General features: G+C 41.0%; 6 protein-coding genes and 1 pseudogene across 11 annotated transcripts; 3 read left to right on the plus strand and 4 right to left on the minus strand.

Moving 5' to 3' along the window:
- Positions 1-42,726: 42,726 nt before the first annotated feature.
- CCDC168 (coiled-coil domain containing 168) lies at positions 42,727-72,155 on the minus strand. The gene is made up of 4 exons (XM_042979840.1): positions 71,791-72,155; positions 71,630-71,663; positions 71,490-71,529; positions 42,727-64,595 (listed from the first exon to the last, which is right to left on the minus strand). Exons 1-4 carry the CDS (start codon positions 72,109-72,111, stop codon positions 42,953-42,955), a joined length of 22,038 nt encoding a protein of 7,345 aa, XP_042835774.1. The 5' UTR covers positions 72,112-72,155; the 3' UTR covers positions 42,727-42,952.
- A 5,050-nt stretch (positions 72,156-77,205) lies between these two features.
- Positions 77,206-83,985, minus strand: TEX30 (testis expressed 30). 3 transcript variants are annotated; one of them, XM_042979848.1, is made up of 7 exons: positions 83,894-83,981; positions 82,855-83,171; positions 80,497-80,570; positions 79,801-80,031; positions 78,981-79,032; positions 78,270-78,475; positions 77,206-77,658 (listed from the first exon to the last, which is right to left on the minus strand). In XM_042979848.1, the coding sequence occupies exons 3-7, from the start codon at positions 80,509-80,511 to the stop codon at positions 77,485-77,487; spliced, it is 678 nt and encodes a 225-aa protein (XP_042835782.1). In that variant the 5' UTR covers positions 80,512-80,570; positions 82,855-83,171; positions 83,894-83,981; the 3' UTR covers positions 77,206-77,484. The 3 variants fall into 3 exon arrangements, with proteins under 3 accessions (XP_042835782.1, XP_042835786.1, XP_042835789.1); XM_042979852.1 differs by having other exon boundaries at positions 82,855-83,381; XM_042979855.1 differs by lacking the exon at positions 82,855-83,171 and having other exon boundaries at positions 83,894-83,985.
- A 14,164-nt stretch (positions 83,986-98,149) lies between these two features.
- Positions 98,150-98,452, plus strand: LOC102957933 (annotated as a pseudogene).
- A 3,396-nt stretch (positions 98,453-101,848) lies between these two features.
- POGLUT2 (protein O-glucosyltransferase 2) lies at positions 101,849-116,650 on the minus strand. The gene is made up of 10 exons (XM_007075301.3): positions 116,127-116,650; positions 114,039-114,244; positions 113,711-113,916; positions 112,864-112,941; positions 109,055-109,227; positions 108,710-108,947; positions 106,516-106,725; positions 105,926-106,015; positions 104,033-104,140; positions 101,849-102,063 (listed from the first exon to the last, which is right to left on the minus strand). Exons 1-10 carry the CDS (start codon positions 116,306-116,308, stop codon positions 102,046-102,048), a joined length of 1,509 nt encoding a protein of 502 aa, XP_007075363.1. The 5' UTR covers positions 116,309-116,650; the 3' UTR covers positions 101,849-102,045.
- A 117-nt stretch (positions 116,651-116,767) lies between these two features.
- Positions 116,768-196,689, plus strand: LOC102956996 (basic immunoglobulin-like variable motif-containing protein). Of its 3 annotated transcripts, XM_042979890.1 has the most exons (24): positions 116,768-117,132; positions 123,276-123,872; positions 131,410-131,536; positions 141,054-141,149; positions 142,380-142,484; positions 142,698-142,792; positions 153,961-154,093; positions 155,457-155,543; positions 157,767-157,863; positions 158,735-158,966; positions 169,020-169,195; positions 171,320-171,435; positions 171,889-171,975; positions 174,681-174,741; positions 176,972-177,115; positions 178,898-179,105; positions 179,529-180,626; positions 184,026-184,273; positions 187,413-187,532; positions 187,700-187,913; positions 188,675-188,819; positions 192,781-192,981; positions 194,093-194,177; positions 195,890-196,666. In XM_042979890.1, exons 2-24 carry the CDS (start codon positions 123,395-123,397, stop codon positions 196,478-196,480), a joined length of 4,944 nt encoding a protein of 1,647 aa, XP_042835824.1. In that variant the 5' UTR covers positions 116,768-117,132; positions 123,276-123,394; the 3' UTR covers positions 196,481-196,666. The 3 variants fall into 3 exon arrangements, with proteins under 3 accessions (XP_042835824.1, XP_042835814.1, XP_007075360.1); XM_007075298.3 differs by lacking the exons at positions 116,768-117,132; positions 123,276-123,872; positions 131,410-131,536; ... (5 more) ...; positions 157,767-157,863; positions 158,735-158,966 and adding an exon at positions 163,017-163,527 and having other exon boundaries at positions 195,890-196,689; XM_042979880.1 differs by lacking the exons at positions 116,768-117,132; positions 169,020-169,195; positions 171,320-171,435; ... (10 more) ...; positions 194,093-194,177; positions 195,890-196,666 and adding an exon at positions 118,146-118,447 and having other exon boundaries at positions 158,735-160,351.
- On the minus strand, positions 117,798-118,766 carry LOC122241979 (CASP-like protein 4A2). The gene is made up of 2 exons (XM_042998707.1): positions 118,736-118,766; positions 117,798-118,348 (listed from the first exon to the last, which is right to left on the minus strand). Exons 1-2 carry the CDS (start codon positions 118,764-118,766, stop codon positions 117,798-117,800), a joined length of 582 nt encoding a protein of 193 aa, XP_042854641.1.
- Positions 196,503-218,268, plus strand: LOC102956716. Of its 2 annotated transcripts, none has more exons than XM_042979904.1 (5): positions 196,503-196,525; positions 200,902-200,981; positions 211,674-211,837; positions 212,976-213,093; positions 217,605-218,268. In XM_042979904.1, the coding sequence occupies exons 2-5, from the start codon at positions 200,912-200,914 to the stop codon at positions 218,042-218,044; spliced, it is 792 nt and encodes a 263-aa protein (XP_042835838.1). In that variant the 5' UTR covers positions 196,503-196,525; positions 200,902-200,911; the 3' UTR covers positions 218,045-218,268. The 2 variants fall into 2 exon arrangements, with proteins under 2 accessions (XP_042835838.1, XP_042835847.1); XM_042979913.1 differs by lacking the exon at positions 196,503-196,525 and adding an exon at positions 198,849-198,886.
- The last annotated feature ends 70,090 nt before the right edge of the window (positions 218,269-288,358 follow it).

Consider the following 288,358-nt stretch of genomic DNA (forward strand, 5'->3'; position numbering starts at 1 on the left):
CCCACCCACCCCCCTGCCTGCCGTTTCCTCATCAGCAATGATAGTACCTGCCTGCTTCCTAGGGCCGAGGTGAGAAGCAGGAGGGTGAAAGTGATGAGCCCGGAGAGGAAAACTACCAGGTTTAGAAAAGGAGAGCCGGCCGTTGCGATCGCTGATGGGCATCAAAATAGTAACTGCAGGACGTGTACTGGTTCCAAGCCCCGCTCTGGTGCAGTGCATTGATTCTTCCAGTCCTGGCAATAGTCTCTGTGAAGTAGATGCTATTATTATGCCTCTTCTCAGATGCGAGCAGGCCAGGCACAGCCGGATTGAGAGGCAGCCCAAGAGCAGGGGCAGATCCGAGAGTCAAACCCAGGACGTCGTGCAGCAGAATCTACGGGCTTCCCCACCAGGCGGGCTCGGCTTGGGTTTCCCTGCCCCCTCTGCCCTGAAATCACTCATAACGCTCAGCTGTCATAGTGACACTTTCGAGTCCTTTGCACAAAACGTGAACGGTCTGCCTCATCTGCGTTGACCATCCTGAGTTCCTCTCTGCACACCCGAGCTACCCTGTCCTGTCGTCCCAGCTGGGGGCACCGGCTTACTCCAGTGAGCAAACAGACAAAATGCAAGAAAGCACAGCCCCCGAAGCAAATGGCATTGCATCGCACACCCGGGACAGGCTGTGTGTGCCTCGCATCAATGTGCCACAGGGCTTCAGACAAATGAGATTCCTGTGAAAGTAATTTAACATGCTCCTTGGCTCTGCAATCGAATAACCAAATATTTGCCCCAAATCTCCCAACTCCCCACGCCAGGCACAGTGCTCTACCGGGCCGTGCGTCAGAGCAGAAGTTCTTTCTCTTGTGGGTGCTTACTTGTTCATTCCTTTCAACCTACCCCTAAAAGATACTGCCCGGTTGTTTATCAGTACACACAGCATCTTCAGGGAGGAAGCCTGGCACCGTGGTGAGGCGCCCGCATCTGAATCTTGGCTCTGCCCTGTGCATGATGGGGGTACCTACCTCTTCTGGAGGCTGTGGTAATTAACAGAGGTAAGCTACGCAGAGCGTCTCACGTACAACAGCAACCGTTTTGTCCGAAGCCAGAGCGTGGTCGTGCGATAAATCCAACACTCCACGCAAACCACCCTCATCCAGCACCATGGGACTCTGTGCATTAAATTTAAGACATCTCCCCATTTTGCATGCAAGCGAGGGAGAATTATTTCCAAATGACAGCTGTACTTTTCCTTTTGGAAGGAAATGACTCCCTCCCCCATCATTGTAGTTCACATGAGAATTTAATTTTTTCCCAGACATCTCTGCACTGAAAGTAACGCACCGTGCATTGTAGTTATTCTAGAAAATAACTACAGGAATCTACCTAGTGTTATTAGTCAGACGTAGCATGTGGTATATATCGTGTGTTAGTTATCTAATAAAGATTTGGGAAGTTTTTAAAATGACTTCTTGTTAGTACCCTCAGAATCATTTCAAACTGTTAGTTTAAACATTACCTTATGTAGCAGAAGAGATTTGAGATTTCTGTGCACCCTTTAATCCCCAATGTTTTATATAGATGTGCACCTGAAAGGATTAGCATTTTATGAACAAAAGCCAGCCAGTGGAAGCCCAAGTTATTTAGGGTAGCATGACCCACCAGCACGCAGACACATCTCTGAAATCTCTCTCTCTCTCTCCCCCTCTGTGCTACACACACACACACACACACACTCCTTGCAACATGAAATGGAATCACCCTCAAAAGATCCAGAAAATGCCTCCAGCAGAACAGAGGCTGTCCTCTATGGTATCCAGTTGCTGTGATGTAGTTTGAAATGTAGATATATTTCACTTTAAAAAGAAGTGAGGGTTGGGTCGGTGGGGTTTTGTACAGACCTGCAAACTTTCTTTGTGCTCATTAGCCAAAGTCCCGTCTGTGGCTGAGGAGTGAACTGTCCCGGACCCTGCTTCCAGCAGCCGGAAACAACATAGGACTCTACCAAGAGAAGACAGAACATCTAACTAGAAGGGAGGTGAGTTAAAGGCCTTAACATTGCATTTGGGGTATTTAGTTGGGGCCCCAGTGGAAACCAGGAAAAACTCTTCCAAGAAGAACGCAAACCATTGCAATTTATTGCGTTGAAAAGGAAGGGGGCAGTTACAAAGGAAAGAGGAAAATCGTGTGCTCATTTGGGAAGCCTCAAACCCTTAAAATAGAATACAGGGCATGTAAATCAAACCCTTGGGCAAATAGGAATCAAACAAGCGCTCGCAATTTATGAGGGGTGACGTTTAGCCGGCGACCTGAACGAACGGTGGTTTGGCTTGAGTGGACACAACAGCCTATGTTTATTTTTTCACCCAGGCTTGGTACTCTCTTCCCTGCTATCACTTTTTCTTTAACTCAGGTCTTCATCTGGATGTGCTGTGGTCCCATGACCGCTAGGTGTGCTTCCCCACTCCCTGAAACGAGGGAGGTGACCTGGAGTCTAGCCCAGATCGGTCATTCCAATGCTTTCGTATTCCTGGAGTGGTCCAGGTCTCTGTGCCCGGCCCTTCTGTAACTTGTTTCCACCAAGAGTCAGCACCCCAGTGTATGACCAATAGCAAAACGGTGGTCATCTTTACAATTATGTGAGTAACATTTAAAAACTGATTGGAATACATATGAATACACGTATGTGTATGTATATATATGTATGCACACAGATACTCGTTTGATAAGCTTTAACATGACGAAAAGGGCAAAGAAGAAATATTTTAAAATCTCTTTTAATCCCACTATTTGGAGAAGTAAGCCTGATATAACAATTTTTATATCAACTTCTAGGCTCTTTTTGTATAAACTTTATAAAAGCTGTTTTACTGACAATGAAACTGGACAGAAACAGGTACGTCTTTGACCTTGTATGGAATAACCTATTATTTTAAGAGTTTCTCTTCATACTTTTTCCAAAAACCATCGACTGCATCACTGCTTTAAAAAACAAATTGCGGGGGCACCTGGGTGGCTCAGTCGGTTGAGCATCTGACTTCGGCTCTGGTCATGATCTCATGGTTTGTGAGTTCGAGGCCCACATCAGGCTCTGTGCTGACAGCTCAGAGCCTGGAGCCTGCTTTGGGTCCTGTGTCTCCCTCTCTCTCTGCCTTTCCCCCACTCATGCTGTCTCTCTCTCTCAAAAATAAATAAAAACATTAAAAAAAATCACAGGAGAGGGGATGCCTGCCTACCTCAGTCAGTTAAGCATCCAACTTCAGCTCAGGTCATGATCTCAGGCTCATGGATTCAAGCTCCCCATCAGGCTTCGTCCTGACAGCTCAGAGCCTGAAGCCTGCTTCACATTCTCTCTCTCTCTCTCTCTCTCTCTCTCTGCCCCTCCCCCACTCACACTCTGTCTCTCTCTCTCTCAAAAATAAAATAAACATTAACAAAAAATTTAAAAAGAAACAAATCAGGGGGCACCTGAGCAGTTTAGTTGGTTGAGTTTCTGACTCTTGGGTTTCTGACTCTTGATCTAGGCTCAGGTCATGATCTCACAGTTCATGGGATCGAGCCCTGTGTCAGGCTCCATGCTGACAGTGTGGAGCCTGTTTAGGATTCCCTCTCTCTCTCTCTCTCTGCTCTCTCTCTCTCTCCCTTCCTGTTCATGCTCTCTTTCTCTCTCTCTCTCTCTCTCTCTCAAAAAAAAAATAATAATAGGTAAACATGAAAAAAAATTTTTTTTAAGGAAACAAATCAGAATTCTATTGCCCAGAGCTGGAATGAGTTAGGTCCAAGGTTTGTAAATACTGGACTATCCCTAAATACTGTCTACATCAGAATTACCTGGAAGCTTTGAAACACAGAAACTCTAGGCCCCTGGAAATTCCTGCTCAAAGGTTGAGAAAGAGCCTAGAGGTTTGAAGCCCGAGTCCACAGCTGTCCCCTGGCACACGGTCGGTGCTGATCTATAGGGCAGAGGACACATGAGTGATTTCACAGAGCTGAGATGTCAGCCCGTGACGGGGGATTAGGACTTGGGCGTGGCTCTGCAGGACACACAGATGAAGTAAGAGCCGGGCAAATGCATTTGGTCTCAATAGGAAAGAACTTTCTAACAAGCAGAGCAGTGGAACAATTGATCTCAGGGAGCCAGCATGATGGAAAGTGGGCCAGATCTGGAGTCAGAAAGCGCGCGATTGGACCAAAGGTTTACGCAGGGTCAATAAACAGGCCATGAGTGTGCTGTCACTCGCTTTTCTCCAACGGTGTAGACCCCAGATATCTCACAGCGTTTTTCCAGCTGAAGCTGACTCTCTCAGACAAGTGGTCCTCACCACGGAGGAACCCCACCCCCCGCCCCAGGGATGTGTGGCAATTTGGAGACTTTTTGCTTGTCACAACTAGGGCAGGTGCTCCTGGTGTGCATAGAGGCCACGGGTGGTGCCAAACATTGTGTGTCATGCGGGACAGCCCTTCACAGCAAGGAGCAATCCTGCCCAAAATGTCACCAGTGCCAAGGCTGAGAACCCCTTGCCTCGGTGGGGGGCTGGAGTTGCAGGGTAAATTCTCAAGGCATGTTTTTTTTGTTCTAAGGAAACTCTACCCCCAATGTGGGGCTCGAACTCATGACCCTGAGATCAAGAGTCACACTCTTGACTGAGCCAGCCAGGAGCCACAGGGCAGATTCTAATTTCCATCCTCCACACACCCATCTACCAGCCCAGTGATCCCTGCCTCCTCAGCCCCAGTGTCCTCACCTATAAAATGGGGTCGATTAGCATTTGCAGACTGTCTAATAGACAGATCTAACATCACACCCTCTGGCTTCCTCAGGTTTCTCCCAGGAGCAGACCTAGAGACAAGGATTTGAGAGAAAGGATTTGGGACGGTGGGGGTGGGTGGGTGGGGGAGGAAGAATAACTCAGGGAAAGGGTGGCAGCCAGCAAAAGGTGTTCCATGAAGCCGGCTGCTGTGGTGGGCAATCAAAGCTTCGGCCCGAGGGGAAAGGCTGGGAGGTGATGTAGAACACACAGCTCAGAATGATTCCATTCCAGGTTCAGAGGGCTTCTGGGCTCTTCCCACACCAGCACCTCAGCCCGGATGCAGGAACCAGCAGCTGCAGGTGTGTCTGAGAGAGGCCTCCCACAACTGCAGAAGGTGATGGATTTTCTATGTGAAGAACCTGGCGCAGGGCCTGGTGCCTAGAAGGTCATCAATAAATAAATGTCTTGTGTTAATCACATGCCATTGCAGCAGAGGGTTGAATGAGCAGGGTTCCTTGGAAGGATTCACTCACTGAATCAAATGCAAATACTGAGTTTGGGGCTTGAGAAATAAGGACCCAGGGCTGCTTTGGCCCCAGAGATTTCAGCAGCAGGGATTCAGGGGCCTTCTCCACAAATAGTGCTGTTGGGGGCTTCCAACGGCAGTCACAGCCTTTGCTGTGGCTGAGCTTCGAGATCTGGGGGAAAGTTCTGATTGATCTAACCTGCTCATAAGCTCTCCCTATAGTTAGGGATGGGTGATGTGAGAAGTGTCTCACAAAATCATGGATGCTGGCCCTGTAACAAGCAAGAGTTATGGATGGCCCTCTTCCCCTTCCTGGCCACCCTGCATGTACATACTTTCTTATTTCCAGAAATACAGTTTCAAATTGGACACCTTTTCTCTACAACAGAGGACAGCCTAAGTCTCACCGGCTATTGCGTCCAGAGGGAACAGAGTCATTTCCCTCCAACTGGAAACCTCCAGATGACGTGCGTTTCTTCACTAGTCCCATGCCTCTCCTTCAGCGGGCATGCGCTCCCAGAAAATACCCTGATCGGCGATTTCATCACTGCCTGCCATGGGCTGCTGCAATGGCATACAATTTAATACAAGACATTTATTTATTGATGACCTTCTAGGCAACAGGCACAGCTGCTTTGCACATGCCCTTCGCCAACATTCTGCAGAGGAAGGGTTGCTGACCAGACAAATATAAGATATGCCCACCATACTCACTTATAGGGGAGACGGCGGCGAGACTCCCTTCCAGAGAGATGGGGTTTCATTGCAGAACTAGATGTTCCCTGAACACCCTGCCAACCAACACCCAAGAATGTGTGGGATTTTCAGTGTACAACGCATAAAATGTCTGGTCAAAGGGAAATGTAATTCTATAATTTCTGCCCCCTCGTTGTGTCTGGTAGCACAGTGGCTCTGAGTCCATAACCCTCTCTGTGGAGTGATTCAAAGCTGCCCTGAGAGGCCAGGGGAAAAGGTCCACCGAGGCTGCCGGGGGGATGGAAGGATTTAGACCACGCAGCAGTGTGGAAGCATCAGACGCAGAAAGCCTGTGTGGCAAGACATTAACAGGACTCTTCTTGTGATTTGGCTGGGACACGAAGACAGTGGCTTCCTTGTGCCAAAGCGAGACCACCGTCAGAAATTTTGAAGCAGGTGTTCCAAATCCATTCCAGCAACACTTGTTTCGCCGGGCTTGTGGACATAGAAGAATTTACTTCTGTTTCATTTTAAATGCCTTTTAAGTAATGACAAACATTACCAGTGAAGGGGAAAGAGGATGAGTGAAAGAATCCAATACATTTGGAACCAGCAAGTGATGCGATAGTCATTTCATCTTAAAAAAAGTGCATATCTGCTCCCCAGCACCTGAGGCTGTTCTCAACCACATTTGAAGGCACAGCTCTGCTAAAGTATCTGCCTTGTGGAGTCGCTCTGACTGCAAACCCATGAGTGGCCTCAATGGCCTTACGTGCATTTCGGAGAAGAGAGATACATAGTTGTTTGTTTCTATTTTTTATTGCTTTGTATTTTGTTTTAATTTTTAAATGTTTATTTTTAATATACTTTTTAATGTTTATTTTTGAGCGAGAAAGAGAGAGCTTGAGCGGGGGGAGGGGCAGAGAGAGAGGGAGACACAGAATCTGAAGCAGGTTCCAGGCTCTGAGCTGTCAGCACAGAGCCGGACGCGGGGCTCGAACCCACAAGCCATGAGATCATGACCTGCGTGGAAGTCGAATACTTAACCAACTGAACCTCTCCCAGGCACCCCTCTGTTTTCCCCGAGCCAGTTCCTTTTTTTTTTTTTTTTTTTTTTGAGAGAGAGAGACAGTGTGAGGGAGGGGCAGAGAGAGAGAATTCCAAGCAGGCTCCTCGAGGTCAGCGCACAGAGCCCAGCACGAGGCTTGAACCCACAAAACTGTGAGATCATGACCTGAGCCGAAATCAGGGGTCGAATGCTTAATCGACTGAGCCACCCAGGCGCCCCCCAAAGCCAGTTCCTAAAACAGATTTCCCCTCAAAGAAATTGTATTTATTTTAGAAGCCTCTTCAACTGCAGCTGCGTGTAAATCACAACTGTAATTGCCAGGCTTCATGTCAGCAACACAGCCGAGAAGGCCGTGGAGCCGAGCAAGAAGCCTGTGATATCAATTACAGGGAGACACGTTGTGCTTGGGAAACAGGTTTACTAAGAGATTCTGACATTCCTCCTAATTCAAAATTTAATAAATGATGGCTTATGGAACCAAGCGAAACTGTCAGGATGGAAAAACCTCCCTTCAGTTACTCAGCTTCCAGACTCAGGGTGAGAGATGATCCCTGGGTTCCAGGGCTCCGGCCAGACCCATGAAGCAGCCGTGACCGCGACCAGCCCTCGAGCCCTCCCCAAGAGGCGGATGCCTCCGGTGCCATCTGTCCTTTCCACAAGCCATCAGCTGCTTGGAAACGGCACTTTTTAGAGGGGCTTAGTGGTAACGCATCATGCTCTGATTTTAGCAACAGCAGTTGACTCGCGTTGGGGAAGGTACTAATTTTTCACCCCAGCGGATTTCTATTAGGAAAGAATGTTTACCTGGTGGGACTATTCTGGGATGTGCCATACTGGGGGAATTCCTTTCATTCCTTCCCCCCATTCCAGGGCAGACTCAGCTTGAGAAACACGTGTTTTGGTCTGTGGCTGCGCGGTCATGGATTGGGAGAATTAGACCGAGTTATTTCAGTAGCGATCCAGGTGGAAAGCGGCGAGAGAGGAATGGGCAGCTGCCTGGGAACCTCGCCCTCCCAGGCTCCAGCTGCGTCATCTCAGAGAAGCCACATCTCCAGGCTCTGCTTCCTTCGTCTGTTTGGGACGATGGCACCTCTAACATGCCCCAGGTTCTTGTACAGGTCAAGTGAGACAAAGTATATTGGAAATTACAGGACCTGTGTAGGCGTTGTCATTAGTTTATTCAAGAGGAATTTGGACCCTATGATATGTGAGCATCAATTAAGTTACAGAAGAAAATAAGTGTTCACTTCCAGCCATACAGCTGACAAAGCTGATACAAGACATTCCTTCCCGTTCTGAACACATAAGACACTGGATCAAGTGTTTTCAAATATGCTTTATTTTTTAAAAATATTTTTTATGTTTATTTTTGTTTTTGAGAGAGACAGAGCACAAGTGAGGGAGGAGCAGAGAGGGAGACACAGAATCCGAAGCAGGTTCCAGGCTCTAAGCTGTCAGCACGGAGCCCGACACGGGGCTCGAACTCACGGACCACGAGATCATGACCTGAGCCAAAGTCGGACACTCAACCGACCAAGCCACCCAGGTGCCCCAAGAAGAAAGGCTGTTTTCAAATATGCGTTAAAAATGCATGCCCAACCTTGATGGGAAGGAAGGCCCTAGATACCATCAAAGAGGGAATTAGAGTCACATTAGTAAGTGAATGAATTCATGCCACCACAAGCCTGGGGTATATCAGATTTGGGTGTAGGCCCCGGAATCCAAAGGCTTTGGGGTTTTGATGCATATGACGGACAAAAGATATGTCCTTGGGCTGATGGGACATGAGATCTGGGTGCGGAGTAAATCCTGGTTTTGGGAACCTGAAGTTTATACAAACCTATAGGGAGTGTCCTCTTTAAGAAAAAAAAATTAAAATTGCAAACACAGAATTTGATACAAAAGTTAATATTTATTTAAAATGAGAAGCCATCAAAAATAAAATTTTAAAAGCTGAAAAATAACAAAGTAGTTTTAAAATAATATATTAACAATATATTACCAAATAAACAGTATAACTATATAACATAATTATTATGACAATATAATTATTACTTAATAGTATTTTAAACATTATATCAATTAACTTTCTGCAACACTTTAAAAATATTATTTTCTAAAATTCTGACTCCCTACTTTTGATTACTTTATTTGATAATAATTTATAATCCTTTTTTTTTTTTTTTTTTTGAGAAGACAGAGAGAGAGTGCACACGTGCTTGTGGGGAAAGGGCAGAGAGAGGGACAGAATCTTAAGCAGGAGCCATGCTCAGTGTGGAGCCCTACGCAGGGCTCGACCTCACCACCATGGGATCATGACCTGAGCCAAAGTCAAGAGCCGAATGCATGACCGACTGAGCCACCCAGGCGACCCTATATCATCCTATTTCTATAGGAAAGATAAGCCATTAAAGAAGGTTTTTTTTCTCCTGTCATGGTTTATTTAAGTGTATTGTAATTAGTGATACTTCGATAAAGTTTCTTTTATCTTTACAACCCATATCTGGCAATGCCATGTGAGTTTTCAGCACTGTTGTAAAAGTTGCTTTTTTCACTTATGAGTTGTAAGGTCACAGGGCATTAAATTTTTCTTATTGAGACGAGCCATAAATATTGTTCGAATGGATGACCATCACCTGCTGGATGTCATCAATGCCCTTGTCTCTGTAGTGTGCTGTAAGTTTTACTTTTGTCCTTCTTCAGCGTCAGTATTTCATATGAAACAGAAAGAAGTTTAATCTTTTCCCCCAATGTGTTCACTTTGTCTATTCCTTTTTGTTGACTGGTAGGAGCATTATGTCTAAGGACTTGAACCCCAGGTACTTGTGCATTTGGACTCTAGGAAGCAGAGAAGGCATTAATGCACTTAAGGGGACATGTGTGACGAAGGGAGAATGGACACAGGGAACACGCACACATACTCGTGTATATGAGGAGTATAAATATTGGAAATGGAGATGTTGTTAAAGGAAAAACACACAGGGGGCCACAGTTCCCAAACACTCATAGTCACTCAAACAAGATTCAAACTGTCCCAACTTCCCCGAAATACTGGCTCTGACCTTCAACAAAACTCCCATGATGACGGGATAAAGGTGACATATCACAAACCACCTGGTTATGACAGTTGCCAATAATGATACCTTCCTTTCTATAGTTGTTGACCACATCTGCAGCAAGAAAACTCCCTCCTCCTCTCTCCCTCTTCTCCCCTCCCTCCCTCTTCCCCTCTTCCTCCCCTTTCCCTCTCTCCCCCTCCTCCTTCTCTCCCCTTTCCCCCTCTTCCTCTCCCCTCCCCCACTCCATTTCTCTCTGTTTTCTTTTGTTGCTTTCAATTATTCCAAGTACACTGCAGTGTTATTTAGTTATGTCAAAGTAAATGGAGAGAAAAACCTGGAGCACGAGATCAACATAAATTGGGGAAATCGTGCAAAATCACAAAATAATTCTTGGTGCTTGCAGAGACAAAGGCACTGAAATAGACCCACACTCTCCCTAAGGTAGTGAAGGTTGACAACTTCTGGAATTAAAAATGATGTTTGCTGCTTCTTATCTCTTAGATTCCAAAGAATACTGTCCATTGTAATGAGAAATTTGTCTCTTTTTAACTAGTATCCTGAAATTAACTAGCATCAACTGTAATGGGAAATTAGTCTCTTTTTAACATGCAAGTGTTTGCATGTGCAGGAGACTGTGCGTGTGCTATCAAGAGACTGGTAATGCCACCTGACGTGTACAGCTGCTTTCAGTTTCCAAAATCTGTTCAAAAACATTACCTTGTTTAATGCTAATAGCAATTCGGTGGGATCTATAGAAAAGGCATTGGCATCGATGCCAGGGGAAAGAACAGGAGGGAAGTTCCAATTAGTCACCTCTTCCAGGCAGCAGGATGCTTAGGGGACGGCAATCTTTAGCAGAGTGAAATGGAAAACAATGAGTCAAAAAAACAGATTTCAAACATGAAGGAAATAATTGGTAAGCTGGACTTCCCTAAAATTAAACACATTTGCTCTGCAAAAGACAAATATAGGTCAAAAAATAAAACAGGCCATAGATTAGAAGTAAATATTTGCAAAAGACATATCGATAAAGGACTGGTATTCAAAATGTTTTTAAAAAAACTCTTAACAACCAAAATACAACCTGATTAAGAATGAGCCACAGACCTTAAACAGCCACCTCACCAAAGAAGATCTACAGATAGCAAGCGAGCATATGAAAAGATGCTCCACACCATCTGTCATCAGGGAAATGATGAGTAGAACAACTATGGGTATCACTACACACGAGACATTACTACACATCTATGAGAATCACCCAGATCTAGGACGGTCGTAACACCACACACCGGGGAGACCGTAGAGCAGCAGGACCTCGGGACACAAGATGGTCCAGCCGCTTTGGAAGACAGTTTGGCATCTCTTACAAAACATCTTCTTACCATGGGATCCATCAGTTGTACCCCCGGGTATTTACCCAAAGGAGCTGAAAACATGTCGCACAAAACCTGCACACGCATAGCGCGGCTTTACACATAAACTCATAATTGCTGAAACGTGGAAGCAACCAAAATGCCCCTAAGTAAGTGAATGGACAAATAAACTGCGGTACATCCAGGCAATGAAATATTGTTCGGCAACAAAAAGAAATGAACTATACTCAAGCCATGAAAAAGCATGGAGGAAGCTTGAATGTATATTACTATGTAAAAGAAGCCCATCGGAAAAGACTATCTACTGTATGATTCCAATTATATGACATTATCAAAAAGGCAAAACTACGGAGACAGTAAAAATAAAAGTCAATGGTTTTGAGGGTTTGCAGGAGAGGTAGAGATGAAAAGGCTGAGTACAGAGGATTTTTAGGACAGTGAGACTATTCTGTGCGATACTATAATGATGGGTACATTGGTCGAGACCCATAGGATGTACAACACCAAGAGTGAACCCTAACATAAACTATGGACTTTGGTTGACAGTGATGTGTTGATGTGGGTTCATTAGTTGTAACAAATGTACCACTCCATGGGGATGTTGATGTAGGGGAGTCAGCGCATATGTGGAGACAGGGGGTATGTGAGAATCCATGTCCTTGCCCCTCAATTCTGCTGTGAACCTAAAACTACCCTAAAAAATTCAATTACTAATTTAAAAAAGTAAATGGCAACAAAAGTCCTCAAGATTTAACATCAGTTAAGGGACTGTAACTGCCACAACTCGGGTGGGGTCCATCTCTGTTTTGTGCAAAGCATGTCACAAGTCAATCTTTTCCAATCCCGTCTCACAATGTTAATAGAAAACCCTGAGTGGAAATCAGAATTCAATCGTCAAGTCAGTGCAAGCTGAAACCCTGAATTGCACGGTAGCTTAAGTGCTTTACACATGTGTCAAAGATCAGCTGATTTAGTTACAGGCTTGGTTCTCTGCCCAGCACAGCAATAACGATGGCATTATCAGTGGCACCAGTATGGGATCATGTTTTCGTTCCAGACATATGAATCACTTCAGGTATTGGAACAACAACACAGTGCCTTCTCCCAAGGGAAAGGTTTGCAGCATGACTTAACAAATAGACAATAAGATCAGAAATATTCAATTACACATCCATGGAAAACAGCAATCTTCCCTTGCAGTATCTCTTGGAAAAACCCAGGATAAACAGGGGAGAACAGCCAAATGCCATATTACTTTCACTGAGGAGATGAATGTGATAAAGTGCATATTTCATGAAAGAGATCCATGTCCCCTGTCCCAGAATACTTTGCTTCTAGTCTGAAATGCATGCTGAGTTACCTGAACCACTTCAAACCGTTAACATCGCAGATAGCCAGAAATGGACTGTGCCCCAAATACAACCTTTTGTAAAGTTCTGTTGGCATTATGAGAGCTGTAGGACCAGAGATCGTTAATAAATGCCTTAACTCCATCAAAATTATTATTTTATTTAGCTCTTTCTTCCAGACATTTCTTATGTAGGATCAATTTTTTTCCACTCTCTTGGTTTAATTATTTTATAGGTGAAAATTGAGCTAGACTTTCTATTTTTTTCAAACAACTGCTGCCTCTGAAAAAATCATTCCAGCCTCTCTTTACCTGGATAATTCATATTATCTCTTTCAGCACAGTTCAGATGTCCCTGTGCCGGAAAGACTTCCAGAACGCCTTCCCAGCAAATACCGCACTTACATTCTCTTCCCTTATGGTCCAGTTTAACTGTCTGAGGTTTGCGTCTTGCACAAAGACTGGGCTGTGAGGAACTTGAGGGTAGAGAGCCTGTACCTGGTACGGTTACAGGAATGGAGATGTTCATTAAATGTTTAATGAATAAATGATCGGTGAGTGAACCATGGGAACAACATCTTACTTCTCCAACAGATATCAGGTCATACAAATGTAAAAAGTTGATGGAGATCAGTTTCTTTAGATGTAGGGGAATTGAACTACCAGCTCAGCTTTTCTCAAGCTTAATAGATCAATCCCTTTTTCAAAGACTTCTTTGCTTCACTTGAAATATACAGAAAGTTACAAAGCTGAAATAACACACACCCAAAGTCCCACCACTTAGGGTTTTAACTTTACCTTTTATCCTATTTGTTTCTAGTCACTGTTCAAGAGAGAGATGCAAATAAAGGTCCCTTTCAACAGATACCTTGTGCAGATCATGGACTTTCTGCCCCTCGGCTCCAAATTCACCCCTCTTTACTTGCTCTGTGAGGATGGATGTGGGCCCTTTGTCTATTTGTCCCCTGCCAGCTCCATGCAGCTCTCTCTTCTCTCTGTGACTCTGTTCTTTGAGCTTTAGCTGCCTTGTCTCCTCTGGTGACTCCCATTCTCTTCACCTCATGGAGACTGGTGGGGGGTGCAGGTAGTGTTCCACCTGGTTTCCCCTCTCTTCCCTACGGCCTGGCAATTTGATGCGGGAAGTGAGCTGGGCTAAGCATACTGAGCACCTCTTCGTTTGCTGTCTATCCGGGATTACTTCTCTTGTGGCCTGATGCTCAGTATTTGGGGAGTCACTCTGTCCTGTATGCTGTCCAGTGTCTGTTGTTTCAGGCAGAAGGGTAAGTCTAGCTCCCATTACTCCATCTGGGTGAGATGCAGAAGAATGCCTTTTCCTAAGTTTTTAATTGAAATGCTTATTTATTTTTCTCACTCTTTATTTTTTTCCTGATATAAACATTTAAGGCTACAAGTTTTCCTGTGAAGATTTTTTCCACACCTCCCCCCCAATTTTGATATCTGGTTCCCTTGTTATTCATTTTCAAAGTTTCTAATTTCTATTCTGTTATATTGCTTAATCGATTGCCTAAAAGGCTTTGAATCATTGTATTATAAAATATGCACAAAATTGCAGAGACTAGTGCAATGAATCCCTATATACTGTTCCTCCAGATTCAAGTTATCAAGATTTTCCCACATTTGTTTCACCGTTTCATTTCTATTTTCTTTTTCTTTGTTATTTTCAAGAAAATCCTAGACATTGTGTCATTTCCCTCCCAGATATATCAGAACATATATGAACCTTACCTTCCTTGCAATCCCTATCAAAATAACACCAGCATTCTTCACAGACCTGGAACAAACAATCCTAAAATTTGTATGGAGCCAGAAAAGACCCCAAACAGCCAAAGTAATCCTGAAAAAGAAAACCAAAGGTGGAGGCAACAGAATCCCAGACCTCCAGATGTATTACAAAGCTATAATCATCAAGACAGTATGGTACTGGTACAAAAACAGACACTCAGATCAATGGGACAGAATGGAGAACCCAGAAATGGACCCACAAACGTATGGCCAAATAATCTTTGACAAAGCAGGAAAGGATATCCAATGGAATAGAGACAGTCTCTTCAACAAATGGTGCTGGGAAAACTGACAGCAACATGAAGAATGAACCTGGACCACTTTCTTATACCATACACAAAAATAAACTCAAAGTGGATGAAAGACCTAAGCATAAGACAGGAAGCCATCAAAATCCTCCAGGAGAAAGCAGGCAAAAACCTCTTTGACCTCAACTGCAGCAACTTCATACTCAACACGGCTCTGGAAGCAAGGGAAACAAAAGCAAAAATGAACTAATGGGCCCTCATCAAGATAAAATCTTCTGCACAGTGAAGGAAACAATCAGCAAAACTAAAAGGCAACCAATGGAATGGGAGAAGATACTTGCAAATGACATATCAGACAAAGGGTTAGGATCCAAAATCTATAGAGAACTTATCAAACTCAACACCTGAAAAACAAATAATCCAGTGAAGAAATGGGCAAAAGACATGAATAGACACTTCTCCAAAGAAGACATCCAGATGGCCAATGGACACATGAAAAAATGCTCCACATCACTCATCATCAGGGAAATACAAATTAAAACTACAATGAGATACCACCTCACACCTGTCAGAATGGCTAACACTAACAACTCAGGCAACAACAGATGTTGGCAAGGATGTGAAGAAAGAGGATCTCTTTTGCACTGCTGATGGGAATGCAAACTGGTGCAGCCACTCTGGAAAACAGTATGGAGGTTCCTCAAAAAATTAAAAAGAGAACTACCATACGACCCAGCAATTGCACTACTAGGCATTTATCCACAGGATACAGGTGTGCTGTTTCGAAGGGACACATGCACCCCCATGTTTATAGCAGCACTATCAACAATAGCCAAGGTATGGAAAAAGCCCAAATGTCCATTGATGGATGAATGGATAAAGAAGATGTGGTATATATATATATATATATATATATATATATATATATATATACACACACACACACACACACACACACACACACACACACACAATGGAGTGTTACTTGGCCATCAAAAAGAATGAAATCTTGCCACTTGCAACTATATGGATGGAACTGGAGGGTATTATGCTAAGTGAAATTAGTCAGAGAAAGTAAAAAATCATATGACTTCATTCATATGAGAAATTTAAGATATAAAACAGATGAACATAAAGGCAGGGAAGCAAAAATAATATAAAAACAGGGAGGGAGACAAAATACAAGAGACTCTTAAATATAGAAAACAGAGTTGCTGGAGGGGGTGTGGGAGGAGGGGTGGGCTAAATAGGTAAGGGGCATTAAGGAATCTACTCTTGAAGTCATTGTTGCACTATATGCTAACTTGGATATAAATAAATAAACAAACAAACAAACAAACAAACACATAAATATAAGAACCTTACTTTACTTAACCATAATGTCATTATCACATTTGACAGAATTAGCAGTAATTCTTCAGAATCATCATCTAATCAGACCATGGTCAGTTTCTCCCAGTTGTCTCAAAAATATTTGTACGCATGGTGTATTCAAACTAGGATTGAATCAAGGTCCACTCATTACGCTTGGTTGTTGTGCTTTCTTAAGTCTCTTTTAATCAAACAGAGCTCCTCTCCACGCTTTGTCCTGCCACTGGCTTGTTCAATAAGCTCGATCAGTCATCCCATAGAATGTCCCACATTCTGATTTGTTTCTCTGCTTCCTTGTGATTTTACTTAACTTTATTATCTATCCCCTGTATTTCTTCTAGCTCACCCTAGAGACTTGACTAGATTCAGGTTTAACCTTTTTTTTTCTTTCCAGCAAGAATATGTTACAGTTGGTGCTGTGTTCTTCATATTGAATTACATCAGGAGGCACCTGGTTTCTATTTTTAGTGATGCTAAGATTGATCAAAGAGTTTGGGTGGTGACAGCCTGATCCCTCCATTATATCTTTCCACCAACTATTGGTCAAGTGTTATTATCCTTTGATGATTGTTGCATGACTCAATTATTTCGTTAGGGGTGACAAAGTGATGTTTTTCTCCTTCTGTCATTCCTTACATAATTATTAGCTGGAACTCCTCTGTAAATAAGAACTTTCTCTCTTCAACTAGGGATTATCCTAAAAGGCAAAGTGAGTGCTTAATTCTTTTCCTTCTTTTTTTTTAAAGTTTATTTATTTATCTTGTGGAGGGGAGAGAGGCAGAGAGAGGGGGAGTGGGGGGGAACCCCAAGCAGGCTCTGCACTGTCAGCACACAGCCTGATGTGGGGCTTGATCCCAGGAACTGTGAGATCAAGACCTGAGCTAAGATCAAGAGTTAGGCGCTTAACCAGCTGAGCTACCCAGGTGCCCCAATTCTTTCCTTTTAGCTGCCAATTTCCAGAGGAAGAAACTGGTACCCTGGCACTTCCAGAGATATCCAATGAGCTGGGTCTCTCTCTCTCTCCCCCATATATTCATTCATTAAATGAATTGAAGGAATATGTTGCCTGTTCCACAATTGTGCCCCTTTGTGAGTTGAGAGCCCCATGGAGCCAGAGGCCTGCTTCCAGAAGTGGGGGATAACATTTCCCTCGGAGGGCCGGCAGCCATCAAGACAAGGTCAAGATGCTGCTGGAGCCAGGGTGGCTGGATGCTGCTTCTCGAGCGAGGCTTGTTGGGTCTTTCCCACCCTGTTAGTCACCGAATCTGAGTTTACACACGCCCTGATGGGAATTTCAAGCTGGAGAGCCATAAGGTCTCCATGAGTCGGGTGAGCAGCTTCAGTCAGAGCCCCAGAGCAAGTCATCAGTGGTTTTCAAAGGGGGTGTGCTTGGTGGTCACACCAGGGAAACCACAAGTCCAACACCACTAGGTTGGGCATTGCAGTGGGATGTGTCCCTTTGCCCATTGGGCATCACCATTGGCCACAGTGACACACAACTCAGAGGAGTTGGGAGGCCGAGTCCCCAAGAGTACTGTCACTTCTCCACGTCAGCTCTTCCTGGTCAGAATCATCCCCCTTGGCACTGACGGGATGGGAAATACAAGCATAGAACATATAAATTCCTACCAGATATCCAGATGTAAAGCAGCTACACCAGCAATATTAATTAGCTTGATACCTTATTAGAAAAATACAGGGGCATCTGGGTGGTTCAGTCGGTTGAGTGTCCGACTTCAGCTCAGGTCGTGTTCTCAGTTTGTGAGTTTGAGCCCCGTGTTGGGCTCTGTGCTGACAGCGTAGAGTCTGGAACCCGCTTCGAGTTCTGTGTCTCCCTCTCTCTCTCTCTCTGCCCCTCCCCTGCTCATGCTCTCTCTCTGTCAAAAATAAATAAGTATTAAAGAAAGAAAAGAAAAAGAAAAATTTAAGATTCTTGTTGAAAAGGACATTTGCTGGCACCTAGTTGGGCTTGGGTGCAATAAAGAGAAAGAAACCACACAGCACTTTAACAGGGAAGCTAAACGTACGGAATTAAGAACTGTAACAGGGGAGTGGGACAATAGGCATTGGCTAGCAAGAAGGCGACTCTGAAGAATGTAGAAATGGCAACGGGAAGGAGCTGCCCAGACACCGAGGGCTGAGATAGAACTCCCTCCCACGCTGCTCGCCCACACGCACCGACAGCGCCGAGGTAGAGCTTTTCATGAGAAGACACAGGTGGCTGTGGCTAGATGGCAGGAGAGTGGCCCCACTGTTGTGCTGGGCATATTGTTGGACATCTGCCCCGAGCGGTGCCGCAGAAAGCTGTTTGCGGGGAAGGGCCGAACTACAAAACCACCCGCGTGCTCGCTGTGAGCTCCGGTGTGTGCACTGTATGCAGAGCCCTGGGGAAGCGGCAGGCTGGGCCCCAGGGAGGTCCACACAGCTGCTGGGCACGTCCGAACTCGGAGGCACAACTCTTTCCTCCTGCCTTCTCTACTGACAAAGCTCAGTACTGTTCCAGCTGCAGAAGGAAAGATTTATAAAGGACCCACATATATTTTCAAAGCACTCAAGAAATGATTGATTTGGAGCTCAGAGGCAGAAAGCCCGAGACTGCCATCCTATATCTGTGCAAAGAGACCTTAACTGGGGCTCCTGGGTGGCTCAGTTGGTTAAGCGCTAGACCCTTGATTTTGGCTCAGGTCATGATCTCACAGTTTGCGGGTTTGAGCCCCTCATTGGGCTCTGTGTTGACAGTGCAGAGGAGGTCGCTTGGGATTCTGTCTCTCTTTCTCTCTCTCTCTCTAAAATACATAAACTTTTTTTTTTTTAAAGAAAAAGACCTTTAGTTGTATTTCTATCTTGAATAAAACCCGGGAACAATTATGACAAAAGGTTAAGTTAAAATTCTAAGTGGTGGGACTAGTGGTATTCGCTTCTTTGTAAGACACTGTAAAATAATTAAACACAAGCCTTGGATGAAAGAACATACGAGCAAAGCAAACATCTGATAAAAGACCACTTCTATAGAAGATCCACTTCTATAAAATATTCTAAAAAATGCAACTCTCGAAACTCAGTAATAAGAAAACAAAGTAAAAAATGCACAAAAGATTTGAATACAGTTTACCAAAGAAGATATACAGATAGCAAATAAGCACATGAGAATTTGCTCAAAATCATTGGTCACTAATTAACTATAAACTCAAACCAAGGAATACCACTAAGCATGTATTATAACAGCTGAAATAGAAAAGATTGATACTACCAAGTGTTGCTGAGGCTGTGGGAGAACTGGAATTCTCATACATTGCTGGTGTGAATGTAAAGGGTACAATTGCTTTAGAGAATAATTTGACAGTTTCTTAAAAAGTTAAAATAGGACTGACATAAGACCCAGCCATTCTCTCAGGTGTTTCTATAAGTGAAGTTAAAAAAAATATGTCAATACAAAGATTTGTACATGAATGCTCAATTTTATTCACGGTAACCAAAAAATGAACATAGCTTCGTATCTAGAAATAGGTATGGATAAACAAATTATGGTATATCCATACAACAGAGTACAGCTTAGCAATAAGCAGGAGTGAGTGATTGATACCTGCCACATCATGGATGAATAATTATGCCATTTACATAAAATTCTACAAAACCCAGACTAATCTATAGTGCCAGGGAGCAGATCACTGGTTCCCTGCAGAATGGGGGTGGGTGGCTGAGGAGGGCACGGTGGGGTTCTAGACGGGAGCACAAGGGAACTTAGGTAGTGACGCATATATTCGTTACCTTGTTTGTGAGGATGGCCCGTGGTGCATAAATAGGTCAAACTTAGAAAATGTTATACTTTAAGATTATGTAGTTTAGTGTCTTCAACTATACCTCAGTAAAGCTATTTAAGGAACAACAATGAGATACCATTTAACATTCATTAGATAGAAAAAATTTAAGGGGTGCCTGAGTGGCTCAGTCGGTTGAGTGTCCGACTTCAGCTCAGGTCATGATCTCGCGGTTTGTGTGTTCAAGCCCCACATGGGCTCTCTGCTGGCAGTTCAAAGCCTGCTTCGGAAACTGTCTCCCTCTCTCTCTGCGCCGCCCCACCCCCCTCATTCTCTCTCAAAAATAAATAAACATTTTTTTAACGTTTAAAAAAAATTTTTTTTTAAATATGGAAAAATTTAAGAGATTTGATGGTATGTGATAATTGCGAGGGTGTGAAAGAAAACACTACCATATATTGTTTATGGTACATGAATAGAGAACGGTATTTGGGGGAGTGATTCATGCAAATCCTTTGAGATTTAGTAGGTTCATTAAAAAAGTGCTGGTAGGGGGCTTTCTGGGAAGGTGGCGACCTACATGCAGCCCTGCCACCTTCCTCTTCCAACCACTTCTTTTTTTTAAGTCCATTTATTGTGACAGAGAAAGAGAGAGAGAGAGAGAGAAGTGGGGGAGGACCAGCAAGAGAGGAAGAGAGAGAGAATCCCAAGCAGACTCTGCACTGACAGCACAGAGCCTGATGAGGGACTTGAACTCACGAACTGTGAGATCACGACCTGAGCCAAAACCGAGAGTCTGACGCTTAACTTACTGAGCCACCCAGGTGCCCCACCAACTATGTCTTTTGAGCAAAGTAGCTGCTGGGCATCCAGACTCCATGGTTTGCCTTGATATGCTGAAGAGGACTTGGGACCTGCCAGGGTGCAGAGGGGGAGGGACCTTGCTAGCTTCCCCCCTCACTGGTCTACAAGAGAGCCTGAGGACTAGCAGGGAGAGTGCGAGATGGTCTAGATAAACGGGCTCATGGAAAAAGCGTGGCTGGTGCAGATCTACAGATCTGAGAGGGGAAGATGACTTTTCGTAGGATTACCTGCTCGTGCTTCTGCCGCTGGGGACCTGCAGAGGAAGAGCAGAGCTGGGCTGAACCCTCCCAAATTCCCAGGCTGGAGAGCCTTGGCCTTGTAGCTGAGAAGAGTAGGAGACGATAGACTTCTCCATCTCAGCAGGGAATGGCCAAATTGCCACCGGGAACGAAGCTACTCCACTTCCCGCTATGTACAGAACTGTTGCTCAGGGCACATCGGGCGCTGGATCGGAGTCCCCGGGATGACCAGAGCCACAGGGGAGCAAAAGAAAATGCTACGGGTGCAGCAGCCGAAGATGGGAAGAACCAGCAGAACACACTGAGCCCGCAACGCCTAGTGACGGAGAGCTATTTCTAAAGGGGCACAGATGGTAATGCTGACATAAGTGCATAAAAAGAACATTCAGAGAGATTCGAATATAGCATACAGATTCACAGCGGAACTAAGAAACAAAACCAAAAAAATGCTGTTTTCAAATTTAAAACAATCAGTAGTGTATTGAAGGAAACGAAATGATAACATATCAAGGTATGCATGACAAGAGCGTACATTATGCCGAATGGGTTTTATTCCAGGAATGTAAGGGTGGTTTAATACTCAAAATTACAGTAACGGAGCGGGGGTGGGTGGGGAGGAGAAAAGTTGTATGATCATCTCATAGATGTAGAAAAGCATATTTGATAACACGTAACACCTGTCCGTGATTTAAACACACTACTGGAAACTAGGAATAGAATGACGCTTCTTCATCCCAATGAAAGCGTCTACAAAAAGCCTCCAGCACCCATCATACTTCCCAGTAAAATACTGAAGGCTTTCCTACTGCTATTGAGAATGAGGCAATGAGACCAACTATCACCACTCCTATCATCATTGCACTAGGAGTTCTAGCAAGAATAAATTAAAAATATATAGCGTTGAAAGGAGGAAATAAAACTACCATTATTTTCAGATATGGTTGTGTATGTGGGGGGTGGGGAACAAAAGAATTTACAGGCAGAGTGTTAGAATTAATAACTGAATTTAGTAAGTTTACTGGATACCAGTTTATTAAGTAAACAACAATCGTGGAAATGCAAGTTAAAGTCATAATACCTCGCATAAACCATCGGGAGGGTAAAATGGGACAAACATGATCATATAAAGGCTAGCAGCGCTGTGAAGCAACTGGATTTCTCATAACTGTTGTGGGAGGATGAACTGGTACAACTACTTTGAACAATCGGTTAGCAGTATCTAGGGAAGCTGAGCCTACGTGTACCCTTTGCGCCCGCAACTCCATTCCTGAGTATGCGCTACAGACGTGCACAAATATGTACCCCTCCACAAATGCATATAACAGCATATTTCACAGGAGTGAAATAGCCAACAAATGCAAACAACCTGTTTGTCTATCAGTAGTAGAATGGATAAATAAATCGGGGTGCCTTCAGACAATGGAATATTATACAACAATGAGAGTAAACCACCCAGTTCTAAATGGATGAAGGTCACAACAACATGTTGAACAAGAGAAGCCTCCCACAAAAAGTACATATTCTATGGGGGTCCTGGCTGGCTCAGTAGGTAGACCACACAGCTCTTGCTCTTGGAGTAGTGAGTTCAAGTCCCACGTTGTGTGTAGAGATTGCTTTTTTTAAAAAAGTACATATTCTATGACTCCATTTGTATAAAGTTCAAAAGAAGCCAAAACAAATCTATAGTGATGAAAGTCAGAAGACTGATTCTGTGTAGGGGTGGTAATTTCTGGAAGGGGTCATGAAGACCCCTTTCTATATCTCCATGAGGTGCTGGCAGCTTCCTATATCTTGATTTGGATGATGGTTAAATGAGAGTGTTCTTGGAAAAATGTTTCAGTCGGACACTCATAATCTGTGCATGTTTATGTGTGATCCTTTAATTAAAATGTTATAAAATCCAAATAAAAATAACCATTCCTTTACAAAAAAAAATATATCAATGGATGCATTGAAGGAGAGGTTATTCATTGCTAAGACACAAATTTGTGGCCCAGGAGATCAAGTGGAAGATAATCTCAAAAACAAATATAAAGCATGAAGGGAAGGATGAGAAATGTGGAAGAACACATCTCAAAACCCTTCTGTGCAGATAACAGGTGCTCCAGAAGAGACAAAAAACAAATAGCAGGGCAATAATAGACTATACACTGGGGCTCCTGGGTGGCTCAGTTGGTTGAGTGTCTGACTTTTGCTCAGGTCATGATCTCATGGTCCGTGAGTTTGAGCCCCACATGGGGCTCTGTGCTGACAGCTCAGGGCCTGGAGCCTGCTTTGGATTCTGTGTCTTCCTCTCTCTCTGCCACACCCCCCCCCCCACCACCACTCATGCTCTGTCTCTGTCTCAAAAATAAATTAACATTACAAAATTAAAAAAAAAAAAACACAATAGACTATACATTGATACCCTTAAATGAGAGAGAGACCCAGATTGTGAATTGAGAGGGCCGTGCTACTCCAGAGAAGACCGAGGACCTAGACACAGCCATATCCTGGAAAATCTCTGAACTCCAAGGCTAACGACAAAACTGAAAAGCTTCCAAACTAAAAAATAAACCTAGTGAAGAAAAAGACTTAGAATAGTACTGAATGTCTCCTCTGTCATCACTTCAGGCTAGGAAACAGATAGTGCTTATGAATTGCGGCTAAAAAAAGGTTGCAACCCAAGAATCCATATCCAGCCAAAGTAACATTTAACCAGGTGGCAACAGAAACACATATGGGGACACGCATGGTTTCGAGGCCATGATGGTCATAGTCCATGTGATGAATATACTAGAGAAAGCTAGTTACCATAAATGACAAATAAATTAGAAAATTGACTTTATGGGGCACGTGGGTGGCTCTGCGGTTGAGCGTCTGACTTCGGCTCAGTCACGGTCTCACAGTTCGTGAGTTCGAGCCTCACTTTGGGTTCTGTGCTGACAGCTCAGAGCCTGGAGGCTGCTTCTGATTCTGTGTCTCCCTCTCTCTCTGCCCCTCCCCTGCTCATGCTCTGTCTGTCTGTCTCTCTCTCTCAAAAATAAATAAACATTAAAAAAAAAACCTGACTTTAAGATGGAGAAACATGAAGTGTAGAAGAAATGCTTTTGAACCAGGACTCTAGAGATATGTGGTTAACTCCAAATGGTTCATTGTTTAGATTTCTAGAATTCTGCATAAATGCTCAATAAAGAATCTCGGAACAGAAAAGGTATTGTGCAAAGAAAACCCTGTCAATAGGCTGGAAGTAAAAGATCCAATTACCTTACCTAAATGATAGTTAGGAAAAGTCTGGGATCCACAGGAAGCAAAGCTGTCTGAAGATCTTATCTAACAAGAAGACAATAAGGGAGATAAAAGAACAGATAAAAGCAATGTCACAAAGTTAGTACCACCCTTAGATGCCCATAGGAGGGTCCCGTGCTCTGCATCCAGGTCTTAGAGCCCCCAACTTTGTTCCATGCAGAGCCCACCTTCCAGGCAAGGAGTACCCGGTGTGTGTACTGGGAGGAGGAGGAGGGGGGGGAGTAAGGGTCATGCCCACCCACTTCCTTCTGGACTGTGCTCTGGGTTCCTGGGACTGTACAATATCTCGTCCAAACAGACCTGAGCCAACTCCTGGGGTCTGAACATGTTTTTTTCCAAGTCTGTTCCCTAGGGAACGATCACAGAAGGCAGGACTCAGTGGTGGGGCAAGGGACAGCTGTGTGTGTGTGTGTGTGTGTGTTGAGAATGGTTGATGAAGCTTGTACATGTGTGCTGATGTGTCCACACCCACAAGCATGATGCTCTTTATGGGCATGGAGCCAGGTTGAGAAGGAAGGGGGGTGGGGTGGGGGCCAGCATCCTAGACCAAGCGTCACCCTCCCTGCACTGTCACTTTCCAGAGCAGATCTCCAAGAAGTCTGAGAATTCTAAATTTGAGCCGGGGCTTCCAGGGTATTATGAAGATTTATTTGTCACAGCAGAAGGATAGAACATATTTTTTATAACAGCTTGTTAGTTTGATTTATAACTTTTATATATTTAGACAAATGGTATTTGGGTCTCCTTTTGAATTCTTCTCAGGTCCTGGGGCAAGAATAATGTCAGGACAGCACTCTATCTGGCAAATGATGAGCCCTGCATTCAGAGAAGAGAGAAATCACTTGGGATGGTATGAGCTGCCAAGCAAAGCTTCATGAGAATTCGCGGCAAATCATGGAATATTAGACCAAAAGGAGACAGCTGACATTATGCTAACTAAAAAGTCAAGTATCTTTTTTTTGGGTTGGAGAGGGCTCTTGGACAGAGACAGGGAAGATCACAAATCTGGCTTATTTTATAAAGGAAAGCCCATGGGGGTTCTGCAGATAGTAACAGAACTGGGCCCGACCCCACGTCTCCTGGCTGTCAACTCCATGCTTCTCCACTTTCCTGTTCGCTCCAGCTGGCCTGGGAGGAACAGCAGCTTTGGAAAAACACGAGTGTAGAGGCCGGGGGATGGGGTTCAGGGAGAGGCAGAGAGAAGGCCAGAGCTCCCCGAACTTTTCTAACCAGACGCAAATGAATGCCTCCCCAGCCTGAAGTAGCCACCTTTGAAATCTCAAACCTGATCTTTAAAAATGTTGTGAATTGTATATTCTCTGTCCCTTCCTTGGTAACTTTGGGCACGTTATTGATACTTTGGGCCTCAGTTTCCACATCTGTACAATGGGAAGAGTCGTACTACGAGGTCTGTGTGAAAAGTACATGATCCGATGTGTATCAAGTGTCCCTGGTGCTTCGTAAGTGTTGGCTGATGAGCTCTCCCTGGCTTGTGTGCGAACAGAACTTCCCTAATGAAATGGCCACTCACGATGTGGTCCATGGCTTTGCTTTGTCCATCAGGGCAGTATTATTTGGTGTTTAGAATGTATGTTGCAACTTATTTACTCCCTTTGGAAAGCGATATGCCAGCAACAGCTGAGTTTTGAAGAATTCATGACATGTTACCTTAGAATGAACACAGAGGAATGCTGAGGCCCGGTAAATGCACCATGCGGTAGTTCACAACCAGTTGAGACTCTTGGACGAAGGGCAAGCTTTCCTTTCCAGAGTTCCAGTCTATTTTTGTCAGCAGGGAGAGGTGATATGGCTTATTTTGTAATAATCCTTGTAATCCTATGATGATGTGCTTGTTCTAAATCTACTAATGAACCGGCTGAGATGTGGTGTTATGCTTTTCTGGGTGCTTTGGGAGCGTATCTGAGTTGCTAGAAAAGCCATGGAATTGTTTATATGTTGTGCAGGAGGGATTGGGAATAGATATTTGATAGTGTTTTAAGAAAACCAGCAAACATCTTAACTATGAAATTTATACACATCTTAAAATGAAATTGGGGAAAATATAGGGATGTACCTTTGGTGGTAGTGAATTCTAGAAGAAATGGCATGGTAAATTCTAGAAGAAATGGCATGGCAAATCGCATAGAGGTATTACTGGGTGTTGCAGGACACAGTTCATGTCCTGGCATCTCCCTCCCCCTGTGGGATTTCATTTGACTCCCTCCTCCCATGTTGCCCATGTCCGCCTCATGCCTCAGACGACCACCAATGTGAGCTCCTTTTGGGGGGGATGGGGGTTTGTTTTTAGATTCTACATATAGGGGCACCTGGGTGGCTCAGTCAGTTAAGCATCTGACCCTTGGTTTCAGGTCAGGTCATGATCTCATGAGTTCAAGCCCCACATGAGGCTCAGAGCCTGCTTGGGGGTCTCTTTCTCCCCCCCGCCTCTCTCTCTCTCTCTCTGCTTCCCACCCCCCCACTCGCTCTGTCTTTCTCAAAATAAATGAAAACACTTAAAAAAAAGATTCCACATATAAGTAAGACCATTCAATGTCTTTTTCTGTTGGACTTAATTTCCTTAGCATGATGCCCTCAAGATCCATTTGTGTTGTAACAAATGATAAGATTTCATTCTTTTTTATGGCTGAGATAATATGTTAGGATGGAAGTCTACCATTTTATTATATTTTTTAAATGTTTATTCCCTCTGTGTTTTGTTCCAGCTTCCCTTTTCTTGCATTCCCCTGGGGAATTGCCTGCAAGATATTTGGTAATCAGTTTTGATTTCTCTGAAGATGACTTTGAATATATAACATATGTGTGTGGTTGTGTATGCATAGACACATATATAATTTAAAAATATATTATTGTATATATAATTTTTAAACACACACACACAGATTTCAGGATCTGATTCTGGGTGTTTGCAACATCATAGTTCACTTCTAAAACATTTTTGGTGCTCATGCTGGTTGGTTTCATGCATTGGTCATTCAGGAGTCTTCCTGGAACTTCACAAACATATTTAAATAGTAGTTAACAGTGGACTATAGAATGCTTACCATTTAGGTCCCTTTACAAATCCCCCTTTTAAAATCCACTTGTAAGAATCACATCTTGCTTTCAACCATCAAAGGCTAGTCTCTTATGTTTCTCATATACTCATCTCTTCTGTTGTTCTTTGTTCATTCCAATGTTCCAAGTTCCCTTCTGTTATCATTTCCTTTCTGTTTGGAGAATTTCCTTTGGCAATTATTTTAGGGAAGGTTTACTGGTGACAAATTATTTTCATTTTCCTTTACCTGAGAATGTATTTCACCTTCATTTCTAAAAAAAAAAAAACATTGTTAAATATAGACTTCTCTATTAAAAGCTCTTTTTTTCTTCACTTCTTAGGCAATGTGGTGCCATTACCTTCAGGCTCCACGGTTTCTGATGAGAAATACACTGCTATTCTAATTGTTCTTCCCCAAAGGAAATGTTTCATCTCTCTCTGAATTGAATGCTTTCAATATTTTTGTCTTTCGTTTTCAAAATTTTTATGGTGATGTATCTTGGCATGAATTTCTTTGGGAATTCTCAGATTTCTGACCTACCTTCAAGTTCACTGATTGTTCTGTATATCATTTCCATTCTGCTATTGAGGGCATTCAATGCATTTGCTAATTTCATTTAATTTTCCAGCTTAGAAAATTTCAATTGGCTCTTTATATCTTCTATTTCTTTTCTGAGACTTCATTTTTTCCATTTGTTTCTAATTGCTTATTGAAGCATTTTGGGGATGAATACTTTAAAGTCTTGGGCAGATTCTTTTTTCACTGAGATGAGATGTTTCTGGTTCTTGATGTGGTGAATAGTATTTGATTGCACTCTGGACTTTTTGGATATTGTGAGAACCCAGTTCTTTAACTCTTCTATGTTGGCAGGTAGTTACCCTATTTGGCTTTAGAACATACATCCTGGCCCATTTTTGCTTTTCTCCCCCCCTTACATTTTTGTGGAAATGTCAACTTAGTCTTCAAAGCTTTTGCTGCATTATACTGGTCTGCCCCATTTTTGTGCTATTTAGAGGCCAATCTGCATCCTAGTTAGCATTTCACACTGTAATTCACTTCAAAAACCTTTGCTGTTTGATTCTGGTCTGTTTCATGCCTAGGTTGCTTGAGAGTCTCCCCAGTACTTCATACGCAAAGGTAAGGAATTCTTTTCTCTTGCTCCTTTCTCTAAGTAATCATTTCCCCACTTTCTGCTTGAGAGAAGCACCACCTCATTATTGCAAGGTGGCAATGAAAGCCAAGATGCCACCCAGTCTCCATGGAAAACTTACCCCTAACTGGTAGGAAGGGGAAGGTGTGACACCCCATTACCAGAGGACAGGAAGGAAGTCGGGGCTCACAGCACCAGTGCTGACCATCGTACTCAACAGAGAGTGGAGTGGGTCTAGGGTTTTTGTGGTATTTGTGAGGAGTAGGATGGGTACTATCCAAAGGGTTCTGTCCTGCTCAGCTTCCCCTCTCCTGGTCCTTTGGTTACAGGAAGAAGTCTCTTCTTAAGGTCTTTATTTTGTCTGCTCCTTGTTTCTGGGTTCTGACATTCTCTAGTCCCCAGAAGAGGATATATAAGCAGAAATATAAAACAGGGAACTCACCTCCCCCCCTTTTTTGTGTCCTGAAGTCCTTGGCTAATTTGCATTATTTTGTCTACCTTTCAGAGCCTTCTCATATTTATTTTATATGTTTTGCCCAGAGTTTTTATCTACAGCCAAAGGAAGAAATGGGGTGGCAGGTGTTATAGCATCTTATCTGGAACCAGAAGACATGAACCCTAGGTTTTTATCTGAACAACTAGAATAGAGTGACATCAACTGAGATGGGGAATGCTATGGACAGAACAAGTTTGTGCATGAAGATCAGTACTTTGGTTTTGGTTATATTGAGTTTGAAACATCTACTACTCAAACAAGTGGAGAAACTGAGAGGGCAATTAGAGATCTACGCCTAGAGTTTAGGAGAGATATTTGAGCTGGTGATGTAAGTTTGGAGTAATCAATCATATAGATGTTCTTCCAAGACATGGTGGGAGTGGGAAGGAAACCAAGTATGTTAAGAGATCAGGGAAGTGAGGAAGAACCAGCAGATGCAACTGAGAAGTAGAAGCCAGTGAGGCAAGGAGAAAACCAAAAGTCTGTGGTATCATGGAAGCCAAGAGAAGAAAACTGCTTGAAGAAACAGGGAGAGCTCACCTGGGTCAGATATTGCTAATTGAAGATGGTTTTTGATTTAGATTTAAAATATTACATTTCACTGTGCAGAGGTTACTCGTGGCTTTTGTAAGAAAAGTTTAGGTGGTGGGGGTGGTGGGGAAAAGGATTGGTGTAGATTTATAAGACAATGGAAAAGAGGAATGGGAAAGCGAGTGAAGAATTCTTTGAGGATTTTTCTTACAAGGAGAAAAAACTAGATGGGGAAGTAGCTGGCAGCAGAAGAGAGGTTAAAGGATAACTTGGGGACTTTTATCTGTTAGTATTTTGTTTTTAGATGAAGAAATAATAGCATATATGCTATTGGGAATGATCCAGTAGACAGAGAAAAAGTGATGATGTAGTACAGAGAGGGGAGAATGTTAAAATGATTCCTTGAGTAGATGAGGACTGGGATCTAATGTGCAGAGGCACTGGCTTGAAACGGCAGTGAGGACCGTCCATCCATGGCAGGTACAGATGGGAAGAGAGTCAGTGAAAGGTCTCTCTTCTCTTCTCAGTGAAGTATGAAGCAAGGTCATCTGCTTGTGAGGATGGAGTAGGAGGTATTAGAGGTTTGAGGAGAGAAGTAAAGGTATGAAATAGCTAGAAGAGGTGGGAGTGAATGGATTATGGAATGTTCTAAGGCCCACCAGAGTTTTCTTGCCGAAAAAGTAAGAGGACACAAATTGGAGCCACTATGTGCATGTACGGTTATCTGCTTGGAGAAAGAAATGAATCCATCCAGCTTTAGTGTCTCATGACTCTGTTCCTTCGCCCCATTCACACTGCCCTCATTGTCCTATTATTCTTGGAGACCTGCTTTTGAACAAACTAGAAAAATAGAGCCTTGCAACAAACTTGAGGTGGCAGTTCCAACCATGTGCCCTGTGGCCGCATGAAATATTTTTGTCGTGAGGGAAACATGGCGACACCTGTTGGACACTGTGTGAACTACTAGCTCAAGGTGGTGCACAGTTACATTATCAGATGGTGCTACATTCCTCTCCGTTCCTCGATGTATTGTGAAGCTGATTTTCTAGCTCTTGCTGAATTAAAAGAAAACACTGCACAAAAATCAGTGTGGCATTTCCAATCTGATTCTAAAGATTGAAAAGTTGTTCAGCGCCCAATAGGCACACATCCCCTTGGCAAGTAATTGTGGTTATTTAAAAATAAAATAAAACATTTTTTAAAGTTTATTTATTTATTTGGAGAGAGAGAGAGAGAGAGCAAGCAAACGTGAGTAGGAGAGGAGCAGAGAGAGAGGAAGAGAGGGAATCCCAAGCAGGCTCTGTACTGTCTGCACAGAGTCTGATGTGGGGCTGGAACCCAGGAACCATGAGATCATGATTTGAACTGAAGCCGGACACTTAACTGAAGCCTGAGCCACCCGGGCACCTCTAAAATAAAACATTTTTAAACTTATATTGTTTTGGGGCACATGGCTGCCTGAGTTGGTTAAGTGTCCAACTCTTCATTTTGGCGCAAGTTGGGATCTCACGGTTAGCGGGTTTGAGCCCCTGCATCAGGTTCTGCACCGACATCACAGAACCTGCTTGGCGTTCTCTCTCTCTCTCTCTCTCTCTCTCTCTCTCTCTCTCTCTCTCTCTCCCCCACTTGTGTGCACTCTCTCTCTCTCTCAAAAAATAAATATTAAAAAAATGTAAACTTATATTGTTTTTTCAAACAACTGCTAAGTTTTTAAGATGTGAATAATAATTAAGTTGTTTGAACCTAAGCTACTTAATATGAAGAATTATTGGCTATTTATTTTGGTCTGGGTTTACAATCAGAGACACTGAGGGCACTGAGAAAATTTGGGAACCTCTGACTTAAGGATGAATTCCTGTTGTTTCCTCTAGTTCATCCGTGTAATGGGTCAAGGCCCTTGAGGGATGTAGGTGTGCAGTAGGACTAGGAACTTCTCAGAACTAAGTCTAAATCTTGCACAGGATAGCTTATGAAAAACCCTTCTTCCACCCTGTCCTTTCAAGATTCCTCATTCCCTTAAAACTTGAGCTTAAATTTCTCCCCCCAGTTGTAGCGGCATGTCAATGCACCATCAGCATCTGTTATAACTTGGGTATTTAAAGCCAAAAGGAAATACACGAGTCTCAGCTCCCCCAGAGTTTTGTGTATCTAAAAGAAACCAGGCCATGTGGGTCACCAGAAGACTTGGCTTGGGTGTTCATCGTTTTGCCAATATCCACTCCAAATGGGTAATTCTTGACAGATGGCTCAGGCCAAATAACTGTGACATCAGAACTGCTTTGGTTTTCTCCAGCAAAGATACAGGAACATATGCATGTGTCTTGGAGAAATGAGACACCACTAAGCTGTATGCGTGCATGTGCGAGACTGTTACAGGGCTCTGCAAAGACGGTCTCTTCTCGATCTGTAATGGGGACCTTCCAAAGTCCAGGTTTCAGTACCCAGGACAGGGCCTGGCTCACGGCAGACACTGAATAAATGTTTGATGCTAGAATATGGAAATTAATAAATTAATGTTGTCTGATTTGCATAAGCAGAGGTACCATAAAAGCTAAAGAAGTTTAAGCTGGATGGCCCCCAAGGATTCATAAATGAGATATTTTAACTGTAATTAGTTAGAAATATTATCTTTCTAGTTTGACTTACCATCTGACATATTTGACTTCATATTTGGTAAGATCAGAGAGGCTGCAAACATTTTTGGGGATCTATCTCAGGGTAAGTGGAGTTAGGTTGCCTGTAGTTTGGGTTCAGTGGGCTAAATGTTTGTGATTGGCATTCACTTTTTTTTTTAATTAATTTATTTATTTGGGGAAGAGGGGCAGAGAAGGAGAGAGAGAATCCCAAACAGGCTTCAGGCCACTAATACAGAGCCCGATTCGGGGCTTGAACTCACAAACCGTGAGATCACGACCTGAACAGAAACCAGGAGTCGAACGCTTAACCAACGGGAGCCACCCAGGCGCCCTGCCACTGGTTCCAGGAATCCTTCTGCCCACTGTGAAGGACACATCCCAGGTTGGGACATGAGGTCAGGGGTAAGGTCCGGGGCTAGATCATGTGAAAACTTCCTACAGCACCCAGGGCAGGAGGAACGTCCATGACAGAGGACAAACAGGACATGGGAGGGAGGTATAGAAAACTGGTCTGGAGAAAATTTTCCATCCATCAGCTGTGTCGAGTATAAGCTGATAAATCCTTCTCTACAACACCTCATCAGAAAGGATAGTCTTTTCTGGCAAGAATATACTCAAAAAAGCAGAGCACACAGGATATATTTAGTATACTTACTTTTTTGATGGTGATCACATGACAGAGTTTACCCGCTTGTTGCTGTGTTACAAACCTATACCAGTCCAGCAGACAGCAAGGTCATCTGTGTGTAATGTAACAGATTTTGTGCATCTTAGCTTGTTGGCCTGCATCTTACTGATTTGATGTATCATGTTCTAATGAAGTCTTGTGATTTCAGGTGAAATGGTACGCAAAATGGCCATTCAGTCAGCAAAAGTCCAGCATTTTTTAATTGTCAGTAATAAATAATAAATCTTCATCAACCACTAGAAGATTGGTTTACTTTTGATCTCTATATGAAAAATTATTACAAAATTGGGGTTTTTTTGAAGATGTGATCAAACAGTGTGCAGCCAAAAAAAATATTGGAAGAAAATATTAGGCAGTTAACAAAAAGGTCACTTTTTGGGATTCATGATGGTTTGGGTTTGATCAGCTTTCCAAAATTTGAACTTTGTGCTGATTTTTCTCCTACTCTAAATACGCCCTTTTCTACCTACCTTTACATTCAGAAATTTACAATATTTCTCTATTAACAATTAGACATTTGATGTCCCAGGATGCAAAATGTTTTCACGATGTAAGAACTAGTCACTCAATCTGTCCCTATCATTTATGGTAGGAAATTTCACCATTTCAGCTCTAATAGCTCTAACTATATAACGGGTCTATGTAACATTTAACTATAGAGAGCTCTGTAGCTAGCTCTAACAGCTTCAAATTTGAATTGCCACAAGTGACAGCCAGTCTTCTGAAATGATATGCTTTATTTAAAAATGCTGCACATGGGGGCGCCTGGATGGCTCAGTCGGTTAAGCGTCCAACTTCCGCTCAGGTCCTGATCTCGCGGTTCATGAGTTCAAGCCCCACGTTGGGCTCTGTGCTGACAGCTCAGAGCCTGGACCCTGCTTCAGATTCTGTGTCCCCCTCTCTCTCTCTGCCCCTCTCCTGCTTGTGCTCTGTCTCTTTCAAAAAATGAATAAACACAAAAATATAATTAAAAAAATAAAATGTTGCACACTGTGTAATCTATTTGAAGACCTTTTTTTAAAATTTATAATTCTATTATTTTACTTTTATATATAAATAATTTATTGTCAAATTGGTTTCCATACAACACCCAATGCTCCTCCCAACAGGTGCCCTCCTCAATGCTCATCACCCACTTTCCCCTCTCTCCCAGCCCCCATCGACCCTCAGTTTGTTCTCAATATTTAAGAGTCTCTTACGGTTTGCCTCATTCCCTCTCTGTAACTTTTTTTTTTCCCTTCCCCTCCCCCCTGGTCTTCTGTTAAGTTTCTTAGGATCCACATATGAGTGAAAACATGGTATCTGTCTTTCTCTGCCTGATTTATTTCACTCAGCGTAACACTCTCCAGTTTCATCCACATTGCTACAAATGGCCAGATTTCATTCTTTCTCATTGCCAAGTAGTATTCCATTGTATATATAAACCACATCTTCTTTACCCATTCATCAGTTGATGGACATTTAGGCTCTTTCCATAATTTGGCTATTGTTGAGAGTGCTGCTATAAACATTGGGGTACAAATGCCCCTATGCATCAGTACTCCTGTATCCCTTGGGTAAATTCCTAGCAGTGCTACTGCTGGGTCATAAGGTAGGTCTATTTTTCATTTTTTGAGGAACCTCCACACTGTTTTCCAGAGCGGCTGCACCAGTTTGCATTCCCACCAACAGTGCAAGAGGGTTCCCATTTCTCCACATCCTCTCCAGAGTCTATAGTCTCCTGATTTGTTCATTTTAGCCACTCTGACTGGCGTGAGGTGGTATCTCAGTGTGGTTTTGATTTGTATTTCCCTGATGAGAAATGACGTTCAGCATGTTTTCATGTGTCTGTTGGCCATCTGGATGTCTTATGTGAAGACCTTTTCAAGGAACAATTAGGAATCCAGCTAACCATTTCAATCTGCCAACGGGGACACTACCTGCAAAACACAGATCATGGGAAACTAAAAAACAACCTGGTTTCTTCAATCTGAGAAACTGTAAGGAAAAAAAACAATGGAAGGAAAAGCCTATGGATTAATAAAGATTTAAAAGAGAAATACCTGGGGGAGGAGACAAGATGGTGGAATACCATGGAAGTTTTTTGCATGTCTCGCGTCCATGAAATACAGCCAGACCAACACTAAACCATCCTACACATCTAGAAAACTGATTGGAGGATTAACACAACAATCTGCACAACCTGAACTACAGAATTCAGCAGGTACGTGGCGCAGAGAGGTGAATTTGGGGTGCAAGAAGCCGCAGAAGGTAGGGAACCGCTTTTGTGGGCAGAGAGAGGACCAAGACGGGGGGGAGGGGGGAGCATACGGGAAAGCATCCCTCCCCAAAAGCAGCTGGAGGGAAAGTGGAAAATTGGAAACAGCCGCAGGGACTAAACTAAAAAGGGAAAAAGGAGAGGGTTTAAATTCCATTAAGACTGTAAACAAGGGGAGCACAAAGACTGCAACTCCACAGCTCGATACCTGGCGATGTTCTGCTGGGAAGGGCGAATCCCCAGGAGCAGAGTGGGATCCGGGAGGTTCTCGGGCCACGCGGAGAAAAGCGGTTCCACTGCCGGAAGGACGTTTGGTAGAGACTGTTGAAGCCACCTGGTCCCAGCAGACCCCGGAAGGCGGCCACATTTGCTGGTGCTGGGGCAAGGTCGTTGAGAGGGAAGCCTGGTGCCAGATGTGTATTGCGATTTTCCATAATCCCTAAAATGCTGCTGCTACACTATCTCGCGAACTTTTTCTGGGGCGGGCTGGCACCTGGCGGCAGTCTCAGGGCAACGGCAACAGCAGGGTCCAGCGGGTGTTCCTGGGTGCAGCCGACACTCGGCCATTGCTCATTCGGCCATTGCTCGGTGAGACCCTCCCACAGAGGGGCAGAACGGGCCAAAGCCGCAGTCCTTCAGAAGTAAGGGGCCGGGGAAAACAGCCGCATCTGAGACAAATTCGGGAGAGAGGTACTGCCTGGGGCTTGGTCACAGAGAGTGAAAAAACGGGGAGTGGATGAGAGCTGAAGACAGAGGACGGGCGTGAGATTGCTGACCTGGGAGAACAGTTGCGTGTCTGGGTGGCACCATTTTTCACCACTCCCGCCCATGCGCATACGCACCTATGAGCACCGCAACAATCCACCCCAGGAGGCTAGCAGCGCCATCTAGTGGAGAGCAGAACCATTACACTGAGCCCCGCCCAACTGGGCCAACTTCGATCTTCAAGACCAAGTCTCACCACTGGCTCAGTTTATGGACTATAAAGCGCTACATAGCCTGACTTCTAGGGGAAAACGAAGTGACTTCAGTCCTACTTCAATCTGTTAGCAGGTTCATCTATTCAATTTTCTTTCTTTTTTTTCTCTTTTACACTTTCCTTATTCTTGAATACAGAAAGAGAAAAAAATTCATTTTTATTTTCAATTTTTATTAAAAATATTTTCTTTAATTTTTATTACTATTTTTTTACTTTTGTGTAATTTTTTTCAAATTCTATTTTACTTCCATCATTTTATTTTAGTCTACTACAGTGTATTCACTTTTTCAAATTTTCAAATGATTTCCTTTTTTTCTTTTTTCTTTCTTTTTTTAATCTTTTTTCTCTTTTTCAATGCTTTTGTTTTTTCTTGAATACAGAAAAAGAAAATATTTATATTTATTTTTAATTTTTATTAAAAATATTTTTCTTTCATTTTTTCTACTATATTCTTTACTTTTCTGTATTTTTTTCAAATTCTATTTTACCCCCATCATCTCATTTTAGTCTACTTCAGTGTATTCATTTTTTCAAATTTTCAAATGATTCCCTTTTATTTTTTCTGCCCCCCCTTTTTTTTCTCTAATCTGTCAAACCACTTTCAACACCCAGACCAAACACACCTAGGATCTAGCATCATCTATTTGATTTGTGTGTGTGTGTGTGTGTGTGTGTGTTTAATTTTTAATTTTAATTTTTTTTAATTTCAATTTTTCTACCTCACTAATTCCTTTTCTCCCTTCAAAATGACAAAACAAAGGAATTCACCCAAAAAGAAAGAGCATGAGCAAACGACAGCCAGGGAGTTAACCAACAGAGATACAAGCAAGATGTCTGAACCAGAATTTAGAATCACGATAATAAGAATACTAGCTGGAGTTGAAAACAGATTAGAATCCCTTTCTTCAGAGATAAAAGAAGTAAAAAATAGCCAGAATGAAATTAAAAATGTTGTAACTGAGCTGCAATCACGGATGGATGCAGCAGCGGCAAGGATGGATGAGGCAGAACAGAGAACCAGCGATATAGAGGACAAACTTATAGAGAATAATGAAGCAGAAAAAAAGAGGGAGATTGAGGCACAAAAGCATGATTTAAGAATTAGAGAAATCAGTGACTCATTAAAAAGGAACAACATCAGAATCATAGGGGTCCCAGAAAAGGAAGAGAGAGAAATAGGGGTAGAGGGTTATGTGAGCAAATCATAGCCGAAAACTTTCCTAACCTGAGGAAAGACACAGACATCAAAATCCAGGAAGCACAGAGGACCCCCATTAGATTCAACAAAAACCGACCATCAGCAAGGCATATCATAGTCAAATTCACAAAATACTCAGACAAGGAGAGAATCATGAAAGCAGCAAGGGGAAAAAAAGTCCCTAACCTACAAGGGAAGACAGATCAGCTTTGCAACAGACCTATCCACAGAAACTTGGCAGGCCAGAAAGGAGTGGCATGATATATTCAATGTGCTGAATCAGAAAAATATGCAGCCAAGAATTCTTTATCCAGCAAGGCTGTCATTCAAAATACAAGGATATATATATTATATATAATATATATATCAAAAGCAACAAGGATTAGAAAGTACCAGAGAACACCACCAGAAACTCCAACTCTACAAGCATCATAATGGCAATAAATTCATATCTTTCAGTACTCACTCTAAATGTCAATGGACTCAATGCTCCAATCAAAAGACAGAGGGTAACAGAATGGATAAGAAAACAAGATCCATCTATATGCTGTTTACAAGAGACCCACTTTAGACCTAAAGACATCTTCAGATTGAAAATAAGGGGATGGAGAACCATCTATCATGCTAATGGTCAACAAAAGAAAGCCGGAATAGCTATACTTATATCAGACAATCTAGACTTTAAAATAAAGACTGTATCAAGAGATACAGTCTTATCTGTAATAAGCTGCATCCTAATGCAGAAGGGCATTATATCATAATCAAGGGGTCTACCCACCAAGAAGACCTAACAACTGTAAACATTTATGCACCAAATGTGGGACACCCAAATATATAAATCAATTAATCACAAACATAAAGAAACTCATCGATAGTAATACCATAATAGTAGGAGACTTCAACACCCCACTCACAACAATGGACAGATCATCTAATCAAAAAATCAACAAGGAAACAATGGCTTTGAATGACACACTGGATCAAATGGACTTAACAGATATATTCAGAACATTTCATCCTAAAGCAGCAGAATATACATTCTTCTCCAGTGCACATGGAACGTTCTCCAGAATATACCATATGCTAGGACACAAATCAGCCCTAAGTAAGTACAAAACGATCGAGATCATACCGTGCATATTTTCAGACCACAACGCTATGAAACTTGAAATCAACCACAAGAAAAAATTTGGAAAAGTAACAAATACTTGGAGACTGAAGAACATCCTATTTAAGAATGAATGGGCTAACCAAGCAGTTAAAGAGGAAATTAAAAAGTATATGGAAGTCAATGAACATGATAACACCACAACCCAAAACCTCTGGGACACAGCAAAGGCAGTCATAAGAGGAAAGTATATAGCAATCCAGGCCTTCCTAAAGAAGGGAGAAAGATCTCAGATACACAACCTAACCTTATGCATTAAGGAGCTGGAAAAACAACAGCAAATGAAACCCAAAACCAACAGAATACAGGAAATTAAAAAGATTAGAGCAGAAATTAATGCTATTGAAACCAAAAAAAACAGTAGAACAGATCAATGAAACCAGAAGCTGGTTCTTTGAAAGAATTGACAAAATTGATAAACCACTAGCCAATTTGATCAAAAAGAAAAAGGAAAGGACCCAAATAAATAAAATCAAGAATGAAAGAGGAGAGATCACAACCAATACAACAGATATAAAAACAATAATAAGAGAATATTATGAGCAATTATATGCCAATAAAATGGGTAATCTGGAAGAAATGGACAAATTCCTAGAAACATATACACTATCAAAACTGAAACAGGAAGAAATAAAAAATTTGAACAGACCCATAACCAGTAAGGAAATTGAATTAGTAATCAAAAACCTCCCAAAAAACAAGAGTGCAGGGCCAGATGGCTTTCCAGGGGAATTCTACCAAACATTTAAGGAAGAGTTAACACCTATTCTCTTGAAACTGTTACAAAAAATAGAAAAGGAAGGAAAACTTCCAAACTCTTTCTATGAAGCCAGCATTACCTTGATTTCAAAACCAGACAGAGACCCCACTAGAAAGGAGAACTATAGACCAATTTCCCTGATGAACATGGATGCAAAGATCCTCAACAAGATATTAGCCAACTGGATCCAACAATACATTAAAAAAATTATTCACCATGACCAAGTGGCATTTATACCTGGGATGCAGGGCTGGTTCAGTATCCACAAAACAATTAACGTGATTCATCACATCAATAAAAGAAAGGACAAGAACCGTATGATCCTCTCAATAGATGCAGGGAAAGCATTTGACAAAATACAGCATCTTTTCTTGGTAAAAACCCTCAAGAAAGTAAGGATAGAAGGAGCATACCTTGAGATCATAAAAGCCATAAATGAACAACCCACGCTAATATCCTCCTCAATGGGGAAAAACTGAGAGCTTTCCCCCTAAGGTCAGGAACAAGACGGGGATGTCTACTCTCACCACTGTTATTTAACACAGTATTGGAAGTCTTAACCTCTGCAATCAGACAATACAAAGAAATAAAAGACATCCAAATCAGCCAGGAGGAGGTCAAACTTTCACTCTTCGCAGATGACATGATACTCTATATGGAAAACCCTAAAGATTCCACCAAAAAACTGCTAGAACTGATTCATGAATTCAGCAAAGTTGCAGGATATAAAATCAATGCACAGAAATCGGTTGCATTCCTATACACCAACAATGAAGTGACAGAGAAATCAAGGAATCAATCCCATTTACAGTTGCACCAAAAACCATAAAATACCTAGGAATAAATCTAACCAAAGAGGTGAAAAATTTATACACTGAAAACTATAGAAAGCTTAGGAAAGAAATTGAAGAAGACACAAAAAAATGGAAAAAGATTCCATGCTCCTGGATAGAAGAACAAATATTGTTAAAATGTTGATACTACCCAAAGCAATCTATATATTCAATGCAATTCGTATCAAAGTAACACCAGCATTCTTCACAGAGCTAGAACAAATAATCCTAAATTTGTATGGAACCAGAAAAGACCCTGAATAGCCAAAGCGATGTTGAAAAAGAAAACCAAAGCAGGAGGTATCACAATCCCAGACTTCAATTCCCAGATTACAAAGCTGTAATCATCAAGACAGTATGGTACTGGCACAAGAACAGACACTCAGATCAATGGAACAGAATAGAGAACCCAGAAATGGGCCCACAAACGTATGGCCAACTAATCTTTGACAAAGCAGGAAAGAATATCCAATAGAATAAAGACAGTCTCTTCAGCAAGTGGTGTTGGGAATACTGGACAGCGACATGCAGAAGAATGAACCTGGACCACTTTCTTACACCATACACAAAAATAAACTCAAAATGGATGAAAGACCTCAATGTAAGACAGGAAGCCATCAAAATCCTAGAGGAGAAGGCAAGCAAAAACCTAAGGCACTAAGGAATCTACTCCTGAAATCATTGTTGCATATATGCTAACTAATTTGGACATAAATTTTAAAAAATTAAAAAATTAAATTAAAAAATAAATAAAAATAAAAGAGAATCACCTGGGTAGGCTCAGTTGGTTAAGCGTCTGACCCTTGATTTCGACCCCAGGTCATGATCTCACGATTCATGAGATCAAGCCCTGCGTTGCGCAGAGCCTGCTTGGGATTCTGTCTCTTCCTGTCTCTCTTCCCCTCCCCTGCTTGTGTGCTCTCTCTCTCTCTCCCTCTCTCTCAAAATAAATAAATAAGCTTTAAAGAAAAAAAAAAGACTTAAAAGACCAAGCACAAAGTGTGACTTTCTTTATATCCCAATTCAAACCAACTTAGGAAATGACATCATGAAATAATTGAAAATCTTCTGACTGAATATTTGATATGAAGACATCAGTGTTAGCTTTTAAGATGTGAGATGGTTACAAAATAGTTACCTTGTACAGATATAGAAAATATTCATAGATAAAATTATATGTCTGTGATTTGTGTCAAAATACTCATGGAGAAGTGGACGAGAAGTAGATAAGGCAGGTTTGGCTCCAGGTTAAAGTTTGAGGGCTAGGTGAAGGGTACCTAGAAGTACATCATACTATTTTGTTTTCTTGTGTGTGTGTGTGTGTGTGTGTGTGTGCTCAAAATTTTCTATAATAAGTACTGATATATTCCATCTGATTGTCAAACCCCACGGACATAACTCATATCAGATACCAAGACTCTCATATTGATGACAAAGTCTACTGTATGGTTGTAGGGCATGTCTTCAGAGTTAAAGTCCTTTTTATTGTTAAATATCAACAAGTGAAATAATTTCATTATTTCTATTGCTAACATTAAAACTTGTGTGTAAATTGTATAAAACTATGTACTTTGCTTAGTAAAAAAAAAATGGAATGCTTTCTAGTTGTTTATTCTATTAATCATGCCCAAATATTCCAAGTATAGTAAATATATGTTTTTAAAAGATCAAGTAGCATTTATAATAAAGGAGGCATTGCTATTCCTGGCATTAATGTAATGGTGATATGAAAAACTGTCATCTGTCTTGTCATTTAATAATAAAATGATTGGCATTATGGAATATTTATGAGCCCCCCCCCCCAAATTTATTTTCTGAATGAGACCCGTACTTTATTCACATACTAGGAATAAGCCAGTACAAAATACATTTTTAAAATATTCACTTGTTGCTAAAATTCTTGCTGCCCCACCCCCACCCCAATGCCACCGATCTGTAGTGTTCTCCCCCCAGCCCCTGGTTGACCTGGGTTTTCTGGACCTCCTGCAAGAGTTCAAGCAGGGATCATCAGCCCCAAGGGCAAAGGTAAGGTCTGCTGTTGGCATTACAGTCCAGGTTCTCAGTCACCTCCACCATCAGGTGAGCCTGCTGTGCCCCTGAGCCAGGGGACGTGAAGCCCAGGGCGGTGAAGTGCGTGTGCAGGCAGTGGTAGGAAGGCGGGTAGTACAGGTACACTGGGAGGTAGTCTCCCTTCCCCTGGTAGTGCTGCAGAATGGCTTCCTGCCCCTCCTGGAGGATGTTCCTGCACAGTGGCAATGCTCCGGAGCGAGGCCCCAGTATGATTTGATGCCCGCCCCCCTCGTGATGGCAGATGGTGATCACATGTAGGTCAATGAGCTGCTGCTGAGGTCCAGAAGGAGGACAAAGTCATCACAGGAATCTGGCTTCGCAAAATCAGCATTTACTCCCGTATTTCGTGACATCTGACATTACTGAACCCTCACTGCTATATAAAAAACTCTCTCCCTCTGTGCAGTCCCAACTTTCTGGTCATTCTCTCCCAATCTCATTTATAGGCTCCATGTCCTTCAACTCATCCTCAGTCACTGGTGTGGGATAGGAAGAGAGCGTCCTCTCCTGTGCGATTATGAGGAAGGCAGCATAAACTAAAAGGAGACCCCACTGCATGATGGGATCAAGCCCAAAGTCATCTGCTTTTCCACCCCATCCGTCCAGAACAGTTGTGCAAATCTACCAAAGAAATAAAACATTATCGGTTTAGAAGACACTTCATGAAAAGACCGTTTGACTTTATCTGATTTTATTTTTCACAGAACACCACAATAACAACCAGCTTTCCACTTCAGATGAATCTAGATATGGTTATATCAATTTGGATGAACTGGACTGAAGGACTCCAAGAGAGACCCCAAGAGCTTTTTGGATGAAGTCCATATATTGCACGAACTTGAAATCTTTGCCACCAGAGGAACTCTGAAGTTTGTCTTCTTTAAAGTTCTTGGGGGAATAGTCCAGCGAATGGTTTGAGGCATAATCTCCAGCGAATCTGCTGGTATACAGGCATAAAAAAATGGCTGGTTTTGTTTGCTTTCAGAATGGAAGTAGACATCCTCTCGATGAGGCTTTGATGATAACTTAGATTTGCTTGCATAATGAGTCAATCTTTCTGACTCATAATTACATACTTTTTTCTTTCTTGTGAATTTCTCTTTATTCTGTGTATAACTGTAATCACAGTCCCAATGAAGGTTGTTCTTTGTAAATAAATCCAACTTTGCCTTCTTTCTTTCTTTGCTTTCAAGATGACTGTAAGGTTTGCCTTGGCTTTTTGCAAGATGTAATTTGATATTTGATTCCGTTAAGGGAACTAAAGAGTAGTTGGTTCTGTGCCCTGCAGACCATGAAGACTTCCCTTCACTGAATGGAACAGAAGATGAGCTAGATGGAACGTCTACAGTATTTAATGAACCATAGCACAACCAGTCAGGAAATGGCGTTGTGTCAGATGACCCGTATTTCCTGCTTTTGTGGGATTCATAAGAAGGTGTCACAATTGAGGAATGTTTTCTACAGCCTCTGACACCATGATGGGAACCTGAATATTCCCTGTAAAATGGTTTCAAATTAGTTTTGCTTTTTCTCATCTTGTAGAGATTTTCCAAAGGAATGCCTTTCTGTAATTCAAACAGAATGTTTTGGGATTCCTGACTTAAATATGGGTTTGCTTCTAAGAACATACATTCTTTGCTCCCATATACTTCAAGAGCTGAGCATGCCTCCAAGTTGGCTAGACTCTCAATATTTGTCTGACTCTCAGCAGAATCTTCAGAAATCGGAATTGAATGGGAATCAACTAAATGGGGAGCACTTTCCTGAGTCTTTGGATCAAAATATTTATACGTATTTGTTTCTTGAAACCACACATGACATTGTTTATCTTTTTCTGGAGTCACATGAGACTTTAACTCTGAAAGAACTGTACTATCTTTCTGAGCTGTGCCCTGTTGATCAGCGTTAGAAGCACACACATGGGTTGGCTTGAGGAATTTTTTCATCAGTGATGAGTTTTCATGGGGACTTTGCTTTTCGGAAGAGATGTGGTGTTCTAACGGTTCTGTGTCAATGCAAAGACCACCACCGCTTTCTCCCCTGTAATCTCTATTTTTACAAATTGCAACTGTGTTTAACTTCAGGATATGTTTGGGAAGTGCATTTGGTTTAGGGAACATACTTTTGACCGGAAGCCCCAGGAGAAAATGAAGGTATTTGTATTGCAAATCAAGATCTATTTGATGAAGAGATTTTTCCTTGAAAAGTAACAAAATTTTGTTTTTTCGTTTTGGTACTTTGGTACCAGAATTAACAAATTTAGATAAAGGTTTCTTTGTATTCTGAGCATTGGCCATTGTGAAGGATTCTCTTACAATTCTGGGAAAGGCTGTCATTTGAATCTCTAATGTTTTTATAGAAAAGTGTATGAAAAGTTTGTCTTTTTCTTCTGCTGAGTAGTTTGGAAGAATAGGAGTCAATGGCATCTCATTAGCAGAAGTCACTGAAGATGCTCCACTTTCTAGCTTTCTAATACTCTTTCGGTTTGCAATGATCTCTTTACCATCACTTGAAACATTGACAATCAATGTCTTCATACAGTGGACAGGAGGTGAATCCTTGGGGTATTTCTGATTTAAATTAGGTTCTGTACCATCAATCCCTTCTAGAGACAAAAAGCACATTTTTTTATGTCTTGGATATAGCCTCCAACTGTTATGTTCTGAAATAGACTGTTTTAGATAAAAGTTGAACTTGTGGAAAGATTTTTTTGCTATCTCTGGTATCAGATTCAGTCTTATTTCAAACGCTTTTGACTCTAAATGATTAGTGAGCTTATTGTTTTCTTTGGGAAGAAGACGTTCCAAAATGAGTTTTGGCTGCAATGTGGGAGGTTTTGTTGTGGATGTTGTATCTGGACTTCCTGCAAAAGATGGTGACTTCCAAGCATCAGGCTTATGAGCTTTTATTTTTTCCAGTATATCCTCACAAATTTTGTCCTGAATCATGTTTTTTATCTGGGATTCCAAGATATTTTTAACTGCTTCATAAAGAGGAAGTAAACTTTCAGCACTTGTCCTTTCTGCCACTACTTTTATTTCATTACTTTTAACTTGGGATGGTACAGGCCCACTTCCTGGAAAAGTTTTTTGTTGCTGGACCTTTGGTGTCGTTGTGTCCTGGATAGGTTCACTCTGATCCCCCTGTTCTGGTGGCGAGGCACACCCCATGATATCGAGTAGCTCAGCCCCATATTGTGTTTCTTCTACTCCTGGGGGGGAAATATTCATGCTTAGGGTACTTTCCATGTGGGTTTCTACACTGTCCTTTGGATCATCAGACATGAGTGGACACTCTGTGGGCGTCAGAATGGGTTTTGGTGCCTTTTCTTCTTCCTCAGTCATAAGCAAGTAGGGTTCCTTTATGATCCTTGAGCTATCAGGCCCCGGAACAACGTTTTCTTCTTTTGTTTGTGGAATCAAAATGTTTTCCTTTGCTTCACGGCTGAGGTTTGTTTCTGATTTTGACAGTGGGGAGAAGGGAGGACACCCTTCTTTTACGATGCTTGAACTGTTCCTCTTAATGTCACTAGTGCTTGGTGATTTCTGTTGGAATTCAGAAAGACAGAGTATCTTTTCTCTTTCTAGGTTTGTCTCAGATTCTGCTGTTTCTTCAGTCTGAGATGAATTCACCGTGGAAATAGAAAGACTTCTGATACATATTCCTGAAGTATCTTCACGCCACAAAACTGTTTTCTTTGGTCCGCTGAAGTCATACTCTAATTTCTTTCTATTGCTTGGAATACCATGTCCTGTGTTATTAAGAATCTGTGAAATTGGGTGATTTTGTATTTTCATAGTTAAATATTTGGGGCTCAGTTCTCTCTTCAAATCTGCTATTGTTAATCTGCCTTTCTGGCCTTCAAACTTGAGAGAAAGAGGAATGTAGGCATAAAATGAATCCAGAATATGTTTTTGAAACATTTTTCGTGGCTGAATATTTTGTTTTGCACCAGGGACTTCTAGGTCCTTTTTATGTTTTTGCTTGATTGGGCAGCTGTTTCCTATACGAGTGATCACCTGAGTGTTAATTTGAGACTCCTCTGCCTTTGGAGATGGAGTGCTCCCATTTACAACATTATTTGTGTCCCTTTTTAAGTTCTCCTCTAGACTGACAATGATGTGTTTGTGCATTTCTGTTTTGTCCTTTTCCAGACAGATAGCTATGTTTGTGTCTATTTTTAATTCCCCTTCTTCCAGTTCTAATGTTTTTTGCTCCAGATTTATAATAGTACTGGTGTCCATTTTATTTTTTCCTTCCAGATCTTCAGATTGAACTGGAAAAGTCCAGTGGGAGGGAAGAGGCTTCTGACATGATTCTAGAATGCATTCCTTTTGTTCTGGCACCAGCAATGCCTGCTCTTTTTTCCCTCCGAGGGTATCAAACACTGTAATATCCACATGTGTTCCTGGTAGTATTTGTATTCTGGGGTACACCATAGTTTGCTTGCATACATCTGTTTCCAATTGCGTCTTCTGCCTTCCATCTTTAAGTGGGAGTTTAAGAGAAAGGCTGGAATCCAGGCAGGTCTTATGTCCCCTTTCAGACTGTAACACCACTTGCTTTTTCACAACAATCTCTTGTTCTTCTATAATTGGGGGAGTATCTGACTCTGTGATATTCATTTTCTCAAGCGATCCCTTTGTCTGTAGGGCTAATGCTTTGGAAGAGGGCATTTTGCTCATTTTATCATGATTTTGTACCTCTTTCTCTGGCTTATCAGATGTGTATGAATTTCCAGATCCTGGAGATGCCTTGGATAACGTTTTTTGTTGGGGGGCATCTTGCTCTGAAACAGAAAATCCTTTTGCACATACAGGGGTACCAAATGTGACATATATTTCCTTGGATATTTTCCTTGGTGGTGAAACTAAACTCTTAGGACTCCTTTCATGGTTTAAATCATCCATTATTTCAGTTTCTTTCTTCAGGTTGGCCATCTTAGCTGGATCCATTGTGGGGTAGGAAAGAAACGTAGTAAAAGTTTCTGTTTTGTATTTTTCTGGTAGAGCCTCTTGCCCTGTAAAGAAATATTCCAGCCTTTTCCCACTTATGGTATGAAATCCTGTTAAATAAATGTCCTCATGCTGTGAATTTAAAACTAACAGACTCAAGTCTCCTTCAGATTTGACTCGTGGAGGTTCATTCCTTTGCTGTACACTGACCGTGAAGTTGGATGTCCACTGTTGCACTGTCTCTTCTTGTGGCACAGAGTGTTTGACTTTCTTCACAACGATTTCACTATCACCAGCAACTACCTCTGTAATTGCTGTTTTCTGGGTATCTGATGATTCCTGGAGATTTTGCTGGAGAGGAGAGGATCCTGTAGCTCCTGGTACATCTTTGTCTATTTTGTTCCCTGAGTCTAGATAAAGGGCAGGTGCTGATGGGATGGAAAGAAAAGTCCTTGTCAGAACTATAGGTAGCTCATCTTTACCTTTGCACATATTTTCCTTTTGTTCTTTAATATTCAACACAAATTCCTTTGTGTTAAAGATATGGGAAATTGATGAAATCCTGGCCTCTTTGCGCTGCATCCTAATCCTCATATCAACTGTTTTCACTTCATACTTTTTTTCTTTCTGTGACATATGTTGTTTTCTTTCTCTTACATCACGAATTGCCCCTGCACCTGATAATGCTGAAAGCATGCATGGAAGTAGAGAGGGCCTTCTAATTCCAAGCATTTTTTCATTTACTTGTGTACCTTTATCTAATGTAGGGTTGGCTGAATGTTTGGAAACATAAATTTTTCTGAGCACTGTACAGGGTGGTTTACCTTGACCTTCATGTTTCTTTGGTTCTTGCCCTCCAATGATTAGATGCAATTCTGTTCTATGGAGCATACGTGAAGGAGGTGATTTCTTTGACTTCAAGATTATATCTGTGATATGCGCCATACTCTTCATATTTGTTTTTTCTCTGTCCTGCTCCTCTTCCTGAGGCATACATTGTTTCGCATTTTGACTATCTTGCAAGACATCACCACCAATTCCTTCTGTATGTACTATTTCTCTGGCATTTGATACTCTCTGCACAACAGACCTTGTAGCTACTAACATTTCATCATCTACCTGTATTTCTTTATCCAATTGGAGGAGAGGGAGAGACGAAGATGGAGAGGAAGTGTTGGCCAGAACCACACCTGGTTCATCTTTACTTCCTTGTATCTTCTTTTCTTGATGTTTGGGGAACATGAGGTTTACTGTTTCTACTCCATCCCCCTCCTTGTTCTGGGGCATCTGATCTTTTCCTTTTTGTGGACTGATTAAAATATCTCTAGCAGTTGGCTCTACACTTTCCACATCTTCAGAATCTGATGATTCCTGGAAGTTGACTGGGGAAAGAGAGGATCTTGTTAATATGGCCATTCTCTTTTTCTCACATCTGGGATTCTTGTAAAGGTGAAGTAGGGAAGATCTACAAGTACAAGTACAAGTCTTAGTTGGTATTGTACCACCTGGCTCACGCTGACCTTCCTGAGCCATTCCCTCTTGGTCTTTAGTTTTCCACGGATGGTCACTTAGATTGTATCTAAGTAAAATAGGTGATCTCTTTTCTTTTAAATGCCTATCACTGGGAGCCACTGTACTATTCATCTCCATGTTTTTCTCTCCATCTCTCACTTCTTTCTGTAACGTGTGTTCTTTTAATTCTTTTACATCATTTGAAAGTTCTCCATCAGTTGTTTCTGCATATGCTGTTTTCACTGCATCTAGTGATTCCTTGGACTGTAGTTGTGGGAGAGGCACATTTGTAATTCTTATCATGTACCCCTCTCCTTCTGTTTTGCCAAATTTAAGATATGGTAGAGTCAGTAAAGAAGTACAGATGTTTCCCAGATTTTCAACGAGGTCATTTTTCTTTTTCTGCATCTTTCTCTCTTGCTCTTTCATTTTCCACTGCAATTTTTTGGTATCTAGTATATGTGAAAGGGGTACTTCCTTTGCCTTCAGAGCCATACATCTTGGAACCATTTTGTCTTCAATATCTATTTTGAGTCTATCCTTCTCTTTTAGCTCACCATAAAATGACTTAGTATATGCTTCTTTGCCTGAATTGGATGGATCCTGAATCTTTGATGGTGGAAAAGTGAAGTGTGTTTTTTCTAATGTGTCTTCCTTTTCATTCATTTGCCTGTCCCATTTCAGGTAAGATGGAGAAGGCAAGGAGGCACAGGCTTCCTTCAGAACCATTTCTGGTTCACTTTTGCCTTCTTGCACTTCTTTCCCTTGCTCTTTAATATACAAAGGTAGTCTCTTTCTACTGGATAGATGTAGAAGTGAGGATATCTCTGCTCTCAAAGTGATTATTTTTGGGAATCTTCTACCTTCCCCATCTTTTATTTTTACTCTGTTCTTTACCTTTGTATATGGCATAGGCTGATTAATTTTTATTATTACATCGAATGAGCCAATGCCCTCATTGGAATCTGCATGTCTGGGTTTTCCTGCATCTGATGACTCAGGGCACAGCAATTGTGAAGGAGAGCATCCTATCATTGCAAGTGAGTCCTTGTTTTCTTTGGTTCTTGTGTCCAAACTGTGGTGAGGTAGGGAAAGTGTGGAAGGAGGAGTTTTTGTCTGAGCCACATCAGGGTCACCTGTTCTTTGCTGCTCTTGTTCTACTTTCTCCATCATGCTCCACTGTGGTTCCTTTCTGTTGTTCAAAGCACTGTGCTCAGTAACCCTGAACACAGGAGGAGGTGGTGATATCTTTGCCTTACAATCTGTGCCACTGGGCCGCATTGAGCCATCTGTGGCTTCTGTTTGTACTCTGTTCCTTTCTTCCTGTCGTGGGTGTTGTTCTTCTTTTATCACATGGCTATCAGATGACTCTGTAGGTGCCATTCTCCCTGAAGGCAATGATTCTTGGAGCTCAAGATGTGGCACATCATTTCTTATTATTCCTGGCTCACCCTCCTCATCTTTTATTGTGTCCCACTTAAGATGAGTTGAAGAAGTGATGAAAGGATGAATTCTGCTCAGAAGCACAACAGTGTCCTCGTTATCTTCTTGTCCCACTTCCCCTTGTTCTTTGATGTTGACTTGCAGTTTCTTTGTTTTGAGTATAAGGAAAAGGGGTGATTTCTTTGCCCTCAAAGCTATGTACCTGGGGTGCATTATGTCTTCCTCAAAATTATTTGCTTTCTCCTCTTCTGTCTGTGTCATGTATTCTGTTCTTTTTGAACTGCTTGTGATGCCATTCAAAGGTGGTACTGTATATTTTAATTCCTCGGCATGTGATGATTCCTTGTGCCACGAGGGTGGAAGAGAGGGTCTTGTTACTCCTTCTTTCTCTTCCTTGCCTCCTATACCTTTGTTTAACTTAAATGGAAGTAGAGAAGTTCTTGTCAGAAGCTTATCTAGTTTGCTTCTTTCCTGTAGGTTTCCTAATTTTTCCTTCATGTTTGTCTGTACTTCTACAATTTGGGAGCCACAGCTCCCAGAGGTATAGAGTACATGTGGGAGTGGTAATACCTTTTCCTTGGAAGTTGTGCCTTTGGGATACATTAGATATTTCATATTTACTATTTTTCTTCCATCTTCTCCTTTCTCTGGCTCATACTCTTGCACTACTCTTAGATCCTTTGAGATATCATCCCCAGTTGACTTTGTATATGCTGTTTTCCCTGCCTCAAATGATTTCTGTAACTGTAGTTGTGAAACAGCAGGTCTTGTTATTCCTTGGCTGTCTTCCTCTCCTTCTATTCTTGTGTCCAATTCATGGTGACTTAGAGAAGATTCAGAAGCCCCATGTGTTGGCAGAACCACTTCCCGTTCACCTTTACCTCCTCCCTCCATTCTCCCCTGCTCTTCACTTTCTGGATCCACGTTCACCTGCTCTTTAAGATCCGGTGGTATGTCCTGTGAAAGTGCTTGCTTTCTTTTTAAATCTTTATCTTTTGGATGCATCACGTCTCTCTCAGCTGATATCTCTACATCACTCTCTTCTTTCTGTGGCACATAGTCTTTTGCTTCTTGTACATCACTTGTGGCATCGTCATCAATGGACTCTTTATTTGCTTTTTTCACTGCATCTGATGACTTCTGGTGTGATAGTTCTGGAATACAGTATCTTGCAACTTCAGTTAGAGAGTCTGCTGTTTTAATTCTTGTACCCAACTTTAAATGAGAAGGAGCAATTATGCAAGGGCTGGTATTGCTCACAAGGACATTTGGCTCATCTTTAATTTTTTGTACCTTTGTCTCTTGCTCTTCAATATCCAGCTGGGTTTCCTGTGAAATTGGTGATTTCTTTTCCCTGAAAGGTATGACTTCTTCCTTTTTTACTCTCTCCTCTTCTTCCTGCATTATATGTTCTTTGGCTTTATTTATGCTGCTTGAGATATCACCATAAACAGACTCTTTGTATGCTATTTTTTCTATATCTGATGATTCCTGGAGTTCTGGTTGTAGAAAAGAGGACCTTCTTTTTATTAGCCTGGTTTCTTCCCCTGTTATTCTTATGTCCACTTCTGAGTAAGATGGAAAAGAGATGGAAATACAAGATGTGTTCCGAATCCCAACTTGATTATCTTTATGTTCCTGCATGTTTTTCTCATTTTCTTTGATATTCAACTGTAATTCCTGTGTGATTGGAGACTGTTTCACCTTCAAAGCTATTCTTTTGGGTTGCACTATTTCTTCCAAAGCCATTTCTACTCTATCTCTCCGTGGCATATATTTTGCTTTTTTTATACTGCTTAAAATATCATCAGTTGGCTCCTCACGTACTCCCATTGCATCAGATAATTCCTTGAGTGTCAGTGATGGAAGACAAAACCCTGCGATTCCTCGCATGAGGACCTCCTTTATTCCAGGCATCCATTCCAGGTGCGGTGAAGAAGGAAAGGAAGCATGGTGTTTATTCTGAACCATGTCTAGATCACTTTTATCTTTCTGCATCGTTTCCTCTTGTTCTTTGTTATTCCACTGTGGCTCTTTTCCATGCAGTATATATTTAAAAGGTGTTTTCTTTCCTTTAAAAGTGACACATTTGAGGCCCATGATGTCTTTCACATATACTATATTTTCTCCATCTTCCTTTTTTCCCTGTGGCAAATGTTTTGATTCTATTACACGGCTTAAACTATCTCTATTAATTGACTTTGCAAATAGTGTTTTCCTGACACTTGATGATACCTGGGACTTTAGCGGTAGAAGGCAGCTCTTTAGTATTCCAGACTTACCTTGCCCTACTTCTATTCTTGAATTCACATCAGTATGTGGTAGAGATGGTAAGGAAGCACACAAGCTTGTCAGTTTCATACATGGTTTACCTTTACCAATCCGCACCTTGCTGTCTTGTCTTGTAATGAACGAGCCAATTTGTTCTGTACTTGGAATGTAATCCATGGTGCTAACTACTTCTTTTGATGCCTTCTCTTTACATGGCATCTTGCTCTGAAATATGTCCCTCGAAGAGTGAGAAGCAGGTTTTGGAGAAATCTGGTGTATACATTCTGGTTGCTTTTCTTCTTTTCCCTCAACAGGCAAGCCAATTCCTTCTGTATTTGAAGTGTGGTACATTGGTGCCTTTAATACTTCCTTTACACACGGCAATTTCATCTGAAGGACATCTGTCAAGGAATAAGAAACAGATGTTGGAAGAGCCTTGCATGTACTTGCTTTTTGAGGTTCTTTTCTTCTCCTGTTGTGCAAGTCAACTCCTTCTGAGCATGGAGGTTGGTCTACTGGAGTATCTGCTTTATTTGATGCTTCGTCTACCACTGAACTCAAAACTTTTGAACTCCTTCCTTTTGCTGAGACATTTTTCATTAGCTTATTATTATGGAGTTGATGCACTATGCGTGAAGAAATGGATTCCAGAATATTTTCTTTATTCTGGTTAGACCTATGTAGTTGCTTCGCCTTCAGTTTTTCAGAAAAAATCATTTTCTTTTCATTTAATCTCAATGGACTATCAGTTACCTGTGATTGCTCTTTTCTCCATGGATTTACATATAAATTTATAGGAACGCTTACATCTTCCTTCCTTGTATTTACCACCTGTGTTATCTGGAAATGATTATCCCTATTTGGACAAGATACAGAATCCACAGTACTGTCAGGAATGTCATCTGGCTCCACCTCTCCTTTCTGCACTGCAGATATATTTTGCTGGGCCACCAGATTGGTGTAAAGAAACTTCTGTCCTTTTGAGCCTTGGAAGATATCAGTTTCTTCTATATCTTCTCTTCCCAATAGATGTGAAATATTTTTTTTGCTGGTGTACATCTCTTCCTCAGCTACCTTTCCTGTGTTTTCCAAACGAGAAGTTTCCATAATGGGGTAGGCAACAGATCCCAGATTTGTCACTGAAACACTTCCTTGTTTTGGCAATTCTTGCTCCTTGCAAGTCTTCTGTTGAGAAGCATTCAACTCTGTAAGAAATATATTCTGTCCTTTTGAACTTAATGAAGCATCGGTTTTCTCTGATACTTGTTTCCCCGATGGAATTGAAACCAAACGTTCAACCATGTCTATGTCTTCTTCCTTCACTCTTTGTGCAACAAGAAATTCACATCCTGTAAGTTTTCTAACTCTTGGGGCATCGAACCTAGGATAATCAATATCCCTCTTCTGGGAAGATAGACCAGGGTATACTTCTCTTTCCAACGTTACTCCTATTTTCACGGGGTCAAGCTCCTTCGTCACTTGTTGGCCAATCACTAACTGATCTCTACATTGAGGGAGAATGTCTAGTAAAAGAGTTTGGCGATTTTCTTTTTGTGCTCTAATGTATTGTTTCAGTGTTTTGATATTTCTTGATATAGTATTCTTAATATCAGTGGACTCTGAAGATGACATTTTTCTTTGGCTTAGTGATTTCTCTAGCTTTCGCTGGGGAGAAGTGTAAAGGGGCTTTCTTGGCCTGTCTTTCTCCCTTTTTACTTCTGTAAACTGTTTAATTTGAGATGGAACAGATCCAGAATCACAAATAGTGCTCAGAAGTACATCTGTTACAGTTTTATCTTGCCAGAACTCCCTCTTCTGCTTCTTCATGTTACATGTCTGTTCCTTTTTGTTTCTTCTGGTCCTACATCCTATAGTATGACACAGCTGGGAAACAGGTAGCTTCTTTGCTTTCAATTTTATCCGTTTGGTATGCATACTGTTTTTCACATCTGCTGTTTTTGCCATAGCTTTATGTTTTACAATTTGAAGATACACAGGTGTGCAGGCATAAGCAGAGCTAGCATTTGCTTTATTTAGGGCATTTCCCTTTTCAGAAGACTCTTCAGAGATACCCCAGGTACTAGGTGACGGATCCATTTTTATGTGTGAAAAAATAGGCATGGAATCATATACGGATTTGAGGTCCACACGTAATACAGTTTTCTCTCTCTTCGTGCCTATCTTCTTTTCCTGTCGCTCATTATTGCTTAAAGCAGCACGACTGGTAGCATGAAGCGGTTGTGAAATCACTAGCCCTTCGGTTGGCAGCTCTGTATGTGTTGGCTGTGTGTGACGGAACTGTGATCCTCTGTCAATCCCTGTTTTCAATCTGCTCTGCCTTCTAAGGTCAGGGGTATCCGGTGTGAAGTCAATGGTATTTGGAAATGTATTAGCCACATTTTTATCCTGCCTCATCTGTTTCATTTTCGTTTTTAAATTGGATCCAGGTTTATTCCTGTATTTTGTGGTAAACTGCCTTCTGATCTTAAGTATTTGTGAAATTGCCAGCTCCTTTTTCTTCATAGTTGAACAGTTGATATTCAAGGTGATTTTCTCTTCTAATAACTGTACTGTGTTTTTCTGGCTTTCAGGGTCAGATAAAATAGGTGTGAAGAAATCTAAAGGCCCCAAGAAAGTTGTGGCAGAGTTTTCCCCTAACTCTGCCTTTTCTTCTGTAGTATGACCACGCAGATTTTTGTGAAGTGTTCTGTTATATATGGTGCTCCTTGCTATTGTATCGAATGAGTGTTTATCAGTCACTGTCTTGGATGGTGGAATCTCAGTTCCCTCAGCAGCAGGGAGTGACGCCTCTACAACACTTTCAATCCACTGTCTCCCTTTCATCTTGTACTGAAATGTGCACCCCTTTTTCTTTCTATGGCTTCCTGTAATACACCTTGTGGTATTAAGCAATTGTGAACTTGGTCGTTTCTTTGCCTTCAAAGTTACATGCTTGGAACTTACTATACTTCTCTTGCTTACAAACTCCAATGCATAGCTCTGGCTTTTGGGTACCGATGAATCAAGGCTGGAAAAATCTGAAGGTTTTAAGACTGTTCTCACTAAGTCATTTTGATTCCATGCCTTCTTCCCCGAGATAGGGCTATCCCAATGTCTCCTAGGATTTCCATCCCATAGAGTGCCACATTGTATTGAAGCAGTCTCTGATTTCCTTGCTTTTGGCAATGGAGTCTTTACACGTTCCATACATTTTATTCCTTTTTGAGTAGAAAGACCTTTTTTCTCTGTTTCAACTTGAAGAAAAGTCATCATGTGTCTAGAAACAGGCTCCGAAACGGTTTCTCTAAAGCATTCTTCTTGTCTCATCTTTTGTGCTGTCCAAGGCAAATTCCAAGTCCTTCTGACTTCTGAATTATTCAGTTCAGATGTTGATTGGGAAGAACCAGGATTTTTCATTTGATCGGCGCTGAAGCGGTGGTGTTGCCCACAGTGTGGAACTGAATCCAATAACATTCTTTGGATATTTTCCTCTTCCTTTTCATGTTGCACATTCATTTTCATTGTCTTGCTTGATCTGTTTTGCATATCAGTTGAGCTGGCCTGGTTCCATGCTTCCCTATCACATGTTGATTTCCTTCGCTTTGCAGGGATATGGCTGTGCAGATTTACTCTTAGTTGATCTATCTCTGCTTTTGATGTGCTCTGCATTTCGATATCTATTTTGTTATCAGCTGAAACAGGTGCGGGAGACAAAAATGCATTAGCTATACTTTTATTTTGTTGCTTGTCTTTTATTGAAGATTTTAAGTTGCAGTCCTGTTCCTTTCTACAGTAGAGATTATCATGCTTAGTGATATGAAGCATCTGTGAACAAAGCGGCTTCTTTGCCTTCATGGTTACACATTTGGGACCCGTGAGATTTTTCCTTCCTGGAAACTTTAATACCTTTTCCTGCCTTATAGAGTCAGAGAAAACGGATGTTGTGGACGTTGTTAGTAAATCTCTGTGCAACTCTCTATGTTTTCTGGCAATGCGACCACTCATTTTCCTCCTAGAGCTTCCATCACCAGGATCTCCAAGCACTGAGTTTCCCGATTTGGTAGGCGGAATATTTTGATCAACTCTGTGCTTCACTACTTTGTGAGTTTTTATGCCTTCCCCCTTGTCTTCAGGTCGTAGGGAAACTGCCATGTGAACATCCAGCTTCCTTGCAGGGCTCGCATCAGATTTGGCACTACACTCTGCTCCATCAGTTGAAAAGTAGTCCAACAGTGCTGTCCCTGATTTTGGACATGGAATCTTTTGACCGAGTCTATGTGGTATGTCTTTTTGTGGCGGGATGTTCTTCCTCAGCTCTTGAATGTGAAGTGGAATCAGAGGAGGACAAGTAGACTCCAATTTATTTTCTGAAACCACTGTCTGTCGCTGTACTTCCTGCTCTGTAATAAACATATTTTGATCTTTTCTCCCTCCTGTACTACACAGGAAATGTAGACCTGCCTCGAATAAAACTCCAACACCCTCTCTTTCTTTCCCACTTTGCCATCTTGATTCTGATGTGCTGCTTGAGTTGCTCCCATTATTAGAGGAATATGGACACAGTTTTTCCCCTTCATGTTGTTCTAGCTGTGAAATACTGCTTTTATTCCTTAATGGGTCTTTCTTTGCTTTTATTTTTTGATGCGTTTTGATGGCAGGTGAAACGGGTGTATGTGAAAGGTAGGTATTCGTAAATATATCTGACATACCTTGAGATATTTCTGGGGCCATGTTTTCCAAGATGCAGTCCTGTTCCTTTCCATGGCTAAGAGCTGCAGAGCTAGCGATGTGGATCGTCTTTAAAATTGATGCCATCTGTGCTTTCCCCGTTCTAGATTTGGGGATTTGTGGTGTCTTTCTCCACCCTCTAAAATCAGATGAAGCTGGAGTGGAGAAATCCAAAAACTTCAAGGTTCTCCCTTGTAAATCCTTTTGCAATCTTCTCTTCCCTTCTGGAATAGATCTAGCAAGTTCCTTTCTAGGGCCTCTTTCAGATGGGATGTCACTCTGTGTTGTAATAATTAAAGGTTCACGAACAGATTTCCCTAGGTCCGGAGATAAAAGCTTTGGGCTCTTTGCATATTTCAAGCCTTTCTGTGCTTTCGTTCTTTTTGGTAGCTTCTCAACTGGAAGTGAATTCAAGATAGTGCAGGAAACACAATGCAACACGCTTTGTGTGAAAAGTGTTTGTTGCTGCTGCTCCTGAGTTGTGTTAAGTGGTTCTGGGATTTTTTTCCTTGCTGAATTCTCCAGTTCTAGTTCTGATCTCACACAGCGAGGCTCCTCCATTTTACCAGTGATGGAACTGAAGTGCTGAGAACTCCGTGGGGCTGCTTCTTCACGTTGGCCTTTGACCTCCTTCATGCCCCTGGAGGCACAGCCCCTCTTGTCACTGGAAAAGGCCCCGCTGGCTCTCTCTCCATCTGGTGACAGCTCTTGCTGTTGCCGTTCGTGACTAAATCTCATTGTCCACAACACATCTGACTCTGCTTTTATTCTGTTATGCATTTTCATGTCAAGTGAAACAGGCATGGGAGAGGAGACAGCATTTAGGGTTTTGTCTGCCACAGATTTACCTTGTTTCATCATGATACTGAAGTTGCATTTGTATTGTCTTCTATGGCTTGGAATACCACGTTTTGTGATGCGAAGTGTCTGGGAAATTGGTGGCTTTTTTGTCTTCAAAGTTACCCATTTGAGACTCATTTTCTTTCTCTTCTCTATATATTTTAAATGGTTTCTCCTTCTTTTCAATGCAGGTAAAGCAAGTGTGGCTAAATCCAAAGACTCCAGAATCGTTGCTGGAAATTCTTGTGCTAATCCTTCTTTTTTCTCTGCAATAAGATCTTCCGGTACCCCAGAGCACTTCGTATGAATTAAAAAGTCAATGTTCTGTGATTTCAGGGTCTTTGGAGGTAAGTTTTTTAGACAACCATTCCCTGAGATACTAAATATTGTTGAAATTGGCGTTTTCCTTGCCTTCATAATTACACATTTGGGACTCATTTGATTTTTTAAGGCTCTACATGTAAATGTCTTTCTCTGCCTTTTCGATTCAGACAGATCAGGCCGGGAGACCTCCGAATACTCCAGGACAGTTGCTTCTAGATTTTTTTTAAACTCTGCATTTTCCTCTTTACCATGATGGTACAGTTCCCCCATATGGCTCCCAACACTTGGGACACCACCCTTCACTGTATCCACTAAAACTTGACCAATTAGTGAGTCCTTTGACTTTAGAGGAGGAAGCTTTGAACTTGCTATACATATTGCACCATTTTGTGGATGGTGGCTTTTATTTGGCTTCTCTCCCAGCATGGAATCTGTAGGCTGCATTTGTTGTGGGATGTCTTGTTCTATAACAAAGAGAATTTTCCCACTTCTTTGGTTTTCTGATTGATGAAGGTCAAGCTCCTCCCTCTGGCCTGAACAGAATTTGAAATGTGTGCTGTGCTGTGAAATTACTTTTAATATCTCCTGGTCACCGGTTTCTTCCTCCTCATCTTGAACACTGTTTTCTTTGGTGTCATCTGAAGTAATATTCCCTTCCAGTGGTGATGTTGCTTGCTTTACCTGTTTAGCCCTGAGACTTCTTTCTCCTAACATGTCTTTTTCTCTTTCTATCTTGTTATACGTATTAATGTCAGGTGTAATAGTCATGAAAGAATACATTTTAGCTGCCATTTTTTCTCCGTGATGCACCTCTTTCATTTCGGTTGTAGGGTTACATCCCAATTCTTTTCTATGGTTTGGGCTAACAGCACCCTTGATATTGAATATGTTTGAAACTGACCGTTTCTTTGCCTTTAAAAGTCCATATTTGGTATTCACTGAGGTTTTCTTGTCTGAATATTTGAAGTTTCTCTGGGGTGTAGATAAAGCAGGTAGGCAGAAATCAAAAGTCACTGTGTCTTTCTTTTCAACACCACCAGCCTGTTCCTTTTGGTGATTTGCGTCAGATGGGACACCATGTTCTCTTGCAGAAAAAACGATCTCATCATTCTTCACTTCCTCTGACTTAGGAGGTGAAAACCCAGCGTAACTCTCTAGCTCTCCAAATTGAAGCTGATCCAGTATGGGGCATGAAGCATAACTTAAAACAGTTTGTGTACCATGCATTTGTGGTTGTACCTGAAGATTGCGACTTCGTGGTTGTTTCAGCTCCTCATCTGATTGGACAAGGTCAAAATTCTCCTTCTGATACGCATTGAATATGAAGCTTTGGCTATTCTCTGGAGCTGGTGACACTTCATGTTTTCCTTCCTCCTCTTTCCCATCTTTCATACTGTTGGATAAGGTACTCATAATATGATCCGGGCAACATACTTTTCCTCCATTTAGCAATTTCTCTTGCATTAGCTGCATATAATCAAGCCCTGTTACCCTCTGCATATCTGTCTCTACATTTAACCCACTACTCATTTTGGTGTTGGGCAAAATAGGCACCCGGGACTGAATGATATTGAGAAATGCATCTGCTGCGTTTTTATTTTGTTGTGGCTTTTTCCTTTTTGTTTTAAAATTGCACTGCAGTCCCTTGCTCTGCGTGCCATTAAGCATATGTGAAGCTGATGGCTTTTTTCCCCTAATAGTTCTATATCTGTGATTTGCTGTTATTTGCTTCCTTGCTAATTCTAATGTGTTTTCCTTTCTTTCAGATTTAGAAACAAAGGGCTCAACAGAACCAGAAGAATGCAGGCACGTCACTTGCAAATCTTTTGGTAACTCTGAATTGTTTTCCACAAAGTGAGAATCTAGTACCCTTTTCGGGTTTCCACCAGATGGTAAGTCACACTCTGTCATGGTGTTGAAAATGTTATCAGATGATGACTTCTCTGCTTTGGGAGGTGGACTCTCGGCACCCATAGGGGCTGTTATGGCATGTTCTGTTTGGCTGGGTTTCTCGAGTTCCTCGCCTTCTCTAGGAGCCATCTGGAGGCTAGTCTGCAAGGCAGTTTGTGCAAACCATGTTTGGTGCTGAGCATCTTGCCCCTGTGTTAAACTGCCCAGTGCTGTGTACTGTTCATCAAGGTGGGTCTCCTTCCCTTGACATGCATCGGGCCAGAGACGCTGGGTACGCTGCGAAGCTGCCTCTAGCAATGTTTTCTGCTCCACTTCCTCTCTGTCTTTCACTTTTTCTTCTTGGTCATGGAATGCACTACACTTATCAAAGAAATCAACATACCGTGGTCTCACTTCCTCTGCTAATTGCCCTTGCTTTAACTGAGCGTGACAGAAGCTGTTTGTCTCTCCTTGTAATCTGCTATGCATAGGAGAAAAAAGGCTACTTATAAAGTCATATACCAATCCATTAGCTTGGTTGATCTTCTCCAACTTGGCCTTCACCTCGGAGTCCAATTTCTTTCTATGACCTGTGCTATTAAATACTTGTGAAACTGACGGCTTCACTGTATTCGTTGGTACAGACTTGGGCTTCACTGGACATTCTATGTGTGAGAATCGTACTCTGTTTTTATTCACTTTTGAGTGAGTTAAAACAGGCATGTGGCAATTAAAAGTCTCTGAATACATTGCTGGTAAATCTTTTGGTAGTTCTGCCTTTGTGTCTGCAAAAAAGTAACCCATTTCCCTTGTATCATTTCCATAATCTAAAACATCACTTTCTCTTGTTTGGTTTAAAGGGTCTCCAATCACTGATTTTCCTGATGTCGGAAGAGGTATCTCCGCATCTGCAGTGCGTTTTAAGTCTGCTTGTGTTGCTAGGCTTTTCTTCATATTCTCAACATGAAATAGATCCATTATTGGGGTGTAAACAGACTCCACAAGACTTTCTCCGGATGTAACTGGTTGAGGCATTTCTTCCTCTGTTTTGAACTCCTTCTCGGGATTTGCATTCAATCTGAGGTGCCAGGGACCATGAAGGACTGCTTCTGGTCGAGCTGCTTCGTCCCCTCTCACTTCATCTTGCAATTTAGCTTCTTCTAGTGTGTTTCCAGAGTCATTTCCTTTATTAATAAAATTGGAATGCTTTTCTTCCCTTTCATCCTCTGATTCCTCTTGGTTTGGCTTGGTATGGCCGGGATTCTCCGCATTGAGTCCGCTGTGCGTTCTAATACGAGGCACAGTAGACATGTGGGAGTAAGTAACATTCACAAGCACATCAGACACAATTTTATCTTGCAGTATCTGTTTAGTTATGATTTTAAAATTGCCTCTCAATCTTCTCCTAAGACTTGGTATACCATTCCTACTGATATTAGGCATCAGTAAATTTGCTGGCTTCTTTACTTTCATAACGACAAGTTTGGGACCGAGTACCGTTTTTGCTCCTGACCATTTTCTTCTGATTTTCTGCCTTTTGAAAGACGATAAAGGAAGTGAGCGGATGATGAACAACCCCAGGGCAGCTGCAGGGAAAACTCGTTTTAAGTCTTCCTTTTCCTCCGCAATATGATCATCTGGTATCTTTCTGGGGCTTCCACCAAATGGGACATCACGTTCTGTTGTATCAGTTAAAACACCACCCACTGGTGAGTTCTCTAGCACTTTAAGAGGATTCTTCGCATCTGCAGTCTCTCTGCCTGTAGGTCTGTCCGTGATTTGCTTTACCTGAACTTGAAATGGATCCATTGTGGGGCATGAACCAGTCCCCACAATTGTTTCTGTAGAAAGAGTTTGTGGTTGTACCTCTTGCTCTTTATTTGGGTTTTTTCTACTACCTGAACTGCTCTGTTTAATTTCAAATCTGACATATTTAGGCTTCTGCTTTAGTTGCAGGCTGACCCTGAAATCTTGTTTCAGCTGTGGAACTGCTTCTTGTAAAGTTGGTTCCTCTTCCTCTCTGTCATGTTCTTGTGGCTTTTTAATACATCTCTCCTCAATGTATTTTGCATCCGATGCTTTCTTTTCATCTGGTAATTTCTCTTGCTCTACCACTGAATAACTAAACCCTGCTGTTGATGTATCTGTCTTGGCTTTTAATCTGTTCCGCATTTCCATATCAGGCGGCCCAGAAATGGTAGTGTCAGTGGCATTGTGAAACGTTGCAAATATACTTTTATCTTGCATATTTATGTTGCTTCTCGTGTTACATTGCAGTCTCTCACTTTCACTTGGGTCATCACATTCTGTCACATGAAGGATTAATGGTTTCTTTTCCTTCATAACTGTATCTTCTGTACTCTCTTTTTTTACACTTGCTACTTGCTCACTGCTTTTATGCTCTTTAGTTCCTAGTGAAATGAGCAAATTGACCTCTGAAGTCTCCAGAACAATTTCCAGAAAATCTTTTTCCTTTTGTATATTTCTGTTTGGAAAGCACCTTTGTGTTTCTGGCGAATTAGTTGGTAACTCCTCTCCATTTGAAAGTGGAAGATGGGAATTCTCTGTACTTTTTAGGTCTTCCTGTGTTTTCATTCTTCTGTTTGATTCCATTTCAGGAGAGGAAGCAAATTTTTGCCAAGGTTCTGATATAGCTTCTTCTAAAGGTGCCTCACGCTTTGGAATATGCAGGTCAGATGTTTTTTTACTATTGGGGGCATGGAACTCTGCAATACCAATTTCTTTTTCTTGTGTAATTGGGTCTTTAAGAGACTGTTTATTCTTCCAGTTTGTTTCTATTAATAAAGAACAAGGTGCTTTTAATGGAAAAGTATTGACCATGAAAGACTCTTCTAGCCAGGATGGAAGTTTTGCTGAGATGTTTTTTTGTCCTTCATTTTCTCTGCCATGCTGCTTTACATTTTTAGCATTGCCTGAGGTTCCTCTTTTCTCAACAGACCCCACACAACTGACATTCTCTGCATCTAGTGACTTGTTTTGCTTCAGCAGAGAATGTCTACGTCCTGTTACACCTGGCATGAATTCTACTAGTTTTTTTCTGGAATACCTCTTAATATAAGGAGGAACAAGCTTGGAAAAGTACAGAAGATGCAAAGCTATATCTGATACACCTTTCCTTGGATGTAATTCTTTCTTCTTAGCATTATACTTGCATCCTAACTTGCCAGGTTTTGAAGTGTGGCATACTGTCATTTGAAATACCCATGGAGTTGTTGGTTTCTTCGACTTTTGAGATGAAACTTTGCAACTAAGTTTACTTTTACCGTGTAATGCTTTTCTCCAGTTTTTCTGCCTTTTAAAGGTAAGTGAAAGAGGCACTGAGCTATATACAGAATACTGGTTTAGTTCTGAAGAAGCAATTTGTTTCTGGCCCTCTGGCTTTACACTCCTTATTTGGAGCATCCCTTCTGCAAATGAATTTGGACTTACAGTTAAAACTAGAAATCTGGCATTCTTAAAAATAGCATTTTGCCCCTGCGTTAAATGTTTAATCTGGTTTGAATCTTCAAACCAAACAGAAGAATATTGGGTCTCATGTAAGTGTTTATTATCAGACTCTAAGCCCTTGATTGAATGTTGAGTCTCAACAGAATGTGGGACATTAACCAAATGTTGGCTTCTGCCCATAACCTGGGTCTGGAAGGAGTCTTGTGTGCTGCTGGAAAATGGCTTCCTAATCAAATCTTGAGGCAGAGCAAAATATCTGGCCATGATATCAGGCTGGCTGTTGACTGATTCTTGGTTGTTAACAAATTGTTGGGCTTGACTAGTAAATCTGGCTTCATAAAAACCTTGATTCTGAATAGCATTTTGTACTGGAAAAGAATCTTGTGCTTGGGTAGGAATATGCATTCCAAAAGAATGTTGATTTTGAATCAAGGACTCTTGAGGTCTTGAGTATGGATAAGTAGTTTTACTCTCTAATATAGTTTTGGGTTTTAAAGGAATTTGATTTCTCACAGTTTCTTCCAGAAGTCTGACTTGGTCTCTGGAAAGAAATAAGTGGGCAGGAGGACATGGTGCCATATCTAGACCTTCACTTTCTCTAGAGATGCTAGAGCGTCTTGAAAAGTCAAAGTCAGAAGAAAATGCTGGATTTTTATTTTTGTTGGTTTTCAATATTGCAAATAATTTCCTTGATGAAAATTGTGCTGTTTCGTGTTCGATATAAAACTTTTCATATCCTCTATGGCTAAGAAAAAATTCCTTTACTTCTGAGTGAAACAGTGACAAAGATGAGCTAGTCCCATGTGAAGATGGCATACGACTTTCACTAGAGCAACTTACTTGATATTTACTTTCACTAGTACCTGACCATATTACTTCATCTGTTGGTGAAACTCTATCTTCAAAGTTACCTTCCTTGTCTTCAGTTTTAAGTGATGAAGTAATTGTTCTTACTGAAAACTCATCAACTCTGAATATAAGAAAACAGTTTGTAAATGAGTTGTCATTTAAGACATATTTCAAACAAGAACTCTCTTCTAATTTAAGGTAACTCAATAGAGTATAAGAACACAGCTCAATATAAAGATGAATTGAAAAGTCATTATTCACATTACAGAATAACTCATAACCTAGTTCCACTCATTGAATAAATCAATCCACTGACAAAGTGAAGTAAATTATTCTCATTTCTCAGAGAATGAGGGATTTTTACCTCAAAAACCTATCCAAAGTCTATTTTAAAAATTTATTTATTTATTTTGAGAGAGAGAGAGAGAACAAGTGAGGGAGGGGCAGAGAGAGAGAGAGAGAGAGACAGAGAATCCCAAGTGGGCTTTCCACTGTCAACACAGAGCCCAGCTCGGGGCTCGATCCCATGAACTGTGAGATCATGACCTGAGCTGAAACAAAGAGTTGGAAGCTGGACAAACTGAGCCACCCAGGTGCCCCTCAAAGTCAACTTTTGACAGCAAAGAGTCAAAGTTGCAAGTTAAAATTACAGTAAAACTTTGGTTTGTGAGCATAATTTTTTCTGGAAACATGCTTGTAATCCAAAGCACTTGTATATCAAAGCAAATTTTCCTCTAAGAAATAATGGAAACTCAAGTGATTCATTCTTCAACCCAAAAATATTCATATAAAATGATTACAATACTGTAATATAATAGAAAATAATAAAGGAAATACAAAATATAAAAAAAATAAATTAACCTGCACTTACCTTTGAAAACCCTCGTGGCTAGTATGAGGGAAACAAGAGAAGGGTTATTGTGTAGAACAACTTTCACTATCACTGACAGTCTCACTGCTATCTATTGGCTCAATGGACTCTTTTTCTGCATGGGGGCCATTTTATATACTCGCATGGATGTTGACTACAGTACAGTATTAATAAACTCTTGTCATACACTGTATTTAATGTAACTGGAAATAAGACAGCAGAGGAAAGGGTCTGTATCTGCAGGCAGCCTGACCTAGAATGAAGCAAAATATTCCTAAGCTTACTGTTGTGTGGAAAAACAAAGGACTGTCCATAGGTACTTTGAAGTGACAAAAAATACACTAGTGCCAGTTGTGGGCACCTTCCAAAGTTCTGAAAAATCACTGCTTTCTGCCAAACACTGTAGCCTGAGACCAAGCATCCGAGCATGGGAGATGATCACCCACAATCTCGCAGAGAAAAAGAGAGAGAGAGAGAGGGAGTAGAACCATTGTGATCATGTGACATTCGGTGTCATGTACTACCCACATTGCAAAACATCACTCATTATCAAGTTAAAAAGTATCAAATGTTTGTTTATCTTGTAGAACACTTGCAGACCAAGTTACTCACAATCCAAGGTTTTATTGTATATCCTTTTACAAGAAATATCAGTTTGTTTCTGTTCTCTGCATGAAAATTTGACAAGAATAAAAATATTCTTTTTTTTTAAGTTTATTTATTTATGTTGAGAGAGAGTAACAGACAGAAAGTATGTGTGCATGACAGCAGGGGAAGGGCAGAGAGTGAGGGAGAGAGAGAATCCCAAGCAGGCTCCACGCTGTCAGTGAGGTGCCTGGTGTGGGGCTTGATCTCTCAAACTGTGAGATCATGACCTGAGCTGAAATCAAGAGTTGGATTTAACCAACTGAGCCACCCAGGCACCCAAAGGTTAAAAATATTCTTATGGATGGGCGCCTGGGTGGCTCAGTCAGTTAAGCATCTGACTTCGGCTCAGGTCATGATCTCACAGTTTGTGAGTTCAAGCCCTACGTCAGGCTCTGTGCTGACAGCTCAGAGCCTGGAGCCTGCTTTGGATTCTGTGTCTCTGTCCCCCTCTGCCCCTCCCCCACTCTCTCTCTCTCTCTCAAAAATAAATACATATTAAAATTTTTTTTTAAATATTCTTGTGGAAATTTATTAGATACAACAGAAGAATGTCCAATACCATAAACTAACTGTAGCTTTCTATATATAAACCCAGATTATTTTAACAGCTGTTTATTTTTGATTGAGAGAAAAGCCTACATGTTAGGTCAGTGCTTCTCAGCACAATTTTGGATTGGAATAATGATCATGGAAGTGAACTCTCTAACATCTATTCTACATCAAATGATTAGACTAAGTCTAACATAGTAATCTCGTTTCCACTTCCAAGTGATTAGGTTAGGTGCGGACATGAACTGATCCTAGAATAAGACAAAGATTTGTAAGGACTTATGGAGAAAGCTGCCTTGTTCCTAAGAAAGACACAGAGAAAAATGGCTTTTTACTTCCTCTGGACATTGCTGCTCTGATTTTGAAACTCTGATAGCCACCTTTCCACCCACCTCAAGATAAAACTAACACTGAGAAAGGCAAAGGGAGAGATACAGGACCTTAATGAACTTGTTGGTCTACTGTATCAATCCATTCTGCAGCCTATTCTGCCTCAGGATTCCCATTATATAATATCATAAATTCTCTTAGTATGACAGTGTGCATCATGGTTTTCTGTTCCCTGGGAATGAAAATATCCTAACAGATACAGGAAGGATACGTAAGCATTCTGGGGAATCAAGTGACTCCAATAAGTTACACCAGTGTCGAGACATAATTAGGATAAAATTTCATCAGGACAAGAATGTGATTATTCACTTAAGGTTGAACAAACAGTGAGAATATAAGACATACAGAAAATTGATGTCTGCATGTTTCAGGAAAAAGAGGAAAGCTTAAATGCAAGACATGTATTTCAGCAAAAATACTGTGTTTTTAAACATAATAAGACAATGGTAGATAATTCTCATATGTTGAGCCAACCACGCATTCCTAGAAACAATCTCACTTGGTCACAGTGTATAATCCCTTTAATATGCCGCTGGATTTGGGTCGCTAGTATGTTTTTGAGGATTTTGCTTCTATATTTATAAGGGATATGGGTCTGATACCTATCTTGCACACCAGCTCTACGTAGTGTCCATCTGGTGACCTCCCAGGCCATTGTATTCTCCTGGTTTCCTATTAACTCCCTGGTGTCTCCTTCTCAGGGTCCTTTGATGGCTCCTCCTCTTCTTCCCGATCACCTTGAAGTGTCTCAGGGCTCAGTCCTTGTTCCTTTTCTCTTCACCCAGTCCCTCTGAAATCTCATCCTCTCTTGTAACTTTTAATATTGCCCATATGCCAACAACCACCAGAGTTAGTATCTCTACCAAACATCTCTTCCAAAACACTTACCCACTATCTCCATTGGATATCAACTCAGTATCTCTAATTCAACAAATGCAAAACAAAATTCCTGATCTCCCCATCAAAACCTGCTCCACTCAGTTTTCTTCATCTGGGTTTTTGACCACTGCATCTTTCTACATGCTCAGGCCAAAACTATCAGGACTCATTTTTGCCCCCTCTCTCTCTCACACCCACACCCTGTTGACTCTACTTTTCTAAGCACATCCTGAAACCAACCACTTTGCACCACCTCCCACTGCTACCACCCTGGTATCAGTCACCTTTATCTCTCACTTGGATTATTTTCAATAGCCTGCCCATCTGCTTGGACCCTTCACTAAATATAGTCTACTCTCAACTGGCAGAATAATCCTTTAAAAATGAAAGATAGACAGAGGTACCTGGGTGGCTCAGCCAGTTGGGCATCTGACGCTCAGTTTCGGCTCAAGTGATGACCTCATCGTATCCTGAGTTTGAGCCCCACATTGGGCTCTGTGCTGGTGGTGCAGATCCTGATTGGGATTCTCTCTCTCTCCCTCTCTATCTGTCTCTCTGCCCCTCCCCTATTCATGCTGTCTCTGTCTCCCTCAAGATAAATGAATAAACTTAAAAAAAAAATTTTTTTTTAACATAGAAGACAGAACAGGGGCGCCTGGGTGGCTAAGTCAGTTAAGCATCCGATTTATGATTTCTGCTCGGGTCCTGATCTCACGGTTCCTTAGTTGAAGACCTGCATGTGGGGCCTACTTGGGATTCTCTCTCTCTCCTTCTCTCTCTCCTTCTCTCTCTCTCTCTCTGCCCCTCCCGTGTGTGCTCACTCTCTCTCTCAAAAATAAGTAAACTTTAAAAAATAAAATAAAATAAACTCTAAAAAATAAAATGTAAGGCAAGAATCATTGCTTTTGTATTCAGTAATAGATCTCAGGGGCCAACAGCAATATCTGGCACATAGTTGGAACTCGGTAAACATTTGCTAAGTGACCACTCACAGCCTGCAGGTTTCTGATTATTAACCCTCATCCACAACAAGCTGACCCAGACATACAATCGAACCCTTTCTTTCAGTTTAGTAAGTGGGGGTGGGGGACAGAAATCCACATACACAAACCACCCATAAATGTGGCTCAGAATTGAAGGCAGAAATGGAGGGAAGTTGGTTACAGCAATACACATAGCACCCACTTAAACATTAGACATGTCTCTCCACTTTTGAAATGCCCTTTGGCCTCTCCCCAGCAATCTCAATTGGCCTTCAAAGTTTTAAAAAGAAATCCCCACACTCCTAGGAAAAGACTAACAGGTCTATAGCCATGATAACAAGTAAATATCCATAGTTGTAAATCCATTAAGTCATTCAATGGACTGTAGTCCTAGGACAGTCCTCTAGTCATAGTAACAAATAAATACAAAATCTGTTTTTAAATCCTTTGATCAATGATAACTCCCTTTAGGAGATACACTTCTAAAATAACCCGTCGGTGACAGCTCCTAGCTTTGAAAGTCATATAATGGTGGCAAACTCTCCCAGGAACACACTTCTGAGGCTGTGGTCAATCTCGAAACAAACCATCCCCCAAAACCTGATCAATGTAAGATAAGCGAGACTACGCTGGGCCGGCAGGGCTCTCCCTGATCTCAGATACTGAGTGCTGGTCTCATCCTTCAATGTCCATTATGCCATTCAGTCCTGAGCCTCACCTCTTTCCCCCTGCTCCTCCTTCCTCTATGCTCACCCCTCCACCTTTCTCTTCTCTCCCATCTCATAAGCAAGACAGAATTCACTCAGTCTCTGATGCGATGCACTTTGACCAGTGTTATGCATGGGCTTCTACCAATATTCAAGCAGTTTCCCTTCAGAATAATTAAAGATGCTCTCCTAAACATAGCTCTGTCCCCCCAAAATAATTCTGGTACCAGGGCAAAGTATTTTTGCTTTGTTACACATATTCTAACTAAGAGGCAATTCTTCTAACTGCTATTTGAAAAGTAAGGAAATGGAGTATCAGTGAGTTTAAACCAAGATCATAGTATCATTAAGAGGAGGAACTATGATCTAAACCCAGACTTTTTAAAATTCAAAATGTGTGTTTTTTCACTACAATATGCTGCCCACGACCATAGGAGCCATATCTTTTCCCTGTAATAATCATAATTGATTGCACAAGCCCTGCTGTTTCTTATTTCCTTCCATCTACTCATGTCCTGGAATACCCTCCTTACCCTCCTAAATGGCTGTCTTTTTTTTTTTAATTAATTTATTTATTCCAAAGGAGAGAGAGAGATGCAGAGAGAGAGAGAGAGAGAGAGAGAGAGGGAGAGAGAGAGAGAATCCCAAGCAGGCTCCATGCTGTCAGCACAGAGCCCAACACAGGGCTTGATCCCATGAACTGTGAGATCATAACCTGAGCAGAAATCACCCAGGCACACCCTGCTGTCTTTTTTTGATTGATTTTTATTTATTCTTTAAAATTCAGCTCCAGGGGTGCCTCGATGGCTGAGTTGGTTAAAGTACCAGCTTCAGCTCAGGTCATGATCTTGTGGTTTGTGACTTCAAGCCCCGCATCAGGCTCTGCACTAACAATGCAGAGCCTGCTTGGGATTCTCTCTCCCTCTCTCTGCCCCTGCCTCTCTCTCTCTCTCTCTCTCTCAACATAAATAAATAAACTTTACAAAAATAAATAAATAAAATTCAGCTCCAGCATAACCTTCTTCATGAAGCCACCCCCAACACACCTGCTGGCTTAAGTATCTCCTCAATATTCTCCTAATGTATCTATCATCATGCTACCATACTGCAATGCAATTATCCTTTATGTATATGTCTCCTCCACAAGAAAGTAAGCTTCTTGGGGTGCATGGGTGGCTCAGTCAGTTAAGCGTCTGACTTAGGCTTAGGTCATGATCTCGAGGTTCATGAGTTTGAGCCCCATGTTGGGCTCTGTGCTGACAGCTCAGAGCCTGGAGCCTGCTTCGGATTCTCTGCCTCCCTCTCTCTGCCCTTCCCCCACTCATGCTCTGTCTCTCTCCCTCAAAAATAAACATTAAAAAACATTAAAAGGAAAAAAAGTAAGCTTGTGGAGAACAGACACTGTCTCATTGTTTGTAACCCAGTATCAAACACAATGTTCATTGTAGACGATATATCTAATAATTGTCGAATGGATTTTGATAAGAGCAATTCAAATATTAATAGCAGTTAAGACTAGTGCTGTCATATTTAATTCCTAGCATCCTTTGGGATGCTTTGGGATTGTATAAACAGGGTGTCACTTTTGCAGAACCTAGCTTAGGGTTTCTTGGCTTGCGGTAGGTGCTAAATGATATTTTTTTCAATTGAATGATCAGAACTGGTGTTACTGTTTCTTTGTGTGTGGGGGGAAAGAGATTGGATAGGGAAGCAAGTTACTAAACCTCTGTAAACATTCTTTTTCCTCATTTGTATAAGCAGTAATAATACACCTCCTTGGAAGGTTAATTTTAATAGCACATGAAAAGTCATTAACACAGCTTGGAACAGAGCAACCATTAAAATCAATGTTCGACTGAATTATGACTTCGAAGAGCTGTGGTCTTTTTTACATATGGGAAAACGCTTTTCTGTAATTCAGATGTAAATGCAATTTTGAATAGAACAAACCCAACCTGTTTCATTTAATTTCACAATGTATCACTTACCTTTCTTCCGAAGGTGAAGATGAACGAATTGACCAGTTATCTAGAGATAAGTGGGAAGTAAAAAAAAAGTCAGGACACCAATAGAAGCAACTCCGGTTGAACAAGTTTCATATTAAAATATGAAATGATATAATATTTACCAAATTTCATGCTTTTCAGGCAACAGTCTTCCTTCTATTTCAAGGGAGACAATAAGATAAATGTTAAAGGAGTAACCCAAATATCAAAGTTAAATTTATAAGTTATTCTCATGTGTGATTTTGAAGAACAGGGGAGAAAGAAATCAAGCATTTGCTCTTACCTCCTGGGCCCCTGAACTACCTTTTTCTGGAAGTACAGGTTTCTTGTGAAAGGATGTATAAATCTTTATGAGTATTATCTCAAAAATAATTCCTAGGAAAATTATAAAAAAGATTGCCATCCAGTCATTTTGAGTCCAGGACTCTACAAGTTCCCACAATGGCAAAAATGTATTATCTTCCAGTCTATTCTGCACTGCTCTTTTAAAGAAATAAAATTCCGTTGACATTTTTATGTAATATGTGAAATAGGTTGAGGTCTCATTCTGAAGTCTTCGATTTTGGATGCTCCAAAACACAAAAAGGTGGTGTGCCCATCTCATAACCCCATGCAATGCTCTGCCAGAAAAAAATGTCCAGTGCTGCTCATTGCCTTGATCAAGTGCAGCAGCAGTGACGGGTCTGGGCCTAAGCACAGCACGTGTCATAGTGGGTATTCAACTGAGCTCATATCAACTTACCTTAGCAATAATGAAAGCTCCCTAGTGAGACATGTTTGGTGCTTTAGTAGTTTTTTAAATTAAAAAATTGTAAATAATCCTTTATTAATTTCACAAAAAGAAAACATAATTCTATAAACAATCCCTTCGTACAGTTGATTACTACTCTGTAATTCAAAAAATGCAGAACAAACTTGAATTAGACATAGCCATTTTCTAGTACCACCAGGAATACTGCATTTTGTGCTTGTGGTTAGGAAAATATGAATGTACTGTTGACAGAGTTAGTAAAAAACAGAACAAAAAACTAAAGGAAATGCTGCAGTTTGAGTTTCAGACAGATACCAAATCATTTTTTAGTATGTCTCACTGTCACTGGGTGAGATATTATTGTCTGTCTCTTATGGGCCTGCCTGATTTTGTTTTCTTAAGATAGAACATCTCATTTTATACTTTTTTGCCAGAGGGGCCTGTTAGCAATGTTCCTCAAGAATCTACTGTTACATGCTGAAAACCAAAGGTACATTCTGGAATCGTCTGGTGGTGAATTCCCTTTTTGCCCTATCTCTCCTGATTCCAAAGAACGGCTCCTTGTGAGGCTTCCTGATGTCAGAATTCGCATGTATTTAAGAGCCAGGTTTAAGTACTGCTCACTTTCCCTCAAAGTCTAGAAGGCAGACTCAATTTCTCTTGCCCGACAGCAGGCATTCTCTAACTCATTTAATGTGAACTACTGTAAACAGTACTCAATGTCTTAACACTTTACAGTTCCTGAGACCTTGCAGAGCTTTATGGCACTGAATCCCTGATTAGTATGCTTCAGACTAGCTCTGTAAGAACTGACAAGGATGGGGCGCCTGGGTGGCTCAGTCGGTTAAGCGTCCGACTTCGGCTCAGGTCATGATCTCATGGTCTGTGGGTTCGAGCCCCGCATCGGGCTCTGTGCTGACAGCTCAGAGTCTGGAGCCTGTTTCAGATTCTGTGTCTCCCTCTCTCTGTGACCCTCCCCCATTCATGCTCTGTCTCTCTCTGTCTCAAAAATAAATAAACGTTAAAAAAAAAAAAATTTTTTTTTTTAAAAAATAAAAAAATAAAAAATAAAAAAAAAGAACTGACAAGGAACCGCTCATGCTGATGGGGAATGTGCAAGAGGTAAAGAATATCCTCCTTTAGAGCTCTGTCATGTTTGTTCCTATGGGCTTGCCTACTAGGGGCGCCTGGGTGGTTCAGTTAGTTAAGCGTCCGACTCTTGGTTTCAGCTCAGGTCATGATCTCACGGTTCGTGAATTCGAGCCGTGTCGGGCTCTGCACTGATGGCACAGAACCTGCTTGGGATTCTCTCTCTCCCTCTCTCTCTGCCCCTTCCCCTACTCACACACTTTCTCCCAAAAATAAACTTAAAAAAAAAATAGTCACCTAATTCTGAGTGTAGACACTGATGTCCTTTACGCCAGAAACCTATTCCTGTGTTAATCTCAAGTAAACTGCATAAAAAGTAAAGTGCTAAACTGGATTTATTTCTTAAAATTATGAAGACAATAAAAAAATAAAATAATGAACACCAGAGAAATTCCATCACTAATAGGAACATAGACACAAGAGAACACTCCAAAAAATTCTGTTTAAGTTTTAAAATATCTATTATATGTACCAAGGTCACATTCTTCACACTATTTGGACATTGTGAAACTAAGCTTTTCCTTTTTTTAAAAAAATTTTTTTTACATTATCTATTTTAGAGAGAGAAAGAGACAGAGCATGAGCAGGGGAGGGGCAGAGAGAGAGAGGGAGACACAGAATCTGAAGCAGGCTCCAGGCTCCAAGCTGCCAGCACAGAGCCTGACGCGGGGCTTGAACCCACAAACCGTGAGATCATGACCTGAGTCGAAGTCAGACACTTAATTGACTGAGCCACCCAGGTGCCCCTAGGCTTTTCCTTTTTTATGTATCAGGAAAAAGTCCCAATAATAGGTGTATAAAACAGCAATATAAAACCAGGGATTGCTCATAGTGGTTAGAAATTCTCCCTTTATAAATATCTTAGTTCAATTACAACAAATATTCAATAATGAACATGTAAGGCACTGAACAACTAAAACGGGCTCTATGGATACAAAGATCAGTGAAAATCATTCCCTGACATGGGGTATTTGTGATGTGCAAATATGCCAGTAATTTACTGAAAAGGCAGCTTGTGAACAGAGAGGAAGATACTACATGAGTTCCAAGGAGGGCTACTTGGTTGGAGTAATTCAAAAAAAAAAGCTGTGAAGGGGGAAAGAGAATATTAGCATGTTAAAGGATGAGGAGGATTTGATAACAGGTGAGGACCAACAAGAAAGTTTCAGGAAGACGAGGCATAAAGCCTTGTTCCAAAACTTTGTGTTGTCCAGGTTAACCGGAGCGCTGTGCAGGGCTGTGCAGTGTTGTCCAGGTTCATAGTATGGGGGAAATCAGGCTACAATGTTGATAGGACCTATTGTGAAGAGCTTTGAACCAAGAATTTCAACCTTAGTAGTCACTTTTGGAGATCCATCAACATAGTTTTTGACTTGAGGGTGTCAATTGGTTTGTTGAAGCAAGATCACAAAATAGGAAAATCAGTTAGGTGACTGCTGTTATACAGATGAGAACTGGTGAAGGCCTGGATTAAGAGTAATGGCAGCATAAACAAGAGAGATGACAGAATCAGACACTGAAAACTCATGATCTGGCAACGTATTTATAAGGAACAAATGGATTTGGAAGGGGGTAGAAAAGCTAATGGTGAGGGAGAAAGGATTTCGAGATAACCCCCAGGTTCTCCACCTGGAAACCACGGACATTGTGGATCAGATCCTGCTTTGTTACGGCTGGCTGCCATGCGCATTAGACTGCTGGCCGCATCCCTTTCCTCCGCCTATCGGATGCCAGTAGCACCGCCACCCCAGCCATAACCACCAAAAGTTCCCAGACGTTGCCAACGTCCCTTAGGGGGCCAGATCATTCCTGGTGGAGAACTACTGGTCTAGGTAGTGGTCGTGCTATTGAGGGTGCCCACCAGAGGCGGTGCCAGGACAGCTCTTTAACCATAATCTCAAACTTTTCCCTGCAAGACATGGCAAATCTGTGAGGAGCAGCTGGGCCCTTTTCACAAATGTTCATTCCAGCCCTAGACATACCATTCATCTCTCTGGGAGCTGTACACTCCCCAGCCCCGCCCTGGTACACAACTCTCAAATGACAAGCTATTTCACCAGTCAGGAAGTTTCTTACGAGTAACTCACGGAAAAATCAACTTTAAAAGACCATATGCGTCATCTCTATGTTTGATGTAGTATCTTTGGTCACCTATATTATCCCTATAGTTTAATTTGCAAACAAATATGACTACGTAGCCTGGTTAGTAACCTTTTAACCTTCTTCACTGTCCTTTTTATGTTATGGTCTGCTCTATAATAAGTTTTCCTTTTTATTTTCCCATTAGTTTTATTTCTGACTTTTAATATTAATATTTCCCAATTGATTTGTATTTGTTTGTAGACCATAATTATATTTGTCAGCTCTGGATGTGTTTTATGTGTTTATATAATACCTTGATATCAGTAGTGTTTTAAAGTTTCAAATGTTAAGCAATGATTATGTATTATGTACTATTTTTTTTTTTAATTTAAGCCTTGTCAGGGGTGCTTAGATGGCTCAGTTGGTTGGTTGAGTGTTTGACTTTGGCTCAGGTCATGATCTTGCAGTTTGTTAGTTCAAGCCCCGCGTCGGGCTCTGTGCTGACAGCTCAGAGCCTGGAGCCTGCTTTGGATTCTGTGTCTCCTCCTCTCTCTGCCCCTCCTCCCATCCTCATGCTCTCTCTCTCTCTCTCTCAATAATAAATGTTAAAAAAAAATTTTTTTTAAGTCTCGTTTAAGAAATTTAGTCAAAAAGTAACTATTATATCCTGAGTGACATTGACATTTTGATTTCATAGTGGTATGTAATTTCACTCTGTAATATAAACAATTTGGACACTGTTACCCAGGTTTCTGTTCTTTATGCACTATCGAGAAAAATTAACAAATAATTAAAATCCATGGACCCCACCAGAGAATGAGGGACCTCAAAAGTCAGCAAGCTGTCCAATCCACCTTGAGGCTGTCTGAAGGGCCTAATATTAGAGCAGTAGAGAGGCCAGGAAAAAAAGAGTATCTTACTATAGAAAAACACCCTTCACTACAAACTTACACATCAGCCCCATCACATTTTGTGCCCGTCGTAGGAAACACGGACACTGTGTTTTTAATATATTAACTCAACACCATTCTAAGTCCAGTCCAGGTATTGACTGAACTTCCTAAGACAAAATGAAGTGCCCTAAGTCTGCCTAGATACGGCACAGATGTTAGTCCTTATTTCATTCTCCCCTTATTCAGAGAGGTCGAGACATCAAGTTCCTCTATTATAGTTAAGCTCTAAGTATTTACTCATCTTTGCAAACCCAATCAAGCTTCACCTGTAACAGGCCTTCAGTAAACATTTACTTTTTTAATGTTTATTTATTTTTGAGGGAGAGAGAGAGAGAGAGCGTGGGTGAAGGAGGGGTAGAGAGGGAGGGAGACACAGACTCTGAAGCAGGCTCCAGGCTCTGAGCTGCCAGCACAGAGCCCAATGCAGGGCTCAAACTCACAAACTACAAGATCATGACTCGAGCTGAAATCAGACGCTTAACCGACTAAACCACCCAGGTGCCCCCGGTAAACCTTTCTTGAATGAAAGTTGTTACTTCTTTCCAAAAACAATGTTCAGGGTCCCCATATTTGAAAATGCATCTTCCCTTCTATCCCTTAACTGAGATTTAAAAGATTAGGTGAATGAGTGTATACATTCTATAAAACTGACCACACTCAGCACAGTAATGTAATGCTTATTTTCCTTTTTTAAAGACACTGCTCTGCAAAATTAGACTACTTTCTCAGTTGCACAGAAAATAAGACAAAAGTTCTAGTGTAACAAAATTCAAATGTTTAATTTTTTTCAAAACTTAACTATATTAATGAAAATAAATTATATGTAGACCACCTTCAGTATTTGTACATCATCTTTATACAACTATAACAGTGCTTTCAAAAGATATTTTGTAGAGAACATTAATTTCACAATTAAAACATGTTTTAAAAATGGGGGAACATTAAATTCATCTGAAATATCTCATAATGCGAGAGGTATGCTGTTCTTTATCAAATGAACTGTATTTGTATCCAAAATAACATGGCTTTTAGCTAAATACAATTATTTCTTGTCCATTTCAGTGATTTCCTGGATCCAAAACAAAATCTGTGTATTTATTTCTTTGAAAACATCATTTGTTGAACGTCCTTTCACTGCCATGGAATGGTTTGCCTTCTCAATCCAGTGGATTTTATTGGGAGCTTGCATTTTCTGTGCCACTTTCTCCAACAAGTTCTAAAGGAAAAAAAGAAGAAGATACTAGACTAATAATGCTCTTTTTAGTGTTTAATAAGGATTCTCTCTCTCTTTCCTGCACCGCCTATACTGGCATCCGTTCACTAAATATTTATTAAATACTTACTCTACAGACAACTTTCGAGGCAATGGAATATGCAAAGAAATGTCCACAGAAGGGGCAGTCTACGTCTCAGTTACAGCAATACCACAAACAGATCAAGTACTCATTATTGGCAATATATAGTAACATGTACAAGTTATTAACTTTTTCTCAAGAGTCAATTTTATAATTGAAGAGGCTGCTTGAATGTTGAAATGATAAAAACAAATGTATAGTTTAGTAATCCCCAAAACACAAGATTCAGATATTAATCTTTCATTCCCAAGTAAGAGTCAATCCATTTAGCAACTCTTTCCAGGCAGATGAATTCTGTCAGTATGCTTATATTTCTCGGTTCTCCAAAGCAACAGGTAACTAAGTCACAAAACTAACATTACTCCAATCAGCACCTTTTAAAGAGACTGAAAGCTGCAGGTAAGATCTTGTTCCCAAGATAATTGTCTTTCATTCACTCTCTCATTTACACAAACATCAAGTTGTAAATCACCTTTTCACACATTTCATCTGCTGAACCTGACACAAACAATACAGGATCCTTTATACGATAGAGATCTTCATCTCTAAGTTTATGTTGCTGCTTTGGATGGTGCAGTGGGTAAGAAATACAAATGAGACCTCGAACAAAAGCATCAGCATCATCTGGCTCAATATGGCACATTACAGAAGCAGCTGCTCTTGAGCCCATTGAACGACCTAAAATCAATTAAAATTAAGTTCAGTTTGATATATAAACATTCATATAAAGAAGTGGTGATAATATGGCAAATTAGATTTCATTTACTGTTCATCCATAACTGCATCACTTAACTCCAAAAGGTGGCAATTAACAAGCTGTGATACCCATAATGGACATCTATAGCTTCCTTATATAGAGCTAAAAATGATCCTAAGTCAAAAAAAAAAAAAAAAAGGAATTCTTTTTCTGAAGAATACTTAAAGATCCTTGTGAAGGAATCATTTTACAGAGGGTGACTCAGAGATATAAATAAAAGGAGAGATCTTTGGGTTACAATACATATCTATGAGGTTTAAATCTACTTTAAACATATAAAGTACCTTGATATTATACAAGAAAGTGACTTACCAAAACAAAACAAAAAATCCTTAAATTAGCTTCCTGTCATCAATTAATTTTAATTCTTGATTACCTGTTCCTATATTAATATTAGTAAATTTAAAAGCAAGTATTATAACTTACCGCCAAGGAAAACACCTGTCAATTTGTATTCTCCTAAGGTCTTTAGGTAATTCTAGAAAAACCAACCAAAAAATTATCAATTCTTCTCCTATAAAATATTCCACTGGAAAACCAACATATATTTCCCATCATTACTGAAATGTATGAAAATCTTTGTAAAGACAACCATAAAATCTTAAGGGAGTCTTCTTGAAAGAGGTAACCAGTTCTTTGCATTTCCAATCATGCTGTCACTATCAAATCATATCCTGGGTAATACAGGCAAGTAAGTGAGAAAAAAAAAAAAAAATCACTTCACCAGTCTAAAAAATTCAAGATTCAGGTACTTAAATATTTTTAAGAATTACATTAAAAAAAGAAGCCAGTAAAAGCTTCCAACTGATACAGAATTTAATAACGCTAACGTCTAATTTAAAGCCCTGAAAAATCTATAAAGTTTGAAATAATCTGGATTAAAAAAATTTCAACTTTGTTTTATCCAGGGATTTTAGTTTCAAACTGTGCTATATTTATTTGTACATTCATAGTATGGTAGGCAAATATTCAGAACTATATAATCTGAAGTTATGTCATTCCAGTAAGAAAATTATTATATCACAAATAGCTTCCCTTGGCAGTACCATAGGATACTTATGATGTGAGCATTCATCTCCATGGAAACTGACAGCAAAAAAGAGAAATCCATTATACAGCTTTCAGGTACTATTGAGTTTCTAAGAATATTCATTAAAAGTTTTTTAAAATAAATAGAATTTGTCTTAAATGTATTAAGAATTTTACAACAGAATTGTTACAAGTAAATATAAAGAAATTTTCTTACCAAAACTGATTTATATGCCTTAATTCTATGTACAATATTAAGGCCTTTACAGGTAAATCTCAGGCAAAAAAACCCATGAGATGCAAGATGGGATGCCAGTGACATCAAATGAGGAAGATTCATATCTCCTGACGCTCCATGTGTAAGAATTATTCCGTATGTTAAGCTCTTGTTAGGTACCAAACAAACAGCATCTAGTAATTTATTTCCAAAAGGTATTTTTAATTTAACCTGGAATTCAAGAGAATAAAGGGATCAAAAATTACTTCCTTGCCTATTCAGACAACTGAACAACTATGTTTGTTTTGTGAGACCCATGATTCACATGGCCTCTAAATAAAAAGCACTATTAACAATAGCTAATATTTAAGTACTTATTGTCAAGTACTGTAAGTGCTTTATATGTATTAACTTATTTAACCTTCCTAATAATTCTATAAGGTACTATTATCACCTCCATTTTATAGATGAGAAAACGGAGGCACACAGGTTAAGTAATTTGCCCAGGTTACATAGCTACTAGCTAGGATTCAAACTCAGGTAGTTTGCTCCAAAAGTCCTTACTCTTAACCACTAATGTTACTGTCTACCACAGTACAAATTGAAAATAAGAAAATTACTCTGGAGCCACATGACTTTAAAAAAAAAAAAAAAAAGGAACCCTGAAGATGCAGAACATATGAAAATATGTATTACCTCTGTATGATTCATTTTCACTGTTGAGTAACAAACTTAAAGTGCATTACATCTGAGAAGCAAAGGACATCTCCCTGAAAAGAAGATTCTGTTGTGAACGGTGGGTTGGCAGACATGGACATGACATAAGAAGTATGAATGAACACATTCAGCAGCTGAAATAAACACATTTAGAACTACTTCTCTAAGAACTGGTGCCTTTACATATGCATTACTCAATTACTTCCAAGGTTCCTAAAACCATGGGCACCCAGAATTGGTTACAGGGCCAGGTGTGGGAATGGCAGATGTTATATAAGAAAAGCCAATATGATACCTTGACATGGAAATCTTAACAAAATTCATACCAAAGTAGAATGTATCTTGGCATATATGCATATTTTCTCCCTAAGCATCTTTATTTTCAACCAACTATCTTTAACTTAATTTCACAGTATCTTTCCATTAACTTATTTCCTTATCATCATTCAGTTCTTCTTCCTACCCTGCAAGAGAAGTATGTATCCACACCTTTTGTCAGGTGACTTTGCAGAGCGTCCCAATATGTACTGTACATACATCTCCACCCTACTGATTTGGGCCTTGACTATGAGACACTACATTAACTAACGAAATATATGCGAAAGTTGTAATGTGCCACTTTGAGCTGGCACATAGCAAATTTCCAGAAGCCCCCTTGAACTCCCATCCCCAGTCATGAGAAAAGCATGTTCCAGGTATTTTTGCTTTTTCAGCCTGGGTCCCAGAACAAAGATAACACGCTGCAGCAGATATGAACCCGAAAGTAAAGTCTGGAGTCCAGCCTCATCCAGCCAAGATCTAAGCCACTGAAGAACCAAAAATGCTGGCCTGAAGAACCCAAGAGCATGAAATGTTAGGCCACTGAGATCTGGGGACTGTTACACAGCATTCCTTCCTATGGAAGAGATCTCTTATTATTCAAGGTATAACCAACACCAAGATCTCCATTATCCATCTATTTTTTCCTGTTAACATTTATTCATTCATTCATGGAATAGAGATAATAACAGAGTTCAAAGTTCAAAAGGTACCAAAAATATACAGTGAAGTGTCCCTCATTCCATTTTTGCCTTGCTACCCAGATCCCTTCTCCAAAGTCAACCAATATTACCTGCTTCTTCCGTATCTTTCCAGATATTTTATACATATATACACACACACCCCTCCTTTTTTTAATAAACTCATATTTTTCTGAATCCCCCACCAGCTAACATACATCTTTTGTTTACTCTTTTCTCTATACAATGAGCTTCTTTCATTGTTTTATGGCTGCAGAATATCCCAAGGGAAGGTTGTGCATGATGTATTTCACCAACCATCACTGACACTGATTCTAATCTTTTACTAAAATACTGCAATGAATGATATGCACCTTATTTTCTCACGTGTGTAGACCAATTTTAGTAACTTTGTGGGAGAGGAACTGCTGTATCAAAGGGTATATTCACTTGCAATTATATTTTTTAAGGAATACATTCGACTTCTGAATAGGTAATATTTGCATATGTTACAAAATTTTTAAAGGATAAACATGTAAATAGTTAACCCTCCTCACATTCTTTTCCTCCAGCCATGGAGTTTCCTTTCCCAGAAGTAACCACTGTGACCAACTTATTTTTTTTTTAAGGTTTGTTTGCAGGGGTGGGGGGAAGGGGGCAGAGAGAGGAGGAGAGAATCGCAAGCAGGCTCCATGCTCAGCATACAGCCTGATGGGAGGGCTCGATCACCCCCTGACCCCATGAGGTCCGGACCTGCGGCAAAATCAAGAGTCGGGCGCTTAACGGACTGAGCCTCCCAGGCGCCCCCACTGTGACCCGCTTACTATCTTTCCACACGTGTGTGTTATGTGTGCAGAAAAGTTTTCTGACTTGAGCCTGAGGGGAATCGGTCTGGCTACAAAAATCCTGGCGTTTCGGTGGGAGGAGGAGAATAAAGGACTTCAGGCTTCAGCGTCCCTGCCTTCATAAACACAGCCCCCTAGTTAACTGTGCCTGAGGTCCTCTGTTCTCCCAAGAGCCTCCCGCCTTCTAGTGGGAGAAGGCAGTCACCCGACAGCGTGAAACCGGGAAGGAGATGCGCACATCTAATTACCTCTGCAACAGATTTCACCGAGGCGCACCCCCAACCCCACTTCCTTCGCTGGCAGCTGCCAGTTTGTGTGTTTTGTATTCAATTGTTCCACACTGTTCCTTGCTGCAGGTTTAGAATTACGCTGTTTGCTAAGAACATTTGCCTTCCGGACCCCACTACTTTACTGCTATCGTTTCCTTTCCCATTCTCTCCATCATTTGAATTTAAGTCTTCTAAAAAAAAAAACAAAAAAAAAAAACCCTTTACCGTAATTTTAGTGAGATTCCAGGAGCCAGTATTCAATCCACTTTCTTGGCCTAGAATGCTCTACTCTCCCGAAACCACCTGGATGTTTGGGTTCTTTCGGAGAAACTCTACGGCCTGCCAGGTTTCCGGATAACAGTCCACTCCTCACAGCTGGTGCCCTTGTTCTCCACCGGCTACTTCGGTTACCAACGAAACTGTTCTGGGATACGGTGCAACCCGGTCTCCGCAGTCTGGGTTACGACCTCTGGTTTCGCATTCGGACAGGGCAGGGCAGGGCAGGGCAGGGCAGCAGTCTGGCTCTGCCCCAAGGTCTTCAACTGTAAAAGGAGAGCCACAGGGATACCCTGAGGACGAATCTGCAGTCTCCGTACTTCGCGAGCATTCCGGAGGGACTTGTACGACGACCACGAATACCGGGGGCGCAAGAGGCGATCACATCTCGTGCTCAACGACCGACACGCCACGACCACCCCAACTTCCAACCGAAAAACTGCGCGGGCATCGTCCAGTGTGTCCACAGCGGTGCGCTGGAGGTCACGGGCGAGCAAACACGTGAAGAGTTCAAGTCTTCCGGGGGCCAATGACCTGGCCGGGTGGGTGCACACCAGACAGCACGCGGGACCAGGGAAGAAATTCGGAGCGACCCCCCCCCCCCCCGCCAAGAATTTAGGGTTCCAAGGCACCTGTGAGAACCTTCTCGTGCACTCAACCGGCGCGCGTGCGCGGGGTGCGCGGTGGCCGCCCCCCGCCCCCGGGTCCCGGCGTGACCCCCTCACACAGCTCCGGCCGCTTCGGCTCTCCCCGCCCGCCCGAGCCGTCCCCTCACTGCGACCTCCCCAGCGGCCAGGAGGGCGAAACCCCGGCGGTCGGGCCCGCGGGCACCGCACTTACACCCAACGCCTCACGGAGGCGACCAGCAGCCGTCGAGGGGCGACGGCCGCGAGCCCTAATGTTTCAGACGGGGCCGCCAGGCGCGCCAGCACCTTCCTCTGGAGGCCGTCCCCCACCCAGCGGCGCCAACCGCCGCCGCCGCACTTACCGGGCCCGGGAAGGTGGCCGAGACCGCCTAGCCGTCCGCACTCCCTTCACGGAACAAACTACCACGCTCGAAGCGACCGCCTCGCCGCACCCGCCAGCCCGTTTCGCATCGGCGCACGCGCGCGCAGACCCCGCCCCCCGGGCGCGCGGGCCGGCGCGTAGGGCACGCCGGGAGCGGGAGTTTTCCGGCCGCTTCCGGGTGACTGGGGCGGGGGGTTGCTCGCTAACAAGCTGGTGGTGGGTGGTGAGTGACTTCCAGTCCCTGCTTCACCCAATGACTCCCTCCACGCTGGACCGTTCCCCGTGTCCCAGCCGCTCCATTTCAACAGTGGCACAGGTCAATGAACGTGGAGTCAACTCTGATTATTCATTTTCTCACACCAAACAATCGGCCAGTGCTGTTGACTCTATTTGCAAATATATACAAAATCCAACCACTTCTCATACTTCTGCCAGACTGGTCGGAACCCCCACCCCCCACGCCTATCAATTCTGCCTGGATTAAAGAAAGAGTCTACTAGATGGTCTCTTGTTTCCACCTTTACTTCCACCTCTTTGCTACTTGAACAATTCAGCAACCAACTAGACCCTGTTCAAATGTAAACACCTTCTCCAAACCTTCCAGAGGCTTCCCATCTGTCTCATAACTAAAGCCAAAGCCTTACAATGACCGCTAAGGTTTTATATTGTTTACACATATTTTTTGTTTCAAGTTTTTATTCAAATTCCAGTTAGCTAACATATACTGTCGTATTCGTTTCAGAAATAGAATTTAGTGATTCATAACTTGCACTTAACACCCAGTATTCATAATAAGTGCCCTCCTTATGAGCATCACCCATTAGATCATCTCCCATCCGCTTCCTCTTCAGCAACACTCCGTTTGTGCCCTGTAATCAAGAGTGTGTTTTATGGTTTGCCTCTCTCTTTCCCCCTATGTTTATCTGTTCTTAAATTCCACAAATGAGTGAAACCATAGGGTATTTGTCTTTCTCTGTCCTGACTTATTTCGCTTAGCATAATATACTCTAGCTCCATCCACACACTGCAACTGTCAACATTTCATTTTTTTTTTTATGGCTGAGTAATATTCCATTGTATATACACATACCACATCTTCTTTATCCATTCATCAGTCGATGGACATTTGGGATATTTCCATAATTTGGCTATTGTTCATAATGATGCTATAAACATCATGGTGCATGTATCCCTTTGAATCAGTATCTTTGTATCCTTTGGGTAAATACCTAGTAGTGCAATTGCTGGATCAAAGGGTAGTTCTGTGTTTAACTTTCTGAGGCACCTCCATACTATTTTCCAGAGTGGCTGCATCAGTTTGTATTTTCACCAACAGTGCAAGAGGGCTCCCCTTTTTCCACATCCTTGCCAACACCTGCTGTTTTCTGTGTTGTTAATTTTAGCAATTCCCACAGGTGTGAGGTGATATCTCATTGTAGTTTTGATTTGTATTTCCCTGATAATGAGTGATGTTGAGCATCTTTTTCTGTGTCTGTTAGACGTCTGTATGTCTGTCTTCTCTGGAAAAATGTCTGTCTGTGTCTTTTGCCCATTTCTTAACTGGATTATTTATTTTTTGGGTGTTGTGTTTGATTAGCTTTGGATACTAACCCTTTATCCGAAATGTCATTTGTAAATATTTTCTCCCATTCCAAAGGTTGTCTTTTAGTTTTGCTGATTGTTTCTTTTGCTGTGCAAAAGCTTTTTATCTTGATGAAGTCCCACTAATTCATATTTGCTTTGTTTCCCTTGCCTCTGGAGACGTGCCTAGTACAAAATTGGTACAACCAAAGTCAGAGAGGTTGCTGCCTGTACTCTCTAGGATTTTGATGGTTTCCCGTCTCACATTTAGATCTTTCATCCATTTTGAATTTATTTTGTGTGTGGTGTAGGAAAGTAGTCCAGTTTCATTCTTTTCCATGTTGCTGTCCATTTTTTCCAACACCACTTATTTTTTTTTTTTTAACTTATTTTTGGGACAGAGAGACAGAGCATGAACGGGGGAGGGGCAGAGAGAGAGGGAGACACAGAATCGGAAACAGGCTCCAGGCTCCGAGCCATCAGCCCAGAGCCCGACGCGGGGCTCGAACTCACAGACCGCGAGATCGTGACCTGGCTGAAGTCGGACGCTTAACTGACTGCGCCACCCAGGCGCTCCAACACCACTTATTGAAGAGACTGTCATTTTTCCATTGTATATCCTTTCCTGCTTTGTCGAATATTAGTTGACCATTTCTGGGTTTTCTATCCTGTTCCATTGCTCTGTGTATCCTTTTGTGACAGTACCATAGTGTCTTGATAACTATGACTTTGTAATATAACTTGAAGTCTAGGATTGTGAAGCCTCCAGCTTTGCTTTTCTTTTTCAAGTTTGTTTTGGCTATCCAGGGTCTTTGTGGTTCCATACAAATTTTAGGATAGCTTATTCTGGATCTGTGAAAAATTCTGGTGGTACTTTGACAGGGATTGCATTAAATGTGTAGATTGCCTTGGGTATTATAGACATTTTAATAATATTTGCTCTTTCAATCCATGAGCCTGGAATGCTTTTCCATTTCTTTTTGTCCTCTTCTATTTCTTTCAGAAGTGTTCTATAGTTTTCAGAGTTCATATCTTTTACCTCTTTGGTTAGGCTTATTCCTATCTATCTTTTTCTTGGGGGGGGGGGGGTGTGCAATTGTAAATGGGATCTATTCCTTGATTTCTCTTTCTGCTGCTTGATTATTGATGTTTGGAAATGCAACCATTTCTGTATGTTGATTTTGTATCCTGTGACTTTACTGAATTCGTGTATCAGTTATAGCAATTTTTTTGGTGGAGTCTTTTGGGTTTTCTACATAGTAGTCTGCAAATAGTGAAAGTTTGACTTCTTCCTTGCCACTATTGATGCCTTTTATTTCTTTTTGTTGTCTGATTGCTGAGGCTAGGACTTCCACTACTATGTTAAAAAACAGTGGTGAGAGTGGACATCCCTGTCTTGTTCCTGACCATAGAGGAAAAGCTCTCAGTTTTTTCTCATTGAAGATCATATTAGCTGTGGGTCTTTCATATATGGCCTTTATGAGGTTGAGGTGTGTTCCCTCTATCCTTACTTTATTGAGGATTTTTATTATGAATGGATGCTGTACTTTGTCAAATGCTTTTTCTGCATCTGTTGAGAGGATTGTATGGTTCTTATCCTTTCTTTTATTAATATCATATACATGTTGATTGATTTGCAAATATTGAACCACTTTAAATCCCAGGAATGAATTCCACTTTATTGTGGTGAGTAATTCTTTTAATGTAGTGTTGGATTCAATTTGCTAGTATTTTGTTGAAAATTTTTGCACCCATGTTCATCAGGGATATTAACCTGTAATTCTCTTTTTTGGTTGGGTCTTTGGTTTTGGAATCAAGGTAATGCTGGCCTTGTAGGATGAATTTGGAAGTTTCCCTTCTATATATATATATATATTGGAAAGGTTGGAGAAGAATAGGTATTAACTCTTCTTTAAATGTTTGGTAGAATTCCTCTGTGAAGCCATCTGGCCCTGGACTTTTGTTTATTGGGATATTTTTGATTACTGATTCAATTTCTTTGCTCGTTATCTGTATATTCAAGTGTTCTATTTCTTCCTGTTCCAGTTTTGGTAGCTTATATATTTCTAGGAATTTATCCATGTCTTCTAGATTGCCCAATTTGTTGGCATATAATTTTTCATAATAGTCTCCTTATAAGTGTTTGTATTTCTGCAGTGGTGACTGTGATCTCTCCTTTCTCATTCATGATTTTATTTATTTGGGTTTTTTTCTCTTTTCTTTCGATAAGTCTGGCTAAGGGTTTATCAATTTATTCTTTCCAAGAACCAGCTCCTTATTTCATTGATCTGTTCTGCTGTTTTTTTTTTTCTTGCTGTTGTTGTTTCCATATCATTTATTTCTGCTCTAATCTTTATTAGTTCCCTTCTTCTGCTGGCTTTAGGATTCATTTGTTGTTCTTTTTCTAGCTTCATTAGGTGAAAGGTTAGGGTGTATATTTAAGATTTTTCTTTTTTTTTAATTTATTTTTTCAGAGAGAGAGAGAGAGCAGGGGAGGGGCAGAGAGAGAGAGGAAGAGAGAGAATCTGAAGCAGACTCTACACTGTCAGTATAGAGCTCAATTTGGGGCTCGAACTCATGAACGGTGAGATCATGACCTGAGTCAAAATCGTGAATTGAACACTTAACTGACTGAGTCACCCAGGCACCCCCAAGACTTTTATTGCTTCTTGATGTAGGCCTGTATTGCTACATACTTCCCTATTATGATTGCTTTTGCTGTATCACAAAGGTTTTGGACTGTTGTGTTTTCATTTCCTTTTGTTTCCATGTGTTTTTTTAATTTCTTCTTTAATTTCCTCATTGATCCATTCGTTCTTTAGTAGGATGTTCTTTAACCTCCATGTATTTCTGGTCTTTCCAAATTTTTTCTTGTGGTTGACTTCACATTTCATAGTGTTGTCATCAGAAAATATGCATGGCAGGATCTCAGTCTTTTTGTACTTGTTGAGGCCTGAGTTGTGACCTGGTATGTGATCTGTTCTGGAGAATGTCCCATGTGCATTCAAAAAGAATGTGTACTCTGCTGCTTGAGGATGAAATGTTCTGAATATATCTGTTAAGTACATCTGTTCCAGTATGCCATTCAAAGCCATTGTTTCCTTGTTGATTTTCTGCTTAGATGATCTGTCCATTGATGTAAGTGGGGTGTTAAAGTCCTCTACTATTGTTGTGTTATCAATGAGTTCCTTTATGTTTGTTCTTAATTGTTTTACATATTTGGGGGCTTTCAAGTTGAGGGCATAAATATTTACAGTTGTTAGATCTTTTTGTTGGATAGACCCTTTTATTATGATATAGTTCCTTTCTTCATCTCTTCGTATAGTCTTTGGTTTAAAATCTAGTTTGTGTGATATAAGTATGGCTACTCTGGTTTTCTTTTGACATCCATTTGCATGAAAGATTGTTCTCCATCCCTTCACTTTCAATCTGCAGGTGTCTTTAGGTCTAAACTGAGTCTCCTATAGGCAGCATATAGATTTTTTTTTTAATCCATTCTGGCACCGTATGGCTTTTGATTGGAGTATTTAGTCCATTTACATTCAGAGTAATTATTGATAGATATGTATTTGGTGCCATTTTATTACTTGGTTTGTCATTGTTTCTGCAGATATTCTCTATTCCTTTCTAGTCTTTGTAACTTTTGGTATTCCTTTCCCACTCAAAGAGTCCCCTTTAATATTTCTTGCAGGGCTGGTTTAGTGGTCATGGACTCCTTTAGTTTTTGTTTGTCTGGGAAACCCTTTATCTCTCTTTCTGAAGAATAGATTTACTGGATAGTGTATGCTTGGCTGTATATTTTTCTGATTCAGCACATTAAATATATCATGCCACTCCCTTCTTGCCTGCCAAGTTTCTGTGGAGATATCTGCTACTAACCGTATTTGTCTTCCCTTGTAAGTTAAGGACTACTTTTGTCTTGGTTCTTTAGGATTTTTCTTTATTTTTATATTTTGCAAATTTAACTACAATATGTCTTAGTGTTGGCCCACTTTTGTTGATTTTGATGGGAGTCCTCTGTGCCTACGGGATTTGCATGTCTGTTTGCTTTCCCAGATTAGAGAAGTTTTCAGCTATAATTTCCTCAAGTAAACCTTCTGCCCCCTTTTCCATCTCTTCCTCTTCTGGGGCTCCTATGGTATGAATGTATGGAGTTACTGAGTACCCTGGGTCTACATTCATGATCTAATATTTTTCTTTCCCTGTTCTTTTCAGCTTCATTATTTTCCATAATTTTATCTTCTACATCACTTATTCATTCCTCTGCTTTTTCCATCCTTGTGGTCATTACACCAGTCAGTTTCAAATCTTCGTTGTTGCATTTTTCACCTTGGCCTGCCTAGTTTTTACGTCTCAGAAGTCTGCAGTAAGGGACTCCCTAATGTCTTCTTTGCTTTTCTCAAGCCCAGCTAGTATCCTTATGATTACTGCTTTTAATTCTGGATCGGGCATATACTTATATCTGTTTCAATCAGATCCCTGGCTGTGGCCTTTTCTTGTCTGGGATGAATTTCTCCATCTTGGCATTTTGTCTAGGTCTCTGTCTTCTTCTTTGTGTTAGGAAAGCCTGTTTATGTTTCCTGTTCCTGAGAGTAATGGCTTTATAAAGAAGAGGTCATATATTCCCCCGGGGCCTGGCACTCCAGGAAGTGTCTCTGGTGTATGCTGTGTGCACTCTGCTGCTGTGTTTTGGCTGCTCTTTCCCTCAGGTCAGTCCTCCACAGAGCTTCTCCTTGCCTGAAGTTGGGAGTGTTTTAGGACCTTGGCCAGAGTGTGGCAAGTTTCAACTAGGTGTGCTCTGGTCTGCTTGTTAAAAGAAACCTGATGCTGTTTCCACTAAAGCTGAAGCTTTGCAGAACTCTATGGTCAGTAGATGTGGTGCATGTGGAGGTGTTTGTGCTGGTCTTCTGAGGCAGGGGCCTGTTGCACTGGTTCTCAGGCACACTTACCAGAGAAAAGCAGCACCTGCAGAATGCAAGGGGACAGGGTTTGGTGTAAGCAGATTAGGCCGCCAGTATTGGTAGTTGTGCTGCTTACTGAAGTTAGTTTATGCTGAAGGGTGGGGGAGAGAAATGGCACCAGCCCCCTTCCACTCCCCAGAAAGGGGAGTTTGTGACCAACACTGCCTGGGAGGCCCTTCCAGAAGAGGGAACAACCTCCACTTGTGTGTCTCAGGTGTGCCTCACATCCCTGTTTCCACCCTGTCTGTGTCTGGGCCCTCTGCCCACACAGTAATGCAGTGCACCTGTGTTCTATCCCAGGCAGGCTGGCTGAGTTTTAAAACTCCAAGTTTTAGGGACCCGATGTGGTGCGGACCTATGCTGGTCCTCTGTGGGAGGATCTCACCACTCTCAGGCTGGTGCAGGCTTATCCCAGAAGGGCAGTTTCCACCAAAGCACAGGGGCATGGAGTTTGGAGTAAAGTGCAGCAAAGAGCCAGTGTCCACGTTAGGTGTCCTCAGCAGGTGTCTCTGCACCTATCCTGAGGGGTGGGGGAGCGAAATGGTGCCCACTGGCTCTTTTGTTCCCAGAGAGCCGATGCTTCCTCTCCCAGATGCACTCTCAGAAGAGGGGACCATCTCTCCCAGTGCATCCCAGGGAACCCTCAGATCGGGCTGTCCACTACGAGGCTATCTGCCCTCCTTCTCCACAGGAGCACTGCAGTGCCCTCCAGGCTCCACGCCGGCCACACCACAGACCTCTAAAACTCTAGTCTTTGAGCCCTGCTGGTTGTAGAATCTCACAAAAATCAGCCCCTCTCATTTTCCCAGTCAATGGCTTTGGGGAAGTGTTTTCCTTGTGCAATCTGCTGTGCGCTCCTCTCTCTCTCTCTCTCTCTCACCTCTCTCCATGAACAGGGCTCCCTCCCCTCTGCAACCTCTTCAATCCACTTCTCCCCCAAACCACATCTCCATACCTCCTACCTTCCACGATGTGGCTTCTTCTCTCCCTGTAGTTGTGCAGTTTGTTATTTCAGTCCTCAGGTTGATTTCTTGGGTGTTCAGAACGATGAGGTATTTATCTAGCTGTGTTCAAGGAAAAAGGCAAGCCTAGGCTCTTCCTACTACTCTGCCATCTTAGCTCCTCAGTTTTATGTTGTAAACAATAAGAACTCAACTGACTAATTTAACAGATTGAAGTGAAGGAGAAATTGTCTTTCAGGATCTTCTAGGTGGCCTAAAAATTAAATTTACATAAGGCAGATCAACAGGAGAAAAAAAAAAAACACCCAAATTTTATTACATACGCACAGAGGCTCAATTATGAAATTGAGACCTGAAGAAGTGACCGAGGCAGCCAGTTTGTCTACCTTTTAGACAAAGAGACAATAAATCTGTGAAGAACTGACAGGACAAAGAAAACTTTGGGAGCTTCAATTAGTAAGGAATTCTAAACAGAATTTGGGTGTGGGAGTAAGTTAGTAAAAAGTAACAAGGATTGTTTACACAACTTTCTCAGCTCTAAGTTTCCCATTTCTGGTGATAAGGATGACTCATTACCTCCTTGTACAGGGAGGGTATCAGTCGCATGGGAAATTCATTTCTTGCTTTCAGGGGGGCAGAGGAGGGTCTGAGTGTCCTGGTTGTACTGGCTGTCTCTTAAGTATGAGAAATGAGATGATTCATTTTCAGAAATACCAAATGAAAGCTGTGCTGTCTAGTTAACAATAGGTTTACAACGTATTGCAAATACCTACCAACCCTCCCCCCACAATGGAGTCCCACACCCTTAGACACTTCCGGGTTCTCCTTCCCCTCTCCATTCCAGGGACTTTTTTTTTTGCGAGCTTTGCGATGAGCATGCGCCAAAGAACTGAAGTCTCTGCAACACCTCAAGGAACGTACATGTGTTCCAATCTGAATACTTTTTGCCTTACGGGGCATGGATGACATCCGGGACATCCGGGCAAGGCTGTAACCTCTGCAGTGCTCCGCTAATGAGGGACGGGGCGGGGGGGACTTGCACACTAAGCGACAAATTGTCTGCTGTAACTGCCCCGCATGTGCCTGTCCATCAGACACCTGCTCTTGTGAAAGCATTGATTAAAGCCTCCCTTGACTGCGCTCTGCGTCTCCCCATCCCTCCTTTGGGTCAGTGGGCTTATTTCTCACATTAAGTAAATTTATTTAAAATAATCAATATGCCAAAGTGGCACGTCTGAAGGCAGTCTGTCCTTGGTCCCTAAAAGGCCAAATTGGCTTTACTGAATGATTCATGAATTGGACAACATCCCATTGAGCAAATGAAAGAGAGCTCCATCAAGCTACAGAAGAGGGAAGGCTTTTAAAGGTGGGGGTGGGGTGGAGAGGAAGGCAATTATTAGCAAGTAATGCATTATTTTAGGTAAGGTCCTCCTCGTAAGGGGAATGGACGGGGTCTATCAGTAAACTCCCTAGTGCTGTAGTGCTGACCAAGAAGTTCCATGTTGACTGGCTAAAGGTTACATTGGTGGTGATTGGGGATCGAAACTGCAGTTAAGTTAGTGTTAAGTCTTGGCTTGCTGACGTGGGGTCTTAATATAAGTGACTCCATTTGGGGCCTGTGGTTTTCTTTTTAACGGTATGATCAGTCCTATCATTTCTTACCTTTCTATTTCCCACTGGCCACCTTCCCTGGCTCCTTGCACCCAGGCCTCTTTGGTATCGTCACCCCCGAACCCACCAGACGGGGCCCCCGTATAGGGCTTTTGCCCTGGCTGTTCATCCTCCAGTTGATGAGGTTTGAAGTGTTGGGGTTCGGAGCCATCAGCCAAGAAAGAATTCTTGACATGTCTTTGGGGCAAAAAGGTGGTTTTATTAAAGCACAGGGACAGGACTCCTGGGTAAAAAGAGCTTCCCACAGATTGTGAGGAGTGACTGATTAAATATGGGGGAAATGGGGGGAGGTAAAGTCCAGGGAAGTTTCCAAAAGGGTTTTCATATGCTAAAGAAGACTCATGGGATCCAGGATCCTGGAGGCCTAGCTATTGTTGAGCTAAAGTTGCTTTTCCCTCTGGCAAAGCATTAACATTAAGACACAGGGAGTTCCTGGAGAAACGGTCTACTTTGCCTCTGTCAAGTAATGGGCTGCAGGTTATAAGGAAATTTAACTTTATCTACCATTTCCTTCTTGCCTTTGTTCCCCACCTCACAGTGGCTAATCCAGCATCTCGGTGGCTTCTTCACTTACAAGTCATTTTCTCATTGCGGCCTTCCCTCATCTCCTCAGCCACACTTCCTGTCCTTCTCTCCTTATTACCTAATATACTGTGAATGTAGCTGTCGCCTCAGAGAACTGTAAACTCTCCATAAAGGCAGGGTGTTTTGTTGTTACCCCTCGAATCTCCTGTGTGTGGGATCATATATGTCTTGAATGACTAAATCTACCCCAAGCCTAGGGCAGATGGTAACTACCCTCTTTTCTGTCACTCGTTTGTGCATGCGTGCCTGTGTGTGTGTAGTTCTATGTAGCTTGATCACGTGGTATGTTCGGGTAACAGCACTATAACCAAGATATAGGACCGATGCATCACAAGCATCCCTCACACCACCTCTTATAGCCACATCCTTTCTCCATAACCAGGATTCCTTTTTAAGAAAAATGTAACATAAGACTGTGGAAATGTAGCTGGCATGCAGGGGTGCAAGAGCAACTGACTCTGGGGAGTCCCAAACTGACCAGGTGCAGCCACTCACCATTGACAAAACCCAAAGGCACAGAGACAAGTGGTGGTGAAGTAAGAGAGGAATTTATTTCCAAGAGGCTGACACCCGGAAGACCACAGACTAATGGCTCAAAGGCTGTCTCCGAAGTGCCAAAAATATTTCCAGACTTATATAAGGAAATGTGGGGCAAAGGTCAGTGGTACGTGCAGGTGGGCAGTGAAGGTCTGGTGGATCTTTGTCTTGGAGTCAATGACATGGGGTCTTGCTGGCTCAGGAAACCCCTTATTGCCTGAGGGAGTACTTTCGGTTCCCATCTGGGGGTGCTTTGCCCTCAGGGTCTTTTTCCAGAGTGAAGAGAAAGCTGGAAAGAAGAACTTAATCAATTAGAAAGTTTGAGTTCAGGGGTGGTTGGGTGGCTCAATCAGCTGAGCATCCAACTCTTGATTTATGCTCAGGTCATGATCTCATGGTTCATGGGTCCGAGCCCTACATTGGGCTCCATGCTGGCAGTGGGGAGCCTGCTTGAGATTCTCTCTCTGCCCCTCCTCATTCATGCTTGAGCTCTCTCTCTTCCTCTCTCAAAATAACTAAATAAACCTTTTTTTTTTCAAAGAAAGTTTGAGTTCAAAATGGAAGTAATGAAAGTCCTCTTTCAGAAGGAGATCCATGGTGTATTGTGGTTTTCTTCTTTCTTTTCTTTTCTTTTCTTTTCTTTTCTTTTCTTTTCTTTCTTTCTTTCTTTCTTTCTTTCTTTCTTTCTTTCTTTCTTCCTTTTGTTGTTGTTCTTTTTTTGTGATGTCAACCGTAGGACCATTTTACTATAAACCCTTGATGGGCAGTGTAACTCTGGGGACACGCCATACTTCCCTCCTCTCACACTTCACGAAGCATTATGACTACAGGCATATATTCCCACTGGGGGAATATTCCCACGATCCTTGTATTGTTGAGTGAAAAAGTAAGTTGCAGAAAATGTTTTTTGGAGAAGGGAAACTGTATACACATTTATATGAGCATATGAAGCTTTCAATTCACTTTCTCATACCCTAATTCAAAGGCTCCCTCTGAAAGTCTGGTTTAGAGAACTGACCCGTGAGACTTGCCAATTTTCCCATCTATCAACGGGTCACACATTCCACGTTCATCAATCCAAGTCATTCCTCCTGAATTCCTTACTGTAATCTCAACTCTCCTCATGTACACATAAACAAAAGATTTACAAGGCAAGCAGAGGCATATTATGAAAGCCATCTTGTCAGCACCCACTTCTCACTTATTTTTACAACCAGACATGGTGTTCAGAAGGGGAATCCCTGCTATGCTGATGTGTCATTGGAGGCCCAGGGAACACACACAGGTCATCTGTGGCAGTGCCATTGTGATAGATTGAAATGACAATCTTCTCAGACTGAGGGGAAAAAAGATTTGTACAATGAGAAAGACATGTTCCAGAAACTTCTAGGTTGGTATTTTTTAGTAATAACTCCTAAGGCTTTACTCATCAGAGCCACAAAGTGAAGGGAATAATAATTCTTCAGCCATTTCAGCCACTAAAGTTTTTACTACTAGTATAATACAGAGATAGCCTCTTTGCTGATTAAAAATATTACGTTTTGTGTTTTGTCACTAATCTCCCTAGAACTGACCTTTGGTGATATGCTGTGTGCAAGCTATCCAATTGCTTTCCTTCCATATATAGGTATCTGTGATATTGTGAATTTTAATAAGAAATATATATACACGGTTAATTCCCATTTCTGGCACAGAGCTCCTAAAACCCTTAGAATTTCCTAAGAGAGTGATAAATGTGTCTTTTGTTATGGCAATGAGGTGACTTTTGTAAAGTAGCTAGGATGGTTGCCAAGAGAACAAATCATGTTAGTGGTTTAGAACTTTTAACCCCACCCCCAATCTCCTTGGGAGGGAAGAGGGGGTTTGAGCTTGAGTCAATCACTAATGGTCAGTGATTTGACCAATCATGCCTCTATAATAAAACCTCCATAAAAACCCAAAAGGACTGGGTTTGGAGAGTTTCCAGGCTGGTGAACCAGAATCATGGGCCACTGAGCCCAAGCGCATAAGCTCCTTGGTTGGGAATCTCACCCTATGTGTTTCTTTATCTAGCTATTAATTAATATCCTTCGATATCCTTTGTAACAAACCAGTAATCTAGTGAGTAAATGGGTTTCCTGATTTCTGTGAGGCTTTCTAGCAAATTAATTGAACCCAAAGAAGGGGTTGTGGTAATCTATGATTTATAGACAGCCAATCGGTCAGAAGCAAGGGTAACAACCTGGATTTGGGATTTCAGTCTGAAGTGGAGGGCAGTCTTATGGGACTAAGCTCTTAACCTGTGGAATCTGATGCTATCTCAAGGTAGATAGTGTCAGAATTGAGTTGAATTGTAAGACACCCAGCTGTGTCTGAGAATTGCTTTGTGGTGTGGAGACCACCCCTCACATTGGAATTTGTACTAGAATCATTAACACCCTCCTATCCTAGCTTCCTGCACTGCATTGTGCAACCTTTGTCCAACCTTTCAGCAGTTCTTGATTGCAGATAGAGTTTCCTCATACACGTGGGTCTGGGTCTGTTTATGTATCACTATTCTGCTATTGTTCTATATTTCTGTCCCTGCACCAACATCACATGGTGATGAATACTATAGCATTATAAAAAGTCTTGCTGTGTAGTAGGGAAAGTTCTTATAATTCATCCTTCCTCAAGAGTGTTTAATTTTTCTTGTACTTTTCAGGCCCATACATTTTTAAAGAAAAAGTTTGAAAAGTTCCACATAAAAAGGGGCAGGGCATATTTTGGTTGGCATTACACTGACTATATACCAGGTTGGGGGGAGAAATAACATCTTTAATATTGATTTTGCCAATCCCTGAACATGTAATATTTTTCAGTTTAATTAGCTTTTTTTTCAAGTTTTCATAATTTTCTCTATAAAAGTCCTGTCCATTTCTTGTTAGATTCAATTCCTCAAGTATGCATTTCATACACTTTCAAGCACAGAGGTTGATGTGGGGCTTGAACTCATGGACCTGAGCCTGGAGTCAGACGCCCAACCGACTGAGCCACCCAGATGCCCCTTTCTTTATTTTTTTAATGTTTATTTATTTTTGAGAGAGACAGAATGTGAGCGGGGTAGAGGTAGAGAAAGAGACAGACAGACAGACAGACAGAAACTGAAGTAGGCTCCAGACTGAGCTGTCAGCACAGAGCCTGACACGGGGGTCAAACTCATGAACTGTGAGATCATGACCTGAGCCGAAGTCGGAAGCTTAACTGACTGAGGCACCCAGGCGCCCCTCAAGAGGAATGTTTTTAGAAGAGGTAGTGGGCAGAATTATTAGTGACCAGAAAAAGATATGTCCAAGTCCTGACATGCCTACCTGTGAAATGTAACTACTTAGAAATCAGGTCTTTACACATATAATTAAAGCTCTCAACATGAGATCATCCTGTTTTTAGGGTGGGCCCTAAATCTAATGACTAGTGTCTTTATAAGAGACAGAAAAGGAGAAGATACAGAGACACACAGAGGGGAAGAACACTATGAAGACCCAGGCAGAGATGGGAGTGATGTGTCTACAAGCCAGGAAGCACCAAGAATTGCTAGAAGCCACCAGAAGCTGGAAGCCACCAGAAGAGAGGCATGGAGAGAGAGCGCTCCTAGAAGGAACCAAAACTGCCAACACCTTGATTTCAGACTCTGGCCTCCAAAACTCTGAGAGAATAAATTTCCACTGTTTTAAGTCACCCAGTTTGTAATAATTGGCCAAAGCAGCCCTAAGAAACTTACACAGAAAATAACATGGGAAACCCGCTTAGTGACGGAGCAATTCGAAAAAATTTCTTAAACAAGTTACAAAAAGCCCTGGCCGCTAAAGAAAAGATTGCTATATTCCTCTATTTGAAATCATCTTCTGGGCCAGGAGGCCCTGTAGCGGCCAGTCAGCTAGGTTTCGAGAAGCCTCTCTGCCTGCCCAGCCCGCCCTCAGGATGCCCAAGAGGAAGGCCAGCTCTGCCAAGGGGGCTGCGAAGGAGGAGTCCAAGAGGAGATGGGGGGAGGTTGTTAGCCAAACCTGCTTCTGCAAAGATGGAAATGAAGCCAAAAAAGGGGGCAGGAAGGGATAAATCTTCAGACAAAAAAGTGCAAGCAAAGAGGAAAAGGGGAGCAAAGGGAAACCAGGCTGAAGTGGCTAACCAAGAAACGAAAGAGACTTACCTGCAGAAAATGGAGAAACTAAAAACGAGATTCCAGCCCCTGATGAAGCAGGAGGGAAAGAAGCTACGTCTGATTAATATTCTACGTACCATGTCTTATCAGTCATCCTGTCCCCCTTCTTGTACAATCCAGAGGAGTACTTTGATCAACTATTTTATAAATGCAAGTTTTTTAGTAGCTCTAGAAACATTTTTTTTTTTTTAATTTTTTTTTTCAACGTTTTTTATTTATTTTTGGGACAGAGAGAGACAGAGCATGAATGGGGGAGAGGCAGAGAGAGAGGGAGACGCAGAATCGGAAACAGGCTCCAGGCTCCGAGCCATCAGCCCAGAGCCTGACGCGGGGCTCGAACTCACGGACCGCGAGATCGTGACCTGGCTGAAGTCGGACGCTTAACCGACTGCGCCACCCAGGCGCCCCTCTAGAAACATTTTTAAGGAAAGACACCCACTTCATCTCATTTCTTAAGTGTCAATGCTTTTTTTAAAGAGGTGAAATCATGTTCTTGTTATTTATTTATTTTTTGGTACAATCAGAAAATATTGGGGTATTGAATATGGGAGGCTTTGACTGCCTTGGGTATCAGCTCAACATTTCACAGATGGGGTAGTTTTTATATTCTACAGTACAAAGCATATTGAATGGCAATTGGGAGTCTGTCATGCATTTAATATGTCTTGAATATTAAAAAAAAAATTGTTTCCTAAAGAAAACCACTCCTTGATCTTGACTCTCCCTGTCAGAATTTTGTAAGTTCTGTAACATCTTGGTTGGTTTTCCTAGTAACTTTGTTAATGTGCTGTGCAGGATTATAAATCTGTGTATGTAGTGTATATGATATTAAATTGTGAATTAATGGGACTTAATAATGTAACAGTGTATCAACATTTGAAGATATTGATACTTGATATACTGTTAAGGAAAATTTGCCTCCAAAGTTTAAGCTGGAAAGTCACTGGAATAACTTAGAAAAGAATCACAACTATATGACTTTTTTAGATTTTTGATATGTATGTTAGGAATTGTGTACAAATTGAGATGTCTTACTGGTCCTCAGCACAACCTATAAAAACTCAATTATGAAAGAAAAAAATCATCATCCTTTGAACATGAAAAAACACTGCCAGAAGAATCTAAGACATGCCACAAAGTAGGAATTATGCAGCAGAGTCAATCAACAAAGTACTTGCTCTAAAATACACTTCTATGAATCTACCAGGAAGTCAAACAACTTAGTAGGGAAATGAACTAAAGTAAGTAAATAAACAAACAACAACAACAAAAAAAGTAGGAAACACAACACAAATGGCTTGTGAGCACATGAAAAGATGGTCAGCATGAAAATCAAAACATACCCCAGATTAGCAAAAAATTTCAAAGTCTGATAACAGCAAGTGTTAGCAAGGAGGTACAGCAACTGGAAATCCTGTACCCTGCTGGAGAATGTAAATTGGGACAATCAAGTTGGAAAGTTGACATTATCTAGCAAAGTTGCAGACATATATACTCTATAACCCAGTAATTTTATTCCAAAGCTGATGTAATCAGGAGACATGAATAAGAATGCCCATAGTAGCTTTGATTAGAATTGTCAAAAATGGAAACAACCCAAAAGTCCATGTGTAACAGAATGGCTAAAAGAGGAATCCTACTGATACAATGAAATACTGCCTACATATATAAACGAATGTGCTGCCACTCTGTGCTTCAACAGGCAAGTAATGACAACAATATGTTCAGTATGATTCCATTTAGATCAATTTACAAAAAGAAAATTCAACTACATTGCTTAGGGAGGAATGTGTAGGTGGTAAAACTATAAATAAGTACAGTAAAACCTTGGATTGCGAGTAACTTGTTTTGTGAGTGTTCCACAAGACAAGAAAACATTTCTAATATATTTTAACTTGATACACAGGCAATGTCTTGCAGTATGAGTATTAGGTGATGCCAAATGTCACATGATCACAACTGAGCCAATGGTTCTTGAAGTTCGCTTTGACATACAAGTGCTTTGGATTACAAGCATGTTTCTGGAGTGAATTATGCTCCCAAACCAAGATTTTACTGTACAAGGAAAAGATGATCACAACCGTCACAATATTGGCCATATGGGAGCAGGTGAGTGGGAGATAATAGGGGGAGAGACAGGGGGAACTTCTAAGGAACAGCAGTGTTCCATTTCTGAACCTGAGTGGTAATATCCAAGCAAATCAGAGCTAGACAGTAAAGTGGTAAAAAAAAAAATGTTACTCAGGACTATTGCAATCGGGGAAGAGATCTCAGTATAGAACCAGCTCAATTCCAAATACAGTGCGTAAAAGTGGGGATTTACAGCCAAGGAGCAGGGTGGAGGTCAGTGGATAGAAAATTACTAAGAGGAAACATCGGGGTTATTGGAGGGATTCTGGCAAATCTGAGCCAACAGGATTCTTGCTAAGGACAGGCCAATCTGATCAATCACCTAGGGGGGATAGTTGAGGACCAGGAACCCGAATAGATACCAAGAGTGATTGGATGTGGAGGATGGGGATTCTTACTAAATGGACTCAGCAGAGTTTTTGCTGAAACCGTATTTTATAAGGAAGTGGCCAGATGGCCCTTGAAGGCTCAGGAACTTGACTAAACCTTGGCCAAACAAAGAATCTTTGACAATAATTACATGGGTGTTTTCTTACAATTATTTTCAAAATGCAGATACATGTTTTATAGTCTTCTGTGCATAGGATACATTCCACAACGTAAAAAAAAAAAAATACAATAGATTATTTAACTTGAAGATAGATGGAAGGGAGACCATTAGGTAAAGAAATTTACACGACATTATATTATGGTTCAGTGTTAGGCTTTTTAGCCTGTTTTTAATTCTCTTAATCACATTTCAGTGATTTTTGGTATTCACCAATTTGATATTCATTGAGCTTTTCTAGTTGTGGGCACCCTTTTAGATGATGTGGAAGATCATGGTCTCTGCAGTCAAATCTCTGCTTAAAGTCTGGTAATGATGAGATCACTACAGTGGTTCAAGTATGCAGATGCAGAGATTTGGAGGAGTGATTTCAGAGATGTGCACCAGACGGTCACTGAGCCAGAAGAGAGTCATGGCACTCCAGACCAAGAGAAAAAATAACCAAGGAAGGTAAGAAACAAGGAACGGACAGAACAGTCCAGCTGGTTTTGCTGGACTGTAAGATGCATACTGGGAAGTGGCAAGAAACTAGATTGCAGATGCAGGCCTTATTAGGTGTATTTTTTGGAATTATGTTTGGTCACGGTGGATGAAATGTCCAAAATAACAGTGGCATGCAGACAGCAGCTCACTGCTTTGTCATATAAAACATGCGTGCACGTAGGTGGTGGCTGCTGTGATGCTCGACACGGAGGCCAGGGCCCAGACTCCCTCTTTGTACCGCTCCACAGTCCAAACACAGCTAATAATTAGCACAACACAGGTCTTTAAAATAAAAGTGGTTTTATTATAAAATGCTAAAACTGTGCTTTAAAGGATGGTCACAGGAATACTGCATAAGAAGAAGAAACATATGTTCATAATCCAATCACATAGCAGACTTTATATTGTCCACAGAATCAATATTTAAAAAACATTCCTCTATGTCAGTTAAAAAGAGACTTCAGAGCACCATTATTTGAAGGGAAGGTATTTTGCACATCAGAGTTCATCTTTGGTCTGCAATTAAGAAGCAAAATATTTAGTGCCATCAAGAAGTCTTATACCCGTCAAGATAACTTACGTTAGTCTATTAATTATTTTCCCCTAAAGGTGGAAGCAGCGAAAAAGGCAAGTGGGTGCTAAAGGTTTGTAGGGCCTGGGACTATGCTCGGAATCCCTCCTGGGGAAAGTCACATTGTGTTTTATCGGACTGCTGATGGGGAACACAAACATGTAAGTATTTGCATTACTGTAAAGGGCTTTGTGTTATGTATCTTATCAGTGAAGGGCTATAGCAGACAAGGAGGAGGAACTTAACGAAGCCTCTAAGTCCACTGGTCAGTGTTGGCACTCCCCAGCATCACTCAAAGATAAAAAATAAAAAAAGAGGACTGGAGAAAGGAAGCCGCCCAGTTTCATTTGGAGCCAACAGAAGTGTTGTGATACCAAATCACAAATTTCATGAGCAGGTACATTTCAATTCTGGAAAATTTTTAAAAGATTTTATTTTTTAAGCATTTAATTTATTTTTTAAGTAATCTCTACACCCAATGTGGGGTCAATCCAAGATCAAGAGTTGCAAGCTCTGCTGACTGAGCCAGGCGGGTGCCCCGAAGTCTAGCAAGTTTGTTTTTTTTTTTTTTTGTCAATGGCTTTAACTAATTTAATGAACTTCCAGCACTGACAAGCGTTAACACTGATGAAGAACCGTTTCTGGGTGGGGGTGAGGGGGTTGGTTAGTTACTTAGTGGCAAGTCTGCACTCCAAACAAAAAAACCAAATAACCAAAACTGATTTGTAGCACCTGCTGTTGTCATGGTGACTCTCCCCCACCAGGCAGATTCCAAGGTACCAGAAATTAACTGGTGTGCAAAATTCCTAATATGTAACAGACAGTGAGCTTATATAAACTGATTCTATCATACCACTGGATAGCGGTCACTTAATTCGTTTCAAACCCCCTGTGAGTCAGGCATGATAACTGCCAAATCTGCCTTCTCATTTTTGGTCACAATACCACAGTTTTGAGTTTGTTCTTTTAGAGACATGATGACATTGCTTAAAATAATGTCAAGCCAATATATTACATATGTATATATTTATGTAACATATATGTATACATAGAGTGTAGAGATATACACTACAATTTTATATAGTATATATTCATTCAAACAAAAAGCATTACAATCAAAACAACCCTCCCCTGCCACATCATGTCTTTACACACAACCAGGCACACAATCTGGTGATGGAGACTAGTTCTTGGTCCTAGCCTTGCTATAATCCAGCTGGGTGGTTATGAGCTAAATTCTTCTTTAGGCTTCGTTTTTATAACCGTAAAACGAAGGCATTTCCTGGGTGACCCCTAAGGTCCTTTTTTTTTTTTTTTTTTTAATTTTTAAAAAAATATTTTAGTAGGCTCTGTGCCCAACATGGGCCTCAAACTCACAACCCCAAGATGAAGAGTCGCACACTCCACTGACTGAGCCAGCCAGGAGCCCCCCTAAAAGGTCCTTTTAGCCTTACAAGTCTGTGTAAATCTACCATTTGTTAATGAAATCAGTATATATTGGTGGTATGAACAGAGATTGCTCTTAAATGAATGATCTGGTAATATATGAATAATCACGGTCATATATTTTTCATCTCTAAACTGAGATGATGAGTTTTGCCAAAGCCATCTCCCGTGACACATGTGAAAACACTTTTAAAATTATAAACATCTATTCAAAGGCCATGTGAATTCTCGCGTTAAAAAAAGGCTCTCCTCCACTTTGCCGGGGGCTCCTGGACTTCTGCCCTATCTGCATCTCGGTGCCCTTTCTCTGGCCATGTTGTTCCCATGGCATCTGCCCCTCGGTAGACTAAAGGGCAGGCAGGCCCCCAGAGAAGCTCAAATAGTGGCTGCCCGACTGAAGGACTGGAGGGACGGATGAGGACTTGGAACAAGACTAGTTCTTGCTCTGCCACTGCCAGTTCGGGTTACCTGTCTCCTATGGCACGTGCAAGGAAAGAGGTCATCTTCAGTCTGTGCTTCTACCCTCTGCATGCCCTCTCGGATTTGGGGCTCACTCACTTGCAAATTGGCATATTCCTGTGGAAGCAACAAGTCAGAAGGGTGCCTTTTGTAACTCAGAGCACATCCACCAAATCAGATACAGTGGAATTTGCTAGGATATGGTCCTTTTAATTCATACGTGTCAAGTTGTGAGAAGCAAAATTCATCATACTCCCCTTAAACCCCCAATAACAGAGTCTCTGAGAGGTGGCTGTCCTTTGGATACCGGCTGCTGATTGCTACTGCACCTCTCCTTATTCTATCCTTCATTTATTTATTTTTAATGTATTTATTTATTTATTTTTTTGAGAGAGAGACAACCCTGTGGGGGGGGGGAGGGGCAGAGAGAAGGGGAGGAGCAGAGGAGGGGTGGGGCAGAGAATCCGAAGCGAGCTCTGTGCTGACAGCAGAGAGCCCCCACTCAGGGCTCAAACTCACAAACTCACAAATTGAGATCATGACCTGAGCCAAAGTCAGATGCTTAACTGAGCCACCCAGGTGCCCCCATCATTTATATGACTTGTACGGTTTTGGTTTTGCCAGCTTCTGCCTTGAAGTGAAAATAATTGTGCACACGGTCTGCCCTAGACTGGGAATTTGAGGCTAGAACATATTTCCACCATGGCTTGCACAGCTCGGCCACCACCTTGATCTATCATCCGCCTGCTGTGTGTTAGGCTCTGGGCCAGGTGATGATGCTCGAGGAAATATAATCCAAATGAGTGAGCACAAGCCTGTGGACCTTGAGGAGTTCAGACAGTAAATCTTCCACTTCACCCTCTCCTTCCCTTCACCAGCCCCTGGGAAGGTTAGAAAGAGGGAGGAGCCAGTGCAGACTAGAAACAGATCAACTGTTCTGGAGTGGAGTCTAAGATTTGGGGCTCAATACCTGCAATTTTGAGATTAAAAAAAAAAATCTTAATTTAGATCTAGTAGTATCATTAGGAAATTACTTGTTACTACTGCATTTTTTATTTTTTTATCTTTAATTTTTTAACTACTGCATTTTTTCTATTTTATTTTATATTATCTTTAATTTTTTTAACTACTGCCTTTTTAAAAATTTTTATTATCTTTAATTTTTTTAACTACTGCATTTTTTAAAAATACCCTTTTAAGTTGTCAGATATACTTTGATTATAATCCCTAAATGCTTAGGCCCATGAAAACAGTTTCCAAGAGAAGCCATGGCTCATATGGAGTCAGCAGTATAGGTCAGAAGACACTGGGCACTGTTTAGACAAAGAAATGGTAAAGCAGCGGCAAGATTGTACAAAGAGCAGGGGCGTCTGGGTGGCTCAGTTGGTTAAGCTGGTAAGCCTCTGACTTTGGCTCAGGTCACGATCTCACAATTTGTGGGTTTGAGCCGCATGTCAGGCTCTGTGCTGACAGCTCAGAGCCTGGACCCTGCTTCTGATTCTGTGTCTCCCTCTCTCTCTGGCACCCCCCCACCCCCCACTTACACTCTCCTCTCTCAAAAATAAATACTAAAAAAAATTAAAAAAAAAAAAAAGATTGTACAAAGAGAAAATACAGATCCATGCACAATAACTTGGCAGGATCAGAGGCCAATTTCTTAACCACACAATACAGAGCGCTAACATAAATACTTTCCCCATAATGTTGTAGCATTCTTGTCTAGCTAATGTCGGGTTTGTACTATTTTCTTTATGATTTGATGTTGGTCCCTGGTTTTTGCCCACAGAGAAGTGTATGTATCTCTTTATATTAATATACTTTTAGAAACTATTATGTGAAATGTTATTTGCTCTTAACATGCCCAATGCAAATAGTATGTCTGTTTTCTTAGAAAATACTGACCTGGAAAAGTTTAAAATAATAACAGAATATGTCATCGCCCATGAGATTATTTCTTGCAAATTCCTGTCCTGCTTTTGCTATCTTCTTTGCCTGTGGGAACAATGACAACACAAAGTCCCTTAATGAAACATGTTTTTTTCCCCGTGCACACATATGCAAACTGATCTTCAGGGTACATGTATCCTGGGACAACGGCAGGAAAAATCTTTGAGGGTAGTGTTATGTGGTAAAGGGAACATTTAACAACAGTACGTTCAAATTAAAGGGAGGTTTTTTTTTTTAGAGTTGAAAGTTTGAGGAATCATACTGGACCTTCTAGAATGAAGCCTCTCTTGCAAAGAGAAGGCACACATTAAATGAGGTAACAATGACTTTGTAAAGTAAATGCAAGACAAAGCTTAACTGCCTTAACAATTCTCAGCAATTTGCCTGAAGTTTACTTCATGCAATCCTGCAGGAACTTTTTCTTCCTGCCCGTTTGAACATTTTCATATTGTTAGTAAAGGGGAGGCAGTGCCTGAGGCTCTGATCAACCTGACCGAAAAAAGAGAGAGCATCCTCAAGGCCAACCTCGGAGAGACTGACCTTACCTCTTCGTCATGATCTTTTGCCCATTTAAGTTTTTCCAGGAGATCGCTCAGGTTGCTTTTCACTGGAATGTAGTGCTTCCATGGCTGCAGCTCATTGTAAAAGTGCTCGTAGTAGATGGAGTCCTGCTTCAGCACAACACTGTCACCGACGAGGAGGTACGGCAGGCGATACGCTGCGACAGTGCCATCAACGTTTATTTGGTACTTGTGCTGAAAAACAGAAGAGAAGCCTCCATCACACTTCCCTTCTCCACTCTCTTTACTCCCTCCTCTTTCCGCACTTGAAGCCTCATCATTGGCAGACACGAACTGGCCAGATTTTGCCCTCTGCCTTGGCCATGGAGTAAGTGCTATCATATGGACACCTGGCCTAGGGCTAAAGGCTTATTGTGATGCTCTCCCAAATTTCACAAGGGGGCCACAAGTCTAACATTAGAGCAGACAATAAAATACTAAGACTGCTGTCCAAAGGCCACAACCTAGGAAAGATAGGCTTATCGTGATTTTGTAATCCCTCTAATACTTTACTGATCACGTATGAGCACCTAAGCATGGTAGCCTATGCCATATTAACCGTACCTTTTAATTGTTTTTAAGAGAGAGAGAGTGGGAGAGGGGCAGAGAGAGAGAGAGAGAGAGAGAGAGAATATCCCAAGCAGGCTCCATGCTCAGTGTGGAGTCTTATGCGGGGCTCGATCACACAACTGTGAGATCATAACCTGAGTAGAAATCAAGAATCAGACGCTTCACTGACTGAGCCACCCAGGTGCCCCAAACATACCTTTTAAACATCAGATGGCCACACACAAGTCTTGAGAAAATTAACAAGCGTAGATGCAAGAGCAGCTATGAATACAAATATGCCTAGAGCCATGGTAACAATTACTCTCCAGCTGTAGCAAGTGCAAAGGCCTGGCACAACACCCACTGATGAGGGATGGCTGGCAACCTCTCTTTCTTTCACAAGTCTTTGTGAAATGCATACGGAGGAAGTGATGACAATTCAACTTATGGCCTTATTTAGGACTTCCTGCTGCCACGGAACCTATCCAAAGAAAACCTGGCCACAGGTGCAGACAGAACTGACAAATCACTTACTTTCCCACATTCCGAGGACAGGTGAGTACCTTTTGTCCACCTTTCATTCCATGACATGGGTCTTTAAAAACCACTTAGTGGCTTAGGGGCGCCTGGGGGGCTCAGTTGGTTGAGCGTCTGACTCTTGACTTCAGCTCAGGTCATGATCTCGTGGTTTGTGGGTTTGAGCCCTGTGTCAGCTGTGTTGACAGCATGGAGCCTGCTGGGGATTCTCTCTCCCCGCCCCCCCTCTCTGCCCCTACCCCACTTGCTCTCTCTTTATCAAAATAAATAAACTTAAAAAAAAAAAAACAAAAAAAAACCACTTAGTGGTTTAGAGAATAGGGCAGCATCCCACTGCCTAGAAGAAGGAGTTAGAAAAAGGATCCCTCCACAGGAAAAAAGAGCAGTCCACATTTTAGACACAGAAAGGTCTCCCTAATCTCCAGGATTCCGAGGCAGATCATTTGCATGGGTTTCACGACACTTCCCCATCAGAAAGTCTGATGTGAGACACTTGGTTTATCTCTTCTTTAGACTGTTACGATGCTCTGGGGAGAAGAATTTTTAAAATCACATATATGTATTTATTAATAAGAAAGGATTTGGAGCTGAAATGTGCTTACCTTGAGGGTGAGTTGGGGAAAAAATTCTAGCCCTACCCAGGCCCAAAGCTTCCTCGATGCATATATTTTTAAAATTTATGTATTTATTTTGAAAGAGAGTGAAGGAGAGAGAGAGAGAGAGAGCGAGCAGGGGAGGGGCAGAGAGAGAAAGGGAGAGAGAATCCCAAGCAGGCCCTGTACTGTCAGCATAGAGCCCCATTTGGGGCTTGAACTCACGAACTGTGAGATCATGACCTGAGCCAAAACCAAGAGTCAGACGCTTAACCACCTGAGCCACCCAGGCCTCCCTCCCTTGATGCATGTTTAATGTCAGGTCTGGGTACCTTGTACCCCTCACGCTGCCAAAGTGGTCCTCAGGGCCTCATGCCTTGATGTTCGCTAAATTTTGTGCTCACCTCTTTCACCCCCTAGAATTTATAGGCCTCAGTTTCCTTCCCCCAAATGAAGACATTTGGAAAAACAGAAAGGATTGGACACAATTGATGTCATACCTTGAAGAAATCAAAAAATGAAATGTGTTTCACGATAGGACCATATAGGCTTTCATCATGTTTAAAGAAGAAGAAGTTGGTGAAGGCAGCGTCTATAAGTTCTGGGTGTTTCCTGCTGAGCTTGACCAGTTCCAGTCTCTCTTTGCGACTGTCTCGCCCTCTCCAGACAGCAGTGGAGTTCTTGCTTTCCCAGGGAGGACCTGTGTTAGCTTGCACAGACATCATATCCAGACTTACTCTGGAAGACAAAAAGTGCAACAGATTTTCCTCCCAAACCGTCACATTGCAAAGGCTGCTGGGAAAGAACTCACCAAGGCTCTGGGTCATCTTAGACCCATCTCTCACCGGCCCATGGTTTCTAGAACAGAGTCAGTCAGGTCGTAGGTAGGCATCACGATATCCTTGGAATCCGTGGAGCCACACCAGGAAAAGATTGGATGGATGTGCGAGGTGGATTTCTTTTTTTCCAAAGGCCAGTCTCCCAGATTAACGAAAAACTCCACATCTGGCATCTTCACCTGGAAAAAGAAAGCGAAGAGCTTATTTATATTGGTTGCAGTGGATAATAGCATCCATGGATCCATGTGTTGGGAAAGGCAGCCTCGTGCAGGCAGTCTTTGCAGCCCCTGCTTGGTCACAGAACGGGAAGAACGGGTCTCGGGTCTGGAACACTTCTTTACCAAGAAATGGAGCCCTCACAGTCTGGGCTGCACTCACCTCCTTGCGAGGGAATGTGCTTCATGTTCTGCTGAAGTGCAGGTGCCCCCGTTCCTCAGGCTGCCCCCAGCTCCCTGTGCTTGAGACCCCACAGGGAGCGGTCAGGGAGCTAGGCTGCGGCACGAACTGAGGTGCACACAGCCATAGTGCAGGGACCGCCACCCAGCAAGGGACGGGATGTCATTCCCTCTCTGCAAGGAAGCGCTACATCCCCTGCCCCGTGGTGTGCACACTGTCCTGTTCTCAGCCTCCTCAAATCCTGCACTGGTTCCTTCCTCGGTGGCATTTCTCTGCCTTTTCACTTTGGCTGCATTCCTGTAATGTTCTATCCTGCAGCACAGCCAGACCACCCGGGGAGCAGGGAAACACGACACAAATGAGAAATCCTACCAGATGAAAGGCCAGCTTTACAAGCTTCAGGTAATGATAATTAGGCCAATTTGAATAGTGAGTGATTTTTCACAATACTGTATACCTCAGTATACTAGATTTCCTTTCTGTGGTGCCTCCACAGTGGCCAATAGGCTTGCTTCAAAAAGGGATGAAGGGCGCCTGCATGGCTCAGTTGGGTAAGCGTCCGACTCTTGATGTCAGCTCAGGTCATGATCTGACGGTGGTGAGATCGAGCCCCAGCCCTGCGTTGGGCTTCGGGCTGGGCATGGAGCCTGCTTAAGATTCTGTCTCCCTCTGACCCTCTCCCCCACTCGTGCTCTTTCTCTCTCTCTCAAATTAAAAAAAAAACAAACACCAAAAAAACATTCTCTCTTGCCCTTCCCCTCCTTGCATGTACTTTCCTTCTCTCTTTCTCTCTTTCAAAAGAAAAGGGGGGGGGTATGAAATGACAAAGGTAATCTCGGTTTTAATGCTGCCAAGAGACTCTATGATGATCAGAGAGAGAAAGAATTACTGGAAAACAATTAGAACACAAAAAATTACAAAAAAGAACTTGGGACTCTACCCTTCATTCCTGGTTAATGAGCCAGACGTTCCCATTTAAAAAATACACCCCAGGTAGGTAGGTGATGGGACCAGACTCTAAACTCTGGAAGCCGGACACAAAAGCTGGCACTAATGATTTCCAAGCCAGGCTGCTTCTACCAACAAGTGGCACAGACATGTTCAAAGATCCTGGTTTTATATCAAGCCACAGGTAAATGTTTGGGGTAAACATCGATATGTGTGTGTGTGTGTGTGTGTGTGTGTGTGTGTGTGTATGTGTATATATATATATATATATATATATATATATATATTTTTTTTTTTTTTTTTTTTTTTTTTTTTGGAGAGAGAGAAATAGAGAGTGCAAGCCTGTGATTGGGACAGGGGCAGAGGGAGAGACAGAATCCCAAGCAGGCTACACGCTCAGCTCAAAGCCTGACATGGGGCTGGATCTCACGACCCTGAGATCATGACCTGAGCTGAAATCAAGAGTCAGATACTTAACTGACTGAGCCACCCAGGCACCCCAAGACCTACTTTTTAGGCAAGAACTGTTGTGGTCAGTCTGAGAAGCATCTTGAGAAGTTGGAGTCCTGAAGGGCAGTCTTTTTTTACATTCTTTCTCAACATTGTTCTGTAATATTTTCATGTTCTTTTTTTTTAAATTTATTAAAAAAATTTTATTCTCAAGTTAGTTAACTTAGTGTAATTTGGCTTTAGGAGTAGAATCTAGTGATTCATCTCTTATATACAACACCCAGTGCTCATCCCAACAAGTGCCCTCCTTAACACCCATCACCCAATTACCCCACCGCTATCAACCCTCAGTTTGTTCTCTGTATTTAAGAGTCTCTTATGGTTTGCCTCCCTCTCTGTGTCTTGTGTCTTATTTTTCTTTCCCTTCCCCTGTGATCTTCTGTTAAGTTTCTCAAATTCTACATATGAATGAAATCACATGATATCTGTCTTTCTCTAAAGGACTTATTTCGCTTAGCATAATACCCTCCAGTTCTATCCACATTGTTGCAAATGGCAAGATTACATTCTTTTTCAATGCTGAGTAATATTCGGTTATATATATATATATATATATATATATATATATATATATATATATTTTTTTTTTTTTTTTTTTTTCCCAGAGTGGCTGCACCAGTTTGCATTCATGAGTTTGCATTCACAGCAGTGCACGAGGGTTCCCCTTTCTCCACATCCTTGCCAACATCTGTTGTTGCCTGAGCTGTTAATTTTAGCCATTCTGACTGGTGTGAGGTGATATCTCATTGTGGTTTTGATTTCCTGATGATGAGTGATGTTAAGCATCTTTTCATGTGTCTGTTGGCCATCTGGATAAGTCTTCTTTGGAAAAGTGTCTGTTCATGGCTTCTGCCCATTTCTTCACTGGATAATTTTTTTGGGGGGGGGCAGGGTGTTGAGTTTGGTAAGATCTTTATAGATTTTGGATACTAACCCTTTATCTTATATGTCATTTGCAAATAGCTGAAGGGCAGTCTTACTTTTCCATGGATTGATACACGTGCAAGGAAAACTTGACAGCACCCCGATGTCTTAGCTTAAAGGAGGCAGAATACGCATGCTATGTAGCCACCTATGTTCAGGATGAACTCACTATAAATGCTATGCAATTCTGAGAAGATACCATGATTTCCCATGAGTAATTCAATCAAGATGTAGACATAGATTATCTAATAAATTGTTATTAAGCAACCGGTAACAAATGTGGGTAGAGCTTTTCGTATCGGCCATTTTACTATCAGGTTCTCCCTGCTGAAAGCTCATTATACCAAGGAACAGGATTCAACAGATGATGTCTTCTTTGGGCTCAAAGTAGGTTGAGTATTAAGCCAACTTTATTTTAAGACATATTCCCTTCAAAAGTATTGTTATCGATCGAATTCTGTCCCCTACAAAAGATAAGCAAAAGTCCCAAACCCTAGTATCTCAGAAAGACATTTTTTGGAAATAGGGTTGTTGCAGTTATAATTAGTTAAGCTGAGGTCATACTGGAGTAGGGTGGGCCCTGATTCAACATGACTGGTGTCCTTAGAAGAGAGAGACACACAGGGAAGGCCGTGCGATGATGGGGCAGAGGCTGCGGTGATGTGGCTGCAAACCAAGGAGCGCCAAGGATGGCTGGCACGCCACGAGAAGCAGGGGGAGGAAGGAAGGGTCCTCCCCTACAGCTCTCAGGAGGGTCGGGGTGGGGGCAAGGCCCTGCTGACACCTTGCTCCCAGGCTTGTAACCTCCAGAACTGCGAGAGAACAAAAATTTCTGCTGTTTTACGTCTCCAAGCTCGCAGTACTTTGTGACGGCCACAGTAGGAAATGAGTGCAGGTATTCTCAGGACATAAAGCTTCAGAATAGTATTTTAATAAGGTTCCAGGATAGAGCACCACTGAAGCTGTTATTTTTAAAAATTATATTGTAAAACCTGGGCTGAAAGTGTCTTTACCTGAGAGGAAAAAAAAATACTTACTTTTCTAGTCAGAGAAAGTAGTATGGCATCCATGAAAATTCTAAAGCCTACATGTTCACCGTGAGTCTTGATGTAAACCTAAAAGAGAAATGAACATTTATTACGTTAATCTAACAGGACTGCAGACTTCAATGAGGTAAAGTGTATCACAATGATCTTTAGAATGATTTAAAACAATTTTTTTACTATTTATTTATTTTTGAGAGAGACAGAACGTGAGCTGGGAGGATCAGAGAGAGAGGGAGACACAGAATCTGAAGCAGACTCCAGGCTCAGAGCTGTCAGCACAGAGCCCGACGTGGGGCTCGAACTCCCGAATTGTGAGATCGGGACCTGAGCCGAAGTTGGACACTTAACCGACTGAGCCACCCAGGCACCCCAGAATTATGTTTTAAAAATATTTTATTTTATTTTTTAAAGTTTATTTATTTATTTTCAGAGAGAGCAAGAGAGAGGGAGAGAGAGAGAGCAGGGGAGGGACAGAGGGAGAGGGAGACCGAGAATTCCAAGCAGGCTCTGAACTGGCAACACGGAGCCTGATGTGGGGCTCGAACTCACAAACTGTGAGATCATTCTGTGAGCTGAAACTAACAGTCGGACACTTAACCAACTGAGCCACCCAGGTGCCCCTTAAAGATTTTTATTTCTAAGTAATCTCTACACCCAACATGGGGTTCAAATCCACAACCCCCGGATCAAGAGTCACACGCTCCACCAACTGAGCCAGCCAGCTCCCCATTGAATGATACTTAATAAAACTCAGTAGCTATTTAGAGCCAAAAGGTCAAAGGAAAACAAAACAAAATAAAAAAAGTCACCAAGTCAAACAAGCAAACCTTAATTGTACCTTGTTGTCCTTCAAGGTATAATGACACAAGCTTTGTCTTTGTCCAAATCTTTTTGGGATTTCTGCTGCAATCTTTTCTGGATCGACCGTAGGAAAATGTGCCAGATCTTTCTGAATCTGAGTTATGGTCTCCGGGCAGTTCATCTCCTGCAACCAGGCTGCACTATCTTCCAAAGGACAATCACAGTTTTCATGGTAAACTGGCCCTGATTACACACAAGTAACAAAATATCACCGTAACAATTTCACTCACCGTTCAAAACACGTAACAAATATCCATTACATGGCTTCATTAACACTGTTGTTGTAAAATTATGTTCCAAATTACCTTTTAAAATATATGGAGATTTGGCAACATGTTGACCTTGGAATTTAACTTCTACCTTCAGGTTTTGGTAGCTTGCATACATTCTGTATCTTACTATGAAGGATCCATCCTTCCGGTCTAAAACCTGGACTCCAACTCTAGTGAACTGCTCTTCTGGTGCTGAGATTTTAATCTGGAACACCTTTTCACCTGGAGAAGATGTGAACCTGTCACGGGAAGAACAGTAAGATATAAAGATTATTTTAAGGCACAAATGCACAAAGATTCTGCTCTCCAGTCTGTCAGCCTTATTCTTTTTCTCAAACTCTCCCCCTAACATATATGCTTGCTGCCTCTCTCATATGCTTGTAGTGCCGGAATGAATGTGATGGACCAGAGATTTAAGAAAAAGAAGAGGATGGCAGAAGGCCACAATAACATAAACATTTCATTAGAAAATTTCAAGGGAATATGTAAAGGCTACATATCCATGTAAACATAGAACACACTTACGCATTCCACATATAAACATATTATTGGGGTCCCTGGGTGGCTCAGTAGGTTGAGTGTTTGACTCTTGTTTCCAGCTCAGGTCATGATCCCAAGGTTGTGGGATCAAGCCCCGCGTTGGGTTCTGTGCTGAGCGTGGAGCCCGCTGAATATTCTCTCTCTCCCTAAAACAAAACCAAAAACCAAAACACACACACACACACACACACACACACACACACACACACACACAAACCCTCTTGTCCACCTACTATTTATTTCATGCATCTGGAAATTTGTGGTCAAATGGTGCCTATAAAGATAACGACCTTTTGAAAAATCTCTTTCAATGATTCTTTCTTTTTCTTTTTTTTCTTCTCTCTCTCTCTCTCTCTCTCTCTCTCTCTCTTCCTTTCTTTCTTAGAGGGTGCATGTGGGCAAGGGGCAGTGAGAAAGAGAGAGAGAGAGAGAGAGAGAGGGAGAGAGAGAGAGAGAGAGAATCCCAAGCAGTTTCCACACTGTCAGCATAGAGCCTTTGGTGGGCCGAACCCATGAACCCCGTGAGTTCATGACCTGAGCTGAAACTAAGAGGCCCGTGATCAAGCGACTGAGCCACCCAGGCTCCCCTAAAAGTTTTTTTTAAGTGAGTGCTCCTGCTATTAAGATTGTTAAAATGGTATTTAGTTTCCCCAATTGTGTTACCCAAGTGACACAATTGATAACTTTTTTTTTTTCTGCTTTGGAAAACTTCTTGAAAGTTTTTCTTGGAATACCCAAGATGTTTTTTTTTCCCCTTACAAAATATATGTGGTCAGCATCCTCGAATAACAAAAAGACAATCATTTCACAGAAGTATGTGAATTCTAATTTATTTTATTTTTATTTTAGGGAGAGAGAGAGACAGAGCATTTTATTTATTTCTATTTATATTTTAGGGAGAGGGGCAGAGGGAAGGAGAGAGAGAATCGTAAGCAGGCTCCATATTGAGTGTGGAGCCGGACTCCAGGCTTGATCCCAGGACCCTGAGATCTTGACGTCAGCAGAAAGCTCTCCTGACTGAACTGAGCCACCCAAGTGCCCCAGAAGTATGTGAATTTTAAAAGTACGTTTTAAGTTATCATCTTAATGGTTGAATTCAATGGAATGCAATGTTTGTTACAAACACACAGGAGACTCACACTGATACTTTCCCTCTTAACTGTAAAGTTTCAAATAGTGTTTCATTTTTCTCTGTGTTTCAAAACTCGCTCACCTGCAGAAGTCTACCTGAAAGCAGAGGGCAGCACCAGAGAGGGATGAACCAAACGACTTTTTCACAGCTGGGTGTGTACATTCCTTACAACAGCTTAAGCAAAAGTAGGTAGAAACACAACTTCCAGCAAAGTGCAGAGGCTTTGTCTCCCCTGTCAGAATATCTAGGAGAAGAGGGAATCCGGAAACATTTCTAAAGCTACAGGGAAAAATTGATTGGGATGGGGAAAGACTGTTACAACCGCATGTGGATAGCATCCAAATATCCTGGAATTTAAACCGCTGTGGAAAAACCTTGGGCGGATAAAAAAAGGGAGAAACGGTCCATTTTCACTGCATTCTAAAATAGGGAGCCGTTTCTGGACTTACTTATTTCCTGATGTATCCACCGCCTGAATGTAGAAATAGCGAGCGGGAAGCACGACAGCTGCCTTCAGCCCGGGTCCCCATACTTCGCTCTTCTCCGGACTCAGTCGCCTCTCTCCGCCGGTCTCGGCAAGTGCTGGCACTGTCCCCAGAAAGAAGTAGTAAAGCAGCAAAATGCTAAACATTTACAAGACCGACTCTCGAAATAATCCACGGATAAATGAAGTGGAAGAAGTGGACGGGACCAGCGGCGGCTTGGGCAGGGGCACGTTGGCCGATCGCAGCAGGAAACAAGACTCCAAAAAGGTGTCGCTTGCTGGGCTGGGCAGGCGCGCGGGTCTCCTCTCTCCCCCAGGACAGTCACAGGCGGATCGCTGGCTGGTCCGGCTGAAGGATGCCACCCGTTCCAAACACGCTGCTCCTCTTTCTCCCGACAATGATAAACTTGTGTTGCTCTTACAACTGGAGCATCCTTGGGGGCGAATCGGTCTCAGGCTCCAGCCCAAGGTGCAGGGCGAGGGGATTGGCCCGCGTGTCGCCGGGCTGAGTAAGGCCCTCTCCAAGTGGATGGCGCGGTGGCGTCCGTGCTCCACGGCTTCCTGGGACATGTAGTTCGCGATAGAACTAGCGGAAATCCTGCCAGGTTTTACCTACTCTCACTCGTTTATTTACTTTGCGGTCACCGCTTACATACAAGGTGCCCAACAGAGGGGCATGCGGGGGCACAGCTAAGATTAAAGAAAAAAAATTGTCACCATACCCTCCGCACGTGCAGAGGGCAGGTATTATAAAACACGATGAAAGGAAGGTGTTGTCAATGATATCTGACAACCGGTCGCCGGGCACAGCCGTCCAGGGCGCTGTCCCCACGCGCTCCAATGGGACGAGAGACGCCAGCCCCAGGGTAACTGGAGGCACGTCGCGGGCAGCGCGCGGGAAGCTGTGATCCGGGTCCGGTGCCGGCTCTGCGGCGGCCGCAGCGACTCGACCCCGCCGGACAGGCCGAGAGGTACCCGGGGCTGTGGGCCGGGCGGAGGTGGCTGCGGGCTGCTGTGCGCCCAGCGCGCGGGGCCATCCGCCCGGCACTCGCGCGCCGCGGGCAGGGCCTGCTGCTGCCCGCCTGTCCTGGGCGCCGCCTGTGGCCGCCTGGGTTGCCGGGGGCCGTGGGCTCCCTGGAGCCCCGTGGCCGTCCGAGCGGTGGCCACTGCACCCGTGCCCGTCTTCCTCCTGGGAAAAAGTGGGGTGAAGAGCTGGGCCGCAACATGGGGGGAGTGTTAGGGAGATGAGGGGCGAGTGCTCTCGGGAACAAAGCCCGATTTGGAGATGTCCGCGTGGATACCGGTGGCTCCTGCCTGGCGCGGGTGTCCACGCCACGCCGGCCAGGGCCTGGCTGGGAGCGCGCCGTGGCCGTCCCTTCTTCCCCGCACGTCTGCCCCTTGGCCGGGGGTGGGGGGGGGGGAGGTCACCAGGAGGGGTCACGGAGCTCCGGTATCGGATCCAGAGCCTCCAGCTCTCCCTCCCACTTCCCTCTCGGGACCTCTGCCAGCTGCCCGGAAAACCCAGACCCGCCGGGGGGCTCCGCGGGCAAAGCTGGCCTGGGTGGGCGTCCAGGCGGGGCTTGTCTGTTTTTTAATTTTTTGCAATTGTCTTGAGTATCGATTTCAACTGGTGCATTCAGAGCTCAAATAGGCGACTCCCTCCTGGCCCGGGGGCAGTAACTGACGCGTCCCACCCGCCCTGGAGCGTCGAGCGTCCGGAACCTCCCGCGGCCCCGGGCGGGTTGGAGGCGATCACCCCGCGGGCGTCCGCAGCTCTCCCCCTAGCGGCGGACTCCGGCTTCCGGCCCAGGCGGGAGGCGGGCGGAGAGGCCCGGAGGCCTCGCTGCGGGGACGGGGGCTGGGGGGCTGGGTCCCGGAGAGCGCGCGCGGGCCGAGGGGGCCGCCGGAGGGGCGCGGGCTGGGAGCGCAGCCTGGCTCCTCCCCTCGCCCGGCGCCGCCTCCTCACACACCGGCTCGGCGAGGCGGGGACCGGCCTGCGAGGCTGTCGCTTGGGTCCCGGCGGCCTCTGAGCCTGGCGGCGCCGCGAGCTTCGCAGAACAGGGAGGTGGGAGCTCCGCTCGCTTGCCCCGGGAGCCTGGGCTGCACGCCGCCGGGAGGACCCGGTATCCTTCGTAGGCCCGCGGCCGCAGCCCGGGAAGGGGCTCGGGTCTGAGCCCGGCAAGGGGCCTGGAGCGCGTGTGGAGGACACCGGGGAGGAGGACCGAGACCTGACCCGCTGGGGCTTAGCGCGTCTGGCCCAGCTCGTGGGCGCCTTTTCCACTGTTAGTAAGTCACTTCCATGCTGTTACCTTTCCCTGGCCTTCCGTATGGAATACAGATCATAATAGTTGTCACATTGGGAGGCTTGCTGAAGAGACTTCTGAAGGTCTTTCGTTCCCTAAGCCAACTTGATACTTTAAAATACGGATTGGAAATATAACCCGAAAAGAATGTAGCCTAGGCGATGGATACTGACCTTACAAATGGAGCGTTTATTTGACAGAACAGTTCGTTCTAGTGACTTCTAAAAATCGTTACTTTACAGGTGCATTTTATAAAATTTTGTTCACTCACAGTTAAACAGCATTTCTGTTGCCTGTGCCATGATGGTTGAGAACATCATTAAATTGAGCCTTAGGTCCTTAGACATTCTTAGTAAAATCGTAATAGAGCATGTTCTCTCTTACCTGGATTAGGAAACATCATTCTCACAGACGACACCCAGGGAGGAGGAAAAAGAGGCTGTTTAGCCTAATGTCCAGCCCCTGATTCGTAAAGCCTCTCCTAGTAAATCTTCCTGGAATCTACTAGGCTCCTAATCCGGGGCTTAAAATAATGCCTGGCATGATGTAGGCACTTACAAGTTAAGTCTTTGTTGATGAAACTTTTAAAAAATGCTCTTCCCTGGGGATAGCCCTGGTAAGACTTGTTAAGGAAAGGTATTGAGTATGCACAGGGTGACCTAGCCGGGTTTGGGGAGCAAAGAAAGAATCCCCAGAAAGTGACATGGAAGGATATGTGCAATAAATGGGGATTAACCAAATACTGGAGGGTGAGTAGGAGCAGAACGCATCCAGAGATTGGAAAGTTGGAAGGAGGAAGGGGGCTCTGAGAGAGGGATGGGGCTAAGAAGATCCATCCTGGGGCCAGGCAAGGAGTTGGCTTTTTGTTCTAAGAGCGGAAGGTTTTAGGCAGGGGAGTTACGTGAGCATATATATGTGTCCAAGCTTTATTTTCTAATAACTCTGCACAGGTCAGATTAGAAATATCATCCCGGGGGTGGGGTGGTGCTAGGAGTGGGGATAGACTTGGGAATGGTTTACCAAAATAGGAACAAAAGGAGATATGAGGTGTGACAAAACCAGAGAAGCTACAGGCTATTTAGTGGAGGGACAACTGCACCTTTGTCCCTCAGTGTTTCCTGAGGCTATAATTACAACATAATACAGTGATTGCTGTCTCTAATGATTCTGTTATCAGTAATAACTTGTGCTCAGTTCACTTGTAGGAAAGCCTGAGGACGCGATAATAATAGATAATACTAACATCAGTTAGCTTCAGGGGCTCACACTGACATGGGGAGAACATTCCCCAGATCTGACGGATACTAAGGGAAGAAAATAAATATCAACAGCGTTTGGGTCATGGGAGTTGGATGATTTTCATTTTCTTTGTGTCATAATTTGGTATTTTGTAGTAGTTTTCTCTGTCATTTGTTTTCTGTGATAAAAATCTAGAAACATTACACAATTTTTCAAAGAGAAATTTCCATAAACAATGCTTCAAAGGAGAACGTTTTCATACCGGTATTGGCTTTTATTGACAATTGATATAAATTATGCCCTTATGTGGATGATCTTCACTTTTTTTTTTTTTTTGTAGAAGTGCAACCAAAGAGATCATGCTTGTTGAGTGACCATTATTTAAAAGCAAACCAACCCAAAACGCAAAGAAAACCAGAATATTAAACTTTTTGTCAATTAAGTGCTATGTTCTTTCTTGTCTTTAGCTTCCAGAAAGTTCAACCCTACCTTTTTTTAAAGAAAAAGTTTATTTATTTATTTATTTATTTATTTATTTACTTATTTAGAGCACACACAAGAGAGAGAGCACAAGCAGGAGAGGGGTAGAGAGAGGGGGAGAGAGAATCCCAAGCAGGCTCTGCATTGTCAGCACAGTGTCTGATGTGGGGCTTCATCTCGTGAACTGTGAGATCATGACCTGAGCAGAAATCAAGAGTCAAGAGTCAGATGCTTAACCACCTGAGCCACCCAAGCGCCCCTCAGCCCTACCTTTTGTGCTCAAATGCACTAATTTCCTTTTGCCTATGTTTTTGATAAGAATATTCTCTATATGTTCCAAATGAGCATTCTTCATAACATCCCCACGCCACAGAGAGCTGGTCCCATGGGCACACTTCTATTAAATCTGAGGAAAGAAGCTGTGACAAAGTAGAAACTAAGCTTGAGATGAAGAGACAAGGGCAGTGCATGGAGCATTTCTGTCCCCACCACTCCCTCCGATGGACTCCAACACCCTTGGGTCACTACCCCTTATTTACCAGGACCCTATGCACCCTACCGCAACCCACCCATACAGCCCCAACGCCACAAATAATACCTACCTCCGTCCACCACGCTGGCTTTCAGAGAAAGGCACCAGGACAACAGATCAGTAGAAAGTGCTTTGTTAGGTCATCTGCTAAGAATCAGAGAAATCGACTCCTCAGAAAAGCCCAGTGTGGCCTGTACAGCCTCAGATACAAGCTTCTCTTTGCGTCTTCCTCCAACATCACCATGACACCAGGAGATGAGGAAGAAAGAGAAGGCTTAAAGCTTCCTGTGAAGAGATCCACTGCTAGCACTCCCAGATTTCTTGAAAACAAGAGAAGTTTCCCAAATGATACCGTTGGGGGTTCCATCTTTGGTGGGGAGGTTCCAGCCAAACTGACTTTTCTGCGAATAACTATAAATTGCACCAATTCCAAAAAACTCACTCCCCAAAGGTTTGAATGGAAGGAAAGCATTCCTGGGGTGCCTGGGTGGCTCAGTGGGTTAAGTGTCCTACTCTAGTCAGCTGTGCTGACAGCTCAGAGCCTGGAGGCTGCTTCGGATCTTCTCCCCCCCTCTCTGCCCCTCCCTCACTTGTTCTGTCTCTCTCTCTCTCTCTCTCTCTCTCTCTCTCTCTCTCTCTCTCTCTCAAAAATAAGTAAACATTAAAAAAGAAAAAAGGAAAGCATTCCTTAAAAATAAAGGGAATGGAATCTCTTGTAGGATATGTGGAGTCCTTCTTGTAATGAACTCTGTTACCTTAAATTACATGTAGGACATGCCTTACCTTTACTAGTTTCTGCTCACAGATTTAGAGGGACCACGGCTCTTGTGGCAATCCTTCTTCTGTTATTTCTTATTGCCTTAGAGGTTTTTGTCATTCAATATTTGTATGAGGGGTTTTATATAACCATTTTCTGTAACCTAAGAAAATTATTCTCACTTCTAATTTTTTTAAAATAAGCGAATGGGCAGAGATATTGACTAGTGAACATCAGACTGGTTACCTGGGGCGGGCTGTGTCTCTTGAGTACTTTTCTATCACTAGAGCCCTGTGGGGTGGGCACACTCAGAACTGGCACCTGCACCCTGTGCCCTCCTGTACCACCTGTGTTGGTCTGACTCATCAAGGTCCTGTAAATCTTCGACTTCCGCAAATGCCCTTGGTTGCTATTTAAACTGTTCTGTTTTCTTCCCCAAAGGAACTGGTGTAGACTTGAAAATGAGTTTTTCCTGAGACTGACCAGAAGTTAGTGACTACTAACTATAATTGTGGTGATGGATGCACAGCTTTATTGGGATATGATTCACACATCATACAATTCACCTGTTTCAAATGTCCAGTTCAGTAGCTTTTAGTATATTCATAATGTTGTGGATTCATCACCTCAATCAATTATAGAATAGTTTCATTATTACAAAAAGAAACCCCATCATCCCCAACCTCCTCCTCCCTCCCAGCTGTAGGTAACCCACTAATCTAATTTCTGTCACTAGAGATTTGCCTATTCTGAACATTTCATATAAATGGAATCATACACTGTCTGCTCCTTTGTGACTGGCTTCATTCATTTAGCATAATGCTTTCAAGGGCCATCTGTGTTGTAGCATGGGTCAGTATTTCATTTATTTTTATTGCCCAATAATATTCTGTAGCATGGATAAACTACATTTTATTTATCTTACTTACCCATTCATCAATTGATGGATATTTGGCTTGTTTCTCCTTTTTGGCTATGATAAATAATGCTGCTACAAACATTTGTGTGGACATATGTGTTCATTTCTCGTAGCTATATACCTAGGAGTGAAATTGCTTGATCATATGGTCACTCTGTAAGTGTTTGAGGAACTGTTTTCCAAAGTGACTAGACCATTCTGCATTTCCATCAGACGTGTATGAGGGTTCCAGTTCCACCACATCCTCAACATTCCTTATCGTCTATCTTTTTCATTAGAGCCATCCTGCTGGGTTGACATAGTGTCTTACTGTGGTTTTGATTTGCATTTCTGAGATGGCTAATGATGCTGAACATCATTTCGTTGTGTTTATTGACCATTTCTACACTGTCTTTGGAGAAGTGACTATTCAGATATTTTGCCTATTAAAAAGAATTTTTTTTAATGTTTTTTTTTTTATCTTTGAGAGAAAGAGAGAAACAGAGCCTGCGTGGGGTGGGCAGAGAGAGAGGGAGATATAGAATCTGAAGCAGGCTCCAGGCTCTGAGCTGTCAGCACGGAGCTTGATGTGGGGCTCGAACTCACGAACCACGAGATCATGACCTGAGCTGAAGTCGGATGTTTAACTGACTGAGCCATCCAGGCGCCCCTACATATTTTGCCCATTTTTAATTGAGTTGTTTGTATTTTTTTATTATTCTAAAGCATTATTGTAAAATAATTTTTTAATAAAGCAGATGGGCAGTGATTGTGACTCTAGGTGTTTAGTAGTTGTAAAATAAATGTTCATTGAATGAACCCATGTGAAACATTTGATATATTTCTTAGTCTTTTGTAGTGTCTAGTGGATTGTTGATGTTTCTTTCTCCTCCCTCTTTTCTTAGGATCCCATTTTGCAGCTCCCAAGTTTCTGTAGGATGCTCTAAACGATTGTCACAGTTGGTTTTCAAGTAGCAGAAAGAGTTGCAACTTCTCCTTAACAGAACTTTTATAGTTGCATTCAATGCCTAACGTTGCAGAAGCAGAAAGGGCAAATGATTCTGGAAATGGTGAGCACAAATCCGAGAGAAAGTCTCCTGAAGAGAATCTACACGGTGCTGTACAGTCTTTCTGCACTCGTGCCTCGGGGGCACCCTTGGGCCCCAAAGGAGATGGTCATTATCCGTGGAGCTGTCCAGTGACCCATACTCGGGAGAAAATTTATGCCATCTGTTCAGACTATGCCTTTCTCAACCAGGCAACCTCAATCTATAAACCTCCAAATTCAACCCGCTCTTCTTGTCTTCCTGATAGTACCTCTTTATCTGCGGGAAATAACCCATCAAGATACATTGGCATCCCAACTAGTACATCAGAGATCATCTACAATGAAGAAAATAGCTTGGACAACTTATCCAATAGCCTGGGCAAGCTACCTCTCGCATGGGAAATTGATAAGTCTGAATTTGATGGGGTGACCACAAATTTGAAACACAAATCAGGTAAGGAAGGAGGAGTGAATTCCCCATGTGAAAATAATAAGAAAACAATGTATCTTGTTTAAGCTTGCCATTAAGCATGGTTTCCTTTTTTATACTGCTATACAAGGAACATTGCTATCATGTCTATCACTGTAGTTAAGAAATAACTTTGGGCAGAGGACATTTAGTTCATTAATGGCTTGCCACTGGAAACTGCACACATAACCTTAGCATTTTGAGAGCTTTGAAAAAATCTAAGAATGCTGTAAAATACTGGTATTGCAGATAAGTATACAGTGGCTTAGAAATGGTTAACGAGGTGGCTAGAATAACATACCACTATGTTTTAGTTTTGCAGAGACATGAATTCATCTTTCCCAACTAAACGTTTAGTTTTTTCTTCTGTATAACTGTGGCTTTTTCCTTTTAAAATTGTTTGAGCACCCAGCAGGGTCTCCAGGTACCACTGACTAGGTTGTGTACTGCACAATTTAAGAGGGCGCTATTCACCCAGGGTGCAATACAAAGCCTTCGCAATTGCAGGGTGGTGGCCCTGTGGCAGACACTACTGCTTTTCACTTCTTTCTTTTGAACTCACAGTAATACAGGATTTTTATGTGGTGGGTACTCTTATTTTATAGGTAAAGAGATTGAGGCTCAGAGAGGTTGAGTTGCTTGTGGAAAGACGATAGCTAGGAGGAGGTGGAGGTGGGATTTGTATTTTACTTCTAGGCTTCTTTTTGTAAAACCTCCATACTTCTTGTTCGTTTGTCAGCTTGACTTGTTTCCCAGAATGTTATGTAAATTTGTGTTCTCGGCGTGTCAGGGGGGTTTCACCTTGTGTCTATATTTACAGGTGATTGGTCTGTAATTTTTTTGTAATATATTTTTCAGGTTGTTGGAATTAGGGCTATGCAGGTCTCCTAAGACAAGTTGGGAAGTGTTCTCTCCTATTTTCTGAGAGCTTTACAGAGGGGTGTAACAAATCTCTAACTGTGATCATGGAGTTGTCTTGATTCCCATTGATTCTGTCAAGTTTTAGTTTGTCCATTTCATCTAAGCTGCCAATTTTGTTGGCATGGAGTTATTTCTTCTTTTTCTTTTTTAAAGTTTATTTATTTATTTTGAGAGAGCGAGCAAGTAAGAGAGAGAGTGAGCACAAGCAGGGGAGGGGCAGAGAGGGGGACAGAGAATCCCAAGAAGGCTCCACACTGTCAACATGGAGTCCGATGCGGGGCTCAATCTCACCAACTGTGAGATCATGACCTGAGCCAAAATCAAGAGTCTCACGCTTAACTGACTGAGCCACCCAGGCCCCCCAAAGTAATTTTTAAAATATTTTTAAATGTTTTTTATTTATTTTGAGGGAGGGGGGCGTGGGCAGGAGAGGAGCAGAGAGAGAGAGAGGGAGAGAGAGAATCCCAAGCAGACTTCGAGCTCTCAGTGCAGAACCTAACACGGGGCTCGATCTCACCAACCATGAGATCGTGACCTGAACCGAGACCAAGAGTTGGCTACTTAAACAACTGAGCCACCCAGCTGTCCCTCCCCAAAGTTATTTCTAAAGTCCTTTTTATCCCTCTAATGTCTACAGGGTCTTTTAGCAATAATTCCTCTTTCCTTTCCTGATAGTGGTAATTTATGTTCTCTCCCTTTTTCTTCTGGTTAGGGGTGTATCAGTTTTGCTCATCTTTTCAGATAACCAGCTTTTAACTTGGTTAATTTTCTCAATTGTTTGTTTTCTATTCTATTGATTTCTGCTTTTTATTATTTTCTTTCTTCTACTTACTTCGGGTTTACTTTGTTCTTCTTTTTCCAACATTTTGATTCAAGACTTTTCTGCTTCCAGCATTTAGTGCTTAACATGGCTCTGTAAGTACTCTGATAGCCACAGCCCACGAAGGTTGATACACTGTATTTTTATTATCATGTAATTTGAAGTATTTTATAATTTCCCTTGTGATTTTTTCTTCGATATATATGTTACTGTTAGAAGTATGCTGCTTAATTTCCAGATACTTTGGGGCTTTTTCTAAATATTGATTCTTTCAAAGTTTATTTATTTTGAGAGAGAGAGGGAGCGTGTGTGCGCACACCCACACACACGTGAGCAGGGGAGAGGCAGAGGGAGAGGGAGAGAGAAAGAAAATCCTAAGCAGGCTCTGTGCTGTCAGTCCAGAGCCCTATGCAGGGCTTGATCCCAGGAACCATGAGATCATGATCTGAGCCAAAATCAAGAGTCTGATGCTCAACTGACTGAGCCACCCAGGTGCCCCAATATTGATTTCTAATCTATTTCCTTTGTGGACAGAGGACATATGAACTCGTCTTTTAAAATGGGCTGAGACTTGTTTTATGACCCAACACACAGTCTATGTTGGTGAATGTACCGTGTGCATTTGAAAAGATGGGTGTAGTGTTGGGTATAGTGTTCTATAAATACACATTGGGTCGAAGTATTTGTGATTGGGCCAAAGTGTTGTTCACATCTTCTGTGTCACTACTGAGTTTTTGTCTTGTTCTCTTAACAGCTGAAAATGAAATGTTAAGGGGTGCCTGGGTGGCTCAGTCGGTTAAGCGGCTGACTTCAGCTCAGGTCATGATCTCGCGGTCCGTGAGTTCTAGCCCCATGTCGGGCTCTGTGCTGACAGCTCAGAGCCTGGAGCGTGCTTCAGATTCTGTGTCTCCCTCTCTCTGACCCTCCCCTGTTCATGCTCTGTCTCTCCTGTCTCAAAAATAAATAAACGTTGAAAAAAAAATAAAAAAGAAAAAGAAAATGAAATGTTAAAAATCTCCAGCTATGATTGTTATCTTTTCTGCATTTAATTCTGTTGATTTTTGCTTCCATGTAATTTGAAACTCTACTAATTAGGTGCACACACAATATGAGTATTATTTCCTCTTGTTGAATTGACCTTTTTTATTGTTATGAAATGTCCCTCATTATTCCTGGTAATATTTCTTGTTCTGAAAGCTATGTTGTTTGATATTCATCTGGCTACTCCAGCTTTCTTTTGACTAGTGCTTGCATGGTGTATCTTTTCCTGTCCGTTTATTTTCAACTTGTATCTTTTTATATTTAAAGTGCATCTCTCCTGCTCAACCATAAAAAAGGATGAGAATTTGCCACTTGGAACATGGATGGATCTAGAGGGTATCATGCAAAGTGAAATAGTTCAGACAGGGAAAGACAAATACTGTATGATTTTACTTTAACGTGGAATCTAAAACCTGAAACTAACGAGTAAACAAGCAAACAAACAGAAAGCAGAATCAGACCTACAAATACAGAGAACAAACTGATGGTTGCCAGAGGAGAGAGGGGTGGGGGACAGGCAAAATGGGCAAAGGGGTGTGAGAGATACAGGCTTCCAGTTAGAGAGTGAATGCCTCATGGGAATAAGAGGTACAGCATAGGGGATACAGTCAAGGTTCTGTAATAGTGTGGTGTGGTGACAGATGGTAGCAACTCTTATGGTGAGTGCAGCATATAGAGTTGTTGAATCACTGTATTGTACACTTGAAACGAATGTAACATTGTGTGTCAGTCAGCTCGCCTCGGAAAAGACATGATTCATCTTCCTTTTGATAAAAACTTGATAGCTGAAGAAAAAGATAAGGTGGATCTCTTAAAGATAAGTATATTCCATGAATTATTTGTTTCAGATTATTGTTTTTTTTAGTTCTGGAATTTACATTTTTAATGTAGTTTTTGTTTCCTATCTTGGGTTTCCTATCTTCTCATTCCTTACTGGAAGATTTTATCTATCTCATAAAGCATAGATATAATATCCACTTTCTTTTTTCCTTTCCTTTTCTTTTCTTCCTTCCTTCTTTCCTTTCTTTCGTCCTTCTTTTCTTTCTCTTCTTTTTTCTTTTTTGAGAGAGAGAGGGTGCAAATGAGCGAAGGGCAGAGAGAGAGAGAGAATCCCATGGGGGGCAGAGAGGGAGAGAGAGTGAGGGAGAGAGAAGTGGGGCTCACCCATAGCAAGGCTCACACTCACCAATCATGACATCAAGACCTGAGCCAAAGTCTGATGCCTGACTGATAGAGCCACCCAGGTGCCCCTGTAATATCCACTTTAAAATCCTTATCTGCTGGGGTGTCTGGGTGGCTCAGTCGGTTAAGATCTCAGCTCAAGATCTCAGCTCGGGTCTTGACCTCAGGGTTGTGAGTTCAAGCCCCATGTTGGGCTCTGTGCTGGGTGTGAAACCTACTTAAAATAAGATAAGATAGAATCCTTATCTGCCAGTTTTAAAATTTGGGTCATCTTCGAGTTGGTCTTATCTTTTTTCTTGAGAAGGTGTCACATTTTCCAGCTTCCTCACATATTCAATAATTTTGAATTTTTTTTTTTTTTTCAACATTTATTTATTTTTGGGACAGAGAGAGGCAGAGCATGAACGGGGGAGGGACAGAGAGAGAGGGAGACACAGAATCGGAAACAGGCTCCAGGCTCTGAGCCATCAGCCCAGAGCCTGACGCGGGGCTCGAACTCACGGACCGTGAGATCGTGACCTGGCTGAAGTCGGACGCTTAACCGACTGCGCCACCCAGGCGCCCCACATATTCAATAATTTTGGATTGTATGCTGGGTATTGGAAATGTGTTGATTTTGAAGAGTGCTTTATTTCAAGTTTGTTCATTTGTTTGTTTTTAATTTTAGCACCAATAGATTTGGTTTGACTAAAACCACAAATTCTGTCCCTTAAGGACATTTGAAATCTCTGTCCAATATTTTTTGGCCTTAGCTGTGCTCTTTGGGGTCTGCTCTGTGCACGCATGGTTCAAGAGTCAGCCTAGGATCGGGGCCAAATTTATGCACAGAATTTGAGTCTCCCCTTTTCTGGCTCTTTTATTTCTGGGGTACCCACCCACCTCACTTTCCAGTGACAGTGATTGCCCAAAACTCTGTCCCGTGGTTCCTCCAGTCAAAAAGATGGCAGATACTCTACTTTTTGCTATGCTCAGACCTTTCTCTAAAAGGCAGTGTGGTGAATAGAGGTAGCTGTGTGTGTATGTGTGTTCCTTTTGGTGTCAGAGCTATATGGTTGTGTTGTGGGCCAGGTGGGGAACGGAAGAAGGAATATGGCGGTGACAGACAGCAGTGGGCAGAGGTTCTTGGGGTTGATGAGATGGGGAGACAGTGTTCAGGTGTGGGTATGTTACGTTCTCCTCTCAAACTTAGCTCCCACTTTGCCAGAGCTTTCCTCTCTCCCGAGCTGAATGGACTTTTGCGCGTGTGGAAACAGGTGGATTTACCAAGGATGCTTATTTGGAACACACACTTCTTTAGCCCTGGGGGCTCCGAGGCGTAAAGTTGAAGGGGACAGAGGGCAGGCTTAGGTAGCCTCAGAGGAAAGCGTGTGGGGCCAGACCACCCCAGGGGGTGCTGAGGGCACTGATTAGCATGCTTCATTAGCCTCTAAGGTTTTAAGTGGCTGGGAAAACTGCGTAGGGCATTAAGGCATTATGGGGCAGTGAAGACAAGACATCGGAGAAATGCTGGACAGTAGTTTTTCCATCTTGTCAGTCTCTAAGATGTATTTTATTAGGGGAAGAAACTTGTCCGAATGGGACTTAGCTCATATTTGCCACTGGTTGTTCAGCTCTGTGGAAATTTTGTGTCTCTGTGAAGACTTCAAATAGCTAGAGGCAGTGGGGAAAAACTGGTGTCTGGATATTACAGTGTTCGTCATTATGACATCTTGCAAAAATCAGAGAAATCCCCTGTATCACCATAGTTTCTGAGTTCCAGCTGGTTTGGGTTTTATTGAAGGGCGAATGAAATAAACCCCTTTCTGTGTTTGTTTTCTAGACATATCTCTCTATGATCTATGTCTTATCATTGTGAATAACTCATAAAAATAAAATATTAGCTCTAATATAATTTCATATCAGGTTTGATCACTTCATCGAAAATGTAATATGTGTGAAATTTATTAAAGTATTTGAGCATAGCTGTCTGAAATGTTAATGGTATTTTACTGACATGAAACTTGGATGTTATTTATTAATATATTTTTTAAAGTTTTAATTTAAATTCCAGTCAGTTAACAGAAAGTGCAATACTCGTTTCAGGCATACAATGTAGGGATTCAACATTCCATACCTCACCTGGTGCTCATCTCAACAAGTGCATCCTTAATCCCTATCACCTATTTCCCCCACAGCCACCCACCTCCCTTCTGGTAACCATCATTTCTCTATAGTTAAGATTTTAATTAAATAGGTGGGTTTTTTTTTTGTTTTTTTTTTTGCCTGAGTAATCCATTAGCATCGTTCAGAAACAAAAAGTGTAAAAATTAAACAGTGCAATGTCTCATTCTCAGTTTTGTCTTCTTTTTGTCTAGCTTCCAATTCTCCTCCCCCTTAGGTGACCCTGCTATTTGCTTTACATGTCTTTTGGAAAGAGTGGTGTGTGTGTGTGTGTGTGTGTGTGTGTGTGTGTGTGTGTGTTTGCTTGCATGCGCTCACGTGTGCACATGCGTGTGTGTGTGTGCGTGCACACTTCGTTACGTACACACACACAGAAAGAAGACTTTGTTTTCCATTCTAGTTCCTGGTGCTGAAGTCACGTTTTCATAATGTACACATGAGCATCATTCTTAATCCATTTTGTGGTCTCTGTAAGGCCTGCAGGTATTTTTAAATATCACATCATTGCACTATTGGATCTATTGCTTTTACTTTCTTAACAGAGTTACATTAATGTGGTTTTATTGTTTTGTAGAAAGGGATTCATTTTCTGGAAAGTGGTCTAGTTAAATATTTTACCATTGGTAATTTGATTTTCTTTCTTTTTTTTTTTTTTAAATTTTTATGTTTATTTATTTTTGAGACAGAGAGAGACAGAGCATGAACAGGGGAGGGTCAGAGAGAGAGGGAGACACAGAATCTGAAACAGGCTCCGGGCACCGAGCTGTCAGCACAGAGCCCGACGCGGGGCTCGAACCCACGGACCGCGAGATCATGACCTGGGCTGAAGTCGGACGCTCAACCGACTGAGCCACCCAGGCGCCCCAAGTAATTTGATTTTCTAAACCAAAGATTTTGTGATTGATTCTTTTCCTAGAGAAGTGACTAGATCAGGAGTTGGAAGTGTAAGAATCTGATAGGAACTACACTCATGATTGCTTAAACTTGTTTTTATTTATTCTCTCTCTTTAAGCCAGGGGAGTATTCTTGAAGATACATGTCTTTCTTCAACATGTTTGCAATATCATTTTGAGAACTAGTGGCAGTTACTTTTTAATTTTGTTACATAATTTTTTAAATGTTTATTTATTTTTGAGAGAGAGTCAGAGCTCGAGTTGGGGAGGGGCACAGAGAGAGACACACACAGAATCTGAAGCAGGCTCCAGGCTCTGAGCTGTCAGCACAGAACCCGATGCGACGTGGGGCTCAAACTCGTGAACCTCAAGATCATGATCTGAGATGAAGTTGGTTGCTTAACCAACTGTGTCACCCAGGGGTCCCTTTTACATAATTAATTATACTCCCATAATGGCTTATTTCATCCTGAGCATTTTGCTTACTTTGTATTCTTGTGTTTAGGCAATGTAAAGAAACAAATTTGCAAGAAAAAAACTTCAGACAAAAAAGGAAGACATCAGAGGGAGTGGCCTCAGTATTCTCCTCTTGAAGATATTAAGCAGCGGAAAGTATTAGATCTCAGAAGATGGTAATCTCTAAAAATTGACTTTTTTCCTTAACCACACTTAACACAATAGCGTTGTCATACTTAATAAAGTTAATAATATTTCCATAGTATCTAATTCCTAGGCTAAATTTAGGTTTTCCACATTGTTTTGAAGTATTTTCACAAGTGGTTGTTCATTGTGGTTCCCAACCATGAACCACACTTAGTGTTTGCTTGTTGTGGCTTGTATGTCTCTCTTAACCTAGAACAGTCTCTACCTCCCTCCCCTCACTTTTGTTTTTTAAATTCTAGGAGATTGACTTCTTTTTTTTTTCTCTAATGTTTATTTATTTATTTAGAGAGAGATAGAGAGTACAGGGAAGGGGCAGAGAGAGAGAGAGAGAGAGAGAGAGAGAGAGAGAACCCCAAGCAGACTCCACGCTGTTAGTGCAGAGCCCAACAGCGAGGCTCAATCTCGTAAACCGTGAGATCGTGACCTGAGCCAAAATCAAGAGTTGGACACTTAACTGACTGAACCACCCAGGGGCCCCTAGATTAACTTCTTAAAGAGACTTGGCCAGATATCTTGTAGAGTGTCCTACCTTCTGGATTTGTCTGATATTTCCCCCCTGTTGTCTAAATTATTTCTATAGCCTCAGTATTTCCTGACAGCTGGAAGTTAGACATACAGACTTGGTTTAGATTCTGGTTGAACATTTTAGGCAACAGTACTGCCTCGGTGACCCTTTGTTCTTCATACTGCATCACATCAGGGGATGCATAGTATCTGGTCGTCCCGTACTAGATTCTAAGACTGATTATCGGATTTAGGCGGTGACAGCATCAGCCCACATTGTCAAGTTCTTTTTTCTTCCTTTCTGCAACCATCACATAATCAGTGGGGGGGACAGTGGCATCAGGCTAATATCCTGTCCCCATTAACTTTTCACCTAGTGGTTTTAGCCAAACCCATTGATGACTGTTACCTGAATCCTTGCTGGAAAATGGTGATATTTCAAATTTCTTTCATATCTTCTCCCTTTATTAGTTAGCGATCTTCTTCCAATAAGAAGAGCTTTCACTCATCAACTGTGGCTGTTTGGTTACCTTGGAATACAGTTCCTATTTGAAAGAAAAAAAATGTTTAATGATGGCTTTTGGATATTACTAGTCTATGATTTGAGATTAAAAAAAATTTTTTTTTTACCATTTATTTATTATTGAAAGAGAGAGTCAGAGCCTGAGCAGGGGAGGGGCAGAGGGAGAGGGAGACACAGAATCTGAAGCAGGCTCCAGGCTCTGAGCTGTCAGCACAGAGCCTGACGCAGGGCTTGAACTCACAAACCGTGAGATCATGACCTGAGCCGAAGTCAGAGGCTTAACCAACTGAGCCACCCAGGCGCCCCTGAGTTGAGATTTTAAAAATTATTTGTGTGAGGTTTAAAAAATGTTAGATTTTATCACCTATTTAATAAATATTGGACCCTTTACTGTGGCCGAGAATACAGAGATACACAAAACATGGCGTTTGTTTTCTCAGAGTTTAAAATGTAGGTGAGAAATGGGGACTAAGCAGAGAAATATAAAATATCTCAGACAAGTTTCAGACAAAGATGGGTATGAATATTCAGACAAGATGGGTATGAATAAACTACCAACATGAGAGGAAATAATGATCATCAAAAGGCTTCACTGAGGAGCTGGGCCTTAAGAGAGGTATGGAGGGTCCAAAGGTCTTTGCATGGATGGGAGGAGAGTGTCTTGTGTATTGGTAATGAAGATTAGACAGTCTTGTCTGGAGTGAAGTTCAGAAGCTAAGAAGCTTACCTAACATCACATGGTGAAGAAGCAGATCTTGTATTAAAACTGAAGAGAGCCAGACTCCAAAGTTCACATTCTTTCTTTGTAACCTGTCATGATCTGTATCTTGGACACTAGGCTAAGGATTTAGATTTTTTTGTTGTTGTTCCTGACGTAGAGAGAAGCCCTTGATGATTTCTTAACAAAAGGGTATTTTAAAAGATTAATTGGTAGTAATAAGGATGTAGATTATATTGGAGAAGAGGCATTAGAATCAAAAACAGTAATTTTATTTTCTTTGGAGAAAGCCTTTGCCCATTTTTGCTTCTAATCCCTTAGACCTAAGATTTGTTTTAACAACAAATTTGGGTAATTGTATTTTAATAGTATAACATGTGAAACCATAAGGCTTGGATGAGGAAGGATAGATGGGAGAAATAACCTGAGGGGAAACACTGTTAGGATGACAAACACATTTCCCACTGAAGATATTACAAGAGTACGGTTGGAATGGAAACACCCGTAGGAGATAGTAGAAAGTCAGTAAAAGTTTTAGGCTGGTCATGAACAAGACCAGTAAACAAGTTTGGACTGATGAAGAAATATGGAAAATCTTAAGGGTGCCTAGGAGTGACCCTAAGACTTTGTGAAGAGGTGTTTTGAATAGAAGTTGGAGATTTAAATATGACAGAATAAGGTCTGTTTACTCCATTCCTTCTCTCTATTGGGGAGGTAGCTTTCCTCTGCTCTTCCAGGCTCTTCTAGATGGACTTAGAATCAAATTGACATGAGACAGATTAACAGGAGAAAATCAACGTATGTACAGGGAATTCACACAGACATGGAAATTCTAAAGACATTGAGGTAACATGAAGGCTATGTGAGCTAAAGAGAGGGGTAGGAGTCTGCGGATAAGAGGAGGAAGGCTATTAGTAGGGAGATGAAAGGAGATGTTTTGAAAAACAAAAATTACCCTATTATGCAGGTAACTTTCTCAGGTAAAGGGGAGTCTCTGGTTAATAGCTCTCTTCCTGGTAAAGCAGGCAGTTGATGGGGGAGGGGGGATAACGAGCTTTTTCTGAATCTGCTGGGTTTGGATTGCTTTCAACTCAAAATAATGTTCATGTCAAAGCGACCCATCTTGGGGTGGCCTGCTCTTGGCCTCTATGCCTCAAACCCATGGAAACAATAACAAGAAAATAAAAAATAGGGGAAAACTCTTATCTTCCCTGAAACAAAGAATTAACAATATCCCCAAACCATAGTCTCTAATACATGCTTCTCAAATCCTCTGCACTCTGGACCAACAGGGAGAGGACACCAAGAACTGCAAAGACTACTATTAGCCTCAAATGGTACAGGTTTCCCTAAAGTTCATGTGGCAGTCCTGAAACCATCCGGTGACCCTTTGGTTAGACTAGGGGTGTGAGCCACTGCACCAGGGGAGGAACATCAGAGTTCTTGATGGAGATCCAGTTCAGCACTACAGAAATGCAGGTAGGGGTTGTGGAAGGAGACATCCTGCTCATCTGATCGCTACTGGACTATTTTACTTCCTAATTTCTAGCTAAGGACAGTGCCTCTAGTGAATTGCTGGGAAGGTAGTGATGGCAAGAGTGGAACGTAGGCCACCCACTTCCTGATTTCAAAACCTCCCAGAGCTACATAATCAAAACAGTGTGATCTTGGCATAAAGACAGATATGTAGACAACTGGGTCAGAATAGAAAGCCCAGAGAGAAGCACTCGTGTAAATGGGCAAACAATCTTCCGTAAGGGTGCCAAGCCCACGGAATAGAGAAAGGACAGTCTCTTCAGCAAATCTTGCTGGGAAAAGTGGATATCCACCTGCAAAAGAATGAACTTGACCCTGCTTATCAAAAATTAACTCAAAATAGATTAAAGACATAAATGTAAAGACCTAAAACTATGAAACTAGAAGAAAACTTAGGGGGAAATTTCATGACATTGAATTTGACAACGATATCTGAGATATGACACCAAAAGCACAGGTAGCAAAAGCAAAAATAGACAAATAGAATCATATCAAGCCTTAAAACTTCTGTGCATCAAAGAAAACCATCAACAAAGTGAAAAGGCATCCTACAGAGTGGGAGAAAATATTTTGCAGATCATACATCTGATAAGGGGTTAATATCCAGAATATGTAAAGGACTCCTACAATTCAACAACAAAAGTACCAAAGAACCCAATTAAAAAATGGGCAAAGGACTTGAACAGACATTTCTCCAAAGAATATGCAAATGGCCAGCAAGCATACAAAAAGATGCTCAACACTATTAATTGTCAGAGAAATGGCAAATCAAAATTGCAATATGGTATTTCCTCATACCCAGTAGGATGGCCACTATGAAAAAAGCCAGAAAATAATAGTTGTTGGCAAGAATGTGGAGAAATCAGAACTTTTGTGTGCTGTCGGTAGGAATATAAAAATCTAAAATAGTACAGCCCCTATGGAAAATAGTGTGGAAGTTTCTTGAAAAGTTAAAAATAGAATGTGTGTTGTGGCTGAATGTTTGTGTCTCCCCCCAATTCATATATTGGAATCCTAACCCCCAATGTGATGGTATTAAGAGATGGGGCCTTTGGGAGGTGATTGGGTCCTGAAGGGGGAGCCCCCATGAATGGGATTTGTGCCTTGTAAAGGACAGGAAGTGGGAGATTGCTTCCTCCTCTGTCTCTGCTCCATCGTGTGAGGACACAATGAGAGGATAGCCATATGCAGTTTCTCCCCAGACATTAGATTCGTTGGCACCTCAGTTTTGGACTTCTTAGCCTCTAGAACTATGGGAAATAAATAATTGTTTGTTGTTGAAGCCACTAGGTCTGTCATAATTTGTTATAGCAGCCTGAGCTGACTAAGATACCATATGATCCCGTAATCCCACTTCTGGGTATATATCCAAAAGAATTGAAAGCAGGATCTTGAAGAGATATTTGCATACTGTGTTCATTGCAGCGTTATTCACAATAGCTGGGAAGGGGAAACAGCCCAAGTGTCCATTGATAGTTGAAGGAATAAAGAAAATGTGGTATATATACACAATGGAATATTAATTTAGCCTTAAAATAGAAGGAATTCTGACACACGGTACAACGTGGATGAACTTTGAGGACATTATGCTAGGTGAAATAAGCCAGACACAAAAAGACTAATAATGTGTGATTCCATTTTACAAAGAGGTACTTAAGAGTTGTCAAAATGAAAGAGAAAGAATGTAGAATGGTGGTCACCAGTGACAAAAAGAGAAATACTGTATGATTCCATTTATATGAAGTATAAAGTAGTCAAACTTATAAAAGCAGAAAGTAGAATGGTGTTTGTCACAGGCTGGGGGGAGGGGAAAAAGGTGTTGTCCAGTGGGTGTAGAGTTTCAGTCTTGCAATATGGAGACATTCTAGAGATCTCTTTCACAACACTGAATATAGTTAACATGACTCAACTGTACCCTTAAAAACTGGTTAAGATGGTATATTTTATGGTATGTGTCTTTACCAAAATTATAAAAAAAAAACAAAACAAAAATGAGGGGCAGACTTGACAAATTTGACGATGGGGTGTTGAAGACAGCAAACAACTCTTCAGTGATAATCGGCCCTATTCAAGGATGAGGAAAGACAGAGGAAGCAACTTGATATATGTGTATAAAAATTGCAAATAAAACCAGGCAACTGTGGAAAGCATATACATCTTTGGAAGAGTTATTCAAGGAAATAAAGTTAAAATTGACAATAAGCCCTTTATATCAAAAAAGTTATAATTCATACAATTTTTCAAAATGAAGTCAAAGAAGAGATTATATGACTACAGAAGGGGAAATAATTGACAGGCCCACAGAAAGAAGTGGAGGACAAAGTCATTGCACAGGTGAAAACCACATTAGAAGCAGGAAAAAAAACCCAACCCAGTGAAAAACATAATTAAGTCAATGGTGAGTCAGTGTGAGGAAATTGCACAAAACCCAAATGGAAAAGAACAAAGATATAAAAATGATTAAAGGACAGATAAATATTGGGGCGCCTGACTGGCTCAGTAGGTAGAGCATATGAATCTTGATCTTGGGGTTATGAGTTTGAGCCTCACATTGGCTGTAGAGATTACTTAAAAATAAAATTGTTAAAAACAGCAACAACAACAACAACAACAGATAGATATGGGTAACAGACAGAAGCTCCAAATATCACTAACTGATATTCCAGAGAAAGAGATCAGAACAAATAGAAAAAAAAAAATATTGAAAGACACAATCGGAAGGAACGTTCCCAAAAGAAGGAAAAGCTAGAGTCTGCAGATATAAAACTGTAAATTGTGTCCCAGGAAAGGAAAACCGATACAGATTGATCAGCACCAAGGCATGTTCTGGTGGAGTTACTGGAGTTCAAGCATAAGGAGTCATGGGTATACAGTGCAAAACCAGTACAAAGGGAATTTACCCCTTTGGCCTCGGTCTTCACATCATGGCAGTACTAGCTCTCAGGCTACAGTGGAATCATGTTCCTCAGGAGAGAAAAAGTCACCCAAGTGTCCTATTTATGTTGTCATTCAAGTATGGAAGCAACAGATTCCCAGTCATGCAAGAATTGAGTGACTGCAATGGCCATGAGCTCTTAGCCACTCAACAAGGAATGTCAACCACCCAAGATACCTGGTGAGAAAAAATAAGGAATGGAAAAGCATCAGGAAACAAGTCATGGTGACTGCTAAGTCCATTTGTTGGAAATTTAGTTGCAGAACAGAATGTAGGTGGTAGCTATGAATACATGAGCTCTTATGGAAGTTAGCTTCTGAGTTTGAAATATGAGAGCCCTGTAACGCCAACACTTTCTCAAGTCAGGGTCATTTCTGTGGGTAGGAGTTCTTTTTTAAACAGCCTTGCAAATAGCTATAAACAAAACCATTCATAATGTGTTCAGGGTTTTTTGCTTTTGTGGATGTAAAGCAGTTTGTAGTGTTTCCTGGATGATGATTAGCATATGAGTTTCCTAGAGCTACCATAACAAAGTGCCATAAACTGGCTGGATTAAATCAACAGGAACTGGCTCATAGTTCTGGAGGTCGAGAGTCAGAGCCCAAGCTGTTGGGAGGGCCACATTCCCTCTGAAATCTGAGGGCTAGACTCTGCTTCATCCTAGCTTCTGGTGCCTTGGCGGTCCTTGGCATTCCTAGGCTTGCTGCTGCGACACTTCTGTCTCTGAGTTTTCCCTTCATGTGTTTGGGTCTTCACACGGCACTCTCCTCTCTGCATGTCCCTTTTTTCTTTTTTATAAGGACACCAGCCATCTTGGATTAAGAGCCCACCCTTACTCAAGTATGACTTCATCTTAACTTGATTTTATCAGTGAAGACCTTATTTCCAAATTAGATTGTATTCATAGGTACCTGTGGTTAGGTCTTCAACGTATCTTTTTTTAATTAAAAAAAAAAGTTTATTTATTTATTTATTTTTAAACTTGTTAATGTTTATTTATTTTTGAGATAGAGACAGAGTATGAGTGGCGGGGGGGAGGGGGGTGGGCAGAGTGGGAGGGAGACACAGAATCCAAAGCAGGATCCAGGCTCTGAGCTGTCAGCACAGAGCCCGATGCGGGGCTCGAACCCATGGGCTGTGAGATCATGACCTGACCCGAAGTCGGACGCTCAACCAACTGAGCCACCCAGGTGCCCCTATTTATTTATTTTCAGAGAGAGAGAGAGAGAGAGAGAGAGAGAGAGAGAAGAGAAGAGACAGAGAGCACGTGCTTGCAAGTGGGTGAGGGGCAGAGAGAAAGGGAGAGAGAGAATCCCAAGCAGGCTCCATGCTGTCAGTGCAGAGCCCAATGTGGGGCTCAGTCTCACAAACCATGAGATAATGACCTGAGCCAAAATCAAGAGTTGGATGCTTAACTGCCTGAGCCACCCAGATGCCCCATGGACTTCAGTGTATCTTTTTTAGGTGGGTCCAGTTCAATCCATAACAATCCCTGTATTATGTGGCTATATAATAACCGTATAGTTTAGTAACCATAATCATCTTTTGTATCTTAAGCCTGTAGATACAAGGGTCATTGTTGACTTATGTATGTGCATTATGCATATTATATGCACATATACAAATAAACATACACCTGCAATTTTTCTTTTTGTAATTAATTTTTAAAATATTTTTATTTCGAGACAGAGAGAGAGAGAGAGCATATGCGCCCTTGAGCATATGCACAAGCATGGGGAGGGGCAGAGAGAGAGGGAGAGAGTCCCAGGCAGGCCCCTCAGTCAGCTCAGAGCCCAAGGAGGAGTGCAGTCTCACAACCGTGAGATCACGACCTGAGCCGAAATCAAGAGTCAGATGCTTAAACAACTGAGCCACCCAGGCACCCCCCTTTTTGTAATTAATTGTAAGGTAATACCAAAACTGTGTTTAGTGATGACAAATCTTGTTTCTCCTTTTTGTTTTGTCTACTATTAGCACCTTCATTAGAAAGCAGTTGGGAGAGGTGCTTGGCTGGCTTAGTCAGTAGAACCTGTGACTCTTGATCTCAGGGTTGTGGGTTTGAGCTTCAAGGGTATAGAGATTACTTAAAAAAAAAAAAAGCAGTTAGGGAAATAATTTGAAACCCAATACTATTTTTTTTAAAATTTTTTTAATGCTTATTTATTTTTGAGAGACACAGAGACAGAGCATGACCGGGGAGGGCGAGAGAGAGAGAGAGAGGGAGACACAGAATCTGAAGCAGGCTCCAGGCTCTAAACTCTCAACACAGAGCTTGATGCAGGGCTCAAACCCACAAGCTGTGAGACCATGACCTGAGCTGAAGTCAAACGCTTAGTTGACTGAGCCACCAGGCGCCCCACTATTTCTTTCTTTCTTTTTTTTTTAAAAATTGAATAGTCTCCTTCTTTTCTTCTCTGTTCATGTTAGCTGTAGTCACTTCTCTTGACACATGACTGTTTGGAAAATTGTCTGGATTAGTCAGTGCAATTAAATTGTGGTATGGAAGGATTTTGTGCTACATTTTAAAATTGTCTGTGATACGAGGTGCCTGGCTGGCTTAGTTGGTTAAGCTTTGGACTTTGTGTCAGGTCATGATCTCACGGCTCGTGAGTTCAAGCCCCGCATCTGCTCTCTGCTGTCGGTGTGGAGTCTGCTTCTGATCCTCTGCCTTTGTCTCTCTGTGCCTCTTCCCAGCTCGTGCTCTCTCTTTCTCAAATAAATAAATAAATAAATAAATAAATAAATAAATAAAATTAAAAAATAAAATTCTAAAAAGAAAAAATTCTCTGTGACAATGGAGCTGCTGGTTTTAGTTGGACACAGTGGGTGATAAATGGATGTTTTGTAGTCTGAGTTGAAAAATCTCTGAAAAGTTGATACATGGGGACAATGCTTTGTTTCATTTCTCCGGTATTTTTGAAGTTGCAAATAATCCTGTATGCAGCTCAACTAGTAACTTATGCTGAAATTTTAGTAGTTGGTATCTGCATTTATATATCATTATTTTTCTCCATTGGTTTGGAGAACATCTACTTTAATTAGTGGTTAAACTTAGCTAACTGTATTAAACTGGATGGTTTATTGTTGCTGTGCATGCATTTCTGGTATGTTTAATAAATACAAAATATCTTAAGGGAGTAAAGATTTTACCTTGGCTTTAATGAGAGAAGTTTTCATTATGTTAACACATTTAGTTGCCATGAGTGTTATATTTCTGTATGCATATTTTGTATTCATTCAAGTGAAGAAAGCAACGTTTTGTTTTCTCAGGTACTGCATAAGCCGACCGCAATATAAGACTTCTTGTGGCATCTCCTCATTAATTTCTTGTTGGAATTTCTTGTACAGCACAATAGGAGCTGGAAAGTAAGTATGTTAATTTAGTGGTATCCCTAAACTCCAAATTCCAAAGTTACTTTGTATTGCTTTTTCTGTCATTGAAGATTTCTTTTTAAATATTTTATTTCTTTTATTTTTATTATTTTTAGAGTGGGGTGAGGGGCAGAGAGAGAGAGAGAGAGAGAGAGAGAGAGAGAGAGAGAATCTTAAGCAGGCACCACACAGGGCTTGATCCCATGACCCTGAGATCATGACCTGAGCCAGACACTCAACCAACTGAGCTACCCAGGCGCTCTTATAATTGGACATTTTTAAAAATAGATTTTTCATAAATCGAGAAGAAAATTGCTATTTTTTATAAGCCTTTAGCTGGAAATAATAAGTATGCATTATTGGGGCGCCTGGGTGGTTCAGTCGGTTGAACGTCCGACTTCGGCTCAGGTCAGGATCTCGCAGTTTGTGAGTTCGAGCCCCACGTCAGGCTCTGTGCTGTCAGCTCAGAGCCTGGAGCCTGTTTCAGATGTGTCTCCCTCTCTCTGCCCCTTCCCGCTCATGCTCTGTCTCTCTCTGTCTCTCAAAAATGAATAAACGGTAAAAAAAAAAATTAAAAAAAAGTAAGTATGCATTATTGTGACAAAATAAACATTAAAAATACAGTTGACCCTTAAACAATGCAGGGGTTAGGGCAGTCTAAAATCCACATATTATTTTTGACTCCCCCAAAACTTAACTACTAACAGTCTACCGTTGACCAGAAACCTTACCAATAAAGTAAACAGTAGATGAACACATATTTTGTATGTAGTATTTTGTATGTATTATATGCTGTATTTTTACAATAAAGTAAGCTAGAGAACAAAAATGTTACTAAGAAATTCATTAAGAAAGAGAAAATACATTTATAGTTCTGCACTGAATTTATAAAGAAAAAATCTGTGTGTAAGTGCTCAGTTCAAACCCACATCGTTCAAAGGTCACCTGTATTAGTAAAATTGTTTACAAATCAGATGCAAGACAGTTGTTGGGATGAGCACTGGGTGTTACACATAGGGATGAATCCCTGGAACCTACTCCTGAAATCATTGTTGCACTCTGTGCTAACTCAGGTGTAAATTAAAAAAAAAAAAAAGAAGAAAACAAAAAAATAATAACAACAACAAAACAAAAACCAAATCAGATGGACATATGAATGTTGAGACAGGTTATCATTTGCATGCGATTGGAACTGCAAAATGAAAGGCAATGTTTCTTTTCTAGTCTGCCACCTGTTACCCAAGAAGAAGCTTTACATATTTTGGGCTTTCAACCTCCATTTGAAGATATTAGGTTCGGCCCTTTCACTGGAAATACAACACTTATGAGGTATGAAGTCCTCACTTACAGACAATACCTTATTTCTAGTTCTGTAAAATAGCAGTGCTGTAGCAGTGGATTGTAGACCAGGTTTCCAGCTGCTGGGCCCCAACTGCTAGTGGATATGCCAAACTTGGGTGCTGCCCGAATTTCTCTGGAATGGCATTGATGTTATCTGTGCTATGGAAATATTGCTTGAGCACATTTTCTTGTCATTTGCAGATGGTTTAGACAAATTAATGACCACTTTCACGTAAAAGGATGCTCGTACGTTCTATATAAGCCTCATGGGAAGAATAAAACAGCCGGAGAAACTGGTAGGTAAACACATGGAAGATTTTTACACACACACACACACACACACACACACACACACACACACACACACACTTTAGGATCCGTCACAAAGATTGGCTGATTTGATTAATGGGGTGTTCTGTAAACCCTGAACATGGTCTTTACTCTTATATGTCTTTATCCAAGGGGGAAATTGTAATAGAGATCTGTAGGGTGCTTTCCCATACACCGGTGAATATTTTTAATTGTCCTCCTGTTTGCATGTAGAACTTTTAGAGTTTTGAAACATGTCCTAAACACTGTTTCAACACATTATTTGTATTATTTGGCCTGTGGGGTGTGTGTGTGTGTGTGTGTGTGTGTGTGTGTGCGTGCGTACGCATGCTGATAAAACTCTTTCAGGAAGAAACATGGAATTTGTAGCTCCTCTTCCTAAAAAGGAATGCCAAGATTGTAGAATATTTTATGATAGGCCTACATAATAACATCTAATAACAGGACAACGGACTTTGAAAGTGACAAAGTTCCATGATAGAATAGTCTTGGCTATCACAGAGAGTAATTGATTTTTTTTTTTTTTAACGTTTTATTTATTTTTGAGACAGAGGGAGACAGAGCATGAACGGGGGAGGGGCAGAGAGAGAGGGAGACACAGAATCAGAAGCAGGCTCCAGGCTCTGAGCCATCAGCCCAGAGCCTGACGCGGGGCTCGAACTCACGGACTGCGAGATCGTGACCTGGGCTGAAGTCAGACGCTTAACCGACTGAGCAACCCAGGTGCCCCAAGAGTAATTGATTTTAAGGATTGTTTAGTTATATGCTAGTTATATTTGACAGATTAACAAGAGAAAGCCAGTTTATGAATGTTTACAGAACAACTTGAGGTGGGAGAAACCTCACTGAAAAGTAACTCAGTGTGGTGGCTTAGGACAGCTTACTTACCCTCTGCAACAAAGAACAATTACCTTTGTAAAGAAGTGACAGGACAAAGGGAAGCCGTTTTCAGTGTCCCAGGACAGCAGACTGTGGGAGGGTTACATTTTTGGGAAGGCACTAATGGAGTAAGATTTGCTTGCAGGTTCCTCTGGTGCCATCTCTGGGCTAAGAGTCTGTCTCCAGTAAAAGAAAAATTTACATCCTTTAGGTTGGGAGGGGGCGGGTTGAGAGAGCTTTTCCTGCATTTGTGGCTTCTTAATTGCCTTCAGCTCAAAATAATTTTTATGTCAAAGAGGCATATTTTGGGTGACATATTCTGGTTTCCTTCCCTCTCCATCCTGGGCAACCCCAGGCTTACTTCCTGCATCCTTCCTGCAGCCATTGAAGTACGTTAAATTTTATGGGGCTTAGCAGAAACTCTCAGGACAAAAGCCTTCTTAAGATCTATTTTTATCTCTTTTTTAATCTCTGGAAGTGCATCAGTTACGTATTTTAACGATCTTTTCAATATTTTAACCAGTGTTTTTGTAATGTCATTGGCAGGGTGATGTAGGGTATATGTATCACAGGGAAGATAAAATGATGTATCAGTTTAAGAACTTTGTATTTTATATATTTGTGTTTATTTTCACATTTATGTATGTTGTATGAAACAGTCCTAAACTCAGAATTCTTTAGACAATAATATACCATGGATATTATCATATTTCTGTGATTAATTTGTATATTCTGATCAACATCTGTTCTTTAAAACCAGATTTATTCATCGATATGCATATAGTAATTAAACCAAGCACTGTTTAACCAGGAGTAGTACTGGTTATGGATATATAGAGAGTTTTCCATATCATTTAGATTATTGGCTTAATTTTGAACTTGAAAAAAAATGTTTATTTTTGAGAGACAGAGACAGAGAGAGCACGAGCTGGGAAGGGGCAGAGAGAACAGGACAGAGGATCCAAGGCAGGCTCTGTCCTGATAGCAGAGAGCCCAATGTGGGGCTCGAACTCATGAACCATGAGATCAAGACCTGAGCCAAAGTCAGATGCTTAACTGACTGAGCCACATCAGCACTGACAAGTAAGGAACATCTTTGGTAACTCTGGTATTCCCTAATGTACTTTTTACTAATATTTAGTAATTTCTCCTTGTTAGCCAGATGACACATTTCCTAAGAATGTATATATTTTTTGTTCTAGGAAAGAGACACCTTATACCTTATCTCTTCAAGTTAAAGGAAAATAATATTAATTATGTTGGTTCTAGATTTTACCCTTGCCAGGTCTGTACTTTAGTTTATGGTGTTGATAGCTTATAATATCAGCCTGTAAAACAAGATGTTTATCATGGCCATGATCATATGGTATATCACATTGACCACTGTCACCTTGCCCATATGGTATAAACTTTCGTTTCATTTAAATGAAGGGCATTTTTGATACATTTTACTATATATTATTATTTCTTAGTTTTAAAGCACTGACTTTATAGTAGTAAAACCATCTTTTAGTGGGAATTTAGTTGTGCTAGGCACTGTACTGATTTACTTGCTTTAATTCCATATCAGTCCTGCACAGATGTATCATTCCCCCCTTTACTGATGAGGAAACTGAGATGTGGAGAAAGTTCAATAAACTGAACAGGGTTACACAGCTAGTGAGTGATATTTTTAGGTGTCAGATCAGCTCTCCTGGTTGCAGATCTCAAACCTAACCACTTGCTCCGTGGGTCCTAGTGTTGGCTGCTTTTAACGGTCCTTGCACATTTTAGAGCTATTATATGGCTAGTATTTTTTATAAGTAACATACCTCATTTTCACCAACAAAATTATATACCAATAGAAATGTTACTGAACATTTTTTCTCCCAAATGCTCTATTTCTCCTTAGCACAGGGTTTTGTTTCATTTTTAGATTGTTACATTTTTTTCTTTTTAAGAAAAGTATCTGTCAGGGGCACCTGGGTGGCTCAGTCGATTAAGCATCCAACTTCAGCTCAGGTCAATGATCTCAGGGTTCACAGGTTTGAGCTTTGTGTCTGCATCAGGCTCTCTGCTGTCAGCAGGAGCCTGCTTGGATCCTCTGTCCTCTTCTCTCTCTACCCTCCCCCACTTGAGTACTCTCTCTCTCTCTCTCTCTCTCTCCCGTAAAAATAAATAAGTAAATTTTTTTTTAAGTTTATTTATTTATTTAGAGAGAAACAGAGAAAGCAGGAGCAGGGAAGGCAGAGAGAGAGGGAGAGAGGGAGAATCCCAAGCAGGCTCCGCGTGGTCAGTGCGCAGAGCCCGATGTGGGGCTCAAACTCATGCAACTGTGAGACTGTGACCTGAGCCAAAATCAAGAGTCGAATTCTTAACCAACTGAGCTGCCCAAGGCACCCCCAAAAAATATATTTTTTTTTAAAAAGCATCTGCCATGATGACTGTAATTGACATCAGTGTTACTGGAGTGTCATTGTCATCAAATAAGTGAGTGGGTTTGGGACGTTTGACTTTTTGTGAAAGAAAATGGATAATTTGGCCCTAAGACCTTTACGTTTATTTTCGCAAAATAAGTAGAATCGTTTTCTGGCCCAAAAGATTTGAACAGTCATTTTCTCGTTATTACAAAGTATAATAATGATTCTATTCATTAAGCAGTAATTACTGATGTAAGCCAGCACCTCTTCTGTGGGACTCTGACTCTTCTCTGGGGACTGCATGTGTGTGACATGTGGCCTTTTGCGACATGCATGCTCAATCCATAGAGTAGATATTAGTAGAGCTTAGTTTTTCTAAGTATGACAACAAACAGAAGCAAATGTTCTACTATTTTGTTTCTGTGCCCCAAGAGGTCTTGTGTAACCACTTGGATGTGTCCACACTGTGAATCATTAACCTAGAGCAGCAATTGGCAGACCTTTTCTATAAATAAAGGAAGAACTGATGGAGAGGATGTCACACATATGTGTCTGAGACAATGGAAAAATACCATAACACAGTTCTCAGGGTGGTGTCCCAAGACTGCATTATGAGGAGGGGCCCGGGAGACAGCAGCCTGAGACTCAGGATTTCTTTTCTTGCTTATTGCCTATGGATCAGAAGAGGATTTCATCAGAGAAGTTCGTGGATTTTTGTTGTATGAATATCAGCAAGCATCTAGATAGAGAGGCAGGTTCTATGCAGAGAAAGGTCAATAAAATTAAAGCAAATCAAGGGAATCACGAAGACTCAGAGGAATTATAATATGAAAGAAATGTGATATCAGAAAGAATATGATATCAAAGAAAATCTGAGTATAGCAGAAACGTCAGTTATGTAAATTTAATCAAATTCCCAAATTAAGAAATGTCGTTATTTATTAATGGAATGTAAGAAAATACTAATAGGGCCCCGGAGACAGTTGGTTTAGGAACCACTCTTCTGGAATTTTAAGCAACTTTTGTCCAAATGTCCTGTCCAGCTTTAAGATTTTATGCCATACTTTTATTAGAAACTCTCATTTGCAGATTTTTGAGGGTTTGTATCTTATTTATTTTATTTATTTTATTTCTTGGGTCCTTTATGACTTTTTAATTTAATGATTCAATGTGTAGATTAACCAGCCCCCTAATAATCTAGGCTGTGTGGTACTGGGCTCTACAGACATTTTTACCCGTATGTTTAAACTTCCTCCAATGTACACGAAGTCTTTTTCACTGAGGAGTGTTATAAACTACCTATTCACCTATTCCCCTGACCCAACCCCCTTTTCTTGGCATGGGGAGTAGGATTGCTGCCATTTCTTCAAATGAATTTTAATAATATATTTTCACGGTTTTATTTCTATTTTCATGTTCCCTATCACAATACTCGACTCCTATTTTTTTCTTTTTTTAAATTTTTTATTAAAATTTTTTTAATGTTTATTTATTCATTTTGAGAGAGAGAGAGAGAGAGAGAGCAAGCAAGGGAGGGGCAGAGAGAGAGGGAGAGAGAGAATCCCAAGCAGGCTCCACACTGTCAGTGCAGAGCCCATTGTGGGGCTCGATCCCATGAACTGTGGTATCATGACCTGAGCCAATATCAAGAATTGACGCTTCACTGACTGAGCCACCCAGGCACCCCTCTTTTTCTTTTTTTAAAATAAAGTTTATTTATTTATTTTGAGAGAGAGAAAGGTAGAGAGAGAGAGAATCCTAAGCAGGCTCTATGCTAACATCGCAGGACTCATCTCACAAACCATGAGATCATGACCTGAGCTGAAATCAAGAGTTGGACGCTCAACTGACTGAGCCACCCGGGTGCCTCCCTATTTCTTTTTCTGTGTGTATTTCCTGAAGGATAATTGATCCGCTTCCCACCATGGAATTTTCTGGTCTTCCTTCTCAACAATCAGTTATCCTGCACAAACCCTGCTATATTGCTGAAGCTTTCCCTGCCACTTAAGGTGCCACTTCTTAATTGCTATAGGACTGATTATTTGCATTTGTCGTTGGCCATTTGGCATATGCAGCCTTACGTTTCATCTTTTTAACGTGTCTGTCCAGCTCCTTGACCGCAAGGACTGCCTTCAGTAGCCCTTTGAGTCCATATGTGGTGCCCTGTGACCTCGCTCATGCCACCCTAGAACTTCTGATTGTAGTCAGAGGGAGGGGTGATACCTGTGTCAAGCAGAAGACCTTTCTGTTCTCCCTCTTTGTGGAAGAAAGAGTTCTAAAATTGGCTTTTCTCATTTGTCTCAGTGGACTGAGTAGTCTCATTTGTTCAGTAGTGAAAACCATTGTCACTGGTTGCTGTTCACTTGGAAAATACTTTGAAATGTATATTCTCTTTTTGTTTAAGTTATCCTGTAAGGACTGTTAGGCCTGCTTTCCTGGGTTCTAGGTTTCTTCGACTTTGTAACTCCCCAGTGTTTGCTGATCTGCTCATTTCCAGCGGTCCCTCAGTCAGTGGAAACTGAGCTCACTCATGGACTAAAAACAAAATACAGGGATTTTGATACAATTAGCAGATTTAACTGTTGATATGAAGGGAAGTATTTTTTTTTCAGAGACGTAATTACTCATAATAAAGCTCTGAGTAAGTTGTCAGCAACTAGTTCAAACTAGTGGTTCAGTTTTACCATTATATTACTATTATTATTCAGATACCTTAAAACTCTTGGTTCACTTAGCTACCAACATTGATGCCTGGCAAATCTCGATTCATCTTATTTTTTAAGTTTATTTTGAGAGAGAGAGCACGCAGAGGGGAAGGGAAAAGAGAGAGAGAGAGAGAGAGAGACTTAGAATCCCAAGCAGGCCCTGAGCTGTCAGTTCAGAGCCTGATATGGGGCTTGAACTCACAAACAGTGAGATCATGACCTGAGCCAAAATCTAGAGTCAGACACTTAATCGACTGAGCCACCCAGGCGATTGATTAATTTTTGATTAATTTTTAAAGATCAGCTAGCTTAACAGTTATACTAATGTTCATGTATGTCATCTTTATTCTGGTATGTATCATAACTCATTCATTTTGCGTAACAGAGAATAGCTACCTCTGCCCTATCCCCATATTACTCACAGATACTCTCACTGTGGCCACTGCTATGAGCTTACTACAGAACCTTAGCACATCTTGGCTGGATGACACATTAATATTCTGCTCTCCTCACCCACTGGTTTCTCCAATTCTTATTAGACACTGTGGCAGGTAGATCTTTTCAAAGAGTAGTGCTAAGGGGCGCCTGGGTGGCTCAGTCGGTTAAGCGTCCGACATCGGCTCAGGTCACGATCTCGCGGTATGTGAGTTCGAGCCCTGCGTCGGGCTCTGTGCTGACTGCTCAGAGCCTGGAGCCTGTTTCAGATTCTGTGTCTCCCTCTCTCTCTGACCCTCCCCCGTTCATGCTCTGTCTCTCTCTGTCTCAAAAATAAATAAACGTTAAAAAAAAAAGTTAAACAAACAAACAAAAAAAACCCCAAAGAGTAGTGCTAATAGATCCTTCTATTTTAGGAGCTCTCTAGTGCTTGCTTAAAGCATAAAATTGTTAGCATCACTCAAAGCCAATGCAGACTGGCCTTTCACTGCTGTCCTACATGAACCAGTTGTATTTATCTATTTATTTATTTTTTTAAAATGTTTTAAATGTTTGTTTCTGAGAGAGAGAAAGACAGAGACAGAGACACAGCCTGAGCAGGGGAGGTGCAGAGAGAGGGAGACACAGAATCTGAGCTGTCAGCACAGAGCTGGATGCAGGGCTTGAAGCCACAAGCTGTGAGATCAGGACCTGAGTTGAAGTCGGATGCTTAACTGACTGAGCCACCCAGGTGCCCCTGAACCAGTTGTATTTAAAAGATGTCAAGGGAGGAAGAGTCTTGTAGGATGATATGTGCTGGGTTAAAGAATCTGGTTCTTGTCTTTATTTATTTTTTAAGGAATGGAGGATTTTTTTTTAATGTTTCTTTATTTGAGAGAGTGTGAGAGAGAGCATGCACCTGTGCACATAAGCGGGGGAAGGGGAAAGGGGGGAGGAGGACAGAGGATCCAAAGCAGGCTCTGTGCTGATGTCAGAGAGCCTGAATTGGGGCTCAAACTCACAAACCGTGAGATCATGACCTGAGCTGAAGTTGGACGCTTAACCGACTGAGCCACGCAGGCACCCCCTGGTTCTTGTTTTTGAACGTGTAAAATACATTCTGATGTATTCTTCTAGACTTCTCCACAGTTTTCCTATAGATGATCAATCAACCTGTATAGAACAAATTCACGCTAAAGAAACTAAAAAAAACCAGACTGTTTGTATATTAACTTACAGTGAGATATAATAAACCAAGGCATCAGAATTCTCTTGTCAGCAGCTCAGGAAATCTCCTCACCGTTCAGCTGGCCAGCTGATTCTCCTAGTTCTTTTCTTCTTCTGTGTGCCATACAGATCATGGTCCTGCACTTGGAAGTGATTGCTTTGTTACTTGTCAGATTTTTTTAGAAATTCTCTGGTCTAGGCTGAACATCGTTGTGAATTTAGTTTCCATCAGTAATACATTGATATGTCTTCTCCTGACTGGAAGTTATGTCTTCAGATGACTACCTCAATGTAGTAAATACTGCATTTACTGTCTTTTTATTTCAGAGGGTGACATTTTTCTGACCTTGTCCTGAAATTCTTGGGGTGCTGTACGGTAGGCCTGGCTACGCTATCACACCCTAGATTCTAAAGTAGACGACTTGCTGTTCCCTAATTACATCCCTCCCCTGTAATGACTTTGTTTTTTCCTCATGCCTGTTCCTCTGTCTGGATTGTTGAAATCCTACCACTTGGTGAAGTTCTGTTTTGAATGTCCCCTTTCTTGATTCTTCAAACCTGATGTGCTCTTCCTCCTTTGAATTACAACCCTTTTCTGTGGCTCTGTCTTATCCCACTCTATACTAAGGTTACTTGTTTTATCTTCCCTCTGAGGGCAGCTTCAGGTGCTGTGTATCACTTGCCTTTTGTTTGCCTGCGGTTCCTGGTATACTTAGTAGGTGCTCAGAAATTGCTTACTGAATTGAATTAAATGAAATTTTCCTTTAACTCTAGGCCAGTTCTCAGAATGCCAACATCAGCATCACCTGTGCAACTTGTTAGACATACTAATTCTTGGTCCCCACTCCAGACCTGCTGGCTCAGACACTCTGGGGTTGGGTACCAGCCATCAGGTGTTTAACAAGCCCTGTGTGTCAAGCTTGAGAACTATTGCTGTGGTCTTTCTAAAGAGACATTATCCAACCTCTTTTTCAAGAGCTGGGTCTTCCATTGATAGGAAATATGGTGATTTTCAGATTGTGCTCAGGTGAGCCATGGGAATTCTATGGTGGTGCCTTGCTGCAGGGTCGGGGGAGAACTTGGGATCTAGATTCCCTACCTCATTTTTGGCCACAGTAACTTGCTTTTAGCTTTTTTTATGCACTAGTATGCCATGTCAACGTTCCTTGCACCAGGGTTCCATATGGAAAAAAGTCTGAAAATTACTGATCTAAATTAGAGGTCATCAAACTACAGTCCTTTTTGTAAATAAAGTTTGATTGGAACACCGCCATATCCATTTGCTTACACATTGCCTATGGCTGTTTCCATGCTACAATGGCAGAGTTGAGTAGTATGAGTAGTGCTCATGACCCACAAACCTCAAATATTTACTCTCTGGCCCTTTAAGAAAAAGCTTGCTAATCCCTGCTCTAAATCAATCAGAACCTTGCGGTAAGGAGCAGAAACATCCCTGGCTATCACTAAGCCCATAACCATTATGCTACAGAAGAAAAATCACCTCATGTCTTCTAGAAAATGAGGACATGGTCAAAGAGTGTTTACAGTGGACAAAAAGATGTGAAGGTTAATGAGAGCAAATTTTCTTAGTTATCTCATTTGCTCCTGAAATCCTGAATATATTCTAGGAAATTAAACTCATTACTATTCACAGGTGTTTTGTGTTACATTCGACTTAAAGAAGGATAATGTGAAGTACTTAAAGATAGCCATTAAGAAGCTAACATAAAAATTCTTTTCATTAAAACTTTTAGTCATTTCGGAAAATTTTTTATGGGGCATTTTCACAATTTTAAGAAAGGTTTGAAGAGTTTTTTCTAAACCAACTATGTGTGTCACCATCTTTTGTAATTATTGAATCTGTTAGGAGACTAAATGCATACATTTATGTTTGCTCACTATCCTAGAACCCATCTGTAATGAAGGAAGTGACATACTGACCCTCTTCTGAATTTTAGTTCTGATGGTTCTTCATTTAGAGCTGCCCTTGGGTGTCAGTTTTTAAATTGTCAGGGGAGGTCAACCAAAAGCTGCAGAAAGATTTATCATTTGTCATTATGCAATAGAGATTTTAATGGAAAAGATCACCTTGCCATACAGGTACGTTCTGGTGCTTCTGGCCATGAAGTAAAATCTATGGGAAAGACCTACATGAAGCCTTGGAGAAATAATTTAAGCCAGAAATGTTATTGTCTCCATGGAGCCCACAAATTGTGTGTATCTACGGGGTAGGGTGGGGTCCTGCCTTCTTAGCTGTGCTACAGCTATTGACCTGCTGTTTTTAGTGGTCTCCAGCCATCTCAGTGGCCAGAAAGTCAATTAGAGAAACCACAAATTGCAAGCTTTCATCTACTTCACCTATTTTTAGGCTTTCTAGTTTTAATGGGCTATTTGTTCATGAATAATTTAGTTTCTTCCGGGAGATGCATGTTAATGAGAGCTCAGTCAATGGCTTTAAATATTGAGTGCTGGTAAAAACTTATTGCTTATGATACTACTTTTGAAATTACTTCACAACTAATATAGCTGTGGGAAATATAAAAGAAGGAGTCTGCAGTATGACCAGCCTGTCCGAGAGATGTTCTTATTACTTGGCTTGAGAAACCTGTCCCTCCTGTCTGGGTAACTTTTGTAGAAACATTAAAGTGTGTATTAGCAGGGAAAGTCTACATTTTTGGAGTCTGTGTACTATCTACCCATCAACATCAGTGCTCTTCAAACTGGGGACGTATACATTACTGGGGCTGTGTGAGATGACCACTGTGGAATGAGAAGAACATAATAGAATGTCATTATTTAAAAAACATTTTTTTTTAAAGTTTGTTCATCTTTGAAAGAGACAGAGAGAGCAGGCAAGCGTGAGTGGGGGAGGGGCAGAGAGAGAGGGAGACACAGAATCCAAAGCAGACTGCAGGCTCTGAGCTGTCTGCACAGACGGGGGGGGGGGTGGGGTCGAACCCATAAACCGTGAGATCATGACCTGAGCTGAAGTCGGACACGTAACCAACTGAGCCACCCAGGCACCCCTATATTGTCAGTATTTTAATTTAATTTCAAAATTCCTACCTTTTGTATGTCTTCTATAAAGTCCTGTTAGTACCATAGTATCTATAAACAAAAATGCTTCTCATGGGCATGTTGTTTCAGAAATTTCCCATGACAGATGTGCACAACCAGAAAAGTTGAGACCATTGTTGTACACACTAGGTGTTAGGTTTTATGTGGTAATTAAATTCTGTAGACAAGTAGGTGTTATTAGAAGATTTTGGTAAGCAAGGACGTATTTCAGGTCTTAAGTTTCCTATTCAGTTTATCTGAATTTCAGTCAAAAGGGTAAAACCAAAACTACATTTATTCATATTTTTGTGTATCTATAAATCTTCTCCTTTTCCCCCAGCAATGTCAGTGTCTTCCAAGTCATGTCTTCCCTTCAGTCCTTAGCTAGTCATTTGCGTAAAGCGTCCACAGTGCTTTATGGTTCCTCAGTTTGTTTGCTTTTGTTTTGTGTAGCTTCTGGGGCCTTGTCGAAGTTAACTCATGGATTGAAAGATGAATCACTGGCTTATATCTATCATTGCCAAAATCATTATTTTTGTCCAATTGGCTTCGAAGCAACCCCTGTTAAAGCTAATAAAGCATTCAGGTAAGGATTTCCATATTTTATGTGGATAACTCACTGAGAGAAGCATTTCCATATTTTATGTGGGTAACTCACCAAAAAAAGAAAGCATTTAGGAAATATTTAGTCACTCAGAAATTGGAAGCCTTGATTATTTCTTTCATTTGCATCAAGTTAGACTATGCTCTAAATATTTAGCTAGTTCTTTTGCAGAATTGCATTTGGTTAATTGGGCTTTTTACATTATCCACTTAGATGCTGGTGTTCAGACTCGTGCAATGAAAGACATCTGAAAAACCACTTTTATCTTTATTACAAAATGATTGCAAAGGACTTCACGTATTATGTCACTGTGTTTTCATCCATTGTTCACATGGAAAATGAGTTAGGGGATCTTGTGTCAAAAAGTTGTCCCAACTGAGCACATTAAGAAGCATCTTCTTTCCTCCTAGTGAAAAATGTGGAATTTATCAGTGTTGTCCTGGGTGGGTAGCATCGGTCATTGAGGAGGAGGAGAGGGCAGCCCTCTTCTTTTGGTGAAGGCTGAAGGTCAGGCAGGGAGAACATGGCTTCCTCATCTGGGGATAGGCTGGGTTCTTTGAGGCTGGAGGCCATGCAAGCATGAGTCCCTCTCAAGGCACTGTGGGGTTGGGGGATGCTGGGGCAGTATCCTGAGATCTGGGAGAACCAGGAAGCTGGACATTATAATTTTGTGAATGAGGAACAAGAGGGAAAGTACTTGATCTCTCCAAATCCTAAAATGTTTTATTCATCTCTCTGGAGGTGAGGTATATTGTTTCTTCTATGGTTTCATCCTGAGGCTTCACCTTACTCCAGACATCTATCAAACATAAAACATGAAAAAGTAGGTAGTCCAACTTTGTACCCATTAGGGGAGAGTTCCATACCTCTGCCTGTACCTAAGCATCACCTGAGATGCCTTTACAACTGTGCAAATCCCTCTAGATCTACTTGAATTTCCCGGAGTCGGATTTAGGCATCTGACTTTAGGGTTTCATTTTTAGGATGCCTTTTGAAAACTTCTAAATGCACAGTGAAAGGAGACGAGTAGCTGAAGAATGCTTGTAGGATGCTAGGATTTTTTCTCTTTTTTTTAGATTCTAAGAGGTGGTATATTTCATTTTTTTTCTTTTTTTATTTATCCCTAGATTTTATAATTGAGATCAAGACCTAAGTTTTATTTATGCTTTCTCTTTAATGGTCTTAAGAAGTTTGTTCAAGCTTAAACTCCAATTATCTATTCTAGTATTAATGAATGTCATCTTTGAATAACTTTAGTATATTTTTTATTAACATAGTGGAAGCAATATTTTCAAGGGAGTGAATGACCTTTATTAAGCCTACTTTTAATCTGTTTTATATTTAGCAGGGGTCCCCTCTCACCACAAGAAGTAGAGTATTGGATCTTAATTGGAGAATCAAGTAGAAAACATCCTGCTATTCACTGTAAAAAGTATGTTAACTTCCCTTATTCTCTTTAATTTAGGTAAGATTTACATATAGTGAAATGCACAGATCTTAATTGTATAATTAGGTGGAGTTTGATAAATGAATATACCTGTGTAATCATCACTGCAATCAAGATATGGAACATTTTCATTGTATTGAAAGTACCCTCATTCTCCTTTCCTGTCAGTCCCCATAGACAGCCTCTGCTCTGTCATGATGGGTTGCTTTGCATGTTCTTGAAATTCATGTAAATGGAGTCATAAAATATTCTTTCTTATCTGGCTTCTATCATTTAAGTAACCTTGTGAGATTCATCTACTTTGTCATGCATATCATGATTTTTTTTTTTTTTTTAACTGCTGAGTGGTATTAATTAGTGTAAGTGTACCACGATTTTTTATCCATTTTTCTGTTGATGACCATTTGGATTATTTTGAGTTTGGTCTTATGTGGGTAAAGCTATTAGGAACGCTAATGTTTATATCGTTAGAAAATTTCTAGGTAACAGCTTCACTGAGATAAAATTCACATACCGTAAGGTTCACCCTTTTAAAAATGTATACAATTCAGTGGATTTTAGTATATTCAGAGTTGAGCATCAACCACCATGATCTAATTCTAGGAACTAAAACCCCATACCCATTAGCAGTCACTCCCCAGCCCCCTCCCCTCACTCCCTGGCAACACTGATCTACTTTCTATCTCTGTGCATTTGCCTGATATGGACATTTCCTATAAATGGAATCATACAATATGTGGACTTTCGTATCTTTTTTCACTTAGAGTAATGTTTTCAGTGTTCATCTGTGTTGTGGCATAGACCAGAACTTCATTCCTTGATATGGCCAAATAATTTTCTGCTGTATGGATCTGCCACATTTTATTGTGCAAGTTTTTGGAGGACATGTTTATATGTTTTCTTCCTCTTGGATAGGTATCTAGGATTGGGGTTGCTGATTATAGGATAGCTGTGTATTTAAGAAGCTGGGAGAAAGTTCTCCAGTGGGGTTATGCCATTTTATACTCCTACAGGCAATGTATGGAGAACCCAGCTTTTCTTCATATCTTCTCCAGTATTTGATATTGTTATTTTGTTTTTTGTTTTTTTTTTTTTACTTATTTTTTTTATTTTCCTGGCTTTATTGAGTTGTAATACACAAATACAATGTATATATTTAAAGTGTACCGTGTGCTGATTTGATCTACATTTTGTGAAATGGTTGCCACAATCAAGTGTCAATTAACATATCTATCAGCTCACGTAGTTACCTTTTCTGCCTATATGTGGTGAGAACACTTAAGATCTGCTCTCAGCAAGTTTCAAGTGTACCATACGGTATTATTAACTGTAGCCATTATGCTGTACAGATCTATAAGTTTGTTATGTTTTTTGATGGTATTGCAAATCGATACCATTTGCAATAAAAAATTTGTTTTCCACTTTCATTGAGACATAATTGACACATATTGCTATATAAGTTAATGGTGTAGAGCATGATGGTTTGATTTACATATATTGTGAAATGATGACTACAGTAGGTTAACGAAAGAATTCTCCTTGTGACGAGCACTCTTAGGATCTACTCTCTTAACAACTTCCCTGTATGTCACACAGCAGTGTTCGCTATAATCACCATGTTGTATATTACATCCCTAGTACTTATTTATCCTATAACTGGAAGTTTGTACCTCTTGGCACCTTCCTTTAAAAAATTTCACTTCTGAATTAGTTTCTGGTAGTGTACAAAAATGCAATCTATTTTTCTACATAGCCCTTGAATCTTGCATTTTTATCAGACTCACTCACAATTCCAGTAATAGTTTTATAATCCAAAGTAATTTGTAATTGCTTTGTGTTTTCTATACAATCAATCATGTTATCTGTGAATAAACACATGTTAACTTTGAAATCTTTTGAAAACTTGACTCTAATTGAAAAGGAAATATGGGCTGTTTCTACTCTAGCCTGCAGGATGTCATTTAACGGGTTGATAAATATGTATTTCATAATGAAAGTAGCCATTTTTTGAACTGAGAATCTTGGCAATAGTTGGTTAAGCAGACTTGTCATAAAAAAAGAATTAGGGCTTAGGATGTGGAACAATCTTGTTATGAAAGAATTATCGTTATGGTAATATTGTAGCAAATTGCTCATGTGAAAAGTTCCATTACAGTGGTATTTTGTACTTAGAGAAAAGTGTGCTTTATCCTTCCTTTTTCACTATAGGTGGGCAGATATTGTTACTGATCTCAACACTCAAAATCCAGAATATCTAGATATCCGACACTTAGAGAGGGGGCTGCAGTATCGAAAAACAAAGAAGGTAAGAACACCATTGTATCTGAAGATATTTCCCAAGCCGACAAAAGGCACTGTTTTACTCAGTACTCCTTAGGTTGTAAATAACAGAAATCCAGTTCAGATTATCTCAGATAGAAGAGTGAAAATTATGTTCAGGAAAGAGGGGTATCTTTAGAATGAAAACACAAGGAGGATAGCCCGGAATCAGAAGGGACTGGTACCTGGTAAAAGAATGGTGGCAGGGGCCAAGTAGCTTCTCTGTCTCATTCTTCTGGGAGTTATATGTTGTTCTTATCTGTCTGAATATTTACTTTCTGAAGATCAAGAACTTCAACTTATGTCTCCCTTTCAGGTGAGCAGTCTAGATCTAGATAGGCTGAGAGTGGCCTGCCCAGGCCCAGTCCCATAGTTTTGGCCCAGCTTGGGTCAGGTGTTCACTTCTGAGCCAAATGAACTGTGGCCATGAAGCAGAGTCATGTGTACAAACAAGGAGGCTTGGGGAGGTTCTCAGTGAAAGTAGATTCTGTGGATTGAGTTGACATTCCACTGATATGGTCCTACTAACATCAAGAACATATAGGAGACAGGAAGAGGAATGATCTTGGTGTTTGGATTGGGCAGATGGGGAAGCAGCAGTGTGTGTGACCAGTGGACAGTCATATGGGTGGTGGGGGGGTTGTTTTGGCTCCTGTGGGCATTGTTATATTTTTGTAAAGGCAGTTGGTCAAGAATGATGCAGGATAAGGTGATCTGATGATATCTGAAAAGCGTAAGTACTGTTTTGAGGCAGGTGAAGGGGGAAAAATAAGGCAATTCATAGGAACCCACATTATTAGTATAATTAATTTCCTTTCACTTTCTTAACACAACTTTTTTTTTTTTTTTCTTCTCAGGTTGGGGGAAATTTGCATTGCATCATAGCATTCCAGAGACTTAATTGGCAACGATTTGGCCTTTGGAACTTTCCATTTGGAACCATTAGACAAGAATCACAACCTCCAACACATGCCCAGGGAATAGCCAAATCTGAGAGTGAAGATAATATCTCCAAGAAGCAGCATGGGCGCCTGGGCCGGTCTTTCAGTGCTAGTTTCCATCAGGACTCGGCATGGAAAAAGATGTCCAGTATCCATGAGAGAAGGAACAGTGGTTACCAGGGTTACAGTGATTATGATGGGAATGACTGACCATGTTGGGTACTGAACAACTTGTGTTATAAACACGACTGCTCTATACAAGACTGCATTAAGACAGTAGAAGGTTTTATTAAGTCTACACTAAATAGGAACAGAGCTTGTGGTACAAAATATAACCTTGTAGTTCTCCAGTAAATAAGCTTGTATATGATTATGATGGGTGATTTCAGATATAGAAGCAGGTAAGCACAGATTATTGTCCTTTTAAAGAGTATATAAACATTATGGACAATTTCACAAAATCCAATAAAATTACATATAAACAAATCAAACACAAATTCACTTAATAGCATCATGATTTGAAATACTTAAGCATGAAGTGGTTTCTTATAACTCGATCACCACACATTTGTTGCAGATAGTTTTATTCCTAAACTCAAGATAAAAGGTACCATCTGCCCTTTTAAAGAAAATTGGGGCTGTTGATTTCTAGCTTTCTCTCATGGTTAAAGCTCATTTAAAATTATTTAGCGAGTCTAGAATTCTTTTACTTGCAAGCAGCATCTTGCCTGCCTCATTTGTTTCCTGACTAACTTTTTCAGGATCCTCAATAAAGAGGCAAAGCGAAGACTCAAGAAACTGATCTTTTCTATTGGTGCATTGATTCGGGATATTCTTGGCTTTCTTGACTTGGTATGTTACCATCCAATATTGACAAGATCTTCAGGCCTTGAAAGACTTCTGTCTACAGTGAACCTTGTTTTGGGATAGAATAAAAGAAAAGTGGAATTCAAAGTTTCTATATCCAAGGTAATCTGTGAAATGAGATCTTCCAATATTTGACTGGTCCCTGAGTGTGGAGTCCTATGTTGTTAACAGCATTAAAGATGCATTAGGAATGCTATTGCCACTCAGAGGACAAATATCCATATTCCCAACTCTGAGCTGCTTCCTTTTTTAAGTCATACAATTAGCTGTTTGTAGTGAGTGTTAAATAGTTCAGAAAGAGTGGATTTCATGTATTTCAGCTCCTCTCTAGTTGATGTCAATTTTTCTTCTGCTGTCAGCCTGTGACATGTTCTTTCATTTCAGGGGCTGTTCATGACTCAAATCAGTAACTTGATTATTACAAGGTGCTGAATATGTTGGTAACCATATTGCAATACACCTCAAGGAGAGGGTTCAGATTTTTATTTTTAAAATATTTTCATTTTCTTCTCTTTTGGATTTTATATCCATTTATCCACTCAGACATGCCTAGCCTACAGACAGGGATATATATTGTGAAATGGTCATTTTTCTGAAGAGAATATTTTGCGTGAAATGCAAAGGACTGAGAGATTTGTAGGTTGTTGATTTTGTTACACTTCACACTGGAACTTTTAAGAAGTTTTCATCAAATAAAGTTTTGTTTTCTACTTTTAATAATGTGAATATTGTGAACCTTTCTTTTACATAGGGAGTACCCTTGGAATTCGGTTTGAAGCCCGTGACAATTCCGCCTAAGTAGTATAAGAAACCATCTTATATCTGATTTTTATAATCAATGAAACAATATACGTTATGACTATAATTTTAGATTCCTGTAAGACTACATAATAGGAAGTAGAAAATTTAATTATATAAGCTTGAACCAAACAAAGTTGTCATTTTTGTAGGTCAAACATGGTTGAATATCAGCAGTTTCACTGAGTTTAATGAAATATTTAAGAGAAGAGGTAGATAGGAGGAACCAAGAGGAAAGGAGACAAATGCAACATGGAGAATACAGTAACACCTAGGAAAAGAGGATGAGTTTATATAGATTGCCTATTGGCCATAAATAATTTTAGAAAAGTCTTGATATATAGGATTACTTAATAACTTGATATACAAGTTTGGCAGTTATTAAGAGCATAGTAAGGTTTACAGAGACTAATTTTCCAAAAACTATATGCAAGTTACTGCACACTTCTCTTTCAAGATTAGTAACACTCCTGTCCTATTTGATTTATTGGTCATCTCTTCCTAGGAGTCTCCATAGAAGCACTGAAGGCTCAAATACTGGCTCTATACTTGCTAGCTGTATCACGTAGGGGAAGTTAAGATGAATATTTCTGTGTTTATTTCCTCATTGGTGATATGGGGATAATATCATCTATTTTACAAATTGTTTTGAAGAATAAATAAGTTAATGCACGTACAGTGTTTAGAACAGTGATTTGTAGATAGTCCTTGCTATCATTTCTCCAAATGATGTGTATTTTACTGCTCAGAATGTTGATAGTGAGCCCTTTAAGCAGCATCTAAAGGAGCCAATTCACTGTAAATCAAATATACATCCCTTAGTTCCTGTTCCTTCAAAAGAATATTTTGTACTCAAGAAATGTTGCTCTGGTTTTAAAAGCACTTCTAATACTCAAATGCCTTCATTGGCTATTTGTTTTTACTCAGCTCTTAGGCATAAAAAATGTTCATTTAGATCAAATCCTGAAACTGTTCCTTTCCCTACTACTGTGTCCCATCTTTAGGCCAAGCTGGTGCAGCAGCAAAAACACTTCCAAATTTTCCTTTTCCCAGACACCTAACAGAGCTCAGGCAAGTTGCTCTGTGAGCCATCACAGTTTGTACATTAGTTTTACCCGTAGCATATTCTCCTTCAATCATTAATTTAACACACTAATTTTATTTTAAATTCTTTTTTTAAGTTTATTTGTTTTGAGAGAGAGCGCGCGTGCACATGCATGAGTGGGGGAGGAGTGGAGAGAGAGAGGGAGAGAGAACCCCAGCAGGCTCCACGTGGGTCCCGGGCTGGGTCCATTTCAGGAACTATGAGATCATGACCTGAGCCATGATCGAGTTGGACACTTAACCGACTGAGCTACCCAGGCCCCCCTCAACAAACTAATTTGAGCACTATGACCCCTTAGGTGTTTCATATTAAATCACTGACCTCAGAACGACCCCAGGGAGGTGGCATCTCCACTTTATTCAGACTCTCATTGGTGAAGAAACTTGCTTAGGATCATATGGTGTCTTCTACCATACAGAATGGGTGGCTTAAATAACGCATTTATTTTCTCACAGTTCTGGAGGCTGGAAGTCCAAGATCAAGGTGTTGACAGGTTTGGTTTTTCCCGAGCCTTTCTCTTTGGCGTGCGGATGGCCACCTCCTAGCTGTGTCCTCACATGGTCCTCCCCAGTGTGCACATCCCTGGTGTCTCTCTCTGTGTGCCCCAAATTTCCTCTGATAAGGACGCCAGTCAGATTGGATTAGCTTTACCCTCACAGCCTCATTTTAACTTAGTCACCTTTAAAAGGCCCCATCTCCAAATAGAGTCACATTCTGAGGTGCTGGCTGGGGTTTAGGGCTTTAACATCCAAATTTTAGAGGTGCACACAACTCAGCCCACAAACACAGGGCTATTGTGTGGCTCAGTCAGGATTTGGACCAAAGGCTGCCTGGCTTGCAGGGAAATTCTCTTTCGGGGGGTGCACGATGTACTGGAGAGCTTTAGATTAGAGGCCGACAGAGGTCATTTAGGGGGTATTTATGGAATCCCTAAGTGTTGGGAGTGGGGCTCTAACAGTCAACAAGATAACTCTTGGTTTCAATAAGTTTATAATCTACGTTGCAGGTGGGGAGAGGGGGGAACAAAAATGGAATAGGCAATTATATTAACCTCTGTAAAATACAAGTAGGAACAATTTGTGGGGATTATTCCACACATGGAGGAAATGCAAAAAAAAAAACCAAAAAAACAACACTTTGGGAAGTGGTTTTGCTAAAAACCAATTTTTGATAGTTTTGTCCTAAAGTTGGTATTAAGAGTTTGCAGAAGTGGCGGCCGGTGGGGGGGGGGGGGATGGTACGGAAAAACCACATGTAAATCAATGACCTCAGAGCACAGTTCCAACATCTGGCTGCGACAGAACGCCAGCGTGGAGCAAGCTCGGGAATGACAAGACGCAAACACGGAAGCTGCACCACCCCCTCGCTTCCGGAAGGAAAAGGCGCAGCGACTATACGTAGGGCTGTGAGGCGGGACTTCCGCCCTGAGCAGCTATTAAATGGAAGCGGAGATCGGTCTGCCCAACCCATTTTGTGTGGATTTACGCGTTAACTCTACGGGACAGTCGGTGTTGGGGGACCCCCTGGCTGTTTGGTCTGCGTACTCCCCTCACTGCTCTTCCGCTAAGAGGGCACACATTTGGGCCAAACCTTAGGAGAGAGGAGGACTGGCGCCTCCCTGACGCCGGCCATTCTCTGGGCTCCCGCCTTTCTTCCGTGAGGCAGTGTCAGCCGCCAGGAAGTGCCGTTTTCGCCGGTGCCGGTTTTCCCTGGAAACCCTGTATTATTTTCCATCTTCCCTGGGTGGGAGCAGGGGGAGCCCCGCCCGGGCCCCTGCGGTGGTGCAGGCTGTGGTAGGATCGGAATAGAAGGTCTCCCGCGACCCCGCCGCCGAGTGTCGCTGGAGGCCTCATGGGGGTCCAGGGGCTCTGGAAGCTGCTGGAGTGCTCCGGGCGGCAAGTGAGCCCGGAGACGCTGGAAGGGAAGATCCTCGCCGTGGGTATCCTTAACGCATCGTCGGTTCTCGGGTGCAGGGACCCGCGTCAGGCGGTTACTCCCGGCTCCCTTTTTTGGGCCCAGCGTGGTGTTGGCAGGGCGACGGTCTCCCGCGGGGTAGCAGTGGCATCTCCTTCGCGACGTTTTTTCTTCAAGTGTCTGCTTTCCCCCGCTTTGCAGGAGTGCCACGCTGGGCTGCAGTCCTCTGGTTTTATTACTTAGGGGCAGTGCTTTCCTCCTCTCGTCTGCAAAGTGGAGGTAGTAATAGTATCTGCACGCGGGGTTGGTATGAGGAGTAAAGGGGTTATTTAAGTGAAAGCTTAGTTAATATTGTAAAGGTTAAAAGCATCGGTCCGTTTGGGAGGTCAGCGTGGAGTTAAATGAGGCGGACTTCCTACCGGTAGTGTTTCTCGCGGGTCCGGAGTCCTGGTCCACTGCTCCACTTACGCGTATTAGAGAGAACAAGGATAGTGTGGACAGGTGTTTGACCTTTTTTTCTTTTTCAAAAGTAACTTTTACAATTTTTTATTATGAGTTTTGGACTAGGGAATTCATGTAGTACAACAGTGAAAAGATTTCAAAAGGTACACAGTGGCCTTTTTTTTTTTTTTTTTTTTTAAACCTCCCGGCCTCTGTGATAGGCTTTTAAAAGATTGTCGTTTGTGCATATGTCTGGCTGGTTTTGTGTGTGTCTTTGAAATTAAGTGTTTTTCTGCTTTATCAAAACCTGTGAATGCTGTTTCTGAAGTTTTGGTCTTTTTATAAGTTAAGCATCCTTCTCTCCCTCCTCCTCCTCCTCCTTCACCTTTGAGTGGCTGTTCTGGAAGCTGGTGGTACCTTGTGCCAGTCCCTAGGTGGGCACAGGAGCTGTAATCTAGGAGGACAAGAGTCCTGCAAATACTTGCTGTCCGCAGTAAATGCAGTTTAAGAGTATGTGGGAGTCCTGCGGAAGGGGCCACTGAGTGAGGAGCTGTCATTTAGTGTGGAGACAACTTGTACACGATGTGACACTGATAGTTTTTCAAATAAAGTAAGATGATGATTATATTTTCTGCAGTGTGAGTAATCTTGAAATACACCCATAATGAGTTTTGCCTTGCTTAAAAGTTTTTGAAGGATACCTTGTATCGGGGAAAGGGAGTCTGTTGTTGTTTTAAAGCAACGCGCTATTGCTGCCCTCTAGTGGTTCTTCACTGCTTTCTGAAGATTTTCTTCATAGAACTCTATGGGAAGGAAAGCAGTTTTCGGTGACAGGAACCCTTCAAACTTCAGCAAAGACTTAGGCATTTTATGTGGCAGCCTCTATGAAGAATTGATGATTCGTAAAATCACTGACCTGACGCATGAAGTTCAGCATTCTGATTTTCTGGGAAAATCAAAGTAAGGAAGGTAAAGCATTTAATTTAGAATTCAGGTGACCTGTGTTTTAGATGACTCGGGAGCTCTTTTGGGACATGAAATAATTTTCATGAGGTTATTAAATTTGTCTGAAAGAACAAACCATTTAAAGAGGACTATCAATGATCCTCCAGTTGTAAATACAAGCTTATATATATATATATATATATATATATATATACATACATATATATATATATTTGTGTGTGTGTGTGTATAAATATATATATGTAAAAAGAATATTTGCTGTCCTATAATTGATTTTGCTTTGTTTCATTCTTTTTTTATATTTATTTATTTTTTAATTTACATTCAAGTTAGTTAGCATATAGTGCAACAATGATTTCAGGAGTAGATTCCTTGATGCCCTTTACCCATTTAGCCCACCCCCCCCCCCCACATCCCCTCCAGTAACCCTCTGTTTGTTCTCCATATTTAAGAGTCTCTTATGTTTTGTACCCCTCCCTGTTTTTATATTATTTTTGCTTCCCTTTCCTTATGTTCATCTGTTTTATATTTTAAAGTCCTCATATGAGTGAAGTCATATGATTTTTGTCTTTCTCTGACTAATTTCGCTTGCATTAATACCCTCTAGTTTCATCCATGCAGTTGCAAATGGCAAGATTTCATTCTTTTTGAGTGCTGAGTAATACTCCATTGTATATATATACACCACATCTTCTTTATCCATTCATCCATCGATGGACATTTGGGCTCTTTCCAGCTTTGTAACATTTTCATGGGAATTCGAATTCAAATACCTGACCTATATTCCAATATTTTTGTCTTCTATGTTAATGAAGAAATTTTCCATGACACATTATGTTCATAATTTACTCTTGGATCTTTAAAATACATTTTTTTAACCATCTGTGGATGAGTGCCTTGTTTATTTATATAATCTAAATGCATCTAATAATAATTAACGGTTTAACTTTTGACTCTTGTGGACCTTAACATTTGTAAACTGCATTTAACTCTGTTAGCAAAATATTATACTCTCTTTAGGCTATACATACTAATGGAGATTAAATCTTAAATCACCTAACAATAGAACTAAAGTAATTTATCTTTTGTTTCAAAATGTTATTGGTCCTTTGGGTCTTATCTATGAAATGATTCTGGCTTTGCTGCGGATTTAACTTTTTTCCAGCCCTGGGATGAATTTAATGCTCCTTTTTTTTTTAAATAAACTTATTGAAATTAGGCAAGTCAAAATATGCAAATATTTTCAGAATGCCTTATTTTATATAATTTTAAAAAGTAATTTCAAGCTGGAGCTTTCAACCTTAGCTGAGACCACTTAAGATTAATTAAAAAAAAAAAAAAGATTCATCTCAGTATCTTTGATTTAGAATTTTAGGCATATCTATGTTCAGTAATCTATGAATTAAAAGTTTCCTATCCAGTTTGAAGAGTTGAGAGCCACTGATCTGAAATTAGGTTTTCTCATTGATCATAACATTCAAAATAATGGTTTAAGTAGAAACTTAATACTGTCCAACAGTGTAGCAACCAGAAACAAGCCAGGCAGAAATATTTTATCCAATACAGTATAGGACTAAGTCAACACCAAATCCTACTTCCAAGGTAGATCCTTTATCCTGCCACTTCTTGTCTCCACCATTGCTGTGTGCTTTTACTAGGGATGTTATAATTAGTTTATTCCTCACTCATCCACTAGGGTGATCTTTAAGTCACATTCCGGTGGCTGCACATGCACATCAACTCTGTTGCTCCTTTGGCTCAGATCTTGCCACATTGTCCTTCAGTGGAAGCATGCTTCTCTCTTAGGGCATTCACATTTGCTGTCCCTCTTGTCTCACTGTTCCTCTTGTTCATTCAGGACTCCACTATTTCTTCACATAGGCTTTCCCTAAGTAAAGAGCTACTGATCCCCGCCCCCCTTGTCCTTTTACTCTGCTCTATTTGCTTTTTTTGTATTATATCTATATGTATTATAGTATATCTATAATATATAATATGTATCTATTCATTTTTCTTCTATTTTATTGTTCATCTTCCCCATTGGAGTGCAAATTTCTTGGAGATGGATACCATATCTGTTTTGTTCAGGGCTATGTTTACTGTTCTATCTCAAGATCTTGGGATCTTAGCCTGGCACATAGTAGCACTCAAATATAGGAATGAATATAATAATAGCTTGCTTTCCACTATTTTTTTCATAGTATTTATTAAGTTAATTGTTGATTGGCCTAATTTGTTTTACAGTTATAAATTAGGTAATATACATTCATTTAAATACTTGACTGTTCAACTCATTTAATAGCAAGTATTTGTTGACTCCTATATGTCCTGTGAAAGGGGAGCAGTGCACAAAAACATGGTCTAGACAAGGCATGGAGCCCATGGTTTGGTTTTCCCCTCCACTACATTGTCAACTCTACAAGGGCAAACTCCTTGTTTTGTTCAGTGCTATATCCTCAGTGGGTTTTCTGCCACATAATAAGCAATACGTTTTGAATAGGAGCACATAAGTGGAGGTCTTTGTCTGGGCTGAGGAAGTGACGCATAGACCGGGACCTATGAGTTGGAGATAACTAGGCTAAGAGAGAAACTCAGGCAGAAGAAGGGGCATGTGAGAAGACCCTGGAGGCAGGAAGGGATTACCTTCAAGACGGGCTGAAAGGTGGAATTGATAGGATCTGGTAGTGTTTGGATGAGGGGAGTGTAGGGGATGACATTCAGTGATCTGACTCCAGTGAACAGGTTTCACTGTAATGGGGACGTAAGCAGCCTGGTAGAAAAGACCTGTGTCTAGTTTTGATCATGTGAAGTTGGGAACATCTGTGAGGCATTGGGTAGAGGTGTCATCTAGGCCATCTAGTCTGAGGGTCAGGACAGAGCTCACGTAGGGAGAGGGTGTGGTGTGGGGGTGCTGAGGTGGCCTAGGCAGCCCGTGCAGCAGGAGGAGGGGAGAGGGCCTGAGGGAGAGCACTGCTGAAGCCAGGCTTGAGTGGAGAATTAGAGGAGCTGGCAAGGAGATTGGGAGGGGCAGACCCGGGGATGCATCCCTCTGTCGTGCGGACACGTAGGAAGTAATTTGGTAAGAAGCAGTTTTTACAAAGGTTAAATATAAGCAAACTCCAAGAAGATGTAAGTTACTTGTAATTGCAGAAGAGATAACTATTGTTAATATTTTGGTAACTGAACTTCTAGTTTTTTATATTTAACGTATCCTGTATGTTATAAAATGTAATTATGCATTCCGGAGTTTTGTGACCTGTTTTGTCTCCTTTAATATTTTGTGATTGTCTTTCTTATCACTATATATGCTTCTGTAGCTTCCAGTTTTGAGGGCTCTTTGGTATTTCAGCAAATCAGTATATCATAATTTAGCTTAAAGATCTGTTGGAAACCTTTTACATTGTTTTTCATGTTTTTATTACTGTAAACATTCATGAGGGGCGCCTGGGTGGCTCAGTCGGTTAAGCAGCCGACTTCGGCTCAGGTCATGATCTCACGGTCCGTGAGTTCGAGCCCCGCGTCGGGCTCTGTGCTGACAGCTCAGAGTCTGGAGCCTGCTTCAGATTCTGTGTCTCCCTCTCTCTGACCCTCCCCCGTTCATGCTCTGTCTCTCTCTGTCTCAAAAATAAATAAACGTTAAAAAAAATTAAAAAAAAAAAAACCATTCATGAAAGTAACTCTTATTGTAAGTCTATGATGATTTTCTGAGGACTAATGTCTGGAAGAAGTAGTAAAATAGAATGCAAGTTTTTACATTTTTTTTGCTATGAATTGCCAAATTGTTCTCCAGAAGAGTTGTGCTAATTTATGAAAATTCTGTAGAGATTATTAGTTTTCTTTAAAGAAGCAATTATTTGCAATTAGATTTTCTAAAAGGACACATCTATTGATGTAAGATTTTAAAATTCAGTATGTGAACAGTAGTAACAAGGGTTCAAATAAAATTAACTGATTTTAGGTAGATTCCATCAGGGCTAAACATTCTCCAATTTCAAATGAATTGTGATGAGTGCTTAGTTTCAATGTTTAGATGATACCGGTTATTGGGAAGTTGAAATTGTGGGGGTGAGGGAAGAAAGTCCAAAATCTTTCCTTTAACAATTCTACCAGATATTAGCATTTGGTTGAACCAGGCACTAAGAGGAGTCCGGGATCGCCATGGGAACTCGATAGAAAATGCTCATCTTCTCACTTTGTTTCATCGGCTCTGCAAACTCTTATTTTTTCGAATTCGTCCTATTTTTGTGTTTGATGGGGATGCTCCACTGTTGAAGAAACAGACTTTGGTAAGAGTCATCTGTTTGTTTTTTTTTTTTTTTTTTCTTTCTGCATTCTTAGAGAGAAAGAAAAGTTCGGGGCACCTGGGTGGCTCAGTCAGTTGGGTTCTGACTCTTGATTTCAGCTCAAGTCATGACCTCGCAGTTGTGGGATTGGGCCCTTGTGTTAGCCTAGAGCCTGCTTGGGGTCCTCTCTCTGCTCCTCCCTTACTTGTGCATGAACGCATGCTCGCTGTCTCTCAGAATAAATAAACATTTAAAAAAGTTCATGTATAATTTTAATTTTCTCTTTATTTTTTATTAAAAGAATTTTTTTAAAATGTTTACTTTTGAGAGACAGAGCATGAGCAGGGTAGGGGCAGAGAGAGAGAGGGAGACACAGAATCTGAAGCAGGCTCCAGGCTCTGAGCTGTCAGCATAGAGCCTGATGTGGGGCTCAAACTCACGAGCCATGAGATCATGACCTGAGCTGAAGTTGGAGGCTTAAGCGACTGAGCCACCCAGGCTTCCCAACACTTTTTCTTTTAAAAAAGGATTATTTGTGAGAGTACCTCCTGGGTGCAATGCTAAAATTCAATTTTTAATAAAACTACTAAAATTCTTACACTTGGGATTTTTCCTTCTAGAGTATCTTTGTAGCTGTTCTATGCATGTTTCAGCTATGCTGCTGAGCGCTACAGAGAACCTGTTGGGGAAATGCTCTGAATCTGAGATCGTGGGTCCCCAGTGTTTAAACACTGATGGGATGTTAGGAATAGGTGATTTTGTGTGGTGCCAGGTGTGATTAAAGTGGATTATCGAGGAAGGAAATTAGCCAGGATATAAAACAATGATAATGAGTTCCTTCCTTCCTTCCTTCCTTCCTTCCTTCCTTCCTTCCTCCCTCCCTCCCTCCCTCCCTCCCTCCCTAGAACAAGAGTGGGGAAGGGGAAGAGAGAGACAGAGAGAGAATCCTAAGCAGACTCTGTGTTGTCATTGCAGAGCCTGACTCTGGGCTTGATCCCACAAACTGTGAGATCATGACCTGAGCCTAACTCAAGAGTTGGATGCTCAACTGACTGAGCCACCCAGGCGCCCCAGGAGTTTCTTTATTCTGAAAGTAGTTTCAAACAATGTTGAAACAAAGGCGTGAACTTTGGAGTAATTGTGTATGCCCCAAATGATAGCACCCATTTGGACATAGGACTTTTATGTGTTGAAAATGCCAGCTCATCACTTCATAATTACATTGGACAGGCATTGTCTAAGTAAGTGAGAATATAGGATAAAAGTAAGGGTCTGCAGTAGCTTGGGGATATTTGTTCCCTCAGTAAAAGGTGTAGATTCGCATGTTGCAGTTTTAAATTATCCAGGATACACTGTATCAGGCACTCCTTGGAAGGATTAGACAGGAAAGAACGCCAGAATTTATCTAAAGTAAACAACATCTCCCCAATTCCCCTGCCCCATGATTAAAGGTGTTAGCTAACACTACTGTAGTAATCATTTTGTAATATATAAATGTATCAAATCAACACATTGTACACCTTACACTTCCACAGTGTTATATCTTAATTTAGAAGGGAAGAGAATGTTTTGTGTTTCTTCCTTATATTCTACCGTAAGCATGGAGACTATTCTGTTTTTTCCTACTTGGACATTACTTACAAGATACTTCTCTATAATTTAAGATTTCTTATGATATAATCTTGGATGTTGAGGGACGGGGTGGCATCTGAGTAATGTTATTTTATAAAGGCCAATAGCAGAAATTGGTTTTGGCATAACAGTGATTTTTACAGAATACATTAGTTAATTGATATAATCCTTTGGAGAAGCATTTACTTAACTATATTGTTAAGTTTTAGGCTTCTGGGGACATTAAAGGATATTTAAAAGAAACTGAAAATAAATTAATCGTTTCCCAAATACTGTATACTAGTTAGTTCTTTCAGTAATCGCTAGATGGAAACTCGGTGTGCTTTACATATCAGAGACCTGAACATTTTCACTGATAAACAAGACTTTGGAGGAAATACTAAAGCATCCATAGTCTGAAAGCTCAGACAAACCACATTCTATAGAAAAAATTAGAGAAATATTTTTAATATACTAATACCTTGAAATAGAATCCTCTACCCTTTCTTTTCACAGGCTAAGAGAAGGCAGAGAAAGGATTTGGCAACCAGTGATTCCAAAAAAACTACAGAGAAGCTTTTGAAAACATTTTTGAAAAGACAAGCTATCAAAACTGCCTTAAAAAGCAAAAGGCAAGAAGCAAATTGCATTAATTTTAAAGACTTAAAACTTTTAATTAATTTTTTGTTGGGTTAACACTGTCCCTAACCTTAACTCAGCAGATAATAGGTGGTAACATGAGAGGGGTAAGTGGGGTGTCCATTTGACCTGGTAATTTGAAGTTGTGAAAATTCTCTGGTGGGTGTCAGCTTTGATAAGGAGAGAAAACGGCTGTAATGATGTATGAGGCATGTGTCCATGCCTGTAGCCGAGGCCCTGGCCGAGGTGCTGGGGAGCCGCCCTCATTCTCTCCAGGCCGTGCTTACTTCCCACCTCAGTGGCCTGGGCAGCCAGGTCAGCAGCGAGAAACCTGTTGCCCTGTGTCTCCCCTCTTCTCACCTCCTCAACAGGGCTTGTGTCATCAAAATCCTGACTTAAAATCCTAAATCCCGTTACCTGTGTCGAAGTCTGTGTGTGTTTTTCAGAGATGAAGCGCTCCCCAGTCTTACTCAAGTTCAAAGAGAAGATGACCTCTATGCTTTGCCACCTTTACAGAAGGAGGAAAAAAACAGGTAAATGTTTAACTATTTACAAATAGTAATTGTCTGTGTATTTAGACAGATTTAAATCTTTGGGTTTTATCTGCATGATGAGGCATGTGGGAATGAATGCAACTGAAAATGCATTCTCTGTCCCTTTTAGAATGTTTTTCATTTTTCATTCTAACTTGTACTTGTGTTTTGGCGGTTTGTGCTGATTGTTCTCTTCTTTCTGCAGACCCCGTGTTAGCACTGTTGATGTTTAATTCATACACATGTTTCTTACCCTTTGCATACACTTGCTGTCTCTACCTGTTTCTCAGCCCGTGTCTTCTGTCTCCTACCATTGTGCTTAGAGACCACACGCAGCGTCCTCCTCGCTAAATCCAGTAGACACTTTGCAGGCCTCAGCTGACGGCACTTTTCAGCCGCGTGTGACACGGTGCCTGTGCTGTCCAGCTACCTGGGAACCTTTCTGGCCACTCTTTCTCACGCCCCTCTTCCTCTGGCACTTCTTCTCGCTCACTGTTAATTGTCGCAGCTTCTGTGGTTGGAGTGTGCCTCTGCCCCTACCTGCCCCCATACCTTTCCCAGGGGTTCCTGAGACCCCAAGTAGCTTTTGAATCAGGCCATTTCTGTTTATCTTCATCACTGCCACCATCGTCCTTTCTTGCAATTACCGTAGTGTCTTCTACACTTCTTTCTCTGTCTTTGTCTTTGGTTGGTCTTACCCTTGGCTGGAACTCCTACCCACCATGCTCAATCTCTTCTTTATAGTGTAGAATCTGTTAAAACCCAAATCTGATGTCATTGTGTAGCCTAAAACACTTCCTAGCTTCTCATTTCTTGAGGATAAATTCCAGCCCCTTAATCACATGCTTCCCATCCTCACCACCCGCTGTTTTTATTTTATTTTTTTTCCAATATATGAAATTTATTGTCAAATTGGTTTCCATACAACACCCAGTGCTCATCCCAAAAGGTGCCCTCCTCAATACCCATCCCCCACCCTCCCCTCCCTCCCACCCCCCATCAACCCTCAGTTTGTTCACAGTTTTTAACAGTCTCTTATGCTTTGGCTCTCTCCCACTCTAACCTCTTTTTTTTTTTTTCCTTCCCCTCCCCCATGGGTTTCTGTTAAGTTTCTCAGGATCCACATAAGAGTGAAACCATATGGTATCTGTCTTTCTCTGTATGGCTTATTTCACTTAGCATCACACTCTCCAGTTCCATCCATGTTGCTACAAAAGGCCATATTTCATTCTTTCTCATTGCCACGTAGTATTCCATTGTGTATATAAACCACAATTTCTTTATCCATTCATCAGTTGATGGACATTTAGGCTCTTTCCATAATTTGGCTATTGTTGAGAGTGCTGCTATAAACACTGGGGTACAAGTGCCCCTATGCATCAGTACTCCTGTATCCCTTGGATAAATTCCTAGCAGTGCTATTGCTGGGTCATAGGGTAGGTCTATTTTTAATTTTCTGAGGAACCTCCACACTGCTTTCCAGAGCGGCTGCACCAATTTGCATTCCCACCAACAGTGCAAGAGGGTTCCCGTTTCTCCACATCCTCTCCAGCATCTATAGTCTCCTGATTTGTTCATTTTGGCCACTCTGACTGGCGTGAGGTGATATCTGAGTGTGGTTTTGATTTGTATTTCCCTGATAAGGAGCGACGTTGAACATCTTTTCATGTGCCTGTTGGCCATCCGGATGTCTTCTTTAGAGAAGTGTCTATTCATGTTTTCTGCCCATTTCTTCACTGGGTCATTTTGTTTTTCGGGTGTGGAGTTTGGTAAGCTCTTTATAGATTTTGGATACTAGCCCTTTGTCCGATATGTCATTTGCAAATATCTTTTCCCATTCCGTTGGTTGCCTTTTAGTTTTGTTGGTTGTTTCCTTTGCTGTGCAGAAGCTTTTTATCTTCATAAGGTCCCAGTAATTCACTTTTGCTTTTAATTCCCTTGCCTTTGGGGATGTGTCGAGTAAGAGATTGCTACGGCTGAGGTCAGAGAGGTCTTTTCCTGCTTTCTCCTCTAGGGTTTTGATGGTTTCCTGTCTCACATTCAGGTCCTTTATCCATTTTGAGTTTATTTTTGTGAATGGTGTGAGAAAGTGGTCTAGTTTCAACCTTCTGCATGTTGCTGTCCAGTTCTCCCAGCACCATTTGTTGAAGAGACTGTCTTTTTTCCATTGGATGTTCTTTCCTGCTTTGTCAAAGATTAGTTGGCCATACTTTTGTGGGTCTAATTCTGGGGTTTCTATTCTATTCCATTGGTCTATGTGTCTGTTTTTGTGCCAACCACCCGCTGTTTTTATACCGTGTACAGGCAGGCTTTCTTTCCCTTGTTTCCACATGTTTATAGAACTTCCGGTTTCTGCCTGGAATACTTCTCTGCATGAATGTTCCTCATGCCCTACAACTAGACCTCTCACTTACTTGGGGCTCAGGGCAATCAGTGTAATTGCCAGATTCCAGAATGCTTTTAGGACCCCCCAGATTGGAGAGAGGTGACTCTCCTTATTACTCTTCTCTTGTGGTGGAAGTTACTAGATCATACTGTAATTGCTCACTCACACATGTCCCCTCCAGACTGTGGGAACAAGGGCAACCCATGTCTTGCCATCTTACTCACCCTTGTAGCCCCTGTAGCTAGCAGCCCCTTGCCTCAAGCAGTATTTTCATAAGTCATTAAATCATAGATACTGTAAACGTATGCTTGGCTTTCAGTTCAGAAGAAGAAGACGAAAAAGAATGGCAAGAAAGAATGAGTCAGAAACAAGCATTACAGGTACATACGTAATTTTTGAATTCAGAATATGTTCTACCATTTGAAATGAATGACACAAAAATGAATAATGAGGTGGCGTGAATTTATGAAAGTTCCTGAAAAACAGACGCCTTCTTTACTGTGCATGTGTGTATAAGTGTGCATGTGTGAATATACGTATGAGTACACATGCGCCCACGCACATTTATGTGGAGTTGGTTGGCCATTATATATATCCAGATATCTAAAATAAGCCATCTTTCCTTTACAACCAACCATCCAGCCAACCAACCAACCAACCAACCAACCAACCCACCAACAAATAGTAATGCATACCTGTGTAAAAATATAGAAAAGGTAGCACCCATAAATGACTTCAGGTAATTCGGTATATGTTAGTCCATTCTCCCTCCCTCCTCATTTCAGTTGAGTACCTGTGTGTGTCTGGGTACATCTGTATGTGACAGGTATACATGTATGCATACATGTGTAACCACGTCTGTGCTTAGGTTCCACTCGCCCATTGCCGTGTAACTGGGTGACGTGGAAATGGTTGTTTGTGTGTCGTCTTCTCTCCCCGTTCCGGGGGTTGGTGAGCTCAGCGAGGCAGTGCTGTCTGCATGACTGCCGGGTAGATGCAGACGGACTGTAGCTGGGGCTGGAGCCCCCTCCAGGGCTTCCTCACTGCATGTCTGCCGGTTGACGCTGTCAGTCAGAACACCTGCCTGGGGCCTCTTCGTGTGGCCTGAGCTCGTTCACAGCGTGGCACTGTGTTCCAGGGGCTGGCATCCCAAGAGCCAGTGCCTGGCAGGGCCCTGTGGCCTTTTCTGGCCGGCTTCAGAAGTCGTGCAGTCTCCCCTCCTGCACGTCCTGTCTGTGAGAAGCTGGTCCACCCCCTATTTAAGGGGAAGGATTACATGAAAAGAGGGATCAGAGAACGTGTGGTCATGTTCTAAAATCATGACCACACACGTTTTAATGGATGACATTTTTATGAATTGTATATGTCTATACATATGAATTTTATGAATTGTATATGTCTATACAAGTTTTTAAAATTTTTTTCAGGTTTCTTGAATAGTGGGTAACATTCTTTGATTCCCAACTTAACTGGTCTTTTATGTTCCTCTTGTTTTGGTACATCTGGAAAAAGACCTTTGAGCTAAAACCTCAGGCTCAGGATCCCTCAACTTGTAGAGGTTCTGCATTATTAATGTAGTGAAAGATCGCAGTCTTGGTGAAGACATGAGCACTGTGGTCAGAAAGTCCTGCATTTAAGTGTGGGCCCTCCTGTTCACTAGCTGTGTGATCTTAGACATAGTAACTTCTCCAAGGCTGGCTGGCTGGCTTGCTTTTCTTTCTTTTTTTGTAGAAGAAAAATAATAATGATGCTTCTTCAGAGGGCTGCTGGGAACATTACTGAGGGAAAAGCATGGGTGTTGTGAGCATGACTGGCCTGTCCTCAGTGCTGGCTGCTTTGGACATACACAATACACCATGCCTACATACAGGAAAGCTAACTGTATTATTTTATTTTCTTTATAGAAGAGTTTTAAAGCACTTTTGGTAATTAGTTAAAATTTAGAAAAGTTTTATACTTTTTCATGTCTGTGAATTTTTCACTTTTTATTTCACTTTTGATCATAGGTTAAGACCAAAGCAAAACTAATCTAATTAAGGGAGTTACAAATAATGTTTAAAGATCAAAGGCTCATCCCTGCCTTAGGGCCTTTGTACTTGCTATTCCTGCAGCCTGGGATGTCCTGATCAGGCTTGTTGGTGTCTTTCAAGTCCCTGCTCACAGGTCATTTTTTAATGAGGTCTTTTCTGTCTACCAGTAAATGTTTTTTCTCTTCCTGTTCTCCTAATCAACTCTCTTAATCAGATTAACCTGCTTTATTGTCTTGTTCATTCACTTATTTATTTATTTCATTATTATGTCTTTAGTTCACTCCTAAGAGTAGGGACTTTATCTGGCATGAGCTGCATAATACCCTAGCACCCAGAACAGTGTCTGGTACATTAGGGGTGTCTGGTAAGTATTTTTTCTACTGGATGAATCTGTGAGTGAATGGCTGTATTCCTTAATCTGTCTATTCACTGGTACCTAGTGCAGATTATGTACAACTGTGTTTAGTCTGTTGTAGATTATGTAGAACTATGTTTGTAAGTGCAATAAATATCTCTCAGGATAAATAGAATTAAGTGTATGAAATGTAAATTTCACGGTGTTATGTTTTACTCTTTACAGGAAGAGTTCTTTCATAATCCTCATGCGATAGATATTGAATCTGAAGACTTCAGCAGCTTGCCTCTTGAAATAAAGCATGAAATCTTGACTGATATGAAAGAATTTACCAAGCGAAGAAGAACATTATTTGAAGCAATGCCAGAGGTGAAATATACAACAGCATATCCATGCTTACGATTAAGAACTTCAGCAAGATTTTTCATTAGAAAAAAGTGGAAATTGATAAGCATTACTTATATAATATCTGCTTCTAGTAAACAACATTTGTGTCTCCGAGATCCTAGGAAGCATCATATGTTTATAAGTTTGAACTTAGACACACTTCTTCAAAGAAGCCTTTTGACTTACCGTTTAAGACCAAGTCTTGCCTCCTGCTCTGTCTTCTTGTAACACCCTGTAATGTTTCTTTCTGGTTCTGAGCATTCACATGTGCCTGTCGTGCTCACTTCTGTAATTTCAGCACCTATGTCGGTATCTTTCACATAATAAGTGTTCAGTAGTGGTTCAATCTGTAGCTTGGAGCATCTGTGCTGGCTCTACACCCACAGAAACCTGGAGCAGGTGGTGTGCGTAGTTGGGGTCAAGCTTGTCTCCTGGTCATGCTACACCAGAAGTTACTACTGCCTTTAGTGGGCAAATGAGCTTTGTTTCCCTTTCTACTGCTACTACCTATGATTTCTCACATCATTCTCTAACTCACTGGAGGACAGAATATGCATTTTGCAGCAGCATTATTCCTGATGAATGGATGTAGTATTTTTTTTTTTCTACAGACTTTTGAACATTTCTTAAATTGATACCAAAAATATGCAAAAGGCAGACAGGCGCTCTTTCTTTCCCTATCACTTCTTTGTTTTTCCACGAAGTATGTGAACATAGGAAAATATGAAGGTACACAGAAATGATATACAAAGGTTAGGAGTAAATTTATTTTCATTTCAGGGGAAAAATCCAGGCTCAGTCTGTGTATCAAGTACTTTATTTCTTAAGTGTGAAAAGATCTCTGGCTGGCCTTTGAGGAGATACAGTTTGGGTTATGTAAACAATGGTGGGAAGACATGGGAAGAAGGGAGACGGTCCTTAATGATTTTCTCCCCTTTGTTCTCTTCCTGCCACCATGGAGCTTGGGGTCTGTAGATGGGAGGGTAGTGTGGCTCAGCCGCCCATTGAATCTGTGCTTCTGATAGCAAAGGGAAATGCTAGGTCAGCCAGGTGGGACCTTTGTATAATCTGTACATTGGGCAAATGCAATATTGGTAATAGTAATGATGGTAAATAATAACATAATAGTAATAGAAGCAATATAAAGTTGGCAACCTGTTTTTGATCCCATATCTACCACTTACTAGCCTTGCAACTCTAGGGAGGTTAGTTAACATGTTTGTCTCAGCTTCTTCATTTGTAAATGGAGATAATGGCATGTGTCTCGTGGGGTGGTTGGAAATAATATGGGATGACACGTAAAAGCTCTTAGAAGAATGCCTTCCCAGGAATTGCTTTATAAATGTTAACTTATCATTAATAACTGTGGCTGTTGTGATTTATTTGGTGTCTTTTATAGGTCAGGGACCGTGCTAGGCACCTTACTTGCATTCTGGAAGGTTGCCTATCTATTAGGCCGTAATCAAAATGTCACAGTGCCTGGCATGCATTACATGCTCAATAAATGTTTTTTGAGTAAATCATTAAGTCATAAACAGTATTCGTGATTTCTTTTGCCCAGTTCTTTCTGTTTTAAAGATTATTTTTTAATAAGGCAGTTATAGTTTTTTGCTAGTATTCAAATTTTACTTTTATAATACAAAAATATCACCAGTGGGAAAAATCAATTGCTCTTTGTCCCCTTTTGGGGAAAGGGATGGAAATGTGGGAATATTATCTGTATTTAATACAAAAGAATCATTATATTTATTTATTTTCTTTTAGGAGTCTAATGACTTTTCACAGTACCAGCTCAAAGGCTTGCTTAAAAAAAACTATCTAAACCAACACATAGAAAATGTCCAAAGGGAAATGAATCAGCAACAGTCCGGACAAATCCAAAGACAATATGAAGAGGAAGGGGGCTTTTTGAAGGAGGTAGAGTCGAGGAGAGTGGTCTCTGAAGACACTTCACATTACATCTTGATAAGAGGTATCAGGCACCATCACTTACCTGATGGTTGGAAACCAAAAATCTATCGTGTTTCTGAATTCTATGAACTAGACTCTACTTGTGCAGTAATAAATGTATGTAGTTGTTAATGGATTACCTACTATTGTACCAACCCTCTTTATTTTTATTCTTGTAATTTACTGCTTTAACATTTAATTCCAGTATAATTAACATACAATGTTATATTCATTTCAGGGGTATGTTATAGCGATCCAGCAGTTCTATACGTTATTCAGTGTTCATGTACCAGCCCACTTTAAAATTAATAAATTAACTCAGTGCTGATTAAATGAAAAATTGTAACTTCATTTATGAGAAGCAGCGTTGTTTTATTCATCATACTAGAGGTATAGTGTCTTACTGTAAAACTACGTAATGAGAAATGTTTTAATTCTTCCTCAGGTATTCAAGCTAAGAAAGCTGCAGGGGTGGGTTCAGAGGCTCTTCCTTCTTCCAGTGAAATGCAGAGCAAGTCTTTTGACGTGAAGTCCTCTCCATGTGGAAAACCAAAGCCACAGGAAGAGCCTGCCACCACCCCTCCTCCTCCAAGAACGTCCCTGGCTGTGCAAGCTGCCGTGCTGGGGGGCAGCTTGGAGGAGGAGTGGGAGAGCGAGGGCCGAAGGCAGTCTGACGGGGAGAACGTACCCGTGTCACCACTCACTCTCTTAGCTATTCAGAAGGCTCTTGATGATGACGATGAAGACATGGAAATGCGCGCAGGAAACGATGTGCAGACGGGAGCGTCAGGAGTGAAAAAGCCGCCGGAGGAGGGTTCTGATGAGGAAACTGATGAAGGCCTTAAGGAAGTTGATGGAAAAGGAATGCTGTTGCCAGCAGGACCCCACCTGGCCTGTGTGAACTCTGCACAGGAGTGCGACACCAGCCTTGACAGTGGCCAGAGGCCGGCAGACTCGGCTCATGTGTCACAGCCCGTCAGCGAATCTCGTGTTCCAGAAGAAGAAATGTCACTGAGGTTCACTGTGGCGAACACAGCCTTTCAGACAAGTGATGAGTCCACAGTTAAGGGTAGAAAAGATCCAGTTCCTTCAGAAAGCACAGTGAAGAGACACAGCGATGCACCCGGACTCCAGAGTGGAGGAGAAGGGACTCCAACACCTCCGACAAGTTCGAGTTCTGTATCGAGGGATGAAACATATGCCAAAGTGTCTGAGCTGCAACCAGACCTTTGTCCATCGGGCAGAAAATATGTTTCCTCTGTTCTTTCAAGTGAGGACGAAGCAGAATGTGAAAAAAGTCCTCTTTCTAAAATCACTGGCACTGTCATTTTGCACAAAACGAGTAATACACAAATTGTCCCTTCAGAGGCAAAAAGGAACTTGGAAGATGCGGGATTGTTTGATGCTAAAGAGAATGAGAATTTCCTGAAAACCGTCCAAGAATCTGCAGCCAAGAACCCAGTGGAATCTGCAGACCAGGACATTTCAGTTCCAAAGTCCACGGAGCCAATGGAAATCGACTCTGAAGAAAGTGAATCTGACGGTAGGTGCTTGTGCTGTTTCAGAGATTCGGAACTGCAGGGTTTCTCATCCGCAGGAGCCGAGGGATCCTTTAGTGTAGTCTCGCTCCCGCTTTGTTCTGGTGATGAACTAGGGACCCAGAAAGGTGAAATGACTTTGCCAAGGACACAAAGTTGGTTCTTTCTGTTGTTGTTTTTAAAAGGAGGGAGTCCCCTGCTCACGCTCTGTCTCTCTCTCTCAAAAATAAATAAACATTAAAAAAAAAATTAAAGGGAGACCTGGGGTCCCAGTTGGTTAAGAGTTCGACTTCGGCTCAGGTCATGATCTTATGTTTCGTGGGTTCGAGCCCTGCATTGAGCTCTGTGCTGACAGCTGGGAGCCTGGAGCCTGCTTTGGATTCTGTGTCTTCTATTCTCTCTCTGCCCCATCCCCTTGTACTCTTGTCTGTCTGTCTCTCTCAAAAATAAATAAAAAACATTAAAAAATTAAAAAAATTAAAATATAAAAGGAGGGAGTACCTTAGTTGGAAAAGGTAAAGGTGAGTCTTTTAGTTTTTTATAACTTCTTGTTTTGAAATAATAACACACTTAATAAAATTGAAAGACATTACAAAACATCTTAGTTCCTTTACCCAGTACCTCAGTGGCTAGCATTTTACCACATTTGCTTTATCGTATCTCTTTATTTATATACATTTATATGTACATAGACTTCTATATGGCTATCCTCATTTTTTAAAAATGTTTATTTTTCAGAGAGAGAGAGAGAGAGAGAGAGCGCACAAGGAAGGGAGGGGCAGAGTGAGAGAGGGAGACACAGAATCTGAAGCAGGCTCCAGGCTCTGCACTGTCAGTGCACAGCCAGACATGGGGCTTGAACCCATGAATCATGAGATCATGACCTCAGCTGAAGTCGGACGCTTAACTGACTGAGTCACCCAGGTGCCCCATGTATGGCCGATCCTCATTATTCACGGGTTTTTATCTGTGAAGTTGCCTACTTACTAAAATTTATTTGTAACGCAGAATCAATACTTATCAGTAGTGTCTTTGTGGTCATTCCTGGACCTGAATAAAGTGGCTAAAAGTTAGAATTGCCATTCCGTTCCCAGCTAAGGTTGAACAAGATGTCACTGTGCCTTCTTATTTCAGCTGTCCTACAGAGGTGACCAGAGCGTGAATATGGAAGGGAGCAGGGAAGTGTAGACCAAAAGCTCTGGCTCAGGGTCTAGTTGGATGGGGTTTGAATCCCAGTTTTGACACCTGTTAGTGGGGCAGCCTCAGGCAAGTCTCTTAAAACTCCTAAACCTCATTTCCTCTTTTGTAAGATAAAGAAAACAGAATTTACCAAGATAGGTTGTTATTAGGATTTGAGATTATAAATATATTTACTCTGTGAACAATGACTATTCATGGATTAGGAGTTTGCAGTGACTTTATCGAACATACTGCAATGAATAGCAAGAATTGACTCTACACATACACAAGGTAACTTTTTTCCTGGTGTCTGCTGAGTTTCATTCTAAAGATACTGTTTCTTCCTTGTAATTAGTATTTTATGGAAAGGAATTTTTGAGGCTGTGTAAATATGCTGTTTCTGAACAAACCTTTACCACCTGTTTTAGCATTCATTGATGATTTTTGCCTAAATGATTACTATCATGTTGCCAAATGGTAGGGTTTTTGTTTTGTTTTTGTTTTTTTTTTTTGAAAGAGAGAAAGAGTGTGTGAGTGTGCCAGCCAGGAAGGGGCAGAGAGAGCAAGAGAGAACCTTGAGCAGGCTCAATGGCCAGCTCAGAGCCTGCTGTGGGCTTGATCTTGCAACTGAGATCATGACCTGAGCCGAAATCAAGAGCTGGATGACCAACCAACTGAGCCACCCAAGGCTTCTTGCCAAATGATAGTGTTTTAGTTCATTGTTCCTTATGTATTTTTTGGTTTACATCCTCTGTAAGGAAGATTTCCCCCCTTTCCCCATTTATTATTTTTTTATATCAATGTGGACCCAAGAATTCTTACTTTATTATGATTATTGTGATTTATGATGCTGTCGTACTTTATTTCTGGAATTGTCCCAGCTTTGGCCAGTGTGGGCCCCTTTAGGCTGGCTCCTGTGACTTTGGACAATTCCCCATTATATTTTGAGCATTTCTTTACTTTCTGGTCAAGATATTCCAGATTTCTTTTCTACTTATCCTGCCCTGTCCTGTCCCTGGGTCCAAGCAGTTCACCAAAGAGCCCTAGTCCTTGTAATGGAGCATGATGTTTGGAAACCAAGGTCTGGACACTGAGTGTGTTCACCGTTACTGGGGTGTCATTGCTTCAGGCCCTCTCAGGGACAAAGCCAGGAAATATATTTATGTATACACACACAAACGTGCACACACCCATCTATATTTATTTCTCTACAAATAAGTATGAATTACACATGTACAAATCTGTAAGTTCATAGTAGTATCTGCAGTCCAATTCAGTATTACAGATTTCATATTAGCTTCCACCTTTGTTCTAATTTCTTTTCCAAACAGTGAAAAACCTGACTCCTATTGTCCTTAATACATTAACCAATTGCTTGTTCTCTCTCGGTTTGTAACCATCTGATCCCATTGGTGTCCTCCTTGGTCCTGGCTGTCTTCTTGGCTCCAGTCCCCACTCTGGGATCTCCAGCCCACTCTGTCCTGATTGCATCCTGAAATCCAGCCTCCTCCACCTGAAGGGAAGGAAGGGAATCAATTTTTTTCACAGAAAAGAAAAGACACAAGAGAGGAGGGAAGGCAAATGTAAGAGAAGAGCTATTTCCCCTGAGTACTTATCCAGGATTCTTTCCGCTAAGTCACAGCTTCATTCTTTGCTATGTTCTAGTGAAGTAGCATGAAAACGTATTTAACAACCTACATGATTGTTTACATCTCTGATTATACCCTTTTGTGAACTTTAAAACAATATTAGTTAACTTAGCATATTTGCATAAAGCTTATATGCAAATCTTTGAAAGCTTGGTTCCTAACTTCAAAGGCAGTGCCAGTTTACCTAATGGAAAGGGCTTATTGTGAAGTTATAGATATTTATTATTAAATATATTTAATAGCAATATGTTATTGTTACATGTTTTCTATTAAATTCAAATCTTTTGAGAGTAAAACATTTTTTTATAAAATTTTTTTGCTTATTTATTTATTTTGAGAGAGAGAGATAGCACGAGCAGGGGAGGGGCGGAGAGAGAGAATCCCAAGCGGGGCTTGAATTCAAACTGTGAGATCATGATCTGAGCCGAAATCAAGAGTTGGACACTTAACCAACTGAACCACCCAGGTGTCCCACTGTGAAACATTTTTAAGGATACTTTGGAAAGCTCTTGATGATTTCAGGATAGTTTTAATGTTTCACTTATAAATAAAGTGATCTTGTTCATTTTGGTCCAGGAAGTTTCATTGAGGTCCAGAGTGTACCTAGTAGTGATGAACTTCAAGCTGAGTCACATGAAGCTTCCAGACCTCCCTCTGAACAAGATGAAGAGGAACCAGTAGGAACTGAGAAGGAAGAAGCCACTGGTGACTCCGAGGGCCCCCTAAGACACAACTCTGGAAGTGAGGCCTTGGATATTGAGCCACGCGACGAAGCTGAAAAAGATGCAGACAGTTCACTCAATGAATGGCAAGATATTAATTTGGTAATAATATGACATTGAGTTTTAGCTTATTGCTAAGAAAGAGCTAAGTTAAACAGCTTTTGAGCTTTAAGGAGTTACTGGATGAACATTTATTAGCTATTTGCATGCTTTTTTTTTTTTTTCCTTAAATAACAAACTTATTTTTTCATAGTTCTGGTGATTGGGAAGTCTAAGATCAAGGTGCAGGCTATTGTTGGTTCCTGGTGAGAGCTCTTTTTCTGGCTTGTAGATGGCTGCCTTCTTGCCATGTCCTCACATGGTACGGGTGGAGTGGGGTGCGGGAGGGGGCTGGTAGAGGAGGGGAGGAAGAGGGTAGGGAGAGAGGGAAGGAGATACCTCTTTTTCTAAGGCTACAGTCCTATCAGATTAGGGCTCCACCTTTATGACCTCATTTAACCTTAATTATCTCCTGAAGATACTATCTCCAGATGCAGTCACATCTGGGGTTAGGGCTTTAACATGTGAAATTTGGGGGAACACAATTCAGTCCACAGCAAGAACCACATACAGTAGCACCTAAAAGCATAAAATACTGTGTGTGCAGCTTATAACATATGTGAAAGATAACGTTCAAAACTGCAAACACTAATGATAGAAATCAGGAAAGACCTAAATACATGTAGTTTTGGATGGGAAGACTCAATATCATTAAGATTCCAGTTCTCCCCAAACTGATCCATAGATTAATGGAATTCCAGTAAAACCCAACAGAAATTTTTGTTGGATATTAACAAGCTTATTCTAAAATTTATGCGCAAAAGCAACGAAACTAGAGTACTCAAAACAATTTTGAAAAAGAAAAAAATTGGAGGACTTATACTACTTGATATCAGGATTTACTATAAAGCTACAGTAATCAGGACAGTATTACATTGGCTAAAGGGTAGATACATAGATCAGTAGAACAAAATAGAGTCCAGCAACAGAACCAAGCAACAATAATCAAGACAGTTTACTCTTGGCATAAAGGTAGACACATAGATCAACAGAACTTAATAGAAAGTACAGAAATAGATCTGTGCGTGTATGGACAACAGATTTTCAACAATGCTACAAAGGCAGTTGGATGGAGAAAGGATAGTCTTTTCAGTGGTGCTAGAAAAATAAAAGAGCTTTGGTGCCTTGAATGATATACCAAAATCAACTAAAACATCACAAATTTTGAGGCAATGTGAAGTTGAGTCTTCTGACTTTGTTTTTTCAAAGTTGCTTCACTGTAATAAATCCTATGCATTTCCACATAAATTTTAGAATTAGCTTCTCAGTTTTGATGAGATTGCATTGAATACACAGATCGATTTGGGGAGAATTAGCATCTTAGCAACACTGTATCTTCTGATCAGTGAACAAGGATATATCTTGATTCACTTAGATCTTTTGCAGTTTTCTCAGCAGTGTTTTACAGTTTTCCTTGTATAACTCTTACATATCCTTTGTCAGATTCATCTCCAAGTATTTCATATTTTTGATGTTATAGAAATTGATTTTAGTTTTTACAGTTTATAGCTTTTAGTGTATTCACAGTTATGTAATCATCACAGTTTTAGAACCTGTCCATCACCCCAAAAAGAAGCCTTGTACTGATTAGCAGTCATACCCCATGTCTTCCTCTCAGCCCCTGGGAACCACTCATCAGTGGTCCACTCATTGACTTTCTGTCTCTGTGGATTTGTCTTTTCTGGAAATTCCAGATAAATGGGAGCATACAACTTGTGCCTTTTGTTTCTGGCTCCATTCATTTAGCAGAATGTTTTCAAGGTCCATCCATGTTGTAGCATGTGTTAGTACTTCTTTTTTTTTTTTAATTAAAAAAATTTTTTTTTAAGTTTATTTATTTATTTTGGGAGAGAGAGAGAGCGTGCACATGCACGAGTGAGCTGGGAGTGGCAGAGACTGAGAGAGAGAGAGAGAGAGAGGGAGAGAGAGAGAGAGAATGAATCCCAAGCAGGCTCTGCATTGTCAGTGCAGAGCTGGATGCAGGGCTCTAACTCACAAACCGAGAGATCAGGACCTGAGCTGAAATCAAGAGTTGGACGTTTAACTGGCTGAGCCACCCAGGTGCCCCAGGACTTTATTTCTTTTTATTGCCAAATAGTATTCCACTGTATGGATACATACCACATTTTATTCGTTCATCATTTGGTGGACATTTGGGTTGTTTATACTTTTTGGCTATTATGAAAAATGTTGTTATAAACTTCCACGTACAGGTTTTTGTGAGGATGTATGTCTTCATTTCTCTTTGGTCCACACCTAGGGGATAGAATTGCTGAGTCACAGGGTAACTGTGTTTAATCTTTTGAGGACCCATCAGACTGTTTTCTAAAGTGGCTACACCATTCCCATCAGCAGTGCACAAGGGTTCCACAGTTATATCTGTCCTTTTGATTCTAGTCATCCTAGTGGATGGGAAGTGGTATCTTACCCAAGGATTTTTTTAAATTCAATTTGTTTAAACTCAAAAACCCAAAACTCAACAGTTTACCCATTTCTCCCCTTCCCCAGCCTCCCCAGCAACCACTAATTTATTCTCTGTATGTACAACCTATTAAAATCTTTTTAATTAAAAAAATTTTTTTAGATTCCACCTGTAAGAAAGATCATGTGGTAATTGTCTTTCTCTAATTTATTTTACTAGCATAATGCCCTCAAGGTCCATCCATGTTGTCACAGATTTCATTGTTTTTTTTATGGCTGAATAGTATTTTCATTGTATGCATGTATAACACAGTTTGCTTTCTTTCTTTTTTAAAAAGATTTTGCTTTTAAGTAATCTCTACACTCAACTTGGGGCTTGAACTCACAACCCTAAGATCAAGAATCCCATGCTCTATTGGCTGAGCCAGCCAGGCCCCCCTATACCACAGTTTCTTTACGCTCAGTTTCTATTTGCATACATCTTGTTCTTGCTGATGGCTCCTGTTTTGTGTAGGTTGCTGTCTGGGATGGTCTCCACTTCTGTGTGATGTAGTGAGGGAACTGTAAAGAAATTACAGACTTACTCAGAAATCCAAGTGGAAAACTGCATAAGGAAGAGAGCTTATTTGGTAATTTACTCAGACTAAATGCAAGCTTTTTGTAAGACATGAGTTTAATTGGACTATTAATATAATTATCTACAGATGAAATTATTTTATAGGAGGAACTGGAAACTCTGGAGAGCAACCTGTTAGAACAACAGAATTCACTGAAAGCACAAAAACAGCAGCAAGAACGGATTGCTGCTACCGTGACAGGGCAGATGTTCCTGGAAAGCCAGGTAGGTGTACCAGCTCAAGCCTCCTTTAACGGTACATAGCGCTGCTTGTACTTAATCGGATTCCCCAAGGGAATGCAGTAAGTGAAATGTTTACGCACTGCTCCCATTTCTGGTCACGGCCAGGTCCTGCATTCCACAGGGGTGATTGTGTGTCTGTAACTCCTCAGGAACTTCTTCGCCTGTTTGGGATTCCCTACATTGAGGCTCCCATGGAAGCAGAGGCTCAGTGCGCCATCCTGGATTTGACTGATCAAACTTCTGGAACAATCACTGATGATAGTGATATTTGGCTGTTTGGAGCACGGCATGTCTATAAAAACTTTTTTAATAAAAACAAGTTTGTAGAATATTACCAGTATGTGGACTTTCACAACCAACTTGGTAAGACTTCAGAGTATGATTACTTTGAATTTGTATTATGAATTTTTTCCTGTCCAAGGAACTAATTTGATGTATTAATGGAAATGGTTGGTCTATACAAGTTTTCATGTAAGTGATCTTTTGCTTATATAGAGGAATAGGATTTTTAAATTAGAATTAAGAATTAAAACCCTAGTAATGTTTAGGAATGTTCTGCATTTTTAATTACCTGACCTGCTTAGACTTTGACTGGTTACCTGAGGTCTCCAGAGTAAACCAAAGGTGGTAGAGATGGGGAGGCAGGGGGGAGTCCTCCTGCTGGAGTCGTGAGCTTCGTGGCCCTCTGTTGGCTTTTCTGGCAGTGATTCTTCCTTTTCCCACTTATTTAACAAATATATATCAATTCCTCTATGCCAGGTATTGTCCTTGGCAGTGGGGAAACAGCGGAGAATGAAAGTCTGGTAGGAGAAACAGATGATAAGTGTAAACCATAATTCGACATAAGTACCATATAGAAAAATAAAGCTGTAAAAGAGGAGAGGGTGACTTATAGGCACAGGAAGTGTGTGTGCTGTCATATACAGAGTTGTGCTAAGGAAAGACTACTAATAGGTAGCTTTTGGGCTAGGACCTAAAAAAAAGAGGTAGTGAGTGTTGTACATACCTTAGGGATGAGCGTGTCTGACAAAGGCCCTAGAGAGTGCAAAGGCCCTGAGGCAGAGGCTTGCTTGGTGTGTTCTAGTAAAAATGTTAAAAATATAAAATTATTTTTACTTTTATAGGATTAGACCGGAATAAATTAATAAATTTGGCCTATTTGCTTGGAAGTGATTATACAGAAGGAATACCAACTGTAGGTTGTGTTACAGCCATGGAAATTCTCAATGAATTCCCTGGACATGGCCTGGAACCTCTCCTAAAATTCTCGTAAGTTCTTTGTTAATTTCTTTAATTCAGATGTTTATGTAAATACCCAGTGTAACAAACAGAACTATTATTTACGTCATGAACTGTTACAAATCACTGTTCATTGGGAAAACAGAAGGAGGAATAGATTGGGTTACTAAACTTGTTTTCCCTTTTCTATAGTTCAATGAAATCAGAGACAATGTTTTTAGAGACACCAGGCTTATCCTAGTTCAGGGGTACATAGCCAGGCCTATGGGATTTCATAGGCAAGTAGAAATTTCTGTTTCATTCATTCAGATATTTATTTAGTAGGGACTGTGTGTCAGACAGCCTGCGAGACTGGGGTAGGAGTGATAACTAAGTCTCCACTGCACTCTCACGGAGCCCCATGCTCTTGGGGAAGAAGAGAAACAAACATGTACCTGTACTTGTGTGTGTCAGGTGTTCTGAACAGTCAGGCAGAGAAGGCATGGAAATAGGATGCTGAGAACTTTGTATTGGGCCCTGCTCTCCTTCTTGCTGAGTGTACTCAGGTGCGTCCCCTGGTGGGGCTGCCTTCCAGCCAGAGCCCAGGTTGTGTTGTCCTTCTGGTACTGAGATGGTAGTTAGGACGATGTCTGTGAAAGTCCTTCTTTCTTTCAGGTTAGTCATTGATCGCATTTAAAAAAGAATGGAATGTAAGTCATATACCATAAATTTCAGAGTTCAGTGGCTTGTAGTTTATTTGTGAGGCTGTGATGGCATTTTCTAACCACCACCTTGTCATGAGATACTGTTTGGTAGTAGTTGACTTAATGATTCTTTAGGGTTCTTTCCAGATGTGCCTCCTGTGTCTGAAAAATGCTCAGATGTTCTTCTCTAAAGGATCAGTGATTAAAATTAAAACTTAAATACAGAAATGGTTTTAATATTTGCTGTACTCCAGCTGTAGCATACATAATCAATGTATGTATTTTATGCTTTCTTTATTTCTGTCTTCATAATTTGCATATTATTGAGGAAATAATATAGTGGAAGTCACTTACTAGGTAGCTTGTAGGTCATGGTATATCAGTAACTTGAAAAACTGCAAATAACTTTATTATACAAATAATAGAAAGATTATGACATGAATTAAAGCAATGGTTACAGTTAATATTTTGATTTATATAATTTTAGACTTTTCTATGCACACTATACTCTATTCATTGTATATATACAAACATACATACATGTGTACTCATATAAGTGTGTATTATTTCTTTTTATAAGAATGGGACGATTTCATCTACTTTTTACAATGTATAGGTTATTATCAGGGTCTTTTTTAAATTTTTAGTTTTTAGTTTTTTTAATAAACATTTTTTCGGAGAGAGAGAGAGCACGAGCAGGGGAGAGGGGCAGAGGGAGAGAGAGAATCTTAAGCAGGCTCCATGCCCAGTGCAGAACCTGATGCGGGTCTCAATTTCACGACCGTGAGATCATTACCTGAGCGGAAATCAAGACTTGGACGTTTAACTGATTGAGCCACATGGGTGCCCCAAGTATCAGTTTTTAATGACTCTGTGGTAGTCTTGATGTATCATGATTAATTAATTTAATCAGAAGCTGGTTGTTATTTTTATTTTTTTTAAGTCTAAACAAACATGATTTGAGTGTCTTTATAGACATATATTTGGGTTCTTACCTAATTATTTTAGGATAAGTAAAAATGGTATTTGGGTTTTCAATTTGATATCCCAATTTTTTTTTGTTGGTGAAAATTTGAATTTGTGATACAGTGAATGCCTATTTATGCCAGTTTTTCTCTCTCAGTAAATTTTGCTTGTTTGTTGTCAGTTGAATGGTGTACATTTTCAGAGTCCACTTTAGCCGTTTCTGGTTTGCTTGTCTAGCTGGTCGATGGCAGAGAGGAGCAGCCTTCGCTGTGCCTGGCTGCGCAGCGTTAAGGCCAATGTGGAGTTAAAGAGCAGGAAGAGAAGCTGAAGAGCAGTAAAATTGAGGACGTTGCCTTGCTTTCATTTCTGCGTTCCCTTTCTCCCAAGCGGGCCCTGGCCAGTCACCCCCCACCCCTGTAAGGTGGAGCTGCTCTGGGCTCGCCCGCCGAGTTCAGCCCAGCTGTGCATGGTTTGGCCAACCACGAAAGAGGGGCTCTAATTTTGAATTGGCTACCAACATTTAAACTGGGGGATATTTCACAGAACATTTTGGATGCTTGGGAGAAAATGAGGTCTGAAAACACTGGGCCCAAAGAGCCCCGAAAGAGCAGGGCCAGAGAACAGCAGTCCACCCCGCTGACCTGGCCCGGGCCCAGACCCTTCAGTCTTACCACAGTCGCTTCCACCTGCAGGGCTGATTGGCCGACTCTCTTGCATCTTTATGTGAGTGCCTGGCCCTCTTGCTTTCAGAGGGGTGATTGTTTCTTGTGAGGAGTGCTCAGCGTGTTGTGCTGCTCCTCCTAGCGGACAATCCGAATTACTTATCTCAAAGGTGAAAATTCAAAAGAGTGGGGAAGAATTACAGGTATTCCCTTAGTTCACTCTTGGAAACGGTATTCTTTTTTCCTTTTTCCTTTTGGCCCTGCAGCAAAGACTGCAGTTAGTCTTTTTTAACACTAGATGGCGCTCCTGCATCGGTGAGGTGGGGCTGGCTGAGAGCAAACCTGAGTGAGTTTCTGATACTAGTAAGCATGTTAAGCAGTGGAACATGAGATAGAGGTTTTGTTTTTTTAAGTTCCATTGAATGTATAGATTGGTGAGGGTTATCTTTATGTTTTTATTTTAACTTTATGCCATTCATGTTTCCTAATTGTATAAATTTTTCTGGTTATCTCTTGCTATATTATAAAATACGTTAAACCTCAGCGGCTTCAGACAGCAGCAGCCATTGATTTTGCCCATGAATCTGCAGTTTGGTGAGGCTGTGTGGACGTGTCTTGTTGGGTTCCATGTGTGTCGGGGGCCGCTCCACTGGGCTAGAGGATCCACTGGAGTTGGAGCCACAGATCTGGCCAGTGGTGCTGACTGTCAGCCGGGAGCCCAGCCAGAATGGTGGACCCTGTCCGTCTGGACCTCCTCACTAGCGGGCGCTTCCTCACAGCATGTCGGCTGCTTCCGAGGCAGATATTCTCAGGGCCGGGATGTGGAAACTGCAGCCCCTGAAGACCTGGCCCAGCATCACTTCCTTGGTCACAGAGCCCACCCGGCTCGAGGGAAGGGATGCCAAGCCACTTCTGGATGGCAGGAGAGTCATGGAACGTGTGACTGTCTTGAACTTGCCATGGTAATTTATGGTCACGATGGAAAAACTGAGGAAGGAATAAAACATGAAGAAGAAAATGAACAGCTCTGTCCTTGCTTAGAACATTGCCTAGCCCACAATAAAATAATAGTTGTTACTGTTTTTCTTATTTTAAATTGGCTTGCTTATGTTTTCTCTTTCTCACATATATGCATTTTCCCCAAAATTGATGTTATACTTTATATAGAGTCATGTTCTGCATTTTTAAAAATTTAACATGTTCTTGGCATTTTTACATATTCTTAAATATTCTTGGGTCTGTTACTATAGTTGGTTTGAGGTAAATGATACAGTTGACTTCATTTTACTGCAAGAAAGAGACCCAGAGAAGCTGTGGGCTCTGGAGGGAGATCCTCAGGTTCTGACCCTCCCAGTCCCAGCTGTGAAATCTTGAGCAGGTAGTGACTTCTGCTGGCGTTCAGCTCTTCATCTGTGATGTGAGGACAGTGGTCGGACTGTGGTCGTGTGATATACGGCGTGTAGAAGAGCTAACACGGTGCCAGGCACGGTAGGCTTTCAGTCAGTGTTTGCCATCGTTACATGTTGTGGTGAAGAACATTAAAAATGATGAAGTTGTTCTCTGTGGGTCATAGGATTTGTTCTGGAGTCGGGACTTGACGTTGCGTCTTCTATCTAAGTATAGGCCTGTATCTGCAGCGTTTCCACTATAATGTCGTGGTCTGTCTCCTTTGCCTTCCAGAGAGTGGTGGCATGAAGCTCAAAAAAGTAAGAAGATAAGACCTGACCCTTATGACACCAAAGTGAAAAAAAAATTACGCAAGCTGCAACTCACACCTGGCTTTCCCAACCCAGCTGTGGCAGATGCTTACCTCAAACCTGTGGTGGATGACTCCAGGGGGTCATTTCTGTGGGGGAAGCCGGATCTCGACAAAATTAGAGAATATCCTTTTACTTCTTAAAACGTAAAGGAACGCTGAGCCAAGTATGTGTTTCCGTTTGCAACTGAGGGAACATGCACTAGGATCCGCTTTTTCTTAACATTCTATCTAAGATGCTCCTTTTTCTCTCTCCTTAGGATTTTTCCTTTTCCTTTTTTTTTTTTTTTTTTGTGGTAAAATACACTGTACAGAATTTATCATCTTAACATTTTAAGTGTACCCATCAGTGCCGTTAAATACATTCACATTGTTGTGCACCAATCCCCACCATCTACCCCCATATTGTTTTCATCCGGAAAGAACCGAAACCCTGTCCCCATTACACAGTAACTCCCCTTCTGCCTCCACTCAGCTCTTGGTGACCACAGTCGGCTGTCTCTGTGATTTTGACTAAGGACCTCCTTGGCTAAGGAATCCTACAGTATTGGTCTTTTTGTGTCTGACTTATGTCACTTAGCGTAATGTCTTCAAAGTTCATCCATGTTGTAGCACGTGTCAGAGTTTCCTTTCTTTTAAGGCTGAATAACACTCTGTTGTGTGGATGCCCCACATTTTGCTTATCTGTCCATCTATAGGTGGCTACTTGCATTGCTTCCGCGTTTTAGTTATCATGAATAATCTCTTTAGCGTTAAACAAGGTCTTTCCTGAAATAAGTAGTGATAAGCATTCATAGATACTACCACAAACTAAGTATTAATTCATTCTGAAAGAATAGAAAAGATTAGTAGTTTTGTTTTTTATTATTATTTATATGTTCCTTTCTGCATATTTAAATAATGATTTGGATAGGTGTTTAAATGTTTAACAGTATTAGTCTAACTACAGTATTTTTCTTTCAAAGACGTATGTATGATATCTGAAACTTGTTTTTAATCTAGGTTAACTGTTTTCCATAGTAACGAGTCTTTGATGTCCTAAAATGAGAATTGGATATGTCTTATCTTAGAGGACACTGAAGTCATTGTCATTCTTTTCTCTACCACTTTATTCCTTATAAATATGAAAATCTCTAAGATCTGGGGAATGGAATTAGGGTGAGTTCTTTGGACCTTTTTATTTATCACTTGTTTAAATATATTTAAAAAACACGTAGAAGCCTTAACTGCCTGCATATTTTGTCAGCGTTATTTTGGCTGGAACAGGACAAAGACAGATGAGTCTCTGTTTCCAGTATTAAAGCAACTGAACGCCCAGCAGGTAATCATGGCAGCTCTTTTCCTAAATTCAGGGTGAGGAGTGAACTTAGGAAGGCTGTGAGTGGCAGCTGTTAAAGATGAGTTACTCTTTTATCTTAGGGCATATGACATCCATTTAAAAATTATTATGCTTTAGATAGGAGAACAGAGGAAAACAGAAAAAGAAAACTGTACTTTGTCTTAATTTTTGAATTTCACTCTTAGGGCTGGACTTTGGTGTCTTTGCATTATTCATTCTGACTTTGAAAAAAACAGTCTAATAATGGATCACACACTGAGGTGTTTATGGTTGAATATTTTACTTTTTCAGAGCTATTTTCATTTTTAAAAAGTCGGGGAAGTGTCCAGTCCAAAGCAATCCTGATCATTAAATTCTCCTCAAGTACTAATGCTCCTTAATTCTATATGTGAATCATCATCATTATGGCATGTTGGCAGGAGAGATTTTTGAGGAGAAATGAGGCCTTTGTATGTCCCTCAGTTCTCCCTAGTTGGTAAATAATTGTGTCTTGCTCATCTGTGAGTATGTTCCTACCTGTAGAGAAAACTGTTCCTACCCCAGGAACAACCTCCAAAATATTTCTACTGAATGGTTTACCTGTACGTATGGGACCATATCCTGTAAGATACTTATATTTAAATCTATTGTCATCAAGCTCGGTTAGTTTTGAAAAAAAAAAAAAAAAAAAACAACAACATAAAACTGACATACTTTTCCAGAAAGAGTCTCCTGTTGCTTATTTGAGGGTTCTCTCTAATACAGACGTTGTATGCCAACAGACTCAGAAAGCTTCTTGGCTTAGTGACTGATTACTCCTTAATTTCAGATATATTTTATTATAATATGTTTTTTCCCTTACCTTGTAGAAGTTAGTATAAATTTATTTCCCCTAAATTAGAGAGTGAAAAAAATGCATTAAAATTATCCATTATTTACTTTCTCTGACACAGATGTTAACATTTAGGTCTATTTTCTTTTATTCCCACCCCCCACCCCCATTCCCACATAGATTTATTGTCACACATAAGTGCAGTCTGATAGATCTGACTCCCCCCATACTTAATAACAGAGGACTATTTTCTGTATTGCATAGGTTTCATAATTTCAAGTGACCAGATTGCATTTCATCGAAGAGATTTCACTTACTGGTTGAGTTTACTTAGCAGGTCCTCCATTTTCAGGTTTTCCTAAATAATGGTGTGATGAACATTAGGCATATAACTTTTCCCGAATGCAGCTGTCCTCCTAGAAGAGGGGTTGCTAACCAAAACACATGCCTGTTTCCTACGACTCCCAATATGCTGTGAGGTTGTCTCCTCAGTGTATCGCATGAGGATGATGAGTTCAAAAGAAAGGAAGAGTGAAATTTGGAAACAGACCCGTGACACTGTGTTGCTCCTGGAGGAGGTGGTCTTTTTGGCTACTGAGAAATATTTCAGTCTCATTATGTGCCTTGGAAGGGGGTTCTTATTTGAGCTGTGTACAGGGGACTTGGGGGTGACAGAGGTGGTACAAGTACTGCTTTAAGTATGATCTAGAAAAATAAAACCTATCTCCAGCAAATCACATAGGAGAGATTTGGCTTTTGAGAGAGAATGAATTCATATTCTCTGAAACAGCCCTCCGAAGCTGGTGATCAAGGTGGAACTCTTTGATTTGCTTTAGAAAGTTTACCTCCTTGGCTGATTTTTTATTTCATTTCATTTTTTTAGACACAGCTCCGAATTGATTCTTTCTTTAGATTAGCTCAACAGGAGAGACGAGATGCTAAGGGTATTAGGAGCCAGAGACTTAACAGAGCTGTGACATGTATGCTGAGAAAAGAAAGAGAAGAAGAGGCCAGTGAAATAGAAGCGGTGTCTGTTGCCATGGAGAAAGACTGTGAGTTCCCGGATACGGCACAAGGAAAAACCCAGAAGAGAAGCATGGCAAATAAATGGAAAGAGTCATCAAACCTGAAAAGAAAGAGGCTTTCAGATCCTAAGCAAGTGAATAAATGTGGTGGGTTTCTGGGGGGCACCTGCCTCTCGCCGTCATCCGGGGCGTCTTCTGGGGAGGATGCTGAGTGTGTATCTTCGGTGAACCTGCAAAGGGGGAAAGCAGCCGAGGAGCCCCCCATCAGCCGTCCGGCTTTGCCAAGAGCAGGGCGCCCTGCTCCTGTCCGCGACGAAGACTCGACCAGCAGCAGCTCTAGTGATGATGACCGAGCAGGGACAGCACCAGTGCTGGTGACTGCCAGATCTGTGTTTGGGAAGAAAAAGGGCAAACTGAGAGGTACCAGAGGGAGAAAGAGGAAAAGCTAATTTAAACCAGTGTGTTCTCCGTCATCGGGTACAACTTAACATCTCGTAATGAATTTGTTGTGATGAAATAGTACAATTAAAAGTATTTGCACAATTTTTTTATTGTGTGGTTTGTAAAACTACGGATGCAGAGCTTGACGGTTACTTGTTTTCTGTTATGTTTTTCTAGTGTTTTCCACGTCATTGAGTGTTTCCTTGTATTCACAGTCTTTGTTCATGTTTCTATTATCATATGGTGTCTGATGCTTTCTGACAGCATTGACAGAAAGGAAGGGATTTCTGTTGGTCAGTGGTCAGTGTCTATATGCATTCCCCCTGACTTTCCGACCCAGACGAGAAGAAAGATCTCCTTATTTCTTATTCCATAACAGTGGCAATTGCCCACAACTACGTGAAGTCCTGTTTTCTGCACCTTCCCCTTTTTCCTCAGCGGCCATGTAAGAGGATAGCAGGAGGGAACCTCACTTTGCTGCCACATCCTTTGAAAAGTATGTTTGCTGTGGTTCTAGCAAAATAATGAGGAAGCTGGAATGGGGTGTGTGATTCCCCTGTGAGTATTAACTGTATACGGGAGCCTCTGTATCGTAATGTTTCTCTTTTAAGATAATTTGGTTGTCACAAGCCGACTTGTGTGTAAGTGGCTGTGGGGGCTCAGGACTGCGCCTGAACCCGTGTAGGTGGGTGACTTCAGGGGTGGCTTCCAGAGGTCGATTACTGTTGATAGAGACATTGCTCTAGAGTGCCCTGGCCACGGTTACTTTAGTGTTGCTCCTGCTGAGACCTCTCCCAACGGCGGCTCTCAAAGTTCTGATTGCTTGTGGTGAAGAGCAGGCTGAGCTTGGGTTCTTTGGCCCTCAGAGGTACTGTCTACCCAAGTCTGTGTCTTTTCTGACATCTTTGGTCTTTCCATCTTGACTGATTTTCTTCCCTCTGCCTTCAAATAATCGACATCATCACCAATGAATGCTAAATACAGATACCTTTCAACAACTGTTGACTGCTTTTTTTTTTTAGGCTTTTGTTTATTTTCACCTTTTAGCCCAACTTCTCAAATCGTTGATCTGCAGCTGCTGCTTTTCCTTGCTTATTACTTATTCTTTCCCAATTTGAAATATCTTGTCTGCTTCTACCAGTCTTCTCTAGCAGCTTTCTTCTGGAGTCAACCATGGCTTCCACATAAATATACTCAGATCTGTTTTTAATGCTTCTTTTCTCTGGAGGCATTTGAAGCAGAACACTTTTTTGGGGATGAGATGGGAGGACATTAATTTTTTCATATCCTCATTTCTCAAAGCTACCTAATAATTGGGAGTTTTCTGCATATGTGTTTGTAGATAGTACTTTTGTTAAAATTGAATTTTGTTGTCTTTAATAGATAATTTACATTTGTTTTGCCCTACAATAGCTGGGGTGAAGGCTGAGCTCCTGTAGCAAAGAGATGTTCATATGCAGTGGCCTAGATAAGCTGGACAATTATTCATCTCCCAGTCAACAGGCTGACCAGTCTGAGCTGGTTGGGCAGCTGTCCACCATGAGGTCATTCAGGGTCCCAGGATCAGCCATCCCCTAGGCTGCTGTCTAATGTGAAGGTCTAGGTCCCTGCTACATCTGCTTCTAGCCACTCTTTGGATGGGAAGTTAACCTCTTGCCCTAAACATCTTATTGAGCAAAGGCCTTGAGTGGAGAGTCAGTACTGAGTGTGGGGTTTATTTATCTGTGCTTCCTAGGATCTTGGGTTCCCAATTCCTGGGTACCTTGCCGGCCCCAAACACTGTTCTTTGTCTCCCGGGTTCTGTGAGATCTCCTGAAATTCCACTGGCATCCCTCCCTGTTGTCTTCCCTTTGCCCTCTTGGCCTCTTTACCCCAATAGTCAGCAAAAGCCTGGAATTCTTGGTTGCCTTGACAACTCTCTGATGACCTCTCATGTGTGTGTGTGTGTGTGTGTGTGTGTGTGTGTGTGTATAATTTGCTTTTCTAGTTCTCAGAAGCAGAGGTAGGCTATAAGCTACTTACAGTTGGAGGCAGAAGTATCCATGTACTTTTCAGACAGTTCAGTGTAACTGAAGTGATCATTGTTAGCATGTCACTTTAAATGATCGATTTAGGGATTCTGCCTCTTAAGAAATCCAGCACTGAGGTCTCGTGATCTTTTAAACAACCCCCTGAAAAAGGCAGGCTCTGTTTAAAAAAATATTTTTTTTTTAATGTTTCTTTATTTTTGAGAGAGAGACCGAACGTGAGCGGGAGAGGAACAGAGAGAGAGGGAGACACAGAATCCGAAGCAGGCTCCAGGCTGTGAGTTGTCAACACAGAGCCGGACGCGGGGCTTGAGCTCATGTACTACAAGATCATGACTTGAGCCGAAGTCTAACGCTTAACTGAGTCACCCAGTCGCCCCTAGACAGGTGATTTTTATTCACCAAATGATTCTTTATTCTTGTTTTAAAGAAAGCCAAAGAGAGAGAATGCCCTCTGCCTAGAATCAACCACCTATGAATAATAGTTTTCATTGTTTAGGATTTTGCAGTTTGCGGAATATTTTTTTTACCTGCCATTTTCATCCCACAAATACTGCGTACCTTTTACATCCCTGTTTTATAGATGAGGGAACCAAGGAACACATTAACTAAATGCTTAAAATCACAAGCAGATTATTGACAGGACTAATTAAAATTAGGTTCCCAGACTGCTAGTCCTATCCAATATATTAACATGACCCCAAGTCAACTTTGTATATACATCATGGTATATAATGTATTTCTTAGAAGATCTACCCACAGTCCACTAGTTTTATTTACCTTAATAATATTGCTCTATTTTGTTACCTATCGTAACTTCTTTTTAAGGGCATTTTCAGTGCCTGGGGAAATGTATACGTGCTCCAAAGTGCAGCCAGGCATATACATGTGCAGGTGCACAGGGAACATGCACCCTCAGCCTTCCTATGTAGTCTGAGCAGGAAGGAATTGAAACTTGATGCCTGTGCCCAGAGCACATTCTCTAACATTCTGGCGTGGTTGTGTGATTCTAAAAATGATGTTCACACCCGGGCAGGTGACCTAAACAGTCCGCGGCCTCCGCGTCACAGGACGTTACAGCTGTGGAGTCTTACATAACTCTTGGCATTGAGGTTCAAAAATGGATCACTTTGCTCACATAGTCTTCACGGACCTGTCCGAGTGGTTTATATTCGCCTACTGGCTCTAGCTCTAGTCGTGAGACACGCGCATGGAATGTTCCTGCTTTTCTTCAGCCCCCTTGTTTACAGGCATTCCAGCCTCCTTGCTGTATACCCAGAGGCTCCTAAAGCCGCAGCTGTCAGGATTCTAATCCCTTCCACAAGGACTCGCTGCCAGTGTATACAGTAGCAAACTGCGTGCTTCTGGGCTCGCCTTTCATGCACCCTCAGTGGTCTCTCCAGCAAAACAAAAGTTGTGGATGATACTTTTTAAACTTCTAGAAACTCAGCCCACCCGTTTAGGTAGGTCTGGATTTCACATTTAATAAATGTTGAGCTTTAGGCAGACACGTGTAATAAACACTGCGTCTTTTAGTGGAAGAGGAACGAAGTCGGGGACAGAACGCGTGGCCACTGTTGCTGTTGTTTCACCAGCGACCGCGGGGATGTCATTTGACTTTTTGTTTTCTTTGTCAGCTGTAGGGAAAATAATTGGTCTTCTAACTTATTGAGGCATACTGCAAAGAAAAATGTGGTGGCTGTGAAAAGTGATTGGGGATCCCCGGAAGAACGGAGTGCTGTATAACTCCATGGTATTACAGGGATTATGTATGATAGGAGCCAAAACTGAGATGAAAAACATCAAATCATTTCTTCCCTAAATTGGAATAACAGCTTGTTTCAGCTTGTTCACAGGATATGCTCTATTTGAGAGGCACAGAATAATTAATTTTAAACATATTTGGTTCTTCAAAGTAGAAGTTACTTAAAAGACCATTTAGTGGTTGAGCTATTAGAACCTGGGTACTTCCTACTAATACAGTGATGGAAACAAGTGAACTTTATATCTACTGCTGTTTCAGATGAAAACTGTGGTTTTCACTACACTGAACAAAATCCATTTTCTCCCAATGTTTTAATCACCTCTTAACTGTTAAGATTGCTATCTGACCAGTCAGTATAAAGATGATGCCTTTTTTTGTGATAGCTAAGGTAGTCCCTGGTGAAGGATGTTTTCTTTCTCCAGTAGCTTCTGACTCTTCTCTGTCAGAATTTTTATTTGTATTGCATAGATTGTGTTTTGGTGGTCTATCTTAAATCCTGATTTATCAATATATGAAATTTTAATTGAATTTTCTATACTAGATTTGATGTTACTTAAGCTTTATTAGGTAAATATAAAAGCACTTAACACACTTTTGAATTATTACCATTTGATATTTTATTATATTATTTGCCTAGTTTTCAAGAAATGATCAAGAAAACGTCAATATATAGCCATCCATTAGTTCATCACTTAATGGATCCAGGAACTCAAAAAGGTAAATTATTTTATGTTTCTTTATGTAATTTAGCCAATTCTAAGAAGACAAACAACTAATAGAATATAAGTGCTTATGTTTGTGGTATTTACTAATGTCTTGCCTTTTTTGTTTTAAGTTTATTTATTATTTATTTATGAGAGAGAGAGAGAGAGAGAGAGAAAGAGAGAGAGAGAATCCCAAGCAGGCTCCACGCCCAGTGTGGAGCCCAGTGCAGGGCTTGATCTCATGACTATGAGATCATGACCTGGCCCCAAATCAGGGGTTGGATACTTAACTGACTGAGCCACCCAGGCACCCCAGCATCTTTTTTTTTTTTTTTTTTAAGTTTATTTTTGAGAGAGAGAGGCAGGGAGGGGTAGAGAGACAGGGAGAGAGGATCCAAGCAGCCTCTGCACTGTCAGTGTGGAGCCCGACTCAGGGCTCGAACTCACAAACCATGAGATCATGACCTAAGTTGAAATCAAGAGTCAGTCGCTTAACTGACTGAGCCACCCAGGTGCCCCAGTGTTCTCTTTAAGACATTAGGGACTAGGACTTATCAATTGCATATTGTATCTTGGCTTGTATTTGCTAACCTGAAAAAATCTATAATAATGTGTGATGTCTACTGCTGTACCTATGGTCCTGATGATATGTTATAGATAATTTTGACAGACAAATTAGATATATAGACTTGCTAAGTACTTGGAGTCTTTTTTAAATATGAAAAAGTAGAATAAATTTTTCCTCACGTGCTACACACTAAATACATGATTGTGATTTCTAAGTTATTTCTTTTTAGATAGGAGGAGAGATAAAAGTAGTTTTAGGTGGGGCTGCAAGTTTTTATAAATGCCTGCATGAAAGATGATTTAGATTTATAGAAAAACATTTTAAGTCTGTGTTTATGGTTCCTCTGATGTATTAATTAGAGAAAAGTACATCATGCAATTTGATCTCTGAGGATAGAGGAATTTAAGTTTGAATTCTGCTGCAATAGTAGTTATTTGAAATTGATTTTTACATCATTTTAAGTATCAAGAGTGACTTTTCATGGGTTGTGTAATGCAACTGTCCCCATTGCCTTGAGATAAAAGTGCAGACAGACACTCTTGACCGCCTTGGAGGAGTGACTACTATGTTTTTGTAGAACATTTGTCATACAAATTTAATTATCTTGGCTTCTTTCTTCTTCTCTCTCCTTTATCTATACACTGTGGAAGTTTTCTATGAAATGTAGTCCTGCTTTTTTAATTTTTCCTTTTTTAGGCACACCAGGTGGCCTCTACCTAGGTGAGCATATCTTTAGGCCAAGAGAGCTGGGTGGGTGCCCAGTGTTGGCAGCCTACGTGGCTTCTACACAAACAGTTTTACTGTAGTGATTTTTGCAAACCTAAACATTTAAAGTCATGATCACTTGGAGAATCCAGCCATTTAGGTGATTTGAATGAAGATGCGATTTCTGTGCAGTTTATGAATAAAATTTCGTCATTATCATTATCTTAGTAACAATACTTGGTTTCAACTGTGCGTACAATAATTTGGCAAGTTACAAAGGAAATGGAAGGGGTTCAAGGTAAGGTTGAGACAGAACTAGTATTAAAATATTTTATAACATGAGAAAACACACCCCATAATCATCTACAGAGCCAATTAAAGCTTTAAAAATATGTTCACAGGCAGAGTAAGTGTGTGCTGCTGGGGCACGAGAATCAGATGGCATTTTGTTGGAAAGACTTCCACTAACCAGTGGAACACTCACTTCTTGGGTGCTAAAGGATATTGACTTTCCCTGTCCTCACTCTTAAACTTAAGTGTCTTGTGCTTGGAAAAGATGGAGCAAACCCATAGCCCAGTTCTTCTATTTTGCCACTGTCCTGAAGGTCCAAGAATTCTAGGATGTCACCTAAATTATACACGGATTAAAGTTAGGACTCTGGTAGATACTAAAACGTCCTCTATCTGGTTTCTAATGCTACACCAAGAGTCCAAGCCGTGTAACACCTCATCCACATTAACTTTTCAAAATATCTTATGTTGCCTACCTCTCAACAGCCACTCTCCAGCTGTTAGCCCGCATAGCAATGTGTTACAAAATAGCTCTTCAGGGTCTGCAGTCTTGGAACAGGTTAGTCCTAACCCAAGGCTCAGTGATTTCTGTGCACGACTCCCAAATCGGCCTTACTGCCGTGTCAGATCAGAGCAGATACCAAAATGGGATTAAATGTTGCAGGAGATTTACCGGGGGAAGTGTTTGTGGAGAATAAGGAAGGAAGGAACAGAAGTGGGCAGGGGGAAGCCATCAGATCACGGTGCAGGTCTGACGTGTTCGAGAGGAGAGGGAGCGAGGCACCCACTAGGTACGGGTCATCTGTGGAATGGGAGCGGGCTGGCTTTAGCGGGTAGCCCCAAGGGGAGACACGGCTTCTGAGGGACACAGCGGGAGCTGTCAGGCAGCTATGGTCCCAGGGGCAGGCTCCCTTAGTCTGAACAGCACACCTCTGTGGCCAGCATGTCCTACTGCAGGATAATCTGCATGATTTTTTTGCCTTTTGCAGATTTACACCCCCACCCAACCTATCTTTTCTGTCTCAGTTTATGGCAACTTCATTCCCTGGCTACCCAGAAATGTGGAATCAGCCTGGTCCTTCCTTATACCCTTCATCACTATCTCCCATCAATTTTACTGACTCCTGTTTCCCGACTCCTCATACCCCCAGACAGCATCAGTCACCTTGATTCAGGTGTTTATTATTTCTTCTCATGACTGTCATAGCTGTCTTCCACCTGGCTGCCCCTACTCTAGGCCAGCTCCCCCTTCTTATCTTCTGTACATCTTTATAGCTGCAGGATCTTTTCAAAAATTCAAATCTTGTCACATTTGCCTTGTGCTTAAAATTCCTCAGTGTCTCATTCTTTTCAATAGGACAAAATCAAGACTTCTTAGCATGACCTAAGAATTTTATCTCCTGCTACCCCCCCCCCCGCCCCGCCCCCACTCATCCTACATTTTAGTTCTCAGAGTTTCCTAAACCGGAAAATTGGTCAAGAGTCTTTGCCAATGGGCCTTTGCACATGTTGTTTTCTCTGCATGACGTCTTGCCCTCTCTCATTTGACTCCAGGACTCATAATCATCAGGGCTCAGGTCCTGCTTTTCTGAGCTTTCTCTTTCTATTTTTGAGTGAACTAGTTAGATCTCTATTATAACAGGTATGTGTTACCCTATCTTTATATTCATAGTGCCCAGGTACTCAGTAAAATGAGTGGATGAATGAATTAGCTCTAACTGGGGCTGTTGGCTGGACTTACAATTTGCTCATTAGGAATGATCTGTTTCTGGTCCCCAGTCAGTTGATTCTTTTCAGAACCAAGTATACTGTATTCTGTAGGGATATCAGGTGAAAACCTTCCACAAGCATCTTTATAAATCTTTCCAGAGTTGGATCAATGGCTTTTATAAGCCACATTACCTTAATATATAAAGAAGAAAGTTTTAGTAATTGTATTGCTGTTTAGGGGACATATCAAACTATAGTCTGAGGTGATATTTTTTACGTAGTAGGAGGAGTACGACCGCACATATAATTACTAATGTGAGAAATCATTCATAAGCAGCCTGAACAACTATTTGCTAAACTGACACATCCTCCACATGTTGAATAAACATAACTCTTAAATAACAGTCTGCTTCAGACAACTTCAGAACACCAGGGTGAGTGTCACGTTTGTGTGTCCATTGCTACCCTCGAGGGGAGGATCTACCACAACTTCTACAGCTCGCGAAAGCAGGCTTGGCTCCTGGACCCAGTGTCGCCCTAGTTCAACTCTTGTGGCTCTTGCCAGGATCATTGCAATTGTGTTCTACTAATCAGCTTCCACCTAGCCTTCACTGCTGCTGTCAGAGCTAAATTTGCTCCTGTCAATTCCTGCCACAGCTCCTCACCTGAGAAGCACACACTTGTTCCCTTTGTCCCCACAAGTCCAACCCCAACCTGTCCCTGCAACCACTTATTTTCTACAACACCCCAACATGCACCTTGTACACCAACTCTGGGGGGTTTTGACCACTCCCCGGGAACTTTCCTCTCCCTTGACCTTGCTTCCTTCCTTCTCTGCCTGGCCACCTACCTCTTCCCTCCTCCTTGAGAACAGCTTCTCCAGATTCCCCCACTACTGGTGCTTCCCAGAGCACTTTAGAAATACTTTTTATTGTGCTTGTCACACTTCATTCACATTTTTAGGTGTCTGTCCCCATGGGGATCCCAGCAAGCAAACTTTGAGTACAACTAATTTTGGTTCTTTTTTTCCTTTCCATTTGCATCCTGAGCCATCTAGTAAAGGGCGAATTGTCTTTCTTCTGTAAATGTAACCTCATTTGATCCACTGTATCAAAGTGATGCCTCTGTATATTCTTGAAACTAAGCAGAACTCCAGACAAAAAATATTTGTGAAATCTTCTCGGGGATTAGTTTTAACATCAGGCCCAAGACCTTGACATTGCTGAGACATCCAGAATTCTTTCAAGTTAGCCTGTGACCATTTACTAATTGAAAAATAAAATCTTTAACGTCTTTTTTTTTTTTTTAATCTCTAGCTATTTCTAAAAAGCACATGACATTCATCTTTGAATAGAAGATTCAGTTGAATGACAAGGCTCTTTCATTTAGTAGAGGGGTTTTTACTTTAAATTTTGCTGACGGGTTTTCATGACAACCCTTAAATGGAAGCTTAAATTCACCTGTCAGAGCTATTAAAGACATTTTTTTTTGGGGGGGGGGGGAGGGTGTACTTCTGTGATCTGACCCTTCCATTTATTACTGTTGTTATTGACCTTAAAAGTATAAAAGAGAAGAATCTAGACAGAGCTCCTGTTTTTGAAGGCTTACTACAATCCAGTCTGAAGTGAATTTTCCTCTTAAGAAAAGCATCATCATAATGTAGCAGAATTCTGCTAATTTTCACTTCATACTTGAAACACCTTTAATTCTCAGGAGAACAAGAGCACCTGGTAGATTTTATTCGCTGTCAGCAAAGATTTTAATAGCAGGAAAATGGTGCTTAAGACTTTTTTGTATCAAAGAGCATTAAAATAAGTAAGCCCGAAATAGCAACATAGTTAATTGTAATGCTGTCTTAATTATGTTTTATTTATAATTTGTTTTGATATTTGTTTCAATATTAAATTCATTAATAATACTCTTAAGATTATAGTAGATAACTTTTATCTAAAAGTAAAGATAATCAGAAGCTTTCTGCTTTTCATATCAGAAAGTCAAGATTCAACATTTTGAGTAACATGACTCAGTTTTAGTTATTTGTCCCAGGGCCTAAGTGCTAGGTAACAAGGGGAGAATATGTGTGGAAAAAATATTCTTCAGAAATATAAATTAGAATTCCATTGTTGATAATGATACTACTTTTTGGAAAAAATTTCTCTTCAAATTTTAACTAAAGGCCAAAGAATATCTATTGATTCATTAATCTTCTTAAGATTCATTCCCATATTCAACAAATAACTAAGCATTCATTTTATTTTATTAACAATTGTTTTTAAACGTTTATTTTTGAGAGAGAGAGAGAGCACGTGAGCGCATGAGAGAGCGGGGGAGGGGCAGAGAGAGAATCTGAAGCAGGCTCCAGGCTCTGAGCTGTCAGCACACAGCCCGATTCAGGGCTCGAACCCACGAACCGTGAGATCATGACCTGAGATGAAGTCGGACACTCAATGGACTGAACCACCCAGGTTCTTTGAATATTATGTTTGGAGGATAGATTTCTGCTTTTTATTACAAGTTTCATGTAAGAATGCCCTTATAACTAACGCAGCTCTTTCCACTGGATTTCAGTTCAGAGGCTCTTGTCATCAAAGCGGTGATGTTGCTAAAACTTAATATTAAACATGTCTTTTGATTTAAATAACTACTGTTAAAATTGTTATTTAAATCTTTAAATAGAAGTTTATGCTGAAAAACAGTAAAGTTTTAAGATAGAAATAACTGCGTGTGTGTGGTGGGTGTATTTGCTTTTTTTTTTTTTTTTTTAACATTTATTCAGTTTTGATAAACAGAGAGACAGAGCATGAGCGGGGGAGGGGCAGAGAGAGAAGAAGACACAGAATCCAAAGTAGGCTCCAGGCTCTGAGCTGTCAGCACAGAGCCTGACATGGGGCTTGAACTCAAGAACAGTGAGATCATGACCTGAGTGGAAGTCGGACTCTTAACTGACTGAGCCACCCAGGTGTCCCAACTTTTAAAATCGTACATATTACATCTAGACAAATTATTTTAAAAGCCAAATTTGGTACATTGTAGTTTCCTGTTATAAATTATACTAAATTTTTCTGAGACTGACTTCTTAAGGAATGCCTATAGTATTCGTATATTATTTAAATGTAGAAGAGACTAGTAATATAAAACATTATCAATTAAATTTTATTCAACCTGACAATATTTTCTGTATGATACATGGCATCCTAGGTATATAATTAATTTTGAATGACCACATATGGGTAGAGTTGTACTCTTTTAAGTATATAAGCAATTAATAGTGGCCATTGTTTCATTAATCTCTTTGGAGATCCTTTATTTTGGAAAGTGTAAATAATTTGATTATAATAATATATTCACATCTATATTTTTAGATCTCACTTCTTTTTGAAGGTAAAGATGTAGTCATTCTTAAAAAAATGACTAGTTTTGTTTATTTAGAAAGACTGTAAAAAAACAGGAATCATCTGCTATTACACTCTTGTTAGGACAGCAGCACTAATCTGGTCTACTAACCTTTAAAAGAAAGTGCAACGTCAGAGATGTCAGGTTGTAGCAGTAAATATTCACTGGCAAAGTTTTTATATCAAAGATTAGAACTTTAGGAGACACTCCTGGGATTTAGTGTACTCTAACATCTATTAATCCCTGATACCTTGGGTAACTTCTCAGAAAGCACTGCATTTACAGAGAGTATGCTAGGAGGTCCAAGAAGGCACATTCAGCTAAAGGTCAGGGAAGCAATTAATGTTCTCTGCTTTTCCCTAAAGAACATCCACAGCAAATCTGCCTCCTCCCCTACCCCATTTTAGCAAGGCATGCGAATATAATGAGATGAAAGTTAAAGTTCAAGAAAAGCATATTACCAACATTATTTGGTTCTTAGAGTCCTTCTTGCATGTGAATGCATGCCATCTTTGAAAAAGTACAGTGCAATTGATTACAAGGGTGGCTTTTACTAAAAGTATTGGTTTTTCATTTCTTAAGTTTTTCTAGATCTCTGCCAAGGGTCAGTGTTTGTGGTGCTGTAGATTGGAGTGTAGACTGGGCCCTTCCTATAGTGTGCTGTTAAGTTAGAGTGTTTTGGGGGTGATACCTGGTTCTGTGTAGATCCTTGGAAGGACTCTACTGAAGGATCACAGAATTTAGGACGGGAAATCATGTTGACAGGAAGTCCTTCCTGTGACTGTGGCCTCTGAAGAAAGTTTTCAACAATGTCAAACTTGATCTACCTCCATCTTGCCATTCTGCTCCCCGAACGCTAGGGAATGATGTTACTGAAGCTAAGAGGACAGAGCTGGCAATAACATCTTCTCTTAGGACTCAGGGACTCAAGACTCTCACTTCTATTCTTGCCTCAGTGCAATGGAGAAGTTTGAAAACCACTTGAGGCTTTCACATACTCTTGAGTCCAGAATTTTTAAGACTGGCACTGGGGCCATGTATGTATTTGCATATTTTCCCCTTTGCTAAAATTTTGGAACACATTTTAAAAATAGAAGTTTGCTCACCATGAAGCTTACTTTTAGGAATAATAGACAAAAAAATTGGTGTCAGATTTTGGCTTAATATTGAGAAGAATTTTCAATAGTCACATTTTCTAAATGCACCTCGTGAAGTAGCACATTTATCTTCACTGGAAATGCTGAAAGAGGTTGCACAAGCTGACTATGTAGTATACACCCAACAGGAACATGAGGTTCCCAAATTAGGTGTAAGGTTCGGCTAGAAGGTATCTGAGGTGTTTTCCATCTTGACATTCTAGGATTCTATGACATTTTAATTTTGAGTGGTGCATCTGTTTTAAAACTTTGAATAGTTGCAATGTTGGAAACTGTGAAAGTTTTTAACTTTTTGAGATTTGGGAAATAAATTTTCTAGCAGGAGCTTATTTTCTATGAAGACCAGAATGAGAAGTTTTTATACTGCTCCCCAGTTTTTTGGAAATACTTGTATTTGTTATTTGTTTATTTACTTGCTTATTTTTGGATATCAGGACTGAGGTGTGAGTTAATCATCCCCATCAGGTCATGATGCACTCTCATCAGGCAAGACTCCACTGTTGTATGTATATCTGTCTGTATGTTCCTTCCTTCCTTCCTTCCTTCCTTCCTTCCTTCCTTCCTTCCTTCTTTCCTCCCCTCCCCTCCCCTCCCCTCCTCCCCTCCCCCGCTCTCCTCCCCTCCCCCTCCTTTCTCCTTCCCTCCTCCCCTCCCCCCTCCCCTCCTTTCCTTCCCTCCCCTCCCCTCCCCTCCCCTCCTTCTTCTTTTACCTGTTAAGAACTATGTTGAAGAGAACTAGACCCAGATTCAGTGCTGGGGTGGGGGAAGTGGCCAGAAGGACTAGCCAGACTCAAAAGCACAGAAACAAGACTTGAAAAGTCAATGGAATTTAACGATTGGTATAAGAAATAAATAGCTTCTCCGTTAATGCAAATCATAGATCAAAGGTTAAACTTAAGACACAGTTCCTTTGTGAAGACATCCCTTAGTAACCACCACCATGGTGAGTTACCCCTTCTTTATTTAACTCTGGAATTTTCTTTTATTCCCCAGCTTTACTGAGGCATAATCGACTATTAAATAGAGGTTATATACATTTAAGATGTAGGATTGATGTTTTGAGAGATATATATATATATGTATACATATATATATACATACACACACCCTTATATATTATATATATGTATAGATATATATTATATATGTATGTGTATATATATGTGTATATATGTATATATATATTATATATATGTAAAAATAGGTATATATATGTCTATATGTATAGATATATAGAAATGAACATGACAAGCTAATTAACATATCCATCACTTCACGTTGTTACTGTTTGTTTTTTTTTTTATAAGAACACTTAAGATCTACTCTCTTAGCGAATTTCAAGTATACATTATTATCAACTGTAGTCGCCATGCTCTACATTGGATCTCTAGAACTATTCATCTTGCATAAAGGAAACTTTGTACCCTTTGACCACTATCTCCCCCTTGCCCCTAGCCCTGCCCCTGGCAATCACCGTTCTACTCTCTGCTTCTATGAGGAAGTATGGAATTTTCTGTCTGGTACCTCACAATCCAGTATTTTTGTTTACATGATGATCTTGTTATATTATGAGTTTCATGACCAAAGTACAATAACAATTATAATAATGATAATAATTTATCAAGCTTTAGGTAGCAGTCAAAGTGCTAAGCACTTTACATGAATCATCTTATTTAAAGCTCCCAACACTCTTTGATGTAGATTCTTCTGTCACGTTTTACAAATAAGGAAATAGAGACTTAGAGGTGTGTATCTTGCTCCGTAACTAATTTGTTAAGTTCTTAGAGATGGCTAGTTTTTAAAAGTTACATTATAGCTTTTTAGGAGTAGAGAAGGAGCTTTTGGAGCCACCAAAAAAAGAATTCAAATTTAGCTCCTTCATTTACAAGTTGCATGAGATTGGTCAAGTTAATAAAGCTCTCTGAATCTTAGTTTTGTTATCTGTAAAAGTACAAAGAATAATGCCTTACCTCACAAAACTGTTGCAAAAATTACATGAAATAAAAAGAAATTACATGAAGTAACATATATAATATATTTAACATGGTCTGGCATGTTTAAAATGTGCTCAGTAACTGGTGATGTTGCCTATGAACCTTATGCAGTGTCCTGGATGTTAAGATGCCGTTAATTGCCCCAAAGTAATGTACTTAAAATAAGTAATAATAAAATAATACAAGGGTATATTGTTGGATGGTATTGAATATCTTTTGTCATAAAGGGAATACTATGATGCATTTTTGAAATAGCTGCAATTGCATTGTGTAGCCAATATGAATAGTCAAGATCTTATGTTTCTTTTTTTTTTTTTTTAATTTTTTTTTAATGTTTATTTATTTTTGAGACAGAGAGAGACAGAGCATGAACGGGGGAGGGTCAGAGAGAGGGAGACACAGAATCCGAAACGGGCTCCAGGCTCTGAGCTGTCAGCACAGAGCCCGACGCAGGGCTCGAACTCACAGACCGTGAGATCATGACCTGAGCCGAAGTCAGACGCTTAACCGACCAAGCCACCCAGGCGCCCCAGATCTTATGTTTCATTGCCAGTCTTTCTCTTGTTTTAGATAAATAGATTGGTAGCCTTTGAAAATCATTGCTTTTTTAAAAAATATCAATTATTGTTTGTTTCACATGGCTTTGCAGAAATGAATAATGGTGATTTCAACTTTGGTGAAAATCAGAAAGCTGTGGACATATGAAATGTTAGCTTGTAGTATGAGTTATTTTAAAATAGTTCACCTTGCTATTATACTGCAGATAAGGTCAATGAATATTCAAAAGTAACTTAGAATAAGTAGAAATGCTACATTTCCATCAGTTCTTTTTCCTGGTTGTTACTAACACAACAACCACAACCATTAACTTCTTCTTTTCCTTTCAGAGAAGGGAGATGATGACAGCAAGAAAGTGGTTGCAGAGATCATGGCAAGATGTTTTGTTCCAAGTTTAATAACAACCACCTCCTGGGAGGGATTTCATTTTGTTGGTCATGAGATTCTAATTACCGAAGCCATGGATTCTTACGGTGCTGTTGTTTGGCCATCGGTATAATTTCACATAGAATTTGCTACCTTTCAATGATTTTTCAGCCAGTTTTGTTCATTACTGTGTACTATTTGGAAGAGAGAAAATAGGTTCTATTGTTCTAGTTTGTGACCTCAAACAGCACTAAAACTTAGGAAAACGCTTCCAGCAATCAGTTCTATTTTTGACTTGAAGGGTTGATTGACAACGAGCACTGTTTACACTGCCAGTGTTTTGTGACCATTGGAGTTTAGAATAGCAAACATTTTTATTTCCCATTAAAACTGGCTCCATTTGAGTTAAATAGTCATAATGAAATCTATTAGTCTCAACATGCAGAGTGTTCTAAAATGTCACCAGTCCTTTACCAATTGTCCATGAAGGGGACAGACCACCCCCTACCACTGTCTGCCCCAATCCCACACACTTCTTTGAAATGACTATTATTATTAGAAGTTGCTTTCTTTGTTTTATTTTATTTTTAAAAAAATGTTTATTTATTTTTGAGAGAGTACGAGTAGAGGAGGGTCAGAGAGAGAGAATCCCAAGCAGGCGTCACTGTCAGCACAGAGCCTGAAATGGGCCTTGAACCTATGAACCATGATCATGACCTGAGCAGAAGTTGGTCATTCAACTGACTGAGCCACCCAGGCACCCCAGAAGTTGCTGTCTTTAAAGATAATCAGGGGCATCTGGGTGACTCAGCTGGTTGAGCATCTGACTTCGGCTCAGGTCATGATCTTGCAGTTCATGAGTTTGAGCCCCGTGTTGGGCTCTGTGCTGACAGCTCAGAGCCTGGAGCCTGCTTCAGATTCTGTGTCTCCCTCTCTCCACCCGCCCCCTTCTTCTGCTCTGTCTCTCAAAAATAAAAAGAAAAAACATTAAAAAAAATTTAAAGATAATCAAACCTACACAATTGAGTTCCATAGTTTCATTTCTCTTATCTCCCCAACAGTACCCAAGGACTTTTTCTAGTCTAAATATTGAACCTATTGGAGGATGTACCTCTGTTGTGATGTGTATGTACACACACACATGTTCACACATGTACATACATATAGTATTAGTGTATATGGTGTATTTATCTAATAGACTTTAATTTCAGTTTCTGTTGTTACTTGCTGAGAACTTTTTTTTTTTTTTTTTTTAACTTTCATAGGCCCTTGTTCTATGCTATTTTCTGGAAACAAATGTAAAGCACTATAATATGGTTGACAAAAATGTGATTGAAATTGGAGCTGGAACAGGGCTGGTCTCCATCGTGGCAAGTTTACTTGGTAAGTAGGGACTCTTGATTGAATGGGGTCAGAGAATTACATGATCAGATGCAATTACTTGCTTTTGCTGTCTAGTTTACTATAACCTAGGCTAATTTTTAGCTCCTTAATTGTTTGAATGGGCTTCATCAAGAAACACTGCCAATTTTATTTATTTATTTTTTTGTTTGTTTGTTTTGAGACAGAGACAGCGAGTGGGGAGGGGCAGAGAGGGAGAGAGAGAATCTCAAGCAGGCTCTACACTGTTAGCACAGAGTTTGATGTGGGGCTCGAACTCACGAAACCACGAGATCATGACCTGAGCTGAAACCAAGAGCCAGACACTTAAGCGACTGAGTCACCCAGGCATTCTGAAACACTGCCAATTTTAAAGTCACCTTACTGGTTTCTTTCAGAATTTTCTGTGAAGTTGTATTAATTCTGCTCATGGAGAACCAAGTCACGAGTGTATTGTAACTGGGAGCTGTGTTCAGGCCTCCTGGCTGCTAGGGGAGTCATGTGGGATACAAGGCCCAGGGGGATGTCTTGCTGCTGGCTCTGGCCGTCTTTGTTTAAATGGTAGCCCTGTTTCAACATTCCTGAGCAGCCAGATATTCCTTTTGGGTTTTGGAGCCCTGTGCTTTCGTGAAAAAGCACCTGTTGGAAGAGAGAAGGAGTGTTATCAATCATGTCTGCTTCTAATTTTAGGTGTTTCCCCTTGAATTTCTTTTCCCAGCTCATCTCTGTTCTTTTTCTGGGACCCCTTCTTCTCTTACCAGTGTTCTCTTGTCTCATGGAATGTGTGACAGTCCCTACATACGCCTGAGCCTGCTTCACTTCCTCTCTTGTTGTTACCTGTTGCATTGCCTCTGTTTAGCTGCCTTCTCTGATGGGTGCTCCCCAAGTCTGTCTTGGTTTTCTTGATCTTTAGAAGTGCACACCTGCCAGTCTACAATCTTGAGAGGAATTCAAAATTTAGCAATTTACAATTTTCTAAATGCTGGGGAAATATAGGACCCTTGAAGTCTTCCATATATATTTTAAAATTGCTTCTTCAGATACTGCTTTCTGAAGTCAGTATTCCGTTTAGTATGGGTACTCAGAGGTACTACTGGATTTGTACCCAAAGGCTTCCTGATCAGGAGCACATTTGTGCTTCAGAAAGTCATTTGTTCCATTAAAAATAATTGGTCCTTTTAGGCTACTTGTATAACTTAACACAAATAACAAAAGATGGAGACGGATGGTGTTCTGCTCTCTAGACACAAAGATCTTCATAGTCAGGGAGTTCATATTCACTCTGGGCAGTTGGAGGTGGGGTGGGGGGAGGTCTTCCTGATCTTGGGATTTTAAAAAGATTTGTTGAAAATGATAGACCCACCCACACTAGAATGTGACAATTCATATTTCTCTGATTCTACCAATGATACACATGTTTCATATTTCCCACAAAACATAATCAATGGCCAGAGAAACTTGTCATCATGACTAAGGAGTGATTTCTTAACTGGTCTGGGCTGTGCTATACTTCTCTCCCAGTTCTGCTTTCTTATTTCTTACACCAGTCTCTTCTTGTCTGATGATGTGGAATTGGCCAGTCCCTAGATTTATTTACACGTTATATTCAGTCTCTGCTACTGCTCAAATTTTACTTTAAGGGCCAAATTTTATTGGTTATTGGTTTTTACAATTTTGCCTCTTCCAATTTCTTCCTGAAAATGACCACTACTATTCGCTTTTCACTCAGAGGCTGTGCACATCTTCTTCATATGCGTATTCTGTCCTGCATCTGTGGTCCTTGGCTGTAGGAACACTATGTGTGTGTCAGGGCTAGGTTTTAAACATCTTTTGATGGGAAGATTCATATTTGTAAAGTGGTCAAGCTGAGAACTTGGGCATAAACATGGATGTCATGACATTTCCAATGTAATTGCATTAAAAATTCTTTCTGCACCTGAGTGCCTCCTGTTCAATGATAGAATGCCCATGTAATATACTCTCATTTCGGTTCACATGACTTGGGCTCAGCATTCTTTTAGCAAATAACCTATGCACTGCAAATAACCTATGTACTGAAATAACCTATTTCAGCAGTGACTTCTGATTTTTCCATTGAGGGTTCCAAATACTTTTTTTTTTTTAATTTTTATTATTTTATTTTTAATTTATTTATTTTTAAATTTACATCCAAGTTAGTAGCATATAGTGTAACAATGATTTCAGGAGTATATTCCTTAATTTCCCTTATGCATTTAGCCCATCCCTCCTCCCACAACCCCTCCAGCAACCCTCTGTTTATTCTCCATATTTAAGAGTCTCTTATATTTTGTCTCCCTCCCTGTTTTTATATATTTTTGCTTCCCTTCCCTTATGTTCATCTGTTTTGTATCTTAAATTCTTCACATGAATGAAGCCAAATGATATTTGTCTTTCTCTGACTAATTTTGTTTGCATTAATACCCTCTAGTTTCATCCACACAGTTGCAAATGGCAAGATTTCATTCTTTTTGATTGATGAGTAATACTCCATTGTACATATATACCACATCTTCTTTATCCATTCATCCAACGATGGACATTTGGGCTCTTTCCATACTTTGGCTATTGTTGATAGTGCTGCTATAAACATGGGGGTGCATGTGTCCCTTCGAAACAGCACACCTGTATCCCGTGGATAAATGCCTAGTAGTGCAATTGCAGGGTCGTAGGGTAGTTCTATTTTTAATTTTTTGAGGAACCTCCATACTGTTTTCCAGAGTGGCTCCACCAGCTTGCATTCCCACCAGCAGTGCAAGAGATCCTCTCTCTCCGCATCCTTGCCAACATGTTGTTGCCTGAGTTGTTAATGTTAGCCATTCTGACAGGTGTGAGGTGGTATCTCATTGTAGTTTTGATTTGTATTTCCTTGTGGATGAGTGATGTGGAGCATTTTTTCATGTGTCGGCTGGCCATCTGGATGTCTTCTTTGGAGAAGTGTCTATTCATGTCTTCTGACCATTTCTTCACTGGATTATTCACTTTTTGGGTGTTGAGTTTGATAAGTTCTTTATAGATTTTGGATCCTAACGTTTTGTCTGATATGTCATTTGCAAATATCTTCTCCTATTCTGTCGGTTGCCTTTTAGTTTTGCTGATTGTTTCCTTGGCTGTGAGAGATTTTTTATTTTGATGAGGTCCCAATATTTCATTTTTGCTTTTGTTTCCCTTGCCTCGGGAGACAGATGTGTTGAATAAGAAGTTGCTGCGGCCAAGATCAAAGAGGTTTTTTTTTTTTTTTTTTTTTTTTTAAATTTTTTTTTCAATGTTTTTAAATTTATTTTTGGGACAGAGAGAGACAGAGCATGAACGGGGGAGGGGCAGAGAGAGAGGGAGACACAGAATCGGAAACAGGCTCCAGGCTCTGAGCCATCAGCCCAGAGCCTGACGCGGGGCTCGAACTCACGGACCGCGAGATCGTGACCTGGCTGAAGTCGGACGCTTAACCGACTGCGCCACCCAGGCGCCCCAAGATCAAAGAGGTTTTTGCCTGCTTTCTCCTTGAGGATTTTGATGGCTTCCTTACATTGTCTTACATTGAGGTCTTTCATCCATTTTGAGTTTATTTTGGTGTCTGGTGTAGGAAAGTGGTCCAGGTTCATTCTGCATGTCGCTATCCAGTTTTCCCAGCACCACTTGCTGAAGAGACTGTCTTTATTCCATTGGATATTCTTTCCTGCTTTGTCAAAGATTAGTTGGCCATACATTTGTGGGTCCATTTCTGGGTTTTCTATTCTGTTCCATTGATCTGAGTGCCTATTTTTGTGCCAGTACCATACTATCTTGATGATTACAGCTTTGTTATACAACTTGAAGTCTGGGATTGTGATGCTTCCAGCTTTGGTTTTCTTTTTCAAGATTGCTTGGCTATTCGGGGTCTTTTCTGGTTCCATACAAATTTTAGGATTATTTGTTCTAGCTCTGTGAAGAATGCTGGTGTTATTTTGATAGGTATTGCATTGAATATGTAGATTGCTTCAGGTAGTGTTGATGTTTTATCAGTATTTGTTTTTCCTATCCAGGAGCATGGAATCTTTTTTCCATTTTTTTGTGTCTTCTTCAGTTTCTTTCATAAGCTTTCTATAGTTTTCAGTATATAGATTTTTTATCTCTTTGGCTAGATTTATTCCTAGGTATTTTATGGTTTTTGATGCAGGAGTTTCCAAATACTTTGACTTTTCCCTTTCTCTAGATTATTTTTCTCCTAGCGTATAGTAAATAGAAAATAACAACAGAAATAATAATAAAACAAAAACCCCAGGAGAACAGAAAATGCAATGGAGTGCAAAAGTACCATGGGAATCTAATTTTTTTTAAGGGGACGTATAAGGCTACTTTAGCATCTGTGTTGAAGAGATTTCCTTCCTGTGTGTAGTGATCAGTCGTTTCCGTGGGGTTAGCGATTGTGCAGAATTGTAAATGCATGTTGGCCTGAAACCTGATTGTTTTACCTTATCCCTCGAGGATTACTTTTCCTACTGTTCTTTGTTTCATAGGTGCACATGTGACTGCCACAGATTTACCTGAATTACTTGGAAACCTGCAATATAATATTTCCCGAAACACCAAAATGAAATGTAAGCATTTGCCTCAGGTTAAAGAACTCTCCTGGGGTGTAGCTTTAGATGAGAACTTCCCCAGATCTTCCAACAATTTTGACTACATCCTGGCAGCTGATGTTGTCTACGCTCATCCTTTCCTGGAAGAACTCCTCATTACCTTTGACCATCTGTGCAAAGAAACTACCGTCATCCTCTGGGTCATGAAATTCAGGTTGGAGAAAGAAAATAAATTTGTAGATAGATTTAAGGAGTTATTTGACCTGGAGGAGATTTCCAGTTTCCCCAGCCTGAATATTAAGTTGTATAAAGCTGTGAAGAAAAGCCGGAGGAGTGCAAGGAAAGGAAAGGTGGTTTCCAGAAGAGTGTTCCTTTAAAGAAGACCCTGGATGATCTGATGTAGCAGTGACTTTCCCAAGTCACTTGCCTCATAAACTTGCCTCACCCCAGACAGGAATTTTCCCACATATAGCACCTGAGTCTAGAAGATGGCTAAGCTGTACCGTGTGGTCATTGGTTAGGACAGAGTTGACTTTTCTTATCCCTCAATAGCACCATTTATTATTATTATCATTTTATTAAATGGTACTGTTGTTTGTAATGTGTAATTGTAGGATAATTTTTAATATCTCTAAAATGAACATTGCTATTGCTTTAGACATGAGCTTATCTGATTCTCTCTTTAGAAATAAAGAAATGGATTACAATGGGATCTGCAAGTAAATCTGAAAAGGCAGATACATAATATAATGGTAACTAGGAGATTAATTTTGTGGTTTTCCTTAGTGCCACCTTATAGGTGGTCAGTGGTCTCTGCTTGGCAGGGTAGGCCTCGAGCACAACCTCTGAAATCAATCATGCATGTGGAGCTGAGGTCACAGGCAAGGACATTTCATTCTAGTAAATGAAAAATGACTGGAGGCAAACATTAACACAGTTGAGATTTTGGAGAAGTAATTGTTTAATTTTCAAGCCATGTACAGTTATGTTGTATCACAGAGAGAGAAATAAATATAAAAACTTTGGGTTGAAAATACACATGAAAAGATTTGGGCTCCTAAACTCAAATCACCAGATACAGGGCTGGTTTTAAAGTTTAAAGCTTTTCTGATGCACATATATAGACCTGGATACCTGAAATCCTACGTGATTTTCTTCACACAGACCTTAGAGATTAGAACAAAGACCGCTGTAATTAAAGTCAGTGCAAGGAGGGTAAAAAACGAGGATTCTGTACCAGTGGTTCAGACTCCATTGGTTGGTGGTTATCACTTTTGTGATGTTCCTCAGGCTGGTACTTCTTCTCCTAAGCCCACCCCTGTGCTTTGCTGGAAGTTGTCAGCCACTCAGGGTCCAGCAGAGCTGACAGAAGGACTTCCTAGGGTCCTGATGTGTAAGAAGGAGGCTGATGTACTCCCAGTGGGTTTTTGGCTGTGCAGCCCACAGGGCTGTCTCCCAGGGACTCCTGACATTTATGTGGTCTTTTCTGGTTTTCACAGTCCATTACTACATAAAGTTGTGTGATCCTCACAACTTTTCTAGGAAGTCTAGGGACTATCATTATCCCTGCCTCACATGCAGCCTTGCTGGGGCTGTGAGGGTGGTCACCTGCCCCAAGCACACAGCTCCAGAGGGTGGGCCTCAGACCCAGCTTGTCTGAGAAGAGGGCCTGTGTTCTTTAAGTTTATTTATTTATTTTGAGACAGAGAGTGAGAGAGAGTGCGTGAGCATGCGTACATGAGCAGGGGAGGGGTAGAGAGAGAGGGAGAGAGAGAATCCCAAGCAGACTCTGCACTGTCAGCACAGAGCCTGACGGGGGGGTCGATCTCACAAGCTGTGAGATCATGATCTGAGCCGAAGTCAAGAGTCTAGACGCTTAACCGACTGAGTCACCCAGGTGCCCCTAGGGCCTGTGTTCTTCACAACTGCACTGCTTTTATGTATTTAGAACAGCAATTTTCAAGCTCCTTTGTAAATGGGTGAAGTCATCTCTTCAAAATGGGATCAGTCCCCAGAAAGGTAAGCAAAGACATTAGGAGAATGAGAACCGCCCTTCCTTATATTTTTCCTCGTTTCTTGCCTTAACTGGGTGGTTCGTGTAGGTGCATTTGGAAGGTGACATTTAAGCAAAGCAGGAAGGAGGTGAGGGAAGAAGCGGTGCATATATCCAGGGAAGTGTGTTCTACGCAGAAGGGGCAGCCAGGCAGGACCTTAAGACAGGAGCGTGCCAGTCCTTGAGCAGAAACAGTGAAGGCCAGTGTGCTTTGGAGCAGGGCGAGGGGGGATGCTGGTTAGTCAGAGGGGCTGAGGGGGCCAGGTCACGTCTGATCGTCACTGCAGGCTGGCTTCTTCAGAAGCAGACTCTGAGGTGGTGTCTTGTTCACCAGTTCTTGATCAGGGGGTGCTTGTTGGTATCTAGATTTGTGGAAAGGGGTGGGACAGAAGGTCGAGCTGCAGTGCAGGCCTGGCCCCATGGGGCCCTGAACTGAGAATGGCCTGAGTGGCCCTGTGTTGGGCCTTGGTGACCCCACATCACTCAGTCACTGGATGCACGCTGCCCTGGGAAGGCTCTGTGACCTCGTGTGAGGTGACTCTTCGGCATCCCCAAGGATGCTGACAGCTGAGGTCCGTCTACTGCAGCACTTCGAGCAGCCAGGTAAGAAGTTTTCCGGAAGGGGACTTGGGCAACACATCACAGTGTGCACCACTGCCTCTAGGGCCACTGAAGCACTTGGGCTTTTTTCCAGTGAAGTGTAGAATCAATGGATGATTGCAGTAGAGGGAGACAGCATCAGTCCGGGTGAGGACCACGCTGGCTGCCGTTTGGAGAATACTGTGAAGTGGCCAAGGGACTGGTTAGGAGGTTGTGGCAGCCGTCCAGGTAACCAGGAGGGCAGAGCCCGCAGCAGGAATGAGCCCTAGAGGTGGTGAGAAGTGGTCGTTTGTAGAAGCATTTGGAAGCCGGAGCCAACAGACATTCCCTCTGTGCAAAGGAGTCAAAGGTGATTCTAAAGTGTTTGAGCCCAGCTATTCGATGTAACGTTAGAGTCCTCAGCTTAGAGATGGTTTGTAAAGCTCGTTCATGGAGTAAGAGGAAAGAGAAGAAGGCAGGGATGGAGCCCCGAGGCTGGCCAACATGAGGAGCACACATAGGTGTGTTTGGGATTTATTTGAGCTCGTGCCCCTCACCCACAAGTTACGATAGTATCTGTTGACTCTTGAAACCACAGCAGTTTCAAACGGGTCAGCGGAGTTCCAAATCTCCTCACAGCTGACTTGCGAGCTTCTAGGACGGTTTTAGCTGTGGTGGCAGGAATCCAGGGCTAACATGTGAATACAATGGCTCCTCTGCTAAATGTTTGACTATCACTACCCAGCTATTTTTAGGTAGAATAGATAAAGTGTCCTTCTTTTCCAAGACCGAGTTAGGACCAAGCCAGCCATATGGTTCTTCTTTTCCTAAGTGTCAGTCTGTCAAATGCAATGTTCCATAGCCATTGTTTTATTCTGTTTATAGCATTCACTTGCAAATTTTAACACCCACCCACACACACTGTGTGCGTGTCTACTTTTATCTTTTTGCTTTAGGTTCTCCACACTTGTCTAGATTCAGTTTCATAATAATTTGATTTCAAAAGATGTCATTTGAGGAAGTCTTTTCTATCTTACAAGTTTATTTTATGGCTAGGAGTTGGTTTGTTAACTTTAGTCCAAGGTAGTTTATGAATTTTGCCTTTACTCCACTTTTTCTGTGTGTGTGTGTGTGTGTGCTTTTTTTTTTTGACAAGTTAAACTATGCTACTGAAAACCTAGTCCAATTCTTGCAGTGACTTTCCAGATTTCTAATAGAATAAACACACTGTCAAGGTTTTAATAGAGGGTTATCACAGAATAGTTGTTGCTTCACAGCAGACGTACCAACTTGCTAGTGATTCTCTGCAGCTTAAAATTTATGGGGGCACCTGGGGGGCTCAGTCAGTTGAGTTTTTGACTTCGGCTTAGGTCCTAGATCTCGCCGTTCATGAGTTCAAGCCCCACGTCAGGCTCTGTGCTGAGAGCTCAGAACCTGGAGCTTGCTTTGTAGTCTGTGTCTCCCTCTCTCTCTGCCCCTCCCCCACTCACACTCTGTCTCTCTCTCTCAAAAATAAATAGACATTAAAAAAATTAAGAAAAATTTACATGTTACACACAGGTAAACACAGAAAATTGCTGTGCCCCAGCCAGTATCAATTGACGTTAGGAAACTACATACTATACGAAAATCTTCTATTTTAGAATTTACTGATATGTCCTATTTCACTTGTGCCAGTTTTTGTCAACCAGAATTAAAAAAAAATTGGTTTCTATTCCATATTTATATTCTTTTTTTGGGATAAAGATTTGTGGCATTGGGTAACTTCTGAACAGATTTGGAGCCAATGGTATAAATTCATTATTGTGGAAAAAACAGGAAAGGAAACATAACAGAATGTTCCTTTATTTTATTTTATTTTATTTATTTTATTTTATTTTATTTTAATTTATTTTAATTTAATTTTTTTAAATCCTTGGGTTCCAGGAGCATGAAGTTCTCTGTAAGTTCCTGGTCTTTGTGGGCAGAGACCATTTCCAACTTGTTTTAGTTGTTTTATTTTTTTATTTTAAAATTTTTATTTTATTTTTTTAATGTTCATTTATTTTTTGAGAGAGAGAGAGATACAGGGTGAGCAGGGGAGGAGCAGAGAGAGGGAGACACAGAATCTGAAGCAGGCTCCTGGCTCTGAGCTGTCAGCACAGAGCCTGATGTGGGGCTCAAACCCATAAGCTGTGAGATCATGACCTGAGCTGAAGTTGGATGCCCAACCAACTGAGCCACGCAGGCACCCCTCCAACTTGTTTTAAACAGTACCATTGGTGTATGGGCAGGTAAATCATTTCTGAATATCCTTTGGAAGTAAAACACATCCACTGGGTAGGATTTTCATACAAGAAAAGATTTACATGTACTAACATTGAAAGCAAACTGGTAACCTTGGGCTTCAGAAATAAAAGATTAAAAAAATGTTTTTTTAAATGTTTATTTTTGAGAGAGAGAGAGAGCGAGCGAGCGAGAGAGAGAGAGAACGTGAGCAGGGGAAGAGTAAAGAGAGAGGGAGACATAGAATCTGAAGCAGGCTCCGGGCTCTGAGCTGTCAGCACAGAGCCTGATGTGGGGCTCTAACTCATGAACCATGAGATCATGACCTGAGCCAAAGTCGGTCGCTTAACCAACTGAGCCAACCTGTTTCCTCTAGAAATAAAAGATTTAAAGTCAACCTTAAGTAGATCAGATGGGTTTATTGATACGCTTAGAAGAAAATTAATATCCTGTGCCTCCTCCTTCATTGAAACTTAGTTTTCAATGAAGTCTGCATGTGGACGAAAATAATTGTCAAATATGTGCATTTTTTTTTCTCCATCAAATTATAAGGAAAAATTAAGAAAGAAGATTGGGCCTGGAACAGATAAATAATTTCACAAAGTGCAGGGGGATACAGGCAAAGCAAGATTTAAAAACCATAGACGCTTGGTTCACAGTTCTTTAGGTCTTCTTTCTGGAGCCTGGAAATTGTTCACAAATGGTTTCCACATCCGGGTTTTGGTATTTTTGAGTTTGTGATGTGAAATTCAGTCCAGAATACTTACCTGCAAGCCCAGTTTCAGTGTCTGCTCTGTTTCCAGGTGCCAGACAAAATGGAAGACACTGCTCTGTATTCTTACGTGGCTGTATGAACGGGGCAGTTGGGGCCTTAGTTAGCACCGGTTAGTTGTGTTGTCCTATTAGTTCCTTTATGAAAAGTTCCCCGGCTGGACACTGGTGTGTCCTCAGACTGTGTGTAGCTGTGTAGGGTTTAGACTGCTGGGCACACATAACACCACCGATGTCTGTTCCTCCCAAATGACCTTTGGCCTCTGTCATGAGCTGTGCTTTCATCGGGACAGCTCGCAGGACGATTTTTACCTCTCAGCTCTCCTAGTTTCCTCATTTCTAAGGCAGTTGTCTTGACATGAAATCCAATCAAGTTTTAGAACTGGTGCTCAAACATCAAGGAATTTAAAAGCATCATTAAACATGAAAACAGATGTCCAGGTCAAATTTTGTGATAAATGACATTAAGAAAAAAAAATTTGAAAAGATACTGGCTGTCTGCTGCCACCACTAATGCTTTACCATACCAAAGCATTTTGTCTGGTTTTCCAAGCAGAAGCACGGCCAAATAAGATTAAAACAGTCCCTTAACAAATATCTTAATAGCCAGCTGTTATTTCATAATGCCACAAATATAGGACACAAGGCTTCTGAAAACTAGTTATTTGGTAAATGCTACATTTTGTAGTTTAGGGTTTGAAAATTTTCATATTTTCATTGTCCACGGTCTATATAGCTATACTCTTCTTTGTTTTATGAGTCAGCCCCTTACCTTCACTGTTGTGTTTTTTTTTTGTTTTTTTTACTGTCATGATTTAATTTGGGTTTTCTTATCTAGTGCCATGATTTAATTTGGGTTTCTTATCTCTTTCTGTGTTTCCTTTGTTGGAAGAGTATAAATCATGATGGCAAAGGTTGTCTCTTTGTCACAAACCATCATAAATAAGCCCAAACAACAGGCCATAAAAATGTAAGAAATTCTTAGATTAAAAAACATGAGTAATGTTTTCTACCCACCTGGTGTTCAGAGGTAAAAGTACACTTTGCATCTAGTAAATTATTAACAGTTTTTAAACCAAGGATTTCCTCCTTCCTTAGGATCTCTGTGATTAATAGGTATTCAATTTAAGAATTAGAAAGATGTCAAACATGATAAACGCGTTTCATAATTATGTATTAAAAGGAGGAATTGAGGAATAATTATAAGATTATAATTAGGTATAATGATTATACAGTTGTAATAAATTTATATAATAAGAACGGGCAGCATTCTCGGAGTGGAGAGAGCAAAGAGCTACAGGTACTAGGAACAGATTTCATATTTTTGAAAGAACTCAAGGAGGGTTAAAGGCAATTACAAGAAGACAAAATAACTAATACAACTACCTTTTACTTCCTTTGGAGTTTATTCTTTCTCTTCCAGGAAGCCATCTGATGGCTGTCATTCATTCATTCATTCATTCATTCATTCAATATTTGTTGAAAACTCACAATATGCCAAGCAGGGGCTGTAGACACAGTGAACAGTGTAGATGGGCCACTCCTCCCAGAGACCTGAAGTTCCACATGAACAGGCAGACAGGGAGATCAGTGCCTGGGGGAGTGGGGTGGGGAACAGACTGTTCTGGTAGGAGAGAACCTAACATCGTACCAGGGAGTCAATGAGGGCTTGCTGGATAAGTGACCCGTATAGCTGGAGATGGAGAGGGGAGAGGGGATGCATTCTGGACAGAAGGAACATCACGTGGGAAGCTTTTCAGACAGCCAACAGTGACCCATTTGAACTACTCCCTGGAAAAAATTGTGGCTTTATTGCCCCTTGCTGAAATAAGTCCATTGGTGAAATACTCATTGTTTTGCACTCTATTTTAGATATTTTACATAGGGCATCTCACTGAATACCTTTTAATACCTTAGAGGCATTAGCCCAGTTTACGTATGAAGAAACCGAGGCTCAGTGGCAGTAAGCAGCTTCTCCAAGGTTACACCCGTGGGTAGACTGAGATGGGAACCCGGTCCCTGTGGCACCAAAGCTGGTGCTTCATGTCCCTTTTCCCCTCTGAGCCCTGCAAGAACATCCTGAATTTGAATTTTATTCTAGCTAATTCTGAGCAGTCTAATTTACTGAATATTGTCTTTATTTGCCTCCTGAGCACAAATTAGCTGTAGTGGAACACTACTGAGATGAACTCCCTTTCACAATGTGCCATGAAGAGTATGGTTTTAGAAATGTGTGTATATACCCAGCAAATTCTTAACTTTTTCTTTGCATGGAACATTGGACAAATACTGGATTAAAGATATGTAGTGATCTTCAAATAGCCAGTGTGGGGGTAAAGAAAGACCCCCTGTATAAGGCGGTATGGAGTTGGAAGCCAAGCTGTTTTTTTATTGAAAGACAACCCAGGGGGAAGGAAGTGGAGGGGTGTTGGATGGCCTCAGGTGACTCCTCAGCAGAAAAGGCCAAGGGGGCGGGGCTGAACTTTAAAACCTCATCCGATCTGTCAATGATGCTAGTGTTTACAAGCCTGTTACTAGGTGCTGACGCTCACTGCCTCAGCACAGAGGTAAGCCCCGGGGTGATGTGAGCATGCCGGTTCCCAGAAACCGCCTTTCAGCAATCTTTCAAGGTGAGGGCAGCCTTGACTCAGGCAGTGTAGGCTTTTGAAGCCAAACAAGAGGGCAAAGGGACTCTGACAGGGAGACTGGACGTTCACCAGCATCTCCGCGGCAAAGTGCTGGTCTCAGTGGAAATGGCCTGAGGTTCATCCGATGACAGGCACCTCGGTTCTGGGGGGTTGATGTTGCTGACTGAGCCTCAAACACTGGCCAGGGGTCTGGACAGGTGGCCGGATGTAAGCCCATGTGGTTCAGCGGGTGCTGCCATGGTGCCAGAAGCTGGCAGTTCTCAGGGGCTGTCATGTGAGGGTGAAGCTCAGAGGACTGTGCAGGTTGGCATTGAAGAGTGACATGAGCCAGTGTAGTCATGGAATGTTCCAGGGTCGAGAGGAGGAAAAACGATGTGTCTCAAACTTCTGGTGGGAGATGGCTTCCCTGGGCAGTCACTTCAAAGGCAGGATGGTAGGGATGGAAACTCCAGGGAGCAAGCCTCAAGGTCAGTGAGGACAAGGAATCGCAGAGTACGTTGGTCTCTCATAGTCTTTCTGTTGGATGTATTCCTGGTCGATGTTTACACCGACCAGAAACTGACGCCTGCTGACTGACGTCTCTGCTAAGCCAGTGACTGAACGAGGAGTCTGATACATGCAAGAAGTCGAAGCCAACATCTGAGGATATTTCAGCTCGCGTGCCAATATAACCTACCTCAGATAAAAAGCTTGCTTTGATTCCGTCTTATTCTTCGGACAAGTAGGTGAAAAGCTAAGGATTTGGATACCATTCCTCCAAAGCTTCCAGAATAAAATCTGAAGTTACTGAAAATTGCCACTGGGAGGCCCCAGTGCTCTGTAAAATAAACGTTCCCTTCCGAATAAAGAAGTGAAAATAAAAGAAATGATTTAAACAAGTGAATTGAATTATGAAAGATTATATGCAAATGCATCCAGAGCGACAAGGGGTAAATACACAACAGTATAATGTGATAAATATGTGGTGCCGTCCTCCTTAATTAGGGATTGTTTAAATTCCACCCCTTGCCTCAGCACTGCGCACTCTTAGGAAATAAACTCTCCAAGAAAAGGAAAGGAAGGGCTGATTTTCAGGTCTTTGAATGCTGAACAGGTGTTCACCTGGCTGTGTGTGAGTGTTCATGTTTATGTACTTGTGTGAGGGAGGAAGGAGGGGAGGCAGGAAGAGAAGAGTAAGAGAATGGGGAGGGGTCGCTGAAAGAGACTGTCCTTTAGTGGGGAAGACAGGTTTGGATTCTTGCAGCCTGAGAAGAAAAAATATCTGGCCGGACTTGCCAGATTGTGATTTCTTATAATGCATTCATTCTCAAACTTGAGCGTGCATCAGAATCACCTGGAGAGCTTATTAAGCACAACCTGTTGGGCTCAGAGTTTCTGATTCAGTAGATCTGGAATCGGTCCCGAGAACTTGCACTTCTAATGGGTTCCCCGGTGATGCTGATGCTCCTGGTCTGGGGACCCCACTTTGAGAACCACTGTTGTCATACATTATATTCCAGCCTTTGGCGTGTAGGGCCTTTAGGCATATAAGGGAGATGCCTCCATCTAATTGTTCTATGTTTCCCCTATTCAGTTCATCTTTTGTATCTGACGATTCATATCTTAAGAGGTACCCTCTTCCTGAAATGAACATTCTCCCCCATGAAACCTTCCACGAACCCCCTTAGGGAAGTCGCTGTAGGCTCCGTTCTTTCTAACTTGTTGGGAGGACAGCTTCATTCAATATTGCAAATTATGGACTAATCTTTTTTACTTGCACTTAATGTTCTTTTTTTTTTTAAGTTTATTTATTTATTTTGAGGGGGAGAAGGAGCAGAGAGAGAGAATCCTAAGCAGTGGAATCCCCATGACTGCGTGATCATGACCTGAGCCAAAATCAAGAGCAGGATGCTTAACTGAATGAGCCATCCAGGTGCCCCACACTTGATGTTCTTTTATGTTTATGCACCATTTCTGTCCATTTTGAGTCTAACACTTCAAGCATAGTTATAAATAGACTATGAAGTAAAGAGGGAATGAGAAAAACGGTACGTAGATTATTTCACAGTCAAAGACTAAGGGGATGTTTCTTGAAATTCTAGGTTGGGGATTCTGAATATAAAATGCTTGTAAGCTATTGAATAACAGACAGTGGCAATGTTTGATTTTATTACTATAGCATGTAATAGCTCTATATTCAAATGGGCTTTTAATTAAAAAATGTGTTGATGCTCCTATACCAGAGATTTGACTCCCAACCCTTATATAGTCTTTACAGGGGAAGTTCCAATATACACCTAGTGGTAGCATTTGGGGCAGGAGTCTTGGTGGTGCAAAGGAGTTTGTCAGGGGAAGGCCAGGAGTGGGAGAAGCGCAGCCAAGAAGAGTTGGTTTTTTTTTTTTAACGTTTTTATTTATTTTTGAGAGAGAGAGAGAGAGAGAGAGAGAGAGCGTGAGCAAGTGGGGGAGGGGCAGAGAGCGAGGGAGACGCAGATTCCAAAGCAGGTCCAGGCTCTGAGCTGTCGGCACAGAGCCCAACGCCGGGGCTCGAACTCCTGGAGATCATGAGCTGAGCTGAGGTCAGGCGCTTAACTGACTGAGCCACCCAGGTGCCCCGAGAAGAGTTACTGATCTCATCAGTGTAGAAGTGTACCTGGGCAAGCACCCCTGTTTTCATCTACCATCACCACTTGCTGGATAAGGGAGATGTTGGCTTTGGTGAGAATTTTTACCACAAATGAATTATTCTGGCAGTACAATATAGTATTTTTTCTTTTTTCAAATTTGTGATGAAGTAGTCATATTCTTCCATGAAATTGGCATACTAATACCACCAAGTAGACAATGTCCATGAAGTAACTTGAAAAACTGGAAATCATCATCATAGCAAAAAATGATTTTAAAAGCGATCAGAAAATTTTGGGAGTAGGTGTGAAAGGAAGTGTATTTTCTCTTTTCTAATATGAACACAGACTCCTCGTGTTGAAATAGTGTGCTCAAGGCAGTAATGTTCACCCTTAGCCGTCAATCAGAGCCCTTGTGAAGCTGGAGAGAAATGCTGTTTCCTTGGACCAGCCTCAACCCACTGGATAAGAACCCTGAGGGGCTGCGATGGGTGCATTTTGGTGTAAAAATCTGTGGTTTTTTTTTCAAAGCTCTCCACAGACTCTGTTGATTGGCCATTTGGGGGGAATTATTGGTTTGGTGTATTGACTAATCATGCCCAGATTGTCCCTCTTTGGCTCTTGCTGCACTCTTCATGGCTTTTGAGTTACTGAATCACTTATGAATTTCAAGTTTTCTCATTGCATGTAATTGTTAGATAGAGAATTTTCCACATGAAAGCCTCCAACTGTATTGAAACCAACCCCAGGCATATCCTAAGATACATTTCCCCTGGAGCTCAGTCAATACAGATTAATTAATTGTTTTTGGATGAAGGAAAACATACTACCTTACCTCAGCACTAGAATATTAATTGATCTAATCAATAGAAATTGGAATATTGCCATGTTAAACACCAACTACATCCTTTGCTCAATGAGCCACAACACCACCATTTTCCAACATCCCAAGTTCAGTCTCCCAGAACAGGGGTTCTGCTTTTCACAAGGCTGTGGACAGGTGTTATGTAGAAAGGAAGCCTCAGCAGTGAGTGAGATGCGTCAAGCTAAAGGGAAAAATCAAGAGTGACTGCACAGGTCCCAAGGGTGGGCACTCTCCTGGGTTCTCTGTGCTTTCAGCAAAATTTATTTCTACTCTGCATCAGTAAGGTGGATGGGGGAAAAACCTGACAACAATGACTAACTTCATAAAAAAATGCCATTACATAAAATGGCAAGTAATGTGTAAAGAGCACACGAGATATCTCTGTATTATTCCTTACAACTTCCTGTGAATCCACAATTATCTCAAAATTAAAAATTAAACAAAGATGCATGTTAAGATGTAGTTATCTATACATGGTTGATGCACACAGAGGTTTTTGTCCTTTCCCTCCCCCACCCACCTTCTTCTATATGTGGATATCGAGGATGCACGTGGAACGTCTTCCAATAGTGCATTGCTCAGACACAGGAGCATTGAGGGGCATATGAGTTGTCTAATAATAACAGCTGCCTTATATTGAGTTTTCTTGAGCCAGGGACTTTGCTAAGCTCTTTATGTTCATTATCCCACTTAATCCTTACAACAATCTTGTAGCTAAATAGTATTATCCTATTTTACAGATGAGGAAATTAAAGTTTAGTGAGCTTAAGAGACTTGCCTAGGTCACAACAGGCTACAAACGGAGTAGGGATTTGAACTTAAGTCAAACATTGAAGCCCATGCTTTCAGAGTTTTATCTACTATCCCATCTGTAAGGTAATGGGAATCATACCTACTGACATCAAATCAGATCAAGTGATGCTTATTTTTTTTTTTATTTTTTTATTTTATTTTATTTTTTTAAATTTTTTTTTTAATGTTTATTTATTTTTGAGACAGAGAGAGACAGAGCACGAACAGGGGAGGGGCAGAGAGAGAGGGAGACACAGAATCGGAAGCAGGCTCCAGGCTCTGAGCCGTCAGCCCAGAGCCCGACGCGGGGCTCGAACTCGCGGACCGTGAGATTGTGACCTGAGCTGAAGTCGGACGCTCAACCGACTGAGCCACCCAGGCGCCCCAAGTGATGCTTATTGAACTGCTTTAGAAGAAACTATTGGTTCCAGAAATGATTCAGAATTCTCATGCAAAAAAATTTTTTTTAAGTATATTAGAACTAACCAAATACATAAACTATTAGAAACCTGGAATTTCAAGCTACCTTGGAGATTAGGAGTTCGACCTCTTATTTAGTGCAAAATAGTCTTCTAAAGTATTGCTAACAGATGGTGAATGAAAATTTTTTCAGGGAGGGGACCCCTATCGCTGACAAGGCAGTATATTCTAAGAAAGTACTTCCTTATATGGAGTGGAAATCTGCTTGCCTCCTTATATCCAACAAAAAAAGAAGCCTTTCCTAAACAAAACAAACCTTTTCTACAAAACTATAATGAGAAGAATAGAAGACAGTCTGTCTTTTTCAGGCTAAACATCTCTAGTCCTTTTTCAATCATTTGTCATTTGACGTTACTTTGAGAATCTTGATTATATCCCTTATACATACTCCAGTCACTCAATACCTCCTTTTAAACTGTGGTCCCCTGGGGCACCTGGGTAGCTCAGTAGGTTAAGGGTCTAACCCTTGATTTCGGCTCAGGTCATGATCTCATAGTCCTGAGATCAAGCCCTGAGTTGGGTTCCGCACTGACAGTGCAGAGCCTGCTTGGGATTCTCCCTCGCTCTCTCTCTGCCCCTCCCCTGCCTGCTCTCTCTCAAATAAACTTAAAAAAAAAAACCAAGCTGTGGCCCCCCAAACTTGAGGCAGTGCTGCATAGGTGGCCTGACCAAGATGGAGAGCACTTTTTCTGAACATACTTAATATTTTACCCATGGAATATAAGTGGGGATGGAGAAATGTTCCTTCTAGAATCTGGCTCTGGTGTGTAGGAAATACAGTACTGGAAGGCATTTGGTGTACGTGCCTGGGTCTACCCAGGAGAGGTGATACCCGGGGTTTCCTGTGGAAATACCCTCTATAAACTTGAAGATTATTTGCTTTGCAATATCAGAGTCCAGTGTTTCCCTTTTGGTAACTGATGAAATTACCCAAGCCCATGCAAGAGTTGAGTAATGGATAAGAAGGAGTGGTCATCATCCTGGAGTAGCTGGGAAATTGTAGGTACCTATCTGAACTTGGCTCCCAAATGAAGGGTCAAAGAAGGGACCTGATCTTTATATTTGACATTAGGTATTTTTCCTGTGTCTGTCTGTCTGTCTACTTATAGATACATATAGATATATTTAGGAAATTTGAAAGCCACATTCAATATTTTCTTAAAACTATGTTTTCTTCAGAAAGCTAAAGTCACAATAATAAACCTGCTTTGGCACTTTCTGTTTTTCTTTTTAAAAAAAGGTTTATTTATTTATTTTCAGAGAGTCAGAGAGAGTGGGAGAGGGGCAGAAAGAGAGGGAGAGAGAGAGAATCCCAAGCAGGCTCCACACTGTCAGTGCAGAGTGTGACGCAGGACTCCATCCCACAAACTGAGATCATGGCCTGAGCCGAAATCAAGAGTTGGATGCTTAACCCACTGAGCCACCCAAGCACCTTGGGACTTTCTTTTTAAAAAGAAATCCTGCTTACCATTCAACACAGATTGATCATTGCAAAATAGCATAGAGACAGAGACCATATTGACCACTAGAGTTGGCATATTTATGTCAACTTTTTATTTGAGTTGAATTTTCTATTGAATAGACATGAACCATAATATTGGTATAAAAAAATGTCATGTTTCTCACTTTAAAAAAAGAAAGATTATGAACAAATTGGTATTCTTCAATCTCCAGGGTTAATGGAAGAATATTAGTCTTATTATGGCTCTCCTCTTTGGATTGTCCAAGAACTCCAGAGTCTTGCTTGATTTTGCAAAGCTGGGAGAGGGTTCTGATTCTCCTGATGGGCCTCAGCAGTGACTGGCTCTCCCAGGAGTCACAGAAACCCTCGCCAGCATTCCCAGGGGGTCTTTGTTCCACGTCCAGTTTTTACAGGTCCCTTTCGTAGCTATATTTCTATTGACCAAGTAGCTTTCAAGCAGAGCATAGGTCCCCATGACGTCACTGGGGAGAAGTGAAGTTATTTTCTAACTTCAGTTTCTTCTAGAGAAATTATTTGTCTTGTTGATCCTCTTACCACACCATCTTGTTTTAAACTATTTCAAGTCTTTCATGGAAATAGGCACATATAGGTGTGAAGCCTTGAATCTACTTAATTTTCTCAACAATGCTCGGCATCATCAAATGAAAATGGTCATTTAGGTGAAAAGTCTTTAACAGATACAACTTCTCTCCTTTGTCGTGGTCAGTGTCTTCATGCATGTCATTTTCCTTTTTATTAGGAGAAGTTGTTGGTATGTCAAAAGACCTCCACATTTTTTGTTTTCCTTTGATAGCAACTTAAAATGAATTCTCTAGGTTTTTGTGCCTTATCATTTTGATAGGCTCCAGCTTTGTTATTGGCTTAAAAAGACAGTTCTTTCAGAATCCTTGTTTTTGTTCACCGAAGAAACACACAAAGACACTAATAAGCCGATTTGGAATTTTAATAGACTAGCAGCAATACAACCAGGTAGCTGTGATTCTGTGTCAGGTAGTCTGTTGTATGGGGAGTTAGATCCTTAAAATGTTTCATGCAGGGCTCAGAAAGAGTAAATTGTTTGCCACTAACAAATCCTGTGCAGGTAGAACTGAGTGGGGGGGATGGCATCTGTGGTCTTCTGTTAGGCTCTCTGTGGGCTGCTCAGTTTGGTACCTCTCATTTCCGTTTTCTTTACAGTCTCTGTAAGAGAGTTCGTCGGAAAAGCTCTTCCTGAATGTCAAAGCAAAGTACAGATGCCAGGCACAATTCATGTGGGATTTAAATTCGCTCATGCTTCAGATCATCTTTGGTATGTTTCAGAGAGCAAATTGGAGAGAAAAAAGAACACAGCTTTGCAGAGGCAGAGTAGGTTATGAATAGTCGATTTGATCAACTGTCCTGATAGGAGTTACCAAGACCTACAATGAGAAAAATTAAGTTCTTCACTGTGAGTCTAGGTAAAACAATTTAGTAGCTCAGTTGATGTGAATTACGAATTTAAGTCAACAAAAGTAAAAATGAAGATTTTCTTTGCAAACAGGGATTTACTCACACATATCCATTACTTGGTAAACTACAGATTTGGAAAACAGGACAAGGATATATGATTTTGCACAAGAGCAGAGTGGGCGAATTATAATGACTTTGAGAACCTTATTAAAATGTTTTCTGACTTTCCTGTGTTTACATTTGTAACATGAACATTGTTAACAAACGCTTTATCCTTAATTTCCTGGGATTGTGGAGAAAAGAGTAGGAGCAGAATGTAAACCTTTGCTAGAACCAGTTAGGAAGTAGTAATAATTTTACTCTACAGTTTTGATAAAGATTAAAAACCCAATGAACTAGCTTATTGTGCAAAATCATACTTATGTGGCTTATAACTTAAAAAAAAAAAAGAGTACCTCTTCCGTTTGGGATTGAGTAGAGCTCCTGAACTGTGGAGTACTTGTTAACTTCTGAGTGAATTGAGAAATTTACCTGGTTTTGAGTATTTAAAATGCCTGAAGGGAAGCTTGGGAAAATGTGATTTTCAGGTGCATTTTGCAACAGGGAAGAGACTATTTGCATCGCTGTGTCCATCCATCTGTCCGAGTGTTTGAAAGCGTGTGCTGTGCGCGCCAAAGGCAAAATGAATAATGAACAGGCCTGGATCCCCGAAGGAGCGGGGGTGTGCAGAGCAGGCAAACGTGTGCGAGGCTGAGGGAGGGGCCACCATGGCCCGGGCCTGCTGCCTCCCTTGTCTGTCTCCTATGTGCATAAAATGTGGTTCACCTTTGCACCTTGTTCACTGTTTCCAGACCTCAGGCAGCCACACAGATTTCTGAGCTCCAACTTTAATAGGAAAACTAATGTACACTCTTCTCAGATGAGATAAAACTGAGATTGCATTTAAAATCAGGAGGTTCAGAGTGAATGAACATGGGGTTTTATCACTGAAACACGTTCTTGTCCTTAACTCCAAATGTCGCATTTGCCTTCTTATAAACTGTAGGAATGGGATGCACAAATGATGCCTTTCTTAAACTGTAATATTTTAAGATAATACTTCCCTTGATCTCTACGAGGCTCATCTGGGTTAAAGTATTTTTTTGCTCTTTTTCTGGCACTGATAGGAAACATGCCATTTGTTTGTGCCTTTAAACATATAGTAGTTCAACGCAGTGAGGGAAATTTTGAGACTTTTTTGAGGGCCAAGTGCTTCTTTTTTGGAACTACACATAGAGGTTTTGGTCTTCTTCCAGTAAGCATTTCTTCAACCACCCATCTTCCCTCTAGAAACCTCAGAGTTCTCTTCAAGTCCATTTTCTCTCTTAACTTGTGGGGCATTTAACCATCAAGGCTCATCAGTTTTAGCCCCTAAACATTGCCCTTAAAATAGCAGTCTCCCTGACTTTACTTTTCTTCTATTCCAGAAGATTTCCTCCACTGTGTTGTGTGTGTGTGTGTGTGTGTGTGTGTGTGTGTTTAAACAGAATCTTGCAGTATCTCTCTGCAAACATTCATTCATTCTGAGCACCCACGAAGCTACTGGGGGAGTGATGCAGGAACAAAAGGGACACTGACCAAACTGAATTGTCCTCCAGCTGATGTGATCGGGTCGCTTCCCCACTTGACTCTTTCATGTGTGCCTGCTGCTTACAGACCAGATTTGTTTCCGGGTAGCACACAGGCCCCTGTCAGACTTTCTCAGGCAAGCTCTCTGAGTTTGCACCCACTTCTTTCCCTTCTCCTTCTCCTCTCTTGCCTCCTTTCTTCTCTGCCCCATTCCCTTTCCCTTCTGGACAACTATTCACTCTTCCTAGAGTCACTGTGACCTCTCACAGTCCACTGCTCAGTCTTTTGCCTGCTCTCAGCCCGGAGCACCATTTCCTTTCCCATCTTGGTTTTCTGCTCCCTCTCTAAAGACCCAGCTCCAAGGTCTCTCCTGTATCAACTCCCCAGGGCTGGGAGCCCCTTCCCTCCCTCTCCTGGTGCCACCCAGGATAGGTAGGTCACTTGCTTTGCCATGATTTGTTTCCATCTCTGCTCTCTCAACTGGACTGGATGCTAAACTCAGGCAGAGTTGATGCTTTTCATCTCTGTGCTCAAGTGCCTACCACAGGGTCTGCCACATCATAAGCATGAATGAAGGTTTGCTGACTGAATAAACGAAAGCATGTCACCCCTCTAGCTAGTGTTACACGTTTCTCATTTTGCTCCAGGCACTTTAATTCTGGACTCTGGCCAAGAGCATCAATTTGGCTAAATGGAATGAAGTCAATTAGTTGCCATAAAATGTACTCCTTTATTAGATTTTTATGTGGCCATCCAGGTATTTATCCACTCTTTCATATCACAAACAGTATTGCACACTTCTTATTGCCTGGTGTTTTGCCAGGCTTTGAGATAGAATGAGGTTCAGACCAGGCACCTCATTAACTTCATTTTGAATTGTTTCTAGGGAAAGAAAAGAGGACTCATCAGAACAACTTTGGTTCCTTGCATGCTTCTGGCAGTTTCACTTTTGGGCTAATCTTTCAAGTCCAACCAACACTTGAGTGACTTGAGGGTAGGGCGGGTTGACACACAGATCTAGTTATAAACGATCTTGATAGGTTCCTCTTGGGCTTGGCTAACGCCTGGGCTCTCGCATCTCTGCAAGCCTGAGTTATTTCCAGGTCAACCATGTCTTGGTTCTTTTCCCCAAGTGAATGCTTCAAAATCTAGGTGAGAAGTATTTTCTAGGCAATGCAAAGGCGGAAACAGAATCATTTTTTTGTTGAATTTCAGATTCATTCTTGAGCATGAAGACAGAAAGAAGGCCGTTGACTTCTATGCTGATATTCTAGTTTACTTGTGATTTTGTTAATCAGATGCTCACTCCCCTTTCTACATTCCTCTCGGCTCAGCCTTCAGAACAGTGCTGGCATCTGAGTTAAGTAAACGGGAGGAGCAAGTTTTATAAGGTGGCAGAAAGCCAACATTCCTTTGCCTTCTGTTGTCTTGAAAGTGATGCCAAGTCATGTGGTGGCTACTTGTAGCAGAGGAAAAGATTATTAATTGTTCCCTGACAGTTCTCTCAAGGATTTCTCAAACCGCTGACTTAAAGTAGCTAGGGTAAATGTATTCGAATGACAAACACAAAGGCGCTTAGCAGAATTAATATTCTATAAAGAGAGACTTTTGCACTGGCCTCATTTTACTCATCTTCACTTCATCCCCCTCCTCTCTCAGGAAGCAGGTAGGACGAACAGACAGAGAAGGAAAGCTGAGACAAATGACACCGTCTCTTCCCAGCCATCGAGTGACCCGGGTGTGCACCGTAATGAGCACAGACAGTGTGTGGGCTCTGTGGTAAGGGCGAGGAAAATGCTGACAGAGCACCTGCTTTGATTGGATTTATAGTATTATAGGAAGAAACTGAAAGCAAGAGGGAGAGATAGGAAGGGGTGAGGTAATATGGGGTGGAGAGGGGAGACCTATTTATGGCTGTTCCGTGGTCATAACTCAGCAGTTTTGTTTTGCCCACTCGGTGAACTGACCTTCCCCAATACTCTTGTTTGACAGCCTCAGAGAATAAATTCCCCCTGAATCCAGCTTCTGGGCCGGGCAGAGGTGGCAGGGACGGAGCAGCGCCACATAGAGCCAATAAGTTCACTTCCAGAGGCGAAAGGGCAATTCGTCCTGCCTGCTCACTCCATCACTGACCTTTCGGTTCGACTGCTGCCCAGGGTACCAATTAGTGCTAATTGCTGCCGATGGTGGTGCAAGATCCTGTGACAAGTCTCTGCTAAGAAGAGGGCTAAGACCCCTAACTCATTTCGTATAGAGTATGCCCATGAGAGGAGGTACTTTGGGATAATATAGCAATAAGGCCGGGCTGGGGAAAAGAAGATCATTACCAAGAGCACAGTGGTTTTCAACAGGCCTGTCTCATTATGGTACATTAACAGCTACTGAAATCATGCTTTAATTAATTTTCCCAGAAAGAGGAGTTTTGCTACTTCTTATCCAGATCTTACTTTGATGTGGAAGGACCCAAAAGTATCCCCAAAGTAAGAGCCAATCTAATTACGTCTGGGGTAAAAATTCAGGGCTTCACCTCCGCCTAGCAAAAGCAGCAGGAGATCCTATGCCCGGCAAAATAAATGTTTAACAGACTTGCTAGAATGTGTCAAAGTTTCCTGAATAAAGTTGAATAAGCATTGCTCTTAGGATCTTTCAATGTGATGGATAAGAAAATATCAGTGTAACGAAGTAGGTCTCCTTATATCAATCACTGCAATTAGCCATATCACTGCAAGTGGAAACTCCTCTCAAAGGCTGTTGGTGGCCCCAATGTCATATTTTTAAATTAATATAAAAGGAGCTGCTTTGTATTAGCCAAGAAAAAGTTGAGAGTTTTCAGATTTGACCATTATACTCCTGTAAAAGGCAGTTTGTTTCACACACACACACACACACACACACATATACATACATACACACACACAGTTAGCTGGAGTATGCTTCAACAATTGCCAATTGCCGGCTATAAATAGCTTTCCCATTCGAAACAAAGCCTCATCTTTCAAATTGCTACTTTCTTAAGCAAAGAAAAAAAATGGTGAACTTCTTTCAGCACATACCAGCTGTTCCAGATGTTATGATTACACATCTAGGACCACATTCTGCACTAAAAATATATACAGGAGATTGACTTCCAATCTCTTTAGTAAAGTAACATCATAAATTATGATGCTTACTCCATAGTTATGTTCTACAAGTGTTTGTTAGTGGTTTGTAAGGTGAAAGATACCTTGATTCTCACAATTTCCATGAAGCCTGTTAGAATTAATAAATTTCACTAATAAGATTATAACCTCGTCTATTAATTTAATTCAGACTTTGTTTTTACTTACAATAAAAAGAATAAGAGATCCTGTTGATATTTTATTTGTAGAAACAGAAAAATTGCTAAATTGAATAACAGATGCTTTTAAGAGTGGGACTTGAAAGAATTTGGTTAGAGAGTGAGAAGTAGAAGACTGGAGGATTTTCTGGAAGAGCCGGGTAGATCTTGAGAGGCTATAGGCTCAAGCAGTTCCAGTACTGGCCACCAGATGGCGGCATGAGACCAGAGCTTTCTGTATAGACAGCCGGATGCTAGTGTGGTCTGTGTTGGTGGCAACAGCAGTTTCTGGGCAGATTGGGGACCAGGCAGAAAGTACGCAAGTGTCCCCCTTTTGTTTTTGCTGCATCTCCTCAAACAGTCATCCATCTCAGAGATCGAGCAGCCAGTGTGATATTTGTAAGAATGGAACTCAAGATGAGGACATTTTCTTGCTCAAAACTTTCCAGTGGCTTCCTTGCACCAGTAGAATAAACTCTGGACCCCTCACCCTGGTTTACAAAGGCCTACAAAATACAGACCTGACCTTACCAGTCCCCTGCTCTGACTACATTCTAGACACACTAGCTGCTGCACTTTTTGAAAGAACAAAACCTGCTCCCCAAGAACCGTTGCAGCCGTTGTCCTATTTGCCTGGTTGCTCTCACTTATATCTTCAAATAGCTGGTTCCCTCTTTTCAAATCTCAGCTCAGTCACTACAGAGCAAGTCCTTTCAATGCAAAGTATTAACTCGACAACTTTCCAAAATGCATCCATTTAGTTTGATTCTGACTAAGCCTTAATCATAATCTATTTCCTCTCAGCTCCCTTCTTTCCTTCCTTATCTGGTAGATGATCTATTTATTGTTGGTTCCTCCCCACTGCAATGCAAACCCTGTAAGAGCAGGAACTCTGCATCATTCATTTCTATTTATCTCATCTTTAGAACAGTGGCTATTCTTGTATAGAGAATGAATGAATGAATGGGTGTTTGAGATATTTATAAGTTGGGCATTCATAGCCCAAGGAGTACTAGCATTTGGACAACTCCTTAGAATAAAATTTATCATAACTGACTTAACTTTCGGTGTTTTTAATCTATATTTTTAAGTTTTAAAGTTTTTCCATCTATATTTTGTATATATTTTTTTAATCAAATATTCACTGAGCAGACCTTGTGATAGGTAGTGGGGAAAATCCAGAGCTGAATGCTATAACAAAAGTTATGTTTTTGGAGCTTACAGTGTTATATACATATTATCTGATTTGCTACCTGCAACCCTACTGTGGGACGGGTGCTTTACTCCTTAATTGCATTTTACAGACTAGGAAACTAAATTTAGTTAAGTAATTCACTCAAGATACATGTCCATTCAGTTATAGAACCAGGACTCAAACCTGTTAGAAAACAGTAAGTCCTGGAATGCCTGGGTGGCTCAGTCGGTTAAGTGTCTAACTTCAGCTCAGGTCATGATCTCACAGTTCATGAGTTCAAGCCCCACATCAGGCTCTGTGCTGACAGCTCGGAGCCTGGAGCCTGCTTCGGGTTCTGTGTCTCCCTCTCTCTCTGTCCTTCCCCTATTCATGCTCTGTCTGCCTCAAAAATAAATAAACATTAAAAAAAAATTCAACAACAACAACAAACAGTAAGTCCTGAGGAGTGAGCAAAGAAGATAGAGGGGCTAGATTCCATGTACATCATGGAGGTGTAGAAGTACCAGACAACAAGTACAGAAAACTTAAAGGCAGAAAACAAATGATCAGAATGAGAACAAGACTCTCACAATGATCCAGAATTATTTGACAAAGAACCAAATAGAATTTCTAGAAATGAAAGAATATAGTCATCAGAATAAAAACCTCAGCAGGTAAGATAAATAAAGTGCAATCGAGCTAAAGAACGGTAGTGATCAGATGAAGAGAGAATTTGTGAACTAGAAGCTTGATCTGAAATTATCAAGCATTTAACACAGAAAGAGTAGGACGTGGAAGTTTGTTAAAGGGAAGTTTAGAGATGCAGAGGATAGAACTGGAAGGTCCAGCATGTTTCTAGTAGAAGTTCCAGAGTGAAAAAAGAAAACAAGAGCAGAAGGAGATTCTTGAAGATTTGATGACCGCAACTCTGGAAAAATTGACTAAAGACATGTGTCTTCAGATTAGGAAATTCACTGTGTCCAGAGCTGAATAAGGAAAATGAATCCACACCGAAACATATCCTGATGAAATTTTGAAACACCAAAGGCAAACAGATCTTAAAAGCAACCAGACAAAAACCATTGCTCAACTATAAAAGAATAACTGAAAAAGCTGATGAGAGACTTATCATCAGCAGATACAGATGCTAGAATATAATGGAATGATATTTTTCGAGGTGCCAAGGGAAAATAGTGGCTAGCAAAAACTCTGTATCAGTTAATCTATATCTCAAGGGGCAGGGCAAAATAAAGACATTTAGAAGTAAAGAAAGACAGAGTCGGGTACCACCATCAAAACTGTTGATGAAAAACATTGACATTAATTAACTCCAGGAAGAAGGGAATGGAAGCCAGAAGGAAGGAGCGAGGAGTGTAAGAGAGAATGCTGAGCATGTGGGTGAATGTGCATAAGCAACACAAGCGGAGATGAATTTGAAGGGTGGTAAAATCAGGATGGAATGAAATTACTGCACAATCCTAATACAAAAGGTGGGGAGGGAGTGTCCGCACTTAAGTCATTCCAAGGTTGTCTGACGTTGAAAACATTGATTATCTTTGGGCCTTCAGAATGCTTTTGACTATGCTGAGGCAACATATAAGCCCTGAAATTTCAAAGTGATTTCCTCTGAAGCGATGACGCAGCACGTCGGACTTCTTCCACTTGGGGACAACACTGCCTTTAGCACAGGGCTTCTCTGCACACCGAGGACAGGAAGGAGGGTGGAGTGTCACACAGGAGGAGTATGGCCAGGCTTGGAAGTGGGATACCCCCTTATGCCCTTACACTAGACACCATTCCTGTTATCTCAGCTGCCCTAGTTCTGTGTACCCAGAGGCAGGGACAGCTTTTCAAAATACTAAAACACAAAACACCAAAAGGATAGAAACAGAACTTGTAAGTTCCAAGGAGAGGAGAGAAAAAGAATAAATAGAGCTTGATAAAAACAATACAAAACTGAAAAGGAGGAAAAAAATGAAGAAAAAAAGTGGAAAAGAAAACATACAGTAAGGTAGCAGCAGTAAGCACAATAAATATAATTGCATTAAATTTACCACTTTTTACCCAGGGATTATTGGGATGGATTGAAGATTCTTTACAGTCAAAAGGCAAAAATAAAAACACCAAGCCAGCTGTATATAATTTACAAGGGTAATGTCTAAATATAAGGCCATAGCAATTGGAACTGAAAGAGTAGAGAGCGATATACCAGCTAAATAGTAACAGAAAAAAAGCTAGTTTAACTGTATTAATAGCAAGAGACATGGGCCTTAAGGCAAAAAGCATTGTTAAGGCTAAAGAGGATTACAACATTTTGACAAAAGGAATAATTCAGGAGGAAAATATGAGAACCTAACAACTCGAAACTTGTAAATCACCTAATAATGCAGCTTATATTTAGACAGCAAAAACTGACATAAATACAAGGCAAAAGTGACAAGCCCACCATCATAGTAGGAGATCTGTAGCACACTCCTGTCCGTAATTGGTTCGTGCAAAATAAAAATGGGTAAGGTTGTAGCAACAAACAACAACCTAAAAAGCTTGATCTAATTCCCAGGCTCCCATTATAAAGAGCTCACATCAGGGATGATTCTGCCATAATTTCTCCAAGAGATGGATGTGGTGTAGACAAAAACAGTATTGCTGAACTGTAACGGACAGAACGGAGGTTTCCAGTAATAGGATTTGGTTCTTACTGTGTGTGTGTGCTGGAGGGGAGGACGTGGAGTTGGAAAGATGGAAACCAGCCATCGCCCGAGTGGCTGGTCTTCAGCACAAAGCCTGCTTCAGATCCCCTGTCCACCTCTCTCCCCTGCTCACATGAGCTGTCGCTCTCTCAAAAATAAATAAATGTTACAAAAAACCCACAAAACCCAAACCAAACCAAAACAAAAAAAAACCCAAAACGTACCCAGGTGGACAGGGCACTGTGAATGGTGACAACAGTAAGCAGCAAGGGGGGTGTTTGGACAGAAGGGAGGGCATGAGTTCTGCTGAGGTCTCTTGAGTTTCTGGTGCATTTCTAGCAGAAAGCTGAATGTCAGCTCCCATGCTTGTTTTCCTCTGAGTAATATTCTGGCACATCTGTCATTCCCTATATACCTGTTTGGTAGGATAATAACATTGCTGATTCACCTGGGTTTGATAGACATTCGGTAGTGGAACTTCTACTTGACCAGTCAGGTAGTATGTAGGGGGCTTATGTGGAAGCAGCTGATTTCATTAGGCACAGTTTACTATTGATTAGAGTGCTTCAGTGGGTAAGGGCTTTTCCTTCAAGTGAGCTGTAGAAGTATTGATCCTGAAGGGTGAGCTATATATCGAATCAGACATAATAATAATAGCCATCATTCGTAAGCGTTGAGAGCATAGGAACTTTTCTACATATGCTATCTATTATGATTTTCACAGCAATAGGAGGAGTTAGACAGGAGAGGATTTTGTTTTTACACCCATTTTACAGATGAAGAAATTGAAGATCAAGTTACAGGACTGTATCCTCTGACTTTGAAGCCTCCTGCTGGTTTTACAATTCAGCCTTTGCAGAATGGGCTGTAAATTGGAAAGGTTGACATGAGAGAATAGCCACATTCTGGTTTTCTCTGGTGCTCAGTGCAGAGTGCTACGCATCGTATCTCTTGTGCTTGGCTTGGAGTTTTATGGGCTCTATTTCCATGGGGAGGTTTTGAGCTTGGAGCCTATGAATTGGTGTACATGTGTGCTTGCTTTCTATCCACCAATTTTCTATGCCTTTTTACCTCTTTCCCTTCTTCCACTGTGTCTTCCCATACTATATTGGACACAAGGATAAAAAAGAAACCTATAATTTCTGAATGGATTCTGTTCTTTGGATTAAACTCTGAGAAGCAGTACGTATGTGCAGTTTTCTGGAGAGAGGGTCTACAATTTTTGTTGATTCTCAGAAGAGTCCAGTTCTACCAAAATTAGGAACAACTGTAGAGAAAGAAGAGAATAGTAGGAAAAAAATGGGACTAAGTTCCTCGATGGTCAACCAAAGGGAAAATGTCCCTAATATCCTATATTATCTTTCATATCTCTGGAATGAAATACAGATTGAACAAATCAAGCTTCCAAAGGAAGGAAGTAATTATAATATTCCTTACATTTGTTCATTTCTTTATAGTTTTCAAAAGTCATATACCCCCATTGAAACAAACACGGACAGGTGGCTAAGAAAGCCTGGAAGTAGATTCTTGTCTCTTTATGCCTCTAGGCCTTAATGCTTTCTCTTCCCTCTATTTGAAATCTTGTCTTCTTATATTCCACTTGCCGAACTCATTGTCATACTCAAGGCTGAGATCGAATGTCCCTTTTCTAGGAAGATGGCTCTTAGCTCACCCCTAGTCAGATATAATCACTTTCCAGTCCTCCTACCCAGGCTGTGTTTTCCTTGAACACCAGAACCACTCTTTTCATCTTAAAAAAAAAAACCCTCTGTAGCACCTAGCATGGTGTTAGCACAAGAGGAAGATAATGTGTTTTATTTTTTCCAGTTGTGTGTGAGTAGATATCAGCAGTAACTTGTATAGTACTTAAAGGTCTTTTCACTCAAAGATTTCTGAAAACGCACGCATGAGAAATGAGTGAATAGCTGAAAGGAAGAATGCGAGATTGGTTCCCTAGAGATCTGCTAGTGGTGACTGATGGGGACCCCAACATGTGCTCTTGGTGCACAGTTTTGGAAAACCATAGCCTGCCTAGCCATTCTTCCTCTGTCTTTAAAATTTTCTTTCTGGATAAGACCTGAACACAGTAAACTCTTGCTGGCAATGAAGAATTCACGTACTATGCACTCACATTCATTCAATGAATATTTATTGAGTGCCTATTAGGTGCCAGGCATGGATCCAGTCACCAGAAGACAAGACCAAAACACAGAAGAAAAATCCCTCTTCTCATTGACTTTATATTCTAGTGTGAGGAGACAATAATCAGCCAATGCAACAAATAAGTAAATGAGTGTTCTAAAACACAGAGCAGTGTTAGGTGCTCTGGGAATTCTGGGCAAAAGTGGAGTGTGATTCTGTTTTAAATAGAGTGGTCAGGAGAGACCCCACGGAGAAGGTGACAGTTGGCAAGATGTGGGGTGACTGAGCCATAAGTGTGTCTTCATTCCCGGCAGAGGGAACAGCCAGGGCAAAGGTCCTAGGGAAGGACTGTTCCAGGAGTTTCGAAGGAATAGCAGCCAGTGGGACTGGAGTGAAGTAAGCAAGGGGGAGCATCATAGGGGACGAAAGTGAAGGAGTTAGGAGGGGAGCAGGTCTGTGGGGGCACCATAACGCCATTGAGGACTTTGGCTTTTTTTTGTGGATGAAAGAGAGAACTCTTGGAGGGTTTTGAAGAGAGGATGAGTATAATTCAGCTCAGTGATTGCAGAGGCTCCCCAGGCAGCTGTGTTGAGAGCAGATGAGGACTGAGCACTGGTGGATGAGGGGAGATGCTTCCATGAGTCATGCAAGGTTGAGGGGGATAGCAGTGGCGATGTGAGACACGCCTTGATAGGCCTTACTGCAGGCTTGCCTCAGAGCCGTGCTGTGGTGAATGGTGCTTTGCTAATCCTAGTCAAATGTGGCCTGAAACTTAAGACTCAGAAATGTTCTGGAAATGCTTCTATAAAAGTATTAATATGGGGAATAATTTGGGAGGCTTTTGGATGATGACAATGCATAAGCTCCATTTAGACTAAAATCTTGCTTTGTTTTACATGAGCCGTCTTCCTATAAAAGAGCTAGTACTGAGTCACTATACCTGCTAGAAATTTAGTCATTTTGCTGTATTTCATAGGATATGTGGAAGGAATCCTTCCTGGATTTGGTCAAGAAGCATCCCATCTGAGTAATTTATTAGAGAATTTTGAAGGCGTTTAGACGCTAAGGGACAATATATTTGGACTTTTAAAAAAGTTCTCAGCAGTGTTTTGTACACAAAGTTATTAACAATAGAAGTACATTGGGTAGGACATTGTTTACAAAATAGAAGAAGAATAGGAGAAATGAGTTTTTGTCTGGACTGAAAAATCCAAACAGTAAGATTCTCAGTAATTTCCTGAAATTTATGGTGAGGCTCACTTTCCAGAGCAGCAAGAAGCACTTTTCACATGGGTCATATGCTTAGAGCTCGTTACCCCACAAGCTGGTATCTGTGCATAATATCTAATACCTTAAAGTCTGAGATAAATTATTCTGTGGTTGATAACTTTTCAGTTTGACCCAAGAGATGTAAAGATGCTTGGATGTAAGCCTCTGAGGTTGAACATTCAGACAGACCAAGAAGTTTCTACTGGGCAACTCACAGACCAACCTCACATTCAAGCTTACTGTTTCTTCAGACACACTCCTTATCTTGGGGAGTGGCTTCCCCTTCATCTAGAACACAGTCCCAAAGTGATGAATCCTTGGGACTGGCTCTTCACTTAGCCAGATCCCCAGTGTTGCTGAGTCTTTCTCTTTCCCATCTCTTTCCCTTCCCTCTTTTGTGTTCTTGCTCCCACCATGTTGGGGGAAGTCCTTGTATGTCTTTTCTGGAACACCCCCTAGTGTCCTGCCTAGTTTCACTGTCCCCATTCTAACCCCACCTCATGCTACCCTCAGTTCTGAAGCCAGTGTGAGAGGGCCTCTAAATGCAAATCAGATGATGTAAATTGCCTCTAAAACCCCTTCATGGTTTTGGGGCACCTGGGTGGCTCAGTCAGTTAAGTGTCCGACTTCGGCTCAGGTCATGATATTATGGTCCGTGAGTTGGAACCCCGCATTGGGCTCTGTGCTGACAGCTCAGATTCTGTGTCTCCCTCTCTCTCTGACCCTCCCCCGTTCATGCTCTGTCTTTCTCTGTCTCAAAAATAAATAAACATTAAAACAAAAAACAAAAAACAAAACCCTTCATAGTTTCACATTGCCTTCCCGATAAAAATCAAATCCCTAACGTGGCAAGCCAAGTCTTCTATGGTCCAGTCCTTACCTACTTTGTCCGCCGCCCCTCTCTTAGCACTTCCTTCCTTGAGCTCCATGCCCTCATCAGCTGGAATATCTCTAGTTCCCTGTGTGTCTCCAGCACAATCACAGTGCTGTGCCTTTACACCTACTGCTGCTTTCTCTTGCAGTCCACTGACATGCCCTGTCAGTCCCCACTCATCCTCAACATGGCAGTCTTCAAGTCACTGCCTCCAGGAAAGTCTGCCCTGACTCCACTTTTGAATTAAGTGCCCCTTCTGTGTGTTTCTATAGCATTTTGTGTTTGTTGCATTTATCACAAGAGATTGTTTTGCTACTATTGAAAGTATTAAAAAAAATTCCATCAATATTCTTAAAATTTTATAAGTCCCTGATATATATGACATACTTACTGACTATTTAATGAAAGAACAAACTCAGACCTTCCATTGTACATTCCTGGGTATCACTGTCAGACACACCTGTATTTTCAGGACTTTGGGCTAGGCTTACTTGTGGAAAGCTGTTTTTGTGTTGTGGTATTCTGTATAGGGGGCTGAACAGACCAAAGTCCCTTAGTAACTATATTATCCTGTATTGCATTCTGTTAACAATTCCATTTTTCCATTTTTTTTTTTGCCTTTTCTCATCTTCATTTAGAATGTAAATATTTTATTTTTAGAATGTAAATATTTTACAAAACAGATGATGACAAAAAAAATTTCACATTTGTTTACAGGAAAGAAATGAGATTGACCTGGATTTAGTCATAAAGAATACTTGAGAGCCAGCATTCTGAGTTTTTCTTCAGTGACCCAATTTAAATCACGTTGAAAGAAGAGAGGTAAAGAAGTCTCGTTTTCATTCTGTCTCATTGCAGATAATTACAGTTTCTAGGTCTTGGTACTCAGTATCACTACCAGAAAGACATTTTGAGATTTAATTTCATTAACATGTTTTTATCACCAGATGCCATGGAAATGCTCTGTACATGGTGCTGTCTTCCAGAGTGAACTGGCCTATAGCCCTCTCACTAATGTATGATAGGAGAAATCAGGCATGCTTTATTTGCTGGATTTCTTTTTCCTTCCATTAATCTTGATGTGTTTCAGACCTGCTCCACCTTATTTATTTATTTATTTTTTATTTTTAAAAAATGTTTCTTTATCTATTTTGAGAGAGAGAAAGAGAGAGAGAGAGAGAGAGAGAGAGAGCATGAGCATGCCCAAGTGTGGGGGAGGGGCAGAAAGAGAAGGAGAGAGAGAATCCCAAGCAGGCTCTGTTCTGTCAGCACACAGCCTGATGTGGGGCTCAGTCCCACAAACTGTGAGATCATGACCTAAGCCGAAATCAAGAGTCTGACGCTTAACTGACTGGGGCATCCAGGCGCCCCAACCCTCACCACTTTATGACCAGATGGCTGCAAGCCCTCTCTGACTTCCTTATGTGACAGCATCCCTATGAGAAGGTGGGTCAGGGCCACTGTGGGCACTGGAGACCAGAAGCACTGGAGAGACAAGCTGAGGTCAAGCAAGCTGATGGCAGCACAAGTCTTGTTGGAGAGAGGGTTAGGTAAGCCATGCTGGGAATGAGACTGGCAGGTCTGATCTGGCATTAGGCCACATTATGGACCCAAAACTTGATAGGCAGGTGGGAGAAAACTTCGACAGGCCTGGGAACAGCATGAAGAATACGCAGAAAGATTAGTAGCTTTGATAAGGAGCCTCTGTAGATTGAGGTCTTTCATCCAGGGCAATTCAGATCTATTCAGCTGGCCCTGTCCCAGGTGGAGACTTACTAATCTTAAAGCTGTCTTATCTGCTAAGGAGAATCCAGTTCCCTTAAAAGGTAAGGCTTCTCCTTATCTATCTGTGTGTCTTTGGTAAGTGAATAGGAGGGGAGGAGCTCCGAACTGGACTTGGAATTCTCCCAGGGGTGTTGTCCCAGCAGATGTCACTGGACTAGCCCTGGGAAATGGGGAGAAGGTGAGATGGGATGAGGGAGGCTGTTTGTTTTTCCTCTGTTGGGTTTCTCTGAGACCAAGTCACCATATGGAGCTAACGGGAGAGAGGTTTGGCCTAGGATGTATTGATACTTCCCAATTTCCAGTTTCCCACAACTCATCCTCTGCCTCCAAATCTCTCCTGCATATAATCATCAGATAAACCTTCCTGAAATGTGGTTTTCATGATCTCAAAAGCCTTTAATGACTTCTCAGTTTTGTGTGATAGATTCCAACCCACTTAGGCGGATAGTTAAGAACCTCTACTATCTGGCCCCAACCAATCTCATTATCCCCAACCCAAATGTGGCCTCTGGAGAAGCAGGTGTACTCACTGTTCCTTGAATACTCTGCAGCCATTCCTGTCTTTATGACTTATTCGTTTTGCTATTATCCACTTAGAATGCCTTCCTTCACCTGCACAAAATGCCTTCCTTCACCTGCACCTACACAAAAGTCTAAACTAGCTTATATGGAACCCTACCTGCTCCATACAGTCTTCTCTGATTACTCTTCACCTCTCTCAGACCAGTGGGGTTCTTGGATTTCTTCCCATAAAATCTAACTGGGTTTGGTGATTTCCGGTGAGAGTGAGTGAGTGGAAAGAAAGCCAAATATAAAAGACCAATGTGGAAGAACTGTAGTTTCCAGAAGTAAGCTGTCTAATCCTCCTCTGAGAAATGCATCTTTTGCTTTGGCCTTTTGGATATCAGATGTCTCCCTCTGTCAACATGGCACTTGTTCAAGATTCACGGGGGATATTTTTGCACCACTGACTTTGAACCGACTTCAGGGGCTCATGTGGTAGGACATCCTCAGGGCATGCTCAGTGTCTTGTGGCTATCAGTTTTCTTTCAAAGTATGCAGACACTACTTACGTAATTCTGGCCTCAAAGGTGTTTCCAGGACACTTGACTATCAGTGGAGGGCACAGATGAGAACAGGATAACTGGAGAAAAATCTGGACGTCCATACTTCAAACTCTAAAACTGCTAGCTTGAGAAAGACCCAAGATACAGAGTCTTGGGGAGTGTGGGCCAGGACGGTGCATTGACTCTGTGATATACAATCCTCATAAAAACACGAAGATATAATTTAGGTCTCTAGGCATGTTTGCAATGCACACTTTATAAATGCATATCTCATATATGAATAACAGGAATCGACTAACTTTCCAAAGTGTTGAGACAGATGGACTTTGTCTAGAGGGGTCAGAAGCATCCAAGTAGTTCTGAAGGCATTGTATAAATGCTTGCCTTAATGCAGCAAATGTTCCATGGGTAATACTTTCCTTCAGGGTTACATCAAATGGAAATTGAGCTGCATATTTTCTTAGCATCTTAGGCCACGATACCCTGTGTATTTAACTCAAAACTCTTTAAGCTATAATGGAACATCCTTAATGGATCATTTGGCATATGTGGTGATGCTTACATGAAACAAACTCCTAAAAAATTTAAACTAAACCTTTTACAAGTCCCCACTAGGGAGCATAGTTGTATTGAAAGGTAATATAATTTGTGACATCAGAAGCCTTTTGTTAGTCTCTTTTAGAAAGCATTCTTCTTGCAATTCCCCTGACTTCATTTTCTTTTCTTTTCTTTTTTTTTTTAAAGAAAATTTATTATTTAATTAAATGAAACATTTTCAGATGCATTTATTTTTCCAAAAATCCCATAGGAAAGTAGTAGACTCTCATGATTTCCATCCAGCCCAAGTTACATACAAATTATATCTTAGCCAGGTTTTCTCACCCCTTATTATTATTTTTTTAACGTTTATTTATTATTGAGAGACAGAGAGACACAGAGCGTGAGCAGGGGAGGGGTAGTGAGAAGGGGAGACACAGAATCCGAAGCAGGCTCCAGGCTCTGAGCCGTCAGCACAGAGCCCCATGTGGGGCTCCAACTCACAAACTGCGAGATCATGACCTGAGCCAAAGTTGGTCGCTTAATCAACTGAGCCACCCAAGCGCCCCATCACCCCTTATTTTTATACATACAGTTATATTTAGGCAGGGGTAATGGTATGGTGGGGGAGACATATGTGGAATATTCAAAGTAATTTCCATTTTAAAGAAATGTTCAGTGGCTGAGTTGTAAACATTTGGAAGAGATTTTTATTCTAACACTGTTAACTACAATAATTAGTTAATAGACTCTGGTCCTGACATATTATTCATTAGTGTGACTGAATTTCAAAGTAAGCATTTCGTGTTACATACATGTATACATGCATTTATTTTGTTAGGGCAGAATCGGCCATATTCTCTTTTTCATTGTTTTGAGTAGAGGTCAGTCATTTGCAGCACAAATCTAAAAGAAGTTAGCAAGCAAATTGTCCCACATGACTCTGTATTTCTATTTGTACGAATGAGGTTTGATGAACCCCATGCCACACAGGCTTAAGTTGAAGACAAAATGCAACCCAGAGTGTTCCTGTAAAAATTTTAATGATCCATTTAGGTGATTGTAGCTGCAATTATAAAGAATATTGGAGTTCATTTTTCATTTGCTCATATATATACAGCAATTTATTTTATATACAATCTGGACACATAACTCAATAATTATGACATAGTTACCCAAAAATATCTGGGCTATGTGAATTAAAAAATGTTCTTAATAACCTTGTATTTCTTTCTGAAGAACCTATAAAAAGGAATGATTGCTTTTCAGAGAAGCAGAGGGTAATCAGAGAGCCCTGAGGGGGGAAAAATCTCTTCTCTTGGCTTTGCTTGGGACTCATCCTTCTGCTGCCTTTCTTCTCCCCTGCCTGCTAAAGCAAACCAAGAGACTCTACTTGATTTCTGTTGGGGAGCCCAATAAGTACCCACTTTAGGATGAACCCTTATAACTTCTTACATAAGGTTCAGTTCAGTTGACACCTGGGTCAAGACTGGAATTCTTCCTCAGAGCAAGTTATTGGGTTAAGATTCTAGAGTCAGAGACCTCAGTGATCCTTTGAATGTATTTTTGTAAATAGGGCTCCCTTTAAGCCTAGAAGCCAGAGCAGATTTTCCTAAAGAATTGGTACTTTAATGGCTGCAGTCATGAGTTTATTTACCTAGCACTTAAGTAATGTTAGCCTGTGCCGGGTGCATGCAAAATGCCTTACACATAATCAACACATTTAATTTTCACAGTGACACAAAGATACTGTGACTGTTCCCATTTCACAGATGAGTAAGTAACATGCCCAAGGTCACAAAGCTGGAAAGGGGCAAAGCCAGGATGTGCATGCTCCAGTATCTCAGCTACCATCTCAGCTGACATGATACCATTCTGAGCTCTTAAGTCACCCTTCCGGAGTCTAAATGGTTGTGCACGCTGGCTGGTGTCTCTAAGCCGGTCCTGGAGGATGCTCCTCCAGAATCATTCTGCTCTCCCAGGAGACCTCCCACAAATTCACATGACACCACTACCTTCCCCCCTTGCACCTTACAGTCAAGTCCCAGTGAACATCTCACTGTCCCTTAACTCAGCAGACTTCCTCACCCTTCCGTGCATCTCCACTTCTCCTCACTTCCCTCTTAGAGGATGTCTTTCCCCTCCTTGTTCATAAGACATCTTCCTCATCACCTTTCAAGGTATTGCTCATTTCTTACCTCTTCTGATCCTTTCCACCTTTTGCCAGACGTAGGCACAGATGTGTATACATACCCCCTTTCCCCCCAGCACTTTGCATTTGATTATGGCCATCTTCTGTCTGCTTCCAGCCTGATTTGGGGCTGAATCTAGGTTTGGGGTCTGGCTCAGTAAGCACAAGAGCCTGCTAATTCTGGGCTATTAGTGTGGGGCCTAAAGAAACCCTAGAGAATTCCTAAAGACCTGACCCTCCCTTGAACAATGGCTTGTTACCCTTCTCTATCTGACATACACCTTCTTAGATAGGTCAGCCAATCAGTTGAAACTGCTCTCACAACTATAATAAATTGTTCTGGAATTCAATCTTCCAAATACAGATATATCATGAGAGAAACCTAACTGTGCTAACTTTGAAACTAACTTGTATTTAAATAAAATTAAAAAAAAAAAAAGAAGAAAGACAGTGGCATTTATGGGAAGCTGACCAAAATACTAAAAACAAAAGCAAAACCAAAAATAACCAAAACATTCCACTGAGAGAATATTAATTTCATACTAAGTATGCCTATCATATCCACATGGACACATAATATTAGAATTTCCATATGGCTGGAAATACTAAATAGTTAATAGCTTCCTTAGCAATTTGTTTCTTGTTATGACTTCTCCAGGAATCTGCAATAGTTTTGGCAAAGTGAAATAACAATCTCTTTCTATAATCATAACAATCTACAATAGTTCTTTAGTTAGCCTGGTTTTGATATTTGAAAGGTAGAGATATTAATTTCACATGCAAACAGAGGATAAGAAAATGTCAAAAAAATGAGTTTATAGGTCAAAAATATGTTATAAGAAGGTTATTAATGTTTTAAAAGATTTTTTCAGTGAGTACCCTTAAGTATACTTAGTGTTCCTAATTCCTCTCTTTTTCTGAAATAAAATTGACATACATTATATTAGTTTCAAGTTTGCAACATAATGATCCGATATTTGCGTATATAGCAAAATGATCACTACAATGAGTCTAGTTAACATCCATCACCACACATAGTTATAATTGTTTTCTTGTTATGAGAACTACTAAGATGTATTCTCTCAGCAACTTTCAAATATGCAACATGGTATTATTAACTACAGTCATCATACTGTATCTCACCTCCCTGTTTATTTTATAATGGGAAGTTTGTACCTTTTGACCACCTTCACCTTTTTTGTCCAACACCTGTCCCTTGCCTCTGGCAACCACAGATCTGTGCTCTGTATCCATGAGTTTGCCTTATTGTGTGTTTTTTTTTTCATATTCCACAAATAAGTGAAATCACATGGTATTTGCCTTTCTCTGTCTGACTTATTTTACTTAGCGTAATGCCCTCTTGGTCCATCCATGTTTGTGCAAATGGCGAGATTACATTTTTTTTTTTTTTTGTGGCTGACTAGTTGTGCATCTATACCACATTTTCTTTATTCATTAATCCGTTGATGGACTTTTATGATTGCTTCCACGTCTTGGCTGTTGTAAATAACGCTGCAGTAAAACATGAGGTTGCTCTTGACTCTTTAATATGCTATGGTTACCTTTTACTTCATTGAGAAGTAAGTAGCAAGTAACTTAATAATTATAGTAGTACATAACTTAATAAAAATTGTAAGAAAAGGAAAGGAAATACAATATTTTGGGTTGAATAAGCTACCATTCTGGAAAATCTTGCCTTAAGTGGAACCTGCTATCAGAATGGTTTGTGTGCAGCGAGGATTTTCGAGGTCAGGCAGAAACCAAAGGTACTGAGAAATGGGGGAGAGGCCCTGGTGTCGCCATAAGCGGGTCTTTCAGGTATATGTTTGTATTGTCTCATTGGATGATCTCCAAAATTGAAACAACATGAAAATTTCTCTTCTCCTTCACCCAATGTGGGGCTCTAGTTTGAGAAAAACCAAAGACAATGAACAAGTGATCAACTATAAAGTTTTCAAAGAAAGAATATTTGGATACTGTCTGTTAAAAAAGTTACCTTTAGCTGGAGAGATTTGGATTTTATTCTTTCCCACTTGCTAAGTGCTGTTGAGCACAATTGCTTTATGTCTTTGTCTTTTTTGTTGTTGTTTTAAGTGTTTGCTTGTAGATTCTTGTGGTTTTGATAAGGTGAGGTTTTTCAAGTAATTTGAAAAGTGGAGTGAACACATTACTTTAAAATGAAGTACACCATTTCCAAGGATGGTTGACTTTTAACTTTTACCTTGAATCACTTCCCTATTGAATCAAACATAAACTTTTGTCAACAGATGAAATGAAGTGAAAAGGTACCTATATCCCACATGTTTCCTTCTCTGGAGAAAGAAGCCCTCTTGCTGGTAACTGATGTAGTATCACAAAGAGGTTCATGCCTTTTATGTCATTTACTCAAGTTCTTGAAAATGAAATTTGTTTAGCAGCCTTTGTAAATATTCCTCTTCTACATGATAAAGACTTTCTGTGCAGTAGAAGGGAGGTCTAAATCTATTTGCTGGCACTCGTAAATTAGACATTTTGCACATATAATAAGTGCAGCCATGCAAGAGACCACCACTGATCTCAACTTGAATTATTTCATCCAGTTCCTACCTGGAAGGCTTTTTTTTTTTTTTTTTTTTTTTTTTTTTTTTTTTTTTTAAATCCAGTGCAATTAATTAAGCAAACAGGAGCGACGTTGGTACTTTTGACAGATTATAAGAACAAAGGCTCTCGCGTTAGGGCTTTCATGGATCTCATAAGTAGACAGTCCTCATAAATCCTGCATAACAGATCTTTTGATTCTCCCTCAAAAGCTTTATCCTATTCCAATTGGTACTCATCACCACGGGAGGGTTGCTACTTGCAAATTTTTCTATTGCTGTTTTCATTTCCTCTCCAGTAATAGAGGCAATCAGTTTCTCATTATCCAGAAGATCCAGTTTTGGCATTTTAATTTTAGCCAGAATTTTCATAATCTCTCTGTTATCAGCTGCTATCTCTGAGGCAAATATCAGTTTGGAGAATTAAAAAAAAAAAAAAGGAAATTTTCTGTATCACTACTAAACTAATGATCAAATGTAGACCTATTGAAGTAAAAAAACCCTGTGGTCTTTGTGATTTTGATTCCTATTAGTATATTAGTTACTCCTGACTTATTTATAAAATTTGATAAAGATTTATTAAGACAATTATAATATATAACAATGCTAACCTTTAATGAATGTTAATTCATTGTATTTATGCTTTGGCCATAGATCCACATTTGGTGTTAGGATCATGGAGAAAAGGCCTAGGGTTCCAGTGGAAAAAAAAATTAGTGCTTTTCAGCAAGAAATTTTACCGATAAGCACCATAGTTGGGCCCTCGGTAGGGGAGCACTGGTCTCTAGTAATTTTGTGCCAATCTCCACCTCCTATGTCTCATCATTGGCCTTATGTGTTTTAAAGGATAAGAATTACTATTTAGGAAAAGAGATAATATATATGAAAAACCAAAACAAGAGGAAAAATCTCACATGATTTATAATTTAAATCAATAGAGCAGTTGTACAAAAATAAAGAAATGGCCTCATTGTGATAAGATAGAATTCTTTAAGAAGAACTTCAGGAAACATCTGGATGTGGCCTTCGATATTCCTTTGGTGTTCAGCCGTTGGAGGTCCAAATTTAAGCTTACTTCTTAACACCAATTTATGTGAACGTGTTTGGGTTTCTGTATGATTCATCTGAGGAAATTTATTTTGTAATTTCCTCTCCCTCATTAATTTGGTTTCTAATGGCATATTATTAATTTTTTTTTTGGACCCCTGTTCCTATGGTGTCTCGCTCTGCTTTAGGGGAGTGTCTTACAGACTCTGAGGGCGATGAAGAGACTCCAACGCGACATGCAGGCTGGTGGGAGACCAGTTATTGCCTTGGGCCTGGGCAGGGGGCGCTCTCGTGCTCTCTGTTGGAATCTGTGACTGATTAGTCAGGGAGGAAGCCTTGGGATGCTGCAGTTATTAAGTAAAACAAACCTTTTCCTTTGACTGCAGCTGTTTCATCTTGAGTCAGCAGGATATAACAACGACACGAGGGAATATATTTCACGTAAGAGGAGAGAGACTGTCACCATTTGAGTCTCCTCTTGAGCTTTGGAAGCTTCTGAAGTTAAGCTCAAGGTGTCAGTTCTTTTCTCATGTTGCTGACTCTTGCTGCAAAGTCCTAGTTGACCCTCAGAAGAGCCAACAGGGAGATGGTCATCTAAAAAGAAAGTTCTAATGGGGGTAGGAGGTGGTGGTGTATGGGAGCAAAGGGTCCCGGGGTGTGTGGCCCAGAACAGCTGGGGTGAGTCATAGAATAGAAGCATCTGGTGCACATTTACTGGATACCCGCCGTGTGAATGGCGTTGCTGTAGGTGTGGAGGACACGGGTGGATGTCAGGTGGTCCTCACAGGACAGACTCTTCTTGTGAGAATAAGTGTAATCACACATAGGCGGTGCTATTGGGGAGAGTCTCTGCTTGGGGAGTCAGAGAGAGCTTTGAAAGAGGTAACTTCTGAGGTGCGGTTTGTGGGGTGAGGGGTCTACCAAGTGAGGAAAGACAGGGAAGGGATGACATGGGCATTCCTGGTGGAGTCCAAAGACCCTCAAAGGCACAAAGGCCTGACAATCCAGGACGCGTGTGAGGAAGTGCAGTGGCAATCTGGTTTGACTGCCAGAGGCGTCAGAGGGACAGGTAGGGAAAGAAAGCAGAAATGTGAGTTGTGGCCAATGTGAAGACCCTTCTATGAGTGCTAGTAGGTGTGCCTTCTATCTGAAAGGAGTGAGGGACTTTTGAGCAGGGGTTGGTGCCATCAAATACCCTTTTGGAGAAGTCAATTCTGATGACATTGAAGGATGGATTGAAATCGGAGGGAGGCTTGGGGACAGTAAGAATCATAAAGGTGTGGATGATTGGTGCTGAGGACGGAACTAGGACAGTGGTACTGAATTGAGGTACTGGGTTTGAGATAAAATTATGAATAGAAACAATTGAACTTAGAAAGTGGGACAAAAACAGTGAAAGGCTGCCTCTGAAGTCTTGAACTGGGGGATCTGGGAGGTGACTGTGCCATGGACGAAGAAAAGGCAGGAATCAAGTGTGTTGGGTTAGCATGAGATGTGATTCCAAGCTGAAGAGCCTGCCCAACTCAACCCAGATACTCAACTCAACATGCTGGCTTCTGAGCCCAAGCATCGCCTGGCATGACCACTAAGACTAATAACACCTCAGAAGGCATCAGTCTTTTTAGCGTTTATCAAGGGCTATATTAAATTGGTATGATACATGTGTTACAATTAAAGAACCAACAATGATGCGTTATGATGGCTAATTTCCATAGTTTATTCAAATTTCTTTAGTTTTAACTTAATTTCCTTTTTATTTTCTGTGTCAGGATCTCATCTAGGATGCCATATCATATTTAGTTGTCATGTCTCCTCAGGCTTCTCTTGGTTCTGATGGTTTCTTAAATTTTCCTTGTTTTTGATGACCTTGAGGGTTTTCAGGAGTACTAGTCAAGGACTCATCTCTCAGGATTTGTGTGATGTTTTTCTCATGGTTGGACTGGGGTTATGGATGTTTGGAGCAAGATCACAGAGGTTAAGTACCATTTCCATCACATCATATGAGGAGCACGAACTGTCAACATGACTAACAACTACTGATGCTGACCTTGGTCACCTGGCTGGGGTAGGGTTGGTCAGGTTTCTCCCTTTCTGTACTACACTCTTTGGAAAGAAGTCACTATGCTTAGTCCCCAGTTGAGGTATGGGGGGTTATGCTCCATTTCTAACCTAAATTATTTAGAATTCTTCTGCAGAGCATATTTGTTTCTTCTCCCCATTTATAAATTTATGTATTTGTTTACATCTGAATGGACTCAGGAATATTTATTTTATAATTTGGGTTATAACCCAATACTACTTTATTCATTTTTCTGTTTAGATTGCTTTAGCGTTTGCATCTGGGAGCTCTTTCAGTTGGCCCCTGTTTATGAAAACCCTATTCTGCCACCTGCTTGGGAGTGAGGGTAGAGCATGAGGGGAAAAAAGACTAATTCCTACTGAGCACCTGCCTGGCACATGCCATTTCACATACTGAATTTCCCTTTGTTTTCACAGCAGCCTGGTGAGAGAAAGAGTGTTTTCAACATTTTGAAGGTGAGAACACTGAGTTTCAGAGAGGCTTAGTAACTGGCTTAAGGTCACACAGTTAGTAAGTGGCAAACCTGGGATTTGAGCCCGGATCTGTGTTACTCCACATGAAGTTGATTAAGAAGGCTGCCAATTTTTTTGCTACTTCTTTCATGGAGAAGTAGAGTCTAACTCACCTCCCTGGAATATGGACTGATGTTTTTGACTTAATTAGATTTATATGAATTCAGCAGAAGTGACATTCTGGAACTTACAAGTCTAGATTAAAAAAAAAAAGCCTAAAGCTTTCTCCCTGACCTCTTGGAATGCATGTTTTTGGGGAAGCTTGATGCCATGTGGGAAGCCCAGCTGCTCTGAGACTGCCGTGCTGTGAGGTAATCCAAGATAGCTGCATGGAGCCGTCTACCCGGTTCCCATTTTTCCCAGCCATCTTAGCCCAGGCACCTGAAATGTGAGTGAGGAGTCCCAGCCAGCATCTCGCTGCAAGTGCTTGAGAGCTCCTGAGCAAGGACTACCCACCTGAGCCCTGTCAACCCTCAGAACCATGAGAGAGATGAGTGCATTATTTTTGAATGTATGGGGTAGTTTGCCATGAGATGTAATTGGCACACCAGCAAACAGATGTCATTTCTCTCTGTACCACCCAGCATCCGGGGGTGCCTACTGTTCTGATAAGGTCCTAGACTGAGGCAAATAACACGAGAGGCCATTACCCTAATGTATGGAGTGCACGACGGGGCCCGTTTGGAGCTGGGTGCTTGTGGACAAGGAGAAGAGGCTGAGCTGACAGCCATGTCAAAAACTTAGGGGAGAATAGACCATAGCAGAGTAGAGTGGCATTGCATTAGAGCTTGTCAGGGGGGAAAGATGGTGAGTTTATCAGATTGCCTTGAACTGGAAGTTCTACTTTCTCACTCGGAGATGTCTGACTTTGAGCAAATTACTTTAGCTCTCTGAGCTTTAGCCTCCTTATCCTTAAAGTTTGGATGATCCGATGATAATAATATCAGATACAATGAGGTAGTTCCCATGTTTTTTTTAAGCAAACGTTTTTTTATGGCACCTGTTCCTTTGGATTCAAATTGTTTTCTAGTCTACCTCCTAAACAGACTTGGAGACTCCTTGGGGAATGAGATTACATCACATATGTCATGTCTTGGTGACTAGCATGGTAAGCAGATTGGCGATTCAAAATTTGTTGAATGGAAGAAGGAATTGATACCAATGAGCAAAGCCTCATTGTAGTAGAGGCATGAAAGAAGGGTAACTGGCCCATCTGGGTGGAGGGCAGAAGTAACACTGGTTAGCAGGGAAACGAAGACAGAAAGAATTGTAAGAACAATGGGAAGGTCATCAGCAGTGACAAATGCAAACTAGGTCAGGAAAAAAGTTGCAGTGGAGTGTTAATAAGTTCCAGATACAGTGTCCAAGGAAGAAATGGTGCTGAAAGGCAGAGGCATCAGAGGAATTGGCAGGGTCAATGGAGATACACACCCACATATACAGAGTATATATTCTATCCTCTGAGAATGTATTTAGAGGAAGGTAGACATATTAGTTTGCACAATTCTTTAAGAACTCTTAGCTATTCACTCAATCATTAAACATTTATGACTCAACTAGTATACTCCAGGAACTGTGTCAGGCATGGTGACATTATGGTCATCCAAACTGGTAAAATGTTTCTCTGTCATTGAAAGAGAAGACAGACATTGAACAAATAGTGGACCAAATAAATATGTCATTATTAGTTGAAATAAGTCCTGTAAAGAGAAAGTATAGAGTCTGCTTGTTTTTCACCAATGTCCCTTCTGCCTGTCTTTAATGATAGAATGCTTGAGTTTTGGTTGAGATCACCACCAAACACTGACCATCTCTTATGGCTTGTCCACATGACTAAGTTATGGCCAATGGGGTAGGAACAGGACTATTTTTTTGCACTTTAGAGGTGCATCTTAAAAAGGAATCACATATATTCCCTGGCCCTTTCCCCCTTCCTGCTGGCTAGAAATGATGAGAACTAAAACAAAAGTTCTGGATCGCAAGTGGAGGCTGCAATTTGAAGATGGCAGGGTGTCCCTTGTAGCCTTGGACTCATGTATTATAACTGACAGAGAAATGAACTTCCATCTTATTTAAGTTCATTGGTTTTTTGGAATCTCTTTGTTATTGAAACTTAGCCAATGCTTTGATACAGGAGACTATGAAGGAGAGGAAGAGGGGGGCCCAGTAGAAATGGGAGAGGAGAAGCAAGGGCATCTCCAGTGAGGAAATACCTGTGAAGTGGGATGATGAAGGAGTAAGAGGGCCCCAGGCAGAAGCATTAGCAAGTATGAAGCCCCTGAAGTGGACAAGGCCTTGATACATTTGAAAACAAAACTCATAGATATGGAGAACAGAGGAGAGGAGGGTAGGTGAAATGAGTGAAGGGCATCAAGAGGCATACATTTCCAGCTATAAAATAAATGTCACGGGGGAAAAAACGTACAGCATGGTGACTATAAGTCAACAGAATTGTAGTGTGTACTTGAAAGTTGCCAAGAGAGTAAATCTAAAAAGTTCTCATCACAAGAAACAATGTTATAACTTTGGTGACAGTTGGTTTCTAAACTTATTGTGGTAATAATGTTGCAGTGTATACAAATACTGAATCATTAAGTCATAAACCTGAAATTAATAGAATGTTATATGTCAATTATACTTGAAAAATGCTAGAGGAAACAAGATGCTTTACAGAAGCCCTCCTACGAGGATCTGTACCAACGAAGATCATATTGTTGGCTCATAGGATATAAAATAATATCTGGCCATGTCATGTTCAGTCATGTTCAGTTAATAAAACACTTTATGGGAGAGGGGGAAAAAAAAGAAAATGGCTTGATACATATGAAGAACAGGAATAATGAGTAAGGCATGTGGGAGAAAGGAGAGAAATGACCAGGGGGTAATCCTAAATGAAATAGGAGGTCATTGAAGGGTTTCAAGCACTGAGGTCATATATGGCCTGATTTATGTTTCCAGAAGGTCCTGGCCTTGTGGGAAGTGTTGGATTGGTGATGGACATCACTTACCTCAGCTGGAGGTGATGGTAACTAGTCCTGAAGGTAGAGATGGAGATATGGAAAAGTGACGGATATGAGTAAGATTTTGAAGGTAGAATTACCAGATCTGTTTGATGTATATAAGACGTGTGTCACTGACAGGAAGGGTGCTTTTGAGATGATCCCAGATTTTGAGGAGACAAGAGGAAGAAGAGAATTGGCAGAGGAAGGCCAAATGTCTAGTGTTGTTTGAATGTGGTATGTCAGAAAGAAATACAAAGCCAGTGTTTCACATCCCATAATTGTCCATTTTCAGCTGTGTGATTTTGGGAATGTTACAATTTTACAGAAAAAGAAAAAGATTTAGAGGTTAAGAAACATAAAGTCAACATTTTAAACTTAAAATCCATGGAGTTAACATGCTATAGTAGAAAGACAGTAGGCTGTGGAGACAAATGCTCAGTTATATTACTTTCTTATTAGGTGACCTTGACAAAGTCACTTGAATTCTTAGAACCTCCGAGTTCTCATGGAAAAAAAAAAAAGTCTTGTCGTATGGATTTAAAATGGTAAGCCTAAGAAGTGATGAATAAATGCATGCTCACTTTATGTTACCTCAAGTTGTTTTCCAGCTGAAACTTACACTGGGTGTTCCTGTTCCATATATGTGAAGGTCAGATAATGTAGACATCTATTTTCATACCAAAACTCAGAAAGAGGGGCAGGCTGAGGGACAAATCCAAGCTGCTTTGCCTGGACCACTGTAGTCATGTAATGACCCTTGTTCTTCCTCAGTCTAAATGCTCAGACTGGGAGATGAGTTTTCAAAGGACATTGAACTTGGACCCTGTGACTCATTGGTTAACATGTTCTGTTGTGCACTTTTCCAGAAGGTAAAAGTAGCCTTCTGGAAAAGTTACTATCAAGCTCTTTTAGTGAGATCTGAATGCAGTTTCATCAGATGTCATCAGGTTTTAGACTTTTCATTTATAGAAACTCCTGGAATCTGTGGATATTTGCTCAATGTGCTGTGGGGTAATGGTCTGAGCCTAAAGCAAGAATACTACTTTCAAAATAAAATGACTAAATAATTAATCAGGGTACCTACCCCATGGTGACATTTGGCTAAGGTATTAGGATTAGTACTTTGCAAAATGCCTAAGGTGTATCATGGATATTTGATGAAAGTGGTTGGTCATCACTGTGATTTTAAAATCATCCAGTGACCTGGAAATTCTGAAGGATGTTTTTTTTTTTTTTTTTTTTAAAAGAGTTTTTCTCCCCTTTGTCATCCCAGAGTGTGTTGTATTGTGCAGAATGGATTCCTTCTATAGAATTATTCATAGGTGGTCTTCATCTTAGTGTGACAGGGGTAGTGGGAGTGGACCCTGAGGTAGCTGGACATTTATCTGGAGCTTGGTGGGGAGAGAGCCTGCCCCCCTGGGCACTTTGCAAAGATGAGGGGAGATGGTGTGCACTTTAGATGAAAACTTTTGGAAGCTCAACACAGGAAGTTGGCATGGTGGAAAGTTGCCTACACAGTGGTGTAATTTGATCCCTGGGAAACAAGGATTTGTGTTTTATAGAGTTTTGTCTCCATCAGATTATTATCATGAGTTCCTTCAACTTCTCCTTTGGCATTTTTCTCACACCTGTTGATGGTGGGGGTTGGGTTTTCAATATGCCTCGTACCACCATGTCTCATTTCCAGTGCTAGGTTGCAAAAATTTTCAAGCTTTCTCCTTGACATTCTACTCCCATATCTGTGCATAGTTATGTGAGGAGGGAGATACAAAGAGCAGAAACTGTTTGCTATTTGTTATTTTCATTCTTTTAAAAAAGAAGCCTAAGTTGAGAGAATGGGAACAAAACTAAATTGTGCTGAAGAGAAATTCCATTCTTTTATCCATTGGACTTATTTTTTTTTTATGCAAGTAGATCATCTATAGGTTAAAATAATTATGAAACTTGGAATTTATCCAGTTGTGTAGTGGGTAATTACAAAATTGCTTTGTTTAATTATGTGGTATTTTATAGGAGGGCATTTTTAACCTTTGTCACTAGCACCAAATGGAAGGAGACACAGCTCTTCATAAAAAGTATCATAATTCTAATTGCATCTAAGGTTTATTTAGAAGCAATTTATTTTTAAAGACATGCTCTAATTTGTGTAGTTTTTTTTTAAGTAGGTAAAAATTGCTGAAGTAAATTGGTTTGTGGCAAAAGAAGTAACACAGGAATAACTGCTTGTTAATAGTCTCCTCCACTATTCAAATTTGCTAAGCCCAGCTCTGGTGAACACAGTGCCAAATTCATTGCTGAAACATGAGGCACAGCCTTATATAATCAAGTGGCTCATTAGAGAAGATCAGAGGATTTCAAAGTACACTTTAAAAATCAGAACTAATGTCCCGTATTTAAAAAGGAGATCAAAGTGGACATCTTGTCCAGAAGATCCTTTGCATATATTACCCCTCTGTGTTATTATCAGAAGTGACTTCCGTTGACAGTTGCTGTAAGTCTATGTATGTACTAATGATAGATTAAACAGTTAAACCACAACATTTATTCATTCAACATGATTATTGGGTGACTTATATGCAAGGTAATGTAAACCCAACACTATACATAGCCCCAGAACCCAAGGGCAGGAGAGGGTAGGTAACTTAGCTCAGAGAGCAAATTCCCTCTTCCTCTGCCTTTTTGTTCCATTCGGGCCCTCAATGAATTGGATGATCTCCACTTGCATCGCTCAGGATAATCTTTACTTAGTCTACTGATTCAAATGTTAATCTCTTCCAGAAACACCCTCACAGACACACCCAGAGATAATATGTGACTAGCTATCTGGGCATCCCTGAGCCCAGTGAAATTCACATATAAATCATCACAGAAAGTAGAGACCTGAATTTATAATCCTACTTATTAATATATGAATTTAGGTGTCACTTGCCATTTGGAATCTTAGTTTTCATTTCTAAAAGAATATCAAATTAATTTCTGGCTGCGTTGTCAGAATAAAACAGTTTACGCTGAAACAACAAATAAACTCAAATCTCAGTGACTGAAAACAATAAAAAACGGATGTTTCCTAACATCTTAGTCCCATTTATATTTGGGGGGGTGGCAGTGAGGCAGGGTCAGAGAGAAACTCTGCTGTTAGGGACTCCATCTTGGGACACCATTGTCCTTAATATTTGGTCCCCAAATTCACTATAGAAGGGAAGCGAGAGGAAGAAAGTGTGGGAGATCTTTTAGGGACCAGGCCTAGAAATCTGTTCATATTCTGTTGGCCAGAGCCAGTCATGTGGCTCCACCTAGATCTTGGGGCGGGGGGGGGGGGGGGGCTTAAAAATCAAGTCTTTGGTGTGCCCAGGTGAAAATGAAATGTTCTGGGGAAGCACACAATAGTGCCCTGTGAATCTCTGGTGTTATTATGAAGATAAAATATGTGAAGAGCCCAGGCTAATATATATGAAATAATAGATATGGAAAGGCTGAGGTAATAATGTAAATCACTCCTCTATGTGTTAGTTTTTTAGGATTGGAAAGATATATTGGGACCAAGATAGAGAGATTCTTAAATTATTTTCATTTAAGGAATTTATAATTTACTTCATAGGTTAGGGGGGTGCAACTAAAAGTTTTTGAAGAAGGAAGTTATATAAACAAATTTGTGCATTAGGAGGATTGAACAATTGCCTATTGGCCGGAGATTCTGGAGAAAACTGTAGGTGATAGTCTTTTTTGGTTGTTGAGGAGCTATGGGGCCTGGACTAAGGTGAGGCAGAGGTAATGTAAGGGGAATAAGAAACATTACATTGGGCTACAATGTTTTATTAGCTTTTGCATCTAAGGTATCTTTTGCAGGACGTGGGCCATAATATGTGTTAAATAAACACTGCTGAATGAATCAATAATGACTCAATGAATGTATGAGTAAATGAATTCTATTCTGTAGACCAGTTAATTTTTTAAAAATTCTAGTATAGTTAACATATAGTGTTACATATTAGTTTCAGGTGTACAATATAGTGATTCAATGATTCTATATGTTGCTCACTGCTCATCATGATAAATGGACTCTTAATCCCCTTCACCTATTTCACCCATCCCCCTACCCTCTCTTGTGTAACCATCAATTTGTTCTCTATAGTTAAAAGTCTGTTTTTAGGGTTGCCTCTTTTTTTCTTTGTTCATTTGTTTTGTTTCTGAAGTTCCACATATGAGTGAAATCATATGGTATTTGTCTTTCTCTGGCTGACTTATTTCACTTAGCATTGTACACTCTAGACACATGCATATTGTTGCAAATGGCAAGATTTCATTCTTTTCTATGGATGAGTAATATTCCATTGTATCTATCTATATCTATATCTATATCTATATCTATATCTATATCTATATCATCTATCTATCTATATCATCACATCTTTTATATCCATTCATCTATTAATGGATACTTGGGTTACTTCCAAATCTTGTTTATTGTCAATAATGCTACAATAAACATAGGAGTGCAAGTATCTTTTTGAATTAGTATTTTCATTTTCTTTGGGTAAATACCCAGCACTGAAATTACTGGCCCATATGATAATTCTATTTTTAACTCTTTGAGCAACCTCCATACTGTTTTCCACAATGGCTGCACCAGTTTGCATTCCCACCATCAGTGCACAAGGGTTCCTTTTTCTCCACATCCTTGCCAATACTTGTTGTTTCTTGTGTTTTTGATTTTAGCCATTCTGTCAGGTGTGAGGTGGTATCTCATTGTGGTTTTAATTTGCATTTTCCTGATGATGAGTGATGTTGAGCCTCTTTTCATGTCTGTTTGTCCTCTGCTCATTTTTTAAAATGGATTATTTATTTTTTGGTATTGAGTTGTATATGTTCTTTATATATTTTGGATACTAACCCTTTATCAGATACATCATTTGCAAATATCTTCTCCCATTTGGTAGGTTATCTTTTAGTTTTACTGATTCTTTCCTTTGTTGTGCAGAAGATTTTATTCTGATGTAATCCCAATAGTTTAGTTTTGCTTTTGTTTCCCTTGCCACGGTAGACAAATCAAAAAAATGTTGCAATGGCCGATGACAGAGAAATTACTACCTGTGCTCTCTTCCAGGATTTTTTTGGTTTCTGATCTCACATTTAGGTCCTTAATTTATTTTGAGCTTATTCTTGTGTGTGGTGTAAGAAGGTGATAGAGTTTCATTCTTTTGCATGAATGAAACTTTTTCAACACCATTTGTTGAAGAAACTGTCTCTTTCTCATTGTATATTCTTGCTTCCTTTGTCAAAGATCAATTGACTATATAATCATGGGTTTGTTTCTGAACTCTCTATTCTGTTCCGTTGATATATGTGTCTATTTTTGTAATAGTACCACATGGTTTTGATTACTGTAGCTTTGTAGTATATCTTGAAATCTGGGATTATGATACCTTCAATTTTGTTTTTCTCAAGGTTGCTTTGGCTATTCAGGGCCTTTTGTGGTTCCATACAAATTTTAAGATTATTCTGGTTCTGTGAAAAATACTGTTAGTATTTTGATAGGGATTGCATTAAATCTGTAGATTGCTTTGGGTAGTATGGACATTTTAACAATATTTTTTTTCTTCCAATCCATGAGCATGGAATGTCTTTCCATTTATTTTGTCATCTTCAATTTCTTTCGTCAATGTTTTCCAGAGTTCTCAGAGTAAAGTTTATTCCTAGGTATTTTAATATTTTTGGTGTAATTATAAATGGGCTTGTTTTCTTTATTTCTTTTCTGCTACTTCCTTATTAGTGTGTAGAGATGTAATACATTTATGTATATTGATTTTATATCTTGCAACATTATTGAATTATCAGTTCTAGTTGTTTTTTGGTGGTCTTTTGGATTTTTTATATGTAGTATCATGTCATCTGCAAATCATGAACATTTTACTTTTTCTTTATTAATTTGGATGCCTTTATTTATTTTTCTTCTCTTATTGCTGTGGCTAGACTTCCAGTACTATGTTGAATAAAAGTGGTGAGAGTGGACATCCTTGTCTTGTTCTTGATTTTAATGGAAAACCTCTCAGTTTTCCACCTTTGAGTATGATGTTAGCTATGGGTTTTTCATAAATGGCCTCTATTTTGTTGAGGTATGTTCCATCTAGACCTATTTTGTTGAGGGTTTTTACTATGAATGGATGTTGTACTTTGTCAAATGCTTTTTATGAATCTATTGAAATGATTGTATGGTTTTATCCTTTCTCTGGTTGATATGATGTATCATGTTGATTGATTTGCAAATATTGAACCATCCTTGCATCCCAGGAATGAATCCCACTTGATTGTGGTGAATAATTTTTTTAGTGTCCTGTTGCATTTGGTTTGCTAATATTTTGTTAAGGATTTTTGCTTCTATGTTCATCACAGATATTGGCTTGTAGTTCTTTTTTTTGTAGTATCTTTTCCTGGCTTTAGTATCAGGGTAATGCTCTCCTCTTAGAATGAATTTAGAAGCTTTTCTTCCTCGTTTATTTTTTGGAATGGTTTGAAAAGAGTAGGCATTAACTCTCCTTTAAATGTTTGATAGAATTTACCTGGGAAGCTGTCTGGTCCTGGACTTTTGTTTTTTTGGGAGTTTTTTGATTACTGATTCGATTTTGTTGCTGGTCTGTTACAATTTTCTGTTTCTTCCTGATTCAGTTTTGGGAGATTGTATGTTTGTTGGAATTTATCCATTTCTTCTAGTTGTCCAATTTGTTGGCATATAATTTTTATAATATTCTCTTATAATATTTTGTATTTCTGTGGTATTGTTGTTATTTATCCTCTTTCATTTCTGATTTTGCTTATCTGAGTCCCCCCACCCCTCTCTCTTTTTAATGAGTCTAGCTAAAGATTTATCAACTTTGTTGATCTTTTCAAAGAACCAGGTCCTGGTTTCCTTGATCTATGATATTTTTTTTTTTAGTTTCTATTTTGTTTATTTCTGCTTTAATTTTCATATTTTCTTTTTTCTACTGTTTTTTCTTCTTTTTCTAGCTCCTTTAGGTGTAGAGTTATGTTGGTTATTTGAGATTTTTCTTGCTTCTTGATGTAGACCTGTATTGCTATAAACTTCCCTCTTAAAACAACTTTTGCTGTATCCCAAAGATTTTAGACTGCTGTATTTTCATTTTCATTTGTCTCTGTGTATTTTTTTATTTCTTCTTTGATTTCTTGGTTGACTCATTCATTGTCTAGTTATTTAACTAGTATGTTATTTAACCTCCATGTATTTGTGTTCTTCCTAGATTTTTTTCTTGTGTTGATTTCTAGTTTTATAGCATTGTGTTCAGAAAAGATGCATGTTCTGACTTTAATCTTTTTGAATTTGTTGAGACATGTTTTGTGGCTTAATACGTGATCTATTCTGGAGAATGTTCCATGGGCACTTGAAAAGAATGTGTATACTGCTTTTTTAGGATGGGATGTTCTGAATATTTCTGTTAGATTCATCAGGTCCAATATAATGTTTAAAGTCACTGTTTTCTTGTTGATTTTCTGTTTGGATGATCTACCCATTGGTGTAAGTGGGGTGTTAAAGTCCCGTACTCTTATCATATTACTATCAATTACTTCCTTTATGTTTGTTATTAGCTGCCTTATGTACTTGGGTGCTCCCATGATGGTGCATCCATATTTACAATTGTTATATCTTCTTACTGGATTGTTCCCTTTTTGATTATATAGTGTCCTTCTTTGTCTCTTGTTACAGTCTTTGTTTTAAAGTCTATTTTGTCCAATATAAGAATTGCTATGCTGGCTTTCTTTTCACTTTCATTTGCATGATAAATCCTCTTGCATCCATTTACTTTCAATCTGCAGATGTCTATATGTGTGAAATGAGTCCCTTGTAGGCAGCATGTAGATGAATCTTGCTTTTTTTTTTTTTTAATTTATCCATTCCATCACCTTAGGTCTTTTGATTGGAGCGTTTAGTCCACTTACATCTGAAGTCATGTTTTTGAAAGTAATTATTAATAGGGGTGTACTTATTGCCATTTTGTTAGTTGTTTTATGGTTGTTTTCGTAGTTCTATGTTCTTTTTCTTGCTATCTTCTCTAATGGTTTGCTGGCCTTTTTTAGTGATTTACTTGGAATCCTTTCTCTTTAAGTTTTGCATATCTATTACTGGTTTTTTAATTGTAGTTACCATTAAGTATGTATATAACATCTTATGCATATAGCAGTCTATATTAAGTTGATGGTCACTTAAGTTTCAACCCATTTTTTACTCCCCACATTTTAGTTGATGGTGTCATGCTTTATATCCTTTTATTTTTTGAATCTCTTGACTGATTTTTATAGATATGCTTATTTTTGTTGCTTTTGTGTTTCCTACTTTTCTTATTTTTAGTTATGGGCTTTCCTTTCCAGTCAAAGATCCCCTGTAACATTTATTTCAGGCTGGTTCAGTGGCCATGGATTCCTTTAATTTTTGTTTTTCTGGGAAACTCTTTATCTCTCCTTCTATTCTCAATGATAGCCTTGCTGGATAGAGTATTCTTGGTTGCAGGTTCCCTCCCCCATGCCAGAACTTTGAATATGTCATGCCTTCTGGTCTGTGAAGTTTCTGCTGAAAAATAAGCTGATAGTCTTAAGGGGTGTCCCTTTAATGTAACTTTTCTTTTGTATTGCTTCTTTTAAAATTCTCTCCTTATCACCAATTTTTGCCATTTTAATCACTATGTGTCCTGGTGTGATTCTCCTTGGGTTGACTTTGATAGGGGCTTTTTGTGCCTCCTGGATATGGATTTCTGTTTTCTTCTCCAGAGTTAGGAAGCTGTTATTCAGCTATTATTTCTTAAAATAAAATTTCTGTTCCCCTTTCTCTCTCTTCTCCTTCTGTGATCCCTATAAGACAAATGTTATTATGTGATGGTGTCGCTGAGTTCCCTAAGTCTATTTTTATTTTTTCTTCTTATTTTTATCTCTCTTGTTCAGCTTGATTGCTTTCCATGACTCTGTCCTCCAGGTTTCCAATCTGTTCTGCTTCCTGTAGTCTACTATTTATTCTCTCTAGTGTATTTTGTTTCATTTGTTGAGTTCTTCATTTACTGAGTTCTTTTTTGTTTTCCATCTCTTTGTTAGGGGTCTCACTGAGGTCCTCCACTCTTCTCTTAAGCCCAAATCCAGTGAGTATCTTTATGACCATTACTTTAAATTCTCTATCAGGAATACTATTTATTTTTGTTTTGTTTAGCTCACTTGCTGTGATTTTGTCCTGTTCTTTCATTTGGGACATATTCCTCTGTCTCCTCATGTTGTCTAAGTCTTCCTGTCTTTTTCTCTGTGTTAGGAAAATCAGCTATGTCTCCTGCTCTTGAAAGTAAAGGCCTTTATGAAGAAGTGGTCCTCTAGTGCCTTGCAGTGCCATGTCTTCTGTTACCTGGAATCTGGTGCTTCAGGGTGTCTCCTATGTGTGTTGCATCTGCCCTAATGTGTGGCTGAGCTGCTTTCACCCTCAGCCCAGGCCTCTGTAATGGATCTCTTTGCCTGTGCTGGTAGTGGGCCAATCTGGGGCTGTCTTGGGTTTGAGTTGAGTCAAGCCAGGTGTTTGCCAGATAGCATGCAGTAGCACTGAACCGCAAGGTGATTTCCCTTTATTGTCCAGGGACAACATTGGTGGGGCCTTAGTCAGACTGATATATGTGGTTATCTTTCCCTCTTTCCAGGTGGGAGTCATTCTGACACCTGTCACATATGCTTACACACTGCTGAGCTTGTGGCACTGTTCTGGATGGGCTCCAACCAAGTGCATAGTAGAGGGGGCAGGTCTGTAGTAGAACCTGGGGTTGGTGCATGTGGTGTCAGAAGGGTCCGGGCTGGCAGGCGGGAAACCGGTAGGGGCTGAAGCAGGCCAGGTTAGAAGAGGTAGATCTGCAGAAGCTACGCAGGTGGTAGGACATGTGGTGTTAGCAAAGTTTGTGTTGGTTTGTTGTGGGAGGGGACCTGGAGCAGAGGCCGGGCTGCAGGGAGCATGTCTGCAGCAGAATGTGGGCATGGGGTGGACTTACAGTACGTCAGGTGGTGAGTGTAAGTGCTGACTGGTTCCTGCAGGTGTCTGTGTGTTTATCCTGGGGGGTAAAGAAGGGAAATGGTACCTGGCATCTCCTTTGTCCCTGGAGAAATCTCCCAAGATCTCTGATCCTCCAGCACATGCTCTGAAATGAATAAACAAATCTTCATCTTGCAAATCCTAGGTATTTTTCAAACTGCTGCTTCTATGCTGTATCTATGTGGGGCTGTTTGTTGTACTGTCTCTTTAAGGGTGGGGACTCAGTTTCCTCTCACCTTCCAGGCTTTCCCAGGAGCCTGGTGACTTTTTTAAAGTTCCAGGTGTTAAGCCCTGCTGATTGTAAAAATTCTTGAAATTTGGCCCCTCTGGTTTTCAAAGCCAAATGTTATGGGGTTTGTCTTCCCTGTGCCTGGGGTATGTGTGGGTGTCTATTTCTTTCCCCTCTCCACCCTGCTATCTCTCCCTCTTGCAGATAGCCCTCTGGGGCCATTTAACTCCCAACGGTGCCTCCACCCTTCCTACCCTTTTCCATGTGGACTATTCTCTACATTTAGCTGTGGACAGTTTGTTCTGCCAGCCCTTGGCTTGTTCACTGGATTATTTACACTGATGTGGGAGTTATCTAGTTGCATTTGTGGGACAAGGTGAGCCTAAGGTCCTGCACTCCACTGTCTTCCCCGGAATCTAAAATATGACTTCTCACATTGATCATAACTTCATTAAGGCTGGCAATTGTTGATTTTCATCTTTCTGTAGATGTGAGCCTAATAAGCACAAATAATTTAGGGATAGGTGTGGCAGTGAGTCCTCATACATGCACACTGGTGAAGAGGGCTTTGCAGCTGACGATTATCCTGGGTAGATCAAAACTAATGCTCACACAAATGAAGAAACAAGGCCCATGAACCAGAGAGACACAGAAGTTATTTGGGGGACAGGGACAGAAAAGTCACCTATGTGCTTTAAACTCTTTTATTGATTTCAGCCTAAATTTCTAACTCCTTGGCATCACATTTTCAATAACAAAATATTAATTTGTTAAAATCTGGAGAATTATATGAAATAAATGCCACTCACTATAAGAAGCTCAAAAAATGGAAATAAATGAAATTGTAAAACTCGAGTAATGATTTCATTAAAGAAAAACTATAGTGACAAACATGTCTGCATTTCAACTTAAATGTATAACTTCTATAAGCAGAATATTATCTATGTTTAATATATTGTTGTATTTTATATAATCCTCAGGATTTCAGTAATTTCATTATTGTCTGATAAGCCATTTAAACATTTCTTTTGCATTTGTCTGTTTTTCTAATAAACTTTTAAATCCTTTGAATGAAATGGATTGGTGGTAAAGAATTTCATAGACATCAGCAAATATACTTAAAATTGTATATCATCGTATCAACTAAAAGGTGAAAAGTTCATTTACTTATTTAATAAATATCGATTGACTGTCTTCCTTCCCTATGATAGCTCCATGCTAGGGATGATTCAAGGGTGAATTTACAGACAGCAGTGAGCCAATATGTTGAATCTTTGCCATTCAATAGGCAATGAAAAATTTTCCAAATATTTTTGGCCAAGAGAGCTTTTCAGTGTGAGAAATAGCAATTTTTCTTACAATTTTAAGGAAATGATACTTACATTTATATTGTAGTGTGACCTTGTAACAATGATTAAACCCTTGTTTCAGCTAAAAAGTGATCAACAGTCAAAGGATTACAATCAAAGGGTTGTCGATTTTGTCCTAATTGGTTTCCTATTCCTTTCAGTTTTAGGGTTGAAGGACCTTGCATAGGTGTTTCTAAAATGTGTATGTATGATATGTATATATTCATATGATACACATATTGTTACATATGTTGTATATCTTTCTACATGGAACTAATATAAGTATGCTATGCTCCATTTTCAGTGACCTGGCGTGTAATAAAACTCTAAGTGCACTCTTTTGGCAAAGTAAACAATGTCTGAATCATATATATATGCATAGTGAATTGATATCTTGGAACAGTTCAGTCAACTAGAGACGTAGATGTATGACTAAAATACTTAAATGTTCCTGTGCAATTAATATTTGATTTATTAATTTGTAGGTCATCAGAGCAGAGAACAGATACACACAAACCTTTATGGAATTTCACTTATTTTAGGTTATGAAGGTTTAGGACTACAGAATCCTAATTCTACAGACACATTTTAAGGCAAATCCAGCCAACGATTAATTTTATTCAATTATCATTTCATTTGTTTGCTTATAATGCCATAGTGATTTTTAAATGGATTATACAAACATCACTCATATCAGGAGGAGCAGAACAATGAGTCTGGTAAATAAATGTTAATCAGAGTTCCTCAAACAAAGGATACCTGATCAGATTAGCTTGGTCTAGGCTGCATGCTGCTGACTTTCCCCTTTGGTGATTCAAAATATTTTTTTACCATATTGAAGTATCAAGAAGGGCTTCAGTGAAAAAACAGCAGCAGCAACAACAACAGCAACAACTCAAACACCAAAACCTATTGAACTTTCCTTCCAGTTAAGAAACTAAGGCAAGTCTATTTTTATTGGCATAGCAATTAACATGACACAGAACAGTTTTTCTTCATCAGTTTGGTTGGAAAATACTGTATTAGCTAATTGTACATCTGTGGTTAATATTATTAAAAGTTTTATCTCAAAGTAGACTTTAAGGCCAAATTGGATACACTTATTTAGTTTTGTGACTGTGTGTAAAACCCTTGATGGTGATCTGGTCAACTTGTTCTACTTGAATTGTTTTTAAAATTTGTTTTTAAATGTTTATTTATTTTTGAGAGAGACAGGGAGACAGAGCATGAGCAGAGGAAAGGCAGAGAGGGAGATACAGAATCTGAAGCAGGCTCCAGGCTCTGAGCTGTCAGCACAGAGCCCCACATGGGGTTTGGACTCATGAACCATGAGATTACCACCTGAGCCAAAGTCAGACGCTTAACGGAATGAGCCACCCAGACACTCTGTCTACTTGAATTTTTGTAAATGTATTTTGTGGTTATTCCTTCTTTCCCATCCATATGGTCTTTACTTTGTGTTCTAGAATGCCTTTGAGGCTAACTTACACAAAGCCTGCCTGTTTTAGGGGTGCCTGGGTGGCTCAGTGGGTTGAGCGTCCAACTTTGGCTCAGGTTGTAATCTCATGGTTCACAAGTTGGAGCCCCACGTTGGGCCCTGTGCTGATACCTCAGAGACTGGATCCTGCTTTGGATTCTGTGTCTCCCTCTCTCTCTGCCCCTCCCCCACTCACGCTCTGTGTCTCTCTCTCTCTCTCTCAAAAATAAATAAACACTAAAAAAAAAGAAAAACAAAACCCTACATATTTTAGCTCAGGTGGGTGTCAGGACCCTGAAATAATTCCCTTGAACCCATCTAAATGTCAAGAACTCTGATAGCTCTTAGATTTTACCCTACTTTCACACTAACACATTAGTCCACTATAGTTTCATGGATTTGATAGAAGACACGACACTCCCAGGTAAGAGACAAAGGACTTTATTACTCCCCATAGAGCAAGCAGCATGCACATCATGCTCATGTCATCTACTTTTGCACCCCCAAGCACCATGGGTGCAACACATGGCCCTAGATGCTGCATATGTACTGGGTTTGCTTCAAGCTGAGGAAACCCGAGCTTAGGAAACCTCTTTTACAATAGATAGGATGCCAGAAAAGCTGCCCATTTTTTTCCCAGGAGGGAGACACTAATTTTGTTATACTACACAACAAACATTTCTTCCTTCTGCTGTAGAAGACATTATTTCTATCTTCCAAAGCTGTTCACTGTATAAACATCCTTGAAAAGAGAGAAAAGGTTGTCAGTGTCTCTGTGAAGAAGATGTACAGAAATGAGACTCATGCAGACCCAGCACTAAAATCTGTGTTACCACTTACGTGCTGTTCCTTGAATTACTGCAACGACTTGCACATTCTATGATTATAGTGCTTCTTGAACTGCTCTAAGCATTACTTTTCTGAAGGGACTCTGTCTTTACTTCTGTATTTACAGCATCCAGCTGCATGCCAAGTGTGTAGTAGGTATTTGGCAAAACTCTTGATATACAGGCTGGTGTCCTTGAAATATTTTCTGGATCAGTCTTCAAGTTTATCGTCCCAGCTACCCTAGGAGAAGGGACAGAAAAATGGGATAAGTGGGATTCACTCAAAGTCTCCGGTGGCTTTAGTCACTCGGGGATGTTTTCCTTCAAGCTCTAGTATTGTAGCAGCTTTGGTGGAGGTAGCGGGACTTAGCAATCAATGGCTACTAGGACAGAGTGGGACCATAGCCACTGGAGTGCTGGTAGTCAGACAAACACGTCAGGACAGTGGTGGCAATCAACCACAGTGCCAGGGACAGAGCCTCAATACCAACAGCAGACATGCGAGACTTTAGGCTGTACAACATCTGAATAGAATCTCAAAAGATGTTTAGGAGTTTCCTGGTCACAAAAATTGAAAGGGGAAATGGAATCCCATGTGGGAAAGAATAGAGATAGAAATGTTGCAAGTTGGGGGAAACCCCAAGTAATTATACACACACACACACACACACACACATACATACACACACATACACACACTATATATATAAATATAAATCTTATATATCTTTATATATCTCTTAATATTTATACATGTCATATACATATATATGTGTACACATATATACGTACACATATGTGTACACACATATATGTGTACACATATATATGTATATGACATGTATAAATATATGTATACACATATATATGTATATGACATGTATAAATATTAAGAGTTGGGGCAACTCAACAAGAAACTAGCCAGAGCCTAGGTCCTGTAGGACACCTACCAGCACTTCTGAAGGGAGAAAGGATCATTCTTAGTTCAGCAACTCTTTGCCATGAGTCCCTAGGGAGATGAGTGCAATTGGGAATAAGTATGTTTAGAAACTGTCAAAACAATCCAAGGGAGTATTTATATCTATTAAATCGAATAATAGAAATCTTGGGTTTGTGTTTTCTGTTTGTTTTTTTACATGAAAAATTTCCAATAATTAGGTTTCATTGCGTTTTACAAATATATGTTCTGTTACTGATATTTGGTTGGGAAATGCACTGGTTCTTAATCCTAAATAGTTTGGGAAGACAGCTATAGGTGAAGCTTTTAGTAGGGAAATGTTATCTGGGACTTTCCCACTTGCACTGGTTTCTCCGGTGGGGATGAGGGAGGATGGTTTTGAGGAAGCCACACTAGAGGCTGGGTTTCAGTTAGGTGTTATTGGTGCTGGTGCCCTCGGGGAAGGTAAGATCTGGACCTTACCTGGTCCTGCTCCTGGTCCGAGGGAGCAGCAAGCAGAGATGGTAAGGAAAGAATGTATTCAAGGCGGCGGGGTGGGGGGGGGGGGACGGCAGCGATAGGAATGGCTAACCCTTATTAAAGCCCTTGGCAGGTACCAAGCACAGGCTAAGTGCTTTCTGTGGGTTTCCTCACTTGATCCCCCAACGCCTCTTAAGGCAGCACCTCACCCCCATTTTATAGGCGAGGAAACTAAGAGAAATTAAGGACCTTGTGTATGGCCACACAGTGAGTAGGTGGTAGAGATGAAACTGGAATCCAGGTATTCCAGTCAAGTTGAGCCCTGTGTCATACCACCAGGCCGCAACTTGCAGGTGCATCATCTGAGCGAAGTGGCTGGGCACACTGAGGAGGCGAGCTCAGGTGTATGATCTGACTCGCCTGGTTGTGGCGCTGACGGGCCTGATGTAGGGGGTGAAGGGAGAAGGGCAGCTCTGGCAAAAGGGCCAGAAAGGTGAGATGTTCATCCATAGTGTGTTGAATAAGATTGCAGAAATGGAATGAACTGCATTTGATTATTAAAAACCTTTTAAGAGTTAAAAAAAAAAAGTTCTAGAGGACTGTGATATAAGCCCTTTAGTTAGGTGGGCAGGTTGAATATGACTGGACAAGGGAAAAGGACAGTTTGAAAATGACCACCATGTTTCCACAAGCCTGCACCATTGGGAACATGTCAAGAGAAATTCTAAGAGGGGAGTAGGTTTTGCCTAGGGAAGGAGAAAAGAGTAGGGAAAAAATTTTTAATGCCTACTGCGTGTTAAGGGTCAACAGTACATTATCTTGTTTAATCTCCATGAAAATCCTACAAAATATTTATTCTCATTTTTGTTGTGAATAAGTGATTTCCTCCTGGAAATCATCCTTGCTGTCTTGTTCTTCTTGGAGACCTGAGTAGCCATGGGAACAGGCCCGGCCCACCTGGCTAGATACTAACCAACCATGCGTCCCCTTGCCTTTGTAGTCCCAACTGACACCCACTAAATTCACAAAGAAGGAGCACCCCAGGACTGGGAGCTGACCACAAACATGTGAGTAAGCCCAGCCCCATATCCCTGAAAAACCACAGCTGACCCCGTGTGAAATTTCTGACCCACAGAATACTGACCTCAGTAGATGGTGGTTTTGAGCTACAATGTTTTGGGGTGATTTGTCACGCAGCCACAGGTCACTAATGCAGAAAATCATCTGCATTAAATGGGGGTATGCTTCAGAGTGAATGAAATCATCAAAGGAGAGAATTATTAAGGTTCAAGTGATTTATTTTATTAAGTTTCTTTCATAGAATTGTATTTACTATAAAACAACCCTAAACCCACAGAGAAGTTGCAAGGATGGTAAAAAGAACTTCTTCCTCTTTTTTCTTTTTTTTTTTTAACCATTGAAACTTTAGACCCTGTTCAAGTTTTCCTATTTTCCCCAGAATGTCTGTTAGAGAAAAATTATCCAGTTCAAAAATTACGTGTTGCCTTTAGTTGTCTTGGCTCTGTTCTCTCCTTCATTCTGGAATCAGTTTTAACCCTTTCTTCGACTTCGATAACCTTGACTCTTTCGAGGACTGCAAGGCAATTATTTTGCAGTATGTTTCTCTGTGTGAGCTTGTCCCGTGCTTTCTTATAATTAGATGCAGGTTACACACTGTAGGGAAGAACAACATGGAGGTCGTGCTGTCTTCTCATTGCATCTTACGAGGTTGTGAATGATTTGTATTTGTTCCATTACTGATAGTATTCACACTGATTAGTTGATTACTGTTGCGTCTGCCAACCTTCTCCACTGTAAAGTTATTACTTTGCCTTTTGTAAAAAAGTACTTTGGGCAAGGTACTTTGAAATCATGGAAATAACCCACTCCTTACCAAAACCTTTTTTCATTATTATTATTATTTTTTTACTTTATATCAATATGAACTCATGGGTTTCCTCTTTTTATTCCAAGAGTTATAATCTGTTATTATCATTATTTGTTTTGATGTTCAAATGGTCTCTGATTTGGCTGGTACTATCTCAGTCAAGCTGCCTTGTGTTCTTTTGATATGGCCCCAGCATCCTTTGAGGACTCTGTTGCTTGCTGGTCTAATGAGATATCACAGGCTCATCTTGTAATTTTCTGGACCCTGTCTTAGAATTAGTCATTTCCTCAAGGAGCCTTGGTTTTTGTTTTTAGTGGAGAATGGTATTTAGAAGCTGGGATCTGGCTACTAAGTGGGCTCATTGCTGCAGGAATCTCACTCCTTGTGAGCTATCTCAGTGGTTAGAACTAGGGAACATATATGTACACACACACACACACATAAACACACACACACTTATGCATTTGCATGTATATTTTATAATCCATTTTATATATGGAAAACATGAGTTGAAACCAATTCTTCCACTTCCAATCCAACACTGCAGCATTCACTTTAGTTTTCTCCCTTTGTGTGTTTACAATTCCCCTCTCAAACAGTGAGAAACCTTTCTCCCCCATCCATTAATGTATTGACTGATCCCTCGGTATGTAATGATCTCTGTTGCCACTGCACTTTCCTTCCCTGTGGTCCACCCCGCATCTGGGCTGACTCACCCCTCTTGGGTAAGCACACTCCTGCCCCTGCTGGGGCTCTGACAGCCCACTGCAGGCTACATCTTTGTAGTTCCTCACCTGCTCTGCCCCAGCTAATAACTTCAGGAATGAATTGCTGGGGAAGAGAAGAGGAAGAGAAAGAAAAGTTAGATGGGTGGGAAGCTGGGAGGAATGGAAAAATGGTTGAGATAGGAATTAGAAAACCCTTTTCATGATGGTGCTTACATGGACAAGTGCAGCGAAGCCCACACATGAATATCCAGAAGAGACTTACTAACAGTAGCAGCATTTTGAACAGCCGTGTCCAAAACAGATGCAAATATTATGTCGCAGGCTCTAAAGAAGAGACACATCATAGACTAACCACTTGTCAAACAGAATTAGAATATTGCCCAATCCTCAAGTACAGGGCAAAAATTATAAGGTTTGTTGACTGTATGCCAACCTCTGACTACTGCCTGTTGGGTCAGAAATCCAGTGTAGGGTCATCTTGTGTTTTCCCAGTGACCCCTGAGGGATCCTACCTTTGATCTGGACTCTCTCCTACTTCTTCTTCCACTGCTGTTAAACATGGATCAGAAAGAACACTGGCAATTCAGTGAAGGGTTGAAAGCTAAGCTATTTTGCCAGGTGGTTTTCAAAGGTAAACACTCTTCAGATTTCAGGAAACTGATTTTTTTTTTCTTCTGTAAATGCTTCTTGAGGTAAATAGTTTCCAGAAAGGGAGGTGGGGAATGGCATTGATCAGGGAGGTGGGAACTGCTTTTCCCTTCAAGGTTTCTGGAGTGGTTTTTATCTCTTTGGCTTTTGTCCCATATCTTGCCTGAATGGCCCGGTGCCTTATCGACTCTTTGCTGGTATAATTTACATACATTTTCAGGTACCTCATTAAGCATTTCTGGGCTGCTGACATCCTTTGCCAGCCCATGGTACTTTTATTATTGAGTTCCCACAGAGAATTTAGCAATGTTTTAGAGGATTGGTTTAGTGTTGGAAATGGAAACAGTCTCCTTACCTGATCAAAGAGGAAACGTGCAAGGGTAGAGAGAATGCACTGGGACTGAGAGATGGTTTGTATGGTTCTTCAGGCTCATTTTGCAACAAATGCCCAATTTAAGCAGACAATATGGGTCTTTATTACCTGGAGCTTGGCACACTAAAAAAGAAACAGCATTGTGTGTGTGTGTGTGTGTGTGTGTGTGAGAGAGAGAGAGAGAGAGAGAGAGAAAGAGGGACAGAGAGAGAGAGAGAGAGAGAGAGATTGTCAGCTTGTGGTTTACCAATGGGGTTAACTTCATAGCACTTCATTGTACTCATATATTCTTATTTTCACTCCCAAACATCTGTCCATTTTTGTTGTGTTCTCTTTATCTCACCTTAAATTAAGGAAAAACAGAATTTGAGTTAATTAATTTTCAGTTAATGTCTACATCTTGAAACATATTCCACTATTCTCTGGCTGTCTAATGATTAGATTTCAGTAATTATATTCAGGCATTTTGGGCCAGAGATAGAAGTCAGCCGAGTGTTTGGTCCTAGGCTGTCGGTCTCGCTCTGTGTCTTCTTCAATATATTCTAACTGCAGTCACTTTCCTCTAATGGCAACTCACAGAAAACCAATAGCATCCTCAATAAAAGGGTTAATGATATTTTCTTCTCCTCTGGGACCCTGAGATTTTGCTAAATCTTTTTCCAAGACTGAGGAAATCCTATTAATGGCATAGTAAAAGTAGAGTATGCTGTGTTTCTTGGAGCCCACCCTGTCTCTGGTCATAGGTGATGGCCAGGACCGTATTTCGTCCTCAATCCCGTCTGAGTGCCATTTGACATCTATTCCCATCACACTTTGGATATGACCAAAGGAGGATGTCCCTGTCAAAGCTGCCCAATGAATAATCGAATCCAACCTGCAATTTTTCCAGGCTGTCAAACATTTCTGGGGTTGAGTTCACAGGGAGATTTTTTTTCCTCTCTTGAATTAAAATTGGGAGTAGGGACAGGCAGATTAAAGGCACTCAGAGAGAAAGTGCAGGAATTCTTTACGAGTATAACTTCGTAGGTAAGATATCTTCACTTCATTCGTTCCCAGAGAAAATAAAGGGCAATCACTGGACAAGGGAGGAGTTGTGTCTTTCCAAAATGTTTTGAGAATAAATAAAACATATACTTTACTCCCATGTTTTGCCCTGTTTTTCATTGGCCTCTGACAGTGCTTCATGTGCACACAAATTACCTGGGGAATCTTTGTTAAGCTGCAACTTTTTAAAAAACTTTTTTAAAGTTTATTATTATTTTTTTTATTTTGAGAGAGAGAGAAAGTGTGAGTGGGGGGAGGGGCAGAGAGAGAGAGAGAGAAAGAGAGAATCCCAAGCAGGCTTTACCCGGTTAGTGCAGAGCCTGATGTGGGGCTCAAACCTACAAACCATGAGATCATGACCTGAGCCGAAGTTGGACGCTTAACCAACTGAGCCACCCAGGTGCCCCTAAGCTGCAACTTCTTATCCACAAAGTCTGGGATGAGGCCCTGGATTCTGCATTTCTGACAAGCTCCTAGACCATGCTGATTTATGAGCCATACTTGGAGTAGAAGAAGCCAGAGCAGGGGTTCTAAAAATGTGGTCTTGGGCCAGCAGCATCAGCATCACCGAGAAACATATTAGAAATGGAAATTGTGGGGCCCTAGCCCAGACTGACTATAACAGGTGGAACGGACACCAAAGATGTCCACCCTCTAATCCATTGAGCCTGTGAATATATCACATACAAGAGGAACTTTGCAGGTGCAATTGAGGTTCATAAACTTTTCAGACAAGGAGATTATTCTGGATTACCTAGTGGGCCCATTCTAATCACAGTGAGTCCTTAAAAGTAGAGACGTCTCTCTGGCTGAAGTCAGAGAGATGCAGTGGAGAGGAAAGTCTGAGAGGTTCAAAATATGAGAGAGATGGGATATGCTAGAGGGGGCTGCATGGACAGCATGGGAAAGAATGCAGGCAGCCTCTAGAGGCCAGTTTGGCTCTTGATTGACAGCCAGCAAGGCATGTGGATGCAGTCCCACAAGCATGAGAAACTGAATGACCCAGGAGGCAAATTCTTTCCTGAGGCTCTGAAAAAGAATGCGGTCCTCCCAGCACCTCCTTGATTTCTGGCCCCTGAGACTCTAAGCAGAGAACCCACTTAAGCTGTGTGCTGACTCACAGGACTGTGACTAACAAACTTGTGTTTTAAAGCCATTAAGACTGTGGTAATTTGTTACAGCAGCAATAGGAAACAGATACGCTGACGGAATCAGTTCTGAGCATAGGGCCCAACAGTCTGTTTTCATAAGCTCTGCAGATTATTCTGATGCTATAGAAAGAGCATGCGTTAGAGCCTGCAGGGAACCCAACCTAAATGGTTGCAGTGTCAGCCAATCATCCTAACATCCCTGATATTTTTTCCTCATTTGTAAAATGGGGTTAATAAACCAAAGTGTTGATGTGGGAACTTAGATCAGAATCTCTGGCAGAATATTTAGCAGTTCTTATTATAGGAGGTCCTCAAATGTTACCTTCTTTCCTTCCTTCCATTTCCTTCTATGGACACACTAAATGCAAACAATATTGATGATTCTGATGTCAGCCGTCTGAGGCTTAGGGCTTGGAACTTGACCTTGATTGTCATTGTGTAAATATGAGCTGGAAAGGAAAACCAGAATCACAGGAAGGAGATGCAGGTCTAATTTATAAGCAATTGCCTTGCTCAGCCTAATTGCTACTCTTCAAAAAGAGAACAATGAACATGCTTCCCTTGTTTTTAGAAAAAATTCAACGCTATTCAAATCTTGATATAGAACAGTTGGTTCTAAATGTGACCTTTTAATCATAGCAAGAGTGTAAGTCGGTTCTTTACATCAGGCAGTCTTTGCTGTGGGACCACAACAGCTAAAACATGTTTATATTCTGTACATTCTTAAGGATGCAATGTACTAATTCTAATTTGCTAGTCTACTGGAGTGCTCTAATGCTCATTAATTAAAAAAAAAAAAAACCTTCAAGCGTATTTTCTTTCAATTGTGTCCACCTCTGAGCTGAAAATATTTGCTAATTCTTTGTCCTTTATCCACTCTGTAAGGCGAGCTGCTTCCTTGGATGATTACATATTCTTCTCCTCCATGATCGCTACAGCCTTTCCCTTCTGACCATCAATCACTGTGTGATGAAATTTGTTGATTGGGTTTATTTTGCAAATGATGCAGTTTGCAAAGTCCCAGGTTCATAGTCATTTTCCATGGCTGTCTAGACGAGACTAAAACTCTCAATCAATCAACACTTCTAGATTAATTTTTCCCTCTCTGTGAAATAAAAAAAAAGTGAATTAAGAGTTAAATTAGGCTTCCTGGCTTATGTATTTATTAATCAATCAACCTTCCACATAATACTAAATTAATGTTTATGGTACAATATCTGCATACCGATTTCTGTGGCTGCCAGTTTGAAAATAGTGCTGTGCTGAAGCAAGATTCTATCTGCTGTGAACATTTTTATAATGAGCTGCAGCCCTGGAAACATTGAAACCCATTTAAAAAGTGACCTGCATAATCTCTCAGAGAAAATTAAATGGGTGAAAGATCATGAATAAGAAGTAAATATATATTTAAATGGCATCAAGATGGCGTCTTTTCTTTACTGTGCAGTTCTTGGTTTTATTAACGTAAAACTGCAGCTGAGTAACTTGGGGACTGGTTGGAAGGATTCTACAACTTACAGATACTCTTCCCTTAAATATATGGATAGTCCAAATCTCCGTCCACATCACATGTCTTATTATTACAAGTTTTAAATGTTCTCAGTGCCCACAGAATGATGCTAAATAGCCTTTTACAGTTAACATGTTGATTTTGCCTAACAATGGGGTATAGAGTGGAGGTTAATTACCTGAAATGTAGTCCTCAGAGGAGAAGCATTGACATCATCGGGGAACTTGTTAGAACTGCTGGGTCTTAGATCCCAGATCTTCTGAACCAGAATCTTCGTTGTAACAAAACCCGAGGCAATTTGCCCGTACAAAAAAGTGTGAACACTGTTGGGGTAAAAAATGGCTGGGAGGTGGGGGTGTGGGCACTGTCAGGGTGTGGAGCATAGAGGTGGTGAAAAACAATCTTGGACAGAAATGTGCTTCTCACCTGCTTGCTATCAAGTAGGGAGAGATTTGTGAGGAATCTCTTGTGTTCTTTTGCCTTTTTATCCTGGCGTTCAGTAGAATGCATATGTTAAATGGTTGTGTAGATTTGATGGTGTAGTTTATAATTATGCACTCATGGAACAAGTCTACATGGCTTGTGTTCCATTCTCTAATATAGTGTCTTCCGAATTTCAGCATGACCTTGAGTGAGAAGCAGTGTGGGTAGTGGAAAACCCAAAGGTTTTGTGGCTACATAGAACCAGACTTCAAATCTAACCCTGACGATGTTATTGTGTTGATAGTTTCTTTATGTGCGAAACAGGCAAAATAGCCATGCTGTCACAGATGGTTGACATGAGATGATGCACAGGAAGCTCCATGTTCAGTGACTGAAACCAAGTAGGAATCTAGCAATGGTGTCTTCCTCTTTCATACTGATCATTCACTGGCCCACCCATCCATCCATCCCATATCTATTATGGGTACGTGTGGATAAATCCGTCTATCCATCTAAACATCTGTCCATATATCCTCTATTTATGTATATTTTCTTTTTTTCTTCTGCATGTGTCTTCTTCTTGTCTTCTGTTGTCAGTAAAAATTTCCTGTCTTTCCATCAGGCATGCCACCTCCACTGTTTCTTTTTCTTTTTTTTAATGTTTATTTATTCTTGAGAGAAAGAGAGAGGGAGAGAGAGAACGAGTGGGGGAGGGGAGGAAAGAGAGGGAGACACAGAATCTGAAGCAGATTCTAGGCCCTGAGCTGTCAGCCCAGAGCCCAACATGGGGTTCGAACCCAGGAACTATGAGATCATGACCTGAGCTGAAGTCGGACGCTTAACCGACTGAGCCACCCAGGAGTCCCCACTACTTCTATTCTTTCCCAGCTAGGCAAATGAACACATAGAGGCAAGTCAGGTTCTTGGGAAGAAATGTTCCAAACAGCTGAACTCGGAAGGTATTGCACGTTATTGTATTAATATTATGCGCTCATTATGTCCAGTTTCATGGGCCTCTACCTTCTTCTCTCCTAAAGCATGATTGGTGCTTCCCAGAGCTCATCTTAGTCCTTCCAACACGCTCTTAGGAATTTTTTGGCTGAATAAAATGGGCATCCATCTAGATTAGACGTTGCCAGGCACATTTCTCTCCCCGCCTGCTTCTCATTCCCTACATACTTCTGTAAGTGTTGGGTGCTCCCATAGTAGCAGTGAGGAAGGTGACCCTTTTGCTGGCATTTAGGTTCTGGACACAACCCAGATAATATCACACTTCCATTCCTTCCTTTACTGCCCTGAGTGTGTGGGGAGGGATGAGGGGAAGGTATACCCGGGCTTGTGTCCTCACAGGGAAAGCTCTTGAGCCCTGGTGTCTTCAGGAAATCAGTATCAGGCTCCTGACATTGGGAGAACAAGATTTTGATATTGAAACTGATCCTTCAATATGAACTGGAATTATTCCCTGCTGAGCCAAACTGCTCATTTATCTTGTACGTGACAAAATTCGCTCCAGCATATGCTTTCACCTTTGATAGGGAAAAAAAAAGTCATTTTAATTGCTAGTTAAGACTGCTGGGTTACTTTAATTTGCAGGCTCTTTATTAACTGTGATCTATTTCATTTAAAACAGCAATAAATGAGATTTGGTGTTAGCCTCCCAACTATTAAATTTCACAGGCTCCGTTAGAAGACTTGGGGTCACCCTTTGAGACTCTGAGCCATTTCCATTTAAGATCTTAGCATACTTGAACTGTAGACAGAGCCATGATACATAGTAGGTTCTTAATAAATGTTTGAACACCAGAAAAAGGAGACGTGTATATGCTTGTCCCCCATTTCCTTTCATACACTCGTTCCCATAGGTTGTGGATAGGACATAATTTCTCCTTGTTACCTCTCTCACATCAAAACATATGTGGCAGCAGTTGCTTAAAGTATCTACGTCAGGTATGGAAAGCTGTACATGTGCTCATAGGGATTTAATCCAGCCAATTTCCTTACTCTGGTTTTACTTAGATGAAGGCAGGCAGGATCGGGAGCTCCTTCAAATACCAGGCCAGTTGTGAGCTGGAGACTGAACAACAGGTTTTAGCCCATGGGATGGAAGTTCTGTTAAACTACCTTAGAAAAGCGACAGCGTATTTCGATGAAAATAAGGTAGTATTAGATCCTTGAGACCTGTGCTCTTTCCCAATTCCTACTGTTCACTGACTTGTGACCTTGAGCAACTCACTTCTCTCTCTATAGATCTCAGTGGTTTCACCTGCAGGACGTAAGGCTGGAGATGCCAATCTTGTTCGGGTTCCAAGCTCTGTCACTGCCATCCATATCCCACTCGGGTATCAGAACCTGGATTCTCATTTGGTTTTATCTAGGTCTTAATTTCTGGGCACGTCACTGCAGTTTTGTGAAGGATATCCTTGAACTGGTTAGTTGGACATAGTTTTAGAGAAACTATGAGCATCTTCAGTGTGGCGTAGCTACATGTCACCCAGGTCACCAAAAGAGACAGAATGCAACCCACCTCCTTGTGATGACTTGGACATGTTAGCTGAAGGTGGGACGTTGTGTTGACATGTGTTGACATGTTGTGCCCTTGGGGTCCTGGAGGTACCTCAGCCCATCATGTCAATCAAGGACATGGGACTGTCATAGTGTTTAGTTTCTTGGCCTGGCCCCCTGCCCCCCGCACCTTGCCATCAGTTGTTACTTCTTATGCTATTGGTTACCGGGGGAATGCAGGTAGCTAAACTAGAAATCAGTGACCCCAAATCTGTGCATCACACTAAGCCTGCGGTTCTCACTTGACAATGACTTTATCTTTCTTTCTCCCGAGAGTAAAGTGCATGGACTTACTGACAACCCTTTCCTTTGTAACTGACTTATTTGGTTGACGGCAGTGACTTTAAGGTCTAGAGTTGCCAGAAATCAAAGTAGAACGTGGGGAGGTGGGTTTCTTATATATGACTGTATGCAAATATAAAATCAGTAATATATCATGTTCAGTATCAAAAAGTACCATATTAAAAATTTTTTTAACGTTTATTTTTGAGACAGACAGAGATAGAGCATGAACGGGGGAGGGTCAGAGAGAGAGGGAGACACAGAATCTGAAACAGGCTCCAGGCTCTGAGCTGTCAGCACAGAGCCCGACGTAGGGCTTGAACTCACAGACCATAAGATCATGACCTGAGCCGAAGTTGGATGCTTAACCGACTGAGCCACCCAGGCGCCCCAAAAAGTACCATATTTTAAAAAACTTTGAATTTCTTTTAAAGGTTTATTTATTTTTGAGAGAGGGAGAGAGAGAGAGCGTGAGCAGGGGAAGGGCAGAGAAGAGAGGGAGACACAGAATCCAAAGCAACTCCAGACTCTGAGCTGTCAGCACAGAGCCTGATGCAAGGCTCACACTTTGGAACCACGAGGTCATGACCTGAGCTGAAGCTGGACGCTTAACCGACCGAGCCACCCAGGTGCCCCATTTAAAAAACTTTAAAGTTCCATAGAGCACTTAGCACATGTCCTCATAGGGAGTGGACAGCTAATTAATTTTGTGAAATGCACTTTGCACTTGATCATGTGGATTATAGATCCCAACTCACATATATCTGATGGTCATTTAAGTTTCTAAGGTATTACAAAGGAAGATATGTATGTCCCGAGATTCCTCTAGCCTCCCTGTGTTTTGGGTACAAATGAGAGCACTTAAACATGAACATGGACCCAAATT

This window comes from Panthera tigris, chromosome A1, assembly GCF_018350195.1.
Source record: "Panthera tigris isolate Pti1 chromosome A1, P.tigris_Pti1_mat1.1, whole genome shotgun sequence".
In the NCBI taxonomy this organism is placed as follows: domain Eukaryota; kingdom Metazoa; phylum Chordata; class Mammalia; order Carnivora; family Felidae; genus Panthera; species Panthera tigris.

Bases quoted from the DNA above. Each gene is read 5' to 3' on its own strand.
- TEX30 (XM_042979855.1), bottom strand. The intron at 79,033-79,800 runs GTAAGAAAATTT...TGGTTTTTCTAG, and splicing joins AGGCATATAAATCAGTTTTG to AATTACCTAAAGACCTTAGG. The intron at 78,476-78,980 runs GTAAGTTATAAT...AATTGATTTTAG, and splicing joins GACAGGTGTTTTCCTTGGCG to GTCGTTCAATGGGCTCAAGA.
- LOC122241979 (XM_042998707.1), bottom strand. From the start codon at position 118,766: ATGGCACAGGCAACAGAAATGCTGTTTAACT. The intron at 118,349-118,735 runs GTGAGTGAACAA...CACGCGCTCCAG, and splicing joins AACAGAAATGCTGTTTAACT to GCCCCTTGCCGGGCTCAGAC.
- LOC102956716 (XM_042979904.1), top strand. From the start codon at position 200,912: ATGATCAAGAAAACGTCAATATATAGCCATCCATTAGTTCATCACTTA. The intron at 200,982-211,673 runs GTAAATTATTTT...TTTTCCTTTCAG, and splicing joins GGATCCAGGAACTCAAAAAG to AGAAGGGAGATGATGACAGC. The intron at 211,838-212,975 runs GTATAATTTCAC...TAACTTTCATAG, and splicing joins GTGCTGTTGTTTGGCCATCG to GCCCTTGTTCTATGCTATTT.
- CCDC168 (XM_042979840.1), bottom strand. From the start codon at position 72,111: ATGAGATGGGCACACCACCTTTTTGTGTTTTGGAGCATCCAAAATCGA. The intron at 71,664-71,790 runs GTAAGAGCAAAT...CCCTTGAAATAG, and splicing joins GTAGTTCAGGGGCCCAGGAG to AAGGAAGACTGTTGCCTGAA. The intron at 71,530-71,629 runs GTAAATATTATA...ACTTATCTCTAG, and splicing joins CCTGAAAAGCATGAAATTTG to ATAACTGGTCAATTCGTTCA.
- LOC102956996 (XM_042979890.1), top strand. From the start codon at position 123,395: ATGCCTAACGTTGCAGAAGCAGAAAGGGCAAATGATTCTGGAAATGGT. The intron at 171,976-174,680 runs GTAAATGTTTAA...CTTGGCTTTCAG, and splicing joins CAGAAGGAGGAAAAAAACAG to TTCAGAAGAAGAAGACGAAA. The intron at 188,820-192,780 runs GTAAGTTCTTTG...TTTGCCTTCCAG, and splicing joins GAACCTCTCCTAAAATTCTC to AGAGTGGTGGCATGAAGCTC.
- POGLUT2 (XM_007075301.3), bottom strand. From the start codon at position 116,308: ATGTTTAGCATTTTGCTGCTTTACTACTTCTTTCTGGGGACAGTGCCA. The intron at 112,942-113,710 runs GTACAATTAAGG...TTTCTCTTTTAG, and splicing joins ATACCTTGAAGGACAACAAG to GTTTACATCAAGACTCACGG. The intron at 109,228-112,863 runs GTAAGTATTTTT...TTCTTTTTCCAG, and splicing joins TACTTTCTCTGACTAGAAAA to GTGAAGATGCCAGATGTGGA.